The sequence below is a fragment of the Trachinotus anak genome, unplaced genomic scaffold (genome assembly GCF_046630095.1).
Source record: "Trachinotus anak isolate AG129_WGS33_773 ecotype Australia unplaced genomic scaffold, CSIRO_AGI_Tana_v1 ptg000009l, whole genome shotgun sequence".
NCBI lineage: Eukaryota > Metazoa > Chordata > Actinopteri > Carangiformes > Carangidae > Trachinotus > Trachinotus anak.
This window is the reverse complement of record NW_027273860.1, coordinates 7,028,333-7,289,709: the sequence shown is the minus strand read 5'-3', so window position 1 is coordinate 7,289,709 and position 261,377 is coordinate 7,028,333. Positions and strand designations below refer to the sequence as shown.

Sequence of the window (261,377 nt, the reverse complement as noted above, 5' to 3'; positions counted from 1 at the left end):
TATTGCAGAACGGCCCCCTCATAATGTTTTAATATTATATACGTTTAGATCACCTGATGATCTGATGATCATAGTATCATTTGCACTGCAAAAAGTCTGTGTTAAGTAATTATTTATCATCCATTCTTTAAAATAAGAGGAAATCTGTCAACACAGATTATTTCAACCAATTTTCTATAGAAATGTACTTGTTTCAAAGATTTTACATCACTAACAAGCATGAGAATCTTGAAAGAAGACAGAATAAGGGGTCACTACACTAGAATAAAAGAAAATGAAAAAATAATTCTAGTTTATGATGAAATACATGAAACCAGTTGACTTTAATTGAAACAGGTTGAACCACAGTTGCAGATTTTTCACCAGTTTCAAGAAAAATGAGACTTTTATGGCTCAATAACAGACAAAAACTACTCAGTAAGATGGAGATTTTACAATATGAGCAGTTCATTCACAGCAGCCAATAATTTAAGGTAAATGTAGTGGAGTAAAAAGTAAAATATTTCCCTCTGACATGTAGTGGAGTAGAAGTATAAAGTATCAGAAAACTGACATATCAAAGTGAAGTAAGCAGCTCAAAACCGCATTTGAGTAAATGTACTCAGTGACTTTGCACCTCTGCTGTTGATAAGAATCATCAGATCAGGTTTTTTCTGAGTCGGCAGAGAAAAGTAGAAGTACTTTCAGGTCCACCTCACTTCTGGCATCAGACACAGTAAAATATTCTAATGTCAGATCCTCTTTTCATTGCTTCCTCTTTCCTCCGCTGCCACTTTCCCAGGCAGAGGACCTAGAAGAGCAATCTAGGGGGATCAGGAATGACAAGGCAGTCCGGCCTCCCATTGTATGTGAGCGTTTACTCAGCATGGGAGCACAAGGACAGTGAGGCTACAAGAATACAATAGGCTCATATTTATTTACTGCTTAGTGGCGGCCAGGGACGCCCCCCTTCCAATAGCTGATAGCAGCTTTACAGTAATAGACCTCTAATAAAGACCTCAGAGGGCAAGAGGCTAGACTCCCTGGCTCTGTGGTGGGTAAAAGTACTTAGAAAATGCTATTTTAAACCCAACCAAAAAAACATCAAATCTGTTAAGACATTACTTTTTTTCCCATAACATCACTATTACACATTACAAACATTCAACACATGAAAATAATTGATTCATTTAGCATTTTATTCATTACTGTGAGGATGCAGATCCAACCCCTCACACTTTATAGCAGATAAGTTGCTGTAATCTCCACCCTGGGACCTATGTTTAGATAAGACCGGGACATTTCTTGTTAATGGCAAGATATGTTTATATTTTGGATTTTAGTGCCAAACCTGATTATACCTTTTTGAGAGATACACCCATACCAATACACATATCTCCATTATTTTTAGGAAGGATCTTGTCTGCTCTGTATCTAATGTGTGGTCCATGTGACAATGTGTCATGTTTCTTATTAAAACCCCTTTACAAGCTCCTCATTTCAGTGCAAAATGACAAACCCAAAATAAAATGGCTCCTATTTTTGGACCCCTGTGATTACACACATGATCCTGGGCTCCCTTGAAAGGGACTTTTTCAGAGTTTACTATCAAAACGTTCAAGAAAATCAGCTACGTGAGACAAATCTGCAGAAGCACAAACTCACGTTCATGTTCTGTAAGCACTCCTGTTCAAAACTAAACAACTGCTGTTGTCACCCTCTTCATCCGTACAGGTTGCTGCTTGTTTTAATTACGACTCAAAAATATTTAAAAAATTGGTTCAAAAATCAAAAGTTGCACTGTAAAATGTTCCCCTTTTAAACTGCCCCTCCTGGGTTTTGCATAATTGTGCATCAGAAATCAACAGCATGAGCAACATGATAAACACACCAACTTTACAGTCTGTGTTTTAAATACTTGATGTCACAGAGACACATGTGCAAATAGCTTGTGACTGCATAATGTTTCATTATTATGTTACCAAGGGATGAGCAGAGAGCCTGTCAGGTTCTCGAGTGCTGCCTTTGGTTTCCAGCAGAGGGCTCCATCTGTTGTACTGCCCGTCCAAACAGGACAGAGTTCATAGACCATCTGTAAAACACATAAGAGAATCAACACTGCTGGTCTGTTACACAGGAATAGATAAATTAATTTAAATTCATGTTGGCATGTCAAACAAGTGCATTTCCTTTAAAACGACCTAATAACACTGCACATGTACATACACCCCCAAATGTTTTGGACCAAAGTTCAAACCTCAGTTTATATCTGTTGCCTTTAAACACAACCTGACAGAGGCTTGACCATCATCTATACTTGTTTCCTCCCATGTTTTAATCTGACTGAAAAATGCCTGGGAATCAACCGAACCAGCTCTGACTATCTGACCTACATGACCGAGCCCCGAGCCTCAAAAAATTAATTTTCCGAGAGGCATTATGAGAGCGTGATTTATTGGTTGCCTTGATGCCTGGTGGGTGTAATTGTGAGAGCAGGGCTGAAGTTGAGTGGCTTTGGTGCCTCGTCCGTCCCCTCCTCCAATCCCTGAGTTTCAGAGATTAACTCAGACACTGGATTAAAATCTCAAAATAGAGAAATCCTTTTTAGATGAACAGATTGATTAAAAAGGGGGAAAGATGAGTGTGTGGTGGAACCGAGCTGCTGATACCCTCACCTGGGACTTCTCAGATGGTGAGAGTCAACCCGGAGCTCAGTCACAAACAACTGCTTTAAACCACACTGTTGATACTTACAGCTGAGCTCCCGCAGACATTTCGCTTAAAGGAATAGTTCAACAAATCCCCCCTGAGAAGATTGACACCACTCTGAGGCCTGTCCAGGTTAGCTTAGCTTAGCATAAAGACTGCAAACAGGGAGATACTGCCGTCACGCATCTGCCCTTTGTTATTGTCTGTTTAACTCAAATAAAAAAAGTCAGTTAAGCATGCTTCCTAAATGACAAACTATCCCTTTATGGCCACGTGCCCCTCTTGAAGTGAAGCATCAAATTTCCTCTGTATTTCTCGTGAATGTTGTACTTCAACAAATGTAGCTGGAGGTATATTTTGAAAACCTGTTGTGGGTTCTTGCATCTGCATTGATGCATGTAGGTGATTTTTTTTTAGCACTGTGCTTACAGTTGCACTTAAAGAAGTGCAACTGATAAGAGAAGACGTGGGACTTATCCCTGGTCTTTCCCTTGATTTCAAGAAATTATAAACCATAACCAACCAGACAAAACTGTAAGATATTCCAAGAAAGCAGTAAGAAGCAAAGGTTACAAGACACAAAATGCACAAAAATATTTCTAGTGCACCCTCAAACATGCATAAAAAAGACATACTGCATGTCGGCTTATGCACGATTCAGTTTCTGAAACCTTGTGAGGTCCACTGTCATTTGGAACCGTAACTGTTTGGTGCAGATTTTAGGAAAAGCAGCAGTAACGCGTTTTCTTCTTGGTATACTGCTGGGTCTGGTGCTCACAGACAAAAGCCTGATGCATGATATTGTCATCTTTGTGTGGCCTGTTTGATTGCGGGAAGCAGGTGTATGTTAGTGTGGCCTTTCAGACCAAATTTAGTCATCTACTCACTTCCCCCTGGACCCCAGGTTCCCCCTCCATTTCCCAGCAGAGCTCGGCCCTCCCCCTCCCACCTGCCTGCATACATGAAACACAGTGCTGCATGCAGAGGCCACAAATCTCTATGTATTCAAGATTTGGTGCATTTTCTTACACTATTTTTTTTTTTTTTTTTTGCTGCTCTGTTCTCCTCCTCTACATCTCTCTTTGCCCTCATCCTCTGTCTCCACAGCTCTGCTCTCTCCTTCCAGACCCAAGCTCTCTTCCTTCCTGCCCTCTCACAGCTTCCTGCTCCAGCTCTTATCACTCCAGAAAACGTGACACAGTCTCAGCCCAGTCAAACCAGCACTAACCTCTGTAGTCCCTCTTTTCCTTGGCCATCACTGCCTTAAATGGAAGTATTCTGGCCCCGCTGGGGTCTAGGTGCCTGCAGGGGGGTTAAGGGGATATCACAGAGGCCCCTGTCACCCACCTGGGCCAAATCTGTTAATGGAGTTATTTATTATAAACAATATAACCACTACTTCACAGCCTACAGAGGAACAATAAATCTGAAGTGGCCAGGCGTGTTTTTATTTATGTATTTATTTATCTGAGAGGAAGCCGTGGGCACGTTGGGACATTATCAACTCATTCTCCTCCGAGGGGTTTTCCTCTGAGCTGAGGAAATCGTCTGCTTTGATTTACTCTGTAAATCTGAGCCTGATAATACAACGACAGGAGATTGCATGAGGCCAAGGTCGTGAGGTCTGAGTAGTGGCAAAATGTGCAGAATCACGCTCGGGCTGATGTAACTTTTGAGTTATTTTCATGAACGTCTTTAAGCAATAAGAAGATTTCCTGGTTTCTGGTTTTGCCACCATTATGCAGGAAATATAAACGATCATATGACCTCTTTAATCTTTTCAAATTTCCCTCGGTTTGATGTAGTTTCTCAGTGTGTCACCTCAGATTTAATACATGTCCATCCCAGCTCGTAAGAGCATCTTGAGTAACACTATGTGCATGGCCTGCAGGCTGGATTTATTGTTGTTATGTGACACTGCTGCCAGATACAGGTCTGTGAAGGCATGATAGAGCCCATGTTATTGTAAGGCCACAAGGCCATCTGATAAGGCCCCATGCTCAACAGCCTGCAGCGATAACACATGTTTTGGATGGTATCGAGCCAACAGAGTTGAACCTGCCGCTGCACAGAATGCAACAGTTACTGCAAAGTTCAAAGTCTGCACAACGGGCATTGATCAGAATATCTGGATGCCATTTTTCAGCTGCGGATAGCGTCCTCTTGGGTCTCCATTGTTTCACACACTGCAGCATGTCAACGTAGGTAGCAGGCTTTTGTGTGGATGCAGTTAGTGATGATATCAGGGGGGGACTTTCCCCGAGTTTCCTGATATGAGCTTTTCCCATGGTATCATATAGGAATAATCCCAGGAGGGACGCTGATCATCAGGCACTGACGGCTGAAATGTGATTGGAAGCTCAAAACTTGCTCGAGAGGATTAAAATCAGATATCTGTTCTGAAGCAATTGTATCTATCATGACATGTTTTTAAAGCATAGTACTGTTAACATTAGCCTCCATCTGTTTCCTGTGAATTGTATAATAATTTGGGAAATATATGTTTTGTTTGTCGTTTGTAATGAGTTAGATGAGAAGACTGACACCACTCTCATGTCTGTGTGCTAACTATGAAGCGGCAATTAGCTGAGCTTATCTTAGTTTAGTTTAGCATAAAGCACAGGGAAACAGCAAGTCTGGCTTTGACCAAAGTGAAAAATACCCATATCAGTACTTCATAAGCTCAGTGATTATCATGGTATATTTTGTTGGTTTAATTCCATACACTGACTGAAAATATGTAATTAGAATAATTATAATAACTTGGATGCTATAGTTATCCAGGCTATTTCTGTCTATATATACAGCACATATACGGTAACATGTTCATTAGTGAGTTTTAGAGGTGCTGGTGAGTGACTCTGGTTACCTTCAGACAAAACCAGGTTAGCCGTTCCCCCTTGTTTTCAGTCTTAATGCTAAGATACACAAACCAGCTACTGGCACTAGCTTCATATTGATGGTACAGACATAAGACTGTTATAATCTTTTTATCTAACTCTCTGTAAGAAAGCAAATGAGCATGTTTTCCAAAATGCGGAACTATTCCTTTAAGTGGAGGCTGCAGCGAAGGCTTTGGTGCATTACAACCTCAGGTAGGTAGTGAGTAGATATTGATGATCCAGACCATTGTGTGTAAATGAACTGAGGAGATAATCTCCATCAGGTGAACTCAGCCACAGAGAGGTTTAGTCAAACACAGGAACTCCTTGAAGTGTAAGATAGGCCAGATATGTGAGATAATGTATTGATAAAATAATCCCACGGCGTACATTTCGCTGTGACACGACTGACTATAGTCAAAACAGCCAGATGGTTTCATCTCCATGGTGTATTTTTGGAATATGTTCATATCAGCCCTCACTTTTACTCTCAAAAAAGGAAATTTAAAAAAGGTGAAAGCAAAATTTTCACACCTAACATTGATTTTTTTTATTTCACCACACGCCACCGTTAACATAACACCCATCCATCTGCCTCGAGACCTGCCTCGGGGCTGGGGGTGTGGAGGTTCTGTCATCCCGAAGAAACGATTTGACAGAAAATATGCGAGAATCCGATTAAAGGTAGGTCAGTTTTTCCTATCAGGGCTGGTTTTCTGTAGAGTGTTATTGTAAAGGGAACAACATGCGGAGGAAGCACTCACACACTCAGTGCATTTCCTCCATAAAACCACAGCTGTGTGAAAACAACACGAGGTGCCTTCCTCAGCCATTTTTCTCACTTTAGCACAATAAAGGACAACAGGGTCTGCAGAGCACTGTAGTCTCTAATGTAACTGCCCCAGACTTGATTAAAAGCCCATTTCTGTTCTGGTCAAATGTTTGTAGTTGACTCTGATATGACAGCAAGATCATATCAAAGTGTTACATCATTATTAGGCAGTGTAAAGATCAAAGTTGATGTGTGAAAACAGTTTTAAGGAGCTTTTAACCACGGGCCATTAAAAGAGAAGTTGCTGCATCTATGAGGAAGTTCCAGAGATGAGTTTTTGTATTTGTTCTGTAATCTCCAGAAATGACAGTGCATTACCTCACTGCAAAAAAAAAAAAAAAAAAACTATAAAAAGTCCCATATTAACCAAGTCTTATGATTTTGTTTCCACCACAGCTCAGGATAAGTTTCAGGATCTTTTTTTCTTATCTTTGGTCTCTGCAGCTGCCTTGCTCACCTCTATTGATCCAGATTCTTGCTACGTGCAATGCCACAGACCACACGCCATTATTGATTGACACTGGTCACCCTGGGCCGACGTGGCGTCCTGTTAGCACCCGTTTTGTTCTGCTGTGACGCTTTAGCGCCTCAACAAGGCAAAGGCCACACATGAAAGGATTCAGAGTGTTTGAGCGACTGAGGAATCAATTCACACCCTGATTGTCATTTACAAAGGCCTCACTGTCTCTCCCCTCATTTCCAAAATTCTAGTCTGGACAGTCTGATTAGTAATTAACTCAGCTTTCATCCTGAAGTCATCAAACACTGATTTTAATGTCCAGATAATGTTCTGATTTCCACTTACTTGGGAGTAAAAGTGCAATCTCTTCAACTTGCATCACCACGTGACTGCAAAACAGATTAGATGAATTGAGGGACTTCTTTGGGTGGAGGGGTCAAATGTGGGCCAAGTTCTGGAGAGTAGTATTTATGTGGCTGGTGGCTGTCAGGAAAACAATAACACAGCTTGAACACACAATCTATTATTTGTTTTCTCGCCAATGCCTATAAAACAGTTCCTTATTTTGCCACACAAAGCGTTCAGTAAGTACAGAAAGTGTGTTGGCGCTGAAAATGAGAAAAATGACTGTGGTGTTTGTCTGTTTGACCAAGTATTATTGGCACAGAAGTGGGCTGGTTATTGTTTAGGAGTATAATTTCATCCCTTTCCTGTCAAAATAAAAATTAAAAAAATGGTTTATTATAGAGCTGGAGTTCATTTTCTGGTGTTTTCTGATGTTTGCAAAAATATGTGTGCATGTTTTGTTCCCTTTAAAAAGAAGTTGAAAAAAAGTTATTTCAGGCTCATACTCGTGTCAAGGACAAAAAAAAGAAAAAAAAAAAGACCCAAAATAGACAAGTCTTATCAGTTTGGGAATGGTCATCGCACCACTGGAAACAATGCCATGGCAAGATGGGAGCTGAGGTTGACCCTAATAATGCGACTGGTCTGTCAAGGAACCTGGAGAACAGGAAGCGTACCGTACCTCTGTCTTCATGGATAAAGTCATAAAAATGATAAACACAGGTCTCAATTAGCCTCCGTCAGGACAATGTGCTGCTCGGCGGTGGGGAGGATTAGGGTCGGGCCAGTAAAAGTGAAGACATGAAAGAGTCTGCTCTCCCAAGTGGCTGACCTGCCTGTTCGCTTCACTGAGGAAACCTGGGTTTTCCCTTTCCCCGCTTACTAATGTTAATTCATCGGTCAGTCAACATGTGCTATTAATAGGTTTTTTTCTCCCCGTGGTGCTGGGATAAAGAAGTGGGTACGCAGTAAAAAATGAGTGAACGTCATCATGAGAGCAAGGAGTGGCTCAGTGTAGGAGTACACTGGAGCATACGTCTAGTTGATTACAACTTGGATCTGATTTTCAAAGCTTTGGCTATTGTTTTATTGTTGTTTTTATTGTTTTATTGGTTATAAAGATCTGGGAACACAACTACAACACTAAAACATGGTCAGATACGACAAGAAACACATGCCACATGATCATACAGCTTTTAAACAAACTCCCAGGTTAGCTTAACCCTTTCCAACGGAGGAAAAAACTGTACACATCAGACTGCTGACCTGCTTCATCTTTGACATACTACTTTTGCACACTTTTTTGTACGCTATGAAGGATTATTATCGACATTTAAGTCAAAGTGATCCAGATAATCAGGCTAAACTGCAATTCACTGTCTTGCAAAAAGGGAGATTGAGTTGAGACGAGGAGTTCGATAAGAAGCGACAGCCGTTAGCATATTAGCTTAGCTGGGAAAGACTGGAAGTAGGTGGAAAGAGCTAATCTGACTCTGTCCAAATGTAACAAAATCCACCCACCATCACTGAAAGCCACTCATCTGTGTAAACAACAGTTTGTGGTAGGCTGTTCCCCAGGTTTAGAGTTTTTCTGCTCACGGGCTGATGACTACAGCTTCATATTTAGCAGACAGGTGTGGGAGTGGTATTGATCTCCTCAGGTAAACATCAGCAACTTACTCTCTCTGCCGCCGAATGTGGTTTCTTGCCCGGAGTGGGTGGTGGTGATTGTTGCCTGACAAGAGCTTCAGTCATGATTGCGTTTACAAGACCAGAGGTTATAATACGGCCTCTGGGCAGCGCTACGTCGTTTGATGCTGAACTCGCAATGTTTCTCCTAAACTGGTAAGTAAACAGCTGTTTCTGCAAACATTAGCTATGTAGCAACAGCAAAACTTACTTAATTAGCTTCTTTAAAACCTGTCTGATCATCTGACTCCCTGTGTTTCTTGGCTTTGTCAGACTTGTTCTCAGACCCCAGCAATAATTTTGCAAAGTATGAAGGCCAAAACCAAGACACAAGTCAATTGTCATTTAAGGAAAATAAAATATTTAAAAAATTGCTTAACAGTCAATTGGTTTGTGGAGCTGAAATGACAGGAGGGAACTTAGGCATTTGTTTGGGTGAACTTTAAACATCAAACTTTATTTACATGTATTTACTTATTAAAAACATATATTTACCATGCTCTCCTAAATTTACCAAGAGATCTTCCTACATTTGATGTCACTGATTTATAACCTAAACCAATATCCTTGGCAATATAATTTTGTGTCGCTAAGTCGCTTGAGTGAAACTGCTGTACTATGGATGTTCTCAGGAAAGAGACTTTGATTATTTTACTTGTTGCTTCCGTTTTATTGTTGGCTGACCCGTGGCAGCGTGCAAACCCAGAGGTCACCACAACTTGTGGTGCAAAGTTTCCAAACATCCTCATGTTAGCATGACTAAAGACATATTTAAGATTTGTCTTGGACCCCGGCTTCAGTTTAGTAAAACAGACAGAGAATGAGGGCGAGACCAGAAGACAAGGCGGATGCGCTCATCTCCAAACTGAGCAGCAGAGACAAACAAGAAATAGTTTTATCATCACAGCATCTTTATGAGGCGGGGGCAGGATGGTGCTGCAGAAGGGTACAGGGCGAAGATATCAAAATGTCCCCTTTGGTCAACATGGAATGAACTGGCCAATAAACACAGCAGGGCCAAGTAGATTCCCACCTGATTCCCAGCAGATCCCTGACAGATTAATGCCTCCAGAACAATGAGACGAGACGGCTTCCTCTGTGTCCCGCTCGTCTGAAGCAGACAACATCCCAGTGCTACCCTTTCTGCGGGGTCGGGGTGTGTGCTCTCGGGCAAGGAAACATTCCCAGCAATCCCCTGAGAGAGGGTGAAGACTACACCACCATTAACACATAAAACCATTTGTGTGTGCATGTGAGTACGTAGGTGTTAGACTGCATGATCAGTTTCTTTTGTCATCTGCCAGAATTTCAAGTCCCCAATTTTTGTAACCAAAGAGTCTAGCTGAGGGACCTGGGAAAAAACACGACCAAGCACAGACTCTCAGATCCTTTTTGTAAACATAATTTAACCACATTAACCTGTGCATGATCTCTCATATCTGCAAACTCCTATATGGGGTGATTTTCAGGTTACTAAAGATACTACCAAAAAAATGCATCTTTAAATAAGTGAAACTATAGTTTTTATTGGTGTATTCTTACCACTGGTCCCCAACAGGCTTCTGCGTTGTTTGGCTGACAGCTGATTGTAGATTAGAAACTTCTTTATATTCCAGAGTGACATTATTAGCGTTGAAGCATCAGGAAAAGGTGTGATTTCTATTTACAGATTCAATCTCAGACAAGACGTTTTTTTTCCTCCTTCCTCTCCTGCACACCTGTTACGTGCTCCCCTTCTTAACCTCCTCATTCTCTCCCCCTCACGAGCCCATTCCCCCATCCTGAAACACCTCCTGCTCTCCAGAGCAGGTGTTGGAGGAAGTCATAGTCTAATCAGACAGTCTAAACAATCACTATCTCACTCCTGATAATGACAGATGTCTATACACTTCCAGTTAGGTTCAAGACTGCGTAGCTTCCAGTTTGTTTTCCAGCTTTCACAATGCTACAACAGCCTACAGTAAACATGACAAAAGAACTATAACGTGGATTTTATGTAGTGTTGCAATTCACTTTGATCTTTACTACAGATAAATTATTATTTCAATTAACGTTTTAACACCAATCCCTTTTTGTTGATCAGCCACCTCAGTTGGAACAAATGAGCCATTTCTGATTGCTATTCTCTTTTAAAGGAAATGCCAGACTGCTTTGAAAGTGGAGAGACCCCACTTTTTAAAGGTGCAATAATAAATATTTTTTACTTTTTTTAAAATAATATTTTATGATTATGATCTGACTCTTCTAATTCCTTCAGCTAGGATAGTTTAACGCCTTTTATGAACCAGATACACTACCTGCTCAGCACCAAACAGCAGTCAGACAAAGTTATGATATACAGTTCACCATTTTGTAGTGTTGTCCAAACGTATAGTGAAAATTATTATACCCCATATGGCATCCCGCCGTGAAAAGTAGTGCACAACTGATGATCACTAAGAAACAATATATACCATCATGCATTGCACTTGCACTGAAAGACAGAAAGTGTTTCTCCATTTAACCTCTACATAGGACTACCTGGATAGTGAGTAGGGGGAAGTGAATGAGTGAGTGATTGTGGACCCAACCATGGCTTCATATGAGTGCTAACGTCGCTCAGTGTCTATAAAATTAGGCAAATGTTCGCTAGCACATTTGCCATATTAACCAAAAAAAACAATTAATGCAGTTTTTAAGGTTTCAATTATACACTGAAAAAACTACAATGACCAAAAAGAGTCTAATCTATCTATATATGCACATGTTCATATTCAAATTAAGTTTTATTGGTAACAGTCCGTGAACGCCTCATAGTGCTAGCATCGCACAGGAACAGTCGGTGGTAAAGGTTGGATCAAGTAATAATTTTGAACATAAACATGCCAATTTCCCAAAGCCCAAGGTGAAAGCTTCAGATGACTTGCTAAGTGTGACCAACAGTCCAAAACCCAAAGAGGTAAATGAGAGAGAGGCAGAAACTCACATCTGGGAAGCTGGGACCACTGAATGTTTGGCAGGTTTTACTTGATATATGACTGGAATGACTCACTGATAATTACAATTATTGCCAGTTAATTAATCTACAAATCCATTGGTACATATTTGATGAGAAGTGTAAGATTTTTTTTTTTAAAAAAGGGCAGAATACCCAAAACATTCACTGCTAATTAACAGAGTATTGTTTAAACTCACAACTCTGCCCCTCTGTGGCTTTGTCCAGTTCAGGCCTGTGCAGCTTGAGCGGCTCGGGGGATCAGTGCAGAGTGCTAACATATATATACCTTCCGTCCCTGGGATTTAAACTAACACCACTGCCTCGCAGCCCAGCACAAAGGAGCCAGCAAACACATTGTGCAATTCCCAAGAAAGCCACCCAGAGACATTTATACAGCAAGAGTGGCGACCAGCAGCTCAACTGCGTTTCAGAACTCACTTGGAAGGCGGACAGTTTGTGCTGCTACGCCAAGGACAGGAAGTGCTTGCAGAGGGACAGGAAGTGCTCACCGCTGCAGTAGCCGAAGCTGGAACTGAGATAATGCCATTGTGTAAGCAAGCCAAGTGACCTCTCCCTGAGCGCAGAGTCCAGAGGCTGGCGTCGAGAGCCCTGGCCCCCACCCAGCCCCAGACTCCCAAGGCACGGGGTGGGGGACTTAGTGGAGGGACAGGGGGAGGAATGGAAGGAGGAGGAGGGGGGGGGGGGGGGGGGGTATGAGGCGTGTCACCTCCCCCTCCCCTCCTTTGGGTTGACTCTGAACCTCACCTTGTAGAGGAAATGTGGCTACGACTCCAGACTTTATGACTTCTCCCATCAAAAGCCAGGATTTTTCACTCCCACACAAGAGAGAGAGAGAGAGAGAGAGAGAGAGGCGGCCGGGGCACACTCACACCCACGCCCATGTCAACACACGCAGTCACAGAGACACACACGCAGAGCCTCTCTTTCTCCACTCTCTTAGGACTGGAGGGGGAAAACCCTATCGGGTCATCAGCGGTAAAATAGACGATGACAGTATTATTGTGCAGATCCTGTCCCATGCAGTGCTCGGTTGGACCGCCATCCAAAACACCCTCCCACCAACCCCTAGAGGGTCACCCAGCGTGCTCTGGAGTCCCCACTCGTGTCTGCACGGGGGCACCAAAAGGTTGCATAAGCATCTCTCATATTTCTGTCAGCCCCTTTTGACGGGTCAGATGGACCGTAGACCACAACAAGATGGGAACGGTCCCAGAAAAGATGGAGCTGACAGGTTGAGGTCTGTTGGCTCTGATAAGAACCCCCGCAGCCTCTGGGTGATGTTTGGATTTCTGGCCACAAACAGGGGCTTCATTCTCTGCTACATAAACATGCCGAGTCTGGATATTTGAGGTGCAACAGGTTGCTTTAACCTTTTACCTCGTATCACCGAGCTGGTCCGGGACAGCTGCTCCAAAAACAAGGAAACACATTCTCACACATTTCTGTGGCTCACACGTGTCCGTCATAACAGTTAATAGACTTTAGAGTTAAACTACTGATGTCATCGACACATATTCAAGGAAGCATGAATGCTGCTAAGTGAAGCAGTCCGAAAGTTTCACCTCAGGCTCAGTGTGAAACTGCAAGTTCTCAAGTCTCTGGGAGGGAATGGGGGCAAAATATATTTTTTGTACAGTGAATTAGATGTTTTTTTGTTCACGTTTTAAACTCAGACAAAAAATTATAAAGTAAAGAATAAACTGAATGAGCAGCTAATGAAGTAAAATGATTTGACTGAGACATCATAATTAAGATATTTTAGGCTGCATGCACCTCAAAGCTTGGTGTGTGTTGTTGAAAGGAGCACAATAGCTGGGAATCAAATCCTGAGCACATTAAAATAATAAATAACCTTCTAGTTCTTTAAATATATAGTTAAGGCTCAGCATTATTCCCATGATGGGCCTATTATTATATCACTAGAATAAAAATAAGAAAACACAAAGATATTTGGGCTTTTTTTTTGTTCCATTAATGTGATAAAGAAAGTGGAATTTAAACTATTTAACGCCCTTCATTTATTCAATCAGCTGTTTATTTGGTTCATTAACATCGCAGACCGACGTCTACGGGGCAGACACAGTGTATCCACATGAGGAGAAACTATTAAGACATTTGAACGTCACAGCCCGAGACAAAGGCGCACCAGTATCACAACATTGTTCGTGTCAGAGGCCTCATCCTTTAAAAATACCCATCGGATGGGTGTTTATTTAGGCTTTCTCCACTCCTGTTGATTTCCCCCTTTAGCAGATTCAAATCCTCAATTAACGCCTTTTGTCCCATTAGGCTTCAATCAAAGAAAAAGTCTCCATCAAGGAGACGACCGTGCGTAAAAGTTGCGAATGAGGGAGCCATTGACTCCACGCGTAAACCTGATACTCGACATTAAGCTCCCAATACACACACTGGGGACTGAGTGTATTCATGTCTGGGCATCAAACAGCCTAATACCGGAGTGGGAATTTAAACTGGACCAGAGCGTGTGGATGTGGCTCTCCAGATAAACGTTAATGTGGATTAGAGATGATCAGTTTCACCTCCAGAAGCAGGTCAACTTATACACACTTTTAGACAATTTAGAAAACCTTGCATTAGAGCCTGGTCTTTATAAACTCGCTGCAAAACTAATTCCGTGCACATGACTGTGTGCTCTCACCATTTAGACTTTTTCCATCTATATGAAATTTCACAGTGTCTCTCCTCAGAGGGTCCCAGCGCTCCGAACAAGGGTGGGAGGCGGGGTGCTCTCAACTTTTTTACACCTTTGTCGTAGTGGGCACTCCCACCACATGGTGATTGGCTGCCTGTGAGTTTATAGCTCACCAACCTTCACGTTTAGCGCTGAGTAGTCGGTACCGTTCAGCCCATGCAGCTCCTGGAAGAGGCTAATGGATGCGATTCAGTATTTTTCATTCCAGCCAGAAAGCCAGACACACTTGAGTTTGTCTTGATAAGTTTTTTGTTGTTTTTTTTTTTTTTTGTTGTTTTTTTTTTATCTCTCCGTACTCTCGGTTTCAGTATAGACCGTTGTCGCCTCTGTGAGCTGTCCGGTGGCTCTCCAACCCTCCCAGCTGGACAGAGATGAGCAGTCCCGATGCGGGTTACGCCAGCGACGATCAGATCCAGGCAAGGTGTGCGATGTCAGTCATGATGCCTGGAATGGGACACTGCCAGTGGGCCGACCCTCTCAGTCCTCTCGGGGAAACCAAAGTGAAAAGCGAGCCGTGCGCGTCCGGCTCCGGCGGCCAGAGTCGCGGGAAGAGCGAACCGCGGATCCGACGGCCCATGAACGCGTTCATGGTCTGGGCGAAGGATGAGCGCAAGAGACTGGCGCAGCAAAACCCCGACCTGCACAATGCGGAGCTGAGCAAAATGTTGGGTAAGTCATTTTATACTGTGTTTAACTATACAGTTTATTAGGGAGTCACATTATTTTTTTATTTTACTCAAGTTTTATTCTCACTCTACTCAAACATCAGGAACTGCCAGTGGATGCGGTGATTGTTTAGGCAGGAGGTGAAAAGTTAGTGAGTCAAGCTTTAGATGTAACCCTCAAAAACCTGTCCCTGCCCCCTGCAATGGCCGCAAGCTATTTTTGTGCGCATCACCAGGCTGTGCACAGTATCTGCTGACATATCACTGATGTGCACTCTCCTCTTGACCTGCAGGGAAATCGTGGAAAGCCCTTCCTGTCACAGAAAAGCAACCCTTTGTGGAGGAGGCCGAGCGGCTGCGGGTTCAGCACATGCAGGATCACCCCAACTACAAGTACAGGCCCCGGAGGCGGAAGCAGGTGAAGAGGATTAAGAGGCTGGACTCTGGCTTTCTGGTTCACGGCATGTCCGATCACCAGGCCCAGTCGACGCCGGGAGACGGCAGAGTGTGTGTGGAGAGTCTGGGCCTGGGCTACCACGAGCACGGCTTCCAGCTTCCTCCACAGCCGCTCAGTCACTACAGGGATGCTCCGGGTCTTGGGGGCCCCTCTTATGAATCCTACAGCCTCCCTACACCTGACACCTCTCCTCTGGACGCTGTAGAGTCAGACTCCATGTTCTTCCCTCCACATTCACAAGAGGACTGCCACATGATACCTGCATACGCTTACCACTCCCAGGCGGCAGAGTACCAGCCCCAGGATCCTCTCTCCAACCACCACAGCAACCCCATCCTGCACCGACACGCTGCCTCTGCTCCAGAGCAGCCCCCTCAGCCTGCCAACCTTCCCCCTTCCTACATGGGATGCCCCAATCCTCTGGCCATGTATTACACCCAGCACTGCAGTCCCAGCCACCCCAAACGGCACCCTGGAGGGGCAGGACAGCTCTCCCCCCCTCCTGACTCTCACCCTCACTCTGCAGACAGCGTGGAGCAGATGCACCACTCTGAGCTGCTGGCCGAGGTGGACCGCAGCGAGTTCGAGCAGTATTTGAGTTCCTCTACAGCGCGCGCGGACATGACGGGCTTGCCCTACGGGCCACACGAGGCTGGCATGCAAGGACCTGAAAGCCTCATATCATCGGTGCTGTCAGACGCCAGCACAGCTGTGTATTACTGTAGCTACAACAACTCCTAACCTCCTGCCTGGCCTGTTACCCTGCTGCAAGGACACATGATCTGACCTCAAATCTCTGTAGCTAAATTTGAACAAAAATGTTTTTATTTTTTTTTTTTATTTTTTTTTTTTTTGTCACTACTGACAGAGAAGGCCCATGAGATTAAGAACTGCAGCTTTGTAGAAGACATTGTACTGTATCTGTGTAAGAACAGTTAATAAAGCCATAGGATATTTTAACATGAACACTGGTTTTAATTTCCTCTCTTGCAGGGATATGAATTCATTTTGTGATAATAAATATTGTACAGTCACTATTTTAAAGTTTATGTATATACTGAATGTGTTTTTATACTTTTTGCACTTTTGAGAAATAAATGTTTTGCAAATAGACTCGTCCTCTGTTGTATTTATTGTTTACTTTCTTTTAAATTCCTCACCACATTTGATGAAACTTCCAAGGCAACAGGATGACATTAACTTCATTTTTAGGGTGTGTTTTATTTTCTAAATTATGTCCTCCAAAAGGACACACTGCCGATTCAATCATGAAAAAAAAAAACCAATGAAAATGTTGGAGCACAAATTCACTCTCTGGACATTTTTCCACGTGGCCCAACATTAACTGTCCATTCAGCGTTGGCTCTGTATTGTGTGGCTCTATCTGTTTGTTTTTCCCACTTCCACATGGAGCTGAATGGGATCCCAGCAGCACCAGTTGCTCACCTGGAAGCGGGGCAGCAGAGGGCTGTGACCCGGCTTCCTGGCCCAGACAGAGTGGAGGTAATCTCCGCGTCTGCGTTACATATGGCGCCTTGTTTTCGCAGCATGGGAGAGCAGTTTATGCTCTGGACATCCTGTCTGTAAATGATTTAGTCTCTGCTCATTAAAAGAGGGGCCATTAAAATTCATTATGGTTACTTTACCTCTATTAAACAATGGAGACACTTTATTTTGTGTATTTGCACAGCTGAACACGGGGTGTACTGCAGCTATGCATAGTAACACAGCGATGACATCAGCTTTTATTTCTGTGGGTATACTGAATGGCGATGATATATTTATCCAGTAATACCGGACGGTCTGTTGCTCTGTCATGAATCACACTTATCAGGTAAAAATCTTTAAGAGATCAGACCAAACCTTGAGGATAATTCATGGTATTTATAGCTGAAAAAGAGTCCCATTTTATAAATAGAGATTTTCCCTGTTTTAAAAGGAAGAGGTTCTTCTCTGAGGGGTCAATCACCCTGACCTCATGATCCATTTTTAGCACTTCAGAGGAAACATGTTCCAGAGGTGTATATATTTATGCGCTTTGTTCATGCTGAATGTTTTGAAATATTCTCTTATGTAGAGACGTAGAGGTTGGACCTCGAGGTAAATATTTCTGGTTCTTCCCACGGTTGTAATAACGATGTCAGTCCTTACTGAAGTAAAAAAAAAAAAAAAAAAAATCACTACATTGTCTGTGATTTTTTTTTTTTTTTTTTTTTAACTTGAACATACATTGTGTTAAAGTTTGGAGTGTTTTTACTCCAAACAAGTATGTGTGATATGTGGTCATCTTACTTCTCTCTCAGCCAGACTGACTAATGTCCCTTCAGGCTGTGCAGGAGAATCCACTGTAATTGGTGTGAATGTGTTTAAATTCAGTCTGCACCTGAGTGGCAGGTTTATCCTCCCTGTTGTTACAGCTAATGGGTGCATAACAAGAGGCTCAGGGCCACGATCCCTGAGGCATCAGCAGGGTGGGTGGGGGTCACCTGTGCAGACTAGGGAGCGGCAGACCCCCCATGTTAACCATGATATTATCTCCACACGCTAATTGATCTGGGCTAATTGACGAGGAAGAGCTCACTGAGTGGATTTGGCATTTTAAAGTTTATCTCTGAGACACAGGAAGTTGTCGGATTAAAAAACTAAGGTATGTTGTAAATATTAATATGAGACTTTTACTGTTTCTGATATATTTACATTATATTAAGTATTTTATATATAATATTCATGCCAAATGCAATCATATAGGGTGAATAGTGGTAATTTTGCACATCTAGAAAAAGTTAGTATGAGCATATTGTAATATACAACAAAACTCATCTCAAAAGAAAATACATGAAAACATCAGTGTTAATATGCTAAATTCAAGGTTCATTGAAAAAAATTCACACATTTCCCACCATATGACTCACAGATGTTTTTGCTCTGATGGGAAGTGAACATTTCTTTAGTTCTTAAGAACTTTAAACTTATTTATAACACATGTGTCTGCATGAAGCAGCAGCACTAAGATGTTTTCAGGTAAAAGCAAGAAAATGAGTCAGAGCAGAGAGCTCACAGCTCAAAGCTCAGGAAATCAGGGCTTTCATGGTGTTCCCATGGCACTGTGTGTGTGCGTGTGGGTGTGTGTTTGTGTGCAGAGGTGTGGAGTGCGAATGCGAGTGTGAGTGTGTGTGAGTGTGTGTGTGTGTGTGTGTGTCCCGGGGCCTCGCTGCCAGCGGTCTGCAGAGAGCCACTCAGAGATTACAGCAGAACAGCCGGCTACATTAACACAGCAGCACTTAATCATGGCACTGCCCTAATCTCATCTCAGGTAGCTGCCTTTCACAAACACAGCTTCATTTACCCACTAAGTCGGCTGCAATTTATTTCATTCAGCCTCCAGTAAAACAACAAGATCAGCTGTATTTGACCAAGATGCAAACATAGTTCAGTCAGATGGTTTATTAGTCATTACGGTGTGTTAGCTGTGGTTTAATATACTTGAATAAACATGAAAGTTCAGACAACACGCTCTGTCTTTATGGGCTGAATCCAGGTGCAAGTAATTATCCCTAAATTGATTTTTCTTTCTTAACTTCACAGCATTCAGAAACAAAGAGAACGTTTTTTAAAAGAAGACGCCTAAATAATTAATCAATTAAGCCATTAACCGAGTGAAAGAAAATTAATTGGCAGCTATTTCAATGACTAATCAATCTTATTTTACTTCATTTATCAAGGAAAAATGCTCAACATTCACTTCTTTCAGCTGCATAAATTGAAATATTTGATGTTTTTCAAAGAAGATTAACTGATCAAATGCAACAAGATTAACTGGTAATAAAAAATAACGGGTAGATGCAGGCCTTACCCACAAACCTTTCAGCAAAGAAGACGACAGCCAAACTCACGCAGAAATCCTGTGTGCTGATTATTCATGCACTCTCTGCAGTTATGTCAGCAACAACAACATTGCTTGTCAAAAATGCAGGCGTCCTATCAAGTTACAATGACAACAAAACGCACATGCACATAAAACAACCTTGAAATCTGCATCTATGTTTGAAATGCGCCTGGCTTCTTCTGAAATGCCACAAACACACACACACATAAACCACTCTCTGCAAAGTAGTCAAGGTGAAGATTCCCTTGTCCAGTTTCAGAGAGACAGAGACAGAGGAGCTGCGAGGGCCCAACCTGATTAAGTCATTGATAGTAGATTGCAAATACAGCATGTGAGACAGCTGCAGGAGAGGGTGTGTTCCCTGACTAAAGCAGGGCTGGTTGCTCATAATCCCAGGCATATGCTGTCCCTCTCTGGCCTGATCGCTTTTATGGTCTCTGCCTGTCACACCACCGTCCAGTTGTGCTGCCACTATATATAGTTTCATAGATCCAGTCAATCTCCACTCGGTGCTGTGAGTCAATAGTGTGTTTTTCTTCTGATTCCAGCGCTGCTTTTTGTCACGCATCCAGTTATATATAGTTGTCTCATGAGCTGATAAATCGAACAAGTACCCCCCCCCCCCCCAACACTTTGCGCCAGAATGTCAGGTGCTGTGTTAAAATTCACGGGGAATATTCACAAATGGGTTTTGAAGTATTTTTATTTCACAGCTGCAATATAACATTGTCATAAGGTGTAACATGATTTTTCATCTTTGCATTGGTACACCTCTTTTGATTCTGGTGGAAAATTGTATCTCTCTTTGGGGGACGCTTTGGTGGGTTTGTGCAGGCAAACGTTTAGTTTCATTGTAAACGCTGTTCGAGATCTTAAGCTTCCAAATATACATTAGCATGTTCAGCATTAGCACAAGTTCCCAGCAAAACATTAAATTGAAAGCAAAGAACTTAGTTTTCTCTCAAGGGTTCCTTTCTTTAAACACAACCAGATGAACTAATAAGAGATGAGGGACATTTTGCTTGAAAAAAAAAAAGTAGCCTTGAACTACACCTACAGGATAGAGCCTTTCTGCAGAGAGCCCATTAAACCTACAGGACCTGGACGTAACACATAACACATAGAGATGTTTTGTTCTGGTTAGATTCTGCGTCATATAAAACCTTACACTGTAGTTGTTTTCAATGAGACAATATATATGTAATTTAGTCAATTAGTATATACAGCATGTCTATTGAAACACAAGGAAAGGTGTAGAAAACTATTTGTTTAAATACCAAAATATTTCACACTATAGACCTATATAGAGTGTGGGTAAAACTTCTGTCACAAAATGTAAAAGAGAACTTATCTTAATTTTAAGGGGAAATTAAAAGGCGTTTAAAGGGAATAGTTAAATTAATGTTTAATACAGGACTTAATTTAACAAAAAAGGACTTCATAGTTAATAAAAGTGTAAAATTAGATGCTAATATGAAACACAGCTGCGGCACAAATAAGTACAATACAACAAACAGGAGCAAGGACAGATTATAAAATAGTCCTTTGGTGCCAGAGAACATTTTTCAAGCTCGCTGGCACATTTGTTTCACAGTCAGGAATTGACTCAGGGAGCTGAATCAACTCCAGGCCTCTCCTGATCAGCTCAGCTCTCTCCGTTCTTTTGTTTGAATCCCCTCGTGGCATTCAGGACAATTTTTAGCTCATGTCCAGGCGGGTAGTGAGTATAAGATGACTACATCAGCAGTCAGTTTCCTCTCCACTGTGTTTTTCTTTGGGAGGGTAAAAGGTGTTGGCAGTCCACAGCCACACTTTGCTCTCTTTAAGTCTTGTGTCCTCTTGTCACAGGATTCCCTGTTGGCTGCAGACCTCCCCTCTTAGGAAACATGCAAGGAAATTGAGCAATGCTGTTTAATAGTAAAGAACCACATGTGCTGTGACTAACTTAACATCATTAATGACTAATTTAACTTTATAGGCATTATAACGGAAAAAGGAAAGTAACAGCAAATCATCAACTTTGAAGGAAAAAGCAAAGGATATACATCCTCTAAGCATTTCATTTATCTCAGTGTGTATGTGTAAAGATGGTGGCATAGCTCAACTCTTTAGAAAACAAAAGAAATCACAATTTGAATAGGTACAAAAATATAACTACTAATAGAGCCACCTGTAACACCTGAATGCCATTGACAGTACATGAAAACTATTAGCAAGAGTGCAGAGAAGCTAAGCTAAAAGTGATGAAATAGTTGAAATAAATACATAAAAGTATAAAAAGAAAAGTGGGAAAATAAAACTAGTAAAGATAACTATTACAGATAAATAGTAAAATAGCTAGGAAAAGAAACCGTTTAATAGTGTAAAAGTAGCTAAAATATCTAAAAGTAAAAAGCTGAAATAGATAGCTAATGGCTAAATGGTGAAATAACACATTAAATACACAGTTAATGGATAAACAGTTGAGAAAATAAGCTAACGCAGTGGATGAAAGTTATCGCTAAAAGTAATGGATAAATTGTGAAATAGCATCTGAAGTCAATGGATAAACAGCTAAGTTTAATGGGTACACAGTTCCAACAGCAGCTGAAATAGTTGGGCCGAAGCAATGGAAAATTAAACTGACAGCTAAGCAATAGATAAATAATGAAACAGCTAAAACAAATTGATAAATAACTAAAAGCAATAAAAGACTGAGACAAATGGCAGTGTCATTGAAGAGGTGCTTATCTGACAGGGCTGGGGGTATGTCTGACAAAGGAAAACATAATGGATGATATATAATGAGCCTGAATTCATTATAAACGAATAAATAAATAAATAAATAAATAAATAAAAACTCAGAGGCTTAGCTGAGGAGCAGCCCATAAGATAAATGTGTCCCATTGTCTGTTGGTGTTTTTTTCTTTCTGTGGATCTTTGAATCTTCCAGAGAGCACCTGTCCCCACTTCCTTAGTTCCGATGACTCCTGTTTGCTCCATCCATGAAAGATTGGCTGGGAACATCCTCTATCCGAGAGGAAACCATGCTCTGTGAAATTCACACCACTCGCACCGTTTTGGGAATCACCGGTAGGACTTCCTAAAAAATAAAGACACATAAAAATATAATCTAAATAAAGCGGGAGAGAGGGCAGAGTGTCGTGACCCAGGTCAACTGCCTTTGTTGTCTCATTGTATTTGTGTGTGTGAATGAGTGTGTTCGTGTGTGGACGTGTTTGTGTGGCAGCAGCAATTTACATTCAATAGCACACACACTGTAGCTGCTGTTTAACAGTATTAGTGGATAAATAATATCCTTCCACCAGGTTTGTCAAAACTTTAGTGAGTTAAAATTAGAATTGATCGGTGTCTGCTTTTATTTTTTAATGACTGTTTTCCCACCTTTGTATCAAGAGTCTATATTCTTTGATAAGAAGTCACGGGAGATCTGTAAGAATAATCTATTGATATTTACTTAATGTACTGTATATTTAACAGTGTAATAAAGTAAATATACATTTCAATGGCTCCTTCGCCCTTTTGGATATAAAAACCCTAAATTCACCAATTTCTGGTTTTATGATTTAAGAACTTAAACATTAAGCCAGGAAAGTTGCAGTCTCTTATTTATGGAGAAATGTTTAAATTCTGTACAGTCAGTACGAATGTCTAGACACTGTTTGGTATTTTTCTTTTTCAATAACACAATCAGTCTGAAAGCTGTCTCTTACACAGGAAGAGTATTTGTGTTCATGTTATTGGATTATGAACTTCAAACAAATATCAAACACATTTCCACTGAAACAGCAAACATCCCACTTCCAGTTCCCCAAAATCTGACGGTGTGTTCCTCCCTCTGTGAGTCCTGTCTCCTCTCCGCTGGACCTTGTATGTCCTGTCAGGTCTGTCAGTAATAGATAACAAACTTGTAAGAAAATCAGACTCACAGATACAAATGTCCAGATTTGAAAGTTTAAAATGAAAATCTGATTTGATGTTTTATTGATAAGAAAATTGTTGGAGTGGTTGTGTTTTTCAGAGGCTGTGAAAAAGTCAGTTGTACTGTCGGTTGTCGCCACCAGGGGTCAGGTGTGCACAGGACTACATGAGGCTCACTGTCAAATTAAGAGAAAATCCCAGATTATTAAGAACATTATAGATTTGTGATTTCACCATAAATGGTCAAATATTTCCCTCAGTAATGAATATAATATAGAATTATTCAAATGTATAATAGCAGAATTTTACCAATTATTTCTTACATGTTGGTTTATTGGCTCAAATAATTGATTATAATATGATATCACAAAATCTGATTTATAAACTAACAAGTTTGATTAGCTTTACAAACCATTTTAGGGGATATGACATCTCCTTGTATTTTGACTAACTATTACATAATCAGTGGTTATGTAATATTATGTACCTTTCCTGGAATTCAATATTGACCTCTCAAAAGAATCATAAATGGACTTGAAGAAATCTTTTCTCAGCAAAAGCCCTGCCTATACTTGCCTACCCTTAAAAGTTAATGTAGTTGTAATTATAGTTAAATGTATATGATATACTTAAGATAACAAGTTTCATTGCATTTACAAAACAAATGGTTGTTAATAAAGGAAAAATCTGCACAATGTTACAATAAATCCATAATTAAAACTCTGGTTTTAATTAGTAACTTTGGATTTGCAGAGTGAGGTCACTCCAGAGTCCTTGGGAGCAGGTGGGTGAGCAGCAGAGAGTTACAGCAGGTGAGAGCATGTGAGCCTGCTGGCAGTCGCATATGGATCCAGGTGAGGTGGTGTGGCCCAGTAATCCCTGACAGAAGTTGTGCTGTGGTCACGCACAGCCGGGTATTTCAAGTTCCTACTCTGCTTCTCATCATTAGCGTTGCTTGTGTCATAAGACGTCACTTCACTGGTTTGTTGTGGCACACCGGTAACACAGATCATCATAAACACATCAAAGCGACATTATAATCACTTTATAGGTGTACCGTAAAATGTCAAAATGCATAATAACGTATTATTACAAACAAGGGGACATTTAAATTCTAAAGGAATTTAAATTTTTAAATGTAGGGACATTTTTTAATGCTAAATATAATATTAGATATACAGATGGGTTTCTGCAATGATTTACTCTATAATTGAATTAATATATTAAAGTGAAATGTGCATATGCTCATATGCTATAGTTATTTCTTTATTAAATTGTATATTGTATCATAGTCTTGTTATGTTAGTAGGATACTATTTTTTCTGTGTTTTGTGCTAGAAACATGGTTGTAGGGCCCCTTAAAATGGACTCTTGGGTATTTTCTTTTAAAATAACTGTACATTACACTACATGTGTAATACTATTATGTTATTATACAATTAAAATACTGTATTACTTGTGAGTCTCACATAGCAGCAGACAATGTGCAAAAACAAATAATAATTTGCAGATAAAATCTTGCAACACCAGTTGTTATCCTGTCACAAATCACAATGCTGCTCTTTGTTTCCTCCTGCAGAGGTCCTCTCCAGTGTTGCTGCTTTATTAATGTAATATCTGAAATATGCAGTGTGTGTGTATCTGAGGGGGTGTGTATACATACTCTGGCTGCTTCTGATTATTGTTTGATGACACTTTAGCAACTTGATCTGCGTTGAAAACAATAGGCAGTACTGTATGCTCTTAAAAGGCTGTTTTGATTGGATTAACTTATGATTATTATTATTATTATTATTTTCTATTTGATCATACAAAGAGAGTAGTGGACAGAAATGTGGAGTAAAGTCTTCTGAATATTGTATAATTTCACCACATCTGACATCATCATGTGTATTTCCAGGTTTTGTCCTCTGTTTCCTTGAGTGTTGTAAAGGCTGTGGCCATAAAAACTATAGATGTAGGAGGACTGTTGTATAGTGTATTGTTCAAATTTTTATCGATACTGATTACCATTTACCATTTCCTTAGCGGCTGGGAAACTGTTTCTGTGATCTGTCCATTCGCTGTGTGGAAGTCCCCAAACCCACTACTGATAATTATTCTTTTTAAAAATCCATGTTAGCTCAAATATTTAAAATGGAAATTATTGTATCTTCAGAATAAATAAAATTGGCAATATGGCATAACAATTCAGGCGATTTATTTTGAAAGGGGCAGTGCCAAAATGTCTTCCAGTAAGACGCTGAATCCCTACCAGCTCCATTTTTGTCACATTGTACATGTCAGCACCACCAAACTAGATTTAACCATGCCCATGTTGGTTTTAATGTAAATTCAGAGTCCAACAGCAATATCACAAACATAATTTCTGTCAGTTTATAATGGAAAGAGATGAACCTCTTCTTAAAGCAGAACGACTGTACATTATTTAAATATTGGTTAAGAAAAAGACCGAGCACTGAGCAGTTTGTCACAGGTGGTGACTGTCAAAGAGCCAGTGTGACTTAGATAACACAAAGGAAGACAGCAACCACAACAAGGGAGACTAAAGAAAAAGAAACCAACACAGGATGTAGTGGGAGTAAGATTAGACAAAGTAAGTGAATGTGTTAAGAAATACAAGATATACAAGTTAGATAAGGGTTGTGATATACTTTGTTTTACTTTTGAATTGTTTTATACAGCTAAAACCGATCATCAGAGATTGCAAGCACAAGGAAAAGTAACATAGGTACCTTTCACCCCTGAAGAATTCCCCTACAGTAGACTACATGCATACAATAGACACCCTCTTCATTCAGACTGATGGAGGCAGTAACCTGTTTGTGAACCCTGAACATCAGGAACACTGATCTTTAACAGCCCACAGAGACAAGTCAAACAGTGGGCGACTCAGATTCACCACATCCTTTTGTTGTCGGGTTGAGAAAAAGTCAAGGCCAACTCAATATGTCTTTATCTTGGCTCTTGTCTGTGTGTGTGTGTGTGTGTGTGTGTGTGTGTGTGTGTGTGTGTGTGTGTTTAAGTGTGTGTGAGTTAACCGGTGTGTATGAGTAAAAGAGAGAAGGGAGAAATAATGACTACGTGCACATTCCCGTGTGTATGCCTACTGGTAAATGTGTGTCTGAATGTGTGTGTTGATTGTAGGCACAGAGTACAGTACATGTGCTGCTTGCAGCGTCTGGAAAGTCCATTTGTGTGGCGGTCAGGATGCCAGTGTCTCACACAGGGAGGCCGCCTGTCTCGCCCTCTCCACTCCACTCAGCTCTGTCGCTCAGTGACTGATCTTTAATCAGAGGAAGGTTGTCTGATGCGAGCGCAGACGGATAAATCACTCCTCACCCGGGCTGCTATCTGGGGCGTGCGTAGCCAGGTTGTCCCGTCAGCAGACTGGCCCTCCGCCCGGGCCCTGCAAAGCTAACAGCCATGTGGTATTCAGGCCTTTGGTGAGGAGGACGCTGCCTGCCACTGCCCTCTGGAGAAAAATAGCCCACATTCTGCGCATATCAGTATTTATATTACTGCTGAGAGGCTTGGTTGTTGATATACTGTATCCTCACAGTGTGCAAAGACACTGACTTGCCATATCACTAGTTAATCTGCTGCAATAACACAACCTAAATATACTCAAATAACAGTAAAAGTACAAAAGTGTTGGCAGAAAAAATTATAAAAGTGGTCATTATGTGTTATGTCATATATGTTAGATTATATATGTTTTTAATAAACAGTCCTTTTATATTGAAATTTAAGTGAAAAGTAACTGCAGCTTCCAAATTAAAGTTAGGTTTGTACAGAAAATACAACATTTTATGTTGTTGTTGTTTGACTGGAGAAGATAGCTGATGCACTCTGACCCAAGTTCGCCTCTCCAGATTGGCACCTCTCTTTTTAACCATGTCTTTTGCATTTATCTCATTTTCTGTGGTTTGAGCATCTAACATATGTGCATAAATCAGACTGTGACAGTTAAATGTCACTTAAAGTTAAACTGTTGACCTGTTTACAGCTAATGTTAACCGTTAGCGGTTAGCTAATGTCAAAAGAAGAGGTTGAAGAAGTCGAAGAAGAAGAAGTTTTTTGATACATGAGTCACCATATGATAAATGTATAAATGGCTTAACAAGTGTGAACATTAGCCATACCGATGTGCTAATGAAACTGGATACAAACTTAACACGTGTAACATTAAAGTTATATGATGCTTAAAAACATTTCAACCTAAGACCTGGATACAGTCAGATACTGACAAACCAACTTTCCAGTTAGCTTAATAAACGTAGCTCAGTTTAAGCTACATGATACGTATTAATATGAGTATCTGTATGATCTTGTTTCTTTAGCGCCATTCCTCAAAAAAGTACACTACTTCAAAATGTGTTGACTTCCCACAGCTGGCAATAGCAAACAGTTTTTGTGTGGTTGTCACTGAACGAGTAAAAGAGATGCTGAAAAGAGAGGAAAGGGCTAAGAAAAATAAAATAATGTGAAAACAATCCTCAGCCTCTGATAGCAATTACCAAGAATTGCGGTCATTTTGAGTGCAGTCTAATTGAATAATGGTCATATCAGTGAACGAGGGGGAGTGCAGAGTGATTTACCGCACAGGGGAGCGTGCTTATCTCTCCCTCTGTCCCATGCAGGAAACACTGGGATGTCACCAGGCAGATTAAAAGCTTGGCACAGCTGATACGGAGCGCTCAAAATGGATGGGGTGGGGACCTCTGACTGCTGTGCGAGGGGTTTTGGAGGAGCGGGGACGGGCGGTGGTGTGACCTTATGAGTCCTGTTTGGCAGGGATTCATTCAAAATCTGGGAATTCCACTGGAAGTTGGGAGGGGGAAAAAAGATGTAACATCATGTAACTTGAATGGAATTTTGAATAGTAAGCATATTTTTGGCTCAAATTCTGCCAGGCCACATTTTTTAAGTTCAGGCTAAACTGCTCCCAAAGGAAAACTGGAATCTATCATTATTGAGCATATTTGAACATTTGTGGAAGAACAAAGAGCGATTCTGGGTGGAAGAAGAGTTTAAAAAGAGATCATATTTGCAGGATCAACTGCCCGACTTTTAATTGAAGTGAATGTTTAAAGCTGCTGTTGGTCACAGTGCAGCTGTATCACTTATAATTGAATTCCTGACAGCTGCAATGCAGGGAATTTTAACCAGTTACTACAAGGGCTACAAAATGAGCTGTGCATTTTAATTTAAATGACAATACAGAGACTAAACGTGGCTCGATGTCAGTGCAGACTGATGTTGTTTTCTGCATAGCCACCAATGTCAGCTCTTTTAAGCAGGAGCTAAGTGGAGACTCTTGAATTGAGGCAATATATGCAGACCGAAGCGAGGTGTTTGATGGGAACACAAGCAGACAGATCTGGAGGAGCAGCTGCATGGAGGACGCTGGGACAAATATAGAAAGGGGGGACAAGGGCCAAAACATATCACACATTTTTTCCCATTAACAGCATAGGTTTGAATCTAACTTGGCGCCAATTAGTTGCAGTATAGGCGCAAGGTCTTAAAAATAGAGCATGGCAGGGGTGGTAATATACGCGGAACGCAGAGACAGATATCTCTGTCATGGCGGCGTGTGATTTCACATGTAATCATGTGAAGGAAAAACAACAGTATTCATATCACCAGCTGGTTCGATATAACACGTGACGTGGAAGGTTATGTGACAAATGGAGCTTCAGACATTTGTTGCTATTACCTGTCATTCTACTTTGGGTGCAGAGCTTCAGCTCAGGCCTATTTCCAGTCTGATTCGGCTATGTTTGGCAGGATCTGCGCAGCTCTATCAGTGTGACCAGCCGTTTTTACTCACTCACTTTCAACATTTGCTTGTCTCTTATCTCTGCAGCCGAGGGCTGGAATGAGGGGCATGCAGGCTTCAGGCCTACCTGTTTACTCTGAGGGCTTCCTCCATTGTCCCCCCAACTTCCTTTGATGGATTTTTCACATTTTTGTGCCTTGTTGTTTTGGGAACAGGTCATGGGCTCGACACATGGGAGCCTCCGGTGGCATTTCTGAATCTGTCTGGTTGGGCTCAGCAGGAATTCTTTCCTATAGCACATATCGTCTCTTTCATACACACCTGAGATATTTTTACAGCTGTAAACTAAACAGTATGAGTGTCATCACTTTATCCTTTTATACTGAGCTGAAACCTGATAACTTCTGTGTATTCCTCTGATTCCTTCACTTCAGCCACAGGTTTACTGTGGAACGAAGTCATCCCCTGTCAACTAATCCCTTTCACTACAGAAATAGACGAACTTTAGTCCAGTTTTGGTAACTGTTATGCAACTTGTGATAGTTCATGGTTAAGCATATACATTACCAGTTAATACCCTCAGTAATTCGGTTCAGCCTAATCTACTGGAGTCCACTACCCTTCTAAACTTAATTGTATTTCTAGAACAAGGACTAATTTACTACATGTGTATTTCTGTAGGGACTATAAAAGTCTCTATGTGCGTCTGCTAATTTAAAGTTTCTTATTTTATACTTTGTCTTTATAAAGACAAAACTAATCTATGATATAACTTATTAATTAATAATTCATGTGATCTCTCATTATTTAGGTGTGGGAAGGTGAATGTTCACCCTCTTCACTGAAAACAATTCCTCTTGTCTGAGGGTCCTGTGAATGGAGAGCTCCTTAAGCCTTATTATCTAAAGAGCTCCTCAATGAGATTACAGGCACGAATATTACAACCGGCTCCCAAGTTACCATCTGTTGTCACTCAAGGAGAAAACAATGTCCTTATTTTTCATATAATCTCCTGCAGGTATGATATTGTGCTCTTATTTAAGTCTAAATAGTAACCACTCAGAGCAAAACAGTAGTACAAAAAATGTAATGTTTGAAACATTTCAAAGTTGAGGGGAATTTTTTTTGTCTTGAAAACTGTTTTGGTTAGGCAAAACTATTTGCCACTGAAAATACATTTCCAAGTAATTTGTTTAGGCATTTTAAAGATATATCTCACAGCCTGCCATGAGGGCTCTACACAAATCTGTGTGACACACCTTTCTGAGGAGGATTTTCGAGCACTGCACTTGCAGTGGAGATTAACTCTGAGCAAAGATTAAGCAAATTAACAGTGATGGTGTCTCCCGAAATAAACTGTTGCTGTGCAGTTAGTTCAACAGCAGTCATGATGTAGAGCATGGAATAACATTTCCTGGATCGTCTCACAACAGTTGGGAATATCACGATGCTGACCTAGGTGAGTTTATTTTGCAATCTTACAATTAAATCAGAATGTCTGTTGTTTTCTCACTGGGTTGTGTTAAATTTGTTTACCGCCTCCATGTATAATGGATTTTTCTGTGTTACACTTGCATCATTAGAAATGCCATGTGGACATAAAACTTTAACCAGATATTGTTTTGTTTTGTAACCAACAATTGCTAGAACTATATTGTCCTGAATATGAAAAAAATGTATTGCTGGTTTATTGACAAATACTAATACTGCTGCTGCTGCTACTACTACGAATAATTACTACTGTTAATGCTAAATAATATCTGAAATGTTTTTGATCAACTTTTAAATTTTAATGTCACAAATTTTAAATCACATCCAATAAAATAATTCAATATATTAATAAAAATGCTCTGTAATTTAATTAAATGCACAATAATATAGAAATGTTATGTTTAAAAAGTATTGATTCAAGTTTTATGAGCCCATAAGGGTCTATCTATATATCAATCTATCTATTTTTGAATAGTTGCTACATTTTGTATGAATCTTCATTTTTAAAAACATCATCTTGAAACGTGGTATAAAATAATTTTCATACTCATTTATGCTAAAAGAAAAACAAATCCAGGTAAAACAGAATTATCTGCTCAACATTTCTGCATCACTTTTTAAGTTCTCTGTTGTTAAAACCAAGGTAATCAAATAACTGAATGTGCCATTCACGTGGCAGCTTTCCCGTAAGTCAGGTCATGTTACCTGAAGGCCACAGTGGAACGAAGTAAACAACATATGTTTGCAAGACGTCATCCAGCTGTTTACATTTTATAAATAATTGAAGTTGTCTTGAACATGATGTTGATGTTATTTGTGTGTTGAGCCCTTTGCAGAAGTCCTAATACGTGCAGATGTCTTAGGAGATTTTTGTAATCACACACCTGCCAACCCATGTTTTCTTCTTCTTGGGATTATTTATTACGGCATCACCAACAGCAATAAGGCTATTTAATGCCCTTTTTCTTAACATACATATCGAAAATAGAACAAAACAAATGGAAGATATCTGTGAAGATTATTGTCCCCTTCAAAAATGTGTAATATTTTATATGTAGAAGCAACGTCAGAAACCTTTTGGGACTCCTCACCATTGAGCCTGTGGTGAAAGTTTTTTTCTAAATTCAAAAACATAATTATTTCACCATTAATCATCCACTATGCAGAATAGCAACTGGGTAGTATAACAGGGTAGAAAACAGGAAACCTTTATGTTTCCTACTATGTCTAATTCTTTACAATTCTATCTTGTAGCAAATCAACGATGATGAATCAGATGGGGCTTCGGAGGATCCCCCCTGACCAGTCATCAGGGAGTGGCCACACCTTTGGCACCCCTAGGCACCCAAGCATCAAAGACCCTATTCTTTCAAAGCGGGTGTGCTTCTACAAAAGTGGAGATCCTCAGTTTAATGGTCTCCGGATGGTCATAAACAATCGTACCTTTAAAACCTTTGATGCGCTCCTGGACAGTCTATCCAAAAAAGTTCCCCTGCCATTTGGGGTGAGAAACATCACCACCCCTCGAGGGGTTCATGCAATCTACACTTTGGATGAACTGGAGGATGGGAAGTCCTACATCTGTTCTGATAGCCGCAAGGTAAAACCTATAAACCTTGCGCTGGCCAGGAAGAAGCTGCCACCCTGGTACCATGCCAGGCCTGTTAGCTCTCGTCGTCGGACTGTGCAGCAGGCCAGGTTTTTTCCTGGCCGGAACATCCACAAGCAGGAGCGGGTGGTCGTGCGAACACCAAAGAGGCTACTGCTTTTTCGCAATGGAGACCCCACTGTAAAACACACTGTGGTGCTTCACAAGAGGAATACGCCCACTTTTGAGTCAATCCTGGAATATATATCAGAGCTGCTGCAGTTCCATGTGGTGAAACTACACACACCTGATGGCAGACGTGTGAGTGTGCTTGTCTGTTGATACAATGCAAATTGGTTCAAAGACAAAAATAGGATCTTACTAAGAAAACATCATAACGCATCCACTAAAGAAATCAAAGAAAATCTAAAGCCTGTTGACAGATTAAGCAGACAGAATAACAAAGTTATTCAGGCTTAATGTGTAATCTAAAAGCTCATTCAAGTATAGCTTCATATTATAACCATGACCACTTTTTTTTTTAATATCTTATTACTGTAGTAGTAAAGACACATAGGTATTTATTTTTGTAATGTTTTTATAAACACCTCTAATGGCAAAAATGATCATTTTCAAATGTAGCCCTTGTTAAAATGCATGTACATTCTCCTAAAAAATAGTATGTTCAAATGCAACTTGAATATTTAAGTTTTAGGCTTTAGTAACATTATTATTGACCCATAAAATACTGACTTAAACCTGGCCTGTAAATAACCATCACATGAGGAGAGAAAGTGTTAAGCTTCTTTAGCAACTCAACCTAATATCCAGAAAGGCATTCTGGGATACTGCAGTGTAAGGCTTTAGGTCAAGGACCTGCTGTAAATTCAGAGCCTGGTGATATCACAAGGTGCCATTTTAACAAATAATATATTTATTCAGGCTTGTCATACATACATATACATGCATGCAAAGTGATGTTATTAGAATCAAAGTTAATAATTCTTATTTGTTTAAATAAATGTTAATGCTAATTTTTGCACTAACTAAAAGGGACAAAAATATATATTCATTTGTTATTATTTATCTTATGTCTGTTGCAGGTTGACAGTCTTCCAGGCTTGATATTGTGCTCTGGGACTGTAGTGGCTGCAGGCAGGGAGCCTTTCAGGTCTGCAAACTACAATGTACAGAAATCACCAGTTCCAATATGGCTTCCTACCAACCAAATGGGTCTGAGAAGACTGAAGTCTTTAAACCGTAAGTAAAATAAGAACTGGGATTTTTGATGTATCTTTATGCAATCCTTTCGTTTTATTTCTATGTATTTAGTCCAGTGGACCTTCATGCGAATAACACACAGTGTGTGTCTGCTGTAATCTACCTGCTCTCATGGGATGAAGATTGGGAAAGTGCTGAGGCAATGATATTACACATAATACCACATATGACCTACATACACCGTCTACATGGCTGCTGGCTATTGTTCTTCATGAGCTGTAAATAGCTGTACTCTCTTTCTAACTTTTCTTTTTTCTCTCTCTCTTGTCCCTTCACGCTTCTTGGGTACTTCTGCAATCCTGGCCTGAAACCTGTGGACATTTCTACTTCATTTTTCAACATTCTCCCCTTTTTATCTACCTGGCTCTTTTGACTGACTGAAAAGGTAAAAAGAAGACCATGTCATATCTCAGGTCAAAGAATTTCTCCCCATCATCTGAGAGGTATATTGTGAGTCGGATCCATGACTCAATTGCAGAAAGTTCATTTGACCTACCCAGTAACCCCACAAACTCTGTTGAGTTGGAGTCGAGCCGTATACTGGAATCTGGGGCAGAGACAGAGGGTGACACCTGCCTTGGCAATGGAGCTGAAGGGCAGGGCTGCTTGCTGCCCACTGAAGATGACATTGAGAAGTCCTTTCGGGTGAACCAGGATGGCAGCATGACAGTAGAGATGAAGGTGCGTTTGACAATTAAGGAAGAGGAAACCATCCACTGGACGACCACTCTTACACGCTCAAGTGTAGCCAATCAGCTTAATGCGAGCTGTTTACCAGAGCCAGAGCCACAGCAGGAGATCTGCTCACCTAAATCAAACTCACTGGATTTACAAAGTCCTGTCTCCTCCACTGACAGCATCAATAAGGACAGAACTAAAGACAACAATGATGAGGATCCACCATCACTGAGCAATGGAGCTGTCAGTGAGAGTAGTAATGAAGAGGATAATATCAAAGTACAGACAGATATGATGTCACCTAGGAGAGCTCCTACACCAGGGCACAAGCAAATTAGAAAAAAGCAAGCCTCAGTGGAGAGCATCAAATCACTGATGGCCGAGGGTATTCAGGAAGGGATGGTTGGCTCTTACTCCTACAAAGAACAGATAGAAAATGGAGCTATGACGGAGCAATACTGCATGGTTAAACAGAGTACCACTAGACCAGTACCCAAACCAAGGAGATTTGGCTCTGTGGATGCCAACAATATAAGCAGCCGAAACGTATCCACATTCAAATCAGCTGGGATGACTGAGATCCTACAGATTGAATCCAGTGGGGAGGAGGTCACTGAAACTGTCTTACACATATACGAACAGCAGACTTGCCAGGATAATTTCCTTGCAAACATTTCTGCCTCTGGGATTCCTTTTGGTAGGCCAGCTACTTCAGAAACAGGACAACTCTCCTCCAACGGGTTCGGACCTGAGCTCTGGAGACCTTCAACAGCATCTGAGTCCATTAGTATCTGGAGGGCTGAGAGCATGTCAGTAGCATCTGATTCAACCTTGCCGTCACTCAAGACTGGTGCAATCCAAGCAACAAAAAGGCAGCAACAATTCCCAAAGTCCACTATAAGCAAAGACATGCTGCAACAAAGAGAGGTCAGTAAGGGAAAGAGGGTATACTCGAAACCAAAAGTGACCAGCAAACACATTCGACGGCTGTTGACACCAGGGAAAAGACAAAAAGAGAATTCTGCAGAAGCAACCAAGATGAGTAAGAAAGTAAAAACTTTCTCCAGTGCTGGGTTCATTAAGAGAATTTATGGGAATAAATCAAAATCAGCAAAAAACACAATGAAGCTTAAAAAAGGACTAACACAAAAAGGGGCTGGCCATGTTACAACAAGCACCTCACAACCTCTGGATGACACAACAAAATGTATTCTCAAAGATCCTAACATACCAACACCACTGACAGAAAATTTGAGTGAGACAGTTTCTTTAGAAACAAGCAGTCTGAATGTTTCCTTTGCTGAAGTGAGCCAGTCAAGGGGAATACTAACACGGCAGACATCAATGCATCAGGAAAAAAAGAACGAAAACAAGCCCTATGATATCAGCAAGAGCATGGCACTGCCTCCTTTTAACTCCTCCAGCTCTGTCACTAATGAATATGTAGAGAACTGGCTGGAGAAAGCCCATCTTAACCCCACTTCCTACCCAGATGAGAAAAGAAAAAAAGCAGTTATTCTTTTACAAACAGAAAATGACAGGTGTGGGGAACAAGTGTATAATCATGGGTTGATTGCTGTTGCAGAGGAGGGGAAATGTCTGGAGGACAAATCTGATGTACAGCCATGTCAAACTGTCAAATCTGACCCACTGCTTGAGAGTTCGTCGGGATCATCTGTCAAACTGAGAATCCAGTGTTTTGAAAACAAATCATCAAGTCCTTCAGTGGAGAAAACTACAGTGACCCAGCAAGGGGAAATTGCTCATAGTCATGTCACTCCTACAAACACAGAAAATTGCACCAGTGTAGCTCAAAATAATACAGAAGAAATAAAACCCCTCTTGAAAGGTATCTGTTCTGAAATGAATCCACTAACTAAAAAGACCTCAACAGAAATTGCATCAGGCATTAGGGTGGAAAATAAATCAAGTCCAATCAAAATCTCATTGCAAAAAGCAACACCTGCCAATACAATTTCAATGGAGCTACCACCACCACCTCCACTTACTGAAATAACAGAGCAATCAAACACTGAATATTGCATGACAGATGTATCTTCTATGGCCAGTAGCCCATTATACAGGCTCTCATCAGTGAGCAGTCAAATGTCAGATGATCAAGCATTATCTATCAGTCCTACATCTGACAAGACCATGTCACCTACCAACCCCGCAATGGAAACGACAACACCAGTTCAAAGTGGCATTCCTTCTGTGCAGAGGGAAGCATCATTACCAAGACCTCCATCTGTTAAAAGAGCCCCTTTGGTGAGTAATCTATCTCTTGAAAGGAAAATGTCTCTCAGGAAGGTGTGTCTGGATAGATATACTGTATGTACTGATGCCAGTTCAGACACAAGCACATCATCTACTCCCACCAACACAGTAGGTGATGATGACAAGGTGCTTCCAAATGCCATCTGTTCATCAGGGACACAACTGCCACCAGAAATGACACAACAGTCAAACAGCATCTCAGATTTGAAAAGTAGTTCATCAAGTTGTACTTCTGCATCTCCTACCAGTGTAACATCTGGAGAGAGGATGTCATCAGCCAGCATTTCATCAAATGAGGCTCCAACACCAAGTGATAGCCCATTCAAAGGGACAACAACAAATGAAACACAACTTTTAACTCAAAAAGAAGCATCATCACCCAAACCACTGGTGAAAAAAGTAAGACTAATATGCAGTCCGTCTCCAGAGAGGAAACCCCAAACCAAGAAATTCTCTTCTGAACTTGCTAATGGCTCTCCAAAATCATCATTACATAACCACCATTCTGATAAAAATATGTCACCAAATATTGGGATACGAGAGCATGCAACATTTGCTGCTAGCCCCTCTACTGAGAGAAGGAAGATGACTTATAAACCTAACCTGAGACCATCTCCATATTCCCAGTCTCTGGATATGGTGTCACCGCCTGTCAGACACAAGTCAAGTAGAAACACACTCTCCAGAAACCTCTCCTCAGACAATGTATCAGAACCTGCAAAAAAGACACAAAGAAAAACATCTTCCAAAAGAAAACGTCAGCAAACATCGCAGTCAATAAAATCAACAGCTGAACTGGACAAATCTCTGACCTGTGAGACTCTCATGCTGGAAACTGGCCAGATTAATCAAAATGAAGCAAAAAAGACAGATGACCTTTCAAATACAGATCAAGAGAAATCCGTGAGAGAAACACAATTAATACCACAGCCATTAAACATTGCAAACCAACCAAACATGAAACCTGTCCTTGAGAAGATATGCTACTCAATAAAGTCAATTAGAAGAATCACACAGACCAAACATCGATCCTGTTTGGAAAAGTCCAACAGCCTGCCTGACTTCTCCTCTCATGTAGCCTCTACATTTGGCTCATCATCCAAAGCTCTTCTTGCTTTCTTGTCCGTCATGACCCTAAAGGAAGCAATAACTAACTCCAATATGGATGAGCTGAATGCAACTAACGTCAGCTGTGCCGAAGCTTTAAAAATGATTGATTCTCTAAGAGAAATTGCCAGTATTGAGGATTCTCACAAGTTAAAAGCTAGTTTGTCAAATTTACAGCAGTCAACTTCGAAGCAGCTACTGCAAAGTTGGAAGGACTTCCAGGAACTCAGCAACAAATGCAAGAGTCGCAGCTCAACACCAAATTGTTCAGAGCAAGAATTCATGATCGAGGAGCCAGAAAAAGACTGTGGCATTGAAGAAAACGTTATTGATGAGATCATGGATAACCTCAACATACCTCAGAGACTAAAGGTAGAATTGGCTTCACTTTCAATGGGAGTTAAAACTGAGAGTGATGATGAAGAAAAGATGTCCACCAGGTTAATGGAAAAAGTGGAACCATCACCAAAAGATAACAGGGGTTCCAAGATATCTAATTCCTCCACAGAAGATGCTGTTAATGTCAGGGATGTTAGTCAAGATGATAAAGTTAATGTTGATGTGAGCTCCATCATTAAAAAATTTATGAACATTAACCAGTCAAAACAATCTGGCATGAACAGTATTCCTGTGAGAAGAGAGACAATGAAGCACAAACCAAATAACCAGACAGATAAAGACGAGGATGGTCGGTATGGGCAAAATAGTGTGGCCATATGTCCACCAGCTGAACCTGTGGAAGAGGAAAGGGAGGCCATGAATTCATGTAAGGCAGAAAATATGGGAGAGATAAAACAGCATCAAGAAATGTCAAACATGAAGGGAGTAGTCAGCAGTGAGAAAATTCTTGAAAATGAGAGTACTGAGGTAGAGTGTCGGCAGCTGCAGGTGCAAAGTGAGGACAGCATAAGTATCCCTGAGAATGAGCTTACCTTTGATGATGAGTCAGGTTCGGAGGAGGAAGGACAGAACATTTCAAGTGCTAATAAAGATGTAGAGAGCTGTAAGCAAAGTGTATCTAGCTCAGAGGCAAGTGAGCAACATAATTCAGAAGAGGAACAACCAGAAGTTGTAGGTGAGGAGATTAATGAGGAGGAAAGTGAAGGTGAAGACTTGTCAAAGCCTGAGAGTCACTCTGAGGAGGAAGAGGACAAGCACCCAAGCTCTAATTACTATGTAGAGCTGAGTGTCAGCAGGAAGGAGAGCATCTCCAGCCCAGATAGTGAAACCCAGTCTTTGACGGAGGAAGAGCAACCAGAGGTTGAATGTAGGAACCTAAGCAACAAAGATACATTGTCTTACCCTGCAAGTCTGCCCAAATCTGAGAGGAAACCAGAGATTCGAGAATCATGTATGGGGTTAAATGTGAGTGTTGATGAAAGCACAGGTAACTCAGATGTGGATGAGCCAGCTTCTTCACAGGAAGAGCAGGCAGAGGCTGAATGTAAGGAACTGAAGGTTATAATTGAGGAAAGTTTGTCTAGCACTGAGGAAGAGAAGGAGAGCATTGAGGAGGAGGAATACCTCGATGATCTGCCAGATCACAAGGAAGACATGAAAGAAAGTGAAAAGAAAAAGGTTTTGATAGAAGAGACAGAGGAGGAAAATGTTTGCTCAGAAAATGAGGACCTCCAGGCTGACAAAAAATATAATTTTGATACAAAAACTCAGAATCCTGTGCATAGAGATCTAAGCAATTTGATAGAAAATCAGGATTCACATGCCAAAAAAGACAACAGCAGCTTGATAAAGTCAGACAGTTTAGCAAAGCATTATAGATTTAATGAAGATGAGGACAGTGGGAATGACCACAGTAGTGGTGAAGATCAGGTAGAGGTAGAGCAGCCAAAGGTTGCAGGCGAGCAAATCAGTTGCTCAATTGAGGACGAATTAAACTACTATGAAAAAGAGTCCAGCTCAGAGGGGGAACAAGCCAATATGGACAGATACACAAGGGAGAGCTGTAAAGAATATCAGGAAGCGCCTGCACAAACAGAAGTCACAAAATGTGAAAAAGGTGTTGAAAACGTCAAACATCAATCTGAAGAAATAACATCCCAGTCTGTTGCTGAGAGGGTAAGTCTTCTGGAAAAGCAAGCTGCAGATACGCAAGAGAGAGAAAATGTTACAGATAGTCCTGCTGCCGGAGGTTTTTCTCAAAGAAATGCCCACCTGGAGTCGGATGTTGAGGATTCACCCTCTGAATCTCCCACATCTCAGTCAACCCTCTGCACCCGATCAGCTCCTCAGTCATCATTATCTTTCAGCTATGATTCCAGTGGCATTATCACCACAGAGCCTGAAGGCAACAGGGTCAGAGCCATCAGGGAAATGTTCTTAGCAAAGAGTGCCACAGACAATCAGCATGGAAACAGACCTTTGCTGAGCCAGAACACATCAGAGCTGTCCAAGTTAAGAGCAGAGACCTCAGCTAGTGGTGGCTACCAGTCTCAGACTTCAAGTGAACTGTCCAGTGGTGAAGATGATTCAGCACGGAAATCTATTTCTAAAGGCTTTGTGAGGCGAGCAATCGAAAGGCTTTATGGCAAGAAAGATGCTAATCCTGATGAGGAAGCAAGTGAAAGACCCCCATCAGCACCAAAACAGAAAAAGAAAGAACATTCAAGCATTTTCTCTCCCTTTCACATAACGCGATCCAAAGCTGTGTCTGAGCTGTCTTACTTCAATTCCACTAATGCACTGGACACCTTAAGTGAAGCGACAAGATGCATTGCTTTTAATGCACAAGTTGGACCCGGAGACAGTGTTCCTATTGACAATGGACGGTGGCTTCTTAGAGAGAACACACTGATCAGAAAATCAGTTTCAGACCCAGTGGGAATAAACAAAGCCCTCACAAACTTTCCTCTTGGTGAGGGAATGTGTGAGGATACAGAGCAGAACACCGCGTATTCACTCTTCAGCACAAAGTCTGAAGTGGAAGACGAGATAAAGTCACTTACAAGAAAGTGCACCTACTTTTCTTTGCCCCATGCTAGTGACTCAGATGTATGTCAGGATGATCTGAGCACAGCGAGCAAGAGTAGCGCGAATGGCGACAGCATCACCGACACAAAAGACAATTCTGAGGACACCAAAATGTGGGCAGAGAGGAACGGCAAGCTGCCAACCGTTGTTTCTGATTTTAAGATGAAGGATAACAAAGTGCACCCACTGATAGAGGGTCCATCTGACGGTGGGGTTGTAGTGGTGCAGCCTGGGAAAGGTCAGGGTGTTATGAACAGGAGCCTTCAGGAACCTGATGTGTTGGACTTGCTGTACAATTTTTGTGGTCAGCACTGTCCCATCCTGTAAGGACATTTTTTTCAACTTTTTAGCAGAAATCACAAAACAAGGACTGAGGACTTTTTTTGTCTAAATTCATCGTTCACTGTTGGGCTACAGTATATGATCTTTTCTTTGGTGCCTACATTTTGACGTTGCCATAGCCTTGGAGTAATACACTGTCATATGTCAACTCACTTGAGCTAACTGCCGAATGTGTGACAATGTGTCACGGATACACAAGCCAATGGATTACGTTTTATTCATATTTGACAATGTATGTTCGGAGCTTGTGATACATTTTGTCAGTTTATGCTCTATAGACAGTGTAAAAATAATAAATGTTTTTTTTTTGCTACACCCTTGATGTGTATTTGCCATGCACACTCCAGAGCAGCTCTTTTCTTCTTACCGGTTGCCTGTCAACAGACCAAGAACCCAGAGCATTACTGTAATCTTGTTTTAAAACTATTAAAACAGATCAAGTCCCCGCAGATGTCAGGCAACAAGGCCAATCCTCACTGCAGAGTGAACAGGTCAGTTCGTGGTCGCAGCCCATGTTTGACCTGGAGTTCAGGTCAAAATGGTGCTTTTTTTTTTTTTAACTGAATTTGAGATAGGTTGTGTGAATATTGCAGAAATTGTCAGTAAATACTGTATTATTGTTTTGTATACCGGTCATGTAAAGTGTAAATAAGATATTTGTCAATTTTCACTAAGTAACTGTAGCTTATCACATATTTCTGATAACATGACCTTTATAATTAGGATAAATGGTTTTACTGTTTACAATGTGGCAGCTGTGACAATTTTGTCTCTTTAAATTGATGTGAAATATATGATGTGAAAATAAGAATAAAAGTGTGCATTTAAAACTGCTGGGCTTTCTCTTTTTTTTACTTTCTTATGACCTTTTCCTGAAGTCCAAATCATCCCACTGGATCCTAGATTGGATTAAACATATACCGTGTAATTAGTCTCACAGAGGAAATCAGACGATTGTCATGATCCTAGTGTAGGTAAAAGTCAAAAGGCCAAGTTGAGTTTTATGTTAAGATACCTTAGGAAGCTCAGCTTGGTTGTTTTCTGCTGCTGATCAGTATCAAATCTCTGAGGAGGAGTGGGAACCTCTGTTTTCTCACTCTCTGCCCCAGGAAGTATCCATGTTGTTCTAAGGTTGTTTTGTTTCTCAGAGGTTGCCATCGAGCCGGCCCGTGTTGTGACAGGAGCGTCGAGGAATGCACTAAGAGGGGGGTGTTTACATCTGTAACTACAAAGAGAAAACATGATAATTCCCACAATTTACACTTACCTCAAATATGTATATTTGCCATCAAAAACTTCCATTTACATTTATCAGCATTTAACATTATTGGAATAATGAATAATTCTTCCAAGAGACATGCATAGCAAAAATGTTTTATAGATCACTGGCTCACAAATATTTACCGCAATGATCGCCACTAGATGGCACTGGTCCATAGTAAGTTTATCTTAAGTGAAAAAGTAAGAGCACACAATCACACACTAACCTGTTGTTTCCCCCGAACAAAAAAAAAAACAAGCAAGCAACATTTTAAATTGTTTATTATTTAAATAAATATTTACATAACAGCTTCGTATAAATCAAATTTATTTTTCTTACACGACACATCTTTCTAAAAGCAACTGTTTAAACAAGAAGGAAGAAAATAAGGGATGGATTACAATGAAACTGTAGATCTGTGCTGAGAGAGGCTGAAGTTCATCTTGACCCCTCATGTTGACCATTGAGTAAACATTCCTGTTTGCAATCAGAAAGGCTGAACCTGGATGAACCTTTACCATCTCTCAAATTCAATTTAACACCTGAGCCTTAAGATCTTGCTCATCTTCCATTATAGATTTTATTATAGTATGCATAAATCTACATGATTATTTGATATACATTTTCATTTGTTGTTACTAAGGAATAGGAGGATGATACTCTACACTAACTCAATAAAATGCCAAATGCTGCTTAGAGCAACATACGGCTACAAAGAAAAAAGAAAAATCAACATTGTAAGTCACACGTTATTCATTCAGGCACAAACAAAGCAATAGACAGCCTTGGTGAAATTAAAAGACATCACTCATACAGTATAGGCTACATTGCCCTGCTAAATGGTGTACAGTATATGGCTCAGCTTGGAAAACTAAACAGTTCAGGCAAGGTGATCTAAGAAAATTAGAGCACACAATTAATGCCCAAGCTACAGTTCTAACCCTCATCACTTCGATCAGATTGTTGAAACGACTCCCGCCAATAAACTCTTCTGGTTTAGATGATTAGTTTGAAATGTTATAAGACAACATGACAGTGAAACTGAAGGGACTGAAATGGAAACAAGTCAACCTTAACTGCTCCCTGTACATTGTGCAGTTGTGACCTTTTAATGTTACGGATGTTGTTGAAAAAGACAATTTGAGACAATGGCAGCATCACTGCTTACTGTCAAGAGATGAACATGAAAAAACCGTCAATGTTCTCATATGACATTGGTGTAAAAAAACACATTACAACAGAATGAGGAAAAACTCTAAAATAACCGTTTATTTGATGCAGTCAATTGATCTTATGATTCTCAGGGATGAAAAAAAACCAAAATGAAATGGTCTTTGTTTTCTATTGCTGTCAGGTCATGCATGTAAACTCTATACTTCTAATAAAACCAATTGTTTGCTTAAAAATGTATAAAGAAAATATTCTTTTTTTTCCAAAATACTATGCAGGGAGGGATTAAAGGGTGAATTAATAACATTTTTCAACAACACCTTGTTGTTTTCATCCTGAGATTTAAACGAATGTGTATTCTTTCCAAGGAGTAATTTACAGTTTGTTTTTTTTAAATCGTTTCACAAATAAAGACTCTGCGTCAGACACCGTTTAGTGAGGGTGGGTCCTGTTAGTCAGTGAGTGTCTGTCCATTGTTAACTTTCCTGAAGACTGTCATACTGCATCAGTTTTGGGCTGGGACGACTGTGTTCCACTCACAAAGTTATAAACCAAAAACTGAGAGGTGCCAAAATAATGCGTAGCAAAGAGTTTCCCATCGGGAGTTGGGTCGGAGAAAGCAATCTCATCTTTGCTCAGGTATGAACCGTATATGAAGTTGTTCCTGTGCAGGAGAACCAAAACAGGAAGTATTAATTATGTTTCACTTGTTTTCAGACCATATTAGCTCAAATCTTGGCAGTTTGTAGATGCACTGACCTGAGGCACTCAAGCAAGCGTGAGGCGATGCCCTGGCGTCTCATCATGTTGACAACCCAGATGCGGCTGATACCACAGATCGCTGGCTCTGGCGTGGTGGAGCAACACCAAGCTCTCTGTCGTTCAAACATCACTTTCTCTCTCTCTGAACCCTCCGGTATGGGCTCCTCAATCACACGGTAGCCCTGTGAGCAATCATAGACACGTTGGTTACATGCACCAGGCTCAGCATTAAACCTAAACTAATAGCAAAGCTTGTTCATAAACATAAACATACATCTGTGGGGACACGAGCACATGACACACGTGATAGCGGTAGGCCATCTCTCACCTCTTGTATGTGCTCTGCTATGAGGCATCCAGCCACTTTCTTGTCATTGGAGATAAAGAGGAAGGTTTTGGTCTGAGAGGGACACTTGGTCTCCACCTGCTGGAAGCCGAGGTCATTGTCCACCATCTCCCTGATCTCTTCAACCTGACGAACAAACAGTTATTGTTTAATGAAGAAACAATATGCTGGTGGTGGCTCTTTCTGAATGTTATATCTGAACGACATCACACACTGTACCTGTTATAAAGGCTTACAATGTTTAATGTAAGCTGTCTAAAAAAATCCGGATTCAGATTTCTTGTAATATATTTTGTATCACTGAATTTTCTTGTGTGACACTATACAAGATATGGCACCCACTACATCCTTATGTCCCTCATAAAGGCTCTAAATAGTTTCTATACAGTTTATTTCACACATAAAATAAGCTCAATGGTTAAATCATTCTAATTTATCCAAGGAAAGACAGTAACTACATTTCCTTCTATTAGGCTGTACAAGACTGCAGTAGTCTACATGAACGACATTTTTCTATTGAAATACATACAACTGTCTTAGCAGGGCCGCCCACAACAGTGACAAGCACCAAAAGGCTAGTTTCTGTAAACATACCTTCTTCAGAGCATATTTAGGATCATCTGGCAGGACAAGAATGATCTTTCCATCTGGATACTCTCCCAGAATCCTCTCTTTTTTCCATCCCTGAAAAAGCACAGAGGAGAAAGGGAGACTGTTAAATGGCTATATTTCTATTGCTCTGCTTTTTATTACTTTCCATTGCTATATGCACTAACAACCTGTGTGTTTCAAATTTTGTAACTATACCATTTGTTCACCTGGTGTTTTTTAATACATTTTTATTTCATACAACACTTTTCTTGCTCTTTGTTATTGGTTATTATTTCTTTCTTATATTAATTTAAATGCTGCTGTAACAACACTATTTTCTCATAAGGAAAATCAACTGAATACTGAGCTTTGACCTTTCATGGTGGTGAGGAGTCAGAATCAACCTGTTAACCTGTGATGAACTACACTGAACAACGACAAAACACTCAAAAACTCGAATCAGCTACTCAAAAAACAGCGCGAACCCCTGTACTTAAAAACAGAATGCTACTGTGAGCCAGTAGGCAAGACATATAACAGACATGTAATTTAAGGAAACTTGCTCTCACCACATATTTGACAGCGCTGATGAACTGATTGTGGAAGAGTAAATGCTGAGATTCATCCTCAGGGTTGGCAGCAGAGTAGAGCATCCCACACACACTGCAGGCCACAGCTCCGAAATGCTTCTGTCCTGCATCCTATGACACAAAGGACACAAGAGATCACTCCTTGCATCTAAATTTATACAAGGATATATTCATATCTTCCTAGACACATCAAATAGCTTAAATGATATTACCCACATTTTCACATTCATGTAAAGGGTCTAGTTGGTTTAGGTTTACTTGCTATGAACAATTTGTAAGGTAACGGACAAATACTCCAAGGTTTATCACAACCTGAAGGGTTTAGGATGCACTTGAGTCCTAAATATAAAATGATGGAAGAACAAATAAATAAATCCACTTACAATAATAGTTTGGGTGCCATCTTTGTCCGCCTCCTTTAGTTTCTTGACTTCTCTTTGCAGACAAGCATCAGAGAGAGTCCCACCCTCTTGTGGATTCGCTGCTCTGCTGTGATACAAACATGCCTCAGATTAGATTTTTTATTGCTAGAAGAAAAAACAATTTAAGACAAACTTCTTACTCTTGACGAGGCTTTTCTGACACGTTCTCGGCTGTCTTGGCTGTTTCCGTCTTATTCTCTGGAGAGGGATCAACACCAGTGACTGCAAGAAAAGGAACAATTGTGCACAAGCAGTTTTTTAAAAACATGCTTTATACTAATTCCATTTGCAGTGTCATAGAAATAATAACAATTGACCAAATCAACATCATGCATTCTCTCAGCTTCATGTTGGTAATATCAAAATTTATATTGTACTGTATTACATTTATAGTGTTTTCATGTTTCTCAGACTTAATGTGTTGTTTTCCACTAGGATTATCCAGTGATGACCATATAAAGCATATTATTTAAATGAGAAGGGTACAAGATTAGTTGCTCTGTAAAAGATATCCTGAAGACAGGATATCTTAGCAATGCAAAACAAAGTATGACAAGTTTAATTAAATCACACCACCTGCAAATAAATTCATACCTGCAGGCTTCTGTTCACACTGCTGTTTGCCATCAGAGACTTTCATGTTCTCTTCAGAGGAAACGGAAGAGGTGGGAGTGGATGAAAGTGGATCAGCTGTATCCTAAGTAAAAGGGAGAGATAACAGATAAGTGGCATCTACAGTGTATTTAAACATGCTGTTTGTGACATACGCTGTAGCAGAATTTATCTCTGAGTTACCTTGCATTTGCCATCTCCGGGTGATGGTGGATTTGTGGTTTTCTGAGACACTGAAGCAGCATCCGTCTTAGAAACACCAGGTTTTGTCTCAGATGTGGTTGAAACAGCAGGCTGAGATGTTGTTGAAGCAGACTGCTTCAACTGAGTTGCAACCCCACTAGCAGTAGGCTTTACCTGGGTAGGTGCAGAAGCAGCAGGCTTGTGCTGACCTGGAGCTGGAACTGCTTTTGACTGTGGTGTCGCCAAAACAGGAGGCTTTAATTGGGCTTTAGCTGTGGTGACAGGTTTCGATGGAGCTGCAGGTGTAGCTGTGGCCTTTGACTGGACGGTTGTTGCAGCAGCAGGTTTTGATTGTGGATTGGTGGAAGAGGCAGGCTTTAACTGAGCAGTAGCTGCAACATTGGGCTTCAGCTGACCTGAGGTCTGTCCAGCAGGCATGGTCTGAGCTTTGAGTTTTGCCTGGTTGGCAAGTTGTGATGAAACTGTGGGTTGTGATTGAACTGCGGGTTTAGACTGAGCAGTTGGGGTTGACTGAAGGTTGGGTCGTGTCGGTTGTGTGGGCCTTGATAGGGGATTGGGCCTTGTTGGAGCTACTGGTAATGGGTCATCATCAAGCTCAAAGTCATCAGGGGAATACTTGGGCCGGGGTCTGTATGGCTTGTACTCGACTGGCTTCTGTTTTTGAGTATTAAGTCCATTGGGCATGGGAGGAGGAACTGCTGGGAGGGTCCTCTTTGATGCTGATCTGGTCGCTTTTGGGGCCGGCCCAGGAGCAGGGGCTGTTTTAGGAGCTTGAGCCTTACTTTGCCTTGTACTTCTGCGGACTTCAGTATTAGGAGGTTCGGTTTTAGAGGCTTCGGGTTTGGTAGGTTCAGTTTTAGTGGGTTCAGATTTGGAGGTTTCTGTCTTAGTGGGTTCTGTTTTGATAGGTTCAGCCTTGGGAGTCTCTACTTTGGGAACTTCTGCTGTTGGTGTAGCAGGTTTGCTAGTTGTGGCAGGACTTGGGGGAGGTGTTTTCGATGGACTGGCTGCAGGTGGAGGTGTAGTCACAGGACTCATTGAAAATGGAGATGTGGCAGACAGAGGTGCTTGCCAATCCATGTCTGAAAACATCTGATTTGCTTGGTCAGACTTCAGTTTCTTGACACGTGCCCAGGACATTTTTTCTCTCTGCAGTTCAACCTGTCTTAGCCTTTGATATCTAGTTAGCTTCTTTTTCTCATGGGCTTTTAGTGGCACTGAAATCTGTGTGATGAAGAAGCGTCTCTTTGGAGGCTCTGCATCAGTCTTGGTGTCAGCTGAATCAGCTGTCGAGGGCTGGGATGCAGATGCCTCTGGAGCAGGGGTCACCGGGGCAGACCCTTCTGGTCCAGCAGGAGTTGGAACATTAACAGTATCTGGATCCTGCTTGTTAACAGGTGGACTTTCCTTCTTGCTTGCTTCACTTTTGGCTGCGGCGGCTGCGGCGGCTGCGGCGGCTGCGGTGGCGGCTGCGGCGGCAGCAGCAGTAGCGGCTGCCGCTGCTGCTGCTTGTTTTTCCTCCTCTATCTTCTTCAAAAGCATGCTGTCTGTGGCAATGTCCTCTGCGATTTCCTGACACAGGGCTAAGAGGTTCAGCTGCTGTCTGTTTGCAGTTCTCTTAGACGCTGCAGCCTTTTGCTCAGCCAGAGCTGCCAGGCGAGCTTTGGTTCTGGCCTGTGTATTCATTTCTTGCTTCTTGGGTTTTTCTGGCTCTTGTGTCTTTTTATGATCTTCAGCCTTCTCACCGGATGTGCTGTTTTGCTTCAAGTTGGTCCCACTGATGTCGTCTTTATTTTTCTCATTAACCTTTTCATCAGCCTTTTTAGGAGGGACTGCTTCATGTGTTTCCTGGGGTTTTTCTATTATTGTAACATCCCCGTCTTCCTCATTCTCTTCCTCTGCTACTACAATCTCACGACCAATCTCTATGTCCTCCAGAATCTGGACTTCTTGGAGATCCAAATTAGCCTCAGCATTATCTATTACCACAGTATTACAGTCTTCATTTGTGTGATGAACATTAGAGTTTGCAATATCCATCTCCGTGGAATCAACTTCCATCACGTCAGACGATGGTTGCTGAGAATGGTCAGAATTTTGAACGTCAAAACCTTCCCCCGTTGATATTTCTGTCCTTACTCCGGTCTCCTTATCCTCATCTGTATTGATCAATGAAGCATCTTTGACCTCGTGTATTTGTGCGTCAGGGAGGACAGTTTGTTGGGAACCATTTAAAAGATTTTCTACTTCGCCCACTAATGTACCATCTGGATTCACCTCCTCTGAAAGCGAGGCAGACAAACCAGATTCAGCTGCTGCTTGAGTGACAATATCAAAGTGAATTTCACTCTCAGGGACTGGTTCTAAGATCACATACTGCTCAGATGCACTTTCTGGTACCTCAGCTTCGGCAGTGGCTGTAGTTGTCACCCTGATGTCTGCAACCTCCTGAAGTCCAGTGTCCCCCTGCACCTGTTCAGACAACTCTGTGGCAGCGACGCACTCTGGAAAGCCATTCCTTTCACTTTTTTCTGTTGCATCTTCTGACTGGCCATCTGGCGCGCTGATATCATCGCTAGAGCTGATCACTGCGACTTGTTTCACATCCACATTCATGCTACTCTGCTCCAACTGTGCCGGGAGAGGACTTTCTGGCACACTGTTATTTTGTACTTCCATTTCAACTGCTGCTTGGCTGTCAGAAACACAAGTTTGTTCCTTATCATTTTCCTCATTTTCGACTAGTGGGTCAACAGTTTCTTTGTTTTCTTCATTATTGGATGCATCTTTGTTTATCTGTTGGGCCTCTATGTTCTGTATATCCAGTAGAGAAACACCTTCATGCTTCTCTAACACTGTAGATGTCTCTGCATCATCATTACTTTCTGGGCTACTAATGGGCTCATACACTATCTGGTTTTCGTTAAGATGAACCTCTGATTGATTAACCGTCTTAATCTGCTCTTCTGATGCCTGAATTACAACATCAGTGTCATCTGGCTGGCCACAAACAAAAACGATCACTTCATTGTTTCCAGCTCCTTCTCCTTGTCCTTCAATAATACTGACTGTTTTGTCAGTCTTATCACTAGAAATGACTGCAGCCTCTTCTTTGGCCGCATTAATCATTTGCCTGCTTGTTTCCTCTTCTAAGGCAGAAGCAACGGTTTTTATTGATTCATTTATTCCATCCATATCCCCTTGGATATCCTCAGCATTAGGCTCTGTCCCAGACATATTTTCATTTTCTGTATTTTGCAAATTAGTCATAGGAATAGTTTTCTGAACTGCATTAGATAAGGCTGTAATTTGTTCAGTGACTTCCTGCATCCTATAGTTTTGCTGTTCTGCTATAGGTACTGGAGCAGAAATATCTTCAGGTGCTGAGGTGGTTTCCATATTTGTTTGGATCTCTGGGTCATCAACAGACTGTGCAGTAGTCTCATCTTCATTTTCCTTATTCCAGCAACCTACAGTCACTAGATGATCTTTTTGAACATCACTGTCTGTATTGAGTTTACTAACCTCCTGGCTTCCCTGGTTTTGTATTTCCACTATAGATCCTGGATCAGAAATGTCCTCTAGTGTTGCTGTTGTTTCCGCATCCATTTCTATTTCATTCTCAGCAACACATTCAGTGATAACCTCTTCTTTGTTTTCGTTACTCGCAGAACTAGCAATGACTGCACCCTTTTGAAGTCCAGCGTCTGGAGTGAGTTCGTTGACCTCCTGACTTCTCTGGTTTTGTGTCTGTACTGCAGCTGTTGGATTAGAAATCTCCTCTGGTGTTGCTGTTGTCTGCATTTCCACTTCTATTGGACTTTCAGTACCACTGACACATCCTGAAATGTTTTCATTTTCATTACACTCATTTGGAGGAATCTTTAGATTTTCTTCAGCTTTTTCAGATGTATCTCTTGCAGGTTCAGTGTCTTCTTGGCTTTTATGACTTTGTGTTTCCACTTTAGGTGCTGGAATAGAAATCTCTGATGTCATCATAACCTGTGTGTCTGTTTTGATTTGATTCTCTGGTGCAGTCACGTATTCTGTAGATATGTCAGTACCATGTTCAGGGACATCCTGGCTCTTATGGCCTTGTATTTCTACTGTAGGTGCTAAGTTAGACATCTCTGATATTGTTGTAGTCTCCATTCCCTCTTCATTTTGGCTTTTCTGACTCTCTCTTACCACTGGAGATGCTGGGTTAGAAATCTCAGAGGTTGATGTAGTCTGCATTTCCAATCTGATTAGATTCTCTGGAGCAGCCACGGATTCAAAGTTCATCTTGTCTTCATTCTTCACATTTTGAGAATTTTCGATCATTAGGTTGTAGTGAACCTCTGTAGATACATCTGAAGCATGCTGACTGACTTCCTGGCTTTTCATTTCCACTGTAGGCGACATGTCAGATATTTCCTCTGATGTTGCCGTTGTTGTTTTTTGTATTTCCACTGAAGGGGCTGAGTTAGAAATCTCTGGTGTTGATGTTCTCTGCATTTCAATTTCCATTTGACTCTCTGCTGCAGCCACAGGTTCAAAGTTCACACAGTTTTCATTTTCCACAATTTCAGAATTTTCAACTTTTTGATCCTCATGAAATTCATCAGACGCGTCGGTGGTAGGTTCACTGACTTCCTGACTGACCTGGTTTTGTATTTCCACTGTAGATACGGGGTTAAAAAGCTCCTCTGATGTGGCTGCAGTCTGCATATCCACTTCTGTTTGATTCTCAGGAGCAGCAACACATTCAGCACCTACCCTGTCTTCATCTTCTGTGCTCTGACAATTTGCACCTTGATGTGCATGTCCTTTATCAGATACGTCCCCGATGGGTTCTCTCTCTTCTGCGCTGTCTTGTCTTTTCACTTCCAGAGTAGGTGCTGGATTACAAATCTCTGACGTTACTTGCATTTCCATTTTGTTTTGACTCTCGGGTCCACTAGCACATTCAGAGTTCTCGTTGTCGTCATTCTCCATTTCTTGTGAATTTTCAATTATAATATCTCCATGAACCTGTGTGGATATGTCTGTAGTTAATTCTTCACTCTTTTCCTCTTCCTGATTTTGTATTTCCACTTGTGGAGTTGAATAAGAAATCTCTGATGTTGATGACATCAGCATTTCCATAATTTTAGAATTTTCAACCACGTGATCCTTATTAAATTCAGTAGATGTACTTGTAATAGGTTCACAAACCTCTTGGCTCATCTGGCTCTGTGTTTTTGCTGTTGGGGCAGGATTAGAAATGTCCTGCTCTGATGTCGATGAAGCCTGTATATCCATTTTGATTTGACCATTTGGTGCAGTGGCACACTCAGAGTCTGTCTCCTTTTCTTTTTCCACACTTGTAGAATTTCCAACCTTCACATCTTCTTTAATTTCAGGTATTTCTGTAGTGTGGTCATTAACTTTGTGGTCACCCTGGTTTTGTATTGCCACTGTAGGTGCCGAGTCAGACATCCCCTCTGATGTTATTTCAGTTTGCATATCCATGTCTGTTTGACCCTCTGGGACTGTGACACATTCAGAGAGCACCTCTCTTTGTTTTTGCTTGTGAACCGCCTCGCAATCCGGTGCCAATATTTCAGAACAGCTGTCAGTCATCTTGTCTGTCACCTCAACTAAAGACCCAGCACCAGCAACAGCCTGAGTCGACTGGAATTCAACTCCTTTCCTTTCATTTTCTTCAAGTTTTTCTTCGGACTTTCTAACTAGTTTGTTCACACCATCACAAGAGCTGGTAAATTTATCTGGCACTTGGTCCTCCATGTGTACAGATTTCGATTCCTCCTTAAAAGTAACTTGAATTTTGACACTGAGATCTGTTTGGCTCTCTGGATTACTGTTTCCCACCAGGATTTCTTCTGGTGCAGAGTTTGTTTTGTCTGACAATGTTTTCTCTTCTATACCTACATCCTTATGCTCCGCTGAGACACCTGCTGCTTCACTCGCTCCCATCATTTCATCTTCACCGTCCTTAGTTTTACATTTTATATTCAGTTTCATCCCCTCAGAAACTAACTCTGTGGTCTCCTTTGTATCAGTTTCATGGCTCACATCTGTCTGACTTACTGGTCCACAAGCTGAGTCTGGTTTTTCTTCTGCCTGGTCTTCACCTTCACAGCTTGGATTCACCTCTCCAGTGACAGAACATAGTGTTTCCACTGACAATGCTAGTGTTTTATCATCTACATCCTTTTGGCTTTTGGTGGACTTTACAATGTCTTCCTTTTCATTTTCCTTAGCTTCAGATACAATGCAAGGTGTATCTGCAGCTGTTGCAGTGACAGAGTCTAATATTTCTCTGGATGATGGTAGTGTTTTGCTTCCTATGAGTGTTTGGCTCTCTAAATTTTCCTCATGTTTACTTTCTTCAAATACACACTCAGATTTGATACTAGCCTTAGAGCTACCTGATACAGAGACAACAGTTTCCTTTGACTCTACTTGTGCTGCATTTTCTGACTTTTCTTGTGTCTCTGGTTCAGTAACAGAATGTGTCGATTCTTTTTTCTCATTCTGATTAGCTTCATCCATGCTTTGAATATTTGACAAATCTGAGAATCTACCATAATTGTGGTCCATCTGTACAGGATCTGTATGTGCAGATGGTAACCCTTGGCTTGTTTCCTGTGGGTCAGAAGATGACTCTTCAGGCTTGCGTTTTGCTTTGTTTGAATATTTTCTAATGCAGCGGGCCTTGTCACCATCATCCCTTTCTCTAAAGAGGTCAATCTTACTGCCATCACTACTCAACTCATCGTCAGACTCTGTGGAGGCTGCTCGTTTCAGGGAAGCTTTGGAGCTAGCTTTCTGTGAGGGAGCTTCTCCGCAGGAGGCACTTGTGGCATTCAAGAGCTTGGCTTTTTTGACAGGCGGGTCAGAAATGGTTTTGCTGGAATCCTTTGGAGGGGAACTCTGTTTGGTTGACTTGGCTGGTTTATTTCCCTCTTCCGCTGAAGTAGACAGTTTTTTCTTAGTCCGGGGGGCTGCTGTCTTTTCTCGTGTATTTCCTGTTTTAAGGGACCTATTAATGACGGCTGGTGCAGTTTTGGATGGCAGAGCCTCCCCATCTTCATCCAACTTCCTCATCTTGGGTTGAGAATCATGAGGAGCTGGTCCTCTCTTTGGGGCAGGCATTCTGTCAAAAAAAAGAAATTGATAAAAAATAGATTAAGTTACAACAAACATAATAAAGCCAGAGCAACAAAACACATGCAAGTTAATCTTAAATTTGCTATTTAACAAAACTGCCAAAGACTCATATTCATATTGTTTCTTTCCCCCCGAGTGAAGTAATAAAATGTGATGAAGCCTTCCTGAATAGACAACAAGCTTTCAAACCTCATCACAAAAATAACACATCTATGCCCAAGTGCAATAAATATATTTTAGTCTCGTATTATATCATTATGACCTATAATCCTTATCCAAATGCATTTACTGTGACATGGTTTTCTTACAAGCAACAAGGCAGGCTAACATTGGACATAAACAGTGATAAATCGTAGTTAAACCAGGTGGCTAGCGAGTCACACAATGTACGATCCACGTTTACTCACTTATTCACCATCTGTACAAAGGATCTTATTGCTTGTCTGACAGTCGACAGAGATTGTTGTCATCGGGAGCTGTGCAGACAGCCAGAAACGGTCAGTTAACTAGCTAAGAGTGGCTAGTGTGCTAGCTGAAGAGTCAACAGTGAGGGGGAGCTAATGCTAGCAGCAGCCAACTCGCAACAAATGAGCGAACCGAGACTCGCTGCTGAAGTCAGCCGAAACAGCGGCCACACAGACCGGGCCCGCAGTTTACAGAGCCCCCCTCACGATATTAACGTCGGCGAGAAGAGAAACGCACGACATACGTCAATGAAACTCACTTTTGATGTTTTCTTTCTCAACAACAGCTGTTTTTTTTCCCCGTGAATAAAAATTAACTCTACTTCCGGAGGGAAACGGCGGATGTGACGTAGAAGCCCTTCAGCCATACTCAAAATTGAGATTGTAGTTGTTTTTTTGTTTTTTGCGTTTTAAGTATTTTACTTTACTATTAGAACACACAAAACTGTGATGTAAAGAAATGTTTGATTGATATTGTATATAAATATTGTATATTGTCCATTTGTTGTTGTTGTTGTTGTTTTTAATCTTCTACTTAACTATATACATACCATACCAAGATAAGAAATATTATGACTATAGTATTTCTGTTCCTCCAGTACAGTTTTGAGGTGATTCCAATTTGCTTGAGTATTTTTGGTTAAGGATACTATGTACAACATTACTGAGGGGAATGCTGTATTCTCATTCTTACCTCACAGCTGGAGTTACTGTGCAGGTCCACATTTTAGATTCAAAATTTATGATCAGCAAATAAATCACACATTTTATAGACTGAACTGCTCAACAGCATGTAAAGTATTTAAATTTAGCCCTACCCCAACCACCTACAACATCACACTCCTCTTATCATGGTATCTTGACATTGGGATATTACAACTTTTACTTAAGTAAAGGGTCCAAGTTCGTCTTCCACCACTGAAAATCAGATGTCATAAGTGACCTGGATGTATAATGTGGCAAAGCATAGACACTTTGCACACATTGACAACATCTAACTGTGCACCTGTGTACAGTAAGATTTCCACACAAAAATCATAGCTAAATATCACAAATGATTCAGTCTTTTTGAGCTGTTAAACATACAATCTAAAAAGGCTTTCAGGGTGGTTTTAATATATCTAATAAGAGGCTAGACAAATTCTATTTTGCTGCATTCACAGATTCCTTTTTTTTCAGGTTATATTTTTAAGTTATTTACAACACATATTTAAAAGGCTTATATTTTACAATTACTTTGATGCAAATTTGTTTTCAACTCAGTTACCAGTCAGTGGAATACAAAAGCTCAAACAGTGAAGAGTAAATGAATTTTCTTTCTCCTTAGAATCGATTACTTAATGAAACATTTAATAATAGTAAAATATAACATTTTGTGAAGGATGATCTTCTCAAAGGTTTCCAAGCCTTTTGATGAATGAAATAACTGTTTGCACATTACAATACACACCAAAGATGTATTATTAAATTTAGACTTTTTCTTGTATAAAACTCAGATATCAGACGTGTAAAATTAATTCTTCTCACACATCTTTACTTGACAGGATTAACTTAAACTCAGTTATGGGGAAGACGTACATAATTACCAGACACAAACCAAGCAGTTTTTATGTGATTTAATTTTTCAGATGTTGCAGACTTTTCATCACCAAATCACATTAGTGGCAAGCAGAACAAGTACAGCACTTTACAGTTGTTAGATTTAAATATACAGAGACAATCCGATATATATGTTTTGCATTTTCGCAAGAGTACAGTTCAGTGGCTGAGGGAAAGTGATATTTATTGACCAATGCACTGACAGTAAAGGGAAAGCAACAGGGGGCAGATAAAAGCATCAATAATAACATTGCGGGCGCGTAAATCCTTGTTACTTTTTCATCTCAAGTATTCCACTTCCTGGCCCCCGCCTCTTCGCACTGCAGATGTTACAGAACTGAACCCCGTGAATCTGAAACGGGAAGAGGAAAAAGTTACGGTTACAAGTTGCGTTTAAGCTTCTTGGATAAAATAGGATTGTTCCTGAAGAAAGGAAATGAGGTGTGGATATGATTCATGTAGAGCTCAACATTAAACAAAATGAAACAGCGTGACTGACACACACTAAACACAGTTACTCACTGTTCCTGGAGATGGCAAACATTCTTTGTGAAACATGTGTCTGCAGTGAAAGACCACCACGCCGAAGGGTTTGGCCATATCTGAAACACAGGTGCCAAACATTAATGAGAAACAAATGGCTTTTACATGCAATACAACATTATGCACACAGCAACATAAATGGCCTACCTGATGGCAATATTGTAGCATGACACGACTCACAAATGTTCTCCTCTGAAAAGAAAAACCAGCAACAACAGTTTTAAAAAGCTCAGTTTAAAAGGATTTAATGTCCATTGCTTCTACAATAAAGGCCAGAAAAACAGCACCCACCATCGACCCTGACTCCTCTCATCTGTGTTCGGTGCATCTTCTGTAGCAGGGAGAGAGAGTCGGCCACCAGGATCTTCTTACATCCTTCTCTCAAAAGAATCTTGGAAACAAGAAAACAAAAGCTCTTTAATAAACAAAATGACAGCAAGAGTTTGACGCTAGTTTCTACATTTCTCTGAGCTCATCTTAATTCTGAGTTTAAGACATGAACGTATGAGCAGGATTTAGAGACACAAGCCAGTCGTGGTCCGATATGCAAAGTATGATGTGGGAACTTTGAATCTCCAGGACAAATAGACTGAGAATGGACGTTTCAGTGAACACATCTTGTGTTAAACTTTTGAAATGAATAATATTTACATATTCATAGTCTGAACTTTTCAATCAGGGAAAAGGAATAAATTTACAAACCGTTACATTTTTTAACAAAGTCACTGAAATTTTTATGGAGAAAAAAAAGTCATTCATTATTTGAATCATCATTCCAAGCAGAGTATTTTTATATGTCTCAAAATGTCCGTGGAGACTTGAATATTTCTCCACAAAAATCACTCTTATTATTGATAGAGTGATAAATTCTTCTTCTAAATGGAGCTACTGGGGTTATAAGAGCCACATAAATGGTTAAATAACTACAATCTTTTAAAGTCTCACTATTAATCATAAAACAACAGTGATGCCATCAAGTACTACTAATTTAATCTACAGATTTTTTTTTTTTTTGACATGTTTTTAAATGTGTGGATTTCACAGTAGTATTATCACCTTATGTACTTGGGCATCAGTGTCGTCTTTATATTAAAGACTACACTTGAGTTATCTTTGACATTTTGCAGATATGTGAGACTCGTGGTTTTCTCTCTCATCATATTAGATAAACTAAATTAGAATGTATTGCTGTACTCAGATGGAGTAAACTGCTCTTTTGTTGACATTGAAAGCATTAATGCAACCCTTAACTGTCAATACTGATTTCATGTCATCATCAGAGAGATTGCAGGGAAGGGAAAACACGTCTAACCTGTAGATTGTAGTCCTGAAGGATTTTCACAAGTGAATCTCTCAGGTTTGGGATCTCCATGCCTTCCTTTATTCGATGGATGAGCAGGATGGGATCCACATGAGTACCAATGTTATTAAGAAGGCCAGTGATGAATGCTGAATAGACAACAGAAGAGCGATGGAAACAAAGAAATTTTATGAAAAGCGAGAAAATGACAAAGAAAGACAGAATTGAACAAATGATTACAATAACTGAGTCAGTAGGAGACTGTATCATACGTGGTTTGTCAATAGAGTAAGAGATGAGATCCTCCCACAGTTCTGCATCGTCCTGCTCTTTAGCAAACTCTATGGCTTTGTCCACGTCTGCCAGCTCCTCCATGATCATCTGCAGAGCTCGTCTGCAGTTCCCCATCCTGCCTGGGAGCAACATGGCAGATTAGCGTCCTTCAAAACATTTCAAATAAAGTAGGGAAACAAACATTAATTTAACACCTACTGAGCAGGAAGACGGTCTCCTCTACAAAGTTCCTCTGCTGACAAATCTCAAGAGCCTGAGAGAGAAAGGCAGAGGAGGAGGAGGAGACAACATCATTCATGTGTTGTGCCTTCTGGAAATGTGGATTGTGCAGTAGGATGGCATGTGAGAATGGTACCTTTTCAAGTGGGCAGTGAGTGCTGTCTCTCAGGAAAGGTAAGAGATTGGGTCGGTCATACTCTGCATACAGGCCTATCTGCCTCTCGTGGTACTTTTGGCCTTTGTGGTGGTCCCGCTTGAATAATTTATGGAGATACTGAGGAAGGAAAAACAGTGTAAATTAGTTCTGAATTCAATTTCGAAACTTAACGTGATTATATTTAAAGTTATATGCATCTCAACCCACCACGTGCAGAAGCTCCGGCCTGTCTGAAAGTTCTTCGACCACCCTGTCTGTCTGTTAGCAGAGGGAAGAGGAAGTGCGTTCAGTGGCTTGTTTGTTTTAATCAGAACGCTCCTAAAGAGACTGACAGGTGCGAGGAACACTTACTGATATCTTGTCTTCATTGTCGAGCAGCATGTCAACGGCTTTCTAAATTCAGAAGGAGGTATAACGTGAACATGACAATACAAAATGCAAACTTAACACGTCCTCATCTGTCTTTGATTCGTTTTTTTACCTCTTTATCAAAGTCCATGAGAAGTACAATCTTGTCCTCTATGGATGAGAAAAGGTTGTGTTTGTGGATCAGCTGGTAAACGTCTTTGTGCCTCAGTCTCAGGTAGATTTCTAAGGCCCTGTCGTACCGCTGGTCGTAGGTGTACCTGCACAAAATCATCAAAATCCAACAAGTTGCTCCATAAATGTAGATGGTTTAGTGTCAAGATTCCAGGGTTCCCAAAAATACATAAAAATGTTAACTTTCACATAAATGCGTACGAATGATGCACAACTTTTTCATTTAGTTGTAAAGATTAAAAACTGTGATCTTGTGTGCCACTCAATAAATGTGTTTACTCACAGTTCAGCCAGTGTGGTGAGCAAGGTGCTGTTAGTGGGATCCCTCTTCAGGTGATCTGTGACGGCCTGAACAATGGCCATGTTATTGTAAAGCTCTCCAGGCCATTCACGGATCAGCGTGGCAAAACCCTTTTGTGGAAAGACAAGAAAGTGAGCTAGATGACTCCAATCAACTAATTCCTTTATGCTGGATTTGTCACAGTATGACGAGACTACTGGAGGACAAAGTACCTCATAATCAGTTCTGAGGAATTCATGCAGGATCATCTCATAGATGGCTGGTCTGAGACGCAGATCTCCTCTGGGTAAATACTGACTGATAGCCTGAAGATGAAGAGACGAGCAGTTTCGATAAGAGACTGATGGTGAAAAGAAATCTTTCCAAAGAGAACATAACATCTTATAATCTATTCATCGCCATAGTAACTACAACAATGCAGTTCTGTTAAGAAACCGAAATTAGTTTTGGCTGAATTCTTAGAGCTCTTAACCTACCTTCAACTGTCCAATGGTCTTGAACCTGTACACTTCATTTTCCCATAGTTCCATGTTTTTCCCAAGAACCTTTTGGCACTTCCTGCAGTGAAAAAACAACATGAGTCTTGACTTTTAGCGGTGGATGTTAATTAATCAGGAAAGTAAATGTTATACATCACATGGATGCACAGTCTAAAAGTGATTTGGTCTTTGAGCATTAAAGTTCTTTTTTGACCTTGAAAATAGGCAAAGAAACAGCTCAAGGTTTACAGCTTTAAAGTCTGGAAAAAATTAGCAAATGGACCTTGAGTTAAGATTTTTCTGTCAAACTGTATAGTTTAGTCCATCACCCTGTAAAAGAAAATGCTCCTCACTTGAATTTGTATGACAGGAAGACAAAATCTCATATTATCTGCTCAGTTATATTAGATAAAATACATTTGTATTGTGCTTGGGATTATTCCTTCTTTCTATAATTCTAAACAATGATAAGAATGTTGTGGTTTTATGTAGATGATCTGAATACAAAGTTTCTGTCAAATGGTTTTTCAAATATCTCCCACAAACCTCCACTCACAACTTTGGAGAACATGGAAAACCCACCTCGCAGCACTGTCATAGTCTCCTTTCTCCACTAAATGATTGATGTAAGACATCCCAATTTTCTGAACATCGTGTCTCTTAATGTTTTTGAAGCTGATCTCTGCAGCCATCAGTGCCTCCTGTCACAGTTCAAACACAGTAATAGGACACAAAATTAGACTTTGACATTATAGACTGTAACCTTTTGCAACATTCATAAAATTCACCAACGCAAACCTCATATTTCTTCTTTTCAAGCAGCCAATCAATATGGTCATCTTGGTCTCGCTCCTTGGCCACAACAATGTCTTTGGGACTGATGATGTAGAAGAGCGACTCTCCCTCTGAATGCTCTGTTAATGAAAATACATTTATGCCTGAGCGTACTGTGCATTACAGCTGACATTTGACAGTTGGTGCATAATGAAATCAGAGCGCAGTAAAAGGCTGCGTGACATTTCTCTCGGGGTCGGTTTTTATAGTCTCACCGAGCCGATAGTCTCTGCACTCGTTGTCTTTGAAGTTGCGCACGGTCAGCGCGTCGGAGGAGATCTCCTCGCAGCTCTCAGGGAGAGGCTGGATGATGTCGAGACGAGGCCGTGCAAGAAACTCCTCGTCCTGCACAAACACACACAATGGGTAAAAGTCATATTCCACATTTGTCCCTTTATTATTCACTCCTTGTCCACTTAGTTCGGTTCATCTGTTCACTCTAATGCAATGGAAGACAACTGTTCTCTCATGAAGTCAACTTTTATGATGCCTGTAATTTCTGGTGTTTGTTGATGCTGTCACACACGTGTTAATTAAATTACATGGGTTTGTCATAGGTGGTGATGGTGACAGAAATGCCCTCCACTATTATGTAGTCCAGCACAACACCACATTTAACTACAACCTCAGTAATAAACACATCACTGATTTTACACATGTAGATTGTGTATGTACAAGAAGGATCATTACCATGTGATCAGAGTTCTCCTTCACAAAGAACAGGATGACCAGCTGATCCGCCAGCGGTGCCAGGCCACTGATGAAAAACTCTGTCTCAAACGCAGACACTGTTTGGAAGAGACACAGAACGAGAAACCAAACAGAGGAGAATCAAATTTATTATCCTCTTGTTATATCAGATTGAATCCATTTACAACGCCGCTGAGGTAAAAAAGGGATAAAATCATAATTTTCCATATATTTGTTAAACATCTTCAAATTATCAGCTTTGCAGGAAGAGTTTTTATTTTAGCAGTCGCAACAATTTAATTCACTTTAGTCTTGCCTTCATTTCACCACTGCAATGCCTGTTCGGACTTTATGTTGCAAAGTCATTAGTACTTTTGCTGCTTGATATCTATATTATTTATATCTACTGAAGCACTTTGTAGCTTCTGTTTAGAAAAGCCCTTCACAAATGAAGATTATTGTTACACAGTTTCTTATAATGTGCAGTGTACTTGATACCTATTTCCACATAGCGGCTGGGCAGATCTCTCATTTCAGTAGGATTTCGCTCTTTCACGACACAAATCTGAGGAGAAATAAGAAAGTTACACTGACAAACCGCAGCAGCTAGTGGCTGTAATGACTGGTAAGATAAAACGGAAACAAAGCAAACCTTAATGGAAGTTCCCCAGCCCACAATGAGAGTAGTGTTGTCTTTCCAACACAGGCTGCATGGGTACATATCAGGCCTCAGACTGACGTTGTCCCGCAGCACATTGGTGATTCGCTGTTTTGTGCTGATGTCATAGATTTTAACTCCCTGAGAGAAACCGACACAAACAAAACATTTTCAGCATTTTTCAGATTCAGCTTTATGCTTTTTATGTGGGTTGTGTGTGACAGAGCACTCACCAAGTTGTTCGCCCAGGCGATGAGATTAGCTCTCCACTTGATGTTAGCGATGGAGCCCTCGCCTTCATGTAGAACAGACGTCTTCCAGCGATTCAACCAGTTTTTTTCATATAGGAGAAGCTTTAAGGAAAAGGAATCAGGACAAGATTTAATACTACACAGTTCTCATCTCAAGAGTGCAGTTGTTTTGTACCGCCTACAGAGGGCAGCAGATGAACAGCAAATCACACAGGAACATGCAGTCGGGAGGTGTGTCTGATGAAAGGGTGAAGCAGCCCTGCAGATTTAACCTTCAACTGTGGGGAACTTTCTTGCAAATAATGAAATGAAGCCTGATTTTAATCCTTATATGCAGATACAGAGCATTTAGCCACAAAGACAATAAAGACCAAGGGCTCATTAGACTCCATCTAAGTGAGAAAGCTTCACATTACCCTCACATTCAGTGGTGGAGGAAGTCATTTTAAAGATTCACATGGTCGCCGTCACGAATCATTTCACACATCCTTCTCATTTTAATCCTAATGGTTACGGCTTCTTTAGGATACACACCATTTATTGCAGTCACTGTGGGTGGTGTAAAACATAGAAGTAAGTATTTGAACATAAATTCACTAGGTTTCCATGCTATCTATCTACTGTCCTGTCTTCTGAGAGGTGCGGGAGCTCAGTCAGACTGTGTGACTGAGTGTAAGGGTCTGCTTTTTTTAAACACACTGCAATGTGGCATCAAGGCATCCTCACATCTGCTTAATCAATCGCAGTTTAATGTGGAGGCCTTGTGCTGTACATGCTAGAGAGGACAAAGCCTGCCATTCACATTCCCTGCATTGTTACTGTTCTTACAAAATAGGCTATTACAAAGAAGCCCACCCTAGAAAAGTACATCATATTACCAAGGAGGCAGAGAGAAGGTTGTATAAGCTCTTTAATTCAGCAGTTGGGCTATGTTAATAAACAGTTTGCTCTACAAAGAGATGATATGACAAAAGAACTGTGGAGACAAAATTGAATTTCCTGTGACAGGACGTAGCTCCCGTTGAGGCTTATTGATTTTCATCACAGGCACCTTGTGGAGGCCTTCACAACTTGGAACTGAGAGGAATCAGCGGCAATTGAAAGAAAATGGCAAAGTAACACTAACAATGGGGTTTCATAAAAAAAGTTGTTTTTCCTGTTTTGCCCCTGTTGTATAAATGTCAGTATACTTTATTTATGGATGGCTGTGCAATGATGCTACATCAGTGCAGTTTATAGTAGTGTAATAGGCATGTCGTAATACGTGGTTAGTTTTACCTCCAAAGGGAAAAAAAAAGAGACAAATCTAATGTCTAAAATAGTTTTCACCTTCCGTAGTGACATACCTACCAGAGAAGGCATTCAGGAAAGAGATCACTGTATGCGCTCGGAAATTCTAAGACTATGTACCCTCTTGATAATGACATCTATTTGCTGGGGTTGTGAAGTATTGCCTTTCAAACACTGTTGAGCGAACAGCACTTTGTGAAAATGGGCAGCTCTCCCGAGAGCACTCCAGCAAAGAGACAGAAAAGTAAGAGCCTTTCACACCAGACAAAGGCCTGCGCATTGCCTTCAGCCGAACCAAAGTGAGAAGGTTTGCAGGGCTTGGTTTCACCCGGACGCAATCAAGATGAATTATTGTGCTAGGAAATGCCTAAAAATGGTACAGGTACAGAGCACTACTCAAACCTACCTTGTTGCCCCCAGTGACAAACTGTTTGTAGTTTGATCTGGTGAATTGAGGATGTACTGCTACCACCTACGAAGCAATAAATAGAGGACAAATGAGACCATAAGGTTTGACTGTTTAGAGAAGTGAAACTTGATTTTTTTTAAAGCTATATGCAGGTAATACAGATAGATGCAACCTAAGACACTTCAGTTTTCTGCAACTTACTTTGATGGGACAGTCAAAGTTCTCGTGGAAGCCCTCTCTTGTATAGAGGCCAAACACTTGAACCTGAAACAGAGATGAGACAGCAAAATGGCAAGCAAAGGTGAATAACTCAAAATGTCTCCTTTAATTGCTGTCTCTGCAACTATCTAAGGCCAGCGGGGAGAATTGTGGTCAGAAAAGACTTTGATTGGCTCCCTACTTCTCCGCTGGGTCACCAATTAGTGGGCAAGTTGATTCTTTGAACCCTGCAGGGTTTAGAAACAAGGGTCCTAATCTTGGACTTGACCACAGCAACCTCCAATGTACCATTAGAGAACATGACACACCCTTTTCCTTTATCTGAGGGCCCAAAAAGAAGAGATTTTTTTTAAGTAAGGGAATAATATGAAACTCTGATGCTATCTTTTTTTTTTTAGCCGCACCAGTGATTAAGGATTAAGTTAGATTTCAAAGGATTAACAGCCAACTGAATTGGTTGAGGGCAAACAATTGCTGTAGCATTGATTTTAATTGTCTGCTCCACTTTTTGTGTGACAAGATCTTGTTTTTGCCACCAAAGTACTAGAAATGTGTGTGTGGGGTGGGGTTGATATCAGAGAGCATATCTTGACTGCGAAATCCATGAAGGATGGTGGTAATGATGAGAAGAGACAAGATAACAGCAAGGTGGAGAACATGGAGAGGGTATCCATAGACGGCTGATGGCTGACTGACAGCTCAACGGATCTGAGTGCAATCCTTTCCCCTACTCTTCAAAATTGGTACGAGCTTTTTATAAATTCGCACATCGTGAAAAAAATATGGGTTTATGTGTAGATATGGCGGAGATAAAACTCCAGGTTAATGCTCTGACAGTGAAAGAAGTGCCTTCTAAAAATTCACTACCAAACACCTCAAGTTCCACATCATTAGCATAAGGTTTAACACTGATAAGATGAGGTTTATATGAATCTGTGGATGAATTATGAAAGATGAAAAACACTGATTCGGCGATTCTTCGCTGCGGGCCCAAGGATCAGTAACCAGCAGTGATGAGCAGAGAGATCTCACCTTCCCATCCTCGGAGCAGATGCCCAAATGCTCTCCACTTTCATCCAGACTGATCTGGTTGATCTTCACTGAACTCTGCGGAGACACAATATCATGGCATCATATCTTTTTTTAGAGGGGGGAGAATATCTTTGTGGCTGGCCAAATGTTGCTGGCTGACATTTTACCCCAGTAAGTGAAATGCCAGAAAAAACGAGAAGGTAAAAAAAAAATATATATATATATTGAGTATGTAATGGATGCATGGTCCCGCATGTGTCAATGCATAGAGGATGGCATCAGTACAAAGAAGGTTAAGGGTCTCTTCACTGCTGATGCTTTCAAATTTTAGACATGCATGAGACTATAGGGCTCTTTAGATAAAAGGATCAACCAAATGGCACAAATTACAGCAAATGTTACTTAAAAACCTGCCTAAAGGGTCGACTGTGCCTCTGTGCAGACTAAAGGAGGAAAAGTTTTGTACTTATCATATATTTACAGTTTCTCCAGTGCATTAGGCTCACCTGGGTATTTTGCAGGCATATTAATATCTGCTTTTCACCGATTTCTGAATGATTAATTTTGAAACTACGTCACAAATCCATCAGCCAGAACTCAGCGGTGTCTCTTCTATTTGTTTCTTTCAGGCAAAGACTGATAACTGGCAGTGAAGTCCTGAGGTGAGCACTTGAATCAATGTGCTCAGCAGGGACTCTACAGCTAGAAGCAGGAGCGCAGGTACAGTAAATGTAAAACTGCTCCTTTGTCCAAACCAAATCAGCCGTGATTACTGAATCTTTTTTTGACTTTTAAATGAAATTACTGCTGAGAGCTCATGTGAGCAGAAATGTGTGGGCAAAGTCAAATAGTGCCATTGGATCAGATATGCAAGATCATTTCTGGTGATAAATCCAACACATGAATTACTTGTGTGAAATTTTGCTTCAAGGCCCTGTGTGAGAAAAACCCAAAATGTGTCCTCTTGCATCCTTCGGGGATTTAAATCATGTTATTCTATCTGCACGTTTTTATTAGGAATTCAGAGGTTTTATCAGCCTTGAGGAAAGTTGACCTGCGACAATTAAAAATGTACTTATTTTGGGCATTTTATAATTGAATTCCAGTAGACTCCTATTAGACTCAGTATTTTTTTATGTTTCAGATTCAGTATCCATAATTGTTTTCCTGACAGTGTGGATAAAACTTTGAAACATTTTTTTGGAAATAAAATGCAATTAAACACTTCACTCAATAAATAAAAGATGGAAAATGTTGAGTGTGTGGTCCATGAGTGGTGTGTTGCTGAGACTTGACCTCAGTCTTCCTATAATGCTGGCTGTGGCCCTGTCTGTCTGTCTGTCCTCTACATGTTATGTCTGAGACTCCTGCTCCATTTTGAGAACAATTTGACAACACAAGGACTATTAATAACAATGGTGACAGCAATCAAGGGACACAGGCCCACTACAGTCAATATTATGTAAGTTACAAGGAGAAATTTATAATGAGAGATTGGCTTAGTAAGGTCCAATACATTGAATTGCAGCAGCTGGTGTTTGAGCTGTAAGGACTTTATCAGCAGAGAACTGCAGATAGATCAAAAACAACAATTCAAGAAAAGGGTTATAATCTATTTGGTAGGATAATACACAGAGGAGCAATAAAAAGACAACTGTGAGTCAAAAAATGCTGAATTTATCTTTTATATTTAGAACAGAACAAAAAGATTGAACAATGCATCCTAGCACGCCATGCTAGCAGCTTTATGACCAGCAGTGCTTTGAAACAAATGCTAAAGCTAGGTTAGTTAGGTAGTTTTACCCTAAAAATATAAATATGTAGCCTTAACCTTAAAAACATATATCATTAACACATCACAACAGTGTACTGATTAGGCTGGTATGCAAGGTCGTCTGGGAACATATCAGCAGGGACAACATTATATATATCTAATATATGTATAAAGATGCAGCTGCTTACTGTCTTATTAAAAATGATGAGTTACATTCTTTCATATCTGAGTGGCCACACCACATACTGTATAAGTAACCAGTGTAACAGCACCTCAAGGTGCTCACAGTCTGGTGTCACAGTCTGTGAAGTCTTTATTACAATAATTAATATGTTAATGTTAAATATGTTATTGTTATTTTTCTTATTATCAATATTGTTATTATGTAATGTGTACCAAGTTCACCATCTTCATTGAGCAGCTTAGCATCACATAACGTTGGCCGAGTTTTGATTATAAGCCAAACTATAGGACAAGTTAAAGTTTTAGCCTGATGATGGCACTAGATAGAAAATTAAAGTTAATGCAGTTCATCCTGTGGGGACCATGAACGTCTGTAGCAAACTTCATGACACTCCATCAAATAGTTGTTGAGATATTTCAGTTTGGACCAAAATGGTGGACTACTGATGCTATGACGCTAGAATGGCTAAAAAGTGTCATACATGAATTACAGGGGATGAGCAATTTTATCATTATAACCTGAAGAATATTAATGTACTCACAATATCAAACCTCTGAGTTTCATTTCCTTGGACGTCCAGCAGGTAGACCTTTCCAAAATGGGTACCTAGGGCGAGAAACTGTAAAGGGATAAACACAATGTAAATTAAACCAGAAGACACTTGAGACCGATTCAAGATTTTTTGAAAAATCGTGTGCTGATGAAGGCTGTGGAAGAGGATAAAAAAATATTTCCTGCAGCTGGAGCGACATGGGCAGAGTGGGGATTGGGTGGGCTTGGAGGCAAAACTGTGAAATTGCAGGGGGTGGAAAAGCCCTATTTATTAAAGCAGGGAGTGTGAAATGGCATTTTTTTCTCAAATTAAAATGCTTAAGCATAATAAATGCACTGTACATCTGACTTCTTCCCATGCTCCCCATGCAACCCAATCACCTCCCTGCCCGGCACAGAGCTATTATTTCTACTGAGCAGCAACTGGTTTCTGTGTTTTGTGCTTCAGCGGAAGTGTGTGTGTGCAAATGTGTGTGTGTATGTGTGTACATGAGTCCACCGGGACAAAAAAATTATAGAAACTGGGGGCTTTTGGCATTAGATTAAGTGTGTGTTCTTCCACCCCAACCCCTGCTCCATGCCCTCCTCCTAATCCCCCTCCCTTCTAGACCAGCATGTGGATGTGCGGCGAGCCCACCATGCTTCAGTGCAGTCTATAATGAAATGCTTATATTTACAGGCACAGCTGAGCATGTCAGACAGAGCCCCTGCAATCTCCCCAAATAAAATAACCAAAAATAAATAAATAAAGGGTTCAACCTTGTGAGGCGGAGCGACTTTTAAAGGGATTTATCAGAATGGAATTGTTCAAATGAAATTCCGATTCAGACACTTAAAATATGAGGCAACATAAGGCAATATGTGCTGTTGGTGGCTTTAAGGTTGTGGGAGTTTGCCAGGGTGGTGGGGGCTGGTGTGACCACACAGGGAGCCGGATGGCAGAAGGTAGACAAGCACAGAAATCCCAGGAAGAAAGACAGTCAGATCAAATTTAGAATTTCAGCGAAACAACGTCTCTCACTGTGGCACGGCTGCTGTTTTGAGGTTATATATAAAAAAAAAAAAAAAGTGGGGGGAGACTGAATCCTCAAAGTAAAAATAAATAAATGAAAATCAATAGTGGTTAATAAAACATCAGGTGAGGAGACACAACTGGGTATGACTTTTGCTCTGCTCAGGCGTACGTGTGTGCTGCTGGTGCCACGCCGATTAACCATCGTGCTGAGAGTGGCCCTCTTAAAAATATCAGCATTCAACAGTGGGAATAAAAACAGGAGAAGACAATGGCGTCTGGTGTCTCTTGATGTATCTCCCTGAGTGGAAAAGCAGGGGAAGGTGAGAAAAGAATGGCCTGCCTTTACAGATTGAACAGAGTGGATGGAAACCAACTTTGAAGAGGACATCTCTCAAATCTGTACATAAACAATGTGAAATCTCTACTTGAGATGGGTGGACTTGAAACTGAAACGTCCTTGTGGGTGGTGGATTATAACCTCTACCTTGTCATGGACGGTCATACAGCTGGCTGCATCCTTCTGGAGGATTTCGGTCACCCCATTGGAGAGCCTCTCATACTTCAGCTTGGGCTCCTCCTCGCTGTCCTCCTCCTGGTCGAGAAAGTAGACTGCTAAGATGGGCTCTCACCATATCATTTTCTTAAAGGTATTCATTACAACAACAGTGTCCCCTCACAAATGCTACAGCTCACAATGCTTTCTGAAAGCCCCTGACAAAACCCTTCATGCAGTAAACTGAAGGAGACAAAATGTCCACAAGTCATTTATATGTTGTGCTCTGTGACGGCGGTGACATGACTTCATGTGCTTTCAATACAACTCGACTTAAAGGTCTCCTGTGGAGTTTTTGACCACTAGAGGAGCAACGTTTTTACATGTGCGTACTTATTTTGTTTGGACGCAGGCTCTGCAGTTCACATTCTGCCATCGGTTTCACACTATTCCACCGAATGACAGTGAGAAAGAAGAATGCTAGCGAGTAAACATGGATGTAAATAATTCATAATTTTGATCAGCCGTGCAAGTGTTTTATGAGGAAGGAGATCTCAAGGATACAAAAAATATGTTTGGTGAGAAACAGTGAATGTTAAAATAACTTTTTTCTGTTGACAATTTAACTCCACAGGGCACCTTTAAGTCCATCGAACTCAAAATGGTACATATGGTATACTTTTTCAAAACCAATTTTTTTTTTTGTATTATATGCAAAATTACATCAAAAGACTTCAACTGACTTAATGTTTAATGCAATGAATTGTGTTCCTCTGTACATCAGACAAGACTCCTCACAAGCGTCAAGCAAATAAATAGAGAATGCACATCAGTGGTCCTCAACTACATTTTGCTGAGAATTTTAAATTTGGCAACATAATTTTGTATAACCATAACGCACAACTATTATATCACTACAATGCAATAATAACAATAGCAGATGAAGAAATGATCACCTATTCACACACATGGTGATATATTTTAAGGGTTTGCTGCTTTGACAAATTTAAATCTTGGTGAAGTCATGTGAACCCATTTTATGAAAATTTCGATATTTTGCAAATTTTTGACAGAAGTTAGACCACATTTATCTTCATTTATCTTTAACGACATAAAACGTCAATTTAGGGCTGAAACATTAATTTTAATGGTTGATTTTTTTTTTTTTTTTTTTTTGATAATTATTTTGTTCAGTAGAAGGTTCCCTGTCTTATATCCTGGAACCCAATATGAATTATTCAAATGTCTTGTATTCAGGCTAACTATCATACAGGACAAAGAAAAACATCAAATCATCACATTTGAGAACCTGGAACCTGAGAACTTGTAGCATTTTTGCTTGAAAAAATATTGAAATCATTAAAGAGTTATTACAATAGTTGCCAATTAATTTTCCATTGATCAATTGTTTCACCTCTACACCCACTGATATGCACACACACACACATGTAATACTACTGTATAAAAAGAAAATAACAAACAGCTTATCTTCAGCAGCAAGCCTACACCAATCATCAATCACAAATAACTAATCTGTAACTAATACATTTTTGTTTTACATTCACAGTGTTCACCATCACTGCAGCAGGAATCTAAACCCAGCAAGAACAGTCCTACACGTATTCTGACCTGTTCAAACAAATTCATGTGTTGAATGTGTGGACCAGGAGATATATGCACAAAGACAAATTTCTATCACCTTGCATGAAATGCAGCATAAAGTAATTTTTATTTTTTCATGAGATGATTCATCCCCGGTGAAAAACATGAGTCTGGTCTTTTCATAAAACAAACTTAAGGTATTCTACAGTGTTACACTTTCCAGCGTGAGCCAACGTTTGCGGCCAGTCACAGCCTGAATATTACTCATAATTCAGTTTATAACCAATGCTGCACAGTCTGTGGCTGCCCAGAGGGTGCATCAACTCAAAACATTGTCTGCCATTATGTGCTACTGGGTTAGAGGTGGGGGACAATAGCGTGGAAAAAATGTTATTTTCAAAAACAATCCTTTCCCACTCAACAACGCCATATCTAGGCTATTTCCTGTGTATTCTGGTTGTGAGATTTCTGATGCGAGGGCATTTGTCACGGGTTTCAAAGGCGTATCAAACAACAAAGGAAAACTTCATCCCCAGGGAGAAACTACCCATTTTCAAACTTTTGCCATCTCTTGTAAGTTGATTTGCTTTGTTTTGTCAACTACTGAGCTGGCTTTTGTGTTGGAACCATCTTTGCCATATTCTTTGGCTATTGGCAGTTAAGATACAACAGGCTGAACCAAGCCTTTTATCTACTTTGAGGATAACATTCTGCTTTCAAACACACACTGAACACCACACTAGTCACAAACTTGCATTTGTGACTAGTGTGGTGTTCATTCATTCCTTTAACTTTCCGCCCATCTTTATGTGCTTTTTATGACCATAGTTACTAGATAACAGCAGATTTTGTGACTAAATCTATTGTAACTTGCCCTTTGTTATGTCAGCATTAACTGAGCTGGCCCTTGTGTTGTAACCATTTTTAGTGGCAGTTCAGATACAATGGCCTGAAACATTCCTCATATCCACTTCTATGATAACATTTCTTCAATACACAGAGAAGACTACCTGTATACTTGTTACGAATGTACATTAAGGTTAAACAGGAGGACATACCTCCCTAAATATTAAGACAGTAATGAATCAGCTTCTTCAGCCACCTCTGCATTTTTTTCTAACTTTGATATCATAGCTGTTATATCAAAGCAAATTAAATGACACAATTTGGATACATCCTCAGAAAACTAAGGTTATGAATGGAGATTAAGTAAGAATGGAGCACATACAGTGTAAATATTGTGAAAAATTTTACAGGAAAAAGGATCCTCAGATTAGGATTCAAGTAACAGGTCAGATGCTTCCTTCCTCACTCTACAGTATGAATTTCTCAGGTGAATCTGATTATTTTGTTTCAGAGCTGAAGTGAGGAAGAAGAGGTGCAATAGGTCTGTTACTTTAGTATTATTATGTATCATCTGCTGCTATAGGTTTCATCCACTGTACTCCGAAGTAAAGATGAAACCAATTCCCCTGACTACGTAAAGGCTTCAGAGATCGGGCATCAAAACAAGACCAAGCACAAACAGTCACGACTGGGCTTATTACTGTACTCTGTCATTATAAATCAGACTAGTCTGGCCAAATTGCGAAGGTAGTGAAGAGCCTACCTGTGACTTTCAAGATCCATAATTTTGACAAGTTATTATCCTGCTTATTTCTTCTCAGAGTAGCAGAGTGTAGTGCACAGAAGCCCTCACTGCCTTCATCTAGAAAGGCTGCTGTGAACCAGGTAACAGCAGCAGCAGTATTAGACACCAAGCAAACTGCAGTATATTGCACTATTCTTAGTAAATAACTATCTGCTTGCAGCCACTTGGAGGAGACACGCAATCCCAAAATCCCTGGTGCTTGTTTTCCTGTGAGTGTTTTGTGTCCTACAGTACTGAACATACTGTGCACAGACAGAAAACAGGATGTAGAAGCTCTTTCTATTTACAAGCCTGGAATTTTCCTCTTTTCATTTTGCTTGCTCTTAACGGTTTTCTTCGGAGAGGTACAAGCGTCCGCTGCTGCCTGTCCCTGATATTTCATTCTATTCTCTGCTTCTTATGAAGACAAACTCCCCTTCCTGCCAGGATGATGTGTAAAACTATATTTTATTTAGCCTACTTGTGGTTCTCAAAAGCACCAGTGTACTGTAACACGCCGAAGCTCAGCCATAATATTGATGGATCTGGAGAGCTATCTGTAATTCATGAGTGTTTGACACCTCTCAAACCTGACAAAGATCCTTACGGGATCAAGCTGGGTTGATAAAGGCTAGCTATGTATTACAGTCTTTTCTGTAGGCAGTGAGCTTTATTTGGGTTCAAACATCACCCATGCTTGACAGAACTATTCACAGAACTATTCACACCCCCTGACACTGAGAATATGTTGCTGTTGATGCGTTTTTACATCGACATACTGGTGCAACTGCATGACATTTCTGGGTGTAATGTTTTCCCTTGGCTTCTTTGACTCCAAATAAACTTTTCCTCACTCCTGGTCTTTTAGCAAGACAAAGGAAGGGTTGTGTTTCTTACCTCAGACTCATCTGTGAATTCTTCACTTGGTTTTCTGTCCTGAATTGAATGAACACATTTTGAATGAATTTCAACAATCTAACAAAATGTATTAATGACAAAGTAATACAGCAAAGATTACAGATGTGGGATTGGTGCATTTGAATTTAATTTTAAATCAAACACAGAATTAAGGTGAGGCAATGTTACACATCACTGTGATGCTAAAATAACTTCATAATTGTCTCCTCCTATGGAAACTATGAAACTGTTAGAAAGGAGGCTAAATCAAACAAAAGGACAGATGACAAAAACCACAGATCATGTGTCTTATTTATTTCGATGCAGTTAGGTGGAAAACGTCAACATTTTGCCAGCTAACGTTAGCATGCTGTGCTTACCTCTTCCACTTCCGCCATTGTTATATTCAGTCCCGTTATATCCAAACAGAACGATTATAATATCTCATTGCGTGTTTATAAAATACATGTTAAAGGTCCGCAATGTCACAATTAGGTTTGCTTCATGTCAAACGTCCAATATAGACACGGTAATGTTTGTTGTCGAAGCCTGCTCCCTGTCATAAGTTAAATCACATGACTGAATCAAAAACCGTGAGGCATTCTGGGTATTGAAGTCTTCCTAACAGAGAGACGACACCAACCACGGAAAGTCAGTTACGGCGTCAATTAAGGGCAGGTGAGAACTAAAATTTGTTTTCCACCTTCGTGTTTTTATTTCCCCAAAGCTCTTGCGCCTTTAAAGCTAGTTTTTGTTCCAGTTTTAACTTTTTGAGAGTCGTTTTTTTCCCACTACCGTTAAGCTAGCAAGTTTGTGGAGAAATGTCCATTTTAAACGTTGCAGTTAACAGTTCGCCCGTTTGTTTTCTCCTCGATAGAAGTGAATTTCTCAGACTAATAAAGCTTATATGCTCTAAACCACAAATCAAATCTCCACAAAGGTGTCATTATGTCGACTTCAACAATTTGAACAGGTGCCAAATGCAATAAATTGATACCACACCAAACTTTGTGTGGATAAAAGAGTTGATGGCTGCGGTGATGGAGGAAGTTCTCTCATCCATTAGGCTACTGTATTGGAAAATAGTAGTGGAGTACTTTTTTAGCAGTACTTTTGAGGTACTACCTCAGTCTTTTCAATTTTTCCTCTTCTACACTACATTTCAGGTAAATATTGTATTTTTTAACTCACTACTGTGAGTTCAAGGTCCTACATTACAATAAGTACTATTAATTCATGCAGAACACCCCCTTTGAGAGTGTTATATTATGTATTTTATGTTATCAGATTATAAAAACATGCATCTTGTCAGCTGATCAGGTTCCATATGTAAAATCTGTATAAATAACTTGTATAGCTGTCAGATAAATGTGATGGCGTAAAATGGAAAATATTTCCATCAAAAGCACTAAAAGTACAAAGTAGCATAAGATGCAAATGTCATCTTATTTATTATGTGTGTATAACAAATATCTTTATTTGTCACAGGATTTCTGAACTTGGCCCTGGAGTGTTCCTCAATAACAAAATACTTCTGCATTCACTGATAAAATAAGACATTTTAAAATTGGTTGTTGTGTCAGGGTGACAGATCAGAACCTTAAGACTAAAATCATGTATTTTTTTTTTTTTTATTTCTAGACATTCCTGAACATGGTGAATAATGAATCTCCCAGATATTAGTCAACTCTCCCTGTCCTTCCTCACTCTGCTGACAGCTGCTTGCCAGAGTCCAGATGAATGCCAAAGGTATGATTTGCCTCTTCTTTATTGAGATTGTCTCACACCCCCATCTTGCCTCATCCATCCTCAGGAGAATCCTAATGCACTGATACCAAAGGGGAATAATTTTTTTTCTTTACAATCTACTTAGCAATGATTTATTGATTGTGGCTTCCACCCTCACAGAGAATTACCGATCCTTTTTGGGAAATCAGATTTTCACACCTTTCATGAGTGTGTATGTGGCACAGGTCTCCAGAGACAGTGTGAGGGGAAACGGACTTTGAGGAGCAGTGGTGTGTGAATCTCTGTGGTGTCACTCCTGTACTGCCAGTGGTATGCCCAATGAATGGCCCTGCGATTCTCTGCTGCTCTGTCCGTCTCTCTCTATAGTTCTGCATTATTTATTTGTTGATAAACAGTGTTCAAGCTTGATTTTAATGTTTTCATCCCCTTTCAAACCTTTAAAACACATGGTTTGCTCACTCTCATATCATAAGCACGCAGGAGTCCCACTGAGGTATAAGCATTTCATATTAAAAAAAAGGAAAATAATAAAAACAACCCTTGCCCTCATAGGAGGAGTCAGATTAGTGTGCTGAAAGCTTTGATGCTCCAGAATGTCAGCTCCGTGGATCGATCTTGCAAAAAAAACACACACACACCTGACCAATCAGAGGCATCTATCTGTTGTGGACCTGCTGGGCACCGTGGTTTACAAGCTTCAAAGAGCTTCTTTTAATACACTGCTTTGATAGCCCTCAGCCTTCACTGACCCACCGACCATCCACTGGGGAGCATTTTAGCTTTAGTGGAGTAGAGAGAGATAACTGTTGATCATATAAATGAGTATGAAAAAAAAATCATTTCAAATTTTCACTACTTTTTTTCCACTACTATTCCAAGAGAGAGTATAGAGAGGAAGTAGATTAGCTTGTAATTTTACAGATAAAATAATAGAAAGCTAGTCTTCATGAGTAAATCGTAGAGAATACTAATAGTACTAGACATTTGAATGCATAATGTTGTTTTGGTGAAATTGTCACTGAAGTATACTAGGATCCATTTACTATGTGGTAGAGGAACAGTTTAGTTAATAACCCTAAGGGGGAGACAAATCATCATCTACCAGTCCACATTAGACATAAAGATCTTGGGATATTTACCCAATACAATAGAGTAACACAGCAGACACATATATACAAAATTAGGGCTTCAGAATTCTTGGTTATTGTTGGCCTTTGACTGACACATTAACACAAATATTTAATCTTCAGTATTTAGTTCTTGAAGTTTTTTTTTTGGTTTGTTTTATTTTAGTTTTGAGTGTTTTTTAAGGTGGTCAAATCTTGAGTTCTTTTCCATTAAAGTATTATGTGTTTGACAAATTATAAGTTACATAGGCTCAAAGCCATTATTTGAGACAATATGAATTTATTTGCATTTTAGGCACTAGGTCACTTGGACCAGTGATAGTGGATTTAAAATAAAGCAGTCATAGGATGATTACAGACCCTGTGGTTGTTTTCTCATGAAGTCATGCAACCAAAAGCAAACATATTTTTGCAAACAATGTAATGTTTATACGAAGATGTTAAGTCTGAGAGAGCAATCTGACACATATAACATAGTCAGGTGTCTTCTGTGTTGATTATAAATCTCACTCTTTAAGGTTTTTTTCCGATTGGATTATTCCAGTTTTACGGTTACAGGTGTGCTGAGGTGTAGAAATGAGAAATGTAAGTGTAGTTAAAAAGTACACAAACCTCAAACAGTGTGATTTTTAAATTGACTTTTGAGCAATATTCTCTCACAGAGCAATGCAAAAAGGAAAACCAAAAAATATATAGTTGGAAAAAACATTTTGCTTTATTGCTGTCAAGTTTTTTGGCACTCCAAAGTCACAGTTTGACTGACAGGTTGGTGCATCTACAATCTCATTTTTTAGTAGTTCAAAACAGAAAAGTACAGTCATTTCTTTGTATACTAACTAGATATGTTCCTAATGACTAATCTTCCTGTTGATTAAACAGGAATTTATATTGAGACGAGTGGACTACTGGAAAAGTAATAAAAGAAAGTTGAGTGGGAGCATATCTGGCACAGTCATTGCTGTGATGAACTGTATTATCTTTCCAGACGAAGCAGGATCACAACATCTGCGGGTAAACAATGTCATTTGCTTTGTGGCTAACATCAACAGTGCTAGCAGCAGCAGCCTTTGTTCCTTTGCTAAATGTGGTTACACGTTGCTCTGGACAAGGGGTTAAATACTAGTTCATTCTGACACATACAACCATGTTCTTTTCATTTTCTAGATCAAAATACTGCCAAACTGCTCTGGTTTTACGAGATGTTATCTGTCTCACTTTACACCTTGATAGTTAAAAAAATTTTGCAAATGCATTAGCTCAGGAAGAGGGGGGCTGCCGTCTGCCGGGGCTGCAGTCCTGTCTAGTGGCAGGTCACTGCATAACATCTTAGACGCAACAGTTAACCAGTGTTGTACATCAATGAAATATTAATACTTAGTTTAATTTAACTAACTAATATTGACTAATATTTCTGGTGGGTAGCAACATTTAATCGTTCAGTCAACTAACCATGCACAGTCTTAATACTAACTGTAAAAACAGTACTGTATACTGTAAACAGTATACTATGAGAATTTACACTTACATTCAGTGTACTGTTTATATATTGTATTAGAATTTAAATTCTGCTATAAATACCAGAGATCATTGCAAATAAGCAATGAAGCAATATAATGACAATTATAATGATTACAGATAATTTTTTCCTCTGTTCATTAACCAGAGGAGTCTTGAGCGTTGGAGTGGAGCGCGCATGTCACAGGCTGAAATTCCTCACCCTCTCACTGGGACAGCACTCGTAAGACCACCAGCTATTAGCATGGATATCTGATGACACTCGGGACTCTCTACTAACCACTGATTCTCTGGCCACTGGGGTTGTTTGGTGAACGGGAGGTGGGCGGGTGGGCGGGTGGGGGGGGGGATCAAGTGCTTTTTCTTGTTTCTGCAACCTGTTCCTGAGAGCTGCGGCCAGACCGAGCGAACTTAGAAGGAATGAGACAGACCTTCTCCCTCGTGTCTCCTCCTGCCAACCTTCTTACACACACACACACACACACACACACACACACACACACACACACACACACACATTCACAAACTCACATTATTGCTTTAATCAGGGGTCTGATGTCTACTTTAAAAAATGAAGCTAATCCGTTACACAGCCACTGCTTAGAATCAGTAATCTAATTTCTTATGGTAATTTTTTAAAAATATCCCTTTTTATTACGGATTTTTACAATAAGATTACAGTTATCCCATTATGTGTAATTACATTACTCCATGAGTTTAAATTAATAAACACACCCCGTTTGGTGGCATGACTCCAAATAGGCAAAGCTAGCTGTTTTGAAATGAAGTAATTAACAGCTGCGTAAGATGGTGAGAGATGTGTTGCCCCCTTATCCTCGAGCCTCAGAGGCCAGGGGAAGATTAGAGCTCTGATCTCATTCCCAGCACTTGTTTGGAGTCTGTCAGGAAGAGAAATGCCAGCATTAGAGAGGTACCGCCACACTCCTGATATGATGAAATAAGGAGAAAAGGGGAAAGGGAAAAAGATGGAGGGATGGACAGAAAGGACCCTGCCCTTCTCTGAAGTGTCAGTAGCTTGTTTATTCTATTTTTCATCATAGCTGCTGGGGCAAAGATTCCCATTTTTCCTTTATTTTTTTCCCCCCACCTCCTAACAAAAACCACCGCTCTCATTTTTTATATGTCTTGCAAACTCTCATGCCCCAGTGAAAATTACATTGTGAAACGGTAGAAATTTCAGGGCTGCCTGTGCTCTCCGCTGTCCCTCTGAGCTTTCAAACAGTCAACAGACTGTGAAGAATAAATAATAAAAAACTATTGATTATTTTGATGACTGCAAGATTCAATTAGGTATTAATTTTGCCCTCCAGTGGACCTATCAAGCAACTCAAAGGAGAGGAGGTAGGAGGTGGGGGTGGGCCCAAATGCATGCAGAGTGTGGCCAGGCTCAGACAGAGGGGAAAATGTGTTTACCTCGGCGGGCAGAGAGGTGCATTGATGCGCAGTGTCCCACATTTAAGTGCTCCACAAATGAAGCCCTGATGACTAGTGACATTGTTACCAGGGATATGAGTATTGACCAGCTGGCTCACGTTTTTAACGACAGCTTAAACTATTTCTATTGATTAACATTTTCATAGATTATCATGTGTCATATCAAAGCGGGCTGATTCCCATGATGAGCACATTAAAAGGGCCCCTCTGGCCAGGAACTTATCGACCACCCAGATAGAAGGGGGGGGGTATTGATGGGTGTAGGGGCAAGATAAGACTCACCCTCCTTTTTTCCTTTCTGTGCCTATATGTGCTGGTCACCTGTCCTTTGCTAAGACATATTTAGGTTGGACTTGATTCATAAATAAGGTAGAGGGCCGCAGTCCTGCTGCTGCGTGTCTGTGTCTCAGAGCCTGAGGTGGGGTGAACACTGTCTGAGGAGCTCTCCAGTCAGAAGACACAAGGGGGAAGAGACAGAGGGAGTGAAGAAGGGAGGGAGAGAGAGTGTGTGTGTATGAGGAAGAGTGAGAGAGGGAGGGAGGAGGTGACATCTCCAGTGCTTGTCTTAGGAAGCAACCTCAGGCGTGAACCTGTGGTGGCCATTCAGATACACGAAGGTTGAGGAAGCTGCTTCTGGTTCAGTAGAAAGCATGTACTAGCTGCTCTCTGTGCTGTGGTGACATGTTTTAGCTGCTGTTTGACTGACTTCAGCATTTGGACTTTCTGAAAACTCTTTTTTTTTTTACTCTTTTCTTCTGGAGTTTGAATAGGTAAGAGACGTTTTTCCACTAGCTTTAAAGAAACTTTCCATTTAATATTTGGAAAAAGTAGAAAAAATAACATTAGACTGTACAATGCTACTTGTGTGCAAATGTTGGATCACCATGGAGATAAACTCTCCTGATCGAAGCATCTAAACCCATTATGCCATTTATAAAACGCTCTACTAAACATACATTTTTGTATTTCCACAGTGTTAAGTTTGTAATTTTACTTTTATTCTATTCCAAGACGTTGAGACAGAAAATACTCGGATCATGACGTGTAGATGCAGTTTAATTTGTGTTTCTAAGTGGAGACAAAAAAATGAAAATAATTGAGAGTAAAATTTGGGAGCATCAGTGACTTCATCTCTAGTTTAAATCAGGCCTTAAGTTCATGTTGCCTCACTCTCTGCTGCAAGATGTCATCTTTGATCTCATTTTGTGTCCCCAGCTATGTGAAAATTGATATAATCATTGGTGTGTTTTTTTACTCATATCTTCCTTATTAGATGTAGAATTAGATTTATTTCATTTATTTATTGGCCCGCAACCCAGGACCTCTTTGTAGACTGCTGTCAGCCTAGTGTTTGCTGAAGATGAGGCACATGTCATGTAGTAATGAGCCCTTGGAGATGGATGTATCACCGTTTTAAGACTACAGGGTATAATGGTAAAGCCACGCGATCCGTAACAGTTCTTCACCAGGCAGCAGCCGGCAGTATCAGCGGGGTAGCACCAGCCTCAGATAAAAGAGAGAGCTGGAGAGGGAGGGAGCAGTAGAGAGAGGGAGAGTGATGAGTGAGCGATAGAAAGGAGAAGCTGGGTAGAGAGAGAGAGTGAGTAGAGACGTAGAGAAGGAGCCGGTGAGGGTGAGACGCCGAAGCAGATCTAACCAGGGGTGTTTTCTCTTTTTTTTTATCTCCTCCCTGTTTCCCACCTGGGATCCCAGCTCCCCAGGATCCGATGATTACAGGGCAGCTGAGCAAGCCGCTGCTCTCCCTGCGCAGCAACATGAGCGCGGCAGAACTCCGGGCAGATGACAAAGCGGCCACCCCAGACAGCGAGCTGAACGACGAGCCCCTGCTCCTGCCCTCCGAGGCCACGGACAGAGAGGGCACTCCCAACAGGCTGTACGGTAAGTCGGCTTCCTCTGTCTGTCCCCTCTCCTTCAGAAAGATGCTGGATGAGGTCTGCTTTAAGCAGCGGTGAGGGGAAACCTGAAGGCTTCCAGTGGTGGGACAGGTGTCAGCAGTGTCAGACAACAAACTAAGTTTCAGTGCAACGAGCAAGTCAATGTTTGGCTCTTTTAGTGCGTAGATATGATATCAGAAATTGTATTATATATAATTTTTGTGTGTTTTATGCACCCTCGTACTTGAGATTTTCTTAGAAAAGCAGATCATATTTGTAGGGGACAGTCTGTGTCAGTGGACTTTACAAGAGGAAACTGAATTACAGGAATGTTTCTTATGAAGATGAAGTACATATTTATTACACTTTACACATTACACATCTTAAATACAACTACTAAATAAGCATTAGTGAATCATGTTGATGTTTTCTTAACATTCATTACATTCCTTTATAAAAAATCTTTTAAAAGGTTTAACTGACCTGTAAAAATCAAATATTTTACCTGAAACCCACCTTCACAGCCCTGGGGGTGTTTGGTAATGTTGTGCACTTTTTTCTTAAAATAACTGGAGAAAATGTTATATTTGTTATTAAACATTGATGGAGATAACAGCAAACTATGCCAATAAATTATAACTTAATGCTGAGTGAAATTAAAACCTCCCCTTTTTAGCAAATGTATTTATCATCAGCATGTCATAGATAATGTTCTTTTTTTGTAGATTATTGGAGATGTTTCACTTTTTATAGTTATTTATTTTAAGTTAATTCAGTTATTTTTAATCTTTTGGTTTCCTCAGTTGCAAATGATCTTTAAAATTAGCCAATTTCTACATCAGCATGCCTCATTATTTTTGCAGTTATCTCATTAATTGAGTGTTTACACTCTATTTTTGTTTTGTGTGTTTCATTTTTTTTATTTTTTTTTATTTTTTTTATTATGAGCAACTTCAGTCATGGATTAATTCAATCACAGCACCTCGTTATGAATCAATAAGCATAATGATATAAATTACCATTTAGCATTTAACTTATTTACTGTAATGAGAAAGGTAATGTAGCCCTAAAGCCCCTGCAGCCTCATGCTTTCATTAGAGAAATTTCACAATCATTAATAATAGAAATAATTACAAACTGAATATTTGTATTTATATCAAATTATAATGTTCAGTAACTTGAATTCAGGGATTTGCTATTTTAGTGAAAGCTGAAAGATTTAAACTTGGCTTTATATATTTAATTTCAGGGAAATGAGGTGCTCTCAGCCTTAGCATTTATCCGTCCCCACTTAGCAAATTATTTCCAAGACTCTGCTTAATTTCAGTAGAAGGTTTCTGAGAGCAGACTAGTTCAGCAAAACATATTTGAAGGACTTCTTATAAAGAGCTGATTCACTTAACATATGTTTTTTTTATAATTTTACCTCTGTGTTAAGTTTTATTATTATATTATTCATTTTTTATTTGGATACAAAGTGACAAAAATCCTTCTCTAAAGGCTTCAGATGTTGTTTGAATATTTATACAAACTACTGTGTGTCCTCATCTTGTGTCTGTTTCCATTTCTGAAAGTTAAACTGTGTGTAAATTTGTGTGCGATCTTGTCCTAGTGTGTTTGTGTGTGAGAGATTTTGGCATGTAATTGATTTATTACTGGTTATGAATTTATGCTGCTGCAACCAGTGCATATTTATTATTACAGATGTTAATGGAATATCAGTGTTTATGAATCTCTGACCCTTTCACTGTGTGTGTGTTGTGTTTGTGTGTTTGTGTGTGTGTGTGAGTGAGCGTGTGTGTGTGAGTGGTGGGGAGTATAGTAAAGTGCCAGTGGTCTAAGCTTGCCAAACATGTGTGAACAAAATAAAATCTGAATTTGGAGGAGGGATAGCCAAATATTACTCTCAGACCTGATCAGCGAGAGTTCAGCTGTCTTTTAAATCCTTATTTCGAGAATAACCTGAGGCTAGAGGCGTCTAAACAAGGACTGGATTCTGCAGGATTTGTCTCAAAAGCGTTGCAATTTGGTTTAATAAGCATCAAGTCTTTCCCTCTTTCTTTCTGTCTGATCATTTTCTGTCTGGCTACTCTCCTGCTTCTCACTTGCTACTTTTGCTTCTCTTTTCCTCTTGGGCACATTCACTTATATGTTGGTAAATGCTTTACTATTTATTTTTATTTGAAGCCGTTTCAGTCTTGCATAACGATGGTGCCTCTGTCAATGATAGATATGCAAGTAACATATAGCTTCCTAAATATGTGGCTAATTTCTGAAACCATAGCTTAAAGATTTTTTCATGCCCATTTTGTGTTTAGTGTTTGCTGACGGCCTGTTGTTATACTACACGTGACTGGTCAGAGCTGCTCCAGAGTGAATTTTTGGCGGGTATGGTTTCTCTCTGGCCGGTGGAACAGCCCATAGCAGCAGGCTTGGTTTGGGAACTGTTGCCCACATGACATGTGGGAGAGAAAAGCAGGGACTGGCGAGGAGACGTGGCACAGTCCTGTCCTCTGCTGGGAGAGATAGGAAGGAGGAGTAAGCAAGAGAAGGGGGACTCAGCATCTTTTGGTACATTTCCTGAAATTCTTTTTAACTTAGGACTGTAGTGACAGTTCTATTTTGTTTGATATTTAGTTAAAGTTTGAGTGAACATTTTTAAGCTTTAGCTGCAGTTGATGGATTGTATCAGCCTCTTTGAATCAGATGTATGAAGCCACTCTAAAACCAATTGAGCATAACATGTGTGGCCTTGAAGGTAAAAGACTATTTAGTTAAATTCCTGAGAAGCTGACATTTGGACCATGTGCATTTCCATACAATGAGAGGAAATACATTTGAGTGTATTTCAACTATTGAGTAGCTAAATAATTTGCAAAAGCAAACATTTCAGACAGTAGTTATCTTTTGGTTTGTCACACTGATTAGATTTGACATTTGTATGTCTTTGTGTTTGCAGTGAGCTCTTATGGTTGCAAGCAGTTCTCACCATTCTTTTATCAACATGAATGCCACTGACATGAGAACAACCCTGAAACAAGCCTTTAAACTAGGCCTTATTATTCAGTGCTTTCCTTTCTGTGCTTTAGAACAGTGCAGAAGCTATGATATTAAGCTTTGTCCTCTTTACTTGCATTGAGGTGAAGAGCAGGAGATGAATGTATACTTTGGATTCCTCAGCTTTAGCAGAGCAAATATATGAGAACTTTGTTCTGTTTTAAGTCTGTTATTTTGCAAAATCTCTCTAATAGAATGCTCCAATTTCATGATTGACAGATACACTTACCACATGACACACAAACAGAAACAGCACACACTAATCATTTCAAGGAAATGCAAATCAGGTTCAGACTTATTAGCTCGCCTAGACAAAAAACTACTCTTAAACACAGTTTGAATATGGCACAGAGACATGTGCATACACAGTGTATTCATAACACAGCTACTTCAAAGTCTTTTTAGTCTTCTACTGAGGTCAACCTACAGCTAAAGGTTATAGACTTCCTGAATAGACAGTAGAAAGTTGTACAAATATCTCTTGACACTGGGGATCTCTTGAACGGGCATGATAAATGTGCTATTGTGTGTTTTCTGGCAATTAAGATCTATAAACACATATTAAACTGACAGTAGTGAATAGTTTTGAATCATTACTGTTGATATCAATGCAACTTTTAGCAGTGATTACATGCACCATGTATGTGCCTTTATATTTAATGAACTTACAGCAACAACTTCCCATCCCGACAGAATGGATGTATGATTTTAGTTTTAGGGCTTTAATACTTTGTACGAGTTTTCGTGACTATGAGAAGGAGAAGTCGGTGGGAGGCATTGACAGTAGCGGTCATGTTTGTCTACAGTAAATTGTCCACCCTCTACACCCACCACATGCCTACTGCAGTGGTGAAAGGGTCGTTCTCCTCCTAAAAGCTTGCCTGTGCAAATAGTCTTCCACTTCAGCTAACAGGGGCTACAAGGCACCACAAACATCCTGCCGCCTTGTATTTATTCCAAGTAGAGGTGGACATTAGGTGGGAGAGCTGTGGTTAGTAAGGCAAGCAATTTTTTTTTCAACGGACGAGATGGTGTTGGAAGCGTACAGTTTCTGTCTTCTCTTCTCAAGCAAATCTCCCCCTTTCAGACATCAACAGACAAGATAATAAGACACTCAGAGCACAATTCCGTATTATATTCAGCAACCAAAGGCTCATCTCTTGTCAGTTTGCATTTACTCTTCCAAGGATGTGACGCTTCTATCATCATGCTGTCAAAGAGAGCCAGGCTAGAACGACAGGAGCACTCATTTCATACACTTACTGTCTACATGAAATGGTCTGCACTTATACGGATCCTGCCAAAATGGTGGAACATTTTCACAAAGGTCACCTAGAGACCCCCCCCCTTCCCCAAAAGAGCAAAATGAATCTTTCATTGATTCCTGGTATTGGCGGTCATCCACAGCAAAAAGTCCACGCTGAATGCCACGTCTGCTGTAATGCGGTAGTTTGCTTTTATTTTTTATAAGCTTATTAGACTTTACTTACAAACAGATTATACACTGGATGAGTGAAATCAATCTCATCTCAACAATTCAATACGTCGCCCACACAGGACAGCCTTATTTTGGAGAGCACTTAGATTGCGTCATCAGAAAAGTTTGAACAATTTTATCAATGCTAATGTTGGATTCTGAATTTGAACATGATGTATCCTAATTTAATTTCATATTATCTCGTAGTTGTCTTAAAAGTGGCCAAATTAAGTGTACTGAAACTCAAAGATATCAGTTTGCATACTAAATAGGTTTCTGAGAAATCAGTTGATGGTGACTATTGTTTAATTATAATGCAGAGCACATAAGAAAAGATGGAACTAGTCAGCTGGAGAAAATTAAAACTACGAGTAGACAGTGGTGAGACAGCTTCAAGAACACCTGGAAAACGCACAATAAATGTATTAAATCTTTAGACCAACATTTTTCTTTCTCTTTGTTAAGTTTCAAAGTTAAAAGTTTGACATGTTGCATTGACATTAGCCTACCACAGTCACATTTGACTTTGTTTGATTTCCCACTCATCTTGGTTCATTTTTTTTTTTTTTTTTATGGAACAAATGGTAAAGACCGCTAACTTCTTGTACACCACCTTATTTAGTGCATACTTATTATTATTACCGTATAATATAGATATGGGACAAAACTAATTTCTTTCGTGCAGAATTATCCATTGCACTCCTTTCCACTGCAAATTCATACACACACACACACACACACATATACAAAGAGACCCGCACACACACTGCTGGAGGCACAAGTTCTTATTATTTTTGTGTAATCAGCTTAGTGAGCAGGATACATGGTGGGATAGGCTGCTTGCTGATGCAAAGAGCCTTGTAATGTTGTGTGGTGAGGTTAAGTAATAAAGTGGTGCAAACCCAGTGTTGAATGGGCCACGCTGAGTAAATAAGAGTGGATAAAGGAGACTGAGGGGGAACATGTCTCTCTGCAGGAGGTGGATCTCATTATGGGGATTTCTGCTGTCTGCGAAAACTTGAAAACAAGCTTAATGCATGCCTATAAAGCAAGTGTAATACATTTGTTAATGTGCCCGCAGAGGCCATGGCTACAGCAACACGATCACCACGTGGTATGAAGGACAGGGCGGGAGGATGAGCACAAGGCAGACTTCTTGTTTTCAATGCAAACAGCGACAAAGGTCACCTGGTTTCACAGATGCTTGATTATGCAGAAATGACTTTGAGCAAACTTCAAAATAACTGACAGTATAATTCTCCCCATTGTTTTTATATTTAAGTTTAAAAGATTATTTTTGCCTTGACAAGAAACTATTCCAAAGAAAAGCACATTATAAGTTCTGTAGGTGGACAGCTGTGGAGAAAATAAATTGAATTTCAATATGCATTTATTTTAGTTATACACTTTCTTTAAGTTTGGAAATCATTTTCAGAAAAAAAAAATGTACATGTTGTGTACTATGCGCTCCATAACCAATATCAATAAGCCTTTCATGTAGAGCTAACAAAGAGGCGTCACATCTCCTGGCACAGACACGGTTGGTGTTGTTGAGATGTAATTGAAGCTGCAAGGGTCACATTTTCGGAATAGAAATTACAGTCTTGTCTTTGACTTGTGTGGCGTGAACCAGAGATGCATCCCACAGCCCTTGTGTCCTTCACAAGCCTTTATTATTTATAACGCTCGCTCTTTGAGCAATGACCAGTACTAATGCATAACCTTCTGTCCTTCTGGCTGATTCGCTTCCTTTGAAACCAAAGATTGAGGCAGGAGAAGTGGGTGTATGGTGGATGAGGCAGGGGTGTGGGCGGGTGGAGGGGGAGAGCTAGTATAGGGCAGTGGAGATCCAGGCTATCGAGAAGTTATTATGTTTTTTCCCTTTATATCTGAGGATGTGGAATAACACTGTGATGCTTCTTTTCTCCAGAATAGAGTTATGGGCTTCAAAGCAATACTATTTCCTGACGTCCCTCCTTCCACTATTTGTCTGCTCCACCAGAATAATGTGCTGGGAGGTGAGGGTAGGGTGGGGTGGGATGTCTTTTAGCTACATGATTATTTGCTTGTTTCCACCTGTACCCACTCAGTTCTGTAAAAATCACCACAACAGGGGCACATAGTAACTAACACAGGACTTTTTCCAGATAAACTCATTTCTAGATAAAGTCCGTTTACCTCAGGTTCAGTGGAGGTAAGATATACTCTTGTGCAGCCTGTATCACCTGATGTTATCCTATAGTGATTGAGCCTGTGCTGCAGTGGTGCTGTGATCCATTGTTATTATACCTCTATGACAGAAGGAACGGGTGAGGAGGGGGAGGAGAGGAGGCTTTGAGGGGCAAGGGGTAGAAAGTGGGACATAGGCAGCATTAGTGCCGGATAGCCTGGGGGGCCCAGGCTGATGTGTCAAGCATGACATGTGGGTGTCTAGCCCCCCACGCTCACACACAAACATACACACTGTGTGCTGGACTGCCCTCACACCCCACTGGCTACTCCTAAATGTCCTGCAGTTGACCAGATGCAACACAGGATGGACGAAAATCAAAAAGGATCCTTTTTTTAACAAGATTACGCTTTGACAATGCAGATGTTGCTTTTCTATACAATGACAGAAAATAGTGAAAAATGCCCAACGCAATTTCCTAGAGCCCGAGGTGGTATTTTTAAATTGCAACAGTCATCATAAACTAGAAATTAAAATATTCAGGTCACAATGTTTTAAAACAGAGAAAAGCAACAGATACTAACATTCAAGATTTTTTTTTATAAATGACGGAAGTAGTTGATTGTTAAAATTGTTGTTGGGTAATTTTCTGTCAATTGATTGAATTTGTCCTTCAAAATTTTCTTGAAGTCACAAGTGTCATCATCATTATCTATTAGCCTCCAGATGATGTTCTTGATTAATCATGACATTGTTTTGTCCATCACTATTCCCCAGAGCCACAGGTTCAAATGTCTTTTTTGTATTTTTTGTTGAGTACAAGTCAAAAATGTCAAGATCAAAGTCAAAATCAAAAACCAAATGTATTTACTTAACATAAAACAGAGAAAAGCTGAAAATCTTCAGGTTAGAAATCTGGACCCTGAGCATTTTTTGGTACTTTAGCCTGAAATTAAACTTAATCTGTTTCAATGCTAATTAATTGTTTTGTTTATGATTGTTTTCAGCTCCAATCGTAACAGCTTTGGGTTTATATAGGGACAGAGTAGATTGGTGTGACAGAGAGTGAGAGGAAGCACCGGGTTGCAGGCTGCAGGCAGCAGAATCCTATTTACTGCAAATATCATTTAAGTAATTTGGGAGGAGGAGCTGTAGTGAAGCAAGCATCTCCTAAAAGGCTTACAGCTCTCTAAAGCTAGTCTTCATCTCAGTGTCCCGCCTTCGCTGATGGCCGTAAAAGGATGAAGAATAATTTGGATTGTTATTTGCCTCTTTCAACCCTGAGCTAATCAGGTTGACATTGCTTTGGGAATGAGGAGGACGCTCCATAACAGATGTGCTCATGTGCAAAGTGTCCCAAGTCCCCTGTGAGGATGCAACACAAAAGCCCTCTTCTCTCCTCCCTCCTCCTCCTCCTCCTCCTCCATTTCTCTTCCCTTCTCCATCATCCTCTCTCCATAACACCATCTCTCCTTCTTGACCTTTGAAATGGGCATTGCCTCTTCTCACCAATTTACCTCCCTCTGGTCCCTTTTGTGCTTGTGCTGCTTCCATCTCCACTCCAGCATCAAGGGAGAGACAGGTAAGAGCTGGAGCAGAGCACTCTCATGTCAGAGAGCCTTTTGGTGAAGACCTGTGGCCATGAGTGAGAACATAAGTGTTTGAGCACAGGGCCCTTTCCGCTTTAAGCATCGTTTGCATGCAGATTCCCCATCCATTCATCAGAAACAGGGGCTTGCTTCTGAAGTGTATTATTTTCTGTTGTTTACATTGAAAACCTTTCTATGGAAACATCATTTGCTCTCAGACTGTCCTCCTTCTTCTTCTGTCCTCTTCCTCTGCCCCCACCCCACCTTCACATAACTGCTGAGGTGTAAAATCCTTTCTGTTGGGCACACTCTACGGCACCTCCTCCTATGTAATTCCTTAACTCCATAATTCCACTTTGTACCAGAATAATGAATGACAGAGATGTTTTTTTCCTTCCCTGTAAGGTCTACACCCTTGAGCAATGAGGAATCAGGCTTTAATGTTGGAGGCCCGGAGAGATTGCCGTGGCCTCTTCTCCCTCATGCCCCTGCGCTGGGCTCTTAATTAAGGAAATGACAGCTCTCCTAGCAGCAGCAGTAGCCATAATGTAGCTAATAGTGTTACAGACAGCCACTCAAAAGTCAGTCTCTGGTGTTTTTTCTAGCCCCAGAAACACTATTGACCTATCCCTAGCAGCTTCTCCACCCCAGCCTCTAAACAGAGTATTACTTCCCTGCCAGTCCAGAGGGAGCCATCTGACTAAGAGCACCTGGAGTTATTGGCAGCAGATTATGCCCTGTGTTATTGTTGAGGGCTTTGGTGGGAGTAATGAAACACTGAGCTAAATCACTGGTGATTTTGACTCTCTTGCATTCTACAAGGAGTTAAGTAAATCACTATAAAGCCCACACTGCATATTATAGGCTGCACTCTTCTACACAGCACCGTGCCTTGTTTGTAACATTACTTTTTGGACTTCATCCCAGGCTGCTTTAGAGAGAAAGATGAGAGTGAAATGATCTGTTGCAATACATTTCTTTCTCTCTCAGCTCTCTGCAATGCCACATCAACCTTCCAAGTGGTATTAACAAAATCAATGGTCAAACAATCTGGGACAATTGGTTGTGTATTGATGGAATTAAACCTTGTGTATGATGTGGCGTGTTGTTTATGTGGGCCCATCGTTTTTGCTCCAGCAGCTCTCAGATCCCTGTCCAACATAAAGGCTCTGGATCAACAACACAACAGCACACATTTGCTGATGAGAATCATGTAATCGTTTCGCACGTTGCACTGTAATTACCACAAGTGTGATAATTCCACTCAGAATAAGAATTAAGAATGTAATTAACTTATAATCTTCACTCTTTTTTTAAATGTGAAATTGTTTTGCACAGATTAGATTTCAGTGGCAAAATGATTGACAACATCTTAATAGCAAACACATGCACTCAGCCAGACATTTTCAAAAGGACCATTATAAAAATGGGGGTTGGCTGTTCATTCTGAATAGCCTGAATCGTTACCAGGCCTCTCTCGTACATTTGACAACTTACATAATGCATTTCCACTAAAATAGCTTAAGTGTTAAAGCTTCTTTTATGGGCAAAAATTGATTCATAAATGCACTGAGGCGAAAGCTAACATGAACACAAAGCTTTCAATAACGCCCATTTTATTCAGACTGTCAATGTATGAAGCGGTTGCATTAGACAAGGTGGCATGCTGATTGCTTTATGAAATCCAGGCTAATTGTTTTGTGGTGTAGTCCTTGGGGCACCCTGCATTAAGACAGGCCGAATGAAGTCAAATAAATATAGCTCTTTGCACCCCTGCCCTCCCCACAGACACACATACACACACACACACACACACAGGCCCACCGCCTTGTGTGGCATTGAAAGTCGCTCTCCAGTGGCCACTTTGGTGATCAATGAAAGAGAATTTATATAGTGGTGGATATTGGCAATATTTCCGTGACATAAGTCACATCAAGTTGCACCCTGTGCTCTGTGATAAATATGATTATTTCACTGACACTATAAAAAAATTTTACTGTCACTAATCATGTCGCTGTCAGTATTAGTTTAGACTTAATTAAGAATTGATTTATGTAATTAAATTCATCCTCTTGCTTTAAGGCCAGGAAAAACTTATTATATGTATGTCCATTTAAGGGCTAAAGAGTGTTTTTGTCTTTCATAGTGAAGATGTGATTTAAGGACACTAGTGCTGTTACAACAGCAATTAAATTGCTCAGGAAATTCAAAAAAAGAGGTGAAGCCTGAATGTCCTAGATAAATGTAAAGTAATGTTGAATGTGCGTCGCCTGTTCTTTCATCCATTTGGCCTCTGCTTTCATCTCTCCTCACATCAATACATCCATTCATTCCATTTTATCCATCGTGTGACCTGCGTATTATCACGGCATCAAAGGAGTTTTCTTTTTAGTAAAGGTTTGATCGAGATATTCTCTTTTTTTTTCCTGTGTACAGTACTAATCTCCATCTGGAAATCCATTTAAGAATCATTCACACTGGATAAGTAGATTTTTTTTAAGAAAAGAAAAGCAAAACATGTATAAAGATTCCAGTAATAAAAAAGAATTGAAGATCGACTCCCTTGGTATTTCTCCTGTCAGCTATTTAATTTAGTTAAAGAAATTACACAAATCCTTTGGGGGAAGATGTGCATGTGTATTTATTTATTATTGATTTTTTCCTCTGCGATAAACGTGTTAACGTTACAGATATTTGCAGGGAGATGAAGCTTTCTAAGTTATTGTGAAATGCTGCAATGAAAGGCATCAAGGAATCGTTATTCAGTAAGTCTCCAACACTGTTTGTCAGATAGAATACATTATTCACGACCAATATCTTAACTACAGCCATGAGCCATATTGTGTGGGGTTTATCAGTGATGTTATTGTAGCTGAGAATCTTAATTTAGCTAATTGCCTTTGTTATGATGATAACTGGATAATTCACTGGCATAGAGGTTGCTCAGTAGCACTACTCGGTTTGTTATTGTTATCACAATGTGGCAGCTGCATTCAGGGAATTGCCTTTGAGATGGTTGGAAAGTTTGAGTTGCTGTAAATGAAAATCAGACTGTTTCAAGTCTGGAGGAAAGAAATTACTTTAATGTGATAAAATCCAAAGTGAGAATTAAACGCTTAGGGATAATACAATAATAATGAAATCCACTAAAAGAATTTGTGGTCTCATAATATGCACTCTCCAGTTTTCCAAATAAATGTGAAATTATACAGCAGATTATGATGATATTGTACTTTTTATATTGACTCTGATACAGTCACAAAGTCTTTCCTGTACATTCACATTGATCTTAATTCCAGAAACTGAGTGCACAGGGTGGGGCTGTGCACAACGTGATCCATAATGGGTGAAATAATTGGTGAAAAGAGACTGGCTTGTCAAAATATCTGCTGCGTTGCGTGGCTGATAAGCGAGAGGATGTGGACCTTCATCGAGAAGCAGGGCCAGCCAGTCAGAGGTAGAAACCAGCTAGAAAAGCAGGCTTCCCCTTGGGCTTTCACATCAACCATCAAATGCTTGAGGTTCATTTGTTAGGTCATGCCATTCACCAATTATTTGGATTTTATGTAAAGATGAAATGATTTTAGTTGGCGGAGAGGAGTTTAAAATGTAATGCATAAATATACTTGACAGGCAATGAGATCTTCCTGGCGAGGCTATTCAATAGTGCGTTTTGTATGAAGCTTTTATGAAAGGAGTAAAAAACCACTGCATGCTCTGTATGTTTAACAAAAAAGCCTATTCATCCATGGATAAAAAGACACAATACACCAGGGCTTTATTCTTTTATTTAAAAGCTGCGATATTCCATTTAAGAAAATCAATATTATAGTGGAAATGTGATTACATTTTTTTAATTCATTGCCAGTGTTGTGTAGTTACCAAGGTTGTGTAGCCTTCAAATGTGTTTCCACATGGATGGCTTGACTTCATCTGCAACGTCCACTTTATTCAAGGTAAAAGCAGTTTTAAGAAGACAACAGTACATTTAAGTTTTTGTCAGAGGTTTGTATAATACCTTCAAAACAGACTCATGCTTACCTTTTTGTAAAATGATTGTATTCATGTTTTTAAGATAAATTAGTAAATTTTACAGTATTGTGGCTGCAAATTGATCTCAAGAACTATGAATAAAAGGATTGTCAGGGGCTCATCTCTACTTGAACCAAACTTTTAAATCCCTAGTTTCAATCCAAAATGACAAATTTAGATGGCAGATGTTAGGCCTTGTGGATCTTTTGTTTATCAGATCATCTGGTTGCCTTTTCACTGTCCATTAAGTATAATTGTTCTTTTTTTGTGGTTACAGACTCACTCTTCACCTCCCTACACTCATATCTGAGTCTAATTCATTTTCCAAAGAAAAGACAAAACATACAATAAACAAAGTTGAAGTTTAATTTAGCTGATAGCATTTTTTTTTTCTTCTTTTTCGAATTACATATCGTGATAATATTGTTATCGTGAAATCTTATCAGGATAATTGTGTAGGGAAAATGTGATATCATGACAGCCCTAACTCACCACAATTTGTGCAGTTCCTCAATTACTGTACAACACATTTGTACAATAATAATCAGTAATTAAGAAACTATCTCAGTCCTTGTTGTATACTACTGTTGCATAGCAAGAACAATGCAAATGTGCAAATAATATATAATTGGACTGATAAAGGCCCTGAAAATTTGGTTTGAAATCTTTGGTATGAAGTATTTGTGATTAAATAATGGACAATCAAAAGTTCAAAAGAAACAGTCTTGAATTTTTTTATTTTTTTATTTTCCCACTAAAAAACTAAGATAACTCAACACTTCAACAGGACTTTGTGTTTGTGGTTTGTTTGGATTTTACTGACAATGGCCTTGCAACACAAGCAAACAACCCACCCACCTCCAATTGAGCCATCCATGCTACAAAGTAGCTACAATGGGAAATACAATCACTTATTAAAGATGCCTCCAAATAAAAAGTTTAAATGCCTTGGATTACTGCTTGAAGGTCGATCAAAGACAACTGTTTACCCAGGTTAAGGCTTGCTATGAAACGGGCCAATAAAAGACCTTTTCATTGGCACACCTGAGCGAGATGAGCAGTAGATGTTCACTGTATTGACTGCCTGTCTTTAAGAGAACAGGGGTCTTTGTTTATAATAGCACATAGTTTTGTGAGATTTGGTTTCTGCAGCACTACATCTTCACCAACTTATTCAAAAGACATTCATCCTCTGAACCATGCAACCATGACAATATCTTTTCTACTCTCCTACTTGAAGTCATGAAAATCAATGCAAGGTCGCGTCATGCTTTGTACCTTGTGTTTGTCAGTTTGGTTTTGTTTTGTTTTTTTAGAGTGTAAAGAATTATTTAATCACAAAATCTGCTATTATTGCTAGAAAATCAACCTGAATGTTGCTAAAGTGTCTTTTTTTTTCACCTGTGTCACATATTTGTCCATGTTCATAAGACAATTTCTTAGGTTAAAGTTTTCACACATTCTTGCTTCAGTAAGATGTTCTTGTTCTCCCATTAAATTCTTTCAGGCAGTCTCAGATAATTGATGAAGTCATTTTTGGTCAGGTGGCGTCTTTCTTCTGGGCGATCATTTTGGTGAAAGACATTCAAGAGTGATTTAGTTTTTCTGACACTTCTTTCTGCAAGATTTACTCGTCTTTGCACTCCACAGGCCTTTGTGTCACCAGTGAGGCATCATGCGCTCTCGATATCATCGGGGTCAAAGGGTGAGGGTCACAGCAGCCTCTCGGACCTTTTAGAGCAGTCCACACTTGGTACGCTGCTGAGAGATCCTGTGAGATAGGGACTGCTATGATGTCCAATCGTTGGTGTCCTTTATTTTCCCTGCAGCCATCAGCAAGCTTATTATCATGTCCCTGTCTGCTCTGCTCCACTCTGCCCTCATAGCAAACAGGTCTAATTGTGTCTCGTAGCTGCAGGCTCAGAACGGAGGGGGGGAGCGAGGGTGGGTTTAGATGAGTGATACTCAGTGATGTAAATGGCTGAATAATATGGCCCCAGCGTTTGTGCTGGAGCTCTATCCCTCAGCAGTAATCTAGGCCATCGGGGATCCGCCAGTATGCATCATCTCCCATCAATGAGCCTCTCCACTGGTTGGTAATTTATACAGTTCTTCAGCAGTTATTGATAAAACGCTTAAATACAAATTCCCCTCCTTTCCCAACTGCCCTCCTCAGTTGCATACGACGCTGTGTAGTGTAATATCACAGCGTGGTCTGTGTTGTGTGTTTATCAACTTATATTTACTGTGTTGATCTAAGATGGAATCTTTGTTTTCTCCTCGTCTTTCTGTCTGAATCCCTGTTGCTCTCTCAGGAGCTCGTGACGGTTCGGTCCAGTCTGACACCAGCAGCAGTCCCTCAGAGCAGAGTCAACTGGGCCAGTCTCACCCAGGATACCCAATGGGTCCACAGGTGAGAATCTGCGATAAACTGAATCCAAGCATGTTTAATGAGTCATAATGTGAACGCTGCTAAAACTAGTAGTTTGATTAAGACATTTACATGGTTTATTGTTTTTAGACTCCAATAATCAAAATTTGCATGAGTTTCGATACTTTTACTCAAGTGTAAAAGTTGAGTTGACCTCCTTCTCTTCAAGCTCACAGATGTATAGAGAAAATTAAATTAAAAGACAAATTAAGATGACAAACATCTTTTTGGATTTGAAGATCCTCTCTTTTTCCTATCAAGGGGTATTATTAAAAAAAACAGATGGTTCTGGAAACATGATGTTTTGTTAGGTTTTCATTGGTTAAGTTCTACCTATTAGTTGGTGTAAACTAAGGGCAGGTGATCTTCCCAATAAACGAATCAGGATCTTTTTAACACAAATTCACGATTCACAATCTGAACTGTGAAATTTTTTTCAGCAGTTTTGAAATGTGCTGTTGAGAATATCCACACTTGAACCATTCTATTGAATTATCTATGTGTATAATTTAAAACACAATATTGTATAATAGTATATGTCAGTGTCTTAAATCCCATAGCTACATAGAATGTGACTATCTCAGTCACCTGTGACTGCTCTAATGTGTCAGTCACCACCTGTATATGTTCCAGGATCTTGTGATACAGAGATGAGTGGGGTTGTACTTGAGTGAAGCACAATCTGCATGTTCCTTCAGATGCTTCCTTTTAAGGTGGTTGAATAAATTTGTCATATTACCTCTGAAAGCGCCGACTGTTGCCCAACAATGATAGATAACTAGATAATGAAAGATAACTTTGCTTTGAGAAATACTGACTGTGCATAGCCGAACCACTGCCACTCTACTGATGTTGACTCCTTTTTTTTGGCACCAGTTCCTCATCTGCCGCACTTCTAGCTCACATTGAATTGTTTTCCAAATATGTAACTCATGGATGAGACACCAGATATAATTTGGCCAATCAGAACAGTCACACTAGGCAATCGTTGTGTCCATTTGTGGAGGTGACATGGATCTACGTTATTAATGTAGACTGAGTACAATGGGTGCCGCCCTGGTGGCTCACTTGGTAGAGCACATTAGGCTCAGTCTTTACCACAGCGGCCTGGGTTCGTGTCCGACTCAGGCGCTTTGCTGCATCTCATCCCCTCTCTATCTTCCCTAACTTTCCCATCTCTCTCTCTCACTGTTCCTATCAGAATAAAGACAAAAATAGACAAAATATAACTGCAAAAAAAAACAATTAGTACAATGGTAAAATGTTACGACTGGCTTGAAAGGCAGGTCATGTGCCACGTCTTCAAGATTGATCACGATATAAAATCATCAGATCGCCTGCCCTCAGCTTGAACTATTCCAACAGCCCCCTGTGCCCCCCACCCACCCACCCAAGCAGACCTCTGAAAATGTTTATTTTTCTGCCGTCGATCGCCACACTGGGCTTTTTTCTCTTGATGATCATTGCACGTGTGTAGAATAAAATACTCAAAAATAGCCAAACTAAGTTATGTACACTGGGAGCACTGCAAAAGATTGACAACTAAGTCGGCCCTGTTAATCGTGTTATGTTTGCTTTGATCAAAGCTGTAATGAGAAAGATTAAGGTGTTGGCATGACAGCTTCAGTAATCAGCTTACAGTGTTACCTCAGTGCATTTAAACACGCTGAGTGAAACATAACATTAAACACCTTCACTCACTTCTACACTTCTTCAGCTAAAATGTGAAATTGTAATGTTATTTGTCATCACACATCATCTTCAGATGCAAGTGAATTGTGGCTCTAATGAGCTGACAATACAGGCCTTGTCAAAACAAGCAGGGGAGCAGAGAGGCCGAGCCTGCAGCTCCGTTAATAGCTCAATCAGGCATTGTCCTATCTGATTGGATTTATTGGCCTGGTGGCTTGCCGGTGTTTAATGAACATCTATCTCATTAGTGTTGCTCAATGTCACCGCTCAGCACACACACACACACACACACACACACAGTGTCAGGTTTCCGCCATAATAAGGCCATTCTCCCTGCTCACAGTGTTACTCAATGACAGTCAATCCTCATCAGGATAAACAAAAGAGGAAACATGAGAGGAGAAAAGCCGTTCAGCTTTGTTGGGTAGGTTTGCAGGGTGAGAAATCCCCAGCGAGAAAGTCAATCCGCTGCAAGTGGAGATAAAGAATGAGCTTAATTAAAAGCACTTTTCTGATTACACATACCCTCGCTGGTAAACGCCACTGCTTTGGTAATAGATAAGAAATAAACACAAAAGGGAAAGCATCTCGAGCAGGCAACAGTTAGAGTCTGAGCCTCAGCAGGCGGCTCTCAACAGTCACCATCTAATATATTAATGCTGTCAGTACAGTCTCTGTGAAGCTAACACTTTTCAGAAACAAAGGCGCTCCGCATGCCATACCCAATTCTCTTGTTCCAGGATCAATATGTTTTGATAGATTCTCGCTCCAGAGCCGGATATTGTTCGAACAACCATTATCCGATGGTAGTTTACCCAACATGAATCCACCTTCCTTCTGTTTCCCACTCGCAGTTAGGATGACAAAAGTCTGCTATCTGGGTGATTATGGGCAATTTCTCAGTGCCAGAGCTGCCAAGCAGATAGAAGGGCCTATTCTCCCCTGATGGGCAGAGAGGCTGGGTTCCACATCCAGTCCTGAGTGGGGCTGCTTCCACATCCAGAGCCCAACACACACCCAGTTCTGTGCGTCTATGTGGCCCCTAGGAGACCACTTCTCAACACTCAGCTGTCAGGCCTGCCAAGCACTGTACAGCAGCTTTCCAGCAGCACCTATGGAGAGGAGGAGTGAGAGTCTCTGGCAAAAAGGCAGAAGGGGAACTGCTTGTAAATCTAGATGAGTGATGCTGGGGGATTCTTGTAGTGAAAGCTTGTTGTGTGGCTGCAGAGTTGAGCTAATTATGTTCACACTAAATTTATCCTTATCTCTGATTTTGATATGTGCGTGTACAGTGTTCTCACCTCAGATGGAGATTAAAATCAAACTGGCACAACAAACAGCCTAAAGACCAAGAACTCTTGCATGTTATAAAAAAAAATTCCAAAGTGCTTTCTCTCGGCAGCAGCCTATGTGCCTAACAGCTGCCTCCTTCTCCAAAGCTGCCTGTAATGATAAATAAATCAGGGCTACATCTGATAATTGTAGAATTGTCTTTTAATGTTATTCCCTTCTATGTGAGGCTGCCTTTGCTGTCAAGCTTGGCAATCTCATTTTGTTTGGCTCAGAGATGAAATGTTCAAAGAGTGTCTTTGATTATATGCTGCTTCGATTCAAGATTAAATTTAGTTTAAAACACGAGATTAAACATATGTCACTTGCAGCTAACAAACGTGTCGCCTTTGTTATTGTCCTTTGAGGATTCTTTCAGCTCCCGAATTATTAATTCATTTTTTAAAGTTAATGGCAAATGTCATTTTGAATGCTCTCAGAAGCGTCAGATATTGTCATTGGTTATGCACTGTTGTTGTGTATCAAAGCAAATGTTGAGAAGGAGGAATCCTATACAGTGTGTGTAGTTACTCCTGCCAGCAACAATCACCTCTCTGTGCTTTTTTTTTTTTTTTTATTCCTTTAATATCTTAGAAAAAACAAACTGGTATTTGTTTGTCTTTCAGTGCAGATATTTCACCCTGAAATCTCTCCATGTTTTGTGGCTTTAAACTCACGTGACCTCGTACCTCTTAAACTGTGATCGCATGTGTGTCGGAGCGGGTGCAGGCGTTCTGCACCATGCAGGGTTATCACAGTGACACGCCTGTCACCTAGGAGCACCGGGCTTGGGTGTATGGTGGGCTCTTCGCACCAGTCAGCCCCCTCTGCATCCTGTGCAAGCTGCAGACACACCATGCAAAACAGAAGCAGATAGCTGACAATTGGAGTTAAAGCCTTGTGAACTTGTGGAGGAGTCAACACAGTGCAGCCAGGCTTACCTAGCAACATCTAAACGCTGCTTTACTGTGGACACAACACAAGCTGACAACGTCGTTTTATTAGTTTTTATCCCAAACAATTCAATTCAATGTTTAAAGAGTAATTCCGTTGGATTTTGCAGCATCTTCAGCATCTCCCGTCTCGTACCTCCTGTGCAAATTCAGTCTGACATGCTCCAGTGCTGACATAATTTGAAAAAGGTTTTATGAGAATAAATGAAATTTAACATGTTGTTCCCAGTGCATTCATGGAGATTTCAGCCACGGTACAAACCTTCCCACCTCTGGCTCAAAGCTCTCGATGAAAAATGTGCTGGTGTATTTCCAAACCCACTTCCTCGGAAAATGCATTTGAAGAGATCTTCTGCTGTGCAAAATATCTCAGAGCGATACTTCTGATAACATATCTTTTCCTCTATGGGTATGACTGCACCGATTCCACTTTAACTAATATGAATGAATGGATACATGAAGAGATGAGAGTGATGTGTTATATCCCTCATCAAAAGAGTAAAGCACTGCCACTTTTTTATGAATAGTACTGTGCATTTCAGGCACATTTCTGTGGTACCAGGGATTTGTTCAATGGGATGAAACATAAATCACTCTGCATCTCTGTGAAAGAAAAGTTCTCTGCTCTTTGAGAAAAATTGGATTTGATCTCTGTCAGTACCAACGGCAGTATGTTTTGACTGTCAGTCTGTGACACAGTTACAGCACATAATTCAGCTGCAAAACAACTGCCTTCATCAAAACCCACTGATTGGTCATACAGTCAAGTTGATGACATCTCCTTTACTGTTTTAGCTGTCTCGATTTAACATCCCAGGATATAATAAAAGTGTGTGTAATCTTATCATGTTACCGTCTTGAAAAATTCTGGTGTTTTGGTCAGTGATTGTGAGCAATCTGTAATTTAAAACAAAAAAAAAATAGTTATTGAAGTTGTTCGTTTGCACAAATAAAGAGTTGGTGTCGTGTAACCCTTAATATTGGAATAGAGTTAATCATTTAGGTTCTTTTATTCAATTTCAGTGTCAATTCAAAGCCACTATTGGAATATAACCTTATCAATATTGTAAAATGGATTTTAGCCACATCGCGCAATTCTACATATACAGTAAATTTGGGTTGCATAGTAATGGGATATCTAGCATTAATGGTGTTGTGTTTGCCAAACAGAAAATGATGTTACTTTTGTTTCATTACATAAAGTAATAATGTATTTGGATTATCGATAGTACAGATTCAATGTTTTTTCTTAAAGTATGTCAATGTTGTCAGTTTTATTCCAAAATAAGCAATCCAATAAAGACAACGTTTAACAAAGACTTTGTTTTACATGTAACATAAATGATGATATTTTTTTAAGACATGAAAAACTATCTCCAGTGGTATCATGTGTCTGTGTATGTGTGTTTTGTGTGTGTCCTATAGTCTCTCCTGGTGGCGCAGCAGCTGGCCAATGCAGTAGGTGGCGTGATGTCTGGGACGGCGCCAGGCATGAACCAGCCCATCCTCATCCCTTTCAACGCAGGCGGGCACCTGGGCGGGCAGCAGGGCCTGGTCCTCTCCCTGCCCACGGCCAACATCCAGAGCTTGGTGGCTGCTGCTGCTGCAGGGGGCATCATGACACTCCCCCTCCAGAACCTGCAAGGTAAGAAAAAGTGCCAAACAGACACGTGGCCACAGAAAAAAACTTGTTAGTGCAACAAAACAAGGTCAACCCAGGAAGAAAATAGAAAATAATTCAACTTCTCAAGGAAACTGATATATGAATCCATTGTTGCATGGTCAGTTCTGTATTATTCTGTATTACATGATGATTCATAGAACATGAGATGACATGTTTACCAGGAACTATTAGAAATAAATACAACAAATATTGCTCCCAATGAGAGTGTGTTATACTTCCAGTGTATGACATGGAACAGTTTTTTGTTTTCTCTGTAATAAAAATGCTTTACAAAGCTTTTGAGCAGGTAAGAATCCTTCAGGGGTTTGTATCCCAAAAAGCTGCCATCCTCAACTTGCCCAGAGGAACAACCATATTAATTACAGGTCAATGTTTTGCAGTGTAGCGCAAAAGCACTTTATGCCTCTTTTCTGTGCATAAGAGTGCACTGTACTTCACTTTCTTATCTCTTTTCCACCTCATCTGTCCATCCACATGGCTGTACTTATCCTTGCCTTTTAAACTTTAATGCCCAAGTGTTCTCTTTTGATCATAGTTGTAAATGGTTTTCATTTTAATGTTTAAAACATTGTCTCTTTTATACCATTAGATTGAGGGATGGATGGGGAAACAGTCAGTCATAAATCTTGGATGAGAGAGCCGCACTAATGTAAAAAGATGCCAGGCCACATGTAAAGCAGTGTGTTTTTAGGATGGAGATTACAATAATGCCAGTGCAGCACAAAGTGCAGGGAAGGCTCCCTTCATGTGGGGAAATGGATGGACAGATGCCCTGAGTGAGGAAATGTGGAGGTAGAAGCCTAATGGACACAAACATGCATAAATAACAGCAGCCATCGCTGTGGGCAGAGCTTTTAATAAACCCGCATCTATCCAGCAAGCCCTTCAATGTATCCGTCAGTAGTGGACGATAATGGGCCCAGCAGGCCTGTCTGACTCACACTTCAACAGATCTTCCTCCTAGTGCATGAGGGACAACCCAGAGGCTTCAGTGATCTGATGAACTGATCGACAAACACATTGTCAGGGTGTCAGAATGCCAAAACAAACACCTCTCAGTCATCCTTATTGTCCACTGCCAAACAAACCAACAGACAGCCTGGAATCCAAGGTCCTGATAAACCTCCCCATCCACGAGAGATAGTGGAAAAAAAACTGTTGCGGAGAAATGCCTCTGTGGCAGATCTTTTTTTAAGCGTGTGGACTGACAGACTGCCTGTTCGCACGTCCTCTTATCTGAAGGGGATGCATTGAAGGGACCTCCATGGAGAGAAAGTGACACAAGTCACGAGTGAAGCTAAATGTCTTGACTGTGTCCGGGCCCCTCTGGCCACGCGGCGCTCCTCCACTCTCCCCTGTCTGAGTTCATCACAGCTCCTCTGAATGAGGCCTGCTGGCACAGCACCTCTGTCAGACAACTGCAACTCTGGCCTCTGCCCCCGCTTCCCTGTCGCTTCCCCTCCCTGCCCCTCTGGGTCTCCAGGCCTGATTAATCACACATATAATACAGCGCCACGCTGTCGCCGGGGAGCAGTCAGCTCATTTCACGACCTCAGGAGCAAGTGTGCTTTACAGCACTCACGCTGCTAGCTAATTAGCGTCAGATCAGACACAAGACAACTGTGAGGCACAGTAATGAGACTCCAGGAGGAGCCCAGCCAATGGCTGTATTTAAATGTAATGAGGCGGCTAATGACCAACTAATAAGGCTGTTTGTCTTGGGGAATGGGTGGTTGTGGGTGGAGGAATTGTGTACTTAACATGAGAGTGTTGCGTGCTGGTAGTTTCACAGTCTGCAGACTTTTACTTTTTGCATGAATACAATGTTGATAAGTCAGATTTAGGTATTTTAGTCCATGTTGTTGTTGCATATAGTTACATCTTTACATTCAGCCTTAAAGGGGGAAATTAAATGAGAAGACAAAATAAGAACAAGCAGTGACGACGACATTTTGATGGTTTTGATCGTACTAATCAAAGCTGGCTCTGTAAGAATGAATGTTGACAGAAGGGAACTGGCTGGACCGCTGTGAGCTTTAGGAGGGCAGCTCTCTCAGACTGTGATGAATAACTATCACTGTAATGGGGTTGTGCTATAAAGTTGGAGCGGTTGCTTAAATAAAACTGAGCAGCATCTTGTGGCAGACTCAGTAAACACAGGCACCAGTGTAACTGGTTATTTGTCAGAATGATTTATGCCTGCAAACATGCAGTAAAAACAAATTCCCAATGAAACTAAAGAAGGGAGAAAGTTATCTTTTGTGACAGAGTGCACACAATTCTAGCTGACTTCACAGAGGCAAAAACTAGGTTGGGTCATGCTAGAGGTCTGTGAATATGACAGCTCATATGAATAAAAAAATCATATATGATTTTCACATTTTTTAACACGAGTATGCGCGACTGATGCAGACAAAACATCTACAGATTTTTGTTGCGCCAACTTGCAGCTGCATTTAGGTTTTCATTTCACACGATTGTATCACAAGCAAAGCATTATTACCATACTTGTAAAAGTAGTTGTATCAAAGCACTGTACATGTAATGCTCAATGGGAGGAAGCAGAACAAAGTCTCATCTGTCTACTCCTCTTCTCCACGACTCACTCAAAGATAATGCAAGAAGCTAGTTTACTGGAGCTCTTTCATATTAATAAGCATATCCCATCTTATTTGCTCTCAGCAGAAAACCAGGCAGCAGCATCACATCAGAGAGCTGAGTTCTAATGGTGAGGTGAGAGCATTGTTCCTCTGTACTCGTCCGCAAGAAACACAAAACAGCACTCAGGCTTCCTGATAAAGGTCGGCATCCCACTCACCTGCAGTAATGAGACCCCGTGTCAGTGCCAATCAAAGGCATGTCTGCCGTTTTGATGAAAATGCTCAGCAGTGTCGTTCGCAGGTTGTGGGTGTTGGCATGATACAAATTAGGGAAATCACTCTGCTCATTACACCACCAAAGGGTGGGCTCCTGGGGGAAGAGCCAAATGTTTCCACACTAGTTAGACATGTCAGACTGCATCTCTTCTGCCTCAGCTGACTGCTGCTCCTTTAAGAGGTTAGCTCACCGGGCCGGGCCACTGACTTAACCTCTGTCTGCTGTGGGAATGCCTCTGTGTCCCTTTACCCGTTACATTATCGGAGCTGGAGAACTTCAAACATCCTTTTTGGGCTTGTTATAGCCACACTAGTTGCTCATTGTGGGATTCTTTCCCTCATGTGTATATTTGTTGAATCATTTCGGGGTAAGGAAAGAGATAAGCTATTGTTTGTTTGCACATTCAGCCAGTAGAAGAGCGCATTAATAGGACCCAGTGCAAGAAGTCCGTATTTCCTCACATCAACATCTGCCATCTTAACACAATAGAGGCCAACCCCATCCTTTCTCCCTTATCGCTGTTTAATTTGAAGTGTTCTCAAGCAGTATGTATTCCACGTCGTCCTTTAATGATTTAACTTTGCTGTGGTTGTAAGATGACTCGCAGGGGAGAGAGCTGCATTAAATAAATAACAGTGATAAAATGTAGACCTCATACATTTCAAAGCTAATGCAACTAGCGGTGCAATAGGAGCAGCTGCACACAGTCCTGGAGCGGTAATTTGATTGATTTGTTGTGACAGCAGCCAAATAATTGAGAGTGAGAGGTGCTGCTGGAGATGAAGCGCAGGCAGAGGCAGGTTCACCAGGCAGTCCCAGCAGATATGGCACCCGGGTTCTCATCTCTGCCATTGATATCTGCCAGTAGTTTATTGTTTGTCTTCAATAAGCAGCTTGGAAACGTGTGGGGTTACTGCCTTTGTGACAGTTTGGCGACGGAAAGAAGAAAAAATCACCAATCAAAATGTACACAGGAGCGATGAGAGGCTTAGAATCAAACACACAAATTTACAGTCAGGCTGATGCGCAGGTTTTCTGTACATGCACATATGAACACACAGACACACTCCCATGAGACTCATGATTTATACTCTGATGTCTTTTTTTGAAGCTGAGGTATGAGTAAATTTTACCCCCTGGTGTTTCACTTGTTGCAGACATGTTAATGATTTGTTCTGAATTCAAGTTACATGCATTTCATAATTGAACAAAAATAACAGTACAAATGATCCACAGTGTATCTGAATATAAAGTATGTATTTTTTTTTAATATATGTATCCCGAGATATTTTTATGCTTTCTGCCTGGTAAGAAACAGTAGTGCTGTTTGTCTTAACCTGCTGGCTCTTGACTCATGCTTTGTTTCTGTGGATGGTGGCAGTGTCACTCTGGCTCAGCCATGCCACAGGACAGCACGCTGCCAGAGCCTGAAATAGAAAGAAAGAAAGGAAAAGTGGGGGGAGGATGAGTCTTTATGGCGGTGTGGAGGAGGACAATAATATTGTTAATCAGATGTGGCTGTGTCTGCTCCTCCACAGCAAACCCTGACATCTGCCCTCAGTGGTAAACACTGAGGGAGGCTTTTTGCAAACCTCCTGCCATAAACACACAGTCTACAAGACAGTCCATCCACATTACACACTGTGTCTGTCTGCACTGTGTATGCAGAGAGTGTCATGCATTTATTTAAATGGGTTTTGTCGTAGAAGTGTATTAGGAGAGCATAGTTTTCTAAATTAGGAGTTTGAATTCCAATATGACGGTTTATAAAATTAGCTTAATAATTAGAAATATGCTAAATTATTCCATTTTAATCCAGCTGTTTTTGATTCCCTTACCTTCTGAGCTACAGCAGATTGTCTGGTGTAATTAAGTTTTTAAATGTGAGACATGCATATTATTGTGTCCATTCAACCAAATTAACAGTTTATCATTGAAAAACACTACAATATTGTGTTTTTTAATTAAACCTCAAATATCTGAACCTTTTCTAAAATCTCCTGCACACTGATATCCTTAATCAGTATTTAAGATTGCTGCATATATTGATTAAGTATCCCCCATAAATGATGTACATTCAATAGAGTTCATCTTTTCATCATCAGAGTCAGCCTATTGTTCCTTGTAAACAGACCAGTCGATCACAAGTCTGAGGTTTCAGTAAATGAGTATTAGTATTGAGTGTGATATAAATTACAATGCATAATAGTGTATTGTTTTCATGATATTTCAACACTTGTAAACTGCTAGCAGTAAATGCCTTGACCACTTGGCCCCGGAGTTGTTTTGTAGAAATTACATCTCACTTTTTTCCTCCCTTTTCCAGCCAGACCGTTTCCGAAAGATTTGCTAAAGGTCTGCCATATTGCTGAGGTGCAATTCAGAAGCTTTCAGCAACAATCTGTAGTCAAGCATTTTAAATGAAAATTGATTTGTGATTTACATGGTCAGTGAGGGGAAAATGAACTTATGAAATGTTGTAAATGAAATATTAGACAAGGTGCAGTGGGAGAGAGCAGACAGAGATGGTAATCTTGTGGAACTGGAATTCCCGCCTGGCAGGACTGGGTGACATTTTACATTTATCTGTGTTCTGCATGAGTTGTAATGTTAATGGTAATTTTATGGGACTGAACTGGAATGAAAATGGTGTTATCACCAATTGCTTCAAATGTGGAATTGTGTAAAGTAGCACAGCTGCATCCTTTATTTCCTATTCCCAGGTTATGTGAGTTATTGCATGATCTGTCCTCTAAGGTTGAATGTGTGTATTCAGCCTATTTTAATCAGTGTGTTTAAGTCAGAGCACCTTCTACCTCACACCTTTACCACAGGATGAAATACACAGACTGCTGTATTTTGATATTAGTGAAAAATGCCAGATTTGTTTGTAAATGTGTCTTTTCTTTTGTTCATGTTTTCCTGCAAATTCACATATCGTATATTTAATTGGATGTTTGTGACAAAAACATGGGGAATTTTATGTCTAGAGGAGCACCCTGATATAAATAATTGACTTCAAGTACAGTTCATATATTATGTCTGTGAAAACATGCTTAAACCAACTGTAAATGCAGCATTATTTTGATTTGTAGCCTCAATTTCAATAGAACTTATGTAAGATCGCAATGTAAACTAACACATTATCACTATAGATCTATCATGGACTTAATAATACAAGCAAATCAATTTAGCATTACACTCTAATCAATACTACTTACACTCAGCACAGACGTTCTAATTTTGATCAATACCCTGTGCAGTGAATGTTTCCTATTCCCTCTCTGGTGGTGTACAACATGTATGGATTTTCATAGAGCCACCTCTTCCATGTTAAAAGAGAAAAGAACCAAAGAAGTGAGAAGAACAAACAAAGTGATCGTGCAGCAGCAGCAGCAGAAGCGAGAGGCTGTGGGAGTCTGGGAGTCAGCCTGGATCACACAGAGGTCATTTTTAAACACAGTTCTCCGGTTCCCTCTGTGTGAAACCAAAGAGTCCATGGTGACATTTGTCAGCAGATGGTATGGAACCAAACCCTTCACCAGCGGGGACGTCTTAGCCGCTGCTAAAAGCTATCTGTGGTTACTAATTGCTGACCAGGGCCTAATTACCTTAATTAATGGCCGAGGTATCTGGGGGCCAGATTTGTGGGGGCTTTTATCAGTATCAGTGCAGCTTAAAAGGTCCCGCAGGAGGTCTGCGGAGTGTGTACGTCCCATGGGTGTTATTTCTGGACTAAATGCAGACACATCATAGATGGATCCTGTGGCATCAGTACAGGATGACATGTTTGGAGAGAGCTATCTGATCCTCACAGATCATAAGAAAACCTCACAAAGTATCTCAGGCTGGAGAGGAGGAAAAAAGGGCTTCTCTTCTGTTTGCGCATATTTTCCTTTTCTCTAGCGTACACACAAGCCCGTTTCCTGCATTACACTGCCGTAATTCACAATGACAAAGTAGACTTAGCACCTTTTTCCACAGACCGTGGGGGGTTTTGTTCAGTGAGCTCTCACTGTGAAATTAGCCCTGGTACTTTCATTTTCCAGCTGCAGTGAAATGGTTAAAAGACACAGATCAGCCAGTATGAAAATAGAACTGATTCAACAAAATCTGCTGCTTCCCCTTGCTTGCTCCTCACCCATCCAGCAAAAAAACCCTCCCCCACTATTCTCCCCCACCACCCCCTTTTTTTTTCTCCAGTATCCCATCCTCAACCCCTCCCCCAGCCCCGTCAGGCACCTTGTCCGCATCTGAAGAAGGCTTGTAAGTTTCGGGTGCATACATTTCTTTTGATGATATATTGTCCCGGTGCGGAATTTCATTTACTGCCGCTGCCCTTTGCTGAACCTGTTGCTAGTCAGTGAGCACGATAAGCGTATAAGTAGCATGCTACTTCATTCATCATACATCGTTCTGGGCTCTCAAATATCTCATATGCGATTCAGGAAGAAACTACTAAACCGGCACAAAGGATCCCACCAGGATCAGCTGAGGTTCCATTAAACGCTGTGTACAAAATAGAGCGCACTTGGTACTTGTTATCAAATACACATTTTCAGTGTTGCATCTACAAAACATTAGCCTTCATTTCATGGTGTACACAATGTTTATGTTGGGGGTGGGGGGGGCATATCTCAAGTGCAGCGCTCATGTAGTACATAATTCCATTCACATTGCATTGTGAATGCATGTATTTTGAAATCTGTTTTTTCCCTCAATCATAGTGGCTGCTCTGTGTTGTATTAAACAGCATTAATAATCACAAGAGGCTCAGTGTCACTCAGAAGTCTCCACATCACTAAGGCAGACAGTGTTGTGCTGCTGGGCATGTTGTGCTGTGTGAAAGTGCTTACACGCTCCCTCAGACAACCAAAGGGAATAATTAAAGACAGAAGATGGAGGCAGAAGAATGGAAAGCAAATCCCATTGTTTGGGGTTATTTCATCCCACTGAATTTCTTTTTCTCACTTTCTTTCGCTCTCTTCTCACAATCCTCCCCAAATGCACTGTGGGTATGTGGCACACTATCAAAAGCATATGTAAGCGAAGCAGCATAGAACAAAAGCCCTATGATGTCCTCCTCATACCCACATTGGCTTTTGATTATTCTACAATCATTTTATATCTGTGTAAGTTGGAAAGGAAGGGAAGGCTTAATAACCTCATAATACACAATACTGTAGCTGCTCAGAAACCACAATCCGAGACATGTTTTAGATGGTTTGAAAACAAGCTTGCTTATTCGTCATTTGTTCTCTTTTTCTCTAATGGCATAATTTCTTCAAGCCCTCAATATCCAAGTTGTTACCAAAATAATCCACAATGAAATTCAAATTTAAGGTGAACTAGACTATTAGGGCAACTCCACTCCACTCCATTTGTAGAGCAGTAAATGTAGCCCCTCAATCTCTCTCAGCTTTTACTGTCAGTCAGAGAGCACTCAGTCATCTCCGTGCATCAGGCCCGCAATATTGATTTTTCCACCCACTGAAACAGCCGCATGAACATAAATTTTGCATGAGGCTTTTACTCGCGGCCTCCGCTTTGGTCTGACGACACATGATGGGACCATGAACACGCTGTAATAACCCAGTCTGTCCTGCCAAGCAGACAGGCGCTTTTTTTTTTTTTAAGAAGAGGAGGGGGTCCAACACCTTCTGGACTCTCAAGGACAAAAGCAAGGGACCCCTTACTGGGCACCACAGCATTACATACTGTGTAGCATTTGAAATAAGAATGAAACTGTGTTTAAAAGCAGTGGAAAATTTCTCAATGATTTAAAGTGTTTTGAGGTGTTGTATGAAATAATATAGCCATATATTGATGATATAGATACAGATCATTTCACAGATGTACAAACTATTAAGCAGAGAGTTAATGAAATTAAGCACATGGTTTATTGCCACAGATCAGTGTTAAAAAGAAAGAAGGAAGAACAAGGGAGAATCAAAACAATAACTGTGACACGTTCTCTTAAAGGAATGAAATGTAGTGAAGGTAAACTAGATCTCACTCTGCTTGGGACCCCCTGGAACTCTCTCAAGGGCCTTTGGAGGTCCCTGGACCACACTTTGGAAATCAATAACCTAGCATAAGCAACACCAAAAGGGCAACATTATCGAGTACACAGGGATTTTCTTGTATGTGTAACATTTCCATGGAGAGGATTTGATTCTTTGAAATGCTTCCCTCAGACTGAGGCTCCTACAACACAGCTTGATATTGCCTTGCAACACAAAGTGAAAGCATTATCTCTGGATCCCTGCGAGTGATGTAGTTTAGTCTCTAAAATCCTGTGGCTCTGCGACTCTGCTCAAATCTTAACTGCATATATACACACACACATATATATATATATATATATATACATACATATATACATACATACACACACACACATTTTTTTGTTTTTATGCTGTATTTTTATCTGTGTGGTCGGTGGGTTCCTTCTGCTGCAAACTGATATTGCTGCTGTGGCTCAGAGTTATGTTTTTATTCAGCAGCTTACTCGTTCCTTTTTAACGTTTCATTTTCCCCATGTTGTTTATTCCAGCCATAGCAAAGGTAGGAATCTATTCTCCATTCCATAATGTGATTACCAATTGTATGAACTTGCTGGTAAAAGGAACCTTGAACACAAATATGTGTTCAAGGTTTGTTCAACCTTGTTTGTTTTTCTGCTTTACCTTTAGCAGATGAAATTTACTTCACAGAACTTTCCTTCAGAGCTTCTTAAAATAATATTAACAACTGATGAAATAATTATAGCTCAAGTTTAACTCTAGTTTATGCAAGTCCAAGTATTCTCATGTCATGTTTCTTTATACTTATACTGACAAGTGTTGTTCCTTTACAGGTGAAGACGTTACACTCAAAACATTTACTGAGCCTACACAATATGATGCACTGTTAAAGATGAAACTGTATAAACTAACAGTAGGTCCACCTCCACCAACTACAATAAAATGCTAAATTATAATCCAACTATATACTGTAATGTACACAGTAATACTACAGTATTCACAGGGGACATTTTAATGCAGGACTGATACATGTGATGGAGTATTTTTACAGTATATCTTACTTGAGTTAAAGAGCTGAGTACCAGGGTGATGAGCTAGTTAACTGACAAGACATCTTATGAAATTTTTCTTATTGATCTGTTGTTTTTGTCATTAATGAAGCAAAAGTCAAAACTTGTGCCTTAAATTCTCATTGGTTTTCTTTCTACTCTTCTTTTTTTCGTTTCTGTCTTAAGAAACGAGTTTTGAGTCTGGTAACTTGTAAAGATTTTGTAACGGTTTCCAGACCACAGAATCAATCACAAAACATCATTAACATTATTGATCATTATTGAAGATGATCAGCGTTTTGAAACATGGATGAGTGTTATCAGTGTGATACAAAGAGACCAGCGGCGATAAGAGTTCACAGTGAGCTAAAGAAATCAGTGCAGAAACAGTGATGTTATCCACTTCATCAGTGTGTGCGTGCTCCGATCTAATCCACAGAGTAAAAATGACCTTCCTTTGACCAGCTTCATAATTACCAGATCTCATAGAGTCTAAATCTCCCTACCTCCAGTGGAGTAATTATCAGTGTGACTCACTGAAAAGGCAATTGAGACAGTGGTTTATGGACTCCCATAGTGGAACGTGAGGCAGAGCAGTAATGGGGAGCTTGTTTGTCCCCTCTCACCTCTCTTGTTAAAGAATGACAGCTGTGTTTAGACTAGAGCAGTTCCTAAAAATACAGTGTGGGTCACATTGGACAATTTCATTAACTCCTGACAGGCTCCTGTGCAGTTTGTGTTTAGCTTAATTTACAGCACTCCTAAATTAAACCAAAGACATTCAGTGCAAGTTAGGGATGATTTTAGTAGAAGGCATGTTTCTGTTCTCAGTTTAATTATGTAGCTGATGCACATACAGTATATCACTGCCAACTATGAGAAGTACTTTAAAAGTTAAAACCATGTCTTTAAGAAAAGCAAACAGTGCACTAATACACAAAGACATAGACACAGGGTTCTGTAGGTTTTATTCATTCCTGTGAACTCAACAGTCTTTTCAAGATTTGTGATCTATTTTTCCTTTTTGATCTCCAAGAAACTTAAATCCCTTCAACATCTCCTCCTTCTTCTGACCATACTTTACACTATGTTCTACACAGAGTGCAAACTCTACAGAGTCAAATAAAGTCCATTTGTGTAGATGTGATTAGTGTCAAGCTGAAGTCACTCTTCATGTTGGCCTTGGCCAGGCTCTTTCTAAGGACTCTTTCTTTGAACAATTAGTATGACATGAAACAGTGATGTAGTGTGTATCTTAAGTACATCTGCAACTTGTGCAAAAATATGGCCAAAGCACTCATTTTTATAAATGTGCATTTCTCATACTGGGCATTTGTGGCAGTTTTTTTTAACATCAGAGTCCTGCATGTTTCTCAAAATTGACCTTTAGGTTGAGTATCAGTGTTGGACAGCTGCACTTACTACACCTGTACACAAACAGCATGCACACACACAAACGATGTATAAGATAACTCATAGGGAACAGTTGTAAACGGAGGTGTTGTGCATTGAGAGGAAAACAAGGAGTCAAGCTCGAATCAGCCCCTGAGAGAAAAGTGCTGTAATAGGGGGTTGGCAGGGACTACTGAGATAGCGCTGGTAATGAGAGAGCAGGCTGCCCCACCCCACCCCCACCTCCCACCCCCTTCCTCTCTCTCTCTCTCTCTCTCCTCAACCAAGCAGGAAACAAAAATAGCATTTTGTCTGACGAATGAGCCAGCTTTGACCTAGCCTTTCGACCTCTGACAATCAGTCTCGCTTCGTCCTCCAGTACTTCAGAAGCCGGGGCCGGGACAGTCAAAGATAACAGTTGATTTCTACTGTGGCACTGGAGCAAAAAAAAAAGCTCTGAAAGAGAGATGGCAAACAGTTACTCAAAGCGGTGAGGTTGGAGGCTTTAGACTTCTCAGTGCTGGTGTTTCATACTCCCAAATGATTGTTGTTAAATGTTTGGATGGAGCACAAAATGCCACAGTTCAGCTTGTATCTCATCATTTAGCTGCATGACTTTTCGCTATGATCTGGCTCATTCCTCATTATTAACATTAACATAGGCGAGCTGTGACAACAGTGAAAGTGGGACCCTTGCTCTTACAGCCCTCAGGCGTGATGACTAAGTGGGAGCGCAGCTTGCATCGCAGTCGGAGGACTAGTGAATATGAAGCACAACAAAGAGACAGTGGGAGATATAATGAGCACTATAGGATCTCGGCACCCTTTTGCCCTCTCTCCATCATAAGTGAAGCTCCCGCTCTCATCCTCAGCCCTGTGTCTGCTGCAGGAAGGAGCACAAACAATTAGCTGAGACAAGCCATTTGGATTATGTGCTCAACCAAAGCAATCAGACAGCTGTGGTTAAAAGAATGAGCTTCAAAATGCCAGTTGCCCAGTTAGAGGGGAAGGGAGGGTCAGTGGTCCTGACAGTCTTAACAAGATGACAGAATTTATAAAGCACTGCTGTTAAAGAATATAGTTACCTGCGGTGTAGCCCTTATAATAAGGCCACATGGGGCTTCTTCCATATTCCCTCTGTATTTGTTTTCTTTTGCCTCATATTCTTTTGTTGTGCCTCTTGTTCCTCAGCGTAATGGTTGGCGCTGGAGGAAATTCTCCAATCGTCTTTGATCTTCGCCTGGTTTCGATAATTTTTTGACAGAAATCTCATTTTACCCCCCTTTTGTTTTCTTCGTCTTTGTTCCCTTTTATTCCATCTTTAAATAGGGCTCAACATTTTGTCGTTGTGAAGTTGCAAAGGAAAAGAGCCTGGTCCTGTCAGGGGCTCAGCGCTTGCTAGACAACTTGCCCCAACATTTCAAGAGAGAATTGGACTCTCGCCGTTTGCACAGATGATATATAATTCATGGTGGGGGTGTGAGAGAGGTGTCAATGTGTCAGGAGGTAGAAGAAATGTAAAAGTGTACTGTTTACTGGCCAAGAGACGCTGGCTTTCTTTTACTCAGCTTCGGCAGAGTGAGGAAAGAGGACGATGATCTGATCTTCATCAAATGTTCATCTGTGCCTGTCCTGGAGTCGTAGTGACCATACTAATCAAAGACTTGTCTGCACTGATGTTTTATTCATATTTTATGAGACAACCATACTTAAATTATTTAAGTGCATTGATTCTGTATATATACAAGCTTGTCTATGCCTGTGTTCACAATTGCTTGGTTGCTTTGTCAATGGATATTCACAAACACTCCATGTTTATTATTCAGTCCTTTCTGTTTTAAGTCATTTTAATAGCCATGTGATACACAGTTTGAAATCTGCCTAATAATGCTGTATATATATATTTTTATATATATAATATACACAACAATTAATTTAAAAATTCATGATCTCTGTTGTGATATTGCACTGTAGTGTAGTTTGTACATTTAAATGAACCAAACTATTATGATGGATTTTAGATTCAAAAAGAGACATTTTCCTTTTTATTTCCGTCAGTGACAAATCAAAAAAATCACTTATTTCCTCTGTATCATTTAATCAGCTAACATTTTTATCTAATTTTTGTTATAACAATGTCCAAAGTGAAATTTCCTGAGCAGGATTATTGATTTAGTTTCTGCACATCTCCATATAGTTCATCACCATTGTTAAAGAAATATAATATTTTTTTAAATAGTTTTGTATTATTTTATTCATCAGTATTTTTGGGAACTATCCTTGATTTTGTTAAATTCCATTACACAAATTTCTTTCCGTGGTACAGTCAAATATCAACACACAGTTCAGGTTTGTCCCCTCTCAGCCCATATTATCTTTTCATCCACAGAAAACTATGTTGGATCCTGTCATAGTCATCTGTTGTACTCGTGCTTTTGTTTTCTGTTCAAAGAGGTGTAATATCACAGAGTCAAAGGCAGCAGCACAGACTCAGACTGACTGTCTGTGGCTATGGAAGCCATGATACAAGTCTATGGCATTTAGCATGACCCAGGAATAATTGTATACACTGGGCTTTATTTTACATTAAAAAATACTACTAATATTCTCTGTATTCTCTATTTTCTGTAGTTTTTGACCGACTGAGCTCTCTGGATGTGTGCACTGGTTAAACAAAAAAACTTTTTTTATCCATTAAATCTGTATGGAAACTCAGTTTGCCCTTTCTTCTGTTTAGGCTGTGAAGGTCAGCTTAGATGTTGTTTTTAGTCCAATTCTCCACATATAGTATTACGGTTGATGCCCTTTTTAGACATTATTTGTTGTCTGTGTTGTGTTATGGATTTTTTTATGACATTCAAACACATTGTGTGTTTGTGTGTGTGAACCGATAGAAGATATCACCAAAGTCTGTATTCACATGTTGGTGTAAGAACTGCCAGAGAAAATTACCGTGAAGTTGAGGTGCACCTGCAGTGATCAGAGAACAGTGTTTTTATGTTTATTTCTTATCATATTTCAGAGAGATACTGTGGGTCCATGGGAGGATTTACATGCAGGCTGCAGGCTGTTCTGTCTCAGAGTGTTAAAAGTTTTTTTTTTTTTTTTTTAAACAGCATAAAAATTTATAAGCATTTAAATGTAGAAATGAGGTTCTAATGGCGTGCCATTATTGGATCCAATTAGTTAATGGGTTTATTTCTGAACTCTTGCAGTGAAGATGGATGTCTCTTTAAGATTTTCAGCCATTAAACCAAAGATTGTGACATTCTCCAAGTTACAATGAAGACTTCTGGCTCCAGAGAGAGCAATTATATCAGTCAGGCTTTATAGTTTTATACTCGAACTAGCAAAATTAAATTCACTGAGTCTACCATGCAGGCTAAAAACCCTGAGGGACCTTGTTGTGGCTCCACCCAATTTACATGTGTCTCTCACTGTTCACCCTATACATCCCACACCTCCATGTCTACCTGAGGTGAGAGTATATTCTTCAGATAATGAGGGCTTCCTGTTTATGTGCTGAAAGACTTGTGGTCATGTTGTCAGTCCAAACTCATTTGTATGTGTTGCACTCTATACTGAGAGTTCAGGTCTCGTGCAAAAAGACAACTCAAACAACTCGTTGTCCTTTCATCAACAGCTACCTCATCACTCAACTCCCAACTCCAGCACCTGCAGCAGCTCCAACAGATGCAGCAGCACCACCAGCAGCAACAGCACCATCAACAACAACAGCAGCAACACCATCACCAACAGACCCACTCCCACACCCAGAACCAGCTGCCCACCCAGCATCACATGACCCCACCCAACCAGCAGCAGACCTCTGTCCCATCTCCAGGCTCTGCCTGCTCCTCCACCTCTGGACAGCCACAGCAGTCTCCACCGCACCGACCCAACCAGTCACCGGCCCGCAGCCTTCCTTCTCCTGTCACCCCGCCCATGCCTTTGCCTGTAAGTCAACAAACTAAGATATATACCATTTCCTTCTCTCATACAGATTCTGATTCCTACTTGACCTCAAGCTTTTTTTTAAATTTTCACCTCACTGTAGGGAACTTGAACTTGAGTTCATTGTTTAAGACAACATGAGACTCCAAAACAGCAACTGCATATCACATCTTTGTCATAATTCCAGACATTCATACAAAGACTTTTTTTTCAGGCTTGTACAAATGTTAATCTTATTTCGCTTTCTTTTTTTTTTCTTTTTATAACAACTTTATACATTTTCTAATAATTTTAGGACAACAGGACACTAAGAAACAGTATAAAAAATGGACTTATAAAGTGGACTTATAATGGTCCACTAGAGAATTTCAGATGCATCACTTTCTGCATATTGACTTGTTAATGGTCTGCCGTTGTACACATTTGTAAGGATCTCAGAAATATTCAGCTACTTTTAGTCTATTCATGTAAATCTTCATGGTCACTGAATGAGCTACATCATGAGAAACATAAGAAAGCCACACCATTACTTGATGTTAAACTAATAATACATATTAGAAATATAATTCATATTTAAAAATATGATGCTCCACTTAAAGAATTGAAGTGTGCATCTGAATGGTGTCATTGATGATGGTGTGATTTTAGGTCAACCTTGAGAAAGCGCTGTGCTTAAGCAGTTTACACAGCGCTTGATTTTCTGTCAGCACTTGATCTTTATCAAGTGGCTGTATTTGAATGGAGGCTGGCAGCTCTTCTGTCTATGTGGAGCTATTAGAATATGCATCTTGTTTCTGAAGCCTTGACGCACTTGAGCACATCAAACCTCACAACCAGGCAAGAAGCGCAATTCACATCCTTCTGGTGCAGATTCACTTGGGATTCTGAGGTTATCTATCCTTGGGCTTTCCAGCCATAATCAGTCCCTTAATCTTTGCTGCTCTCCCTACTCAACCTCCTTTTTAGTCACTTTGTCTGTCCATCCATCTCTGCCCTTCTGTCCGTCTGGCTGTCACTGTGTGACGATAATAACCTATTTTATATCCCTGTGGTTTCATTTCTGGTGGAGACTGGCCAGGGTCGCCTTTCTGTCCCTGGTCACATTCATCAGCGTCAGACCCTTATTGGGTTGTGGTGCAACCTTCTTTATGGCCAGGATGAGTTGGGCTATTTGTTTCCCCCGTTGCAGCCCTCTCCGGCCCTGTCACGGCCTAGTGAGACTCAGCAGGAAAAACAGCCTCTGTAATTAATGGGCTCCAAAGACTAGGCGATACATCGCATCAAACACACGCTCCAGTCCGTCTGTGGATTCAACAGCCACTGACCAACATACAGATTCACACATTAGGCTTGCCTTAGACTGGGACCGAGGCCCTAAGGTAACAGCTACACTCCAGTCAGACTCTCACAAGTCTCTGACAAGTCTTTTGCCTGATTTGCAAGGAAACAACAGCTTTGTTAAACTTCCAAGAATCTGTGAATGTCTTTCTCTGACACACAAAGACAGCAGAAGCAGGGTCATTTTAAGACCGAGACCCTCAGCTTTATATAGATTGTCTGCGTCTAAAAGAAGCAGTGCGGCTGATTATGATGACTGAGGACAGACCTCCCTTGAGGGGGGCCGAAGGGGCCACATCAGGTATCATTAAGATATTGCCTCATCAAATAGGATTATGGAACGTGTGTGTGTGTGTGTGTGTGGGTGTGTGAGAGAGAGAGTGAGAGAGAGAGAGAGTGTGTGTGTGTGAATCAGAATGGCCGTAAAAGGTTTAGTTTCCCTGGGTCAGTGCTGGGGTTTTCAAAGAGTGTGTCACCCAGCAAGGGGCTCGCCCAAGGACAGGCCGCGGCCTCAGCACCCACTCAAGGCTGCAATAGGATTTAAACAGCAGCTCCACCTCCCTCCACTGCCTGGGTCAGTGATTGGATTTTCAGTCCCAGAATCACTGAGCACCTCATTGATTAATTCACAGGAGCTTTTAATTCAGGATGAGCAATAAGTTTGTCGCAAACACACGTGAATTGTTACCGTTATCTGCTTTTGTATGTTTTAATTGAAGACACGGAGGGGCATTTCTGGTGTTTCCATGCTTCACCCAGAGGAGCTGGTCTGTGCAGTAAAGTCAAGTCATAATTACCATAATACAATCAGCATTACACAGATAACACTCCTATTTCCTACTGTCATTATTCAGCCACGCAGAATCACCCAGCCATTCAGCTATTTGCCAAAAAACAGTGCAGAGCTGCAGAGACAAACACTCATTATGTTCCAATTAATGTCCCATTGTAATTCTCTTCTCATGGGAGGTGAGCGATATTCTTTGTAAACTCGTGGTGAGGAAATCCTCAGCATTCATTACATCCCTAGTGTTTTAGTGTTTGGTGTTTTTAATTTATGAGACAAAATTCATTGATTGGCTCATTAATATCCCTATTAGCATACAAATCACACCACACCAGACTGTGTCCCCTTGAGTCAATGGTCTAAACTCAGATTAGTGCAGCTAATTTGGTTAAATGGAGTAAGAATGTACCTTTCTACCCCGCCCACACCCACTCTGCTCCCCATTATGCAGAGTACAGTGAGATGCAGCCTGTAGCTGCCTGAAATAGCCACCACAAGTGATGACAAATAGACGGGGGGAGATTATGAAATTTGCTTAAGTGTGTTAATGGGCTGATTGCGGGAGCCCGCTGGATTTTGCTGGAAGTTGATTGATTAGAGCTGCGGGTTTTCTCCACACCCGGAGAGCTCAGGGATTTGACGGGGTAAAGGCGCTCGCCAAGTCTGTTACACCGGAATTGATCTTAATTAGATCTGAAAGACCTGCCACAGCAGAATGGTCGCGGCGATTAAAATGAAAAACAGGAGAAATTACTGATCAAATTAATCATAATGTCGGGCTACAGCTGTAGGTCTGGTGTAATTTGCCACTCCAGTGAGTTACATCAGCCCAGGCAGGGAGAGGAGAGGCAGTACATACTGATCCGTGGCAGCGGGAAGCTTAGGCCAGCCTATCAACTCTCTTATTCCAGTTCGTATGCCCAGACCCTCCTGACCCCGCTGCGCCATCCAGTGGAGTCCCAACATCCCTCCCTCTCATCTAATTAGTTGCTTTTTATTGCCTTTTTTTCCTCTTTTTAATGTCTCTCTCCATCCAGGAGCTGCATCCTCTTCAACGCCGCACTGTCTCTCTGTCATTCTTGTCATGGCTGTCTTGTCACCAGCATGTTGTGTGTTCGCTAATAGCCTCTGACCTTGGTCCAGTGTCTGGCTGGCTGGTTTTCGGGCAGGCTGGCAGAGATGGAGGCATTCTGTCTTCCTCCTCCGTCAGACTCCTGCCGTCTGTCTGTGTGTCTGTCTCTACTCCCCTTCGCAGTCGTCTCCTTGATCGCTGTCAGAGCCCCACACTGGGCCTGTCCACTCTCCATCCGCACACTCATAGGGGTAATTACAGCCTAGGGGCCTGCCTCCTATCCCTGTGCTCCACAATTTACCACCAAAGCATCCACAGACATCTCTCTTCTTCCCCACTGCACCCCGACATCACAGGACCGCAGGGCCTCAGACCCACAAGTGCTGCAATTACCTGAGCCTCTCCTCTATCCTTTTCTCTCTCTCTCTCTCTCTCTCTCTCTCTCTCTCTCTCTTTTCTCACTCTACCTTGCTCTCTCTCCTCTTCGTCCCTGCTCCCCTTTCTACCCCTTGGCTCCCTCAGTATTCCCTGGCAATCAGCCTTCATTAGAAGCCTCTGGTGAAAACCCATCGTCACCAAGGTCAGCGGCTGCCAACCACAACAGCCTTTCAGAGGCCTGGCTGTCTGCACTCTCCATCTCTTCTCACCTCCTTGCCATCCTCCCTCCTCCTCCCCCCCGTTCACTCCACCATCCTCCTCAAGTCTCGGGCCCATCTCTGCTGCTTTTGTCTCCAGCTGAGGCCCCTTCAGACACTCATGTCACTGTTTTCCACTGCAGTGCACTTTTACTTATGTCAACCGCTGTTAAAATCACCACTGTCCAATTTGCTCCAAATGTCTCTTTTTTATGGGTGGTGGGTGTTTCTCCCATTATATTAACATGTGTATTAAATGAGCCTTGCACATCGATTAATTGATTTTCCAGATCAGCTCCACGTCTATTCAATTTAGCGAAACGGGCTGCCATCATTCTGCAGGGTATTAAATCAAAATTAAAATGACATGCTCAAATATGGACCCAATGGCTCATACTGTGGTTTGTCAATGAAACTGGCAACGCTTACATCAAGGGAAGAGTCCATTATCTATCATATGTCTCATAACTCAACAGTGGTGTCTGTTTGGAAAAAGACCGGAGGTTATTTATAAAGATTTAATTTTACAGATTTTTTAAAATAGATTTCTTACTGTAATTATCCAATTGCATATTATTTTGTGTTTTTTCCTCACATTTTTAAATAGAAAGAACAATTTTCAATGTCAGACGTAAAGTTCAGGGACCCTGACGTCATATCGACGTGATTCTGGTGTATTTTTTTAGAATCTATTTCTTTAACTTTGATAGTTTGTAGTAAATATATATTGAGATTAAATAAATAGATTTAATACATCTCCACCAGAATTATATTCCTGGCAGAGTAGTAAAGGCACTAAAGAGCATTGAGAGCGTCACAGCAACAGAAAATATAATTAATCAGGTAAATAAATAAGGGAATAGGGTTGCAGTTTTGGGATTGTGTCTAATGTTCTCAATATTTCTAAAAATCTTTGCTATGGCTCTGGTAAAGTGGTGCTCTTCTATTTTACATTTATCTCCAGGTGAAGTTGCAAATAATCTGAATACGCTTTGAAGCTGCGAACAATGTTCCATCTGACCATTATCTGGGCAAACACCTGTTTCTGAATTACAATTTTCTAATAAAACATTTAAATGTGTATAAATGGTATGTGGTGGCAGACTGTTTAAATGGCTGCTGCTGCTGGTGGTTGTGTGGTTCAGAGCATGAACAGGCCCTCAGCTCTCCAGCAGCTCAGCCTAGCCTCTTATTAATGCACAGGAGATCCGGCTCTTAAGAAGGCAGAAAATTGCCTTACATAACAAGCGCTCCACAATTTAGAAATACAAATGTGCACTGTTGACTGAAGCAGAAAATAAGACTGTTGCCCATCAACAGCACCACATTTCATATGAATAATTATAAAGCATGGGAGCTAGATGAGGAAAACAACCTGACCATGACAGCTCTACTACTTTTATTTACTTCAATGAGGGATTAGGCAAGAAGAAAATCTACAGACTTAAGGACCAACGATGAATCCTGAATTTCTAAATAAGGAGAAAGTTAAATTTATCATATTTCTGGTGGATCATTTGGAAAACTGTGCTGGTACTTTGACTTTTAAAATTACACCTACATTGCGCTTTGCACTTACTTCCTGGCTTTCCTGGTTTTGTTTGGTTTTCAGACCTCACCAAGTTGATATTGCTTTCACTTTTTGAGGTCTGTGATTCTTACAAACCTGGCACCATTACTCTTATGGTGGGCAGAGGGCTTCCAGCTCAGACACCCAGCAGAAAGGCACAGCTCCCTGAGCAGCCCACATGCACACTGGGGGCAACACGCATTAGACGCCCACAGGGGAGCCCTCAGATGGAGCACCAAGCTAGGGCTCACCTAACAGTGGATAAGGAATAGGGTTTCTTTAATTATGAGGCAGGGCTGTGACATTGAGTTCCCCCCTTCCTCCTCCAGCAGCCTCCCAGACACTGTCTAAGTGCTCCGCTCCGCTGAGGAGGCCAGTCCCCCCGCGGGGCGCGATTCCACTGCCTGTAATTTCTGATGCCCATTAGTGACCGCAAACAGAGCACCGGGCTCACACAAGGAATACAGCCACACAGCGCTACCACGCTGTAAAAAGACCCTTTTAATGCAATGTTATTGCATTATGCCCTCCTCATAGACCAAGTCAAAAGTCCCATTTGTGGTCCCTGCAGAATATTATGAGAAATTCTTCTCCACTGTGTGTTTGCTTGTGGTTAGCCGAAGGTAGATTTGGTATATATTTTGTTGTGTACAGTGGGTGCTTGAATTCCTCTAATCTCTGTTGCCCTGTGCTTTTATGAGGAGGATTTTGTGTCCTTATATTTTTCCTGGTAGGTGATTGTATGCCCTTTTTCATTAGGAGTGGGAATGTGCAATTGATGGTTTTGTAAATAGACTCAACTAGAATGCAAGATCAGTGCATTTTCATAAGTCAACTCCTCAAGAGGGGAGCCTTGGAAGTCAAAACTCCAGTAATCAATACAAATATGGCTGTAAATGTCATCAATTCATCTTTTCAGTTATGCTGATTTAGCTTGTGCCAACAACTGTGTATATTTTAGAAAAAAAGAGAGACAGTGAAGCAGAGAGACGCAGAGGGAGGCAGGGGGGCTGATTTATTGATCAAGGGTGACCACATGTTAGCCACAGAGCCCCTCTCTTGTGATTAATCTTTGGGCGTAGAGTTGGCCAATGACACATGACAGGACTCCCCCTCAAACTCCTCCATTTCTCTTCATTACTGGCCGTATTTTTGGACACCACAGTGGAGAGTAATCATTTACCTTTATTGTGTTTATAAAGCTGCGGCATGGATGACCCTTCCTATATTGAATTGAGGACATCAAAAGATCACTGCACATTGATTAGAAGGATATTAAAGTCATTCAAATGCTATATTTATATGTCAAACAACAGCAGAGTGAAAAGAGATGCCATTTCCACCTAAACGAAAACAAATGGATCGTAGTTGGTGCAGTTGAAATACAGCTCCTTAAATCAAGTCAAGATGATAGTCTTCATAATTTCTCCATAGTCTTAGCTCCTGACTCTGGCCAGGCAAAAGTAAATGATCTTACTTTTCTCACAGCAACTACCAACGTAGCCAGGTATCCACTTAAAAGTCACATCCACAGCCGCAGTAGATTTACTGCAACACCGGTTTAACGCTGCTACGATTTCCAACCCAACACTAGTATGGTACAGAAATAACTGCACCAAATATGTCACATCATGAGCTGAAATGGTCAGCACTTTCCTGTAGATACTTAATCACCAAGTAGTTTCAAATTTAATACATCTGGAAACAGCTAAATATTATAGATCATTCCCCGGGAAGAGAAATAGTGCAAGAGGAATGTAGTATAACTTATATTTTTACTCGCAGTGTCCCCTAACCAGAGGAAATATACTGCTGCTGAGATTGATGACAAAGAACCCACTCTGAACCTCTGCGCTTCACAATTATCAACAAATGGGCTGGAGCAGATTTTATGTAATGATTAAAGCTGCTGTTAATTTCACATGAAGGTAATGAGTGAGGAGATTGACGGCCACTGTCCGACACTCCATCATCCCTTTATAGTTAGTTTAAACATTTTCACGACTCTTTTCCTCCTTCATTTGCATTTTGCCTCATTAGATATGGCCATTTCTGAGGCTGCCCGCAATATCCATTTCCTGGAGTTAATGCATTTTATTTGATCAGCCAAACCTCCCCAGTTAACTAGCTGTCATTCTGGCGTTTCATGTGACATCACTCCATTAGCACCCGCCATGCCGTCTCAGCCACCTCCACGTCCACACCCGTTGCCGCCACCATCCCTCCACTGCCTTAAGCAATTACAATGTCCAACTGTCACCGGATGCAGCGTTATTGTGTTTTGCTGGGTGTTATCTGCCCCAGTTGTTCTATCCGTCTTTCACTTCCCAATATTTTTCTTCAAGAATGGCTCTTTTTGGGGTTTATTTTTCACAATGGTTGGAGCAGAGGCCCAATGGTGAGCAATAGCTGGCGCTCGGAGGGCTCAGAGTGCACGACCGTAGTGCAAGGCCCTGCCAACCAAGGGAACAGAGGTGTTTTTGAGGGCCTAATGGCATTTTGATGTTCATAAGCACAGCGGATGTGAGGGAGAGGAGACAGGGAGGTGGGGGAGAGGCTGTTTTTGGGGGGGGGGGGCAGGAGGAGGAGAGTCAGCAGAGGACTGTCAGCGGAAGACTAGCAGAGTCCTGACAGACAGAGAACGTGTTTTTTCATGTCACAGCCGATTACATTCACTGGGGAGTGGGAAAAGAGCAGGGAAGAGATGTGGGACCAGGATGAATGAGAGAAACTTCCATGTTGGTCAAGAGAGAAAGCGCATTCTTCCAGTCCAGAAACAATAGTGCTTTTGACTGTTCATTTACCCTGTTTGGTCCACTTTGACGCCCTTTGTCTGAGTGATGGTGAGTTAAGCACAAAGACTTTGTTACATGTCTCACATATTTTCAAACATCAGTTTCTATCATACTTCTTTCTACATGTAATCAACCTGAGAGACTTTTTAGACAAAAGTTTACATATGGCTGCTTTCATTATTTCATTAAATAGATTACTGACCATTAATTTGCTAAATCATTTTCTGTGGTTTTTACATTCTCTTTCATTTTTTTCTGACATATAAGATAAATGTTTGATTCTGTTGTTGAATCATAGATGAGTAGAAAATAAGTTTTACACACCGCTGAAGTCTGAGCGCAGACAAATCTGCCCGCCTCTGGTGTCTGCACCACTTTGTCCATTTATCTTTGCTCTTTTATGTCATGTGCAGGCCCAGAAAAAAAGCAATTAAGTTTAAAATGGCCACATGAAAAGAGCAAAACCAAGAATAAACTCCAGTTAGTTTGTGTCAGACAATTTTAGTTTCCAGGGTTCTCTCCACGGTTTGCGGGGACACTATTTTTCCCTCTATTCCTGAGATTACACGGGTTGCTGCACCAGGTGACCCTTGTGGTCAAACAGGCGACGGAGAGCCCGCTGGAGTTTAGATTCCCTCCTCTTCATACCGTACAGAGAAAAGATTCATTTTTTAACAATTTGCAGGGGTTTTTTTCCTGTCCGAGACATTTATTTTGTGTTTGTTGATCCCTGTGTAACCCTGTATATTTGGCTATATTAAACTGTGATAGTGCAGAGAGTGATAGCAGTTGTGGTGACTTAAAGGTGACAAGATGATGTCACAGGATATAATGGAGGCTTTGGAGGCAGTGCCAAAGCTACACAACATGGGAATGTAATAAAATCTAAATTCTCAAACATTTCTTTAACACATACACTGTTTATTTTAGCATTTGTGTTATCCCGTGGCTTGTGTGGGTGACCAAAGTGGTCTATGCTGCTGAAAATCCTCTTGATGCCCTTTTCATGGCGAATGAAAAGAGTGAAACACAATGGTTAACATGCAGGGTCTGCAAACTGGAAGATCACTGTTTATCTCCTCCAACACATGCAATCAGTACAAATGCTAGGCCAGGTCTGTCATTTTGTGCCTCCCGCCGAGGTGTTGAGAGGAGTCACCGTGGCGGAAAATCACCTGTTTAGGTGTTGAACACAGCCTCGCCTCTCCTTATTCCTGGCTCTCTTTCCAACTGCTATCCATATTACCCAGTGCCAGAAGATGCAGCAATAAAGCCTGCTCTCTTTTCACCTAGATTTGCCAGAATAACATAGCATCTGAACGGGCTATCATCGAATGAAACACGATGATAATATTTCAGATCAATCCGAAAGCTTTTCCAACAACCTATCACTCACACAATGACACCAAGTGCAGCAGATTTTCAGAGAGACTCTGGGTGTGCTCCTCTGAGCAGATCACATTATCTGTGTGTTGATCTGTAGCCTCTGTTTAACTGGCCATGTAGGCTTTTCTCTGTGTCCCCATTCACAACAGCCATAATACTGTGATTTCACCAACACAGTCACTATTTTATATTCACAACCTCTCTGACCTGAACTAACAGAGCAGCTCCTGCAGGTTTTATTTCTTCCTCTCAACCACTAGTCATACTGTAAGTGAAGGGGGAAATTATCTGCAGATATCAGCATCAGACTGTAAAGAATTACCACTTCACTGGTTATGTGTTTTGCTTAGATGTTTACTAATTTATCTCAGTATACAAGCTTGATAGCTATTTAATAACACAAAACTCTTCAGATTTAAAACAACAAGAAAATGTAATTGTGCACTGCGTTGTGGTGGAGATGTTGTAGCTTACTTGTCAGCAGTCAGAAATGACTGTTTCTTATTTTGTCTCCTTCCAACAAAATACTACTTTTGCCTTTTTTTACCACAATAAACCACTGATATGATTGTAATAATGATGATAATAAAAAATAATGCTATAAATGAAACACAACTCCAGTAGGTTAAAAGTCAAAATTAAATTAAACCCTAACCCTAACCCTGTTTTATCTGTATAATACTATAATAATCTGTATAAAATAAACTGTTTAAAATATATCAGTATATAATAAAGCTGGGTAATATGGTTGAAAATATTTTCACAGTATTAAGGATATTTTCTGAAATCAGTGCAAATTACAACACGTCAACGTTTTGCAAAATCACATGTAAAATGATTTTCAAAGAAGTAAACTATGTCTTACACTTATGTTTTACATGAAACCAAACTAGTCTGGACAGCAGAAATATGCAGAACAGTAACATGAAATAGTGTAATAAAAGTTATGGTTTCAGCTTGTCTGTTGTTCTCACAGGAGTCAGACTAAAACAGGAGGTAAAACTTCACTATTTGGCAAAGGACAGTTTGGTAAAGTAGGTGCATGTTTAGGAGAAGACATATCTGCATCTTTTTAATCCTGGATGCTAATTTATCTCTCAGTTTGCATCCATTACAATGTGATCCAAGTAGCACAAAATACCATTTTTGGAGGATCAAACATGAACAAATACGAATATAAACATGTTTCAGGATATATTTTATGTCATGTAATAAATGTGTTTTTTCCACTGTTGACCCCTCTGAGTTTAACACATTTTTAGAATAATGTTTTGTTAATGTTTAATGTCAGAGAATGAAAACCCAAATCAGCTAAATACAGTATTTTCCTAAAGTGCATACAGGCTTCTTATCTAATCATGACTTAACTGAGATTCTGCTATCCTGTTCCCTTTGCATGTAAAGTCAGAATCAGGCTCCTTCTTTTTCAATATTTGAGATGTTAGGATTTCCGAAGGACGACCACTGGACACATAAAAGACAATCTTGCGATTATCGAGGAAAAACTGGATGACTTTCAGACGAGGGGAGGCAATATCAATCACGGCCAATTTGAGGCCACCAACATGAAATATGATTTCATAAGACAAATGCAGTGTCATTCTTAATGTGCTTAACCTTTACTGTCAATGAAAAAGTATTGATTGCTCGGTGGCATTTTTTCATCATTTGATTTCAGAAAGTGTAATAATATATGGTGGTGGGGTAAGATAAAAGATGAATGGCAGCTGAAGGATCTCAGACGAACAAAGCTGAATTCCCTGCAGAGAACAGAAAGTGTAGAAAAGTTTATGCTTCAGTAGAAGATTTTTTGCTGCAGCACATTGTGTTTTACATAAACTCAATAGCTGTATATAAACCCCATGCATCCCTTATTTTACTTTAAGTCTTTTATATAAACTCTACTTTTGATTTCAGCTGTCTTGTTTGAATATGTAGCTAACCAGTATTAGCAGCAGGGAGCAGACTGCCTGCTTCTAAGCAGTGTTTCTATTATTTCTCTATTCTGTTGAGTAATTGGGAGGTCTCCTATCTCTTCTTGGTCTTTGATCTACTTACTCAACCTAATAAGACTTTGCTCTGCTGCACTACAACCAAATCAGCAGTGCATTTTCAGCCCCCTAATAAGTGGTTAGCTTGATTTATATAGGTAATCTTGGCGATGTGGCGGGGCTCTACAACCTCTCCCCGACACAAGGAGCCTCTTTTCACAACCACAGGCCAGACCAGATGAGTCCATTACAGCAGGGCTAAAGATGGTCATTTAACCCTCCTCTCCTTCAAAAGTAACAGTGTGCTAGTGCATCATGACACAGGAGGAATTCTTAGTCGAAGCGTATTGAAGCGGTTGACGATACAGTGATGCATGGCCACGCTGCCTGGCTCTATTGTGAGAGCGGGATGCTGTTGGTCCATTGCTGCAGGTGGAAAGACTCGGCTCGGCCCGTGGGGAGCCCCGGGGGCCAGAGGAAGCACTTAGAGTGGTAAAATGGCCACTTATTCACAGCCACCCTCCCGTTCTCACTGCTCCTCCCTACCCTCGAGCCTCCCACTGGGTTCAGGAGCACAGACCTCCGGGAACTGTATGATGGACTGCATAGCCCTCACTCACTGTAGTTAGCCTGTTCTGGCCTTGGCAACAAAGAATACAAGTCTGAAGGCCCCTCAACCCGAGCTGGACTTAACCTGCTTTTTTATGAATTAGCATATAACAGGTAAACACCTGCACTAGTGACATTAACAGAAAGCAGTTTTGATGAATTATTTCCTTTTCCTCTCCAGCTGAATCCTCTGGCCAGCCAGGCGGCAGTAGCAGCAGCAGCAGCCATGGGATCAATCGCTGGTTCTCAGGTGTTTGGCAACACCCTGTCAAACCTGCAAGGAGCCACCGGGCAGCTGGTCACCAATGCACAAGGACAGGTGAGTCCTGAGCGCTAGATGGTAAGATGCAGAAATAACTTCATGAATGATCAGTTATACATACAGCTAATTGAATACTACAGACAGAAAACAGCTGCGTTGGTAAATGGTCTGTAAAATATGTTTCTGGACCATCTATCATTTGAGACTGTGCAGCTCCAAATAAAACATTTGTATAGTATTTCTGATCTTTCCTATAGATTTCTACTGTTGGCTCTCTGTGCTGTCTGGATGCAGTTTGCCTAAAGTCTAGTAGCCACCCCACCATATATTAAGCTTTTTGGGAATAAACAAAGCCCCTCTTTCTCTTATCCGCATGTGCTTGTCGCAGTAAAATGCTGACCTTGTCATATTTACAGGGTGGCTGCAGAATTGTTCCATCAGTAGCCAGAGGCTTGAACGATGATGCTTGTCATTGTGGGGCTCTATCTAATGAATCATCTTATCGCAGGTGCACACAGCACATATTAAAGGAAAATTGTATGGACAATGTGCCCTTTCATGCCACTCTGTTATTTACCTTAACCCTTGTTCATCTTTTAACACTTGCACACTTGTCTTCATAGCAGAAGGTTAAAAAAAATACAGTGGGACTGAAGCAGTGGGTGTTATTTCTGTTTCACTAAAAAATATGCAAAAACAGATGATTTTAATTTCCAACTTTGACATTTAACCTACTGGAGTTGTGTTTCAGCGCCACCAGTGTGACCATGTTTCACTGTTTATAGTTAAGTGTTGTCTGTGTGTGAGCGCTTGATGCTAAACGTCGCAAATGAGACAGTATGGACTTCCCTGGCTCACGCGGTGCCTGGAGCGCTGGGGACAGATCACTGTGGATATGGACTTGATGGGATGCTCTGTGCTTTTGTAGTGTCTTGGTGGCTGACACTCCCTGACATAATCAGGTCACAGACACGGTCAAAGCCCTGGGCTACAGCCTTTGCTCCCCACCTCATTATTCCACAGCATTATTCAGACGGAGGGCTCTGAAACATGCACTATCCTATCAGAAGGTCCCGCCCCCCCTTCCCCTCAACACAGAGGAGATTATACAGGCTAATACATACCTCAAACAAGGATGGAGGTCCAACAAACACACTGGAAAAGCTTCCAAATATGAGGCAGAAGAGCAGCTTTTATCAAACTTTGGTTTTTTTTTATTAATTGAAAACCGCTTTTATCCTTTCAGGGAAGTATTCACTTGGAATTTAAGGAACAATCTTTATCATCGCTGTGCTCTATGACTAAAACGTTATCTTTCATTGAATTTAAAACATGGTATACTGTCTTTGACCCCCTAATTTCATCTACAACTCTGTTAGAAGACCTTTTCATAAGCAAGAGCTCAGGGGACCTTGAAAAGTGCCATGTTTGATGGACGTCTGGAGTTCAATATGTTTTTAAACCTTAATTATATTGGTCCAAGCCTTTTTATTCTCCAAGGAGAATCAATGAGGCTCTTTTATCCTTACCACCTCTGCAACAGTGATTAAGGCTGTGGATAAAAGCCAGAGCATTGTTAAGTTACTCTCACTCCTCATATATTTTTTTTCCTTTATGAATCTATGGCATTTTCACGAACATCGTCTATTCAGTGCTCATTCTCACTTTTCCTGCAGCTTAATCTGTAAGTAAAAACTGAGTTGGAAATAGGCACATTAAGGGCTATTTCATGTAGCACCCAATACATGCTGAAAGGTGTAGACCTCCCTGAAATTACACTAACCCCAGTGCCTCAGCTTTATGTATGAGCACCCCTTCCTCCCACTGTGCAAGACATCCTTTTCATTCCCAGCATTCCCAGGGTTTGGTAAGGCCTTGAGCCCCCTGCGTAGACAGTGCAGGCACTAAGGCAGAGAACAACAGGTTAGGAACACATGCACTGTTAACCTGCTAAGCAACTGAAGCCCAACCATAACACAAGCGTGCACTATTGATGGGAGCTTCCAGCCCTTAGATCAAGTGCAACCACAGCATAAACTGCCACTGGCCTTGTAGTTGTAAATCTACTGCAACCATTGATTATTTTCATTATCAGTTCATCTGTCAGTGCCTTACAAGTTCCCAGGTTGCTTGTTTTGTCTGAGTTACACTCCAAAAACCAAAGATGTTACATATATAATAATAGAATGGACAAATAATTTAGTGATTAATCCATAGTCAGGACGGATGACATTTATGTTGATTAGCTAATTTCTGTTAAACAACTAATCATTGGTGGACCAATCTACTGTATTTGTATCTTGTATATTTGAGAAAATAAAATAAAAATACCAGTTGTGTTCTCTATGAGGTCTAAACTGATTCCCAGGAAATGTCTTGTGTCCACTACACCATTATAAGTCTGCGGTTTTAGGCTCTGATTTGCTCTGAATGTTAGCTTTTTTGACTTGTGTGTTGACACAAGTCCAAACTTTCCAAAATTTTTTCCTCTTGGGTCTCAATTCACCGCATGTACAGTGGAGGAGAGAAAATGGGCAGAGATATTGCCTGGCGACCATAGCTAAAGACACAGATTGACCTGGCTGGAGAGATGATATGACATTTCTGTGGAAACAAGAGCAGCATAATCTTAATGAGTTCTGCTGGGTGGAGAGAGGCACTTTACTCACATGCCATACGAACTGGAGCAGTAAGCAAACACAGGAGGCCGAGAAGAAACTGGAAGACAACTGAGAAGAGATACCGACTGTGACTGAGAGAAGGTCCTGAAGGATGCTCATTTGTGAAAGGGTTTTACAGTGAAATTACACCTTAAGAAACACACAGTCTTTTGACATGGAAAATGATTTAATGTCTGTGTCTGTGTGTACAGGAAGTTAATTTCCTGCTGGTTGTTTGGGAGTACTCCAGGTTTGGAAGCAGAGATGGGAACTCACCAAACCTGACCCAAGCATGTTCCTTAAAACATATCATTAGGAACAACATTACAGTAAGATGTGTTTCCTGAATTAGATCTGGAAATATCTCATCAAAGAAGAAGTAAACAAGTCTAAGAATCTGACCAATCATTCTTTGCCAATTTTAAATTCTGTATTTGTTCCTGTTCGACACTCAATTCCTACTTAATCAAGAAAAAGTATCAAGGCTCTATACCCAACCCCAATTATGTTGAAATAAAAACTCTTAAAAACATTTTTTAATCAATGAGGCATCTGCTCCCTAAACCTCAATATTACTGAATTTAATACTTCCCATTAGATTATTGTTTAACGGAGTCTTCACATCTGTCTATAAGTTAACACTCAGACAGCTGACTACACTCAGAACCCTACCAAAGAAGATCTTTGCGCCGCTGCCATGAAACATCTTCCTGAGATACTCAGATGGAGAAGCATCGCTTGGTGAGACAGGGACGAGAGCTAAGCTGTCAGTTGCCTGCTCTTTTATTATGCTTATAGAACAACCACTTAGTCCAATGATGATGAATAATTGAGCGGAACAAGTTCCCTGCCACTGTGGCATGCAAAGCGGGATCAGTGGGACTCGGGAGACACGAGCGTCAGGCAGGGCAATAAAATATGCTAAGTGGCAGGAGAGCATTACAGGGAATTTGTGAAGCCGGCACAGAGAGAGAGATAAATTATCTCTCCCCTAATGCGAAGCAACGTAAGCAAATGAGCCGTGGCAGGGATGAATTACAGATTGTCGGCCCACCTTTCTCTCACTGATCCCTCCCTATTATGTCAAAGCGACAGGGGGGGAGAGGGGAGGTGGGCCACGCGCTGAATCACATCAGTTGTGGCGAGAGGGACTGTGCAGCCAGGAAAGGCTCAGTTAATGCTACATGAAAGCTGCTTGTAGTTTTGTGTCGCTTTGAGTTGAGGTGTAGAAGCTTGGAATAAAATGTAAACTTAAAGAAGACTCAAAGATAATGCAGTTTTAGCAAAAGCAGCTTTTTTCCCAGTTGCCAAATAACAGAATTTGAAAGATGGGCGTCTCATCTGTGTTGAGCTGCTCTCTGCTGTAATGAGACTTGGTGGAGGAGCGCTGTCAGCGGGGAGGCCGGAGAAACGGCTGCTCAGGAGCTGCCCAGAACCAGTCCCCAGATGACATTAACCTTCATCATGGTGAAGAGGCACTAAGTCCCCCTAAAGCGCCACTCTTGGCCACACTCTGGCAGCTCTGAGAGCTAAAACGCTGCAGTGACACTCTGCCGCCCCCTTTGATCTGCCCTTCCTGATTACAGCGACAGAGGAGAGGAGAGCAGGGGGATGGTGGGGGGTGGACGAGGGGTGAAGTACCCCTGGGACCCTGAGAGTTGAATTAGAAACACAAGGTCCCGTCTCACTCTCTGATGCACCTCTTTTCTCCCTCTTATTGTTTCTTTTCTTGTTCTGTCTTTCCACTTCTTCCTTTCTGCTTCTGTGTGTGTGTGTGGGGGGGGGGTTGAAATAGGGGGACTCTGTCTCTCAGCAGCCACACTCCTTCTCAGCAGAGACAGACAAAGACACTTAAGCACAAACACACACACACACACACACACACACACACACACACACTCATCCTGGTCTTGGCCTGGTGATGGATAATACAGTCAGTGGTGTGCACCATCACACACACAGGTATTCAGCGCTGACCTTTGCAGTGTGCTCCCAGCAGTCTGCTTTGCCTTCTCTTGCTCTTGCCTGTAAAACCACCTCTGTGACAGATGATCAGTGAACAATTGTGCATGTTTCTCTCTACAAATCACACACAGACCAACTCAGAAACAGAGTGCTCTGATTAGCCTCATAACACGGCGAAATGACCGCCTCACCTTCTGTTTCCGAGCACATCCAAAAAGCCCAAAAAAAGACTCACAGCAGCAGAGATCATTAAGACTGGTACCTCCAGTAGCGTTTACCCTCTCTGTTTCTCCTTCTTTTTAAAACGGCCCAGCTGATTTCATCTCCTCTCTACCCCCTTTGTAGATAATTGGAACAATCCCACTGATGCCCAACTCTGCAGGGCCCTCCAGCCAATCAGGGGGTGGCAACCCAGCACTGCAGGTACAGCCAATTACACCTCAGCTTCTGACCAACGCTCAAGGCCAGATCATCGCCACAGTGATCGGCAATCAGATCCTGCCTGTCATCAACACCCAGGGAATCACACTGTCACCAATCAAGCCTGGACAGCAGGTAACATATACACTGATGCACATACACACGGGTAAAGTGAGATATCTTGTAGAGCAGCATATTATGTACTTACACTTATGTTCCAACAATGATCAAGAGCTGAATTTAAAACTGTTGAATGAGCAACACCTAGTGGAGTCAGATAAGAGCTCTGTTTATTCTTAAAAGAAATATCCAGCACTGCAACTCAGGTCTGTTTAGACTACGCACCTCATATTTCTCCCACTTAAACACTCATTTGCTCATTTGCATCATTCAACTTGGAAAATGTGTGTGTGTGTGTGTGTGTGTGTGTGTGTGTGTGTGTGTGTGCGCGCGTGTGTGTGTGTGTGTGTCTGTTCATGTTTGGAATGCAAACCTTTCAAACTTAGTCTCAGGGAAACTGCTGTGCCCCTGCAGATCCCACCCCCCCCCCAAAAAAAAAACTAAACAAAACAACACTTTTCATCACTCCACTTAAAACTCAAACACTCCTGCCTCTGTTCTTCACTTCTTTCCGTTTCACTCTCCCTCTCTCCTCCTCTGCTTCTTCAATCACTCTCCAGTCTTACAATTTGTCCTCTCTGACCTGAACTAGAAGTATTTTGTTTTGATTTAAAGGAAAGCGCACAAAAAGTTGTTTCTCTTTTTGCACAGTAGATTTGAGCTCATACTGTAAGTGTAGAAACTCGGGCTCATACATTTTCTCCTCCCAGTTTGAAGATCTATACAGTGCTGGAGTGTGGTGCCAGATGCATGCACACAACAATGAAAATGTTATTGACTTGATAATGACGATGTCAGCGCAGAATTACAGGGTAAAAGTTCACATTGGAGGCACATACAGTGCCGAATGGATGAACTCTCAGCAGACGGACACCTAATTGTGGCTCTCCGAAACTCCAGATCATACTCTTGAATGAATTAATGCATTTGTAATAATGTTTATGCTTTTGTCTCCTCTTCAAAGCCCACATGTACACATTGTTCCACAGGCATAATTTACGGTTGTCAGAGCCTGCAGTCTAGAATATTTCAAGTGAAGCTAGATAATTCTCTGAGCCTGTCAACAGTCCTGACAGTGTGTGCATCGCTGTTGACACCCCCCACCATCCAAACAAACACATGCCACAGAGAAAATAATTAATAGCGAAGAAGGAGAGGAGAAGTCAGCCCAGCTTATGGTGCAGACAGCTTTAAAAGTGAAGACGTACCATCTTGATCTTGTAAAAGCAATTCAAATGTGCATAAAACATGAAAATACATCGTTTTCTCGCCATCACAGCACGTAGCTTGTGGATCATGAATTATGTTTGATATGGGGACTGCTGTGTCCACATGTTTTTATTTCAGAGTCAGGCTGCCATTATTATCATCTTCACAAGCCTGATGATGAGACAGAGGAGTCTAATTGTCATGAGCTGTTCTTCTTCTGTAAAACAGAGTTTATATCTGCAGAGAAGCTGTTATGAAGCTCATACAGACAGTGGAGTACCTGAGCTGAACCAGCATCTACTTCCTTTTAGACTCTCAATGGCAGCTGGAAACATAAACCACTGCGGTAGTCTATTGAGCAGACTATTGACACTATATTCTGCTGTCACTCTAAATACTGCAGGCAGTAATTAACTTTTATTCATTATCAGGTAAAAGATAAATCTTGTTATATTCAGCTTCTAAGTGGCTAAATTAATAGCTGTTGATTGGTTGATTCGATTTCACATTATGGCTCAATCACCATAATGACATGATTACTATAAATGATGGTTATTATGATGATGTGCAGAGGAAATAATGGATATTGTTTTGTACTACACAATGTCGATATGTTATATCAGCTCTGTGTGTGTGTGTGTGTGTGTGTCCAGCTGCCTCAGGCTCAGCAGGGTCAGACAGGCCCTGCATCATCTCAGCCCAACCTGCTCCACATGCCCCACAGACAGAGTCCTCTCCACCAGGCCTCCTCCTCCTCCTCCACCTCCTCCTCTTCCTCGGCTCTCAGCGTGGGGCAGCTAGTCAGCAGTAAGTGTCCAACACAGCTCACAAAAACACAACATGCCTTCAGATACATGGAATAAGAAAGTGTATCTCTGCTGTTGTTGTTATATGACATATAATGTTCATTAAAGGATCAGCACACCAGAATTAAAAATCAAGATATTTTGTCAAATACCATTTGTCTCTGAGATTTCTGCCATTACCTCAATATAATAAAGTTAAATGGAATTTTGTTTGTGGTGTTCACAGCACTTTAAGGGCATTTTGTCTCTCATTATTTCTGAATAACCCACAAAAATTTGACTCCTCATAGTCTTATTTTCTTAAAAGATAAAACTGACAGTTTATACTTTTGTTGCTGTCAACAGATCCCATGAGGGCACCGAAACCAATGCATTAGTTCACCTCTCAATATCTTCTGACTTCCCTGCAGTACTCTGTCTGTGTTAAGCTCATTCATAAGACATAAATCTTTTTTTTTTAAAAAGGTCACAAATATATATTCTCATTAGAAATAAAAAAAAAAGAACGAAACAATTTCCTAAAACAGCTGGGCACTGCCGTTTTTAGTAAATTGTTTGTGTATTTGTTTGGGACTATTTTCAGCAGCGGAATAATAATGGCATATGAAGGGTGAAATCAAAATAAACTACAGGTGCCATGTTTGTGGTTTTGGTCATAAAGGCAACACTTGTTATTTATCTTTTTCTTTTCATGGGATTTGTTTATGGTATGAACAATATAGAATATCATAAGATGTGAAACAAGTCTACAATACTTTTTAGAAAGTTTAATTTACCTGCCTTGTAACTATTTTCCATGTCACAAGATACTGACTCTAATTTTTAGACAATTCTTGAAACAAGATGATTTCTGTTAGAAAGCAGTTGAAATATTCTTATTACACTGACAGATCATTCATTCATTTCAGATAATTATTTTTAGGCTTAAATATAGTCATAAATCATAGATAACTTCATAAATAACTGATAAATTACATGATAGGATGATTGGAACCACTTTCTATTAAAAAAAAGCAGCCTGTCTTAAAACATTGTGTTCTGTGCATTATCCAGAGTAACAGTTTCTGGAAAATGTAGGTTTTTTTTATAAATGCAAGTTTTGAATGTAAAGTGCCACAAATGAAATTTAATTCACTTCTGTATTTAGATTGTCACAAAATGTTAGAGCAGATAAAATTAAAACTGTCTGGTTAGCTAGACAGTAGTTTGTAGTTTGGTTGAACTGTTCCTTTAACATCAGTGGCTGGAGAACCAACGTGGTGGAGTCAGTACCTACATGACTCTAAGTGTGGACAGCTTTTGACTGATCCCCGCCTCCTACAATTGTTTTATTTTTTCTGACTGTCATGTCTTTGGTTTATTAGATGATCCAAAGTGGCGTGTGTAATGTATAATGAACATAAGTTTCATTCTCCAAATGCGTGGGCCTTTGGCAGGGCCTTATAAATCACTGGGCCACAGCCTGTCAGCATGTAGCTACAGCCTTTAAAAACTCTGTTTTATTCACATAAATTTCATTTGTCAGAGTCGATTCCGCTAAACTCCGTGTAAACTCATTTCAAAGGCAGCTACAGCGCCACTGAATTTAATAAAAAACAAGTCGCCATTGATCAACTTGTTGTAGACATTGTGTTTAGTTTATGTTTACTTGTAGCTTGGAAAATATCCTTTAAACCATTTCTGAGTCTCTACAAAATCATTGTGGTTCAGTCCTGTGGTAAATAAAATTAATGTTTTATGCTGAGTATGAGCCATATCACTTCCTCTCAATGTCACTTACAGCGAATATACGCAAAAAAAAATCCCATGACAGAATCAGAGTTGTCTGCAGAGGGGAGACGATGAAGTGTCATTGCATTCACTAGCCACTACCAGTTCCAAAAACGGATTAATAACACTGAGAATGTCTACTATTGTCATTTGAAATAATCAGATGGGAAAATGTCAATCACAAAGACAAATGTCAACAGTATTTTATATCAAGGTTGTTTGCATGTTTACTTTTATTCATCTGGAGACAGTCACCTGATTGTGCATGCTGTTTTCCAGAAACACTCTTTTCCCTGATATAATATTAATCTGTTGTTGCCAATGAGCAACTGCACTTTTTGCTAATTTATACCTGCTAATAACATGCAATCTGTATCTGGCTGAGGAAGTCAAACCTCAGCAATGCAATCTGTACTGCATGATCAAATATCAAACCTGTTTTTGTTCATCTGGGGGCAGCAGAAATAAGTTATGAACATGACACTGACATATCATCACCTTTTAATTTGATGTTAAAAAAGTTGCCTATTCACACACCCACTATTTTACAGAGCAACATCATCATTAATTTGGGGTCGTGTTTGTGGCCAGCTGATGAATTTAAGCCAAGTATTCATTGTCGCTAAGCTCTGCTCTGTGTTTGGACTCTACTGCTGTCTGCTGTTTGGTGCTCAGCATGTTTGTTAACAAGTCAGCAGCATTTCTGTCCAGATTTCTAACCAGTAGACTCATAACTCATCACAACTGGTGGGTTTCAACTACAAATTTCTTCATCATTTAGTCAAGTTAAGGTTGATTATGATAATTTAAAAAAAAATAAATTAAATTGGTTTTTGCCTTAAGTTTAAGGCAGACGTGATAAAAATTTGACTGCATTGTGTAAAAATGAGTTCTGCCACATAATAACAAGAGCCTGTGATTTGTAAATGGAACATTTTTTCCTCGTTTCCCTTTTCAGCAAACAAAAGAGGCTGTTTAACTTGGTATTGTCCTGTTAAACACCTGTAATTATTCAGCTTAAAGCGTAAATTGATCGTCTCCATGGTTTCAGTGTTTTTTTTAAAGTGGCTCTTAAAACCTATGAAAAACTATTGTTTGTTTTGCAAGCTTTATTCCACAATTATTATCATTATTTCAAAATAAATTAGAAGAGGTTTCTTAAATCATGTTTGGGTTGTGACTTAATGTCAAAAGAAAAATACAGACCCAGAGGCTTCACCAGTTGCTGCTCCAGACAACCATTAGTCTTTCAAACCACTACGTAAATAGCCTCCACTGGGAATGATGAAGAGATGCTCATCAATGTGGAGATGATGGGACCCGAAGCTGTGAGTGCTCATCCCTCCCATTTCAGTCGGCTTGGAGTCTCTAGTCCCTCATCTTCCAAGTGTTCACACGTCTGGAGCACGCCGCATACGCTACACGTCACTTATGAGGCACAACGAGATGGCAGCCCCATAGATTTTTGCTTAAATACGCTTGGAGGATTCCTTTAATAATTCATTGATAATGACCAAGATGAATAATTCAGAGGCACAAACTTTGCTTTAGTAAGCAGGATGCCAGGGCACCTGACATTGATGTACAATGTGAAATCACTTTTTATTAGCAGGGAAATTCTTCAAAATGCTTCAGTGAAGTTTTTCAGATGTGCTCAAATGCAGAGATTCACAAACAGCATTTCTTTGTGTAAAGAGTGATTTCTCTTAGACTGGAGCTGGCTGTTGTTTGTGTGTGAGGCTCACTGCTGGTTTGAAGGCCTGAACTGTCTTCACGAAGGGTCAGATGGATGAAATAATGTCTTCATACATTCTTTAATGTTTATCTGGGAGAGCCAGCTTCAGAATATACGTGTATTCATACAGAAAACTTTAACACTACAGTGTCTATCTGCTCCAGATCTATCTGTCTATTGAATTAACAAGCTCTGTATCATGTGGTTTTGTCCATATGCTTTTGTATGTGCGACTGAAGATTTACACTGGCAAGTCAGAGCCATGACATGCCTGTATTCATACCTCAGATGACTTTATGCTTCAAAACATCTCTCAGATACATGTAGTTTACAGCACCAGGGCAAAGACAAACAATAAGTTCTAAAGGCCGGGACTCTTTCAAGTTGTTTAGAGACGATCATGATTGCATATGGCTGAGTGATTGCTTCTGCAAAATGAGGCAAGCAACGGAGGAGTAGAGGGCTGTTAAAATGAGATCTGCTTATTGTATTGTAGACCCGCAGACCGCCCCCAGCGAGGTGGACGGGGTCAACCTGGAGGAGATTCGTGAATTCGCCAAAGCTTTCAAGATCCGCCGGCTGTCCCTGGGCCTGACACAGACTCAGGTGGGCCAGGCACTCAGCGCTGCCGAGGGGCCGGCGTACAGTCAGTCTGCCATCTGCAGGTAAGGACGAACAAAGGAGGGAAGAATCTAACAATAAATGGCTCATTGTTTCTAATCAGATTGTCCTGATTGTGTCCGATGGAAGCAGATGAAGTTGTGCGCCCTCAGTGAGTTGTCTGGTGCTCATAACGTCCATCTATTTTTCATTCCATGTTTTAACAGACATTATTAAGATATTAAAATACATAATTGACTATCACCACCCTGACAAACGAAAGCTCTCATGTCTGTACTTAGCCTTCCTCCTCTCCCTTCCTTCTCACCCGCTGACATGACAGCCTCGTGTTACTTATGCAAAATACATACACAAGTATTACACGGAGCACTTAAAGCATTTAATAATTACTAAGGCCCGTTGCCTTTCACTCCGCCTGAACATGAGAGAGCTTGACGGCGATGATCTGTTAATAAGATTGCCATGTTTTACTGCTGCCACGAGGACAGTTTAGTCATAAATGGTGCATTATATATTCATGAGACAATCAGACAATCAGTGTTTCATCCCCACTGTTGTTCCACTTGACTAACATTTTGCATGAAGATGCCAAATGAGCCGCATTTGCCTTTCAAGGCAGAATAATTGGGCTACATCATGTCCGAATATTCATTTTTTAAGAGAACTAAATGGTGTAAACATTTATACTCAATGTAAAAAAATAGTTTTTGTGTAAAATTAACCAGAGAGTTAATAAATGCAAGTTAATGTTACATGTCTTTTCTAAAAATCAACTTAAAGGAGACATTTCAACAACTTTTCTTTGCCAAAAACACAGATCTGAACACAATTGTATTCTGTTTTGCATCAAGTATTCCCCTCTGTTTTCAGTAACATTCCTGTATTAATTTTAATGTCCTTCTGCAGTGCGTGTGCTTTGCTGATGACCAGTACTCTTTATGTGACACAGCGCTGCCACGCACTTTTAAAAATTTCATTACATCAACATCAAACGGCCGATAAAATGTGAAACAGTGCAGGGGCTAGGGTTCTTATGAGGCCCAGGCTTCTCTGACTAATGTTTAAAGTCTTAAAATCACACATGAAATATTTACAGCCAGACATAATTCAAATATTTATAATATACATTAAAAGCCATTAGCCTCAAAAATAAACACTCGGTGGGCTGTTATTCATGCCGTTAATACAATTTTTTTGTTTGTATGACATTGGACATGACATCCTGATGTTTTAAGTAGAGGGGCAAACTTCACATGCTTTAGTTTAGTTAACATCAACACAGACATGAAGTTTGAGGAGAAACGGGATGTCACAGTAGCTCAGGGGCTCCGGCTCTGAACCCAGACAGTGAACAGACACTGACAGATGCTTCCATCTTGTCTCCTTTCATTGCTCAGTATGTTTCCAGGCTCTTTATTAGTTTATCTAAACAGGCACAGGCTTTACATAGAGACATCATCAAACCGATGATGTGCCAGTCTGTCCTCTTTTGGCTCGAATTTGGCCTCGAATTTGAATACAAAAATATTCAGAGGGAAATGATATGATTAAAATTAAAGGATGATCATTCCATTTATCATTATTTAATTACATTATTTGAGATGGAAAAAATAAATAACTCACCTTAATTAGAGAGTCACACTGTTCAGAATTCACCATTCACCATAATAAACTTTTAGATAGTTTTCCTTATTAGTTTAATTTTAAAAAGACACAGTTGATCCGGCATCGATAAACATGGCCAGAATTTTACATAAATAATCAACAGGAATACACAACCAGCTTATAAAAACATGAAGGCGGCCATATTCATCAGTAGCCTCAAGTAGGGCTCAACAATAAAACAACTTAATCAAATGACTCATTAGAAATCTCTTACAGATTCAATTTAACCTAATTAATAGATACTTTATTCATGCCCTTGGGGAAATTCAATACTTTCATTCTAAAATGAAAATATTTTTCTACAAAATCTCTTTCCTAGTAGATGCAAGAAGACAAATTTTATAACACAAAGAAGATACAATGAGCAAAAATAATATTAATAATATAACATATTATAATATATAACAGATAACAGTCTGGCTCATTGATTCTCAGTGTTGTCCACAATGATCTAATACATCCAGAGATAGTAAGGGGATACATACCACAATTTTATATTTATGCCAAAATATCTAACAGATGAACTTGTATGTTTTCTTGCGGTATGTATCATTATATTACTCTCTCACTTTTTTCAATGCACATTTCACTCAATAGTCAAAAAAGTATCATACCCAGCATAGGTTTAAAAAAATGTAATGCAATGCTGATATTCAAATGAAAACACCACGAGTTAAGGTGAATCTGATCATTTCTCTAGATGTACTGTAGATTTTAGGTCACATCATCCGGTCCTGGGATCTGCAGTATATAGCTATTATATAGCTCTCTGAATTGCTTCAAACTCTGGTTCATGAGAGTAAACCCTGAGGCAAACTGTAACTCATGTCTAAACATACAGCACGTGTAAGCGGAGCTCCTAAGGTTCTTTTAAGAAAGCCAGAGAGGCTGCAGGTGCATTCAGGGCCATTTCTTCCTCGTGCTGATGCACTAGAGGAGGGAGTGCATACCCCAGCTGAGCAGCTCTCAACTCATTTTAGTATCTGCGGTTCCTGTTGATCCATGAAATGTCCTGTCTCTGGTGGCTCTTCATATTTACTAATGTATTCCCTGCAGTATGAAGCTCTCCTCTTTCCACTGTTTAGGAGGAGGAGGATGGGGTTATAAATAATAACGCCTGTCGACAAGCAGGAATGCACCAACGAGGTGTAGAAACAGAGGAAGTTCATGCATGCATGGGCATCTCGCCCTCACTGTTGTTGTCGGCAGCAGCTCACCTCACCATTAAAAATGTCTCGTGTGCATTGTTTGTTCCACAGAGAGCGGAGCTTTCTTCTGGCTCTCTGCTGTCTTTCCATCACTTCAGGACGTATTTTACTAAAAGCATCCACACACGTCACACTCCTGTTTGTCCCGTAAACACATTCAGTCACTCATCACTCATCCTCAAATCAAATTTCCATCTATTGATAGACAAATGATGATTTTAGAGAATCTTTCCTCAATAAACTAGAAACATACTGAGCAGGTAGTTTAATAATTGACTAATTTGTGTTTCACATGACTTGAATGGGTATTTTTCTTAACAGTGCACCATTATACACTCTCTAGGTTGTGGTGTTTATTATGTAAATCATTAAAAACAAACATTTAGTATAAGCGAATCTGGCAAGACCTTAAACTTCAGCAGACATACACAACATACAAATAATATATAATTACATTCAGCCTTACTGCTTAAGCAATACTACAGAGATCAAAATGCCTTTGCAAAACACACAAGAGAACGAAATACATATAAATAAGTCAAGTCAGTCACACAATCACACACAGACACACTAATTATTATGTATTATCAAAGAATATCAGCAACTAAAGCTTTAAATGTTGTGGGAGTTCAGTCCAGCAGTGAAGCCCTGGTCTCTGATTGCATGTTTGAATATTAGGTAGTTTCAGACAAATCCTCCACCATGTAACACAACTGGATTAGTCCTGATAAGCTCCTTTCATAAAACAGTTACTGTAATTAAACGTCTAGACAGTTTAACTGCTACACTACACTTTGACTTTTGTGGATTGTCAACTCCATGTTTTCTGTCGCTGTGTCAACTATCAAGGAAAGACAAAAAAACAAAACAAAAACAAATGTTAAACTAAAATCTATCCGATCAGATCAGTTTTATCATTTCAACTGCAAAGGTTTGTGGGTCAAATCCTGTAAATAATCAGAATCTTTCCCTCAACATAAACTTTACAGGTGTGAGAAGGAATCCTTTCAAAAGCTAACATCATCTTCATCATATCTAATTCACACGCCATATACACTACCTGTTCATATCACAGGCAAAAGCACCTGGCAGAGTCACTGGGCTGCAGAAAAAGCTCCATTCTCCATTCTTACTCAGACTTGATAAAATGCCAAGTCTTTGTGAAGTCAGAATTATGTGTCACGCAGCCGTGAAGTTGCAGAAACCTTCAGGATTAAAGTGTGTAAATGTATTCTTATTAAATATAAAATGAGAGGTTGTTAGAGGATGAAAGAAAGTTTGAAAAATGTATTAAATGTACATTTTGATTAATAATTCAAGCTCTTTTTGTAAATAAATGATGGTGCCATATTTAACTGCATGCATTAGTGGATATTTTTTTTTGGTTTTTATCACCTGAGGCAAAGAAATGGGATATTTGACAGTAATTCCTGTTTTGTTTTTCTGATGATTTGATTTTGAAGTAAAGTATTGAAAACATTTAGTTAGATGTTTGCTATGTTTTTGGTTCAACTGGACCTGACTTTAGCCATTGGCAATATCTCCTTGCTCCACTATTGCCAATTTGGGACAGAGAACCACAGCCTCCTCCAGAAAATTAACACATCACTGGCAACCATCACCTCCAGCTGCTGCAGCTGAGGTGTTTCCAGGTACAGAACACAGAGGAGTTTGGCTTGGACGTGTACCTGGATGCTAGTCTCAGTCCCTGTGGCATTCTGGTTGAGGAGACTAAAAGGCAGGCAGCTTATCCCTTGTTCTGGCAGGGCACCTAAGTAAGATTCTTTTTTCTCAATTCTCCCCAGACACACCATCCTGAGAAGCCACTTTTTCCTACCACAGGAAGCCCAAGAGAACACTATAGGTAGCAGTCTGACAGGCAAACTGAACCCTGGCCTTTTATATCCTGCCAGGTTTGAGAAGTTGGACATCACCCCTAAAAGCGCCCAGAAGATTAAGCCCGTTCTGGAGCGCTGGATGGCCGAGGCTGAAGCCCGCCACCGATCCGGCATGCAGAACCTGACTGAGTTTATCGGCAGCGAGCCTTCGAAAAAACGCAAGCGGAGGACCTCTTTCACCCCGCAGGCGCTCGAGATCCTCAACAGCCACTTTGAGAAGAACACACACCCCTCTGGACAGGAAATGACGGAAATAGCCGAGAAACTGAACTATGACAGGGAGGTGGTGCGTGTCTGGTTCTGCAACAAGAGGCAAGCCTTGAAAAACACAATAAAGCGTTTGAAACAGCCTGAACTTGGCGCGGCTGCACCAATGGACCCTCTCACTGATTCTCTAGAGGAGCTCCAGAAATAAACGAGCTCACCGACAAAAAAAAAGTGGAGCGGAAGAGTGGCAGCCATTTAAAAACAACAAAGGTGGATGGACTCATCTTGAAATGAGAACTGAAAAATGTTCCCAGTCACCTGGATGGACAGTCATGAGTTTGCAAACAAAAACTATGTGTTGTCAGTGTGATTACCACAGTTATGTAAATGACCTTGGCGAAACCAAAAACAAGAAAAAAGAGATTAATATCTGAGAATTATGTAAAAACATATGGTGTGCTGTTTCAGAGTTTTAGATTCTGGCCTTACAGACCAGACTATCGCCCAAATTTTGGTTCCCACGAGGAGGGATTTAGTAAAGAGATCATACCAAATCAAAACACTATTTACCAAAGTCTGTTGCATCTGAGTACTAAGAATAATTTTGTAATGTAAATGTGCTCTAAATTTTTACATTTGTACTGGCAAATCTAAGCTATATGTGTGAGGTTGAGTATACATTTTATCTTTGTCTCGCTTACTTTTTTCTTCATTGTTTGTATGTAAATATTTAAAACAAAAAAAAAGAAAAATGCTGTCTTCAGATTGAAATCACACTGATAAAGTTCTCTTTTGGACAAAAAAAAAATTACCTTTGCTGTTAAACAATTGCATAATAATGTTGTTTGCCTCCGATTTGTGTTTCATCTGCAAATATTTTCAGTCACAGTGTAACTTTGTACAACTTTTACAGGTATTTATTAATAATCTCATGAGATTGTTTCAGAGGACGGAGGGAGAGTAAATTAAGGACTGTCACGTGATGATGAAGATGATGACGAGGAGGGGTTTCAGTGTCTGTCGAGTCTACTGCAGCTTTGTTTTGAGCTACTGTGTTATTCTGTTGCCAAAGCCTGATAGCCAAAGAACACATACACATTCAGCTCAAGGACTGGGGAAGATTTTACCTTTTTATTTGTTTGTTCACATGGCTTTCTGCCCCCTTTTTCTAAAGTGTTTTACTCTGTGGGTCAAGTTTAACAAAAAAAACAAACAAAAAAAAACACTGTCATGTCAAACACTGCAACAGTGTCTGCTGTCATTTCTTATCACGGCAATATAGAAAACTGGTTGGATTTTTGTTTTTTTTTGTTTTGTTTTTTTAAGCAAATTTGCCTATGCATGCTTTAACTCAAACCACGTGAAGAGGGATTATTTACAGACTTGGCTAAGATTTCATCAGACAGCCCAAAAATAAAAGAAATACCTGAATTTTGCAAACTTCACTGAACGTTACACATATTTTTACACAATAAATGCTTTACTTATGCCCTAGAATTAAGTAAACTTGTGGTTGAAGCCTGTCTGTTGCCACTGACCAAACGACAGAGCTCATTCCAGTTCAGCTGTTTTTATAACCTGAATATTTCAACTCAAATATGCTTTTCTGCAAAGATAATTGTAGTTTTTTTATATTCTGCATTCCTCTCAGCCAGATGAAGGTTTACAATCAGCGTATTTAATGGTTTTAATGTTTTTTTTTCCTCACCTCTTAATTGACTTCTGCCACAGTGAAGTGTTTAAAAATGTTAATCCAACAGATTCTCTTGAAGATCTCATGTATGTGAGGTTATTTTTTATAATATAATTAGCATGGGTTGAAAATAATTTTCAGTCCACCGATATGTTTGTTAATTGACTCTCCATGACTCTACAACACTTTTAATTTTATACAGTATTACCTTGTCAGAAATGTCAGTATTCCAGGCAAAAAAAAAAAAAACTCCCAGACGGTCACTATTAATATTTGGCTCTTACAAAAACCCATAGGGAAAGGAAATAAATAAAATAGAGGTGAACGTTGAGAATAAGTGTCACATTTCAGAACAAGTGAACTTAATTTGAAGTGAGGTGAAATTTGATGCAATTTATTCAGAATCATGTGTCGGCTTGATGTCTGTCCTTCCATGTCACTTTGGTTATCTCAGTCTTTCAGTCCCCTGTGCACTGCTGTGTTCATCTTCACTGCCTGGAAAACACACACACACACATATACACACTGAAAATGTAAGAAAACACATGAAAAAGATTCACTTATGTTTTTACTGCAATTACACCAACAGATTTTGTGCATTTTTATTTTGCTTCCAAGAAAAAAAAAAATTTACTTAACTCCAGGCAAATCTTGGGCCAAGAATTACTACATGTGTGCACCACCTGTAAGATAAATATATGAGAAAGCAGCAGTGGATCAGTTGTGAGGCTTAACAATAAAGCTGTAACCAAAACCAAAAAATAAAAGAAGACACAGATAGGAGTTATGCCTTCGTTCAACTTTTCAATGCTGGACCAAAGCTCTATAGTTATGCACATTGTACAGAGAAATAGATTCACGATGTTGACAATCTTTAAAAATCTGAGATAAAAGAATTGAAGAGAAGAAATGTACAGTAGTTCATCCAAGGTTTACCTCAGTACTGTTCTTGTGAGAATCATACAAATGCCATACAAGCAGCAGCAGGTCAGAAAAGACAAATGATTATTCTGCACTGTCGTCGATGTTCACCTTCAACATGGAGGGGGAGGCTTGTGTTTTATTTATTATTATGTGACACATGATTGTTTTACTTTTGTGGAGTGGTTTCCTGAGCCACATGTGACTCTCTGGTCATCTGTTTTCTTATTGTATTGCATTATTTTTCATTCGTTGTGACACCCACCTCTGTTTTCACAGACCTGTAGACCCATGTAGAGGAAACGGAGATTGCAGTAATGTTGCTCTTAACCCAATTAGGATGATTTGTTAATCACCTTTAAATACTTTTGTGAGATTTTACTAACACAGACAACCTGGTTTGACGTTTTGTTAATAGTGGAAGAACTCGAAACCAAAGCTGAAGAGCCTGCAGAGGTTGGTTTTCATTTTTTTATAGACTGAAAACTGTACTTAATCTATAGAGCAATATCTGTTTGGTCAGTTAAGCAGCACTTTGTGTATTTCTTAAAAAAAAAAAAAAAAAAAGCTTCAAGTCTGTCACATTGATTTGTACCATAATTAGTAATAAACAATTGTTTGACATGAATTTTGTTTCATCCTTTCAGTCTATTTGGTCAAAGCTGAGTTAAGGCAGGAATCTGACTTTTTGGCATTTGTTTAACCATTAGAAAAACATATAACATAAATGAATCATTTCTGTGAGACAGCAATGAAAAATTGTCAGAGACCTGGACAAATATACTGCTGGGTGAGGCTGAAGAGCTACATCAAGTGATCGCTAGATAAATGTTAGTTGATTTAATCAATCAAATGACTGATTTAAATCTGAATCCAGTCATAATGAAAAAAAACTGAACTGCTAACGCTAACTATCTTAATAAAGTAGCAGTAACTGCAGTGTTAACTTTTGTGTTTGGTGGAGTTTATGTGATTTGGCTTGAATAAAATATCTCTAAATCCCATATTAAAATGCATTTAATTTAACTGCAGATTAGCGTGTTATTGTTATCATTTATTATTTGCTGAGTTGCCGATTAATTCAATTTATTATTCAACATTACTAAATGAGGTGGTTTCTAAATCCAGGGTGAAAAAAACCCACTAAATTTCATGCTAACAGTAACTGGCTTAGCAGAGTAGCAGCTAGCTTCAGGTTTTGACTCTAATGAAAATCATACAATTTGGTGTGGTTCAGCCACCTTTAAATCACATATTTAAACATAGTTTATTGAAGATAAAATAATTTCTTATTTATTATGGTAATTCCTAAATGAGTACCTTACCTAAATCAGTTCCTATCAGTTATATGCCAAAGAGCTTGAAAAAACTTCTTTCTAAACCGGGATAGATATGTGGATGTATCCAGTTTGATTTATAACCATAAAAAATGTAGTTTATATTTTGTGTTCCATAAAAAAAAAAGCGTGATATAAGATAAAGTCTGATGTCGAGGTCAAGAGTTTCGGTAACATACAAGTATTCTAAAAAACATTGCTGACTTCTCTTTTCATCTTTTCAAGCTACACACATTCACCCAGTTATTGAGAACATCAAATAAAATCACTTGTGTAAACTTGTGCTGACTTTCTCTCTCTGCAAGGTCGCATCCGAGTGCATGTTAAATCATCCTGTACAAACCTTCATATTTAAGGTGGTATGCAGTGGTTTGACATTTGACCTCTTGTTGGAGGATAGATGAGTGAATTTAACTGACTATTTGACGTGTTTAATGAGAGAGGAGTCAACAAAAAAGAGTCCTGCATACAATATTTAGCAATTTATTTAGATTTCCTTGGGGTCAGTAGAGAAGAATACATGTCAGGTTTGCTTCTCATCAAAGCTTCATATGTTTGCCTCACCAAATAACAACAAGACAAGTGTAAAGAAGAAGAAATATATAAATAAACGCGGAGAAAGCCTTTTGAAACTAAACTCAAAAGTTTGATACAGCTTCCCTGTCCATGATGCCTTTGAAAAACAGGCAGGCAGCTGAAAAGAAAGTAGTAAATAAATAAATAATAATAATAAAAAGCACAGACAACATAAATTATTAACATTAGACTGAAAACTGATGTTCAAGATGCTTTTTCGTCTTCCTTTCAGCTCTCTCTCCCCCCTTCATTTCAAAACACTAGATGTATTTTTGAGTGGTGATGGGTAAGGTGTATGCAGCTCCAGCAAGTTATTTGTTATTCTTTTGTTTTCCATGTGTGCCATTTTCATTGTCTTTGCCATTAACGATGTAATTGTGCAGATGCAGCTCCTGACCCATATCTGTGTTCTCAAACTGTTTGTATTCTGCTGCTGATAAAAGTTTGCTTTCTAATCTCCCTCTGCTGCGGCACAGCGGAGCCCTTGAATGCAGAGTAACAGCTCAGTTAAAAGGAATCCTAACACAGATATTATGGAGTAAATGTCAGAGTTTGAGCTTTTTATCAATCATTCTTGGATGTGAATCTGGTAAGAATGAGTCACACTGAAAAGTTTTGTTCCTATTCGTGCTCATTTCCAGGTTTTATGGTATCTTTGATCTAACAAATCCAAAGTTTCATATGCTCCTAAAAAATCTTCTTCCTAAAGCCTCTTGATACTTTTACCTGATTAAATTTGAGGAAATCTACCCACATTAGTTCTTCAGTCAAACAACAAGGAAAGAAGCTACTTCACTGTATCTTAAACACCTGAAATGTTCTTATTAGTCGATTAAAAGAATTTCCACCAGCAACTCAAACTGACAAATGTTAAACTATTCAAATCTACAGTATGTGACCTACACTTAAATATAACTGCAAATAGCTGCTCACTAATCACATTTTACAAAGTTTGTCTGTGCAACAAAGGCCCAGGCTTCATCCTGATGCTCTCAGTTTAGCTAATGAAAATTCAAAAGCAAAAAAAACATAAAAGCAAAAGGAACAGAAGTGGAAAGGTCCATCTTTCAGTTTAGGTGCTGTGTGTTTAAATCTCAAAAAACTTTCTTATATTCATACAGTAGGTATTCCTTAACTAAAGATTTAAAAAAAAAAAAAAAGATTTATTTTATAGCTGAAACAAGTCATCAATTAATTAGTTCAGCAGTTGACAGAAAAATAATGACTATATTGAAAACTGATGAATCTGTTAAGTATAAATGGTGAAAATGTCTTCAGTTTGAAAATGTACTGCTTCTCTTTGCATCATGCAACAGTGAACCGCCCTGATCCCAGGCTGAGATGACCCTGATCATTTTTTCAGACTGGTCAAAGATCCTCCAAAGCCACAGAAAACATTATACAACCTGTTTTTACATGTTGAGTAGCACTAATGTAATAATTAGCAAGCAGATTTCGATGTGTAAAACACGCTGAGTGCCCCTTTTAGGAGATTTAAAAAAAAAATTGAAGTATATAAGTGAAAGTGTTTCAGACAGTTTAAACAGTTTAAACAGACTCAAAGTGAAGACTCCAGTCTCAGCCAACTGTCTGACTTGTCGAAATAAAACATCCCTGTTCAACCTGCAGCCACCTGAAATTGTCCTGCGTGGGGAGAGGGAGGCCGGATAGAAATATTATGACATGTCTGCGCTCCAAATGGATTATGTTTCAATATCAGTCAGGACACAGAAACAGAGAGGTGGAGGGAGAGAGTTCATGTGTTGGATGCAGATGGTTTTAAATTGCTGCCTTTGTTTTCAATCAGGCATGAAGCATTCACTTTCCTTATCTTTCAGACAATGCGCGGTGGGCTGATGTTCTGGGTAAATGAACTGTCTGTATATCCCTCACCCTTCGCTCCTCCGCCTTCTTGTTTTCACTTCCTCCTCAAGGTTGAGATGTTGGTACACTGACTGTGAAGCCCGAGCTGCTCAGGCATCTCCCACTTTGCTGCTCTGCACACCCAGATGCCTCTGGGGGTGCAATTACCAATCCTCACATGCAATCGAGGTTGGTCATGCATATGATCCCTTTTGCTTTCACTGTTGTTTCTGGGGTTTTTTTTTTTTTTTTTGGTCTTTTTTTCAGCATTATTAGCAATGACGCACTGTGAGGCATTTGCAGGTAGAGGAGTTAATAGCCCAGGTTTTTACTGAGACACCTGTCTGACTTTAGCAGCTGATTGCATCGGCCTGTAGTCCATTTAACTTTCTGGCAGCCCAGTTTTTGGATGCATGTCTTTGGGCTGTGATGTCTCTGTTTTCTGGCTGCTTTAGCTCAGTGTTTCTGTGCAGGAATCTGTCTCAAAACAATTGCAGCCAAACAGGTGAGACTGTAAGACCGCCTCCCTCTGCCTCACACAAACACTATCCCTGCTTTTGATTTCTATAAAGTGTAAGTTAAAAGACAATGATCCGTAGCACTTCATTTAAATTTTCACATCCAGTACTTTAATAACAGCTTGTAGCCTTGTAAGACTGAATACATTTGTTTTGAGCTGAGTGTATATAAACTAAGAAATGTGAGGACACAATGAAAACAGATTATTGCTATATTAGTTTTTTTTATAGAATTTTACACAACATTTGCCACCTGAAATTCATCAGTTTGAAAAAATGTTTAGCATGAATAAATCCTTTTAAAATAACTCCTGACTTTCAACTAACTTATTTTGTGCCCTTTCATGCCCCTTTATGAAATGTTAAACATAAACTACAGCATTTTTTTGAGCCTCTGTATTCTCTGTTTAGGGACTGTATGAAAGTTATTAGTGGAGAATGTGGGGGATCAGAAAAACTAACTTCTACGTTTTTTATCTTACTTTATTTTATTTAACCTTTGTAAGAGACTTTTAAAATGATAAAATGATAAAATCAAAAAGATGGCATGTGTTTGCGCCATGAGTCGTAAAGATGCATTTTGCCATAACAATTTGATGATTCTGTCAAGGCTTCATTTTCTTCAACACAAAACAAATGCTAATTTGAGCAACATGCTTCTTTTTTTTACTAAGTGAAACATTAGGTTCAGTGCTCCTCCCCAGCCGATAATTTTTGTACAGTCCCTTAACATCATAAACTTCACAGGGCCATAACCAGGATTGTAGAGAGAGTGAAGCTATGAATCCATACCCTCCCCGAGGCAAGTCCCCACCCTTCTACCTCCCATAAAATTCTGACAAGACATCAAAAAATAATCTCCAAATTGTTTTAGTTTCCACATTTATTTTTTTTTTTCATTCAGTTAAGATTTTCTGCCAGTTGCATTTCTCAGTACGAACGCTAATGGCTGGATTCACACATTTTTCTGGTTAAATACAATTCATGTTAATTCTGACACGGGTCCCCTCTACAAGACAAGCACTTATTTAGGACACACATTCATACCCATAAAATGTATATTAATAATCTACTTTATTGGCACCTAATCCTAAACAAATTTGCAATTAATCGAGTTATTGCAAACCAGGTGGGACACTATGAATACAGAGGTCTTGGGGCTCTTGAGGGTTTGGGCCTCAGAGCTAGTTGTCTGTTTGCCGTCTTTGCCCAGTCTGTTTCTTTTTTTCTTTTTTTTTTTTGTTAGGGGAACGCTGAATCATTTATTCAGCCTAAAACTAGACAACTTTAAACATATCAAGTCTGGATTCTGGTCACTGGGATCCTGAGTAATGCTTATTGTCAAATCATAGGCTCAGTCTAAAGTAAGGAAGTCAAGATGTTTCTTACATCTTTGATATGCTGTTTAACCATTTATGTACTGTTGGATAGTTAAATTATAACAATACATTTAATTCCATAAGCTCATCATCTGTTTTCTTTGTCAAATATTTCCCTCTGAGTCATGAAGCATGAAATGGAAACACCTAAGTTAAATACAAGTATCCTCCTTCAAATTTGTACTGTACTTGAGTAAATGTACTTAGATACATTGCACCACTGCAGCGCCAGTAGTCAACCAATTTAAATACAGTTTACAATAGAAAAAGAGACCTTGCATGCACCATATTTTCAAATGATCCTTTCCTAAATATTTTGTCTTGCATGCTGTGGTATTTTGTGGGACATCTGTGGAGAGGATTTAGAAAGTCATTCAGTCTTTCTTCATTTGCATGATTAAAGCAGCTACCATCATTGTCTTTATATTATCACTGTACCAAATAACAATGTGGGGTTGAATCTGCAAAAACAAAAAAACAAACAAAAACAAAACTTTAGAGTTAAGGTTGGTGGTGGGGGGTTATGGGGTACCAAGGGGCCCATTGTCACATAATCCATATAGCTACAGCCCTGCTAATAACTACATTTTGGAGCCGTAAAACATGCAAAAATGTAGAACTTTATTTAAAATATGACTGTGTCACACCACCTGAAATGCATGATTATGAGTTAAAAGCAGCAGATCCCCCCCCCCACCCCATCAGGTAGTTTGTAAGCAGTGCATGGAAATTCCTTTGGCAAAGTGATACTCTTTTGCGCACGGGTCATCACAGCTTTAAGAGCCAGAGGAAAATAACTGGCCCTGCCCTCCATCATCCTCTCATCCCGCTGACCTCTATGTACAGGATAGTATACTTACAGCACATACAGAGAGAGGGAGAGACAGAAGGGGGGAGAAGAGAGAATGATTGCATATCTGAAGGCATCAAGAGAGTAGATATGGATGGCAGAGGAGTGACATGGTCGGACACATCTTTGCTTTCTTATTAGTGAGGGTCTGTGCGGACACTTTGGGCCTTTTTTACGGGGCCATGATGAAACCCCTCTTCGTGCATCTGTGGAAAATGGCCAGGGGAAATCACAGATGAGAATCACTCAAAGACAGGGAGATGTCAACAGGCACATAATGATAGCTGATGGCCCCAGAACACTCTGCCCTTTTCCCTCTCAGCCTTACCTGCCCAAGTTGCGCTACACTAGAAAACATAATTAGAGGTAAAACAGAGAGACGGAAGCTTTATCTCTGTGTTTTCTGTAAGCAATGATCTTTGTTTTATACATCTGGGAGGCTTTTTTTTCCTTCCCAATCTCTCTTTCACTTCATGGAGAGAAGGAGGAGGAGGAGAGCTCCCTCTGTGAGATGCCAAGGTGCTCCCAGTCCATTGTGCTGCTGGCTGTCAGGTTAAATTAGGGAGTACAGGCTCCGTGAGTGTAAAAAAATCAATACTTGATGGAAGATTGCTCCCCGGAAAATCTGTTTTGATTCCAGGATTAATTCTTGACCAAAGGCTCCAGCAAAATGACATGCCATTAGCCTGAAAATGAACACATTCTGCAGTGGAAATTGGATGGAAATGTGTCAGGTGATTGCCCCGGCTGGTTGTTTTGAGTCTTTGAGCGAGGGGACTGAAGGTGTGGCTGCCGTGAATGAGGCCTCCAGGCCGACTCCATTTCCAGACCAGAGACAACTCCACCGTGGCCTCTGGGTATTCTCAAGGCCATTGTTGTCCAGCAGCTGCAAATGCATTCCACCAAGGTGAAATGCATTTGCCCGCCGTCCGGTCTCTCCTGTGTTTTCCATAAAGCAGGGCATGAAGAATGAGAAAATCTGAAAATAAAACAAGAAGGATTTTTTCTCTCTCTCTCTACTCAACAGTGAGAAAAAAGGAGGTGAGATACATTATTGATGTCTCAATAATGTGTTTGTCATGACAGATGACATTTTCTTGTTTGAAAACTTAAACAGGAAGCTGTAAAGATGCACTGGACAGTGATTTGAGCACCTGGAGCGTTCAGGCTGCACTAAACATTCATATGAATGTTCAAGTGTTTCATGGAAAAAATAAATCAACAACACGGGACATGATTTCTGACAATTTAACATGTTTTTGACTGAAACATGTATTAATTTATTTGTCTGTAATGTTAAATTACAACCTTTCTGTCCTTATGTATTTTTCTCTTTGCCTGAATCATTTTTACTGAAAAGGCTTTTTATTTATTGTCTAAGACATAGACATGACTCCATAATGCATATGCAAAATAACACTGCTGTGTATTTTCCTTATTTCTGTTGCTGTGTTTGATTCCACATTCAGAGAAACATCAGTTATAGATGAAACTGACCAAAAACTGAGGCTAAAATTAATTTGAGATTTGATTTGATTTGATTTAGCTAAATGAAAATCAGTTACACAGTATCTATAAGTTACATTGATAATATAAATACATAAACATAAATACACTTGCTACAACCCATTTACATTGTTTTTAGTGGTCATCTTTTCATAAAACAGGACACAGAGTTACAAGCTTTGACAAAATACTCTCTAAAAAATAAAAGTTTTTATTTATTTATTTATTTATTTATTTATTTATGTATTTATTGCTGATTACAGCTTTTTAGTTGAACTGTCTGAACCTATGTTTGATCTCTGGATTTTTCTGGAAACCTAAAAATCACCAAATATGGAGATAAGATAGTTTTCACTTTATTTTCCATGTTTTGTTTTTTTTTTTTGTGTTTGGCTTCATAACTTTTTTTTTTTTTTTTTTATCCCGAAGAAAAGCATTTTAAAAGCTGCATCTAAAGCCAACCAGACGGAGGCAAACCAGAAGTAATGTGCGTTTTATGTGCTGTTACCTTGTGTTGTTTGTGGGTCACAACACAACAGTCACAGTGTTATCAGGATGCTGAAAATAGATAGAAGCAAAAAGACGCGAGGGGACAAAAAACAATCAGACTAACTACAGAGAGGCAGTACAGGAAGAGTGTGGTGGTGATGATGATGATGATGATGATGATGATGATGATGATGATGAATAGACTGTGTGTTTCGACAGCTGATCGTCTGTAAATACAGCTGAGCTCTGACATATGTGGATGCTTGATGGTAATGAGTCTTGCAGTGGGCCATCGTGCACCGCAGCCAGTTTTACAGTGAGGTTTTAGCGCCCCCTGCAGGAATAAAGACATATACTAGTGTTATTATTATTATCATTATCATTATCATCGTTATCATCTGCTGTGTTATGTCGCTAGATGGCAGTACGCACCGCACCTTCCGGCCTCTCATTTCAGACAACACCACAGAAGTAGTGTGCTTTAAAGTAAAATTACACCCCAGAACAAAATAATCATGATGCTTTTCTTATTCACTTTTGCACAATAATATAACAATACCAAAAAAAAAAAAAACATTGCTTGCATATTTAAATGGATTAATAGAGTGGACATTCATAAAGAGGCAGGTACTGGAATAGGTCATGAATCAAGTTTTATCTTTTGATAACATTTCCAAGGGATTTTAGACTTTTGGGCAAATTTATGAAAATTCACGCAATGAAAAAGACACTGAATGACTGAAGAGATTATTTTTTAATCAACAATTAAAACTGAGAAATTAAGATTTTGGCTACATGTGTTTCTACAGTGTAGGATAATGTTCAGATGTGGAGGTGAAACCAGACTTTTTGGTTTAGGAGCATGAAGGTGAAGAAGGGAGTTTCTAAAAAAACACATTAATCAACTTTCACTGGTCCAACCTGAAGAAAAGTCAAGTGATTTCCACCCGGAAGTGTGGCAGCAATGTCTAAAAGTTTATTGTAATCACTGTAAAAAAACATTTTTTTTTTAATGGATATAATTGAATTCAAGCTTTAAAATGAATAGAAATGTAGAGTGAGAATAATAATAATAATAATGACTGTGATTTCTTTTTAAGGTGGATTTCCCCTTTAAGGCGGGGGATGATGACGTAAGGCCGGCTAGCTTAGCTGTCGCCGCTGAGGCAGCGAAGTTGCTGCATGGCCAGTCGCACAAATGCCACAAAAACACCAATAGTCGTCTTTAAAACATTATTTTGAACTAAAGATGTCTTGGGTTAGAGCCGTGTCGCGCAGCGGTGAGGATGTCTTCGACGAGGATGCGGACGACCTTAATCTGCAGAGTAAAGAGTGGACCTCCAACATGAGGAAGCGAGTCCGGGTAAAGCTGCTGCTAATTCCTCTTAGTTTACTTAAAAAATACCAAACTTAGCGGTTAAATGGCGGCTGTGACTCTCAGTATGCAAGAAATAATGTTAACGGAGGTGTTTCCAGAGAGATAATGTGAGTGTTTCCCCTCTAACTGATGGTGTGGTTGCTCCGGACAGGACGGGTATGTGGACGGAGTTGATGCCGGGGAGGAGGCCTCACTTCAGGTCGGGTTCAACCAGGGCTTCAGGGAAGGAGCAGCCCGGACCGTGGCTGTGGGCCGACTCAAAGGAATCGTAAGGTAATCATCCATATTAGTGATCACATGTATCAGGTGTCATCTGATCAGGGCTGCAGCTAAGCCCAAAGTTGCTTGAAACATAATGACTGTGAGTATTTTATTAACAGCAAAGGGAAATTGCAGCAGCCACTTAACATAAGTCACAAAAACAATAAAGTGGGTGAATGACAAACGATGTTATTAAAGGCTAAATTGTATATGGTAACTAACTAGACTGAAAAAACATATAAAAATAAATATAAATAATAGAAGAAGAAAAAAGAGACTAAAGAGTAACTCATAGACATAATATACACTGTACCATAGTGGCAATATAACACACTTTAATACACGCTACATTAGCACAAGTCAGTTTGATACATAGAAAGATGTACAAACCTTAAAAGATCATATTAATCTGATATACAAGCTGTGATGCATATCAAAATAATTGCCAGTTTATTTTCAATCAGTTAGTTGGCCTGTCACTGTGACTTTGCATTTTTGATATAGACAGGTTTGTGTCCGTGGTTCTTAGGAGCAACAAGATGAGAGGTTGTAAACATCAGACAGTTTGTTGTGTGATTGTTCTTTGGTTTTTTTTCTACTTATAATTACTTATTTTGGAAAATGGTATTTGATTATTTAGGTCCTGGGGGAGACGCACAATATACCTATAGAGCTATTGGCTCTTATTGCTTAAAATTCTTCTGTACTAGTGTTGCTTGTACCAAGTGACAAGATCAAACTCAGTGACAAGATGTACTCATCCTTTTTTCATTTAACAAAAGAAGCAAAGAAGCAAAGCATTTTGCCTGAATAAATACACTGTAAAATCAGAAACATTAGGATTTAAATCAGAATATGTGTAAGTAATTAATACCAATGTGCTGACACTTTACTGTGTAACCAAAGATAAGAAAATTTAAGCAGCATCACTATATTTCAATAAGCTAAATCCTAAACAATATCTCATTTCATAGTAATCATAATGTAGTTACATGTCTCCTGACCTGAGTCCTGTATTTAGAACTAGAGGTAGAAAATTTGTTTTAAACTGCTCTTTTCTGAACAGAAACCTAACCCATATTGAACTTATCTTAGATGGTGGGTGGATTTCTCTATAACTGAGTTTAAAGATTATTATTGAAACTTTTAAGATAGAGACTGAATCTCTGCTGTAGGTACGAAGTTTTTTTGCTGTAAATATATAAGATATTTGGGGAGATTTGTTAGGTGATTTGGGTGTTTTCGCCCAGCCTTCCCATGGTTTTTAACTCTTTAAAAATGACTTACAGGTATGATATTCTCCTGTAATGATTTCAGCCCCTTTCTTGCACAGAAACATCCTGAGTCTCTTTTGTACTGATTGGTATTGAAGTCTCTTTTCTGTCCAGCAGATGCCAGTCCCAGTCACTTCTCTGTGCCATTGTATCTGACACTGTTGCCTCTTTGTGTGTCTCATCACAGTGCTATATGGTGCTGGTGCCAGATAGAGCATCCGGAAAACCCCGTCCCAGCCTCTGTGACTGAGCTTCTGCAGCAGGTTTCACAGCATGAGGACAAAATCAGAGACAGCATCAGGAAGGCTTTAGAGAATCCTCCTCCCAGTGTGAGCGATGTCTCAGAGAGCATGGAGAACCTGGAAGTGGAGCAGGCAGATCGGGGCTGTTGTGCAGAGGGACGTGAAGGGACAGGCTGCTGCAGGACTGGAGAAAAAATGGACCTGGACATTTGTCACCAGCCACAAAAGCTCTGTTCAGGGTCCTCTGACTGCTCTTCAAGCTCAGATGAAGGTCTGAACCTCCTCCTGCAGCACTGCATAGATGTAGTGTCAGAGCTCGGACTGCCGCCGGAGCTGATCAGTCACATACAGGAGCTGAAGAACATTTAGTGACCGAAGATCAGGGACCAGAATCACAGCAGGTTCGCAGGGCGATACTTGAATGGGCACATAACCTATGAAACAAAAGAGATTTCAAGTGTAAATTTCTTACACACTGCAATGAAGTACTTTTGATGTGTATATAATGTAAAATATGATTTTTACATTTTAGTATTTTGAAAATAAAAGTTTTACTGCATTTCTGTTCTCATGCTTATTGTTTTGCCTACTGAAATGAAAAAAAAAACCTTTACAGTATATTATCCCTTATATATTGTTGGTAATAGATATGTTTGTAATGAATGAATAATTTCCATTAATTTGTTCTAATATCAAAGAAACATTTTGGCCTTTTGTAAATTATGTGACATTCCTCAGAATCATATAAACAAAAGCATTATCATACAAAACCACAAAGTTGATTTGTAAGTATTTGTTGTTATCAAGTTGGTGGAGTTTCCCAGGAAAACCCACTAACAGGATGAAGCTTCACATGTCATGATGTAGTCATAGTTTGTTTCAGAAACAAATTTTCTCATGCAGTCACAGAGTCATGGGTATTACAGAGGCAAATGGAGTAAGAAGTGGACAGGGCACATAGACCAAAGGTTAATGCCACATTTTTAAAAAGCACTATGCCACTGAGAATTAATAACTTATTCGTATGATACCTGGATTTTGGATTTGGATTTTTTTCAACAATTTATCAAAAAAAATCCCCGCCCACTGATGTTCCCTTTGCTCTGATAATTTTTTGTTGATTTGTTTGTTTGTTTCTTTTGTTCTCAACTTGAGAATGTGGTAAAAATGTCTTTCTTCTCTAAAAATTATTAAATGTTAAGATAGATTTTCATGTTATTTAATAATTATCATAATTAAATCATTTTGTTACGGTACTGCACCTATACTTTAATGCATTGCATAGTCTCACAGATTAACCGACATGGTTAACCGATTAATTGACCAATTGTTTCAGCATTAACGCCAAAATCACGAACAATCTCCAGGTTGCATTCTAGTTTCCTAGGAGCACTTGAACGCAACAAAACTCTCGGCGCACATGAGTATGACGTCATGCGCCTGGACCAAACCGTGACCCTGCTGCTCTGGCTATGCTAAGGGTTCGTACTAACAGATGTTCCGCAGAAAACACAGTAAATACCCGCTTTTTATGAAATGTGCCGCATTAAACGACAGTAGTGTAATTCATAAGAAAAGGTAACCACTGTGGCAGCGGTGTTTCTCATGAGCGGCGGTCACTCTTTAGCAGCGCATGTTTGTGTTTTAAGTTTACCGCAGCTAGCTGGCTAGCTAACTTCAGCTTGTTTTCCAGCTAAACAAAAGTGAAACAGGAAGAGGAGCCACTTAAGTGAAAGCTTGTGGAGGCCAACTCCAATAAAACTCAACCGAGGTATGTGTTTGATATCACCGGGGATTAATACAGAGGTGTCAAGTGAATATGCAGTGAGAAATGTGCCGTAACTATCTTGTATTGACACTAACAATGGGGTGTAGCCGTGATCTAAAATCGGAGAATCAAACATCAAATTCTGTGACCCGAATAGCATTTTTAGCCGTGTTGCCACTGCAAAATGTTTTTAATCAGACATTATCACACGCTGTGTTTGGATAAGTGCTACCAAAAATTGTTCCCACACAGTATTTAGAGTGATTCAGAAATTTTATTAGCTCTTTACCCAATATTGTGGTCATATGATGTTTAGATACAGAGAATGGGTCACAAAATTCAATAGCACATATTGGATGACTGGTCTTTCTCTAGAGCAATAATGTCTCATCTATACCATATTATAACATTTGGTCTTTGTCATATAGCTTTTGGTGCATCAAAATCACAGCTATCAAAATTTGTGACACTACTTAAACACTATAGAGGTTTCATGTTTGGTAACACCTACCGAAATACATTGTATTAAACATTTGCAGTGGCAACTAGAGCAGAAATTATTAATTTGTTAGTTGATTGCCACAAAATTAATCAGCAACTATTCTCAAATGTGCGGATTCAATGCTTTTATTTGACGTATATCATTGAAAAATGATTGTGTTTGGGTTTTGGACTGTTTGGTGGTCAAAAAAAAAGACATTTGAAGCTGCACTTAGGCCTTTGGGAACCCATCATGGGCATTATTTTTCTTTTTACCCAACATTTTGTAGGCTTTACCACTAATTAATAAGTTGAGAAAGTAATTGTCAGGTTAATATATAATGAAAAAACCCTTAACCAGGTAACAGAACACACTGGAACATCATCATACACTAACTGTTTTAATCATTAATTTATTAACGTTGCTTGTTGTGCTTTTAGGTATCAACCATATTACCACATGTGAACATGGTTGCTTCCTGGCTTTAGCAGCAGCTTCACCCTCTTCATCATGGACACCTGAAATCGTCAGGCTTCAGCGACTCATCAGGTCGCTTGCAGTTGTTCTGGACCAGAGGTCACCATTCAGCCTACAACCTGTCTGACTTCCTGAGCAAGAGGGAGCAAGCAGATGGGGAACTGCTGCTGTCACACTGAGAATCCCTGTGGCAGTGTGGAGGAAAGAAGTGGTCTACTGGACGATGATTCGAAGACCACGGCGCCCACAGGTGTGACCGTTTTGGAGGGCACTTGTGGTCCTGACGGAGATGATAGCATGAGGTGAGATAAACACTTCCTGTTTTTGAGTTTGGCACATTGAACCTTTTTTTTCTCCCTCATTTATCTCTTTGTTACTGTGTGGTTTGGTTACATAGTGTTACCATATTCAAAATTCAGGGGAAATAAACAGCTCAGTGTTATAGAATGTAAGTAAGATGACCTGAATTTCCTGTGTGGCTTGAACTTGATACAAAAAATGTTGTAACTTTACAGCACACAGTCACAGTTTTCCGCAGTAGTTTTTTGTTTCTCCGACTGACAATACCAAATCAATATATCATAACAAATGTTAGAAGTGACTTAGTAAAGGAAGTGTAGAACACATTCAACAAAGACTTGTCAATAATGAAACATTTATTAAGGAAGTGAAGAGATTTGTCATCTATCTGTAGAAATAATAAATTTTAAACAGGCAAACATTTCCTCTTTGCAGGCAGAACGTACATGATGAATATGAGATGACAAAAATACCTTTAAAACTGTTGAGGGTATTATAATAACTTTTAGATTTCCCCCTAGGTTTTGTGTAGGTTGTTGTATGTGACCAGATTACAGAGTAACATACACAGTAATGATGTCATAAATGGGACAAGGGGACTTCCAGAGGTGTTAAAGGGTTTCAGGATGACAACATTTTTTGGCATTTTATGTTCTAGTGGTTGGTGTAAAAAGATACAGATGACTGTTTTAATTATAGGTGGCTCACTTCCCTCCCCACCTACAGAAAGAATCTTGAAATGTTTTTCTGGAAATCTGTGGTCACATATGTGCTCAGGGTTCCTGTTATAGAAAGGGCTTTTACTCATTACTTATTTTTACTCATTTAATTTAGGTTTTGAATTGTTTTTTGTTGTATTGTCTCATATTGCTCATCCTCTCTGTATTATGCTACTCAGGAAAACACCTGATATGGACAATATAACAGTAGAGGCAAAAGCTGAGGCTGTGCAGGTGAAGCAGTGTCCTGAGAATGGAGAGTCAGAGCCCAGTAACACTCAGGAGAATGGACCTTTGAAGAAGGAAAACATTCAAACAGCAGCAGCTTTTCACTGCAAAGAGTTTGAATGCAAAGAAAACTCCACCGGAGAACAAGATGAAGATATGAAAGATTCTCCAGGCAACAGTGGGCAAGATGAACTTCTGCAGAGCACTTTACAACCCCAGCAGAAAGCCTGTGCAACAGCTGACTGGGAGGTTTTTCTAGAACCAAATGTGGCGCCAAAAGAAGAAGATCGAGCCTCTGTGCAGGAGAAAATCCCAGTTGGCACCTCACGGGCTGCCGAGTCCATCTGCACTGAAAAGCCTTTCCTTACCGAGACAACCACGACAACAGAGCCCATTTCCGTGAGCACCTCTCATGATGATAAGGAAGAAGCAGGCTCCAAGGTTACTTTTGACAATGCTGTAACCGAGCCATCAGGGGAGTTTACTCAAAATAATGAAGTGCTGTCAGTGCCAAACACTCAGGTGGATGCAGCAGCTTTTCAGGCGTTTCCCGTGTCTGAGGTCAGCCAGGAGATCAACAAAGACACTTCAAGCTGGTAAGTCACATGACAATACACTGTTAATATAAAATAGACAAAGAAAGATGTTTAAAAAAAACAAAAAAAACAAAGCTAGAGGAGCATGAATTTGTTAATTTAAATTATCTGTTTAACATAAATATAGTTTTTACATGTCATCCCTATTGTTGTATTTTTTTATCATTTCTGAATTATGTCTAAATTAACAACACAATAATTCTTTGATTAATCGTTTCATCAGTTTGTCTATAAAATGCCGGGAAAAAAATACCTCTTAGAATTTCCAACAGACCATGGTGACATCTTTTAATGTCTTGTATTTTCTCACCAACAGTCCAAAACCCAAAGATATTTAGTTTAGTGTCATTTGATTGTGACAAAGAAAAGCAGAAGTTACATGGAGCAAATATTTGACATTTTTGCTTAAAAGAATATCTTAAATGATTATTTGATTATCCATTAATTATCAAAATTGGTGATGATTATTTTTTTGTCGATAAACCGAAACCACATCGATTAACCAGCTTATTGTTGCGGCTCTAATCAAGACCTTCCCAAGCCGATGTAAGATGATTAAAGAAATAGAAAAGGAATTACAACACAAATGAGGTTTATTTTTCAGACTTTCCTTTGGTGTTTACTTTAAATCTACGGAAAACCATTCAGATCAGAGAAGGGATAAGTACTTTTATTTTGAACTGGTGGTAACCTGTTGACATTTGCAAACACTGAGGGGGGAGGGTTCACATTGCTTCATTTGAAAAGATCACAAGACAAAAACATCAGGAAGCACTCAACCAGAAAAAAGCATCAAGTGATTTTTCATACTTCATAAGATACCATGGATTATTTATGTAGTGGTGGAATTATGCCTTCTGGCTGTTACTGCATTTACACAGTTGTTACCAGATGTTTGAGTCAGATAGGCCAACATACAGTATATCATATGCCAAGAGCTTTTTTTTTTCCTTCTTTTTGTGCAGTTTTTCTGTACAAAGGTTGCCATGCCTTTAATCATTATCCCTTTCGTATCTTTGGTTGTATTAGGCCAGGACAGTGCTGAAAAATCAAGTGCTCAGACTTCTTTATGGCAGCAGTGGATTTACAGGATTTGAACTTGATTTGTTGAGTGTTTAATGCACGAGAGCAAAACCATCTGATTAGTTCTATTAATTGTTTATCAGCAGAATTTCCAGAAAATCTACTTTGTCACAATAGAAAGAAAAATGTAATAGACAGTTCTTTACAGCCCACTCCTACCTTTGTGCAGTCAGTGGAATACAGACACTTCTGTCTTTCTCCCCTCACCCTGTGTCCAGTGCTGAGACAGAGGATTCAGACAATGGGAGTTCTTCAGTGTTCAAGCAGGCTGCTCCAGAAGACATAAAAAGCCATGATGTCTCTGAGTCTTCTCCTGGATCAGATCCCACAGAATTCAACCACAGTGGTGAGAAGCGAGACTCCGCCAACTCTGTCAGGGAGCCAGAAACCACTCCTTCGGCAGACGCCAGCGAGGGGTCAGTGAGTTCAGAGTTTGTGATATCAAAACAAGTCACTTGTTTACACTGAGTGTTAGTTCTTGTGTTTTTGATTGTCTCATTGTGACCAAGAGGGGGCGTAGCGACATCACAGCTTGTCTTGTAAAAGTAATTGTCAGACTTTTCTCTTTGTGTTTTGCATTGAGTACCCTTCCTCTGTTATTCATACCTTCTCATTTTATTTCCTACAATATTTATACATTTTAAAATATGATTCACAACATCAAATTTCATTTAAGTAGCACATTTAGGGTATTATTACTGGTTTAATATGAGTTTAAGCTATGGATAGTAAACTATTGATTGTAAATAAAGTAGGAAATGTAACAGCAGTGTGTCACTGTCCAGCTCAAAGTCTGATCAGAACGCAAAACCAGATTCGGAGTGTTCAGCTACGAGCTCGAAGGAGGTCACCTCCTTGGACACCATCAAACAGGATATTGGGGAGGAAATGATGCTGAAAGAGCAGGAGAAAGATGGCGATGTTCCCAAAGCAAAGGAGGATGATGTGATGAAGGAGGAGGCAGAGAGCGCTCCCTCAGAGACCGAGACTCAGGCAGGGAATGATCCTGAGATTCAGGAGGTAACTGGGAAAGAGGAGCAGCCGGCAGGAAGCTCGGCCACTGATGTCAAGGTTGAAGTGGCACCTGTCCCAGAGAAGGAAGACTCTGCTGAAGATGACCTGGGCAACAGGTTTGTAAAGACAATTTTTGGTTTCTTCATAGTCCTGAATTTAATTTCAGCATCACACAGGATGGATTATCAGTTGAATGATTCAGAGAATTTGATTGTGCCTCTTATTCAGAAAGAGGATGTTTAACAACACAGGAAGTGACTGTTTAAAACTCCGACACAAAGACTCTGTTTATCTTCAGCTCTGAAAGACCTCACATTTCATTCCCAGAGACACTGTTAAAATAGTGAATGTGGTATTGGCATGTAATAATATTACACCACACAGTAACCACTAAGAATTCACTGTTCCCTAGAGAGTGAAAATGAAAACCTGGGAAAATAATGACTAATAATACAGATATTTTGGCATTTATGCATTTATTGTCATGGTGTTGAATATTAGCCAACAAATAAAGGATACGGAGATATTATATTTCTCTTCAATAGGTACCAACTGCATATTTAGCATAGGTAACACATTATTATTTTTATTGTTGTTGTTGTTGTTATCATTTAAAAAGGCTTAATCTCTCAAAGCAACTGTAGTATTTAGAAATCATTACCGAAAGAGGAGTAAATAGTACATTTTTTTTTGGGACTATTTTCAGCTGCGGATTAATACACATTAGCTGCTCTAGTGAGTTTTTTGCCACCCATCGCAGCTCTTGTGTGTTTTTAATAGGTTTAGTCTTTGGATTAAACAATTAAGGTTTTTGTCTACACTGGAAATTCTTGTTAGAAATAAGAAAAAGATAAATACTGTCAGCCTTCTCCGCAACTTTATAGAGTTCAGTCGCATATGTGTTTTTTTCTTCCTTTTAGTGAAGAAGACCTGTACAGAGGGGCCGAAGAGCTATCAGTGTCCCAAAGTAATAAACCAGGACCGTCTGTGTTCGAAACTACATGTCAGTACATCCAAATCACACATCTTCATAATTTAACTGCAGGGATCACAAACAACACCACTTTTGTTTTGTCATTGAAAATCTTGACAATAGTCCTTTTGTTTTGTCCATCATGTCCTCTCACTCTCTTCTTTCTCTTACTCAGTTTTAAAGGTGGAGGACAGATGCAGTTTGGCCCCAGCGGTGGATATTCTGTCTTACAGCGAGAGAGAGTGGAAAGGAAATACTGCCAAAAGTGCTCTCATTAGAAAGGTTGTTGCCTGTAGCTCTTGGGAAGAAGTGTTTCAGATTAAAGCCAGTTGTTGCTTTTTATTTTTTCACGTTAATGGCTAAGAGACTTCCTGTGGTGTCCCTGTGTGCTGCTCCAGGGTTATAATGAGATGTCCCAGAGGTTTGGCAGCTTGAGGAGAGTGAGGGGAGACAACTACTGTGCCCTCAGAGCCACGCTGTTCCAGGTGCTCTCCCACAGCACCCAGCTGCCTGTGTGGCTGCGGGAGGAGGAGGACATAACTGTGGTAAATGCTCACTTTTTGAGAGATCGTATCAGTCGAGCCGTGATTAATGCTGCATTCACACAATGTTGGCCGAATGCGGAGAAAAAGAAAAACAATCCTTGTTCCAACTTGGGCGTGTTCATGGATTATTCCAAGGTGGTTAGCCTCAGTACTAGTCAGACCAGATAAACATCCTAAATTAGCTTCTTTTGTTGTGTAATTGTAGCAAAGTGAAAGCCAGATATAAACAAACACAATGTGCTTTCTATATAATTAGCTGAACCAGTTGTATTAGTGTTCAAACTGGATTGTATTTTGATGTAATTCACTAAATGGGAAATACTGTCACTGCGATTTGCATCAAGTAATTATAAGGTACTTGGCTTTTTTTTTCACTTTCTCTAAAGACTGAATAACAAAGGAAAAAGAAGCACCTTTAAAATTAAGGTCACAATTTCTGACACAGATCATCAGAAATTTTGACCCTACTGTGTCTGGAAATTGAACAAAGTATGCAAGTCAGCCAGTTAGCCAGACCTGACATGCCTAGCTATGGTTACTTGGCTGTTTGTGGCTAACCCTAGCTAACAGTTAATTGCATTTGACTTTTAAAGCACAGAGAAGTTGATGTGAAAGAAGCAGCAAAACAAAGAAATTGAACAAAAGAATGTATGCCAGAAGACTGACTAACTTGTCTAAGATCTGTTTTAATATAATAATATTAATATCCATGTTCAGCTGCTCTTAATTCAGCTGATTTTGCATCTTACCACTGTAACTCTTTTGTGTTTACAGCTGCTGAAGCAACTGGAAGCCCAGGAAGGCCTGATAAGTCAGTGGACATTTCCTGGAGATTGCCTGCAGGGAGATGGGACAGGAGATGTCTACCAGCAGCTAAAAGGCTACATGGAGCTTCTCCGAAATAAGGTACTGGCTGCAGATCTGCACACAAACCTACGAACGATGAGAAAGTATTTTAAAGACACGGCTCGAGCAAACCACAGCACTATTTTTATGCCATCCGTGGACACTGAGGGTATTGATATTCATCCACAGGGCTTTCGGATGTGATTGCTACCATATGTTAAAGGGAGGCAATTTTCTAAAAGCTGCACTGCTCCATCCCTCATGGCTTTTTTTTTTCCTGTGTGTTATTAACACAGCCTTGTTATGCTCTTAAGGATTTGGAGGGATAGATGGACCCTCAACCTCAAAGAAACAGTTACACTGTTAAAACCACAGCGCCTCTTTACTACGACAGCATGCGGCCCTCAGCTGAATTTATAGTCAGTCGCCACCACTCGTAGCTCGTGAGGAGCTGTGGTGTTTACTGCACACACTTTTTTTTAAAAGTCAGACCTCTGTTGCTTTATGAGAGTGAGCTGTGTGCTGGTTGTGAGCCTGACACTATGGATCATATATAGTCCCACTTGGAATAGACTCCGTGTTATTCTGGTCTGTGCAGGTTCCAAAAATATTACTTTTCATGTGCATATACAGGGAATGGTTGAATGCAAAAGGAAATCCACCTTAGAATACAATAGCTCTTCAGTAAACACCAGTTTGATTGTTGATTCTTTTTTAATTTTTATGTGCATCTGAAGAACTGTGACAGTTAGTAGGGACTGAAGAGATTAAAAATGATGGCTTTGTTTGAGGAGACACATCTGGTAGTAACTGCACAGATTTTCTGCCGTTCTTTGAAATTTGCTGTGGCACGATAGTGATGGTAGAATGGATGTTGCAAATGGGGCTGGATCAAATGATTATTTTTATTATCAACTAAATACTTACTTTCAGTTACTTTAGTCGCCCAAAGTTAAAACCTTTAAATGGTTTTTTTTTTTGACCAATCCAACAGATATTCAATTTACTATCATAATGTTACATTTGTGAAGCTGGAGCAAAGCAAATGTTTTACCATTTTTGCTTAAAAAAAATAACTGAAACTGTTTAATCTATCATCAAAAATAGTTGATTTATTTCTTTCAATGCACTAATCTTTCAATGCAACCGACAAATCATTGCAGCTCTTATTGCAAAGGACACATGCAGAAGGAGACTGAAAAAGCTGAAATGCATGTGTCAGCAAATACATGTCGTGCAGCCAAGGACTTATCATCTTATCATCTCCAGATAGATATCTCCCTCTGACCAATATTTTAGACCATATCTAAACAATGCATTTAAATCTAAACTATTGTCCAGATTTCCCTCAAATTAGCTGTGGAATCATGGTAAACAGAGGATGTTGACGTTTAGTCTACTGCCATGATCCGGCCAACTTTTCACACAGAATATCTCTTAATCTAACAAACAGATTGTATTGAAATCTGTAGCTAACGATAACATTCATACTCTGTGTGTTTGCTTATTTTATTCTTGTTTAATCAATAAATTGTTTGGCTTATAAAAATGTTGAAAAATGCAATCAGTTTTCAGAAACTGAAGATGAGGTTTTCCAGTTACTTGTCTTGTCTGACAAATATACCAAACACAAAGATCTTAAATTTGCTGTTACATAAAACAAAGAAGAGACAAGACACAAATGAGAAACTGTAACGAGGTAATGTTTGGCATTTTTGCTTGAAAAATGACAAACAATTAATAAATTATCAAAATAGTTACTGAATCATTTTAAGACAGTTTTAGCTCTACATCCCTGCTGTTCTACACTGGACAGATGGCACGAGGGCTACAACTACTGAATATCCTTCATTATTGAGAAAGCAGTCGATTTCCATTTATTTACTTATTTAATTACAATATTTTTTAATGACAGAAAATCCTCTCCACCCATAAAGCTATAACCAGCTAATGTTTGGCATTTGCACTTGATAAATGACTTCACTGAATAAATACTTATCAAAATAGTCATTGACTCATTTCAATGATTTCTTCCAGTGGCAGGCAGCAGTGGACTGTCCCTCTGATGTGGAGCGGCAGCAGCTGTGTGAGCAAGTGTTTCAGGGTGGAGAAGAGGAGCTCGGGCTGCTGGAGGCACTCAAGCTGCTCATGCTGGGCCGAGCAGTGGAGCTGCACGGCTGCATGCAGGGTGGCGGAGACGTCCCGCTCTTCTGCTGGCTGCTGTTTGCACGGGACTCGTCCGACTGCCCGCGTTCCTTCCTCTCCAACCACCTCAGCCACGTGGGCCTCAGTGCCGGGCTGGAGCAGGTGAGAGAAACCCAGGCTTTCTTTTTATTTGTTTACCACTCAAACACAGACTCGCTTCAGAAGGCATTTAAAGATTGTATTTAACGCTGAACTGGGTACATACAGTGAATTCGTGCCAGACAGGAAGTAATTTACATTAACCTTTTGTGGTGAACTACACTTACTAGGAACTGTCTGCTGAGATTTTCTTGCCCTTCTGAATTCAGCAATTAATTTTTGCAAACTGTCGTCACGCTTGGTAATCAACAAAAACAGCAGCTAATGTTCGATGTCTTGAGAACGGGCGTGCAACATTCTCCTGAATCGTAAAACATGCCAGCGCTTGTGCTATCATTTGTTTTTGAGATACAATTTTTCCACATCACGAACCCTCGGGGTGAGGCGGTGTCGGGAAGGATGAACTACTGAGTGATATAATTAGTATTTTCACTCTTCTCATTCAAGTGTTTGCAGGCACGGTTTCCATAAAGAATCCCCACCCATAAATATGTGTTTGAGCATTGTGCTGTTGGAGAAAATGTGGGTTAACTTCCTTTATAACTATGCAATTATCTTCCTGCTTTGTGCAGGTGGAGATGTTCCTGCTGGGCTACGCCTTGCAGTGCACTATTGAGGTTTACAGACTGTACAAAGCCGACACAGAGGAGTTTGTCACCTACTACCCAGACGACCATAAGGACGATTGGCCGTTGGTGTGCCTCGTCACAGAGGATGATCGCCACTACAATGTACCAGTCGTAGAAGCTGCAGAACAACACAAGGAGCTCAACTCGAGCTGATTGCCGCTGCAGAGAAATCTCCTGCCATACAAACAAAACACTCCTCAGGTTGATCAAGATGATTAGATTTACACCAATTAGAGGAATAGTTTGACATTTTGGGAAAGGTGCTCGTTTATTTTTGGCTAAACATTAGATGAGAAGATACCACTGTCCTGCAGGGTATCTGTAGGCAAGAGATTCTTGGTGGAAGGCTTCCTTTCCTGGAGATTGTCATCACTGTGAGGTTCAACAAATGAAATATAATGTGTTAATATTTGAGCTTTACAGGTGATTTTCTTACCTTTAGACAGAGCCAGGCTAGCTATTTCCCTCTGTTTGCAGTCTTATGCTAAGCTAAGCTAATAAACTGCTGGCTGTACCTTTTTATATTTACTGCTCAGAAATGAGAGTGCCATCAATCCTCTCATCTAACTCCATAAGAAAGCGAATAAGCGCATTTCCCTAAATGCTGGATTGTTTCTTTAAAGATATGCTGATTTTGAGACCCTGTACAAGTTGTGGTTTACACACTTTTGTACACACTGTACTGTATACAGAGTTTTCTATTTGGGTATATGTACATATATGGGCATCTAATATTGCAGGGTCATCTCCATTGCGAACAAATGAGTTGCAGGGTGTCGTTTTGAGTTTCAGAAAAAAAGCCCACATTTTCTGAGCTACCTTGTTACATTTTACTTTTTTCTCTACAAAATCCTGATGGAAGCACAACAGTGCTGCCAACAGCTCATAAAAACAAAAGATGGTTGGTATTTACACTGGAATTTGGGCACTTTGATTATTATATTAATTTATTCTTTTCATCATGGCAAAAAAAAAAGAAGCATTTTAAATGAAGAAGTCTGACCGTTGTAAGTGAAACAGCTGAATTAGTCTATGAAGGGTTTGATGATTGATTGATTAATCAGGTTTACACCAGATGACGATCAGAGGACTTGGAAGATTAATCGCAGCCTCTGTGTCAGGGGCGTGATTTGTGATGGTCTGTGTGTATGTCTGCAGGTGTGTGTGTGTCAAACTCAATGTGTAACATGTTGCCTTTAACCAAGCTGTTCTGAGGGGAAAAACTAAATGTGCCAATGTTGCTGCAAATACTGGCAACAGTCCCAACCACCAGCCACTGGATTGCGTAGAAAAGGCTCGCTTGGTCCTCCATGTTGCCTTAGAAATAATGCACAATAAGAATGAATGTTGATTATTTGTGTCAAAAGGCATTTTGCCCTAATTTCAAAGCAGGTGATGAGAAAACAGTAAATCATTGATTATGCCATTTGCAGGAATGTTCTTGCACTGTCTGATTTTTTGATGGCATTTAAATAAATTGAAAGTACAATTTTTGTAAAAGTTTTGTTTTTTTTCTTTATGACTGAGTTCTCAAGACAACCCAGTGTTCTGTTTAAGCCCTCTTTAACACCTCAAAAAGCATGATTACTATTGTTTTATCAGCTCCACACTTCATGACTTCATTTAATGAGAATCATACACATGATTTTGAACTGACAGATTTCAGAAGCCCCCAACAAAAATGACATTACTTCTGTTTGGGGTGTTCCATTTTTTTTTTTATAACATTTTTTTAAAAACAATTAGCTAACAAGGAGTAAGAGCTCTCTGTGGTATAAGTGACCCCAAACTTAAGTATCGTCACTCTGTAGGATAACATACTGTAGATTTCTTTGTCTGTCATTGACTTTTTGGCAAGCAAAAGGATAATATAGTTGCTGGTTTATCATGCACATCAAGCTACAACTAACACATTTAATACAACAGTCTTGCAATAAATCCTTCCTTCATGAAGATTATAATGTTCAGTTTTTGTTAAATCTGTTTGAGAGGTGTTGAGTCAACATTAAAGGATGAGGTTTGTGATGCTGTTGAACTGTATTACATGATACTAACAGGTGTTATTTTGTCTACCCCATTTATATTAATGAAGGTGAATAAAAAAAGAGACACCTCTACAATACAAGAGTACAACAAACTACATCCTCCAAAGTGACAACATAGTTGAATGAGCATCTCTGTAAAACAGTTTGAACTAAAACCGAACATTTTAATCTTCATCGACGGAGGATTTCCGGCAGGACTGTTGTATTAGACTGCATTAATTTTACCACTTCAGTGCTCTTCTACAATTAGGGTTTTAATAAGGTGAAAAGAAAAGCAAAGGAGTTAATAATAAAGCAATTTATTTGCCAAATAAGAATGCCTATACAGTATATACAGTACATACGACAGTCTGAATACTACCAGGAAGATGCTTGGCAAAACAAAAGTAGATCGACTCCCAGACTGCATGGAAAGTGAACAATCATAACTGTATTCTGTAACACACGCAATGATATAACGAGGGATTCCTGACCCCTCTGGGCAATTAAATATACACATTGCATTACCTATATAAAACAACAATAATCTGTACACCATTGTATGTAAAATACGATTGCACAACCCAACAAGTCCCACAACATGTCTATATTTGAATTCAAGCAAGGCCTTGCTGCTTAATCTTGATAAAATAACATAAAATAATGTAACTCTGTATTTTGGCAACTCCACTACCACTCGACAGACATTTCATTCTTGCTGCTGAGGAGGAAAAGTTCTCCTGTGTTGATTTCCCTTGTTTACCAGTAAACAGATGAAAGTGGTTAATACACCCGCTAATGTGATGATGCAAAACTATGAGAACTGTTGAAAAGGTCGGAAGACGAAGGTATTTACGCTGATGGATGAACACTTGGAGGTGCATGGCTTTCTTTACAGTGTGCATTTTAATGGTGTGTAGGTCGACGTGAAGAAGACCTCGTCACTCTTACCCAAAGTTCAGTTCTGTTGGGAGAACCTCTGAAACCAAACCATACTCAGGTCCTCTCTGCTCTCCAGCACTCTAACACTCAGCGGTCTCCTCTTCAGCAAAGTTCCACGTGGAGGTCGGCTTTACCTTCCCAGGCTATCAGAGTTCACTCCTGCTCCTCCTCCTCCTCCTCCTGGAGCTCCTCGATGGCGTCCATCTGAGTCCTGGAGCACACCTCGCTCATCGGGGCAGAGTCCTCGCCCTCCACCACCAGCTCATTGGACATTTCATTGTTTTTCTGAGGAGATGGAAGATAAAGGAATGAAAACCACTTTCTCTAAGCCTCTCAGAGGTAAGGGGGAACTGGAACTGCCCAACATTAAACAATAGTACTCTTTAGTGTGGCTAAAACCATTATGTTAATCTATCACTTGATAAGCTGCATAATGAAAGAACTCAATATGACTAGGTGAGTACTCCAGTCCTCAAGTGCAAATCTAAGTATTTAGGAGCACGCACAGCCTCATGAACCTGATAACCTCATTAGGTCATGCTTTTAGTTACTTTGCTGTTACAGAATTAATTTTAAATTGGTAAATTAATAATGTGCATTCAGAGAGGGGGTTGAGAAGGGGTTGCTGCTTTGCGGGCTCTTCTTGTAGAAGGGAAGGTTAAAAGATTTCCCAAATATGTACTCAGGCTAGTTCTTGTAGTGGTTAAGTTAGAAACACTGGACTTTTTAGACCCTTAATATAATAATAACATATTGTGAAAACGTCCCTTTAATTTGGGAGTCATGTGTGTTACATACAATGAATATGAGTAAATAAAGGTGAGAGTTTGATGAGAATAACAGTGACATGTCTGTCTAGTGAATATATCACATCATTTAGTTTAGCATAAACTCACTGATTTGGTAAGCAGCTAGCTGGAGGCTATCTGAAGATAAAAACTGCCTACTAGCACCTCTATAGCTCGCTAATCAACATGTCATTTCTTGTTTGTTTGATCTGTACAAAGACTGTCAAACAGCAATTTGTCTTTTTACATGAGATTGACAGGTAACCAACAGGGACAACTCTCTCAGGGAGAACTCTTATTTTCCCAAACTGTCTACTCTCTCTTTAAAATGAGGAATCTGGGACAAAGTTAAACAAACTGGCTGTTGACAACAATGCCATCGTTTTCCGATATATGCCAGAGAATTGTATCATTCTGGTACAATCAAGGCTCTTTTCAGAAAGCTCTGAATAGAATATAGAATAAAAGAGTGACAGACACTTGGACAGCACGATCCTGTTCTTCAATATAATATTCTGCATGAATAGGATGTTAAGACCAACAAGGTCATTTGTTTGATTATTGGGCAGGATAAAGAGGTAAGACAAGAAAAACTGCTTGTCCTTTCAAATGAAATAAATTCAGAAAATCTAATTTGCCTGACACAATCAGCAAGATACAAAGTGACTGTACAGTAAGAAGAAAAAAGTAAAAGCTCTATTATACCTGCTGTGTGAGGTCATACCATTCATTTTAATCATTTTAATACCGATTTCAGTGATAAAGACAGACTTGTAATCATACCCAGTATATGAACCAGCTATATAGATATAGCTGCACGAGATGAAAGGTTTCAGACATCTTTTCTTCTTGCATGTATTCATGGTTGAATCACTTCCAGTTACATGAGGGATGTAATCAATACAAGTGAGAGACACAGCTGGCTCAAATGGGATGAGCAGAGTAAGAATACAGAGTAAGGTGTGTACTTTTATGTTTGCAGTGACCTCAACCCAGGTGATCTCACCTGTTGTCGATAAACATAGCACGCTGCTATGGCAACCATTGTCGACTCCCCTATGAAGCCAGCCAGGAGGGATCCAACCCCGAGTGTGGCCCCGTGAACCCTGAAATATAAACAATCATAGTGAGTTCTCAGTTGTTGCTGCCTTTTAAACAGATTATTTGTGAATTCATTTTCTTATCTTCCTCCCGTTTGATGTTTTCAGGAAAAGAAACAGGACATAGCAGTATACACTTTACCAGAACACCACAAAATATTATAATAAATAACAGTGTGCCTGAGTCACGGTGCTGACCTTTGTGACCCTGACAGTGTTCTCTGAAGTGTTGACTTACCCCATATAAGGCAGCACAACTAGACTGGTGATGAGGACAATGATGCGGAGAACTGAGCTGGGGGCCAGCACAAAGGTCTTTTTCAGGGTCATGAGCCATCCAGTCAAATGAGCCCGAACAGTCACTGCAAACACACACACACAAAGTGGAAACATCACCCCACTGGTCCGAGCTACGCCCCGGTTAAAGCCACAGCAGGACGGAAAATGCAGCTGGACACTGATGCTGAAAAACATCAAATCGAGTGTCTTACCTGGCAAGGGAAAAAAGGAGAAAATTCGGAGCGGGACCACACACAGCTCAGCGAAAGCATACTTCACTCCAATGACATCAACCAGGATCTTCTCTGATACATGTGGAGTCCAAAACACCACAAAGCAAAGCTGGACACAAAATGAGCAAAAGCAAATTAATTTTTGCGTTCGCTGCACCACAATAGAGTCGCCCGGCACGCCTCATTAGATTTCATTAGTTCATTAACTCAAGGGGTTTCGGATTGAATGTAGGCCTTTGAAGCTCACATAAAACAAGCGAGCGAGCAAACACATGACAGACAATGTTATTGTTTCTAGAAGCAGTTGCCGAGGCACGTGCAAAATTACCAAAGCATCTCCAAGCTATTACTGTATGATCAGGAGCATTAAACAGAAGTATAAACCTGTCTGATCTGAACATGAATACATCCATTTGTTTAAAAATTATATACAGATCATTTCCCTGCACTCCAAACTTGCGACAAGCATCAGGGGCCCTTGAGATCCATAAAAGCTGCTTTTCTGGTTCCACTCTGACTGACTACGCTGCCTGCTGCTGGCTACTGCTGGCTACTGCTGGATGTTTTGATAGCTGTTGTCTCCGATTTTGCTGCACATTTTCTTCACAAGTGTTTGTTTGAGGGCACTGACTGACTCATTGCATTGCTAATGCAGTCTCAGATGTTCGCAACACACTCATCTGCAAAAAGGCAGAGTAATATTAATAGCCTCTGGACTTTCCAGCTGTCCTTGCTCACTTCCACTTCCTTCTTGTTGGTCTGAGGATAGAGCTTATTTCATCCCTGTCTTTGCAAGCGGATCACACATTAGCCTTCATTGAAATCTAGATACATCCAGAAAACACTGCACCTCCAGCTGGATCACAGTAAAAAAGGCAAGCAAAAGAGCCCAAGTGTCACTTTCGTTCCACTGGTGTACCACAAGGATCTGTGCCCGGTCCCCTTCTCTTTCTAATATAGACCTGGTTCTTCTTACCACTGCTATGCTGATGATACCCAGTCATCTGTCACACCGTTATCTAAAGAATGGATGATGGACTGACGCCTTCAACTCAGTCTCTTTAACAGACTGAGCTCCAGCTGATCTCAGTCAGTCCTTATGTTCAGCAACACATTCATATCCAGCCCAACTCCAGCTCACTCTCTGCAAAAAATCTGGAAATCATGATTGACAACTAACTCATTTTAACTGAGCATGTTGCATCTTTCACTCAGTCAAGTCGCTTTTTACTAAATTACATCACGAGAGCGATCAGGTCTATCTGTTTAAGCACTGGCCAACTCTCACTTTGACTTCTGTGACAGCTGCCAGCATGCACAGTTAAACACCTCACGTCTGGTCTTCAACCAGCCAAAAACAGTTCATGGTGCCCCACTTTTCATCACCCTCTTCTGTCTGCTGCTCGCATTAATGTCAAGTCACTAATGTTTGCATACAGAGTGACCACAGCACAGCACCCACCAACCTGGACTCTTTCACACACCCTTATGAATCTCCTTCTTCACCATGATCTGAAATGAACGACGACTGGTCCTACAATCACTGCGAGGCACAAAATCTCAGTCCAAGCTCTTCTCCTCTTGATGGTGGAATGAATTACCTCACTTGATTCAATCAGCTTAATCTTTTCCTCCTCTTAATCCTCCTGCTCTCCTTCAAAACCTGCTTGAAGACAAACCTATTATTTATTTATTTACTCAACTAATATACTCTATGTATCTCTATTTATGCACCTGCAACCTTGTGGCAAAAGCTAACACTGAGTCAGACTTTCTTGTAAGAGAAATGAGGGAGAGGAGAAAAGATAATACACAACACAAGATAAAAGTTCTACAATATTTAGGTGCACAAAATGAAAATTGAGTGAATTCATAAACATTTCATCGTCTCAATCTTCTTAAAGTTTAAGATATTAAGCAGAAAATGATAAAAGTGCACAACAGCCTTTGATGTGGTTTTGTGGTTTTTGATCCCCTCAGCCAAAATATAGGAATGGATTACTTGAAACTGATTATTTCATTTGGTATCACCTTACTATCTATCATTATTTTAGCAAGATGGAGACAGATAATAGCTCATTTGTCTGGCTCAAGCGAAACCATCTCCCCTGACTCAGCTGTGGTTTCTCCAAACAAGGTGAGACAACCACGCTCACTGCCTTGACATCTTCAACAAAGTCTGTTTTCATAAGATGAGAAGATTTGTTACAGAACATTACTCATTTCCCCTGTAAATACACTTTTTCTTCCTCCTGCTGTTTTTTGTTTTGTTGTCTTTCCTTCATCTCTAATCAGAACAAGTCCTGGCATGTGAACTGTCAGCTTGTGTTTTCACCACTGCTACAGGCCATACCTATCTTCCTGTTGTTCTGTGCTGAGCACACACCCTCACATACATGTTTACAGCTCTGGGATTCCACATCTGGTGTGCCATTCTCCTCCTCCTCCTCCTCCTAAAAAGACCCAACTTTGGCCACACACTTCCTGTTTTTCTTATTTGAGCTGTTAAGACAACCAACTGGAGCAAAGGCTCCCTTTTACTTCACAGAAATTCACTTTGAGTCATTTAACATTGGGTAGAAGGCAGATATGATCAGAGACACTGGATCAAGGTGTGTCCTTGTAGATCTATGGGCATAACTTTATTGAAAAACAAAAAACACAGCAGTGCACATAATGTGACTGCACCCCTCATTACTTAACAGTAAAGTACACCTGCAAGGGGCTTTAGGAATGTGTTAACCGATATGTTTTATGTGAATGCCTATTTTATTAAGCTGTTAAAGCTTGGGTTGGAGAGTTGGAGTGAGGAACAAAAGCCCCTTAGCCTCTTCACAAATTCCACCCTAATGTGTCTCCCTCTCTGTGCAACCTGAAACCACGACAGGACAGCAAAGGAAAAGTACATTCAGTACGCCTGCAACGAAGCTCTTAACCCCCATATATTAGTGTACAGCTGTACCAGCATTATGAAGTATCTTAAACATGAGACCCATAGAGTTGCTAAATTTGTCTCTGAGAAAACACTTACTTAAATATGATTTAGTGGAAAGACCTTGACAGCATTGCCTTTGACAAGCTTTGCAAAAATGTTAAACATGTTTCTACATAGCACTGAACCGGTTATGTCAGTCTTGGAGCTGAGCAATGACCGACATACACATCTTCTTATCTGTGATACAGCAGGGTTAGAAAAATGGAAACGTAACAGAAATATAACAACACAAATTGTGCAACAAAAGTTCACAACCTTCAAAAAAAAGTATTTGCTGTCCAAAACATGGGTGTATGCAGTGTAATCAGGCAGGCTAATGCATTTGGAAAGACAAATTACTTGCTTAGGACAGGATAGGATTACTTGCTTAGGTTTTGCAGGGCACCATAGTAAGACAACTGACACCTTCTGCAGGAAAGGTCAAGTCTCAATGAAGGACACCTCGGATTGTAAACAAATACCATGCAAAGGAGGGACTGCCTGTCGTGAAAACGCATCCTGAAACTTAATGCTCACTGTATCAACTATCAAGGTGGGTCTACAGGTTTGAATAACACTGCATCGAAATGACAGAAATGCCTGAAAAGAAACAGGATAATTTTTTATGATTTCTCATACAATAAAAACATCAGAATATAGTCAAAATGCTTGAAACTATTTGGCACAGCCAAAGTCAGGTTACTAAAATTATTATTTTTTAATGACTAACTGTTGACAACATCCAGTTTTCAATTGACTTTATAATAAAGAGAAAAGCTGCAAATCCCCACATTTGAAAAGTTAGAGGAAAAAAATTGCTTGGCAGTTTTGCTTAATAAATGACTAAACAATGAATCAAATTTATTGCAGATTCATTTTCCGTTGATTGGCTAATTTTTTCAGCTCTAAATTTCCATCCAGAATTTCAGGAATGTCTCCACACAGACCAAAAAAAAAACAGTTAACCACACCTTCTTTTTTAACCAATTCATCTCTTGCTCCGAGAGTATTACCAGTAAAAAAAAGAGAACAGATTTACCCTCATCTTCATCTTACCGTGAGTGATAGAGCCAGACAGCAGAATGTAAACTTTTTAATATGTGACTTGGTGACGGGGCTGCCAGCGTTCATCTTGTTGCTGGGATTATTCTGTTGGTTAAAGAAGAAGAATATAAGAGGCATAAACAAGCCCATCTACAATAAACAGCTACCACTGCAACAAACACGTGTATGGGGAGTCTGGTTTACCTTGTCAAAGGCAGGGTACACTGCTCTCAGTTCAGTCAACCAACCGTAGGGCATGTGACCCACAGGGTATGTGGCTGTGAGCACAGCCACAGCCTGCAATGACAAAGACACGGCAGCTTTAAGTCATCGGCACACCACCACTTTTAATGCTGAAAAATACCACACGCACCAGGCACAGTGAAATTAATGACAGGTGTCCAACAATAGCCGACATGAAAGCCACACTCGTCTCTCTGCACTTTCCCAGCAGTGTGCGGTTTTTCACAAGTTTATGATTGGATAACAGCCTTGAGCTTGTTATTGTGCCCCGAACAACAACAGGCAGTGTCAGGCTTTACGCAGGAACAGTAGGGCCATGTAGGAATGTTTTCACTCAGTGTAATCATGCCCTGAGTTTCACATGAACATGGTGAATCACCCAAACCACTGGCAGCCTGTGTTGTCAATGATTTCCAGTTCATTCTGGTAAACAGCTATGCATTGTCTCTAGTAGTTAGGGTCTCTGTAGGCCAGAAAGCTCCAGAGGGAGTTTGTTAGCATCTGGCATTTCATCTGCAAAAACTTGAGGGGAAAATTAGTCCACTGGCTTCGCGTCGCTGTAAAGTCCCTCTTTATGATCCCCTATATCAAACAATAGCCTATAATACTACTAGTAGTACTATTAAAAATTGTGGCAGCTCCATTGATGAAAGAAAAAAAAAAACATTAGTTCTTCTCAATCAAACGTGAAAATTAGTCACTATAATAACCAATAAGAAAACAAGAGCTCAGATATGTTTGGTGAATTAAATCCCTGATACACCCACCTCTGTAGCATCAGTGGTCCCCTTGAGGTCACGAGACACAAAGAGGTTGACGATAGGTCGACTGATGCGCTGAGTGGCCAGGATGAGGGCCAGGGGCCACCAGAAACTCAGCATCTTTTTGATGGTGGCATCGCCCTGCAGGGCGACACACCCAATAAATCACCCTTGTTTTAGAGAAGAAATGCTTAATTCTTATTTCATTGTCACAGATTTCAACTAAAACCACTGTTCCTTTGGGTCAGGTGGCTAAACTAGATATCATTTATTTCTGTCCCTTCTTCCTTTTTCTTTCCTTACTGTAAACTGTGGCTAATAATAACACAACAGTTTAACAAGAAAAAAGGCAGCACTTACCCCCACATCAAGTCCACTGGAGTCTGGGATGCTGTCATGAATGTTACAGTAGTAACCCAGACCGACAATGCTAAAACGGACCAAGGCACCCATATACAGGGAAAGGATTGGGATGAGTAAAGGCTCCACACATTCCAGGTTACTGTGGAGGAGAATGGCCACAAACACAATCTGCAGGAAAGAACAGATAACTGATAAACACCATGAAGCATCCACAACAAAACCAGGTCATAAATGAATTGGACTCTTTAAACGACTCCTTCTGCATTAAATCAAAATCGAGGACTGGATCTTGTTACCTGGGCCACAACATCAGAGATGGAGGCTGAGCCTACTATGACGCTGTACTTGTGCTTGAGAAGTATCCCTGCATGAATCCACGCCTTCAGACAGAACAATGGACAATGTTACCCCATGACACCAAGCCTTGAACTATAAACAAAATCTCCATTTGGGCCATTTCCTCAACCACAGCTGAATGACAGGCTATGTAATAAAAGTGAGCTGGACTTCAGTGAATACACTATCATTTAAAAACCAGCATGAACAGAGGATTAAAATCCATCTAATGCCAGGTCATTGCATGATGAAATGTCTGAATACTTATGTAGAATAATCCTGCCACACTGTACACTCACCATTGCATCCAACAAAGGGAATGCAGCCAGGTATAAGAAAGCCTTTCTTGTCTTGTTCCCCACAGAGTCATCCACATGGTGGAGCTTATTAATGATGTAGTATCCTAAATCTGTGTAAGCTATAGAAAAAAAAAACAAACAGAGGAAACCACAGGTAAGCAGAGGCTGTTTTTGTTGTTTTTGGAGAGCAGGGGTTGTGATTTTCGCCTGAAGGAAAACTGTCAGGGGGTGCTACAATAATGAAACTTTAGGTTTCCACAAAAGTGCCAAAACTTCACTTTTGCAGGATGTGGTTTAAGCACAGTGTGTCATTATGTGCGCATAAATAACCCTTAAACACACACCTATCAGGATATGTAGAACAAATGCGATGGCTCCAGCAGCCACCATGCAGAACACAGCCTTCCTCCGGTCTCTCTTGCTGTTGACAAACACCAAACCCACATTCTTGAAGTCGCTCATGGGTCCAGTGAAGAACTTCATCAGGGAGTAGGCCAGGCCGTAGCTGGCCAGCATTTGAACTGCATCCTCTTTGACTGTGGCTATGCCCCTGTTGAGAGCCTGGAAAAGATGTTACAGGGTGGGTGTGGAGAGGGAGAGGTGTCAGAGGAATGAGACAGCACATGGGGGGGGTGGGGAGTTCAGTTTGGTAGCGTGACCAGCACACATGACCAAGACTTAGCCTAACTTTATCTCTGCTGCTCCACCACAGCCCATTGTGCATTGAAAAAATAAAAAAAAAACTGCATATGGTTTACAGAGATAATAAAAGCAGACCTTTGGCTAGTGCAGAATAGCATGTGCCATCATAATGTCTGGACAGGAAACACCCACAACACTTCATCCAAGAAGGATTTTCTTTTAGTTTTACCTTAAGAACTACTACTACAGCTGCCCCTTTTCCTTTGCAGGATTGTGTGCTATTTATACCAGAGCCATTACATAAGCTTAATCCTGACATTTGCGAGCCTCAATGTGTTTTTTTTTTTTTTTTTTATACTCTCACACTCTCTGCCCTGTGTTCTGAGACAGGGCAGGAAATGTCCACGCAGGGAAATATTACAAAAATGCGTTTAATCTGTGAACAAGATCCGCCATCACTATCTCCAACCAGGCCTTCAGATTTACTGATTAAAACAAATGACAAACAGATCACAGCAGGTTGTAATAAATAAGGCAGATCAGTGCATTTGGTGACTGAAGTGACGACGTTTTTATTTTTTTTATTTATTTTTTTATTTTTTTAACCATCTCAGAATAAACAAAGGCCTTTTTCTGAGTGAGGGGTCCACACGCCTCCCCTCTTCCTATATAATGTAAACCCCAATGGATATCTTCACATAACATCTCAGTCTGCCCGCTAAGCTAGCTGTGGCTACAACACAAGCCGGCCGTCTTGAACCCAAAACAGGCTCCACAAATTCAGTCAGTCTCACAGGAACAACGATGTCCGTGTTTTCTGGAGCTTAAAGACTGATGCTCACTGAAGATAAATCTCTCCACAGGCGATGTAAACATGTTAAAAGCCGTTAGCCGCTGCTAGCTAGCCTTCAGATTTTTTTTTTTTTTTTGTTGTTGTTGTTATTGACCTACAGTGAAAACAGCGTAAAAACGGAAGAAAAAAAAAATTAAAAAAAAAACAAACGTTACCTGTTCTCCGAGGTCGATGGCAACATTGGTGATAGCCAAAGGCACCAGAAAGCGGATGAGAGGCCAGTAAGGACTGAGAGATGGAAACTCCACCATAGTACAAGCCGGGTTGACAGAGCGAGGGGCATCTGCCTCGGTCTTGATTGATTAAAAAGAAAAACCGAAAGATTCACGGCGAGAAAGGCGGTCAGAGCACCTGTTTTTCTACCGAGAACGGGAGGCTAAGCGGGGCAGCGGCGGGAGCCGGGGCGCTCCTGTAGCGGCAGCGCGTCACTGTGCTTCGGTGCTGCCGAGCGGAGGCGAAGGTCAACGGAAATTTCAGACGGGCGCATCTTCCTCGCAAATCATCGTCGAGGGGGTGGGAGGAGAGGCAAGGTGACATAAAAACAGCGCCGAATTCAAGCGAGGACGCGTCCGACGTTATCGTCGGTAGAGATTTAAGCGGAGGAGATAATCCGGGACTGGTTAGATTAGTTTTATGGCTCCGCATTTGACTGCGCCTGTGCTAGGCAGTCTGGTTGTTGTCGACCCTCCCCAAGGCTGGGACCCACTGCTGCCCACACATGTGCCTGGCATCCCGGCCGTGACATCATCACCTGGTCTAAACCTGGCTTTTATTATGGCTGAGTACACACACAACACACTGGGCTGCATAATGTGTGTTTACATTGAGGCAGGGGCTGCGGCATTTCTACATTTGGCTTGTCATGTTGAATAAAACCCATCTTTTTTATTTCTGTCTGTACAAGCGACTAAATATTTGGGGGGGAAAAAAATGTGTATGGAATCTAGTACTAGTCTGATTCAATGTCATAATAGCAGCATGTGTTTACATAGTAAAGAGCTACATACACCTTAATGTGACAAATGTATCTTCACACAGCAAAATACAATAGTTAGGTCCAACATAGGTTTTTATGTTTATACATTACCCCCCCCCCCCCCCCCCCCCCCGCCAGGAAAGTAATACTATGACGAATAAACAGATGAGCCTTGATAAAGCAAAAGCTTGTAAAACACAGACCCCTGGTGGACAAGGGGGGGAAGGAAAATTAGTCCCAAGACATTTCTTTTAATGCAAATGATTAACAACACATCAAATCTTAAAAAAAAAATTAGACAGGCATAAACATCTGCACACAGCAGAACAAAATGAGGTAACTTTCTCCAAATCTCCAAAGGTTTGCTCAATTGAAAACCACGTTGGCACAAGCTTCTGTTGTCGCCACTGAAATAGGAAAGGAAAAGTCCTTGACCCAGACAACAATAGCAGGGTGAAGAATGAAAGGCAGTGGGCGAGAAGGAATGGAGAAAAACAGTGGACAGAATGAGGATGATTACTATGTTATCTAGCTTCTACGTGTATATAGTTATTTGTGCAATTCAAAGTTTGAAAGCTTCTAATGATGGAAGGATGCAGATAAGACATACTGTATATATACACGAGAGGCAAGGAAATGAGAAAAGTATGAAAATTTGCCAAGAGGGAAATGTTTCAGAGAGTGAAGGGGAAGGGACTGGAGGAAACCTGTGGACTGCGAAGCAGGAAAAGAGGAGGACTGAGGGAAATAGGAAGGAGAGAGGAGAGAAAAAAGAGAAAGAAGAAAGGAGGGAAGAACAGAGGAGTAAAGGAGAGCAGGCTCTGAGTGCTCTGGGCTTTGCCCCTGATCTTGTCAACTTCTAGATCCGCCTCTGGTTCAGTCAAAACACAGTTGTTTGTGCTACTGCCTGGTGCCTTAGGCAGGTTTTGCAGTGATTTTAACGGTTGACAGCATTTCACCAGCAGACATGCAACTCCTCGGCACCTGTAACGAAACTCAGATGTTTACTCTGGAGCCTGTACCTGTGCTTTGTGGGTTAAATCCTAAAACTATAATATAATTCCTTCATAATGTCAAGATTGTTTCATTATTCCTGCTGCTTACTGTTAACGGGGTTCCCAATAATAGATGACTTTGTGGTTTTCTTTTGAAAGTGAATTATTGATCTTTACAAGCAGGTTTTTGAGTAAACAGTCCAGAAGTGCATTTAGTGGGGCATGTATCCAACTGCAGTGCAATCACACCTACTCATGTATGGATGTCTTTTAGTGTCAGGTTGTGTATGCTGGAAGAGACAGGGCCACAAACTTGTAACTGTATATTTGCATATATGAAGAAAATTTGCATATAAATAATGATTTCATTTAGTTCAGCAGAGTGTTGTTTGTTCTTGCAGGTGGCAACTTTGGATGAAATTTCTGACACTGGCAAGAACATTTTGTTATCAATTTTCCATGACTTGGAAAACAGTGTTTACAAGTTTCCCAGATTATTAAACCTCTTGCAACAATTATTTTTATTGTGTGGTTTGGAGATATTGGAGTTTACCTTGTGTAGGAAACCAACTTTTTATGAGTTCACATTAGCAGAGGGCTAAAAGACTTTTCAGGGTAGCAGATGTCTCTTATCCGACTAATTTAAACACCTATTTGCTCTTAACGTTTATTATAATTACAATGTTTTGGCTTTCCACAGTGCTCTGACTCCAGGAGGTCTGTGCTCTGAGTACATTTGCCAACATTTACAGGCCATTTCGTAACATGCTGACATATTGACAGCAGGAGATTGGGAATCTAGGTGCAGGGAGTCATTTCCTACCAGCCTTGACTTTCTTTGCAAAAATGGGTCGCAGGAAAATAAATTTGAATGTATTTGGATCTCCAGAGATGTTTACTACAGATTTATTTAAAAAATTCAAATGAGAGAAAAAAAAAAAAATATATATATATATATATATATATATATATATATATATATATATATATATATATATATATATATATATATATCCAAATAAATCTGAAAGTTATTGACAGATCTAAGTTTTATATCCACTGGGAGTTTTCAGGTATACTGCGCCCTCTAGTGGTCAGTTAGGAGGTCAACAGATCTTTGCAAAAGTACCTGGAAATACCTTGAAACCTACTCCACTATGGGCAGTTTTCATTCTCTTGCATCCATCTACCATAATCAGTTTAACAAGTTTTGGATACTGAAAGGCAGTTTTCAACTACTAGTACGACCAAGCGTGTTTTATTCTTATAAATGATTTCAATTCATTTATAGGATGCCTTTAACATCTGTCCAGAGTTTACAGATGAAAAACAGCTTTTTACTCTTACTGTTAAATAAACTAAAATAAAATAGATAAATAAATACCTCTAAAAGACATTTCATTCTGCAAGGATGTGACCTGATGATTTGTTAGAGGCTCAATAGATAAGATTCTTCAGTATGTTCTTGAAACTTTCTGCTTCTGTTACAGACTTTAGAGTAAATAAACAAATGTCTCTAAAAGTAAATAAAATAAAATAAAATGAGATCAAATCAAAGTAAATAAACTGTTACTTATATGTTTCTTAAACCTTAAAAAGCAAAAACTCTCTGTCACTGTCATCTAATCATGAGTGCAAAACAATGTAAACATTTAGGTGTTTAGCAGTTACAATCCAACTGTCTCATTAGATGACATAGATAGAGACATTTCTACTTTTGACCACATTCTCTGACTTTCAAGCAAGAAAGATTAACTTAATACAAAGTCTCTGTGTTAGGGGCCCCTGGGCCTGTGCCCAGTATGTCCATTTGATAATCCATCCGTGGCTCAGTGTAGAAATCTATAGATGAGCAAACATGGACAAAATTACAACCAGCTGTCACGCATCGATTATGCAGGGAGCCACAAGTCTTCTACTATAAGCAAACATTCAGCAGAGAAGAACAGTAAGAACAGCTGAAAGCATAAGATTACCCCGGGCAAACACAGCTGCCACGGTCAAAGAGAAAAACACACACTCTCGACTCCATAAAATACCACGATTTAAACACACTGCTGCTGATGCACACGTCCTCTGTAGGATTGGTAATACTGGTTTCACTGAGACAACAGTATTTCTCAAACACTGGCACTGGCTATGGGATCAAAATGTTAGAAACCATTCACTGCAGTGGGTCCCAATGAGTCTGAAAATGTAACCTTTGACCTTTCAGAGTCTCATTAAGGTGGTCAGAGGTTTCTATCTGATTTAAACAGTTACTTCATGCCTCTCTAGTTGATAGTTTGAAGTGTGAAACGTAACGCCTTGGTGACCTTAGGTACACCTGTATGTTACTGCAGCAAGATGAGAGGTTAAACCACTGGAGGTGGCAAAAACAGGGTTAATCTGAATGCCAGCGAAGACAAGCTAGTTTGCAGCAGTCCCAAAGATTTTATAGCCATACTAGCGGCTGTGAGGCCGTGCTTTAAAAATTTTAAAACAAATAAAGCAATAAATTACAATATAAAACACAGCACAGTAAGACAGGAATGAGGGTCTATAAAAGGTTTGCCTATAAACATGGGTTTCTGGAAGCGGCTTAAAAGATTTAGTAAATCTGATAGACTGGGGAGGATGATTCCAGAGGGCTGGGGCTAAAACGGCAAAGGTGTGATCACCTTTTGTTTTGCAAAACTATTGACTGAGGCACCTGTAGAGGGAATGACATTAATTTCCTCCACCTAAACCCTGATAAAACAGAAATTCTTTTAATTGGACTTGACAACTTTGCCCCTGCAGTTGATCAGTTTATTTGTCCATTTCAGTCAAATATAAAATCTCCTTGTAAGATGGACCACAATTACAGTTGGACGATACAGCAATAAAATAACTCACAGGCAGGTTTGGCATCAGACCAGCAACACACAAGATGTTAAAATGGTGCCTTTTTATACTGTGTATCAGCTAATGACCTCGGGAGACTCCACTCACAGGGATCCACTGCCTGCTCACATATTAACACATCTTTCTTTTCTTATAACTATACACACACACACACACACATCCTCACACCCTTATATTCATTTCTTCACTACCAAATGAAACAAAACCCCACTAAACCACATTACATCTACTACAATAAAATACACACATCTAAACCACCCCACACCAATTTACACTCGGTTACCCCCGGAACTATAAAACATGGGGTCCGTTGTCTGGGGAAGCCTTTTGCCTGAACACCCTGAAGACAAAGAGACTGGTGAGTAGTTAACACACTTTATGCTCCCTCATTGCACCTTCATACACTTATCGCACATACTACACATTACATCAACCATTACATTCTTTTGGCTCAACTCTAAGCTCATTGTTTTATTCCTTAAAACATGGCTGCACATTTACTCCCATGTCCCTCTCTTTCAGGTGGAGCTGCGTGGCCTACACAGCACCTGCCATCCACTCAAAACTAAAAAGGACAATAAATATGGAGACAAATATTTCATCATCAATAGTGCAAAGTCTAGCCATACGAATGTGCAAAATGCAATGTAATCAAATGTGTTGTGCAAATCTTCAATAAAGTGCTGTTGCTCCTATTAAAGTGCTTGTGCAATTATTGAAGATCTGTGTATCAGTGGCATAACAGTGATGAAATCCAGATTGAAATTTTGATTTTATGTGAAAAACACGGCTGGTACACAAACTGGTGAGCTGCATGTCAGGAATTAATAACTCCGCTCCTGTCTTTCCAACTTTGCCAAAACATTCAAATGAAACACAGATTTAGCATCAAATAAAGCAGCTGAAGCTGAGCTGTCGCCGTAAGTTATACTGAAGTGCAGAGAGAGGAACTAGCTAGAAGATTGTCAAAGAATGCTTTAACATGGGTAAACGATCTGAGAGCAGCCATTCATTCAAATTCATCACACACTTCTGGTTCTGCAGAAACTGGATGCTACAGGGATAAAAAAAAAAAAAAGTCATTAGAAGTTATCACTCCACCAACTCACATTCCAGATGTTCCTCCTCATGTTCCACAAAGCAGATTTATATTGTCTTCCTGATTTGGACCATCAGATGCACTATTACAGGACACATTTCCATAATACAGCAACTCAAACTATCCAGATTCAGAGGGAAAGACCCTCTGAATATAACGGTGCTCTGTACATTCCCTCTCTTCTTACTTTTTTTGCCTCATGTTCCTTTTCCTTAAACTGTCATCTCTTATTCAGGTGTCTGACGTAAGGTCATCATCTTGTGACTTGTGGCTCTTATCATGGACCATAAAACAAAATACAGATCAAAAAACCCAACAGCTGACATCCTCCTCGAAACCAATCAACAACACAACCAATGCCCAACCTCACCATAACCCTGACCTGAACCTCTCCTCAGATCACACCTGAATCACAAGTAAGTCTGTTGCTCCCATAAACAACCAATAACTTACAACCTCATGCTGCAGGTGTGGTTTATTTTTAGTGAAGCTGACACACTGACTGAAAAGTAGAAATTCCTGGAACTGCAGAAATGACTCAACTTCACGTATGTCAAGGGTGCAACACTGACGAGACTTGTACTGTTCAACAGGAAAAAACGACAGGGTGCGTGATGTTCTTGTTCCCACAGTGTTTGGAGAGCTAAATGTGCTTTTTGCATTTCATTTTCACTGAAAAAAAATATAAAATGTTCTGTAGAATATGATTTGTAAGCCTGGGCGTCCCTGTAGCACCACTATGCATTTATATTACATTCATAAAGGTATGTTGTGACATATTTTATCTTAATAAAAAAAGCTCCTTCAATTTGGATAATTTGTCATCATAGGGTGTGAGGTGGTTATGATGTGTTGCCAGGCAGGAATAGGGTTGGAAATACGAAAGGATGCTGCACAATGCAGAGACATACAATATCTATGTTGATATATAGCTACACTACATTTCCTTGCTGTATCTGCACAGAGTGTATGTTTGAAAGGACGTAATAAAAGCAATAAAATGTTTGGCTGGATTCCTGCACATAGAGGCTAGAGGAAGAATTCAGTACTTAACTCCAGTGGTTTTCCTTTTTCATTTTAATAGATTTGTCATTGGCAGAAAAAAACCACTGCACACACAGACAGACAAATCAAAACTGCAGTGTAAAATGTTAACTGTCACTGTGTAAATATAAACACACTGCAGGTTAGGCTGCAGGCCACTGTTGCAGGCTGTGTCAATAGCTGTCTGTTGTCACGGTCAATAATTAATGACACAATTAGCTCTTGAGCAGTCTGACAGATCTGCCATGCTCTCATTGCCGAATGCTTAGTTGGCAACCTCCTTCTCAGCGACTAAGCTGAATGACTATTGATTTTCTGCCTCGTGCCAAGACATCATGCTGAATTGTGTCCTGGCCGTGTGCAAAGAAGCACACCCTCAATTTTTCTGCATGTGTCTGCTGATGTGTTAGTCTTTGTATGAATGAATTTAAGTGCAGTAATGTGCATGTTTGTCACACACTGCTATTTGACTGATGAAAAGCATCAGTGGTGGAAAAAGTATTCAGATCCTTTACTTAACTAAAAGTACCAATACTACACTGTAAAAAAATACTCCATTACAGTTAAAAGTCCTGCACGGAAAATATTACTTATGTAAAGAGAGGGAAGAATTATCAGGAAAATATACATTATACATGAATATACATTACACAGTATTAAAAGTCAAAGTATTCATTGCAGAAAAATATAATATAATGTTATATATTATTTGATTATCATTACCTATGCATTAATGTTTAAGCAGCATTTTACTGTTGTAGCTGGTTAAGGTGGAGATTTTTTTTGTAACTATTTTATATAGGACTGCAACTAATGATTATTTTCATTATGGAGTAATCAGCTGACCATTTTCATGATTAATGGACTGATTGTTTGGTTTGTAAACAAAATAGTGAGAAGTACCATCACAATTACCGAGAGCCCAAAGTGATGCCTTCACAATGCTTTAGTTTAGCCAACCAACAGACCAAACTTCAAAACCATTACAAATGAATTGAAGCTATTGAAATAATTAAAAGGGAAAACAGCAAAAGTCGCATATTTTAGAAGCAGGAGCTATGAAATGTTTGCCAATGGTTGCCAATTAATTGTTCTGCAATTGTTCAATTAATCATCATCATTAATCATTTGTCTATACTGTTTGGTAGTTTAATTTATCCAAAAAAAGCATCACATTTGAAAATCACTTCATATATTTTGTAGGCAAAAATCAATATCAAATTCATAGGCAGTAACTAAAGCTGTGAAATAAATGTAGAGAAGTAAAAAGTGAAGAGGAAGTATAAAGTGGGATGAAAAGAAAATAGTAAAATAAAGTATAAGTCCCTCATATTTTTGTTCAAGTACAGCGTTTAAGTAAACGAACTTAGTTACATTCCACCAAGGCCGGAAACTATGAGCTCGTGTCAGCCACCAACTCCTCTGGGCATGGTAACGTGCACCAGATGAGGCATATAGGAAAGGAAAACACTGACCCTAGCAGGGCTTGTATAGTCAGAGTGTGTGAATACGCTGTGCACGTGAAGCCACAGAACTCAGGACGTTGGAGCTGTGGTCAGAAATTAGGGAAGTTCAGAAAGGCAGCACGTGAGTCAAAAGGAAGGACACCAGTCGGTCTCTAGAGTGTGACAACCTACCTCCTGACTAATTCAACAGTCATACATCTAACTGGATGTTCAGTAGAAAAGAAAGTGCTTGATACAGAGATCAATTCATAAAAAAAATCAGCAATGTATCTATGCACTAGACCTTTTCCATCTCATGGCCTACTTGAAAATCTTAAAAATGTCGGTGGTGCGCATCCGACACCGTAAAAATACAGAAGCCATACAATGTGTCAGACTGATGGCAGACAAGTGTATGATGTGGTCCAAATGGTAACAACATAAAAATTCCTTATCACAGTGATAGGCCTTGATAGAAAAAAATGAAAAGAGTTGTCAAACATTTTTAATGCTTTTAGACATCAATTCATTTTAAAACTTTTAAAAACATTATCTATATTTATATAATTACATCTTTTCACCAAAATTGTACTGTTTTGCTAATGATTTCTCAGCCCACTTGCAATACCTTTGTGGTCCACCAGTGGGCCCTAGCCCAAAGGTTGGGAACCACTGCACTAGAACTATAACAAGTCCTCAAGACCAGACGAACTCCCCCTGTATAACAATTCAAACGATCAGATTTTAGGGGTGGGGCTGTAAGATGCCTTTTGGGTGAGTGGAGACGTGGGAATTTATTTTTCATTAGAGCGAAACATTCTTTTCTGTAAGAATACTATTGTTGGGTTTTGGTTTGTGTTTGAACATGACTGAGGCGTTCCCTCCTGTGTGACTGTGATGAGTCTGTCTTTCTGTTTGAATGTGATTTCAGTGTCATTTTACAATGCTCCATACTCAGTGGGCAGAGACTATGATTCACCTCAGAAAACTGATAAACATCTTTTTTTTTTATTAAATGAGTAGTTGATTAACTGAGAAAAATAACTGACAAATTAATTGATAAAGAAAACAGTTAGTGGCTGTGCTACCAATTGCTAGTTCCTTCCTTCAAGATTGTATTTATTGATTGGTTGTTGACAAACAGTAGTTGTTGTAGCACATGTACATAACCATACATCTTTTCCGGCCCGGTATTATTTTGCATAATTAAGACCACAAGACATCAGCAGCAAATGTGTTAACCCTTTCACTTTCATCCACCAATCCTCATTCTCTCTTCTTCTGTCCTTTCATTTTGGTTTAAATGCCTTATGCTTTATTTTTATTTACACACACACCTTTTATGCCTTACATAAAGTAAGAAAAGTGACATATAGATAAACTTATCTTGAATTCTGTAAAAGTGTGGTTGTGGGTTATGTCAAATAACCAGCAGTCCTTTAAACACTGAATTACCAGTACGGTTGCTGGGTGCAGTGCTGTGACTGGGTGTAGTATAACAGACAATACAGCTAAACAGCTGTTTAAACAGCCGACTTACATACTTGTAAAATAAATGCATACTGCACTTTGTGTTGTCATGATGTGTTCTGTAAATAGGACTTTTATTTTAACTCTTAACATTGATTTCCCAAAGCCAAACTGAAATGTCTTCCGACTTTACTGTACAGACTTGTCAATCACAGGTGGGAGAAACCAGTTTGACTGAGGTAAAAAAAAAAAAAAAAAAACACAATCAAACCTGAGCACCTTCAGTCTCCACTTATCAGAGAAAATGATGCCAGATCCAGTCTCAATGTTTCCCTCTGTCTCTCCAGGCACTCTGAAACACAGTAACACAGGAAACATCCAGAGGCGATAAACACAATGACCACAATACATGAACCTTGTGGTTATGATCACTATCCTCCACACAGCATCCCACAGCGAGGAAAGGAGAGACGGGAGGGAATGGACGGGGGAATGGGTACAGAGGAAAGGAGAGAGGCTTTAATTTCACTTTGGGGATTTTCTTCACTTCCTCTGGAATTATATTGATAACAAGAGAAACTCTTTCTCTCCGTTGTGTCTCCTTCACTTTGCTCTCCTCCATTTGCCAACTCAGCTATTGATTTATTTTTCCGCTCTGCAGCCTCAAGATGTGGACACTTATGTGCCCTCTACCATTAGAAAACCACAGCTGGAGATGAGCTGGAGACTTAAACCCACTCAGTCTTAAAAGTTAATAAGAATAAAAATAAATAAATAAAAACTGCTGCAAATATTGAATGAGGAACATTGTTCATCACCTTAGATTTAATTGCAATATCCATTAAGGTTATAACTGTTAACCATATGTAACATGTTCATTTTCTCTCAGCATTCAGCACTTTATGATACAGTCAATTGATTGTGCCAAAAAATTCAAACACAGACAAAAAGTACTAACTAATATTTCTAATATATGAAACGTTGAACTCAACAAATAATTGCTGTCCATCTTCACTGCAAAGAGCACTTTCCTTGGCTTAATTTCCTTTAGTTAAAGAAAATATGACTCTTTAAATTGGAAATCAAACCACTGAATTAGATCTATATTAAATTGTCTTAGTTTAATTATAATAATAATATAATTTAAGGTGATAATGTGACAATTACATGCATTTCAAAGCAGAATTCTAGCACATGAATCCGTGAAAAGTGATTTTTCCTTCAGTCATGTTTGATGGACATCATAGATTCTTTCAGGTCTGTCTTAAAATAATACTCACATGACCATATGTACATTGAGTTCCTGAGTGCTGTAATTGCCCCTCGTACCCAAGCTGGCTGTAAAGAGTCCCCTTTAAATATGATTTTCACATCATAGCAAGAATCAACTCACAATTATTCTCTTTATTAACTTCATCATACATTTCTAATTTTTAAATTATTTTTTCCAGATGATTATAAGTAGCACAACCTACTTTGTCAAAAGACTGCAGGCTGTTACATTTGTCATTTAATGCTTCTCCAGAACCCTGTTTTTTAATGATGTGACCCACTAACCCCGATAAATAGCTCCACTAACCCACTGCACAGCACCATGTTGTTACTGAGCCACTTCCAGCCTCTCTCGATTTTAATGTGATCTCAGCTGATCGTCTCTCAGTTCTTGGTGGTTTGTGTTTTTGCGTTCACCTTCATGATGTGACCCTGCACAACACCTGGCTGCTCTGCATCCCCGGATCACATGTGCACAGCAGAGGGCGCTCCAAGCCCGTCCAATCTCCCCCCCCCTTCCCTCCCCACTACAGCAGAGGAGGGCACCTCCATCCAACTGCGGTACCCATCTGATTCCTTTAATTGCTTCCTTCCTGTAGTTAATTGGTGCCAATCTGTCCGGCCTCCAAACCGAGTTATGTTGCATGGTCAGGGCGAATTGTTTGACTATTGTGTGTGTGTGTGTGTGTGCGTGTGTGTCAAGTTGTGCCTTCATTACCCACAAACTGTAATTGTCTGGTGTGTCTGCTTGTTGAAATCACCTGTTTCAGTCAATGCAGAGCTGTCAGCGCCTGCAGACAGATCGAGGTAAGCCGCTGCACCTGCGAGCTTTTCATTGTTTTCTCGTGAAATTGCTGCACAAATTGTGCAAACCTGGCAACACGCGTCATTCTGAGCATTTCTGCACACTCGCTCACTTTTCGAATAAAATAAAAATAAAAAATTTCATCCTAATATATTCTTAGACTGCAAATCTTATTTGTTATTGCCTTGAGACTGTGAGACATAACGCATTTTTTTTTTTTTTTTTTTTTGTTTAGTGATGGCTTTGGCGGGAAAGTATTAAAATAACTCAACCTAATTATCTGTCACTACAACTTACGTTAGTGTTTTTCGTAAGTCTCCAGTCAATGGCAGCTCTACTCTACTCTACTCTACTCTACTATGACCCCTCCCACTTCTCCTTTAAGCGAAATAGATCCAAACACATATCGGTTTGCGACTAAACATCCGAGACAAACGCGGCGTATTTAAGTGTGAGTGGATAATTTTCGGAGTGTGAGTGTTATTTTCGGTGATGAAAAGTGTGTGTGTGTGTGTGGGGTTGAATTTTGGGTGTGTAGCGTTTTCAAGGCCGGCGAGCGTTTCGCGGGAAAACGCGGAAGGATACAGCGCGGGGGGAAGCCGAGGGGCGGAGTGATGCGGCGGTTTTTTATTGCAGCCGGCGGAAGGCTCAGCTGTGATTCCCATGCTGCTGATGACAGAGTGCACATCGTCCTCATCGGGTCGCTGGTGCAGCCGCTCAACCCTCCATGCATGCTCCACACAGCCTCACTGACACCGCCTGCGACACCTCTTCTCAAGGATTTACTCTCACTATCGCACTGGAATAACTTTCCTGCTCTTTTTTTTTTTTTATTTTTTATTTTTTATTTTATTTTGGGGGTCGATTTCCCACCCCTCTTCCCCTCGTCTGAAAGGTAAGGGAGGGAGTGGGTTTGTAAAGCTTGCACGACACCTAAAAGAAGGTATTAGTTTCTCAGTAGCAGTTGAGTGGGAGGTTTTCCCTCTTTATGCTCAGGTTCCCAGTGAAGCACCTGCTGCTGCAGCGCTGCAGCTGCACGCAAGGCGCGCAAAGAGGGTCCATGTTTTGGAAGTGACCATGTGATGTTGCTTACACTTAATGCTGCAGACGGGATCGGTGCCAAGCAGCCGCTGTCTGTTTTGAACCTGCAGACCTTTTTACAAACAACTACTAACCAGTTGTTGTTTTTCTTCTTCAGCCAGCTTTACAATAGAGGACGGACACATCAGACGCGCCATGCCGCTGAATTCAAGTTTAGCGAGTAAAAACTATGACTACGAGTACGACTCTCTCCAGCCGTATTTCTACTATGACAACGAGGAGGAGGATTTCTACCCTCAGCAGCTTCAGCCTCCGGCACCGAGTGAAGACATCTGGAAGAAATTTGAACTGCTGCCGACCCCTCCCCTCTCGCCGAGCCGCCGGCCGTCCCTGTCCAGCCTCTTCCCCTCCACGGCGGATCAGCTGGAGATGGTGACCGAGTTCCTGGGCGACGACGCGGTCAACCAGAGCATCATCTGCGACGCCGATTACTCCCAGACCTTCCTCAAGTCCATCATCATCCAGGACTGCATGTGGAGCGGCTTCTCCGCCGCGGCCAAGCTGGAGAAGGTGGTCTCCGAGCGGCTCGCCTCCCTGCACGCCGCCAGGAAGGAGTCGGCGGCTGGTGGCGACAGCGCGGAGCCCGCCGGTGCTGCAGCAGCTGCTGCAGCTGCAGCTGCATGGAGGCTGAACAGCAGCTACCTGCAAGACCTGAACACATCCGCTTCGGAGTGCATTGATCCGTCTGTGGTTTTCCCGTATCCAATAGCAGAGACGCCCAAGCAGAGCGCAGGGACGCCGCCTAGTAAGGATTTGAGACTGGACACGCCGCCAAACAGCGGCAGCAGCAGCAGCAGCAGTTGTAGTGACTCAGGTGAGTTGTGAATCTGTTCTCATGCAGTCACACCCCTCTGTGCAATCAGGAGTTTCCCTCTGCTGAGTGTGCAATGGAGCTTCATGGCAGCCTCTATATTATGATTGAAATAGACAGATTCTTGTTTTAATTTAGGTGTTTTGCAGCCATGTCTTGTTGTTGCTGTAAGATTAGCTAGAGGGTATGGCTGCAGGTTAAACAATCCACTGATGTGGGAAGTGGATGGCGGAGATTGTACCCCCTGCCTTCCTGCTGTGGCATTGCATTTTAAGTAAGGACTGCATCCTCGATGACGAAGCAGAGTGTGACTGTTGTGCTTCTTGTGCTGTGTTACAGAGGATGAGGATGGAGACGACGACGAGGAGGACCAGGAGGAAGAGGAGGAGATAGACGTGGTCACAGTGGAGAAGAGACAGGCGGTGAAACGGTGTGACCCCAGCCCGCTGGAGACCAGGCATCCCAGCCCGCTCGTGCTGAAGAGGTGCCACGTCTCCACCCACCAGCATAACTACGCCGCCCATCCATCCATGAGGCAGCATGAGCAGCCGGCTGTCAAGAGGCTGAAGCTGGAGAGCAGCAGCAGCAGCAGCAGCGGAGGTGGAGGTGGTGGCCACAGCAGGGTCCTCAAACAGATCAGCAGCAACCGCAAGTGTTTGAGCCCCCGGACGTCTGACACGGAGGACTATGACAAGAGAAGGACTCACAATGTACTGGAGCGCCAGAGGAGGAACGAGCTCAAGTTGAGCTTCTTTGCCCTGCGGGACGAGATCCCCGAAGTGGCCAACAACGAGAAGGCAGCCAAAGTGGTGATCCTGAAGAAGGCTACAGAGTGCATTTACAGCATGCAGTCAGACGAACAGAGACTCCTCTCACTCAAAGAGCAGCTGAGGAGGAAAAGTGAACTCTTAAAGCAGAGACTGGCACAGCTGCAGGGTTCTCGTGCTTGAAGTTTGAATCAGACTTTTTTGGCCTTTTGTTTTTTATGCAAGTTCAAGACTTAGGGTGTACAGTTGTTGTTGTTGCATGCAAATGCAAAACGGATTAAGTTGTTTGGAATCTTGTTTGATTTCAATGTTAAAACTGCCTCAATAGAAGTTATGGGTGGATTAATATTTAAAAGTTTATTTTTATTAATAAAATATTAAAAATTGGGGTCCGTTGGGGTCCCAAACTAAAATATAAATTTTTATGTTTTGTATATAATTAATATTTCCTAAGAAAATGTATTTTTGGATCTCAATTGTCTGGTTGTTCAGACCCAGTGTTTGGTTTTTTTCCATTATGTTCATAGATTCTTTTTGAAATATAAAATGTTTCTTCTTGAATTTGTCTCCTTGTTCTTGCATCTCAAAAACACTCACACGTTCCATCACAGCTTCCACTTAGAGCAGACGTGCATCAGTATGGGGGGGGGGGGGTACATGTTAGAGGTGTAGAGTGGGTTCAACACCAGGGGAGGAGGAGACTAACCACATACATGATGCATACGTTATTGTTGACGTGGACTCAGATGCTCATGTTTATGCTGGATGACGCTCAGATGAAGACGGCTGACTACTTGAGGTAAAACATGAAGTGCGTTAGGGGCTTAATTAACTGATTTCATCACCTGAGCACTGGTTTTGATGTAATCTCAGTGCACAGCCATAAAGAAAACATGCTAATCTCAGACTGTGATCCCCAATTTGCAAGATTGTAAAGTGCCACTGCAGCTCTTTTTGACGTGAGAGAGCTTGCTCATGAAGGCATCCCACTAAAACTGATAACAAAAGTAAACAACTCTCACAAAATGACTCTCCGGTATCTGCTCTGTGGACAAAAGAGGGAATTCACCTGTCAAAAAGACACATGCTCTGCCTTAAAATGGAGCACAAACACTTGAAAAACACGAGTTCATACACAGATATTTACTCACGTGATTCTCCTCTTGAACGCTGAGAGCTACAGGAAACTAGAGTGAAATTCCTTGTAAGGTTAAAAATACCCAGCCAATTCAGTGGTCTCTGATTTGACAGATAGGACTGAACACAAACCTGATGTATGAAAGTAGAACAGGTAGATCTACAGCTGCTGTTGCATTCATGCAAGCAGATAAGTTGCCTGTGCAAGCCGTCTAATTGTGACTCATATTTATGGTAAAACCAGAATATTATAGGATTGAAATCTCTGGGGACAAGTAAACAACATATTTGCCCAATGAGGCTGTTTCTGATTCTGATGCAATAATCACTTGATGTCATGTCTCAGGTAAAGATTGAACCCTTTATCTTTGGTGTATGAATACAAAACAGGTAGTGAAGCAGTTGCAAAGACATTGATTTCTGTGAATAAGTTGCCTGTGCAGACTTTTGACAACATCTTTTTTTTTTTTTTTAATTGTGGGAATATTATTGGAAAATAATCAGAGACAGAATTAAAAAAAAAAAAAAAAGTCATTGAACTCCGCATAATTTATTACGTGGTTTATAATTATAACACACCGGTTATCACCGATTTTTACACCGGCTTTCCAGTCTCGCCGTGACGTCACTCGCCGTATCCCGAGCCACCACCCCCCCCTTCAGCGCGTGGTCCTGGTCGCGAGCACATGGAATGAGCTCGAGACGTGTCTGCGAGACGCGCGACTGATCATCAGAGGGTTGGGGGAAAAAAAAAAAAAAAAAAAAAAAAAAAAAGAGGAACATTTTTTCAAAAAACCAGCCCCAACAAAGTCGGTAAGAGCTCTTTTCCATTTGTTTTCTTGTCGGCTGCGTCCTCCGCGTTTGGACCAATTCCTTAATTAGACGCACAATCAGAAAAGTGATGATACCAGAGAGTGGATCTCTTTATCTCTCAGCCTGTCCGGTGGGAACTTGGTGTAAGGCGGTGGTGCCGAGCTGCTGGACTGAAAGCGACTTTGCAGAGGTTTAATCTGATGGGAGCACACATGGTGATACAACCTGTCTGAAACTATTGTTCTCAGGACAAGTGTTGTTTTCGTCTGGCTTCTCTATTGTCTGTCCAACTCCTGTTACTGCTGCAGGATTTAGAGCTGGAGATGTTCAAAGCGCATCTTGTGTTGGTCTTTTGTTGTTTCCGCTGGCAGATGCTTACTTTATATTCAATGCTAAAGCCCATGTTGTGTACTTCACAAGCCTTTATTCTCCACGGACCACAAAGTCTGGGGCTGCTTCAGGCATTGTTTTATCTCTGCTGTCAGTGTGATAGTGCAGTTGTTTGGATCCTGACAAAAGATAATAAAAAGGCATCTGTGATAGCATCAGGTGACACTCCGCTGGATTTATAGGCTGTTTTATGCATTATGGTGCGCTTGTTTGTGTGCAAACAAAAGAGGAGACATCTCTTAAATACATTTTATATTCTCCCGGACTGTGAGTGCATATATAAAAGCAGTTTTAGCAGAGATGGCGCAGCAGCATATCCGTGACATGAGATATTGCCACACTGAGACATGGGAGCACCAACAAAAGGTGGAATTGGAGTGGATTCTTTGTGTGGACTTTCTGGGTGGGCAGGGCGGTGTGTGTACACTGAGCAGGGAACGTGTGCTGTGACTGGCTGACCTGAGTTCAAGCCTCCACGACAGTGTGCGTCCATGCATGCTGGAGTTTTGTCCAGTAAAACGTCAAATCCCTGCTCAGAGGAGGTGCTCTTATGTAACTTTGGCAGTAAAACTGAGTTTTGCCTCAGGGATCGATACCCGGCAAACACAGAGGCGTCTGGGTGAAAACTGGGTTTTCTGAGTGAGAAGTGAAAGTTTTTCACCTGCCGTGGTTACAAATACATGCCATTTTAAACCACATTTCTGTGGCTACATCTGGGCGTGAAGATGGGACCACGTTTTAACCCTGATGTCTAAACCCTGACATCTTTCCGCCTGCAAATCACAATCTCAAAAATGATGCTTACTGCACGGGGGTGTGATCACCAGCTTCTGGAAAAGGCTTTGTTTTTTGAGTTTTTCAACTTTTTCATCTTATTAATTCATACTTAATTTCAGGAATCAAGTGCAACTTTTCAAGCCTAAACTGGCTCTGCGTCAGGTAGAAGCCCTGTTTTACTGTACCTGATGTAGAGGTACGACTGAAAGTAGCCCCGGTTTGTGCCTCTCATGTGTTAGCATTACATAAAGTGTAGATGTTTGAAAAACCCATAAGGTAATTTAAAAACACTTGATAATGTTCTGAAGATATTCTTCACAGCCTCCGGGGCACAATTGAAAAAGATTGTTAAAGTTTTTCCCAAGTTCTGCTCTGTTTTACAATCCAGACAAAGATGGTCGCTGCAAGAGTCATTCTTCATCATCCATATGGTTTGATAGTGTCATCCAGAGTCTGGAGAGCGTTATCATTAAGACAAAAGGACGGGTGAGGCTCTGTTACTTCAATGTGAAGCTAATGTGAGTACAGATGTACTGTTTGTCACGCTGATATAAAACTGAGGGAAGCAACAAACCCTCACGTTTAAGAAGCTGGAAAAGGCAATTGGCACTTTTGCTTAGAGGAGCTCTTTGTAAGTTTTGCTATTGCTACATAGCCAGTGTTAGCATTAACAGCTGTTTACTCACCAGGCTAGAATAAACATCAGCCCTCATTCCTTTACTCGCCGTGAGCTGTCATTGCACCACCGGAGGCAGGAGCCAGGTTTGGTCACTAAATCTGATGTTACAAATATATGAATATGAGATACAGCAACAAGAAACGCAGCGGCTGACAGTATTTTGAGGCAGAGAGTTTAGATTTGTTGGAGTCAGCAGGTTTACTAAGTAGATGTTAATGTGTTTTCGCAGCGTTGACTTCTTTGGTATGAATCAAATGATGGAGTCACAGCGAAGTCATATTCCTCAAGTGAAGAAAGGAGTTTTTTTTATTTTCTGCATCGCTAAGATTACATCAGCTCTTAGCTCGTCTGAGACTTTAAATCTTTGGAGGGTCTTTTACTCCTCGCTGGAGCTGTTTTTGCAGGAAGAGTTGTGTATGTTAGAGCGTATCTTAGAGATCTGTGTGTTTTCCAGGCAAAACTCAGACTGAGCCAAACTGCAGTCCCTCGCCACAGCGACTGCACACATACCTCTCAGATACTTTAGAGGCCCAGGAATACATGGAGGTCTGCTGTTATGTAATCCGTGTTTTTCAGGGTTTTGGAAGCTGGAATAGATTAAAGCGGCCGATACACCCCGAGACAAAACCGTAGCTGCTCGCCAGCTAGACTTTTCTCTCTGGCTGTGTCTCGTTTTACAAGCATCATTACTATCAGATGACATCACTTTCCTCTTCGGGAGTACGCTGCCTCATTTGCACATTTGCATTCTCCGTCTCTGTCTGCGAGCTGTCAGCGTGTTTTTGTTTGCGGTGACGCTGTGTTCGGCTGCCAGCTTCTTCTGGCCTGCACGGTGTTTTCAGTATGAGGTATTTTACCATGTGAGACTGTTTAGGAATGCATTGCTTGAGAAATGTGACACGTGTGCGTTTGGATTTAACATCAAACTGAAGGCTGAGTTCTCCTCACTTTGTGTGTAAGGAAATGAAAAACTGGAGCCATTGCATACTCTTTCCATTTTTCCAAATGTGGTGAAAACCTTTGTTTTGGTGCAAATGCGTGTTTTTGAGATGTTTTGAACGTTGATTTAATGTTTTTTTTTTCCTCCCCTTTTTTTAATGGACCCACAAAGCATTTGCTATTTGTCGCGATTTACACCAACTGTTTACAACCCGATTTTGAATGTTGTTCAAGTAGGAGCTAGCGAACAAAGCTTGTTAGCTTCCAGTTAACCTAGTTAGTTTAGCTTGCTAACGTTAGCGCTGATTCACACTAGATGTGTTTATTCAAGGAATGTTACAATCATGCATAGATGTTTAAGTCACATTTTTCATGTATGTCATAATTTATTATCTTATTTATCTTTAAACCAAGGCCCCTTTGACATTTAGTCTATTTTAGGATATTTTTTTATTTTCATATTTTTTACATTTCCACTCATTTTTTTTTTTTTATGTGGAAATTGAAAATGTGCATAAAAACAAATGTACTTAGTGGCACAACCTCCACAGTCAGTGTTGTTTGTCCCACATTGAAATAGGAAGCGGTCTGGCATTAGCTGTCTCTCTTGAATGGGTCCAGTTGTGGCCAATGACCAGACTGTTAAAGCTCACAGCAGCATGTGGTCCTGTAACCTCAGCACTGTGTGAATGTATGTTTCATAATTTTGTTAAAAGCAAATTAAGGTACTAATTCATCACATGTAGGTGGTGTGCATGGTCATCCTTTTCATAACTTCACCGTTGCAGGCAGATATGCACTTCAGATCAGTATCTGACTTAAATGTTCATTTTTGGCTGATGTGCTGTGTGGGGCCTCAGAGAGAGACCGTTTGGAGCAGTGTCTGGATGTTATGTAACAGTGTTGGTCCCTCTGGTGAATGATTTCATTAGGTAACTCCATACGTTTTTTGAAATATATATTCTGGTAAAAAATAGAAAGTTGCAGAAAACAAGATGGACAAAATTACACAGATTCCAAACTACATTTCAGAACTCTCATTTTCTTTTTTCTTTTTTTTTTTCATTCTCATTTTCTGTCTCAATGTTTTCTTGACACGCTGAGTAGAGGAATCCCAGATTACAACAACAACACTGTAGGTTATCTTCTCTCTCAAAGGTGTAGAGATTAGTCTCGACCACAATAATGTCACGACAGGCCTTTCTTTATTTCCACAAATCAGCTTTTCAAGCTGCCGGTCCATCCGCATTCAAACGGAGCTCTGATGGCAAGAGAAGCTGCTGAACACTGTAGCCGGTCAGTCTTTTCTCTCTGTGCATGCAGGGGACATCGGTGCACAGGAGAGTGCAGAGAGCATTGTCATGTATTATATTGTAATGACGATCCTCATCAAAGCAGGACGCACTGGCTGGATTAGAGCTAATTATCCCAAAGGAGGTTCCCCTCGGTGTGGTGTACACAGACCTCCACACAGGAGGCCAAGCAGAGGGCAGGTTCCTGAGGCCAGGTCTCGGTGGAGGAGAGGAATGTTGTTGTAGTTTACTGGCTTTGCAGACACAGAAGATGCAGTTGTATATTGAAGGAAATTCAAATGTTGATGTCATTATGTTTGGTATTTAACTTTAACAGCATTTATTTATTCCCATGATAACCATTTTTAATTTATGTATGTATCCAAACACACACATACACTGTAAATCTGTGAAACTGTACAATGATGTTTGTTTTTGTACGAAGCATTACGACATAGTTGGGATGTTTAATGCTGAAATGATCTTTCTTCTCAAATGGGAGGTTTAGTTCTGTATGTAGAATACCAGCTTGTGTATTGAACAAAACAAACAATCTGAAGACAGAAACTTATGCTCTGGAAAATTCAAATAGGAATTTTTCACTATTTTCTGCGATTTTATACATTAAATTAATAATTAATAATGTAAATAATAATGAATTGCAGTTCTCCACGCTGCTTTTAAAGGACACACTATTCTGAATCTTGCATAAACTGGTTCATTAATGTCGACTGGCTTGGCGCCAGTTTTGATTGATGACCCTGGCTGCAGAGTTGTGACCTGCATACCGAAAATAACGGACATGTGATATATGAACACTGATTTGTGTTGGCATTTTGGGACTGAACACATCGTCTCTTATGTTTACCAGTTGTCTGACAGTACTGCAGTAGTAAGAAATGTTCTAGTGTTGTGTTTAAAGACCCGTACAGCGAGTACAGCAAGAGTGGACGGACATGCTGTGCATGTGAAAGAGGAATGACCCTCAATAGAAAAACTATCAAGGACTCACCAATCAGTGTTCATGCACATTAACATCTCCGCCCCCAGACAGAGCAATTAAAGACCCAGAATTTCGATCAGTCCCTCTGCACTGATGATGTCCAGCCTTGAGTTGCTCCATTGGCCGTGAAGTGAAGTGGATGTCATCTAACCTTCACTAGGCATCCAAACAGAACTCAGTGTTCCTGTAGTTTTTAAACTGCATAAATACACAGAAAAAAAATCCTACCCTGATGGTGCAAAAGTCACTTTTTATATCATGAATATTTGTGCTGGATCTGAAAAGAAAAGTATCAAAAATTAATGTTTTTTTTTGTTATTTGTCATTTTAGTTCATACATGTCATGTAAAATACAAACTTGTCTCCATAAGAAATACCAGCTTCTGTCAACGAATACTGTCTTCCATCTCTTAGTCATGTAAAATTCCCCTTTACAGAACCAGAACTACGTCATTTCTACTAAAATTTTGACAGCTTTTATTGGGGTTTTTTTCTGTGTGCTTTTACTTTTTTTAATTATTGATTAAAATCTACCTTTCTTCATGTGAGAAGAATTAGCTATCTCACCGTATGTGTGGAAAACACTTTACCTCTCACCTTCTGCAGTGGTCACCTCTGAAGCCTTTGCCTTCAGCCAGACCTGGTTGATGTTTATGTTTAAAGAAAAGAAACGACGTGTGGATGGGTCCTGAACAGATCAGGGTGGGATGAAAGCATGAGTTACCTCATCTTTAACCTCTTGACCCCCCCACCATGAATTTCCCCAGTTTCCTCTTGTCGCTTCAAAGGTAGAAAAATCATTTTTCCCACAGCGGATGACATTGTCCCATATGTTCTGTTCCTGCTTCACTGGAGCTTTATAAGGCTTACATTGACCCAGGAGGCCCTGTTTTATGTTTGCACCATTATATCAAATGGAAAAAATCAACATGCCGTGTTGTTTTATTCATGTGATTCACAGAATGAATTTCAATCCAGGACGTCTCCCTCTCTTTCTGCTCCTCTGCTCACTTCCAAGTAGCCCAGCACAGTTTATGCCACCAAACGACACCCTGCTCTAAACACACCGAGGAGGTCGGAGTGAACCATCAATCGCAGGGGAGAGGAAACGTGATCCTCAGCTGCTGTCAAACAGTCCGCCCGCGCGGCTCGACAGGTAGACGTCGGTGCTAAGTGTGGCACTGTTTGGTAGATCACATCAAACTTTCACACACACGGTAGCATGGAGGGCAACATGAAGGAGGAGGCAAACCCTGCTCCACTTCCCAGGTTCTCCGGGTGAGATGAGTCACACTCGGCAAACAATGTGTTTGATTTTTTTTTTTTTTTTTTTGCTGTCAGTTTACCTCAGGCGTGGAGCGAGAGAACAGACACAAACTGTTTGACTGACCTACATACTGTGTTTATGTGTCCTGCCACTGTGCGAGTGGAAGGACCTGTGTTTGAAAGGAAACATGCCCACACATTTAATAAACGGGTTTCAAGGCCCCATTGTCGAGCTGACAGCGCCGGGGAGGAGTGCGAGACGGATAGACACCTTTTGTTTGCCTGCAGCAGTGAGAGGTGAAGCCCACATGCGTTGCGATGATGCCAACTCTATGCAAACATGATGAGTGATCTGACATGTGTTACCAGTACTGCCACATAAGCCCTTTTCACACATGGGATCTGTAACGCTGGTGGCTTTGTCGGATTCCAACAGGTTTTGTAATGACTTTTTCCCAGTGGGGTGAATGTGATGGGTCATGAGATGATCATCAGTGCAGAAAATTAAAAAAAAATAAAAAACACTTTGAATTACAAAATTACATTAACTTCTCTGAGGTTTCTCTAATCAGTGCAGTTTTTGTCTCCTCAATGAAACTGTTTGAGACAAAATGTAAAATTCAAGCACAGACATTTGTATTAAAGTGTCACAAGGGAAAAAAAAGTCTGTACACAACATTACAACACTATTATGGATAAAGCTGCAACACCTGTGTCATATTTAGCACCTGAGAACACAAGCATAATGTAATATGTTATATAATATAATAGTCCTCTCACTGGCTGTATCAGCAATAGATTTAAAAACTTTTGTATTGATGTAATAAATTTCCTAATCAGTGTCATCATTTATGAACAACCCATGTGTTATGTTCAATAACGGCCGCTTCATTGGTTATAAAGAGTTTTGTAGGTGGGATTAACAATGGGGACGTCATGTACCTGAGTTTGACACATCTGCACAGGTTGTTTTACGTTAACTCAGAGAAATAAAAAGAAAAGATTATTTTACTCTCACTGCACAATGCCACTCCCAATACCACCGTCCTCAACTATTCACACAGAGAGGGAACACATCAATACATCCCAAACCACAAGGAAAAGAGGCTCTTTATTATGGTTTACAGATAATGACTCCTAAATCGTAAATCGTAAAAGCATTGACTGCAACAGCCTTTGGAGCTTTCATGTCGACAGATATTTCACTTGCTGCTGAACGTAATGCAAAACAAAGCAAGACCTCCTCCCTGAACATAGGACGAATTAGATATTTATTAGATAGAATAATATAATTCTGCTGTCTGCTCGCATAAAATGACAAGATGTTTGTGTCTGTTGTGCAAGTGACGCTCTTTTAAATCGTATTTGCTCACATGCTGCTGCCTGTCCAAAGTGTTTCGCAGGATATTCACGCTAAGCATCTGGCATGAAGCTGAAAATTTGTTTCATTTCCTTTTTTTTTTTTTTTTTCCCAGCCACAAGCTTGAAAAAAAAAGAATGAATGAACACATTTTTAATAGACAAGAACATCCTGTACAACTTAAAGCTCATTCATAGAATTTTATTAAAGCAATTTCATTTCCTTTATGCATCAAAGATCTGCAGCGTGAATCACAGAAAAGTAACTCTTGAGCTACTCTTCATGTAAAATTCGCAACACATAGCTGAAGTGCATGTTAGTATCAGTTCCGCACAAATTGCACTTTATTTATTGCAAAGGGAAGCCGACAGTACAACACAGGATCACATGTTGTGTTGGAGTTCGCAGTGCAGTTTAATGATCATTAAAGCACCGTTGATAAAATATTGATAGTGTCTTGTCAGTGCCAGCTCTCTCCATCACTCGCCCATCGGGGGTTGGAGGTCAGACTGCTGTCAGTCTGGGAGAATTCATTAGACTGATTAAAAGTCCCTGCAAAAAAATGTTATTGTGGTTTCCCTCCTGCAGGGAGACCGGCCTGTGTGGCGTCGGGGTTGTATTCGACAAATGAGGAGTCGTTTCAGCGGAGAGGTGGGATCGTCAGGGTGCGATAGCAGGTCGTTCTGTCTTTTGTTGGGAACTTCCTCACTCTGCCTTTCTCCTGTTGTTGTGTTATTTAAAGCAGCTGGAGAGCAAGTGTGAAAGCTGACGGCGGCCGTCGTACAGTGTGTGTGTGTAGTAGGTGTCACAGGACGGCCTCCGTCACCTGGTCCTAACTAAACACGGCTTGTTCGGACAGCGCCAGTCACAGTGATGCGTTTTCTCATGGCAGGTAGCGTTTCATTAAGAGGGAGGTCGGAGGAGGATACAGAGGTTTGTGTTTACAGTGAGATTTAAATGTTCTGCGATGCCTTCACATGAAATGAGCTCATTGATTGGATTTGGAGTGCTCTCCCATCACACCTCAGAGAGCTCAGCCTTCGTTCTCTCCCACTTGGGTCTGATGGGGAGTCCCGGGCGCGCTGTTCCCTCCCTTTTGATGTGCAGACTGTCCGTCCCTGGGGTGGTTTTGATTGCCTCTTTACTCCCCCCTCCTATGTAAGTCAATAGGAGCCAGCTTGCCATCTGTGGGAATTGATACCTCTGCTGAATCATACTATTAAAGTGCTCCTCCATCTTTCTTTCCACTGTCTCCGCTCGCACCCTCTCACCCCTCTCGCCCCTCCCCTCCCTTTTTTTTCTGAAGTTGGGCTGAGGGGACAGGTCTTATCTTACTGCTGGAGATGCAGGAGACATGTCTGCCAATTGGGCCGCGTTCAGACTGAAAATAGCAGCATGTAACAAAATCACAAGTGGCTGCGATGGTGTGGGTGCTACAGGTAGTGGGGAGGAGGAATATGAGCATGGAAGTCGTGGTCGTTTATAGCACAATAACTCCGGGATTTTTCTCTGGAACCTTATCATGGGGAGGTAAACAGTAGAAAGACAACATTTACATAGCAAATATTCCTTCAGGAATATCTGCTTGTGAGTATTTAACTGGTGCATTGTGGGAAAAGTTAAATTAGGTTCAATGATTTGAACAGACAACAGTGCATCTTTTTTCCATGAACCCAGTGCACCCAGGCCGCGTCTTTGCTGACACAGTGGTCTCACTGAAGAGGAGAAGTTGTAGCATCGTTTTTGTTGACCAGGATCTGTTACTTGTGTGTTTACATCTCCGGTCACATCCACACATTTAAAAAGCCACATGTGTACTTCACTGCTCGAATCCGCAGACGAGGATTTCTAATGATCTTGGTGAGACCATTTCATTAAAGTCCATGTCGCTATAGTAAGTCTTTTGGTCACTCAGCACTAAACCAGCTCCTAAAGCAAATGTTTATTTATTGGTGGGTTTAATGGCAGCTCATAAATCATGTGGCTGCCCCTCCTGTGTCACTTTTTCCAGTTATTCTTAGAAGACAGTTGTGAAAACGTCGAAGGTGACAACAGAGGAACAGGAGCTGCAGCAAGCTGACACCTCCAGACTCTAATGGAGATGCAGTGTGAGGAGGAGGAGGAGAGTTTGTACCACTGCTGACTTGTCACTGGGAGCCCAGCAGGCTCATCCTGGTCCTGATTAATGGAGCTGTCTGCTGGGCCTCGCAGGGGAAAAAGCAGGGCTGTTTTCCCATTCACCGAAGCCCCCGTTTGTCTGCCCACAACAGATGGGCCCCCTGGGGCCCCTGGCTCGTTTGCACCACCCCTGCCTTATGTGCTCAGCATCCTTCATCTTCATCAGTGAACGGGTTCTTGAGCAGAGTCACCTGACCTATCGGTGACCTCTGTGACTTGTCCACCTTCACAAAGTTGGCAGATACTCTAAAAACAGCAGCTCATTACTGTGGTATTCTCATGTAAAGACTGTGGGTTGTTCAGGCCTCACTCTGCTGAAGGAAACTGAGCTACTGGTGCCATCCATACGTTTTTTTTTATGTGGTGTGTTGCTACACAGGGATTTAGAGACTACAGCCTTTATGTCTATGCAGATCTATACAGTTTTTCTTCTACAGTAATAAGCTGTTTTAGTCTACATCTCGCCCACATCTCCTCTAAAGGGCACCATTTAAAAAAATAAATTATACTTTCACATATATAATATTTTTGTGGCATTTTATGTCTTTATTTGACAGAGGACTGACGGGAGCTGACGGGGAATAATGGAAGAGACAGATGAGAGATGACAACCAGGAGTGTAGCATCTTTACCCTCTTGAGGGCTGTGACTCACTATACATACTGTATGTAGCATTGTGCTGAAATCATAAGGGAAATAATTGATTTGCTGATGAACTGAAAATAAATCAACAGCAAGTGGTTAAAGTAGTTTTTTTATACGACTATGAATTGAACATCTGTGGGTTTTAGACAATTGTTGGGACAAAACAGAGGTCTGAATGCATCACTTTGCAGGGATATACTGAGCTTATACGTTGGACTGATCAAATATCAGCAATGTCATACATAAAAAGACCTGCCCTTCTGCTATCAGTGATTCATTCAGACTCAGTTTTTACAGTAATCTCATGTCACCTTTTATAAGAAATAAATTGGAGTGACTTCATGAGATATACAGCTTTTAAATTTCAGAAAAAAGTTGTCAGAATCAGATTAGAAGTCACTATGAGCTCATGCTATCTTAAATTAAGGAACCGATACTGGAAGAAAAAAGTTGGACCAGAGCAGCCTTAATTATTTGATGATAATAATAATAATAATAATAATAAAAATCTTTATTTATATAGCACTTTTCATACACAATGCAGCTCAAAGTGCTTTGACAAATATGAAATGGACAAGAAGATAATTGAGAGATAATCAAATAGGGCTTTTTATTTAATGAATCATTTGAGCCATAAATGTAAAAAAAAATAGTAAAATGAAAAGAAAAGATAAGAAAATATATTTACATTTGAGAAGCTATAAAGAAAATCACTAAGATGATTAATCAGTTCTCTGACTAATTGTTTTAGCTCTAATGAAAAGCTGCAGCTCTGCATAGTTTGTGTTGTCGTCACACAGTGTAAAGCTCTTCCAACCATATATAGATGCCATATAGATGTATGGATATATGATAATCCAGAGGATTAGGTTTCAGCAGCCTCTCTGGCAGTAACAGCTTAGGGTCGCCAAACTCTTAGTTGGATCAGAGCAGCAGGTGGTCGATCCAAACGCTTTAAAGTAGAAGTAAAAACAGCCAATTAAACCTTTTTTTGGTTCCAACCATTCAGCTCCGAATCACAGTTTCCAGTCTTTTTCTGTGCCAGAATTTTTTTTTTTTTTTTTTTTTTGAATAAAATTATTCACTTGTACTTGTAAATCTAATCAGCAGGTTCTGCCAAATGAGCCAAATGCAGCACCAGCCTGACAATTGCCTCGTCCCAGCAGCGCCTGTGCTCTGCCATGTCTCAAGAGCCTTTCATTCACACAGCAGATTGTCTTTGTTTGTCTCAGATTTGTGATAAATTCTACATCTTGGATGACTTAGTTAGTTTCAAAACTCCTGGTTAATTGTAACAAACGTACAACTCGAATCCTTTGTGTAACCTTCAGATTTGGAGGAGTGAACACGTCTTATCCTCGTCTCTCCTCTGTGGTGACATTGGACATTGTTTCCTCTTCCTGCTGATGGCTGTTGTTCTTTTCACTATCGGGGAGAAGCAGGACGGGACTTTTTCAGTTGCTGCTGATTCACCACAGATAAAACTGCTGTCCCCTGAGAGTGAGATTGCTTGGTTTCACTCTAACATCACATGAACTGTTCATAGTTTGGGTTATAATGCAGGCCATTATATGTGGCTGTTTTAACCACAGAATATCAATTAAAGGCTCTTTGATCTCTTATAACTGATAGGCAGGAAGTGGCCCTTAGCAGGGTAAGGTGTCAATTTAAAACACGGGAATATGAATCAACCAGATGCTTTCTCCAGTTATTTTAATTGTTTGCCAGCAGGAAATAAAGTTAAGTAAGTGAATAAGTGAAAAATGAGCAAACAAAGTCTGGATTTCCCGGATCTGTGGTTGCCTCCCCCTGTAAGACATCCTCAGTCACTGCATTGTAATGTGGCCCCAGGGCTTAGCTAAGTTTGTGCTCAGTCATAGTGTAAAGTAAACGTCATATCACAGATATAATATTACTGCGTGCCCCATTCATTCATCGAATGCTCACACACATACTGAGTAACGCTAATGCTAAACTGTCTATGAGAAATTGGGTTTGTTTAGATGCTACTTCAGCTTACATGCTATATATGCTCAATGGTTTTTAACTTTTTACCTGCCAGCTGCTGTCGTTACCACCTACATTGATTTTGCCTTTATGTGTGATAAACAGTGGAGATTTGTCCGTTTAATGGCTTGCAACCATAAATGTCTGCATTCGGCAGCGGTTTTCTATAAAAATGGAGATCATCTTTTTTTTTCATTCCTATTTTGATATCGAGTGTCTCTTGCCTGTTACTCACTTGTTGCTGCTGTTTTTCTGCCACCACAATGTGCAAGTAAAACCGCATGACATGAGCGATGTCCACTCCAAATAGGTCTTTTTTTTTTTTTTTGCATTTTATAATTTATTTCTCTTCTAAAACATTTGTGACTGATGTAATAAAGCCCCAACAGCTCCCATTTGTTCCTTGATCATTTAATAATATTCTTTCTTCCCCCGATTATTTTCCCTGGAAGTCGAACTCTTGCTCCTCTGTCTGACCCGGGCGCTTTTACGACTTAGTGGGGAGTAAAACAGATGCTTCATTGGGAGAGTTAGCAATTTAAACTGATTATGGATTAAGAGTAAGAGAGTGGAGTCTGTCCTGCTCTCCACAGCTCTTTCACTTCAGTATTTGCTTGCTTCATCCTCGCAACCCTGCCTCCCTTCTGCCTGCAGCACACATCTGAGGTATCACCAAAACTCTCTTCCCATGTGTTTTTGGCTCAGCCAGGCTTTATACCGCCAGGTGATCAGGCTGGAAAATGGTTTTGGTTGCTTTACCTTCAGAAGGAAGCAGCTTAAAAGCTTCAGATCTTCACACCTCTGACACTGCCATTTGGCATCCACTAAATACAGGTGACAGGATTAAATAATTCACTGTCCGCTAAGCCCCGCCCCTCTTAGTTACTGTAGTTGTTGCTTCTGTTAAATATAAAACCCTGTCTCATAGAAATTATGTTTCTTTTCCTCTGACATTGTGGTGCCAAAGTAATCTCTTACTAGATTATGTTCAGAGGCAACGTTTTTTTTTAGTTTTTTTATGAATGAAACACCTAGGAGGTGGTAAGGTTGGATGATGGCCGTATACAGCACACAACTGTCACACCAGAGACAGAGACCAGGATTTTGCATTTTGATCTGGATGGTGGTAGGCCTGAAAGCCTTGACAAGCCTTTCAGGCCTAGTTATGCCCTGTTAAGCTATGATTGGTCAATAACTGTTCGGGGGAGGGGTTTATCAAACGGTCAGTTAAGAAATTTTTTTTAAAAACTTGCAAGTACGCGCCTTTGCACCACTCATTCTTTTGTGATGATGAATGCTATGCTCGCAGCTGATCAGATGGCTTGTTGTCTTTGTCTGTTTGTCCGTAATGCCCTCACATGGTATTCCAGCCCACCTCCGTTTAATCTCTTTGGGCCTGAGCCAACTCTAAATGCACAGATCGCCTCTTTTCACAGAGACAGCAGTGTCAGCAGGGCTGTGCTTCTCCACTGAGCCCCCTGAGCAGACCCCCGGGTCCCTGTCTCCCATGCCCTGAAAAGGAGGTTGAACCTGTGGGACCGGCGCTCTAAAGCGGCCTGGTACTCATCAGCCGCTGGAGGTGTTTTGTCTAAAGCTTTTTCATTCATTTACTCTGCTGTGTGAGTGTGCCTTTAACATTAAACAAGCAAGGGCCGACGTGTAAATATTTAGCCTTCCATGTTTGAGAGAGTTCAAAGGCAGCTAAGGAAATGAATGGGAGACATGCTCCAACTTCTGCAAACCAGATAAAAGAAGCTGAATTAAATGCGCATGAAGAAACTTCACGGCTAAACCTGCAGCTTCATTGCGGAGGGGCAGCAATTAATCACAAACTCGTCTTTAACCAGTTTCTCATTCCCTTGAGTTTCCCACCGCGGTTGTTGATTAATGCGGTGCCTCAGACGTAAGCTCCACTGTCCTGTAACCCGACGGTAGTTATTGGTTATTACTCAAACTGACAAGCATGCTGGGAAGTGTAACAGGAAAGGGTTACGAGGGTGTGAGTGCCGGGTCACAGGTCATGTCAAAGGTCATTTTAGGCACGAGCGTGTTGCTGGTAAACACAGACTGGCTTCCGCTGTTCAGATGGTCTGGTCATGAAGGTCATGACCTTTTAAAGCATTGGCGCTATGTGAGATGGACAGTTAATGTTGTGTAATGAGACTTCCTCATTTTGACTCATTTAAAAATGAAATTATGATTTTCCCACGGTATATTTTATTCGAATTCGCTGAGTCTGATATTGATGTGTGAATCTTTCCTCATCATGTGTCACATCTCTGTCTTTCAAGCACATACCTCGACTGTTTCTTTCGGTTTCTCCCTCAGCATGCAGAGCTTCAGCTGCTGCCCTCTGGGCACAAAACCCACTTGAAATTCCTTGTGACATTTAGATAAATCAGACGTATCTTCATTATCTACAGCATCAGGTGGTTCACAGGTGGGTCAACCAGATGAACTGGCATCATGGAAAATGTCAAAGCTGTCAGTGGAAAAAGAAATGAATTTCAGAGACGAGGGAAGGTTTTCTTGCAAAAATGTTTCCTGAAGTTTGAGCTCTTCATTAAACCCACACAGTAAATTCATGCTCCTCCTAAATCAAACTGCTGTCAGAGCAAAGTATGCACCTTAATGACAGAGCAGTCTTACCTCATTTCTCTGCATCTGCTGGGAGCCAAGAAGTGGAAAGAACAAAATTAAATTCTTCTGCCTGATTTTCTGGGAATGATAATAGTGTCATTCTTACAGCAGGAAATAAACACTCTTCCATCAGAATGCTAATGTGAGGCCTGGTTGTTCCTTTATTGGATTTGTGGGGGATGTTTCTTAATGACTGGAAGTGAAGATGAAAGAAGAATAAACAGGGTGAAATTCCATGAATGTCACTGAGAACAGTCGTTCTTATATCACCGGGACAGAGTGTGACAAGTTGTCCGTAAGAATCATATGCCTCTTCCAAGTATTTATACTGTGTCATTCAGACATTTCACACTAATGTACTCATTTCAAGAGGAAGTCAATAAAATGTTGTACACTGTGGACCATGCCAGGGGTTTATCAAATTTGTGTATGACCTAATGTGACCTATAACGGACCTTAAATCTGTCCTCTGGCTTGACAGAGGTTCCCTATAGTAGTATTAGTAATAATAGGAGATAGAAATAGGTTCTGTAATTTCCGAGGGAAACAAATACGGATGCTCCATGTGCACAGTATTTTTAATTCTCACATGACTGACCGCAGTCTGCAACTGCCTTGAATTCTCCCATGCAAAACAGAAGCTGTAGAGCTGAAAGGTTTAGTCAATATTGCATAGAACATAACAGAAAGTTACTTTGCAGTAATTTCATTAAGTGCTTAATCATCAAAGTCATTTTACCACATATCCACTGACTCCGCTGGTTTCACAAATCTGAATATTTTCTGGTTTTCTTTGTCTTTTATGAGAATAAATTGATAATAGATTTGAGTTTGGGACTTTTGGGCAAATAAAACAGTCAATTCAAACTAAATACAATGATGAACAGTCGAGAAGTAGCATGGTTTACGTTTTAATACATATTTCCATTGTGAAATTAGAATTCATTGCAGCTGAATCCAAGCTGATCACGGTCACCCTGCTTCATAAAGAATAAAACCACATTTTTCACATTAGTGCTTGATAATCAGAAGATAAATCTAGTCTGGAGTATCACCTTAAGAATAATATTCACTGTTTTTTCCACAGAGAGTCGGAAAACATCACTTTGAACTTGTTTTCAAAGGACCGAACAACTAATATCCCAGAGTGTGCGTGCTTATTTTGAGTAATGTTGAAACTGCCGAGCAGCATGGAAATTAAATGTGGATCAGCAAAAAGATTCATGTTAGAAAATCCTGAACAACAAACTAAGCATTCATACATTATTTATTTCCTGTTGCCTGTGCGAGAATATACCACCGCGGTCACAATTTCATTCTTATTAGATGCAGCTCGTGACATCTTTTTATGAAGAGGAAGTTGAGAAGTGTTCTGCTCTGGATATGGACACGGCGTGTTTCACTTAAGACCCTGTGGCTGTGTGTGTGTGTGTGTGTGTGTGTGTGTGTGTGTGTGTGTGTGTGTGTGTGTGGAGGGAAATTTCAGATATAAGTGTCTAATTGTTTACAGTCCGCTATTCACGAGAATTATAGCTTCAGAATGAGTGAAACGAGCCAAGTTTGTGTCCCAGTTCTTTAATTTGCAGAGGTTTCATGAAGGACGATCTGTGTTTTATCTAAGGCGGTTTTAGCGTCGTAAGTTCTCCAGTCTGAATGCTCCTGTCTTGCTCCTCTTTGTTCTCGCTCCTTCAGAGGAGGGGGGGGGGGGGGGTGACCATTCATTCTAGATCTGCACCTGTTGAGTGGAGCGTACGTCTTTCCCATTTTACGTCTTGAATTTACAGCCCTCAGCTGGAGGGACGACCTTTCACTCGGCCTCTATGGGAGAGCCGCAGCAGCTGTGATGACTTCACGGGCTCCTCGTCGTAAAAAGACATCGAGGAGAGGAAGCACTCGCTGCACCTTGAACCTGATAGCTCCCTGATTTGACATAGTGCCGCCATCAGCTGTTAGTTTCTATCTGATTGAACTGTTTTTCAAAGAAACAAAAAAGGTGCATTCACTTCTCCTTGTGGTCTCATTAATATCTATTCATAGCACTCAAAGAGAGGCAGGAAGAGACCACTAAAATGTCCCCAGTTTTTCATATGTGTGGTCCTTGGCAACAGAAAACTGCCTTTTTTTTATGGGGTTAGCAGCTGTGTGAAGAGAAACATTAGCAACGCTGACTCATTACAAAGAGTGGCTGAAAAGTCTGAGCCAGTTTATCTCTGGTTTGGCAGTGAAAGACACATGTAGCACACTTATGAAGAGAAATCACTGCTTTGTAAATGGACGATTTTAGGAAGTGCCCCATTACGGAGGCAGCTACTCTCGCCTGCTGGCTTCCCTCTGGAGCAGCTGTCGGTCACCGTGTCAGTGGGTAAATCTCTGAAATACAGATTTCTAAAGAGCCTGGAGCTCTTGAGGAAGGCCTGGCCCTGAACTCAGCATCAAGCAGTGCTAAGTGACGAGGATCCCCTGCTGAGATAGTTTCAGACATCTGAACATTATGTACGTCACATAAAGTCTGTAAACAAGACACTCATCTGCAGCTTGATGTCTGTCTTTGCTGTTTACTCACAGTCTTCTCCGGCAAAGTGTGCTGGAGTCTCAAGATCTCACCGTGGTGGTCCTTCAAACCTGCATCAATCCAGGTCAGACCTTTAACCTCCCTTCAGGATTGTTTCTGCTGACTGTTGCCCTCACGTTTGTCAGACCCGGTCAAGAGGTTTTTGGGTAATGAGCTTGTTGTCGATGAAAGATGGGTCACAGATCATTGTCGGGGCAGCTGGCTAGCTGCTGTGAGCATTGACACTGCTACACATTCCTGCTGGTTCACGTTACAGCGGAGATATGAAGCAGCTGGAGTTCGACGAGTTTAGTAACTGGTGACTCAAAGGGGCTGACGTTGCTTTCATTCAACTAGTTAGAAGCAGCTCATTGCGGATCGTATATCCTGCCCAGTCCTCCGTGACCCAGTACCCAGTGATGTGGACATACTGCGGTGAAGCAGAACTTTTCCTGAATGACTTTTGAGAGCGTTGCTCTGGAGCGCTTGGTTATAAAATTGTAGATGATTAAATTTCAGGGTTTTTTAAAGTATTTTAAGGACTTTTCATCCACATTGTCTTAAAAGTGTAGATCGAAAGTTCATTTTGACCTCAGAAATAGCAGCTGACCACACAGTCTCCTCACTGTGTCCATTTGGTAGCTGTTCCTCAGCAGATGGAGTTTGCCCAGTTAGTCTGGATTTGTAGATCTTCAAACTTCCATTTTTGACTTCTAGTCCATACTGGCTTCAGATAGTTGTTTCCAAACTAGGAGTTGGGACCCTTCTACCCCTTAGATGCATCTATGGAGTGGTTAGATAATTACCAGGGTAACAAACTGTAATATTTCAAATGCCGGAGAATTAATTGCTGTGAAATTTTGTAAATCTGTGTCTCACTTTTCATCCAACACCATCATCAGGTCAAAATTTAATTTGTCCATTACTTAAGATCAGATATTCATAAAAATAATCATATTCCCATCATCCTGTGGTTTGTGTGTCATACTAATTTGCAAATGTTAGCATGCTAAGCTACATATTTCTTTTTAGCTGGACTGCAATGGTGAGGCCAGACGACTGACTGCCTGACTGACTTACTGATGAAGTTACACCAGTGGTCAGTCAGCCACGTGTTGGCCTTTCCCCACAGCCTTTTACTCTTGGTATCATCTGGGTGGGGGGGGTGGGGGGGGGGGGGGGGGGTGGGGGGTACAGCCAGTGTTGCCAACTTAGCACCATTACCGACTTTTCAGACCTCCACAGCATAACTCCAGGTTGGTCTTAAATTTGAGTAAATAGTTAATCCATACCCCAAGTTGCATAAATCTAGAAAATAGGTAGTGTTGGAGGTTATAATTCAGGATGGGCAGTTTGGGTTGAGACAGCATGTAGAGGGGGAGAACATACTGGAAACGGTGTTTGCTATTGTCCCCTTCATGTCATGTGTTGTTCTGACCAAATTAATTTCACCCTTTTAAATAAATAATAAAGTTAAATCTGATTTGATTTGTTGTTGGATGGTGATTCCAGTCTGTGTTGCTTCTGATACGGAGAAATCCTGCTGGTATTAAGAGTCTCTGTGGACGGCAGCCAGCAAGTTCCCCGTTTGACCTATTGTAGATGAGACTATCCCTTCGAGCGCCGCCGTTCAAGTGACTGACCTGGTTCAATCAACAGAACAAATGGGATTTCCCACAGCAAACCAAAGTCATGGTGGGAAAGGTCATACAGACCCTCCTGCCTGCCTTTTTTCAGCAGCAGTCTTTGGTTGCTACTTATCATGTATAAATAGCAGTGATGCATAAATGAAAGTGCAGTATACCATCGGGTTGAGATATGAGTGTGCAGCGCCAGCTTGTCCATAAGAGCGGCTGCATACTGTAAAGGCACATGTGACTGACTTCACCTCGCACTCGGTCTCGGTGCCGGTTTTAGCCGTGCCACCCTCAGATACCAAATCTCCACAAATAGGGTGAGATCACGTGAGGAGGCAGCAGGGCACGGTGCCAGTTGGATCATGTTGGTTGTAACCTCGCCCACATTCCTTTTAATACTCTGTCAGCCCCCTGGAAATACATTTTCACTGACACGTGGCGTTCCTGCTTTTACAGCCACTCAGCTGCCCAAGAAGTCAACCCCCTGTGTGAACCGTATAATGCCCTTATATTGCACTTGGGACAATGATGGAAGCGCCGAATATGTCAGCAGTAAAAAGACGCATAGCAGGAGTTCCTCTGCCATTTGACAGCTTTACGTTTAGCCTAAATATACAAGTACTGTGTAATACCTGGATTTTTTATTTAAGTGGACACCACGTATTGAGTCATCAGGAGGAGCAGTGCCTGTGAAAACAGCTGTCTAATATCGATCTGCAGCTCGAGAGGGAGCGTGAAAAGAGAGACACATAACACAAAACTGGAGGTGTAGGGTGGCAGACTGGGGGCAGGGGTGCTTAATGAAGGCTGTTATTGAGATGCATTGTGGGAAATGCAGCATTTTTTGGAGCATAACCCATATTAGGAACTAAAAGTGAGAATATAATGTTGCATCTGTTGCTTCATTTTGATTATTCTTTTTCTTATCTTTTACTCAGGTGTTTCCACTTTATGATCATTTATATTCCTACAGTTCCAGAGGGAAATAATGTATATTTTACATAAGATAAATATGATCAGTTTACAATATATGCATCGCTATAGATAAAACGACCCAACAATTGAGGGGATTTTGGTGGGAGAGAAGCAACCAGCAACTGAGTCCTGCTTTTTAATTGTACATCAAGATGTTTCAGCTTCCTGATTTGACATTGACATATGGAGACAGACATTAGGTTTGTTTCTTTAAGAGAGTGTTCTTGACATATTTCAAGGACAGCCTTTGAAGAAGCTGTCATGCAAAAATATCTTGTTTGCTTAAACGTCCCCACAGGACATGTAATATATTTAATTATGACTGTGGCAAACACATTTTCCACTTTTCCACCGCCTGCAAACAAGGTGACATCCTCCAGTGTTGTGTTTGAACTTTGTAACAACCTACTCAAACGTAAGGCGACTCAACACCTTCGTCATTCGATATGTTTTACATTCCTGAGTGACTTTCCCCAGCAGACGTACACATACAGCTGTAGGTGCAGTGACAGGAAGTGGAGGAGGATTTTAGCAGTAAGAGAGAAATTCCAGTTGAAAGTAGACCTGTCCATTGCGGTGGTGCTTCTTTGAAATGTTGCCCTTGGGTTTTACAACCAGTTTGCTACTGTAAACTGCCACGTGGATCGCAGCCGGAGTGGCTGATAAAATGTTCACCAGTGTGTACTTTAGATGTAGTCTTGAACTGTGGGAGATCCTAAAGAAATGATGCACAGGACATGATCAATATTTCAGTTTAATGGAGTCACACAGCCATGAAAACTATGAAAACTTGGTTTGAATGTAGAGTCCATGGTTAGGTTAGGCTATGTTAGGTGAAACTAATATGACAGTCCTGCAATAAATCCTCCTTCATGAAGGTTATAATGTTCAATTTTTTAAAGCGTTTTTGGAGAAGGGTTGATTCAAGTGTATGCTCATTAGTATGTAGTGCTGTGCAACTGTAATACATCATATAAAGAGGTTATATAATGTCAATGTAAATATAATGTTTCCGTTATTTAGGCTGCCCTCGCTGATAGAAATGTGTAAACATTATGTGGCCTCAGTAACAAACGTTGAGAGAATACATGTATATAAGAGGAATTTTTTCCAACTTTAAAGTGAAACTGTGCAACACTTAGGAGAAGAAATAACACTTGGTAACATCTTCCTCTTACAAATGAAAAGTCATGATCTGAGGCAATAATCACCCTCTTTCATTTTGATCCGCTTGGACGGGATTTTCTGAGTCAGGTTCATTTGCTCTGGTATGGTTCTGTAGCTTTTGGTGACTAATATTAGTTATATAGCTATTGTTGTTGTTTTAGAGACATCACTCAGTGAGTTCACTGACCTAATGACTCTTCTCTGCTTGTGCATTTATTATTATAATCTCCTCATGTTCAGCACAGTTGTCATAGTTTAAAGCTACATTAATGTGAGTAAAGGGGATCATTTGTATGTCAAGGTGATCATACATATATGTATATATAAGATATATAAATACTTAGGTGATCACCCAGAAAAGGTCACACTTACATATATTTGGAGCTCTGATGAACTGCAGGTCATAGGTTCCCCTATTACATATTGTTGTTTATTCCTTTTCCTGAACCTTCTGACCAGATAAACTAACATTTGTGTGAACTGCAACAAAGATGAGTTTCATGTTTTTGCCTGCTGTTATCTGAATTTCACAGCAAACCTATAACTAATAACACTCCCAACTCATAATGAGAGGAGTGGCTCATTTGCAGAGCTGAAAAATGTTCTCAATAACTCGCATTACGAAACAAAAGTTTGGTCACAAACAGTCATATCAGGACTCCATCATGTTCTTGCCCCTCTCGCTCTTTCACTCTCTCTCTCTCTCTCTCTCTCTCTCTTTGCTCTGCAGGGTGGGTGGTGTTGCGGACCCTCATGCAGCTCAGGTCCTGTTGCAGCTGTTGCACTTGTAGATGACTGAAGATACTGATCTGAATGGAGAGGATGCCATGGTGGAAGCAGTCAGTGTTGGATTCGGTTTCACTGCTTCTCAATGGAGGGCGCGGGTGCACACTCACACACATACACACACATGGTTTTTAATACTATCTACTTCCCCCTTTCTCTGAGAGGACACAGATACACCCTGAATGGGCCCCTGTGGTGCTCCTCACTGTGGCTGGGAAGTACCTAGTGTTACAACTGTCATGCTGCTGTGCTTAAAGGGACAGTGCTGATCACTTTCATTTGGCCTAGGCTCTGTTTTTAGTGCTTTTCAGTCACCTTAACAGAAGGTCATGTAGTCAGATGTTTGAGTTGTTGCCTTAAATAGTGTGTGAGAAATTTGTCTGTGCAGGGTGGTGTGCAGGAAGTGTTTTCTGTATTTGACATTGCACCTTTTGAGCAGTCAAACTCACTTGAGAGCTGGAGAAGACTCTTTAAACTGATATTGATTTGTGTTTCTCATATCTTTAATAAAAATGAAAATTAAGTGCGTTTAAATGGATCTGAATTTCTACAAACCCAATTTTAGCTTTTGTCTATGCTCTTGAAAACAGAAATAGAGAAGTGCACTTATTCTCACAACTCTGAAAGAGAAGCTGAATTTGTTTTGCAATAGTTCCTAAAAGTACATATACTTTTATTTGCATATTCCATGTGTATTTTCTAAGTCCTTTCCTGGAATCTTGTTAGACTGTTGAATGCTTTGAAAAAGCTGCACTGTTGTCTGAATACATTTTTCACCCGCGGCAGATGTTTACTGAGCGTGTGTTTTTCTTAGAGTCCAACAAGCGAAGTGTGCTCGTTACACTGAAGCTGGTCCCGTCCGCTCCGCATCACTGCCTCCTGTTTACAGCTGCAGAGAGTGAAAGCGTTTGGTCGGATCATGAGCTCCTCTCACTTTCCACAGGGGTCATTTTACACACACAAGACGCTGTATGTGAACTTGTCACTACATCCTAAGCAGAACACACAGGTATGGCTTTTTGATTCAGGTGCTGTCCTGCAGACTTTTCAATCATCGCAGTTTTCAAATAACTTTACGTCCTCTAACTCGCAGCTGATTTGGGTCAGTGATGTTATTTCAGTTACCTACAACACATTTACCAGCAAAGACCAATCACACAGTGAAGGATAGTCTGTTTTTTTTATAGCTTGGATCTTACCTTCATAGGTTTGACCATCACTTCTGTCGATTATGGTAACATTTTACTCACCAGTCGTTGCAGCAGGAAGGCAGCAGCGTTGTTTGGGAAAAGTCTGATGGGGTGAGAAACACAGACAGGTTATAAATAACCCTATGGGTTAAAGCTTCACCTTAACATGTAACACATTCCAGATAACAGTGGGAAAAAATATCAGTTACTCATCTTGTCTAATCACTCAAATAAACCCACAAATTTGCATCAAACTCCAACGTTTCCTCTGTTGCTGCTGCTTCAGTGTATACATTCACTCTCGTCCTTGCATGAGCCATCTCTGTCCAACAATGTAAAGGACACGGAAACGGTGTCTGAATGTCTCTTTGTTAAACTTTCGTAATGGCTGCATGTCGTCATTGTGCAGCACAAATGTTCTTTCCTTAAGCTAATTTCCTTGTTTGTGTCTTTGAAAATACTGTAACAATCAGCTTAGTTTTAAGCCCAGTTACCACCTTAATTTCAATGATACTCTGCTCTATTTACTAAGATCTGGTTAAATGAGGAAATTTCATTTTGGGTGCCTTTAATGCCCTTGTACCAGTTACCGCAGAACGTACTGAATGGAAACTTAAAAATATGTGTACACCACAATTTATTAGGTAGGAAGTCATTATGTGTCCATGTGAATGTGCAAGGTTAAACCAACTCAAGAAAACCCCCATTAAATAACCCGCATAGTCCAAAGCAGTCCAGAATAAACGTCCTAAAACACAAAATGAAATTTATGTCTTCCCCTGAAAATGCAAAAATAGAATCCAGGGACGGGAAAAAAGAAAAAAGATCCAAAAGGAAACGAACTCACCGGGCGCAGAGGTGGGGATTAGTTTTCTGGCCTAGAGTTGATCTCTGGTCCTCGGCTTCATGTGTTATCCTTTATGTGGAGGTTTAACCATAAAACGGGCTAAATGGTCTTTTTTTATCCATCTCTGTTGTAGACGGTCACAAATCTTCAGAGCTCCTGCATCTCTAACCTTTCATCCACTCTTTACCCCACCCCCCCTCCCCCGTACAAACAATTCTCTCTACCATTATGTTCACCAGGCCACGCCCCTTCACCTGTGCCCCCGGCCGTAACAGGTGACCTGCAGCAGGAAGCTACACTTGGCAACAAAGTCAAAGCCTCGCGTGACAGGGACAGAGTTTAATCAGAGTTTTCATCTTGCAAGCGTTTTTAGTTTTGAACCACCTAATTTGCATATCTTTACATTACTCTTCCCCTTGCACTTGTGGTAGTGCAGCATGTTGGCTAGCTGGTTGGTTGTGTTTGACTTCGTTATACCACATGTGAAAAAGCCAATCCTTGCCACCACGATGGTTCTGATTTCGAAAGGCAAACATGTTCCATAAATGTTGAGGTTTTTGCGAAAACCAGTGCAAGAGCCATGCAGCAGGCCGCAGACAAACGTAAAAGAAAGTGAAACTAAACGTTGCAGTTTAGGATTAAACTGTTTCAATGTTTATTACCGTCTACACGCCGCACAGACCTACCATATTTGCCGTAGTTGTGAACACAGTTTTCATAGTGCGTGGGGGGATTATTACCGACATTACGGGTACTTTCAATTTCGGTTTTATCTTCAGATAAAGTGAGAAATCAGTCTAAACTGATGACCTGTTCACACCCTGTCTGATTGTTTGACTGTTATCGTCTGACTTGGTTTTGGTGAAGCTGCCATATTGCACGGCAAACACTTTGTTGAAAGCATTTACCATGAACAGAGGGAGTGAAAATGCCAAAACCACAGAAATGAGCCACACAAGTTTTATAAAGTGGTTTTATCCTTTAAATTACAACTGTTTGACATATTCTTAGATACACTTATTAGCTTTGTGTGTGTGTGTGTGTGTGTGTGTGTGTGTGTGTGTGGGTGTGTGTGTGTGTGTGTGTGTGTGTGTGAAGGGCTGGGGGGGTCTCAATTGGTAGCCTGGCAAAGGCACCAAGCCAAGAACTCACCCACAGCCAGGCTAACTGTTTATCTCCAGTCTTTATGCTAAGCTAAGCTAACTGGCTGCAAGGTGTATTTACAGTACAGACATGCGGGTGCTATCAGTCTTCTATTGTTCTAACTATTTCCTTAACAAACAGTTTTCTGGCAGCAGCTGGATCACGTGGAGGTAAAACGCTTCGCTCCAGGGCAGATAAAGACTGATTTGACTTTTAGTTCAGTCTCCAGGTTTGACTGCAGAACAGGTGTTGGTTCCTGTCACTGACTTCACACTGCATTCCTCTCACTTTTGTCAGCCCAGCAGAAACCTTTGGATGTGGTCAGCTGAGTCATGCTCACTGGACTGGATATCCTTCTGCCACCATCACTTCGTATCTCCCCTGACAAAAGTATTCCCTCCCGCACATTCAAAAACCCCCCCCTACTTGAGCTCTCACTTGAAACACTCATCCTGCGCAGTTTTAGTTGCTGTCAAATGACAATTGTTTCAAGTGTTCGGAAACTGCGCCAGGTCAAGATGTCTGATTTTCTCTTTTGCTCGCTTTCATGTGAAGCCGTGGAAAAAAAGAGAGGAGGTTAAACAAACACAAACCTCATTAAAATAAATCTCTGACAACTCCCACTCCCTTTTTTTTTTTTTTCTTTTTTCTGAGGTGCAGGAATGTGCTGTCATGCTTCAGATCCCATGCAGAATTGCAACAGGACTTCAGGTAATGAATGAACCGGGGCTGTCCACCCAGCAACCAGGAAACAAAGAAAAACTGCAGCCCTCACTCCCAGACTGGTGAAGTTTCCCACCACCATGGCACCTCTTCATACAGGACAGTGTAACACACACACACACACACTCTTGGTATGGCGGCATGTTTACACACCACTCATGCACTCATCATTCATCTCTGTACTTTGCTATACACTGCATTGATTTTGTTATGACCATATAGTGGTCTAGTGTTTACCGTCTGCGTGCACTGTAAAGAAAAATTCCCTTGCTGTTTATTACATGTGAATTTTTTATCATTTGTAACACAACCTACTTCCAAAAGGGGACAGTTTCATACCCCCCCCCCCCCCCCCCCCCCCCCCCCAAACCTGTTTTCTCGAACAGCTTCTGGTTAAGAGCAATGAGAAATTTCCATTCTTGCTGATTTGTCTTTCCTTTATCATCAATTTTAAGTGGGCTGGGTTTGTGATGTCTTGTATTCACGGGCACCAATCAGAGTTTGGCAACGTTTGAATCAAAATGTGAATCAAAATGACAAACCACACGCACACAAGCCTGAAAAAAGAAACTAGCTGTGTTTGGGACTCTTAACTCCTACTAAACATGACATTTCAGATCTCAAGAAAGAGGATACTTTTCGTTGTGCAACAAAGTGAAGTACCTGTGGTGTCGTCTCATGTACTTACAACGTGCTGCGATGCTTTACAGCCTAGTAAACCTGTTTAAAAGTCAGTTAAACCAGCTTGGTATGTCATTTTTTTCCTTCTTTACTGGGTCTCAAAAGGGAGGAAGACAGTGAGGAGGTAAAAACAGGAGACAGCATGTAAAAGACTCGAGGTGTTTCATGTCAAAGGACATGTGACGAAGCTTTGCCTAAATCATAAATCTATGAGAGTAACAAAAGATAATGCATTCATCGTTTTAAATAATATTCTGCCATTTTGGGTAATACACTTATTTAATTTTGATTAATAAATGAGAAGATTGAGCCAGTCAGCTTAGCTTAACATAAATGCTGGAAACAGGGGGAAACAGCTAGCCTGGCTCTGTCCAGAGGTTAAAATCTCACTCATTAATACATTATTGTTTGTTTAATCTGTATAAATTAAACCATAAGAACCACAGTTAACTGTCTTACAAAGAGTTGTGAGTCGTATTATTTCTGGACTGTCAGATTTTACTATAAACATCAATTGCATGTTGATTTTGTGTCAACTGTATTTTTTTAATGTAGGTATTTACTTTTATTTAGGTTTCGTCTTTGAATTTTATGTTATGTTTTTACCTTTTATCTTATGTTTTCTATGTAAGGACCAATTGGAAAGTGCCTCTACTTTAATATGTTATCCACTGGCTACAGTTTGTCTCATAGATCAGTAATACATGTAATTCAAATCAGTTCAATCAGTTGTCAGGCCATCTTGATCTACTTACAGCTGTTTCTCAGTTTGTGTAAATGACTAACCTGCTCATGATATGTGTATTAAAACACATAAATTCTGGGCTAATCTGCATTATAGGAAGTTCCTCTACTATCATAATAATCATCCAGAGCTTTTCAGTTTAGGAAAAAGTCCCGACTGTCTGACCTTATCGTCACTGACCCAGCCCTCTGCCTTTTGATGTGGCTGCTCTGTTTGTTCACCAGCGCCAGCGGTCTGCTCTCGCCCATTCAACAATCTGCCACTTGCTAAATCCCTCACTCTGGCTGGGTAGCAGCAGCGGCATTGTTTGCGTTTTACACCAGGAGGTGAGAAACATGCGGCCCCATTCACACCTCTCAAGCCTCAATCCCGGCCGCAGAGTGCATTCAGCGGAAATCAGGTGTGACTTTTCACCTGCATTCAAACTCAGTCTGGGCTCTATTAAGACACCAGCAGCGTTGTCACTAATGCTGCTACTAGGAGCTGAAACCTGAAACCTACATCCCCAGTTTTTGCCTCTCATGTTATCATTTGTGACTTTCACATTATTGATTGCATCTGAGTCACAGAACAAAGCACCTGTTTCTCTCACAGTGATGTGAAAGCAAAACTTTCTGACATTTTCAGATTTCTCAGAGGCTTTTCCTCAGCTGGGAAAAAATTATATTTTGGATGCTGAACATTAAACAAAAATTTAAAGTCCCTCTTTTCAAATTCATCTACGTTTTAACTTGTGTATGTAAGGGATGATTTTGTGACATCAGAACTAATTTGGAAGCCAGTTATGGTCCAATGTGCAGCTCACACATGAATCCTACACTGCACATTTTCACAGTGGACTGAAGGAGATATCTTGTGTCCAGAAAAACCATATCAGAGACAAATCATTATCCAAGGATGAGTATTTTTCAATGTCTGAAAACAAGACTAGAGGAGATCTTTAAACTTGTTTTCCAAGTTTTGACTCGGTTGCCAGCTGGAAATTAAATATCTTCTTGCTTGTGTTGTGACATGGAAAAACAATATGACATTTTACTTTGTTATAAATTTAATGTAATGTAAAATAAGGCTAATGAAGTTTATCTGAGCGAGGATATAGCTACATCACCTCCATCCTTATGCCGCTGTTGCTCAGTTGCCACTAGACAAATGGACTAAAAATCGTCTTTACCACAGAGCCCATAGTGTGCTCTCAAACAACCTGCGGGGGTTTTTCAAAGTCTGGTTTGATTTTACTGCACCGCAAGAAGAGCAAATGCCCTCTGACTCGAATGGGATCATCAATGCAAAGCTGAAATGTAAAACAATGATTACATGTGAATCACCAACTACCTGAAACCATGATTCACTAACTGCTGATGCATACTCCCAGTTCTAAGATCATTCAGGAAATGGTGAGAAACGGTCAAAATCACAGCTTTGAGGGTGGCACGGTAACGTTCTTCTAGAGGCTGGAGAGTTAGAAAAGTAAAAGTGTATTCGTTAACAGGAAAGTTTTCAGAGTCTCCACTAGAGCTGTGAAAAAAGAAGAAAAAAAAAACTATGAATCATCACTAACAGGAACTATTGAGGCAACATTAAACACTTTTAGGTTACTCATTGATATGTGTTCCAGACTACAAGGCAACGACTTAATTGAAGAGCAAATAATCCAGTATTTACATTTTTTAAACATTTGTTTGCATTATCACAATGAGCAGCTGAATCATGAATACAGAAAATAGAAATACAGCATGCATTGCACACCGCAGGCTGCAGTGGTTTTTACAATTCATTGACAGGGAGACATAACAGCTGAAACTGCAGAGAGGAAACCATCAGTATCACATTAAGTTCCTCTTGTCTTGACAACTTCACTAGCACCATAAATGGAAGGAGTTTCATTCACAAATTTGCACTCGGTGAACCCGTGACAGCCCCCAGTAGCACCTCTGACACCGAGACCGACGGGTGACATGCAGCTCGCACAAATGCCACACATGCATGAACACTGAGATATGAGAGATAACCCTAACCCTTCTTTTCCTTGCAGAGAAACCACCAAACTGCAAATACAGTTCATGCAGAAGCACAATATTTCTTGAATTATTGATTTTTTTTAATACTACTTTCTGTCAAACTGCATTCAAACTGTTACAGAGCTACAATATCTTGGCTTTTGATCAGCTGCATACTGGATGTAAATATAGTGTAACCAAGTAAGGCCCAGCATGCACCACCATTTTCCATTACATCTGCCTCATAGATCAAATTTCAGAGGTTAACGGGACCAAACAGACTTATTTAATAGTATTAAAGTCAGTAATATAGTTTGCTGTGACTCTGTAGCCCTGTATTTTCACTACTAAAGGTCACTGAGGGTGTAGTGAGATAAAAATAGAAAAGGCCCATTAAGCATTAGTATGTCTTCATCAGCAAATCTTCAATTAAAGTAACTGCTCAGACTGCCAGTCATTTAATCCCTTTATCTAAAGGACCTCATTCACTACACTAATGTGCACCTACACAGTATGCATGTGTATGTGTGTCCGTGCACACAGGCACCTTTACATTTGTATGTGACTGCATCTTCTTATCTCCCCCATCAAGTAATATTATACAGCCGCCCTCACTACAGATTATCTCATTTATCTTTTTTTTCCATTTTGCACAGATCTTAAAGATTTCCCCAAACTCCCTGAAGCAGAGAGTGTGTAGATTAAAAAGTGTCCAGACATGCTGCAGGTGAGCAGTTAACCCTGCGTTCCCAGGCTCGGTGTGAAAAAATAGTCAGACGGCTGTGGGAGGTCTCTGAGTGCCTGTAACTTGGCAGGAGTGTGCTCAAAAGTATGCCCTCTCCTGAGTCAAACATCATCACAGGCTGCTACTTGCTCCTGTCCAACTGATCCACCCGCCCACACATGGGAAAGCACTTTCCAGGAATCATGCTCCACCGGTCTCCGTGCCCGGCCAGGCACTTTTATTTCATTTAAACCCATCACTTTGTTTGGGTTAAAAAGGTTTCTTAAAATAACAATCTGTACTGTAAGGCACAGTGAAAGGCTATAAAGTTCCTCTGTAAATTTAAACAGCAGCCTTTTAATCAAAGGCTTGGCTCAAAGTCACAAATAACGACGATACAACCGAAAGTGATCTTAATGCTGCTAGTGCCGACCACTCTGCTGAACAGGGCACAGTATACAGAGCTGTCACAGACTGTATAGACTTGAATCGCTCTGTATCAAAAGACTCTGTCCGAGAGCCCTCCTCATTCCTGGCGTTGATATATAAGCCCTGTCACGGACATGGAGCTGAGCTTTTCACTTTCATTGCATTTTAATGTGAAGGGCACCAGTTTGGCCCAGACAGTCAGAGCTGTATGAACTTCACATGAAACTTTAAATAACGTCTGTCTGAAAGACTCCTGGTCTTTGTAATGTGAGGTCTTTAAGCAGTTAAAGAGTTAAAACACGACAGATCTGACAGTAAAGATTTAAGAATTTGTTTCACAGGTTTCTGCCTATTATCTCACGGCTAGCACGTTAGCTACGAAGAACCTTTGGAAACTCTCGCCAAGAGTTAGATGAGAAGATTGATAGCATGTGTGTGTAGCTTAGCTTAGCACGAAGGCTGGAAACAGGGGGAAGGGGAAACAGCTAGCTAGCCTGGCTCTGTCCTCAGTCCCTGACCGGCTACTGGTCACCAAGAAATACCAAAACAATCTTTCTGTTCATGTTAAAGGAGATATAGTATGTTAATCTGTGAGCTTTAGAGGTTTTGGTAGGTATATTTATGAATTTATGGCAGCTGGTTAGCTGTTTCTGGTCCAGATGTGAAGCTAAGTGGCTTTAGATCCATACTTAGCGTACAGACATGAAGGTGGTAGAAATGTTGAACTACTCCTTTAAGATGTATTCAAACCAAATGAGAAGTGAAATTCTTCAGTAACAAGTGTTTAACTTGCTTTATTATATTTGACTGGTCTCAAAATATCACTTATTTGCTATTTTTGTCCAGATCCCTTTCCCTTTTCATGTCTCTTTACCTTCATGAATTGTTTTTTGGTTTTTTTTTTTGCATCTTTGCAATCATGGCAATGTTTTTTTACAAATATCTTTATATACTGACACAATATTGTATATCGGATATTGCTTGGCCATAATGTTTTTATTTGATCAATTAAAGTTGTATTATTATATTTTTTGTATTGTCAATAAATAAATTAAATAAACTTTCTGATAAATGACTTTTACGTTCCTTTTGTTAGAGACTCTGAAGATGCATTTGTCTGTATGGCAGTGGTTGCATTTTGATGACATGTATGTCTGCATGAAACTCATAAAACTCAAAAAAGTATTTTTTGGATTCCAGATAAAACACTAGGGCACCGTTGATGTCTGTGGAAAATGTACAGGCATCTAGGTATTGAAAAATTCAGTTCTGCTTAATCTATTTTGTTCAGTGTCTTCACTCTGAGTCATGCTTAGGGGAAGTTGTCACTCTCTTTATGCATATCTACTGGTTGTGAAAACTAGGGCTACTTTTATGCCTTTGCCATGCAATTTAGAAATCATACTGTCTACAGTGGGGCCTCCCCTGGTCACCCTTTCTCTCAGTTCTGCTAAGCAAAGTGTGTATCCACTCACCAGATCACACCATTAACCTCAGTGTATTGTATTGTAGAGGGGGGAAAAAAGCACATCTGACTCAAGGCTTTTCTTTTGAAAAGTGCTGTGGTGTAGATACCAGTAATGTACATTCAAATGTCACCTGGTATCTTCTGAAAACCACAAAATATGCAAACATGACAGGAGTTATTATCTTTGAACAATAATTAACATCAGAGACGGAGGCAGCTGATCCAAGAGGATGTGTGCACTGAAAGTGATTCTCTCCTCCTCTGCTCTTTCCATGCTCACAGCAGGGAGCCGACGAGTGAATTACCTTAGCGTTTACACAGATGCTGACATTTAGACAGGGCCATGAGAAAGGGGAAAGACAGAGTGATCAGGTTGCAGGCAGTGAATCATTTTGTTCGCCTGAAATTCTGTGTGTTTATAGTAGAGTGTGTTGTTAAGCTCTAACATAACGGCTTGAGAGAGGATGGGACATTTCGCTTGTCTGTTTACCTGCTGGGTTTGTGTTAGTGGGTGTCACTGTTGCTCTTTGCCCTCCTCCTGGGTCTCTCCCTGGGAATGGGTCAGTCGGTGAGGGTGTGTGAATGTTGGTTAAGCAAACTAACATCACTCAGAGCTGCCTTCTGACACCAGTTTTACAGCTGAGGGGATCTGGAAACAGGAAAACAACAAAGTCTCATTCACTTTTCAGACATTTAAAAAGAGCTTTTTTTTTTTTTTTTTGCTCTTAAACACCCTAATTCATTTTTACTGCTGAAAGTTGTACTACAGATGCAAGTTTTAAAATTTAAATTGCACAAGAGGAAATTGCATCACAAACATTTCAGAAGGAAGTCAGCGTGCTTATTCTAAATTTAATGTGGTAAACCACTTGACTCTACAACCTTAAATATCAATATCTTGAATGAAGGCCATGTTGTTCATGTGTTTTGACTTTGCCGCAGCCCTTGCATGTTTATCACGCTCCTGACACTTCTAGGAATGATCGTTGTCACGTCTTCGCAGAATGTAGAGCATGCTCTTGGTGGTGTGGAGCTATAATTAAGCAGCAGTGTCCTCTTTGTTTGAAATGAACCCTCTTTTAGGTGATTCACTATAGCTTTTGGTATGTTGTTTTTTTTTGTTTTTTTTTATGTGGGCCAATTAACATGCTAATATCCTGAGCCAGAGGTTAATATACAGGATTCATTCTAATTAATTAAGAAAGGTGCATGAAATATGCATCAAGAAAACACACAGACCAATTTGTTTATGAATAATTTAGGGGATATTTGTAGGAATATTTCGTCAACTCCTATGTGACTGCGGCACTCCAGAGGGTGTCAGCATTTTAAGGTATAATTTAGGAAAAAAAAATTGCAGTTGTAGACACCCCCTACCCCCCAAATCATATCCCCCAAACCCGTCTTCGTGTTTCTCCCTCCTGTCCCCTCCTGCAGTTCAAGCATCAGAATTGCAAATATGAAGCAGGCCAACTCCTAAATCAGAATTATTAATGACCGAGCCTTTTGAAGTTTACTCAGGGAACACTCACTTCACAGACGAGCAGTAAAGTATTTAGCTTTGTGAGCTTCAGTTTCACATTAGGGCAGGTTGGACAACATATTCTTGACCTGGAAACAATTATTTTAACCCCCTACTTAGCATTTCTAAGCAGCACATGAACAAATTTAAAATATAACACACAATGTTGTAGTTGTACATCAATATGAGGACAACGGTAAATCCTACTGTGAAGTGTCCAAAACTGATGTATATAATCAGATATTGAATTATTTACAATATAACAATATGAAATATTGTATATGTGTATATTAACTATATGTTATTATATTTATTACAGATCTAATTATTAAGATTTTAATGAAATTGAACAATGTTTATAAACTGTATCACAATGGACAGTTTAAAAACATAGTAAATAAAATCAGTCATTCCATGCATTGTTCTTCCTTGTTAAAACTTACTGCCTACATTACCCACAATGCAACTCTGCCATAGACAGTTTGGTCAGAGATCCAGGTTTGATATGCTGGTAGCAGCAAATGTAGCTTTGAACCACTAGCCACAAGCACAGATGAGGAGCAGACTACAAAGCTCACTTGTTTTTAACACCACACCCCCAGATTTTTTTATTTTCAAATTTGTTGACGTGTAAAACCACTGGAGTTCCCCTTTATGTTATTCTTTTACATCAAAAGTGTTCAAAAGGCTAAACACTGGGTATGAATGCAATGTATGTGTCACCACGAGCATTTATCAAAAGTGCTAATACATACAATCATTTTCAGTGTTATTCTTCAGAAGATTAGCTGTTGTGAAAAAAAAAACAGACTGTGGTTGTCGTTTTCAGTGTCTGTTGTTTTACCAACATGAGTGTGTTTGGCTGCACTGTAATCACACAAACCAGTTTCTCTGCTGTTGTACTGACAAAGTAGCTGCTCTGTGATATCAAACTGCTGTTACAACGGTAGCCAAATCAAACAGGTCTGAAAGTAAAACAACTTTAATGACGTACTTACAATCATATTAATTACGTTCACTAATGAAGTGTTTACTTTTTAAATACTAAATACTTCACTCTCCATGGAGATGCAATCTGACGATGAAGGCTGTGAATGAAAATCTAGTAAGCGGGCCTTGAGTTTGGAACGCTAATCACTGTTTTCAAGGTTAAGAATGAACATTCAAGCAAACTCGTTTATGTAGATACAGGTGAACAATTTATAACAACCTGTTTCACATGTTTGTTTATATTTGATCAGATATGATTATAGCCATGTTATACTGTGTTATGTGCAACACCATTGGACGCTTCATATGAGAACAGTTGACAAATATATTAATAAATACTTTAACATGTCCTATTATCTGCTGACAGCTACACTATAATGTGTTATGAATACATTAAGTGGTTAAATGCTACACAAGGGATCTGAAAATAAAGTGTTGCCTTTGAGGTTAAAAAGGAAAACAAGAATGTTGGTCTGAAGAAAACTTCAGAGCAAAAAGCTTTTCTGGGGCATGAGGACATGTGGGCTTTTCAGGTCACACATGCTGATTTGTCTCCAGTAATTTCACCAATACTTCACTTCTTGTCTGAGTGGGCTGCTTGTGACGTTAAAGCTCGCACTCTCTCTCTCTCTCTCTCTCTCTCTCCCTCTCTCTCTCTTCCTCTGTCTCTCTTTCTTCCACACACACAAACCACAACTGGATGAAAGGTTGTAATTTTCAACACAGTGGTGTTTAGGCATCTCGCACCTAATATAGTGCCTGTTGTTTGGGATGAGTGCAGTCCTGGAGAAGCAGCATAGAATCATGTCTACAAATCAGAGCTCAGGCCCAAAAAAGACAGAGGTCACAGGGTGCAGCTCCACGGCGCCTGAAATTTATTCAGCTTCCTCTTCTACTATCAAGTGATCGGATGCGGTAGCAGGGAAAGGTCAACTAAGAGGGAACATTTGATGATTCAACACTCAGCAAATGACTTCGTCCACATTGATGACTCTGGGGGAAAAACGCCCTTGACCTCATGAAGAAGCTTTTATTATTTGAATTGAATAAATCAATTATCGTCTTTGTGCACAGTCACAGCCGCGAGACGAAATGTCTTTTTTATGTGCCACCACATTCATAAATAGGCTGATTAGGACGACTGTGGGTGTGAGGATCATGTGCTGCAGTGTGATAGACAGTGAATGGCTGGCTGTGTTAGCTCACAGAGGAGGAGACTCCGGGATGCCGTGTACATGAAGGGTCCTCTGTGTCTCTGCCATGCACACAAGTATGCATCTCATTACTAACTTTGGACTGAAATAACTTGGGCTTAAGGCCACCTCTGCTGAGCCCTGACCTGCGCTGTCCACAAACTTGACCCTCCAACGTCATTCGTGTCATTTTGTGGGTACAAGCCGCTGATCCAGAGCCTTTGTATGAAGAGACTGTTGATGTCTCTTGTCGAAAAGTTGATCATATGACCACAAAAAGACTGAAAAATGACAACAAAGAGACACAAAATGACCAGAAAGACATGCAAAACAACTGCAGAGAGATGGTAAACAGCTCCAAACAGATGCAAAATGACCACAAAGAGTTGCAAAACAAATACAAAGACACAAAAAAAACTACAAATAAATGCAAAACAACGATGAAGAGATGCAAAACTGCAAAATGGCCATGGAGAGACACAAAAAGACTACAAATAAAGACTAATCAACCACAAAGAAACACAAAATGACCACAAATGATGTGGGTGTGCCTCTTTCTGTTTGGATGTCTTGGCATATCTCTACATGGCTGCAGGCTATTTAACGTTACAAACAGCGGCTATTCATTAACATTGTTTCATATTAGAAGTTGTTTACTTGGCATTTTGAATTAACAGTCGGCTATAACTGTTAAAGGTAATGCACGCTTCATTATTGCCAAGAGCCATATGGCTTGACATTGTTGTTGCCACTGACAGTTCAAAGTGCACACCTGAGAGAAATCCTGTACATGTCAGCAAACTGTAGCCCACCACTCTCTGGCCGGCGTCTGTCAGGGAGATTGTGGGACTTTTAGACAGTTATCTGATAACAAGGCTGCATGATAAGTGAAGAAAGGCAAAGACAAAAAGACATTTACATACATACACACACATACACACCGGTGCGTTCACAAACCATAGTTAGTAATTGACAAGGGCTCAGGGCAAATGTGCCCTTGAAGGTTCATAAAAAGCCAGTAAAATGAGGGGGCAAGAAGCGCCCCTGATGATTATGAGTAGCCTTTTTTGCATTTCAGCCTGTTCACATGTCTTTGATGGGTAGTCAAATATTCATGTGAGAGTGAGACTGGTGTCCCACAGGGGCCACTGAAGACCTTCTCGGGAGCTTTTGATCAGACTCAGCGGGATGAAGCAGCAGCACATGGCTCTGATTGGTACTCTATAGACTTAATTGTATTTTATATCATGTAAAACAAAACAAAACCTTAGTGGAACAACAGGAGTGTCTGGCTAGAAACATGCTCTTTCAATTATGTCATAAATCAGTGTTAGTTTGCCCTAAAAACCACATTAAAAAATATCTATAACTTGTGTTGTTCGTCCTGAATGAGCAGTGTCAGTGTTGACCAGTTTTGTGGTGTGACAATGCCATGGTTAAGGTTTGGTTCAGTTTAGGCACAAAAACAATATAAGGGAAAGATCATGGTTTGGGTTAAAATAAGAGTTTCAAATTACTTCTCAGTAAAGATTACACGACTGTTGTTCTAATCATTAAAATAACCATGTAATGCTTGAAAATGTTGACAGTCTTCTGATTTGGCCTGTGTTAAAGGGGCTACTTGTAAATGTTCTCTGCCGCCAAAAGTGTTTTCTTGCCGGGAGCGGGTTGTGGTGATTGCCGCCTAACAAGAGCTTCAGCCACTGTTGCGTTTACAAGACAAGACGTTGTAATACTGAGCAGCATTACGTCTTCAGGACATCGTCAGATTGGAGGCTACAGTGAGCCGCTACCCGAAAGTGAGGAGATGAGCCGGGGCGAGCTGCTGGGCATGCTAACAACGTGATAGAGCCAAGAGTTAACGCTGGCGTTGCTTTTCACTGCTGGAGACCGCTCTCGGCGAGCAAAGGAATGAAGTTTGATGCTGAACTTGCAACATGTCTCCTAGACTGGTAAATAAACAGCTGTTAATGCTAATGTTAGCTATGTAGCAATAGCAAAACTTACAAATGGCTCTTTTATAGTCCCACATTTTGTTGACCCATTCTTCCAATCCCATGCTGACTTTTCACTCTAAAACGTCACCTTACTACCGCTGCTAGAGCGCTTTGTCACTCGAGCACAAACACATTTTGTGGAACGGGTTGAAAGAACAATTTAAAAAGAAAAAAATACTCCAATACGCAAGCAATGAATATGACTAAACTTGGTAGCTGGTGTATATTTGCCGTTTGGGAAAAATGCGAATAAAACAAGAAACATAGACTGAACATTTTATTTTGGACAGGTGATAAAACCAGTGGCGAGCTGTTTATATAAATCATACATTAAATGAACTCACTAACCATGAGTAAGTGTATGTTGTGTTTGGATAATACTGACAGATTATTATTTTATTATTATTATTATTGTCTCATTACCACTTGGCGCCACAGAGGGCGACAGTGTACGAAACCATACAGCTTTTGGCTTAAGATAGACGTAGTCTGGTAGTAAGTTCAGACAGTTGTTACAAAAATCAGGGCTGTCACATTTTTTTCAGATTTTATACAACAGTATATTCACAAACAGTTTTAATAAGCTCCAGCCTGGCGCATACATGCTGATGCATCCACACTCAAGCTTCCGGCTCCTCAGAGCATCCTGTGTTAACAATTCATTTGCCGGGTCATAAATCTGTCCAGGCCCCCAGCAGGAAGCAGGTTGAGCCTCTTACAAGAGAGGGCGCCTCCACTATAGCGTCACCCAGTGAACCCTCTTACCTCTCACTCCTGCCCTGTGACAGAGACCCACAGCTGCTGCACGGACATCCCCATCCCTCACTGTCAAAACATGGCACCCACCCAAAGTCCTGTTCAGTAGTAGCTGCCTACTACCTGGGAAAGCTGCCAAGGCCTCCGCAAAGAGATGCTGTACATACAATAGTAGTAGCATCTGACACTAATCCCTCCTCAGCTGTATTATGTGCGTGTGTGTGGGAGGGGTGCATGCTGGATGTGTGTGTGTACCTGACATATAATTTTTTTGTTTTCTGATCAATCGACTGGTGCCGACTTTCCCTTTCGTTAATCTTCTCCTTATGTGGCCTGAGATAAACTGAATCAAATTAGCTCTTTAGCTAATCAGGTCTGAATGACGGCTCTTAACAGCCATCAGCAGGTGGACTGAGAGGACCAGAGGCATCTCAGTACAAAGATCACTTGTTTATGGTCTCTAATCAGGATGATTTATCTTTAGGCCCGCTCATTTGCAGGCTGCTCTGACAGTTCGTAGATACGGGGGGCACCCAATGGGGTTTATTCAAAGTGTCCGACGCAGACAAACCCCTGCAGGCCCCAAACATTGCAGATGTTAGACTGCTGTTCCATCTCATCTGGAGAACAGTTGTCACCTCAGGTTAAGACCTGGCAGCTCTTGCAAAACACCCGTTCAGTTATTGCGAAACAGCAACACTTAGATAACGAGGAAAGCTGCTGCCTGGGAATTCAAATAATCATGTGTCATGTTTTGTCCATTCCTTTCTTTAATCCTTTTCAGAAAAAGAAAAAAAAACCATTGTTGAACTGAGATCGTCCTCATACGCATGTGTTTATTTATGTAGTTGTGTTTATTGCCGTGAATGTCACCCCTACTCTGCCCCATAGTGGCAGCAGCAGGTGTGTATGGGTTCCTAATCACTTGTGTGTTTCCCAGTACATATGTTGTGTGTCTGAGGCCTTTTGGAAGGGGCCAGAAAAAGGGGATGACCCGCAGCTTCACGTGTAACCACTCCATGTGACGTACCTGTTATTGACACTGAGCATTCAACAGGGCTCCTGCGGGACCCTTGAACTTGAGAGGCAGTCCCTGGGAGCAGCACCGGAGGGCTGAAGAGTTCAGCAGAGTTAATGTTCAACCTCTTTTGATCTCTGCCGAGAAGTCGCATTCCCTGAATTCCTCACCAACATTTCCAGCGGTAGAGAGACTATGAATGGTTCTACAGAAGAAAGTTAACACTCTCCCATGCCTTCTTTCTTTTTTTTTTCCTCCCTTTTTGGAAAAGCACTGCAGGGAAAAAGCAGAGCTCAGGGGTTATTAAAGTTTGGAGCTTACTGTCAGGAATTGCTGGAGCTGATTTGCACCGTTTTGACATTTTTCCATTATTGCCTTTACGTTTCTTTTCTCAGAAATGATTGTCTCTTCACCATTTGTGGTACTTATCCCAGAAGTGACCAAAAGAATCAACCATGTTGAATAAGTCATGATATCAGGAAAAACTCTATTAATCATTGCCAGGTACGATGAGCTCATACTTTTGTGATGTTTCATCCTTTTGAAATTTCACTTGTCCTTTCCCTTAATTTGTGTATCTGCCAGCTCTGGTCGGAATGACCCACTGCTTTGAACGCTGGGTAAATTGAGCAATGGGTCAAACAGTGGGTAAATGATACAGGAGCGTTATCTAGAAAGAACAGAAATGCTTATCCTACGCAACCATGTTCCCTCCATGTTTGGACATTTACTGCCTGCTGAGTGTTACTGTGTTACAGCCTCAGACATCAAAGCAACAAATCCTTTTTAATGACAATAAAGAGATCACGCCGGCGGGGGGAATGTGTTTAGTAATTTGCTTAAAATGTCTGCCATGTGGATGCCAGACTTGATTCTAAAAGATAAAACTCAGCAGATGTCACAGCAGAGACGACCAATTTATGGCCTGTATGAATAAAATGACGCAGTGATCTCTCTGAGCGCTGCTGTCGTAAAATGCTGATTGATTGTATGAGATGTTTTCTATTGTTCAAGTGCTGAGCTTAGGAGGTTTACTGTGAGGGTGATTAACTAATGGAGGGACATAATCCCAGGTAAGAGTCAGACGCTGGGGCCCAAAGCACAATGAGCAGCCTTCACTTAACCTCAACTAAAAATGCTGAGATCACAAACCACCAGGCCTCAGTCACCTGGCAGACGTCATTCTTAATAGGCCATCTGTGCTTAATTCTCTTTTTTTTATATATATATATATCAGTATCGATGAGGTCAAACTATTCAGTCACTCACAGTAAAAGAAGTACAGATTAGAAAAACAACAAAATTTTGTGCAGCTGAATTCTTTTTGGGTTTTCCTAGAAAGAATGGGAAAACCGCACGCTCATAACTGTTGCAATCATTTGTTTAAACTTCTAAAGATTGACATTTCAGCGAACTGTGGAATCCAGATGACAGCAGCATGCTGGAACGTCACTCTTCAGATGTGAGTAAAGTAAATAATTGCCTCTGAGATATGAGTGTGCGGCTTTTCCCGTTCTTTTTTTTTTAAGTCTAGCTGCAAGGCAGCACCTCTGTGGTTAGGAAAATCTTCTGTAAGAGGATGAAATAGAGCTGATTGATTTGCCAGTTTTTGTTTTTTGTTTTTTTTTTTTGTTCTGTTTTTTGTTGGTGATGTAAATGAAATTAGTTCAAAAGCTTCACCATAGTTTCAGCATAAAAGGTGTCTTCAGTTAATCAAGCTAATGCTGGCTTCAGTGGTCCCCTGATGTGACTTTACGAACATGACAAAAAGGTCATTTCCAGTGGAAATGCTCCTCAGCCCAAACAGGAGCACCTTCATGTTAAAGAACAAATGGCTTGATGGCTTTATATGGCACCTTTACTCACACCATATGGCCCTTTGTTTCCTGTTTGCCAGTTGTTTCGCCACTCAAACAGCCAAAAGATGAAACAAGCATCTGAGCATGTGCAGAAGCTCCTGTCATCACTGGCCTGAGGGGAAAAGTGGTTTGAACCTGTGAAGTGATTGCTAGATCTTGATGGGCGGCACCTTTCAGACTGACAGGATAGAGGGAGTGTGAAGGGTTGCTGAGCGGGGGGGGGGGGGGGGGGGTTCACTATGAGCTAATGCCTCTGTGGCTTTACAGTGACATCAGGGGACTGGTGATATAATCCTCTTACTGTACACTGTATGCTGCAATGGGTTGGCTAAACTTCAGGCAGGCCTCTCTGGGCTTGGCTGCAGACAGCGGACACGGCAGAGAGAAACACGACAGGCAGCTCTGAGTTCACACATCACACCGGCTGAGACGCTTTGTTCTTAGCTTTGTTTCTTGTTGAATGGACGGTCGCTGCTGGGAACTTTATGATCCCCTTCACAGGTGCGGCAGTCGAGGCCATGTTGAGGATGAGTTACGCTCGATGAAAGGCTGCACCTCATCATCCGTCCATGTATTTTTGACCAACACTGTCCTCGGATGCTCCTCCAGCCGCAGATTTTTTTCTCTGTGTGGCCTTGGGAGGGAGTATAACAGTGTTTGTCTTGCAACTGCAGAGCTATCATTTTTTATGAATGCATTTTACGGTTTTATGAACACATGACTCCCTGAGCTGCCTGCGCTACTAACCTTTATGTTTGATACTGTCTTCTTTAATTCAGGTGGAGTGTTCACTGTGAAGACACACTACAAGAGCTGTCTGGAGTCCAGCAGCCCTTTAAAGGAGTAGTTCAACCAATTTTTCTACTGAAAGAAATAGTTTGACATTTTAGGGGAATACGCTCATTCGAATTCTTGCTGAGAGTTAAATGAGAAGATCGATATCACTGCGATGTCTGCATACTAAATAAGAAGCCACAGGCAGAGGCTGATTAGCTTAGCTTAGCATAAAGACTGGGAACAAGAGGAGACTGCTAGCCTGACTGTGTTGGAAAAAGGTAACATGGTCCACCTATCAGCATGGAGAACCGGTGGTGAAAAGAGCATGAAGAAAGTTGAAAAACGATTCTTATCTTCTGATTTTCAGTAACAGACATTTAACAAAATCATAAAATCATCCCTTCTGCAAACCATCACCTCACCACGGTTGTCCCTCAAATGAAAAAACACAAAAACAGCAACTGCACAGCAGTGGTCTACTATTCAGTAATGAGAAAAGGTGAAATGGAAGTAATCCAGATGTAACTCCCGTTCTGTGAGTAGATGCGTAACCTTTTGTTGCTCTGTACTACGAAGTGAAACACAGTTAATCAGCGGAATATAATTAAGGAACAATTTAGGCTGAAATCATACACACGACCAGCAGGACACACATTATTTTAAACTGAACTTTATGGACTTTATTTTTCAAGGTTTTTAAATTTCTGTGACAAAAGCAAAATTAATTGAGACTGTCCTGTAAAAAAAAAAAAAAGGAGCCCACAGGTCGTCTGTGCAGTTATGTTATTATTATATATTATTATGTAATTATTAAGTTATTATGATGCATAATCATGTTTTGTTGTTAGGTGACATCTAGCAGCCGTATTAATTATGACAGAAGCAAGGGAAAAAGTGTGGAGGCAGTATATAGAGCGACAGAGTCCAGATCAGGAGGAGGTTGGGGTGGACGGATGGGTCGACCAGACACAGGAATATGACACATGAGAGTGATGTTCGAGTCCCATTTAAAAGTAGCTGTTTACGTTGTTTCTATTATCTATGAGTGTTCGACAAACCTGACCACATTGTTATTATTGTAACCATGACAACAAAAACTGTCCACTTGTTTTAACCTAACCAAGTAGTTTTTGCGGCTAAACCTAACCAAGTCACGATATTACTATGGTAACCATGGCGACAAAGATAGGCACGCCACTCTTGGCACAGTCTGTGTTTATTATAGTAGCCATGGCAACCAAGGTCTGGCACGCCTGCTGCTGCAGGGGCGCTATGGGTCATATCAGAGGGTTGAAAAAGACAATAGATGTTTGTTCAGGTTGGAGAACTTGTTGACTTCATTTTGTCCTTGGTGCTCGCAGCACTGAGAAATGTTATCCAGGTTGGAATCATCTACAGACCTTCGATGGGACGACTTTGTTGGTAGAAAATAGCAGCAGATAAAAGCTGTAAAAGGTCTGTGGGTTATCGAGATTAAGATTATTTCTGTGAAGCTTTCCAGATGTCATTTTCTTTTTTGGGATATTTTATGCCTTTACTGGACAGCAACAGTGGAAAGGGAGGAGGAAATCAAAGGAGAGATGGGGTATGAATGTAGCCGCAAACTCAAATGAGTGGAGACAGGTGACAGTAAATGTGATACAACCGCTGTTTTTCTGGAGAATCAATCTGCATCAAGATGCAACCACTGTGCCAGTAAACAACAGGCGTGGGTGTTTACCAACCAGGCTGCTGTTCGCCATCATCACTGCGGCAAACAAAGCTAAAATTAGCTCAGTTTGGACAAGTTAACGTTCTGTAGTGAAGTTAAACCGCAGCATTTAAAGTAACTGAAAACGGTGTGTATCACAAACATGTGGTTTTGTGTCAAGGGCATGTTTGTCTGTGATTTTTTCCAGCTGGAGCGTGCAAAGAAAGCCCACAGCTGGACACAAACCTGGAGCATTTCAATTCAGGGTCAGCCACCTTTAGTTCACCTGGCCCACCTCTCAGTTGTCATCTTTTAACGCTGTGATCTCCCATTTACCGTCATCAAACCGAGGCGGCAGCAAAACATGCGACTACCTCTGCAGGTGAAACCAAAACTAACTCAGTGGCAGGACACAACTAAGTGGGACTTCACAGAATGTTTTTTGGTGATTTGGGTGAACCGAGCCTTTAACACGCTCTCACAGGATTAGAGGTTGCACATGGAGAGACATCAAACTGTGAGATATGTCATCCACTCCCTACAAAGACTTGAATATTTTAAAGAGCTGCAAAATTCACAAAAATCCAAACCACTGCATTCACGCCTCCAACAGCTTTCATGCAATCATGCTTCAGAAAAGCATGGGAGTGGTGGTGGTGGTGGTGGTGGTGTGGGTGTTGTGCGTGGTTGTAGGGGGGCTGGATTCTGCCTGTTTGAGGACTCTCAGTGCTGCTGTTGCAGCTGCTAAATTTCTCACAGTAGCAATTTCAAGGACGCCAAAATGAATTACACGTAGGGAGTCCGCGTTTGGTGAAATCTCTCAGCCTAATCCGCACAATCCAGTCCTCCTCAGCTAATTCCATATCTGCTGCAATTCAAAAAAGTGCTACACACCCATGCATGCACAGGCTGCATTCGCTTATCCTCTCACACCCTTTCTCTCTTTCTCTTTCACAAAATATTTGGTGAGCCCTGATGTGTGATTTGCATGAGCAATAATTAGGAGGATTGGAGATTAAAGGGACTACTTTATGCCTGACTGAAGAGGCGCGCAGTGGGAGGTGTTACTTAATCGACAAGTGCCGTTCAGATGATAAACCAATGAATAACAATTGCTCCCTGATGCATTTTTTTGAGGATATTATTCGGGCTGTTAAGGGTAAGAAACACAAGACAAGCAGGCTTCAGCAGCTATCAGAGAGCTGGTTGGTGGTGCAGCAGGGAGTGTGAGGAGATTGATACCAGAGCTCAAGTGTGTGTGTATGTGTGTGTGCGTGTGTGTGTGTGTGAACCAGCAGCCTGTCTACATTTGCTCCATCCTTCACCCTGCTCTTATCCCACAAGGCCTCGGTGCCTTTCTCTTCTGCTGGCGTCTTATCAGGGGACGGCTCGTCAGGGACACACGTGCCATCGTTCTGACACTGACCGTGGGTCATTGAAATGCAAACAGAGGACGCACTAAACCAAATGGGGTCGAAGAGCAGCAAATATTTGGCCAAGACCTTTTTTCACTGATGGAGCCGGCCTGTTTATGGTCGATGAAACAAGGTTAGAGCAGATGGCCATTCAGAGCACACAGCATTCATTTGAACTGTCTTCAAATCAAATAAAGCCGATACCACTACTTGTAGAAACAGGACCGTCCAATCTCCTCTCATTAAAAATTGAACGGGAGGAAGGTCTGTGTTAAGAGCTGGGATAAAATGATTCATCTTATATCCAATACAGTGTGAAATTAATGATTTTAAAAGATAGTTTTCCACTGATAGAGCTGCATATTACTCAATGAAAGTCAGTGAAGAGAGGAAACTGTGCAACTGGGATACAAGCTGACCCTAAAGGGAAAAGGCCGTTTTATTAAAGGTCATCAAACTGTCACATCCAGAGGTTCAATCATAGTCAGGCTAACTACAGGAGAGGAGCTCCCTCTATCTACCAAAACCAAAAGAGAGATAGGGGTTGATGCTCATACACATGCAAGATGCAAAGATGTTATGTTTATTAATGTATTCATTACCAATTCCACATCTGTTTCTCGAAGCCTTTAATTGTGGTTTTGTGATTAACAGTGTTTTTCTCTCTTCTTCCATCTACAGTGTGTGTATCTGTTTATCTCTGTGGTGAGCTGAGTGAGTTGTATTGAATTTACATAACATAACAAAGGGTCCCATTTTTATTATTATTATTTTTTTATTATTATTATTACCATTTATTATTTCCTCTCAAAGGATATTTGATTTGTATAAATATAGCATAATGAAAATCAAAAGGAAGATGAAGAGGAAATTTCCAGTGGAATAAAACTATTCTATGAGCGATCAGAGACACAAAAGTTAGGGCCTTAATTATTCTCAGGTCTGAGAACAGATAGTGAGTTTTGTTTGTTTATGGTTTGCCTTACTTTTCACACAACACCTCTTTATTATTGCAATTTCCTGACACATCCTGTTTTGTAAAGCAAACTAGGGATTTTTTTTACACCCACTGGCACCAACCTCCCACTGACTGCTGCTTTCACTGAATTTTAGCACTTGCAGAAACTTAACACTGAGCTTGACTGTGGGCTGCTGCGGGGAAACAAAGTCACATGTAAGTGCTTTTTTTTTTTTCTTGTTAAAACCTGGTGCCTACATTTCCCATAGTGCACCTCAACCTATGACACACGCAGCAGCACTGTAAACAGACTTGTAAAATCGGTGGAGTTTCCCTTTAAAGTGCTCCGAAAAATGGAAACTGAAACATCTACTTTTACATTTCCATGACAACAGGGCAAACTCCACGTACTGAGGAAGACTGTGTGATTTCATCAAAAGCTCCATGACTAATGGACCTGATGGCAAGTTTGTGTCAAAGGTCAAGAATTAACTTCCAATCTCAACTCATTAACATATCTGTTTTTCTGTATATAAATCCTTGAGAATACCTGAGACTTAAAAAAATATAGTATAGTTTATTATAATGTAAACAAGCTTTTCTCCATCTACTGGTTTTCACCCCAGTATTACAGGTTGTTATCCAGGTGTATGGAAAATGATCATGTGGCCAGACAGCCGTGACATATTCTCTGTCATAACATCAGGCCTGGAGAGCTCTGTTGTGATCCGACTGCCTCACTCCCTGGGAAATGATGCTTTTGACATTTATAGCTGCAGCACATCCATCCCTGACGCACTTGTTGTTTGCTCTTTGTTTTATTGAGCGTGATGAGTCAGTCTTTCCCCTCTACTGTCCAGAGCAGCCAACTCTGTTACCACGGCGATATATCCTCCAGACAGCACCCGCAAGCACGATTGATCAAATGGTCGATGTGACCCGGCGGTGGCACAAAGGACGGCACAGTCATAGTTTCTACCTTTTTCATTTTAGGGATTCAGATGACGTACGTTGCCAGAGCATCCCTCGGTGAACGAGCAGTGATGATGCTGGTTGACAATTATCAGCTGGTGGCTGTTTCATCGATTGAGGATGGGACTTTTTGACCTACTGGACTACCTGTGTCACTGTGCTGTCGACTGGCTCATTCTGGACGTCAGCTGTTTTCACATTTGGCTTAGTTCTGATCTTTACAAAGATCATCCAAACTAAAGACTGGAGCAAACACAGAAAGCTGAATGATTGTCCCTTGAATTTATATATTTTATTTAAACTGGATTCAAAAACACTTCAGACCTACAGTCCTGCTGTCTGTGCATAGTATGTGGTCTTTGTTCTTGTCCCCTTTTATTGTGAGTTTCTATACCATTACAAATATATTCTCTTGCTACACACAGATGGACCTCAGGCAGGAGCTGTTTTTTTTTTGTTTTTTTTGTCATTTACACAGCACCCAACCCTTGAATCATTTTCATGGAATTCAGACCAGAAATCCACTAAGTGTGTGTGATGGTGCAAAGCCATGGCTGAGCAGAGGATGTACGTCATGTAATGCTGGTGTTCAATCATCTCTGACGATGCTGAGGCAATAATAGTGTAATTTTGATCTCTACTCTGCATCATAACCTCAATGATACCTTTAAATGTAACTATTCTGAGAATTTTCCCATAAATCTGAACTTTTTTTTTCAAAGAAAATGATATTTAAAACAAACTGGTGATAGCAGGAATCTCAGAGATAATATCTCAAAAACCTGGGTGAATAACACCATAATTATCTCCATGGCTAAATAAAACTAGCACTGTGGTTCCCAACCTGGGGGTCAGTATCCTTACAAGATGATTCAGAAGAACCTACCTGAGGTTCTGCAGAAATATCTATTAATTTCTGTCAGGCATTTCTTTGATCTTTGGCCTCAATATATCATTCAGATAAAACAAAATGATGGATTTAGGAAACTAGTCAACATATCTTTTAGCAATCTTTCCCTAACCTTATCTAAATAGTTGTATTAAACTTACGCCTGAACCACAGAGGAGGCAGATGAGACAGTGGTCACATAAATCTGAGCGGTTGCATTGTGGCGGTTTTGAGGTGATTTTTTTCTGATCTGAGGAGGACATCAGACTGCTTTGTTTTAAAAATGCATTAACTTATTTTTTGGGGGAAATACAACAAGCTGCAAACAACGCTGACACAATGTCATTTTACAGAGTCATCATGGCAAACGTGTTTGCTAAGCTTATTTACAGAAACACTATCATTCATATGGACTCATGTTTCTGGTCACCTGATGCTTGTAAATCAAATATTCACCCTCGTTTAGCTCTGTTTTTGGTCTCTACCAGCTCCTGGGAGAAATATCTGACTCTTTAGCTGCTAAATGCTACGTTCACTATGTTCACCGGCTAGTTGCTAACTTTGCCTGTCTGCTGTTGGTTGCGTACAGGGGCTTACTGGAGCTTCCTCGCTTAAAACGGCTGCCTGCTGTGGCCAAAAACAATGAGACACGAGAGCGGTAAGGGTGAAGCAAATCAGTAAATTTGCTGGCTGGAAACCAAAACAATGAGCTAAAGAGAAGAGCTTAGAAGAGCTCAGGGGAATAACAGAGCTGTTTGATAAATTATCTGTGGGTGCATCGCTGCAAGTTGCACAGTTATGTGATTTTTTTTCCCAATCTAAAAATATTGATTAGCGCAGCTTTAAGGTGTAAAAAGCCCCCCCAAAAAAGAAGAGTAAGGGACCATTGCACTGAAGGTAATGAAGAAAGCTGTGTAACATTTCTAAACTAAACTAGACCTGTTGTTCTACAGTTCTAAATAGCTTTAATAAAAAATGAGAATAGAGAAAGACAACCCATTTACACAACCCAACACAAAGCAGTCTTTTTTTTTTTTTTTTTTTGGCCGAAGAACAGAAGTCTGAACTGACAAGAGGGAATCTGGCCTTTGTTTGGTTATCATCTGTAGCTTTAATGAGGATACCACACACACGGGCAGTATTTTAACAGGCTGTTTTAAGGCCTAATGAAGGGAGTGTTGGGTCAGACCGAACAGTAATGAGGCGGGCTGCTTAGGGACGCTGCCTTCGATCACCCATTCATCAGCACATTCCTCTCAGCTTCACACACACTTTCTATTTTGTCCCTATCTCTCACTGTCTCCCTCATTTTCCCTCCCCTGTAATTACACAGCAAATTCTCCCCACAGGCAGCCGAGTGCGGACGTTCGCAGAACACACACATGCACACATACACGCTAACCACACGTTTATACACTTTCCCTCATCCTGTCAAGGTAGTCAGGAAGAGGCCATTTCCTCATCACTCTCTAAGTAGTGGTGCTGAGTGAGACGAGAGCAGGCAGAGGCGGAGACGTTCAAACATACAGAAAGAGGCAGAGGTAGCCATTAGTGGAACATCTTGGGAATAAGTGCGTCTCCACAAAGCAGAGGGTGTTGGTGTTTGAGTTTCCTTTTCACTCTAATCTCTCTGAGCGGTTTGAGTAAGCATCCATCCTCTACTGCACAGATTAAATGTTTCCACCTTTGTTTTTTTGCACTTTGGTCATTTCACAGCGTACCCTTCACAAACAGAGCAACTGCTGAAAAGACTCTCAGACAAAAGCAATTACATAATGCAGAAGACCCAGCATAGCACAGCTGTCAATAAGAAGTGTGGATGCAGCTTGAATAGTGGCATTTGATTCAAAATCAAATGCAGGAAGAGACAGAAAGTTTAAGACAGACAAATAGATGATTTACCCACAGATACATGCTTTACACAGACACCTGCGAGACAAAAAGGAAGATTCATCTCCCACACGGTTGAGATTCAAACCATTTAATGGTGAAATATGCCAGTAACCATAGAGGTGGCAGATCAGATAACTGTTTTTGAAAGCAATGAAAATGTTTTGCCATCCCACATCTGAAAATGCTCAGATAGATTGTTTTGGAAGGAAATAACAATCCTTTTGATTTCATATTTTCACACCAAACCTGGTTCTTTTACAGACACAAAATTGTCTCCTACAAATCCTGTTTGATTAACATCTGCTAAAAACTACAGAGCCGTTTTCTAAAGGAAACTATGAGCTTTTGACCCATTTTTAAGGTTTACAATCAGTTTGTGGTTAAGTGCCACAGGCAGAGCAGGGAAGTCAGAACATATTGAGACGACACAAACACGTTGTTGGTTTGGTAATGGGTAATGTCATGCCAATACAAAATGACATGCAAATTCAACTCTGACTCCTATAAATTACATTTCTATATAACTAAACTGCAACAGCAAATATGTTTTGAAGAAAACGTACTTGCAATCTGATTTCATTTTCTTAACGTAATCAGGAAATATTGTTCCTTTATGTATTGATACTGAACATATTGTGCCAGTAAAACGTTCACAGACAACACATTTGTTTCCTGCAAAAATATCCTGTCTTGCATTACAATATCCACTCGTAATGACTGAATGAAATGTTATGATGCTTTTTATGTTTTAGCATTTGGTTAAGGTTAGCGATGGATAGTGGTGATAGACAGTTACCAAAACCATCTTTCCCCAACCTTAACCAAAGGGCTTCTATTGCCTAAACATAACCTCAGACAGGACTGTAAACGTGAACCGTGGTCTCTGACGTGACAGTCGTCTGCACCTGTCGCCCACCCCAACCTCGTTGTGGATCCGCTGCTGTTCGTGCCATTTCTAGTAGACTTGCTGGCAAACTGGTTCTCCAGTGCGCTTAAGATTGTTAACTATAAACAACCAGCACCATTCTGCACATGGACACACCTGCTATAGTCAACCAGCTCTTCAGTCCAATGGAAACATCTAAAACACAGTCCACTAATGCCTTCATAATATACATCAAAGGAATATACGCTATAAAAGATGCAGGCACCCTTTGGGCCAGTCAATAACAAGATGAATCATCCCCCCAAGAAACACAAGCAGTTAGTGACTGATAAGATTTTTCTAAGAACTATTTTGACATTTTAGCAGGCAGCGTTACTCCTGTGGCCATCTGCCAGTCAGTCATAAACAAGCATTTTCCACTGCCATTGCATAACAACAGTCAACAGTTTGTCTGCAGTAAAGAGCCACTTCACTGGTGCAATACTGAAACCAAGCCCATCTGTAACTTTTCAAACTGCCTAACAGTAAATAACAGTGTTGTCTGCATAAAACTTAGATGAGGCACGTTGAAACTGACAACCCGCTGAGGAGAGACGCCTGCAGCGCAAATCAATTGAACACATTGAGCCGTTAACAGAAAGAAGGTAGCAGCCACGCTCACACCCTGATCTGACAGATGTACTACATAAAATTCAAAGTTTATACATCACGGGCCCCATAAACCTGTCATGTGCGCCGGTTACACAGCTATCCCGGTCCTACACACAATTAGCCTGGACATCAAATCAATATCCTTCTGCTCAGTTACCCTGTGAGTGACTGATGCCGAGACATGTAGGGAGGAAATAATACACTCATGAGACAGGACGACATCTGACCTCAGTGTTGATATCGTCCTGTTTCTTTGAGCTTCTGAAGAGCCGACTCTAACTTCACATTGGTCTTAATTGATCCTTCTCTTTGTGTCTCCTGCAGATACTGGACGTCTTCCTCACTTGCTTCTTCACTAAGCCAAGACTGAGGGCTTCTCTTGATTAGCTGTATGTGTGAGACAGAGACAGTGTGAACAAGAAAATCATTTGATCGGGGACATTATTAGAGCTGCTTGTCAGCCTGTCAGGACCAGTCATTTATTCCTGTCGAGGAGAAGGTCACCAGCTGTCTTTTTACCTGTGCAGAGCTGAGATAGCAGCGAGGAGGATTCTCAATTATTGTGCCAGTGACAGGAGAGTGATTATTTGGGAATCGCCTCTCAGTGACTCTCAGTTATTAAGCCAATTTCCTCCTCTTATGAATTTTACTGTTTCAAATTAAGCACTTACTGAGGCTGTAAGTCACTGCTAACGACATTGTCGTTCTTCCTCCATAAAAATACGCCTTAATCCAGCTTTAGTGGGCTATCATGAAGTTGTAAGAGAATAACCAATCATAACATATTTTTGGCAGTGCTAAAGAAATATAATTATATGTTTAATAGTCATTTTTACTAATGATTTATCCGCAGCGGCTATGGCCCGTGTTTACCAGGAGCTGCGACAGGTGTGACAGTTGGTATTGATTCATCCATAGAGCCGAGTGTATAGCCAATAGCCAATGGTGGAGCTTAGAAACACCGTCCAGACTGACTGCTGGGAAGCAGGTGGGCGTCAGCTGCCCTCATACATCACAGCACTAACAGCCTCTTCTGCAGACAGTGGGGGTAAAAAGGGGCTTGGGTCGAGAGCTGGAAAAAATGTCAATAGAAATTAGACAAAAAGAGAGAATGAGAAAAACAGAAAGAGAGGGAACAGAGAGGCCTGAAAAACAGATCAAACTGGTGAAAAAAAAAGAGAAAAGAAAAGAAGGTGATGTCAGAAGAAAAAGCCGGCTGTAAGTAAAACAAAGGAGTCAGCTGCTGGAGTCGTGCATGAACAGCTGGTGCCAAAAACAGAGTCGAGGACAAAGTGGGTTCTGTTTGGACTGGAGCAGGGCCAAAGCTGGGCCGGGTTAGCAGGCAGGGGAGTGCTGCCAACTCCAGAAGAGGCCTACGGGAAGATCATTATATAACCGAGAAGGGAAACCTCACAGGCACAACAGAGATGCTCTTGACTCCCTAATGATATGACTCGGTTTAAACCCATGTCAAAGGGGACGGCAGGGAGACGTTAAAAAAGAAAGAAAGGCATCTATAAAAAGACAAGCAAGAAGGAAAAGAGGACAGTGGAGAATGCAGACTATTGTTTATCCATTAACCACTGCTGCAGAAACCATGGTGCCTGTGCTTCTTCACCACACACTGATTCATATGAATATACAGTGTAATTACATTATATGGAAAGTCTGCCTCTTACAGTACAGGTACCAGGGTTTGGATGGAAAATGTTACAAAAAACTGTCCATTTTGATTCACTCTTCCCACTGTCACCAACTTGTTTGCAGAGAAAACGTTTAAAGAAATGTGGTTTTGATTCCCTGCTCTGTTTCTCCTCTTGAAAAAAAAAAAAAAAAAAAGAGTTTGTTTTGGATAGAAAGTGAAAATCATCTTTTTTTTGTCACCCCAGAGTCTTATAAAGAAAATATTTCTTTCATGAAATCCAACATGTGGTGTGAGATAATGAAATCAGTGTCTCACATCAAACAGAAACAGCATCGTTATGGCTCAAGCACTGACTCACTTTGCTCCGTTTTCAAGCTGTTGAATCAGAAAAAAGTTTTTGGTGCCATTTAGTAAGTGGTATTACACAGACACACATCATCTAGCTTTGCCTCGGTGAACTCCATGCTCATTCTGTTTTTTGACAGCATGCCAGCCGTCCTCATATACGGCCCAGTAGCCATTCTACAGCATCGCCTCACTTATCTCCGACTAATATCCTCCCTGTGCATTTAAACTCAAAAGCCATTGTTCCTGCCTGTCTGAGATCCAGGACGGGTTAAAGACCCTGACGTTTGGAACTTTTTTTCTATGAAGACTCAACTTCTCTGTAAGCTCTTTCATTAGGTTTTGAGGCACTGAGCCAACTTACAAGCTACAGAATTACATAAGAGACGCCTTTTAGAAACACTGGCTCATTTTGCCTGCGTGTTTCCATGTAGTAAAAGTTTTATTTTACAGCTCTGATTGATACATGATGAGTACTGTACAGTGGAGTGTTCAGCCTGGGGCTTATGAAATAAACTATTTCATTGTCAATTCTGTTGTAGACGGAGTATATGATTATGGGCCCCTGGGCAGAAGCATGTAAAAAGCCCCCCCACCCCCTTTTTATATAGAAGCAACTGAACACAGACAAATTATGTGTGTTTTTTTGTACCTTTTTGCACCTTTTTGCAGTCATTTTATGTCTTCTTTGTCTCTTTGTGGATATTTTTGCATCTTTTGTGACTGTTTTGCATCTACTTATTCTGAATATGACTTTGTAGTTGTTTTGTATTTATTCAACATCATTTTTTTGTCTCTGTCTTAATGGTCATTTTGCATCTCTGTGGTCACTTCTCATGCTTTTGTGGCGGTTTTGCATCTTTCTGTTGTTGTTTTGTAGTTTCTTAGGTCTTTGTAGTCATCCGACTGACTTCCCAACTAGAAATGTTAACCATCAGCCCCCCTGACTCCCACTTGGCCAGCGCCTGGTGGGCTCGTCCAGTAATCCATCCACAGATCCTGTCATGTTTAATAAGAATCTGACAGTTGCTTGGAAGCGCAGCGTGCCTTCAGTTACTGAACTCTTGGATGAATCTGTGCAGCAAGCCTCTTTGTGGCTATTTTTTCCCCACCTGTTCTGATTTCTTGGTGTGTTTTAACCAGTTCTGTTGAATCCATCTGAAGCTGCATCCCCGGACAGCTGCACGAGGCAGCTGCTGGTCTGTAGAAAGAGTGCAAACTCCCAACAGTCTGTGGATTCATGCTGCACTTCATGCTCACCCACTGATGGGATGGCAGTGGGGCGCTTGCCAGGACATGCCTAGACTTGTTCCTAATTGTTCATTTGGGGGCTCAAATCCTGCTTAAGCCTTATCTATTTTTTCATCTTGGGTGCACGCAGCTCCTCAGCATAAAGGTGATTATCTTTGAGAAGCAGTGATGTCAAGTTGACATTAAGGTAATGAAGGTAAAGTCAAGTGCGTTTTGGAGGTTTGCAATGTCAAGTGCGTAGCCTGCAGCAAGGTGTTGTTGACCTCTTTCCAACTGAACACCCACTGACACATATTAACACCCCTCATTTCACCACAAATATATTTTAAAAAGTTGCACAAAATACGGACTTATATGGTGTGCTCACCGCCTTCATTGTTGGTTATGCTCCCTTTTATCTGTTCTGCAGGTGACAAGCTGCTGGAGCGTGCAGTGAGGTGTTAACATGATGAGCGCTGCAAAACGGTGAGGTTTGCTGGCGAGGACAGATACTCCTGAGTCAGACTGGATTGGGAATACTGCAGCAAGTCAAACTGAATCAGTGTGATCAACAGTCCCACTGACTGCTGATGGATGGCTTGGCAGCGCTGGCAGTATAAAGACTTCTGTTGCAAGGCATGATATCAATCACAGGGACATTTCAAAAATGATAATTCATAATGCCACTCCTATTTATGTCCATTTGCTTTTAACTGTAAAAGAAGGGGGCACAGTCAGAGTAATTTACCCGGCTGATGTGTTTCTTCACTGTCTGGTGGCAGTAACACTGGTGTCAGATAATAAGGACAACTTAGACAACATCTGCTGCTAATGGACACATCATCAATAAACAACCCCTGTACTCATATTTCATTAGCTCTCAAAGCAGGAATACTCAAAATGATGTCTCTGTTATTCGTACTCTTTACTTTCCAGTGAGGCGGCAGTAAAAGTCAGTAAATCGTGACAGCAGCAGACATAAAACACTCTAATGGACACCAACTCTCCTGAAACAGTCCCACTTTGAATTTAAATCACCGAATGCCAGAATGAGAAATGTGTTTCGGCATTTTCTTGAGGGTGTTGCATATCTTGTTGCAATATTATTACACGCTGTAGTGGAGTGCATTTTGAATGATGTATTAATAAACACAGCAAACAAAACACAAAGTTTCACCAACTTCCAAGCTGAATTAGAGGATGCAGAGAACATTTGCACTGGCTGAAATGATTAGAGTTCATTTGGACTTCTTTTAAAGGAGCTATATGTACGATTTGCTATTGCTACATAGCCGACGTTAGCATTAACAGCTGTTTGTCTCCAGGTTTGGAAAGCAACGCCAACGTTAACTCTTATCTCTATCTCTGTCTTCTGAAGTTAGCATGCTAACCAGCTAGCCCCAGCCCGCTCTGTCACCTTTCAATAGCGACTCACTGTAGCCTCCAGTCTGCCCTGAAGACGTAGCGCTGCTCAGAGGGTGTATTATAACCTGATGGTATAATAAAGAAAATGATGAAACTATCACGCCCCACCCGCCCTCAGCCATACCACATGATCTCACTGGCAAATTTGTAATGTTTTTAGTCCATCTGCCTTCACATCAAGACGTGACTTCGTGAGTTCTACAACCTAAATAAACATATAGCATTTCCTGAATTAGCACATTTACGGCAGTGAGTTTTAACAATGTCAGATGACCTCCTCCTTTGCTCCTGTCATAATTACTACGGCCATTAGGGAGTTTTACTATGGGTCTTAAAAAGCGACCTATGGGGTGGATTTTGATGGGAGGACAGTCTCAGACATGAAAGGCGTAAAATACACTGGAGACAAATTGGTTTTCTAATAAACATGAGACAAAAAGGAATGAGTAATCTATTGTGCGGTTTCTAGATAATAACTTTATCTAAATGTTGGGAATTTTCTTTTAGGTATTACAGCTGTACAAAAGTACTGTTTTGAGTCGCAACTTAGTCTTGGTGCTCAGTGTGTTTTTAAGTGCCTTCATTTTGCTTGTCTGTCTATGCATAAGACAAAAAAACAAAAAATATATTTTCATAGAAAGTGTTTCAACATCAAACCACTCGAAGAATGTCAGTTTCTTTGAGCTATCTGATCTACATATGATATACAAGTTCCTGAAAGTCTGGCAAATTGAGTAATAACCCAGCTTAACATAATGGATTGCTTTAAAATGCAGTCCTCCCTCTATCAGACCTCACAGTACTGAATCAGAGCTGGAGACCACGCTGAAACTGAATTGGAGTATTTTCTCAGAAAGTCGGGGGCTTCTTTTTGATCATTTGCCTTCGCCCCACAAGCTCCTCGCGCACACTCAACACCTCGAGCGAGCTGGCAGTTCAGCTAGGAAAAGGTTTCTGCTCCTCTCAGTCAGCGGACTCACTCAGTTGCACCACAATCCGTTCTTTGTTTTCTTTCACTCTAATGGCTTCTTTATCATTTCTTCCTCTGTTTAAAGGGCATGCAGTACTTGACTGGCTGTAAATCTGTTTGGAGACTAATCTGCCACTACCTACCAGCTGCTCTCTTGGCACTTGCCGGAGCCAACATTCCCGTTGCCATGGAGATAACCAGTCACGCCAGTTACACATAAGGCCTGGAGCTGTGCCGAGCAGGCCGTGTGTAGTGAGCGCGTGCATGCTCGTGTCTGTGCCCGGAGAGTGTGCGTGTGTATTATTAGAAGTCAAACCGTGTGGTGTGTCAACCGCCAGAGAAAGAAAAGGTTCATGATTAACTGCCATTACCAGCTGTTTGTCAGTCTGAGCCAGTTAAGTGGTTACACACTGTACAGTGCTCCTTTCTGTACACAATGTGCACAAGAGAGTTGGCCAGAGTCCGTTGAACGTTGCCTTTTGTGTGATTGTCTAATTGTGTAACACAAATTCTGTGCAGGCCTCTATCCTGCCTGCAGGCACTGGGCTGATGGGGCCAGACACTGTGGAAAAAAAGGCTCCTATATGGTCCCTACTACCACAAGCGTCACCTGCGGTATTTGTTCTGTCACCTGCATCACACAATTGAGCCAGTGCTTGCAGATGATGTTCAGATTTAAGTTCAGGGGGTTTTGTGTTAGACTTGGAAAAGGTCATTAACGATATGTAAACATTTTGGGAGGTACGTTTATTTCTTTCTTGTCATCTCTCACGTAAATATGAAGCACAGTCTATAGTGCATTATATGTGGCTGAACAAATATTGTCACAGATTCCACAGTATTTGTTTGATCAAATTAAATCAAAATACATCATATTCAGCTGTTAAAGGTGCCTGCTTTTTTTTGCTTTCATACCCACATTTCTTTGCAACATACATAGTTTTAGTCAGTTTTTAAGAAATGTGTAATTGAACCACCTTCTTATTCTAAATTTATAGGACCCAGGTATTTAAAATTAACTTTGCTACAACCCTGGTGGTGGCATAAATCTGCAAAGTTTTAATTTGGTGCCACAAATGTAGAGCCAGTATTGCAAAGATTTGCCTCGGTGTACAACACTTGTGCAGTGTTTATGATCACGTTGCAAACTTCAGTGCTGTTCTTGCCGCATTTAATGTGCAGCCATTAGCCACTGAGGTTACATGGTTTTTTGCAATGTGTCCTCAAGTGAAAGATGGAAGTTCATTTTGAAACGAAAAGCATTTTGTGCTCTTTACAGCACAAGCCCCAGGCCTTGAGCGTGTAGCCGCAGCCAAAAACGTGTCACGTATCGAGCTTTTGATGTATTAAAAAAGCTGTTTGCGAAAGGTGTTGAATCTGAAGCCTCATTGCATTTAACTTAAGCTGCTGTGAGTCACACACACACACCAAAAAAGAGAGAAAAGCTATTGTTGTCCATCAGCCCCGGATGGCACGTATAATATCTGCACCTCTCTTCTCGATTTCCCTGTGTTTTCTAGGTACACATGGGGCCTTTCACTGAACACGTCTTGTGAAATGTGCAGGGAGGAAACTGCTGTGGTTTGGTTGCTGCGGAAGTCAGGTGAGAGCATGTGCTCCGTGTGTGCTCTCTGGCAATGACATCACACATTCCATGACGTCGAGGTGGCAACAGTGGAAGGCAGAGAGGTGAGGGGGTGGGCACAGACACCTCGGAGCTCAATCAATCCTCGTCAAGCCTCAAAAAACCTGCGAGGGAAAATATATAAAGGGAAAACCCTGTTGTTCCCAATATTGTCTATTTGTCCCCCACTGTCAGATGATATCACACTTACAGCGTAATTCTGTATAAGCTTGTTTCATTGATTCACTTAAGTACTATCGCGTTTATTTTTAGTGCGGCATCAAAATACAAGGATTTTACTTTACAGCTGCAACAATGCATCAAATTGTAATATTCCAGATGACTAATTTACATATTTGATAACAGTAACTCTTTATAATATAGTCTGCCTTGTAATAGCATTTATACACATAAAAAGTTCAAATAAACAAGAATCTATAACAGTGACCCGTCCAGAGCTGAGTCCAACACCACCGAGGCACGTGTTATGTTACAGAATAATAGAAGTCTAAATAACAAGTATAATCTATTTATCACTTTCTTTTCTTTTCTTTACAGGCAGCCAGTCTAAAAAAAAACCTTCCTGATGTCATTTGCCACAGATGACATCATGTGTGAGGTTGTGCTTTTTTCAGTATTAAACTGTGTGAAAGATCTTTGTGTTTTGCCAATAATTCTAGAGCTGACGTCAATGACACCTTGAAATTGGTTGTTCATCTTTTGACAAATGGATGTAAACAAATATATGAAAAAGTTCAAATATTTTCAATAAAAGGGGAATAGAATATAATCTATTCCAAAGGAGTGTCAAAGGAGTGACGTTAAGCCTTTTTTAATGATAAATGAATATAATTTGTTATGTTTTTCAATTGTCATGCTCCTACTTA

At 40.6% G+C, this 261,377-nt stretch overlaps 9 protein-coding genes and 4 long non-coding RNA genes across 22 annotated transcripts; 8 read left to right on the top strand and 5 right to left on the bottom strand.

The window, feature by feature from the left end:
* The first annotated feature begins 14,740 nt into the window (after positions 1-14,740).
* Positions 14,741-16,842, top strand: sox17 (SRY-box transcription factor 17). The gene is made up of 2 exons (XM_071484909.1): positions 14,741-15,276; positions 15,566-16,842. Exons 1-2 carry the CDS (start codon positions 14,979-14,981, stop codon positions 16,468-16,470), a joined length of 1,203 nt encoding a protein of 400 aa, XP_071341010.1. The 5' UTR covers positions 14,741-14,978; the 3' UTR covers positions 16,471-16,842.
* Positions 16,843-30,267: 13,425 nt separating this feature from the next.
* On the top strand, positions 30,268-41,906 carry LOC139625173 (oxygen-regulated protein 1-like). Its single transcript, XM_071484908.1, has 5 exons — positions 30,268-30,780; positions 32,067-32,721; positions 33,504-33,660; positions 34,067-38,610; positions 38,644-41,906. Exons 2-5 carry the CDS (start codon positions 32,077-32,079, stop codon positions 41,056-41,058), a joined length of 7,761 nt encoding a protein of 2,586 aa, XP_071341009.1. The 5' UTR covers positions 30,268-30,780; positions 32,067-32,076; the 3' UTR covers positions 41,059-41,906.
* Positions 41,907-42,598: 692 nt separating this feature from the next.
* Positions 42,599-55,010, bottom strand: LOC139625172 (uro-adherence factor A-like). Of its 3 annotated transcripts, none has more exons than XM_071484907.1 (10): positions 54,911-55,010; positions 47,011-54,172; positions 46,810-46,912; positions 46,356-46,437; positions 46,177-46,282; positions 45,773-45,904; positions 45,207-45,296; positions 44,595-44,738; positions 44,264-44,448; positions 42,599-44,168 (listed from the first exon to the last, which is right to left on the bottom strand). In XM_071484907.1, exons 2-10 carry the CDS (start codon positions 54,169-54,171, stop codon positions 44,000-44,002), a joined length of 8,172 nt encoding a protein of 2,723 aa, XP_071341008.1. In that variant the 5' UTR covers position 54,172; positions 54,911-55,010; the 3' UTR covers positions 42,599-43,999. The 3 variants fall into 3 exon arrangements, with proteins under 3 accessions (XP_071341008.1, XP_071341006.1, XP_071341007.1); XM_071484905.1 differs by having other exon boundaries at positions 54,594-54,979; XM_071484906.1 differs by having other exon boundaries at positions 46,177-46,279; positions 54,594-54,979.
* Positions 55,011-56,251: 1,241 nt separating this feature from the next.
* vps41 (VPS41 subunit of HOPS complex) lies at positions 56,252-74,191 on the bottom strand. The gene is made up of 28 exons (XM_071484902.1): positions 73,993-74,191; positions 73,613-73,651; positions 69,475-69,582; positions 67,965-68,042; positions 65,466-65,540; positions 64,416-64,478; positions 64,212-64,277; positions 62,498-62,617; positions 62,259-62,405; positions 62,105-62,171; positions 61,607-61,704; positions 61,132-61,261; positions 60,881-60,996; positions 60,665-60,783; positions 60,080-60,161; positions 59,816-59,908; positions 59,586-59,713; positions 59,244-59,388; positions 59,114-59,155; positions 58,970-59,020; positions 58,742-58,879; positions 58,585-58,639; positions 58,365-58,505; positions 58,105-58,241; positions 57,084-57,183; positions 56,940-56,984; positions 56,772-56,851; positions 56,252-56,601 (listed from the first exon to the last, which is right to left on the bottom strand). Exons 1-28 carry the CDS (start codon positions 74,008-74,010, stop codon positions 56,521-56,523), a joined length of 2,562 nt encoding a protein of 853 aa, XP_071341003.1. The 5' UTR covers positions 74,011-74,191; the 3' UTR covers positions 56,252-56,520.
* Positions 74,192-74,214: 23 nt separating this feature from the next.
* Positions 74,215-146,213, top strand: pou6f2 (POU class 6 homeobox 2). 2 transcript variants are annotated; one of them, XM_071484903.1, is made up of 11 exons: positions 74,215-74,290; positions 75,254-75,361; positions 81,172-81,357; positions 95,994-96,091; positions 101,509-101,728; positions 116,755-117,068; positions 129,430-129,567; positions 134,481-134,690; positions 136,538-136,691; positions 140,692-140,860; positions 145,495-146,213. In XM_071484903.1, exons 2-11 carry the CDS (start codon positions 75,349-75,351, stop codon positions 146,000-146,002), a joined length of 2,010 nt encoding a protein of 669 aa, XP_071341004.1. In that variant the 5' UTR covers positions 74,215-74,290; positions 75,254-75,348; the 3' UTR covers positions 146,003-146,213. The 2 variants fall into 2 exon arrangements, with proteins under 2 accessions (XP_071341004.1, XP_071341005.1); XM_071484904.1 differs by lacking the exon at positions 74,215-74,290 and adding an exon at positions 74,652-74,778.
* Positions 146,214-158,065: 11,852 nt separating this feature from the next.
* Positions 158,066-160,640, top strand: otulina (OTU deubiquitinase with linear linkage specificity a). Its single transcript, XM_071484900.1, has 3 exons — positions 158,066-158,289; positions 158,456-158,577; positions 160,027-160,640. Exons 1-3 carry the CDS (start codon positions 158,176-158,178, stop codon positions 160,448-160,450), a joined length of 660 nt encoding a protein of 219 aa, XP_071341001.1. The 5' UTR covers positions 158,066-158,175; the 3' UTR covers positions 160,451-160,640.
* On the bottom strand, positions 158,866-166,029 carry LOC139625169 (uncharacterized). Its single transcript, XR_011691856.1, has 2 exons — positions 165,893-166,029; positions 158,866-160,515 (listed from the first exon to the last, which is right to left on the bottom strand). It is a non-coding gene; the product is annotated as an uncharacterized lncRNA (long non-coding RNA).
* LOC139625165 (histone acetyltransferase KAT6B-like) lies at positions 161,513-173,544 on the top strand. Of its 4 annotated transcripts, none has more exons than XM_071484898.1 (12): positions 161,513-161,562; positions 161,775-161,852; positions 162,771-163,109; positions 164,006-164,650; positions 165,952-166,149; positions 166,519-166,863; positions 167,668-167,750; positions 167,896-168,002; positions 168,119-168,265; positions 169,040-169,171; positions 171,149-171,418; positions 171,988-173,544. In XM_071484898.1, the coding sequence occupies exons 3-12, from the start codon at positions 162,961-162,963 to the stop codon at positions 172,195-172,197; spliced, it is 2,286 nt and encodes a 761-aa protein (XP_071340999.1). In that variant the 5' UTR covers positions 161,513-161,562; positions 161,775-161,852; positions 162,771-162,960; the 3' UTR covers positions 172,198-173,544. The 4 variants fall into 4 exon arrangements, with proteins under 4 accessions (XP_071340999.1, XP_071340998.1, XP_071340996.1 ...); XM_071484897.1 differs by having other exon boundaries at positions 161,529-161,595; XM_071484896.1 differs by having other exon boundaries at positions 161,546-161,659.
* Positions 173,545-174,372: 828 nt separating this feature from the next.
* ankha (ANKH inorganic pyrophosphate transport regulator a) lies at positions 174,373-185,646 on the bottom strand. The gene is made up of 12 exons (XM_071484899.1): positions 185,081-185,646; positions 183,775-183,991; positions 183,431-183,549; positions 183,092-183,175; positions 182,793-182,963; positions 182,439-182,573; positions 181,633-181,725; positions 181,441-181,533; positions 177,390-177,519; positions 177,137-177,260; positions 176,805-176,904; positions 174,373-175,295 (listed from the first exon to the last, which is right to left on the bottom strand). Exons 1-12 carry the CDS (start codon positions 185,174-185,176, stop codon positions 175,164-175,166), a joined length of 1,494 nt encoding a protein of 497 aa, XP_071341000.1. The 5' UTR covers positions 185,177-185,646; the 3' UTR covers positions 174,373-175,163.
* Positions 185,647-196,769: 11,123 nt separating this feature from the next.
* On the top strand, positions 196,770-200,157 carry myca (MYC proto-oncogene, bHLH transcription factor a). 2 transcript variants are annotated; one of them, XM_071484893.1, is made up of 3 exons: positions 196,770-196,919; positions 198,116-198,832; positions 199,169-200,157. In XM_071484893.1, exons 1-3 carry the CDS (start codon positions 196,886-196,888, stop codon positions 199,777-199,779), a joined length of 1,362 nt encoding a protein of 453 aa, XP_071340994.1. In that variant the 5' UTR covers positions 196,770-196,885; the 3' UTR covers positions 199,780-200,157. The 2 variants fall into 2 exon arrangements, with proteins under 2 accessions (XP_071340994.1, XP_071340995.1); XM_071484894.1 differs by lacking the exon at positions 196,770-196,919 and adding an exon at positions 197,557-197,812.
* Positions 200,158-201,357: 1,200 nt separating this feature from the next.
* LOC139625160 (uncharacterized) lies at positions 201,358-233,392 on the top strand. The gene is made up of 3 exons (XR_011691851.1): positions 201,358-201,546; positions 223,783-224,847; positions 227,679-233,392. It is a non-coding gene; the product is annotated as an uncharacterized lncRNA (long non-coding RNA).
* On the bottom strand, positions 220,691-256,950 carry LOC139625162 (uncharacterized). Of its 2 annotated transcripts, XR_011691855.1 has the most exons (5): positions 256,860-256,950; positions 253,479-253,638; positions 234,276-234,434; positions 225,089-225,131; positions 220,691-223,861 (listed from the first exon to the last, which is right to left on the bottom strand). It is a non-coding gene; the product is annotated as an uncharacterized lncRNA (long non-coding RNA). The 2 variants fall into 2 exon arrangements; XR_011691854.1 differs by lacking the exons at positions 234,276-234,434; positions 253,479-253,638; positions 256,860-256,950 and adding an exon at positions 225,876-226,012.
* On the top strand, positions 253,812-261,146 carry LOC139625161 (uncharacterized). 2 transcript variants are annotated; one of them, XR_011691853.1, is made up of 3 exons: positions 253,812-256,637; positions 256,902-260,555; positions 261,049-261,146. It is a non-coding gene; the product is annotated as an uncharacterized lncRNA (long non-coding RNA). The 2 variants fall into 2 exon arrangements; XR_011691852.1 differs by having other exon boundaries at positions 256,902-261,146.
* The last annotated feature ends 231 nt before the right edge of the window (positions 261,147-261,377 follow it).

Bases quoted from the DNA above. Each gene is read 5' to 3' on its own strand.
- vps41 (XM_071484902.1), bottom strand. The intron at 69,583-73,612 runs GTAAGAAACACA...TTTCTCGACCAG, and splicing joins AATTCACAGATGAGTCTGAG to GAGGAGGACAGCGAGGAGGA. The intron at 60,784-60,880 runs GTTTGCGTTGGT...GAACTGTGACAG, and splicing joins TTGAAAAGAAGAAATATGAG to GAGGCACTGATGGCTGCAGA.
- LOC139625165 (XM_071484898.1), top strand. From the start codon at position 162,961: ATGGGGAACTGCTGCTGTCACACTGAGAATCCCTGTGGCAGTGTGGAG. The intron at 167,751-167,895 runs GTCAGTACATCC...TCTCTTACTCAG, and splicing joins GTCTGTGTTCGAAACTACAT to TTTTAAAGGTGGAGGACAGA. The intron at 168,266-169,039 runs GTAAATGCTCAC...TTGTGTTTACAG, and splicing joins AGGAGGAGGACATAACTGTG to CTGCTGAAGCAACTGGAAGC.
- LOC139625173 (XM_071484908.1), top strand. From the start codon at position 32,077: ATGATGAATCAGATGGGGCTTCGGAGGATCCCCCCTGACCAGTCATCA. The intron at 32,722-33,503 runs GTGAGTGTGCTT...TGTCTGTTGCAG, and splicing joins ACACACCTGATGGCAGACGT to GTTGACAGTCTTCCAGGCTT. The intron at 33,661-34,066 runs GTAAGTAAAATA...CTGACTGAAAAG, and splicing joins AAGACTGAAGTCTTTAAACC to GTAAAAAGAAGACCATGTCA.
- LOC139625172 (XM_071484905.1), bottom strand. The intron at 46,438-46,809 runs GTATGAATTTAT...CTTTTCTTGCAG, and splicing joins GTGTGAACAGAAGCCTGCAG to TCACTGGTGTTGATCCCTCT. The intron at 46,283-46,355 runs GTAAGAAGTTTG...TTTGTATCACAG, and splicing joins TCAGAAAAGCCTCGTCAAGA to CAGAGCAGCGAATCCACAAG.
- myca (XM_071484893.1), top strand. From the start codon at position 196,886: ATGCAGAGCTGTCAGCGCCTGCAGACAGATCGAG. The intron at 196,920-198,115 runs GTAAGCCGCTGC...TTTCTTCTTCAG, and splicing joins GCGCCTGCAGACAGATCGAG to CCAGCTTTACAATAGAGGAC. The intron at 198,833-199,168 runs GTGAGTTGTGAA...GCTGTGTTACAG, and splicing joins CAGCAGTTGTAGTGACTCAG to AGGATGAGGATGGAGACGAC.
- ankha (XM_071484899.1), bottom strand. From the start codon at position 185,176: ATGGTGGAGTTTCCATCTCTCAGTCCTTACTGGCCTCTCATCCGCTTT. The intron at 181,534-181,632 runs GTAAACCAGACT...TTTAACCAACAG, and splicing joins TGTACCCTGCCTTTGACAAG to AATAATCCCAGCAACAAGAT. The intron at 177,261-177,389 runs GTAAGACACTCG...GTGTGTTTGCAG, and splicing joins CTCCTTTTTTCCCTTGCCAG to TGACTGTTCGGGCTCATTTG.
- pou6f2 (XM_071484903.1), top strand. The intron at 129,568-134,480 runs GTGAGTCCTGAG...CCCCCTTTGTAG, and splicing joins TCACCAATGCACAAGGACAG to ATAATTGGAACAATCCCACT. The intron at 140,861-145,494 runs GTAAGGACGAAC...AATTCTCCCCAG, and splicing joins AGTCAGTCTGCCATCTGCAG to ACACACCATCCTGAGAAGCC.
- sox17 (XM_071484909.1), top strand. From the start codon at position 14,979: ATGAGCAGTCCCGATGCGGGTTACGCCAGCGACGATCAGATCCAGGCA. The intron at 15,277-15,565 runs GTAAGTCATTTT...CTTGACCTGCAG, and splicing joins GGAGCTGAGCAAAATGTTGG to GGAAATCGTGGAAAGCCCTT.
- otulina (XM_071484900.1), top strand. From the start codon at position 158,176: ATGTCTTGGGTTAGAGCCGTGTCGCGCAGCGGTGAGGATGTCTTCGAC. The intron at 158,290-158,455 runs GTAAAGCTGCTG...TGCTCCGGACAG, and splicing joins ACATGAGGAAGCGAGTCCGG to GACGGGTATGTGGACGGAGT. The intron at 158,578-160,026 runs GTAATCATCCAT...GTCTCATCACAG, and splicing joins CGACTCAAAGGAATCGTAAG to TGCTATATGGTGCTGGTGCC.